The sequence below is a fragment of the Rhinopithecus roxellana genome, chromosome 15 (assembly GCF_007565055.1).
Source record: "Rhinopithecus roxellana isolate Shanxi Qingling chromosome 15, ASM756505v1, whole genome shotgun sequence".
Lineage (NCBI taxonomy): Eukaryota > Metazoa > Chordata > Mammalia > Primates > Cercopithecidae > Rhinopithecus > Rhinopithecus roxellana.
This window is the reverse complement of record NC_044563.1, coordinates 45,111,223-45,364,819: the sequence shown is the minus strand read 5'-3', so window position 1 is coordinate 45,364,819 and position 253,597 is coordinate 45,111,223. Positions and strand designations below refer to the sequence as shown.

The following is a 253,597-nucleotide window of genomic DNA, read 5'->3' as shown; positions in this document are numbered from 1 at the left end:
ATGGAGTGTTTGTAACCAGCTTTTGCTGCAACTGTTACTGCTGATTAATATCTTGCTAATCATAGGTCATGGAACGACTGTGTTTCTGTTTTAAGGCTGTGTTAGAAATTACTGATGCACACACTATATTGTAAATTCTTATCTCTGTATACTGCACTTCTGCATACAGATGTTATGTTAAAGAATTACTTCATCCCCATGTGACCATCTCACCTCATAATCCAATGACCCTAAATCCCTCACTAACCTACCCCCGCCCTCACTAAACTTAATAATAAATGCTGGCATATCCACTGCATTGGCGGCATCGCAGGACCAGAAGGCAGTGACCCCTCTGGACCCAGCTTTCACTACCTTGCGTGTGTCTATTATTTCTCGACCTGCTGATCCGCCTGGGAACAAAGAGCCCCTTTGCATTGCAGACTGCTGGCCAGATCCCGCAATACCAATCATCATTAACCAATATTTAAAACAATAGGCTTTCCCCAATACTGCCTGACCTGCCTGAATCTATATCTGCTGCACCCTTGAAGTAATTTGTCTCTAATATATAATAAATTACTATAATAGTGTTATACTAATATATTTTTTAAAAATATAGAATGCTGGCGGGGGGCAGTGGCACACGCCGGTAATCCCAGCACTTTGGGAGGCCGAGGTGGGTGGGTCATGAGGTCAAAAGATTGAGACCATCCTGGCCAACACGGTGAAAACCCGTCTCTACTAAAAATACAAACATTAGCTGGGTGTGGTGGCACGTGCCTGGAGTCCCAGCTACTCGGGAGGCTGAGGTAGGAGAATCACTTGAACCCGGAGGTGGAGGGTGCAGTGAGCTGAGATCACACCACTACATTGCAGCCTGGTGACAGAGCGAGACTCCATCTCAAAAAAAAAAGTAGAATTCCTTGTTAAAGAAAAATAAGTTAATTTTGGTAGGTTCAGGTGAGCAGATTTAACTTCATAGACCTTTTTACTGGAGGAATTTATAATTTACTGTCATGGGTAGCAGTCAGTACTAACAGTACTACAGTCGGATCCTAAAAATTGTTCTTAAAAATTATATATTGACAAATTATAGTTATATATATTTATGGGGTATAAAGTGATATTGTGATTTTTGAATACAATGTGGAATGATTAAATCGAGTGAATTAAAATGTCCATTACCTTAAATATTTAACTTTTTGTGATAAAAATATTTGAAATTTATTCTTTTAGAGACATTGACACGTAAAGTGCTCATTGTATTTATCACACTGTGCAACAGATCTCAAAAAGATATCAAACTTTGCTGGGTGTGGTGGCTCACACCTGTAAACCCAGCACTTTGGGAGGCCAAGGCAGGCGAATCACCTAAGGTCAGGAGTTCGAGACCAGCCTAGACAACATGGTGAAACTCTGTCTCTACTAAAAATACAAAAAATTAGCTGGGCATTGTGGCACGCACCTGTAGTCCCAGCTACTCAAGAAGCTGAGGCAGGAAAATCACTTGAATCCAGGAGGCAGAGGTTGCAGTGAGCTGAGATCGTGCCACCACACTCCAACCTGAGTGACAGAGCAAGACCGTCTCACACACACACACACACACACACACACACACACACACACACACAATCAAACTTATTTTTCCTATCTAAGGCTTTGTAGACTTCAACTATCATCTCCACATTCCTCCCATGCCCCACCCTCTGGGAACTATCATTCTACTCTCTGCTTATATGAGTTTTAGATTCCACATATGAGAAGATGTGGCATTTGTTTGTGTTTGGTGTACTTCACTTAGCATAATGTTCTCCAATGCTATCCACAATACCTCTACTTTTTATTTCTATGAGATCAACTTTTTTTTTTTTTTTTGAGACGGAGTCTTGCTCTGTTGCCCAGACTGGAGTGCAGGGCGCAATCTTGGCTCCCTGCAAGCTCTACCTCCTGGGTTCATGCCATTTTCCTGCCTCAGCCTCCCGAGTAGCTGGGACTACAGGCGCCCACCACCACGCCTGGCTCATTTTTTGTATTTTTAGTAGAGACAGGGTTTCACTGTGTTAGCCAGGATGGTCTCGATCTCCTAACCTCGTGATCTGCCTGCCTCAGCCTCCCAAAGTGCTGGGATTACAGGCATGAGCCACCATGCCCAGCCAAGATCAACTATTTTTTTAGCTTCCACATATGAGTGAGAACATTCAGCGTTTAACTTTCTGTTCTTGGCTTACTTCACTAAGTTCCAGTTCCATCCATGTTGCCATAAATGACAGCATTTCATTCTTTTTCATGGCTAAATATTATTCCATTGTGTATATATAACACATTTTCTTTATTCATTCATCTATTGTTGGACACTTGGGTTGATTCTATATCCTGGCTACTGTGAATAGTGCTGCAAAGAACATCTCTTTTGACATATTCATATTTGACTTCAAATCTTTGGGACAAATCACCAGAAGTGAGATTGCTGAGTCATATGGTAACTGGGGTCATATGGTAACTGTATTTTTAGTTTTTTGAGGAATCTTCATACAGTGTTTCATAATGGCTATACTAATTTATATTTCCCACCAACAGTGTACAAGGTTTTTCCCATATCTTAGCCAACACTTGTTATCTTTTCTTTTTGATAATAGCCTTTCTAATAGGTGTGAAGTCATAGTTCATTGTAGTTTTAATTTTCATCTCTCTAATGACTGGTGATGTTGAGCATTTTTTCATGTATTTGTTAGCCATTCATATATCTTCCTTTGAGAAATGTTTATTCAGGTTCCTTGCCCATGTCTTCTTTTTTTTTTTTTAATAGAGTTGAGTTCCTTATATATTTTGGATATTAATCCCTTATCATATGTAGGGGTTGCAAATATTTTTCTCCCAATCTGTAGGTTGTCTCTTCACTCTATTAATTGCTCTCTTTGTTGTGTAGGAATTTTTCATTTTGATGTAATCCCATTTGTTTACTGCATATGTTGCCTGCAGTTTTGGGTCAAACCTAAAAAATCATTGCCCAGACCAATGTCATGTAGTTTTCCCTGTGTTTTCTTCTAGTAGTTTTACAGTTTCAGGTTTTATGTTTATGTCTTTAATTCATTTTGAGTTGATTTTTGTATATGGTGTGAGATAAGGGTCCAATTTCATTCTGTTGTCTATGGATATCCAGTTTTCCCAGCACCATATATAGAATAGCCTGTCCTTTTCCCATTGTATATTCTTGACACTTTTGGTGAGTATCAATTGACTGTAGATACATGGGTTCATTTCTGGGTTCTTTATTCTGTCCATTGGTTCGTATGTCTATTTTAATGCCAGTACCATGCTGTTCAGTTACCATCAGTTTGTAGTATAGTTTGAAATTAGGTAGTGTGATACCTCAAGCTTTGTTCTTTTTGGTCATGATTGCCTTGGCTATTTGTTTGTTTGTTTTGTAGTTCCGTATGAATTTTAGGATTGTTTTTTCTATATCTATGAAAAATAACATTGGAATTTTGATAGATATTGAACTGAATCTGCAGATCATTCATGTAGTATGGACATTTTAACAATATTAATTCTTCCAGTCCATGAACATGGGATATATTTTAATTTATTTGTCTTCTTCAATTTCTTTTGTTAATGTTTTATAGTTTTCTTTATATAAATCTTTGCCTAATTGGTTAAACATATTCCTCAGTAATTTATTTCTAGTAGCGACTACAAATGATAGTTCTCTTGATTTCTCTTTTGGAAAGTTCCTTGTTAATGTAAAGAAATGTTACTGACTTTTGTGTGCTGATTTTGTGTCCTGCAAGTTCCCTGAATTTGTTGATCAATTCTAATAGCTTTTTGTTAGAATCTTAAGGGTTTTTTCTTTTTTTTGTAGAAATGGGGGTCTCATTATGTTGACCAGGCTGGTTTCTAACTCCTGGCCTTAAGTGATCCTCCTGCCTTGGCTTCCCAAAGGGTTGGGATTACAGGCTTGAGCCACCACACTTAGTCTAAGGTTTTCTGTATGCAAAATTATGTTGTCAGCAAATAACAATAGTTTTATTTCTTCATTTCCTATTTGGATGTCTTTTCTTCTGCTTTATTGCTCTAAGGACTTTCAATATAACATTGAACGGAAGTGGCAAGAGTGTACATCCTTGGTCCAGATCTTAGAAGAAAGAGTTCCAAGTTTTTACTGTTGAGTATAATGTTAGCTGTAGGCTTATTATACATGGCCTTTGTTGTGCTGAAGTATATTCATTCTGTAATTAATTTGTTGTTTTTGTCATGAAAGGATGCTGAGTTTGTCAAATGCTTTTTCTGCATTTAATGAGATGGTCATATGATTTTTGTCCTTCATTCTGTTCATGTGATATATCACATTTATTGATTTGAGAATATTGAACCATTCTTGCAACCCAGGGATAAATCCCACTTGATCATGGTGAATAATTCTATTAATGTGTTGTTGGATTTGGTTTGCTAGTATTTTGTTGAGGATTTTTGCATCTATGCTCATCAAGGATATTGGCCTGTAGTTTTCATTTCTTGTGATGTGCCTGTGTGGCTTTGGTATTAGGGTAACACTGGTCCTAAAAAGACCAGTATTGAAAGTATTATCTCCCATTCTTTTTGTTTGTTTGTTTTCGTTTTTTGTGTGTGTGTGTTTTTTTCCTAAGAGTTTGTAGAGAATTGGTATTAGTTCTTCTTTAAATGTTTGGTAGAATTCAGCAGTGAAGCCATCTGTTCTTGGGCTTTTCTTTGGTGAGATACTTTTTACTACTGATTCAATTTCCTTACTCATTATTGGTTTGCTCAGATTTTTCTATTTCTTCATGATTCAGTCTTGGCAGTTTGTATGTGTGTAGAAATACATCCATTTCTTCTAGGTTACACAAGTTTTTGGCAAATAATTATTCATAATAGTCTCTCATGATCCATTGTACTTCTGTGTTGTCAACTGTAACATCTCTTTATTTCTGATTTTATTTGAGTCTTTTCTCGTTTTCTTTTCTTGGTTAGTCTAGCTAAAGGCCGGTTGATTTTATCTTCACAAAAAATGACCTTTTAGTTTCTTTTGTATTGTTTTTCTAATCTCCAGAGCAGAAATAAAATAGAGATTAGATTATTTCTGGTCTGATCTTTATTATCTCTTTCCTTCCACTAACTTGGGCTTAGGGTTTTTAAAAAAATTCCTTGAGGTGTAACTTTTAGTTATTTGTAATTTTCTTTCTTGGTGTAGGCATTTATTGCTACAAACTTTCCTCTTAGAACTGCTTTTGCTGCATTCCATAAAGTTTGGTATATTGTGTTTTCCTTTTTGTCTCAAGATATTTTTAGATTTTCCTTTTATTTTCTTCACTGGCACACTGATTGTTTATGAGCATGTTTAATTTCCATGTATTTGTGAATTTTCCAAAATTCCTCCTTTTAATGATTTCTAATTTCATACCATTGTGAAACCTCTGCTATAACAAGGTAAAAACTAGAAAACCCCTGTATAACAAGGTAAAAACCTAATAGCATTGTGCATTGGTTGTTAGAAGAACAAGGTAGATTCCTTCTGGTAAGTTTACCATGGCACAGAGGGGAAAGCTTTTTGAGGAGATGAAGCCCAAACTGAATTTTAAGGATAAACAGGAAAAAGCCAGGTGAAGAGAAGAAGGGGTCATGACAACAGATGTCAAGGCTGTGTGCTCCAGTCTATCAAGGCTGAGATGGAGGCATGGTTATATGAATTATATAGACATAAGGTCTAAAATGTTTTCTATCATTCAACCATTTTAAGAATCAAATTTTATTATAGTCCTTCACTAAACAGCAGATTTCTGAGCAAGTATTTATAATTTGGATCTTTTTCAAAGATCCTCATTGTTAACTACTATTCTTGTCTTAGTCTAACTCTGTAATTAGCCCCAATTTGCTATCATCAAGTTCTGTCTTTTCCAGAAATACAGCACAGCCAGACCAGATTAATGTATCAAAGGATTTCCTGTTTCAGTGGTTTTCAATGTTTTGGACAGTCATGGAGTCTTCTAAGAATCTGATGAAAAATATATACCCTTCTCCTAAAAACAGGTACATACTCCTATACAACATTTTGCACGCAGTTACAAGTTTCCTAGGCCCCCTGGACCACAGGCCAAGAATCCCTGTTCTAGATGGCTTTCCTTCACCATTTTTACAAGCTTAGGCTATCAAAAGTAAAGGATTTAATTTGCTCTTGAAACTTCCCTTTCACTTTTCTTTTTTGGCTTTTTTTCTCCTAAAATTCTGTTACTTTGCCTTGATTTTTACATAGTTTTGCTGGGTACACAATTCTATACTGACATTTTCTCTCAGCCCTCTGAAGATATTCTTATTCTCCGGTTTCTTCTCTAACAACTGTTAGAATTTTCTAAAATGTCTAGACTTTGCTTCCTGGCCTTCACATGGCCCCTTTCTTCCTTCCTTCAAAGGGCTGAGAGAAAATGTCAGTGTAGAATTGTGTACCCAGCAAAACTTTTAACAATGAAGGGAAAGTAAAAGAATTTTAGAAAAAAGCCAAAAAAGAAACCTAAAGAAAAAAACAAAATATGGTTTACTAACAATAAAGGAAATGGATTCAACAGTGAGAGATTTTCTAGCATATATAAAACATTTATCAAAGTTGATCAGATATTCAAAGGAACCTCCAAAAAAATGCTTCTGGATAAAAGAAAGTAACCTCAGAAAGAATCGAGCTGCAAGAAGGAATAGTGAGCAAAGAAACTGATAATATGAATAAACGTAAACAAACATTGATTTGTACAAACAATAATGTCCAATTTTTGGCGTTAAAAGATTAAGATGCTTGACAACATTAATAGTTAAAGCATACTGAATTCCTTCAAGAGACAGGAAAAGATTCTGAACCATGTTTGACTTTTTCTAAGTTATTTAAGCACTAAAATAACAGAAATAGGGTATATAATAGACCATATGTATTAGAGAGGCAGACTCCAGAGCCAAAATTCCGGGATTCAGATCTTAGCCTTGCAAAACTACCTATTGGGTACTATGCTCACTATCTGGGTGACAGAATCATCATTCATATTCTGGGTCACGCAATATACCCATGTAACAAATGTGCACGTGCACCCTCTGAATTTATAATAAAAGTAAAAATTAGTTTTTTAAAAAAAAGTCTCATCCCTGCCATTTACTAGCTGTGTGACCTTTGGCAAATTACCGTTCTATGCCTAGGTTTTTAAAGTCAGGACAGTAGAAATGACACTAGTATCTAATTCATAGGGGTTTTGTATTATATGTAGATTAAGCTTCGAACAGCGCTTACCCTAAAATAAGTGCTACGGAAGTATTAGCCCCAGTGAAAACTTCCAAAAGAGTAAAGGGAAAACCTTAATCCAAAACAGGTCAAGAAAGGGTAAAAAATATAGAAATATAGGTCAAATAGCACAAAATAAGAGGGCAAAAATGCATACATGCTTTTTCAGCTAAAAAAGTTTGTCAGAGTGGATTTATGCGGGAAAAAAAAAAAAGCGCCAAATATTATGTTGTTCCCAAGAGACACAAACATAAAACAGGTAGAAAAAGATACACTAGTCAGAGTCAACGGCTGGGAAATCTTCCGCAACCTTACCTTGTCTTCCTGCAGTTTCTGTCCAGCCTCTTCCTTGCTTCCTATCCCACCACCCGCGCGTCGCTCCTCAGTCCCTCTCCTCTTCCAGTGGGAGACAAGGAAACTCTGGATTCATCCAGCGCTTCTTCGCTTCAGCAACTGGCCCACGTCGGCGGCGGCAGTGGTGACGTCCTCACTGGTCCGCCCAACCGCTGTTAGTGAAGGGGTTCGCTCGTCGCGCGCAGTCTACGAAAGAGAGGGCTTGTGCCGCAACGGCACCTCGGCGTGCGCGTGTTGGCTCAGTGGAGTGGCACAGCTGGTCCTCCTAGAGTTCGGTACCCCACCGCAGCTTCACCGCGACTACTGCGGCTGCTCCAGGCAGTGCTGCGGCCGCCGCGGGCCCAGCTGTATGGTTAGGCCACCATTGTTCATGAGTAAACATATTCCTTTCTGTGGTGTTCTTGATCATGCGTTTATGGAGTTTCTGAAGCGCCCTGGAGATTACCGCCAGGGTCAGCACGACCTTTATGAGGACAAATGAACGGTGGAAAGTCGTTACTGCCCCACCAAGAAGCCCCCACAAGGCGGGTCACCTGGACACAGAAGTGTAGAACTGAGATCACCAGAGCATTTTACAAGAGTTCTGACCTAGGTGGGGTAACCCTTGGCGCACTTCCTTTCCATTGGCTCAGAATTACTGAATTGAAGAACCGTGGCTTCTTGTTGGAAGGTTCATTTCATTTCCTGTCAGTACCAACTTCATATTCAAAGCTCTGTGAATTTCAAGTGGAGTATATTGGCATAGACTTCAGTTTCTTGACATCATTTCTGTATTCAAAAATTTTTAATTTTTTTCATAACCATATCAGTGTCTTTTTTTTTTTTTTTTTTTTAACTAAATTAACATGGCCCCAATGAATCACCCAGCTCCAGTGGAAGTCACATACGGGAACATGAGATTTCTAATCATACACAACCCAACCAATTCGACCTTACACAGATTTATAGAAGAATTTAAGAAATACGGGGTTACCACAATGGTAAGAGTATGTGAAACAACTTATGACCCTGCTCTTGTGGAGCAAGAAGGCATCCAGTTTCTGGATTGGCCTTTTGATGATGGTTCATCACCATCCAACCAAATTGTTGATGACTGGTTAAGTCTTGTAGATGTTAAGTTTCGTGAAGAACCTGGTTGTTGTATTGCCCTTCACTGTGTTGCAGGTCTTGGGAGGACTCCGGTGCTTGTTGCCCTAGCATTAATTGAAAGTGGAATGAAAAACGAAGATGCAGTACAGTTTATAAGAGAAAAACGGCGCGGCGCTTTTAACAGCAAGTAACTTTTGTATTTGGAGAACTATCATTCTCAAATGCGGCTTCGCTTCAAAGACTCCAGTGGTCACAGAAACAACTGTTGTATTCAATAAACCTGACTGCCTGATGCTATTGCCTTGAAAGTGGGACTTCAGACAAGACCTAATTTATTGTACATTTTAGCCAACATATGGGCTTAGTGATGAAGCTTCCACAGGGACATTGAAAAGCCACGAATTTAACAGAAATGCAACTTCTATGTTTGGCTTAGTGCTATTCCCATGCCAGAAAAAATACATAAGAAATCTGCAGATTAGATGCCAAGATCCCCAGCACAAAATTTGTGTATTTTTAGTGTCATACAGAATTAAAACTCCAGGAACTATAACTTTATGTAGTTCATCCCTTAAGTCATATCAAACACTGCAAGTAGGGCCTATATGATTATTTGCCTGCTTCATGTTTACCATCCCACATGGGTCTCAGTATACATCAGGTTTGTCCAACAGGTGATTTTGTTGGATTCTTTACACATCTTGTGATTATCTGATGTCTTTCTCTAATCTCATTTTGTTATGAAAACCTCCATTTTGAAAAATCAACGTCTGATTGAAAGTTCATGCAAAATCCACATTGTACAGAAGCATATGTGTTGAATGTCTTCAGATAAAAAGGCCTTATCATTGATGTTTACAGTGGGGGTGTAACTTAACAGGGAGGGCCCTGAAGACAAAATGAGAGGAGACTATGAAATATTTCTAGTAAAATGTTGTTTTGATCTTGTGCAGAACATATGAACTAGGACTTTTAATTTAGTAAATGTTTTTTAAAAGGCAAAGATGCATTGGTCCAAGATAAATAGAGCAAATATGGACAGAATTACAAGGAAAATTGACAAGTTTACCATAGCAGTGGGAAATTTTATTGTCCCTCTTTCAGAAGCAGATCAAGTACACAATCAAGATTTTGGATATAGATCTACACAAAACAGTCAACAAACTCAATCCCATGAACATACAAAGGGCATTGCATCCAACAGTGGGAGAATAGGTATTTATAAGAGTACATGAGCTATTACATTTGACCATATATTTGACTATAAACCCATTTCAGCACATTTTAAGCTATTTGAAAAATACAGAACACCTTTTATCACCACAATTCAATTAAATTAGGAAAGAAGTCAATATCCACACATCTGTAATTTTGAAAGTCTCTCTAGAGACTTCCACTTCTAAATAGGATGTAGTAGGTCATGGCAGCCTAAAACTTTTCCTGCAACAACTAGAAAAAGATGGAAAAATTATAAAGATCATATTTAAAGATATGTGAGAGCTATGAAAGCAATAAGGACTAGGTGAATGGGAATGCCAGAGAGGGAGGAGGCCTCCTGAGGTAAGTGACCATTTTATTTTCTAGGGACATTTTCTGATTCTGGACATGAACTAATAAGGATCAAGCTTGGTCCATGAAGAGGGTCTGTCCTGAGGGAAGGGGAAACCCAGAAAAGCTTTTGGTGGTCACGTAGGGCTGGCGCAACAAATTGGAAAATTAAGAACTTTGGCCAGTTTCCTCTACCTGTTGTAAGTTGGGTTCCCCGGGAAACAGACACTGAATCTGAGATTGGCATCCAAAGGATTACTAGGGTGTCTTCTCAGGGAACCACACCTATGGGGGAGCAAGAGAAATAGGATAGGGCATAAGAAGTTGAATGGTGATACATAGCAGTTGCAACAGTAGCCTCAGCCAGTCTCATAGGGAGCTCTGAGAATGGGATAGCTATTTAGAGATGTTCTCAATTGAGGCTAGGAAGCTGGGCCTTTGGGTCCTTGAATCAACCAGTCACTGCCTGTAGGCTTCCCTTGGGGATGACGGCATAATCTTGGGTGAAGTGTTCACCTTCAGTTGAGGGCAATGCCTAGAGAGCAATGCAGCTGTGGGCCCTCAGCTGATAATGACATCTGGAGGAATGAGTGTTTCAGACCCAAGGCAGGATCTAGGTGGTGCAACCACAGCATCCACTCTCTTAAATGATACTTGCTGAATACTGGGGCTATGTATGGGAGGCTGGGGAGTTAGAGTGAAGACTTAAAAGGCAAGGGAACTCCCTCTCAATCTAATAGTGCTTAGGAGACAAAGTTCTCCACATTCTTACCAACACACCTCTTTTTTATTATAGCCATTCTGGTGAGTGTAGTCATTAATTGTAGTTTTAATTTTCATATTGCTAATAATGTTAAGCATTTTTTCATGTGCTTGTTAGCCATTCACCTATCTTTTTGGATAAAATGCTGATCTAAATATTTTCCTCATTTTAAAATTTGAATTGTCATCTTCTTATTAAGTTGAAGTAGTTCTTTATATATTCTGGATCCAATGTCTTTATCAGATATATGATTTGCAATTATTTTCTCCCAGTCTGCTGCTTGTCTTTTTTCCTCCCAAAAAAAGTGTTTCAAAGTGCAAAATTTTAAATTTCGATGAAGTACAATTTCTTTCTTTTATGAATCATGCTTTTAAAGTTGTATCTCAGAACTCTCCTCAACCTAAGTCATAAAGATTTTCTGCTATATTTTCTCCTAGAAATTTTACAGTTTTAGCTCTCACATTTAGGTCTGTGATCCGTTTCATGTTAGTTTTTGTTTGTTTTGAGATGTGTAAAGGTTAATTTTTGTGTTTAGTGTGAGGTGTCTAAGTTAACTTTTTTTTGCATGTGGATATTCAATTGTTTCAGCACAATTTGTTCAAAAGACTCTCTTTCCCCTCAATGAATTACCTTAGTAATTCTAATTAAAAGCCAATTTACCATAAATGTAAAAACTTATATGTGAACTCTCAGTTCTGCTTCATTTATTTATATGACCACACAGTCTTTTTTTGGTATAAATTTAAGGTGTACAAGTGCAGTTTTGTTACATGCATATATTGCATAGTGGTAAAGTATGGGCTTTTAGTGTAATCATTACTCAAATAGTGCACATTATACCCATTAAGCAAATTCTTATGCCGCGCTCCTCTTCCACCCTCCCACCCTTCCAGGTCTCCAGTGAGATTCCACATTCTTTGTTCATGTGTACGCGTTATTTAGTTCCCAATTATGAGAACATATGGCATTTCACTTTCTGTTTCTGAATTGTTTCACTTAAGAGCCTCCAGTTCTATTTATGTTGCTGCAAAACACATGATTTTATTCTTTTTTTATGGCTGAATAGTATTCCATTGTACATATATATTCATTTTCTTCTCTATTTTCTTTATCCAACCATCGACTGATGGAAACTTAGATTGATTTCACGGCTTTGCTATTGGACCACACAGTCTTGATCATTGTATCTTTATGGAAGGTTCTTGACATTGAATAGGGCACTTTGTTCTTCTTTATACTTTTTTTTGACTCTTTGAGATCCTTTACATTTCCCTATACATTTTAGAATCAGCCTGTAAGTTTCCACCAAAAAAGCCTACAGGGGTTTTGATAGGTATAGTGTTGACTTTATAGATCAATATGAAGAGAATTGCAATTTTGACAATATTGAGTCTTCGAATCCATGAACAAAGAATCTCTCTCAATTTATTTAGATCTTTAATTTCTATCAGCAATGTTTTGTAGTGTTCGGTATACTATACTTGCACTTCTAAAATTTATTTCTAAGTATCTTTTCTTTTTGATGCAGTTGTAAGTGAAATTGTTTTCTTAATTTTATTTTTAGATCATTTGCTGCCAGCATATAGAAATACAACTGGTTTTTGTATGTTGACCTTGTGTTTGGTGATCTTTCAAAACTAATTTATTAGTTCCAGTAAACAGAGAGAGAGAGAGAGAGGAGAGAGAGAATGAATGAATGAATGAATGTGTATGTGTTCTTTAGCATTTTTTACATGCAGGATTAGGTTCTCTGTGAATCAAGGCAGTATTAACTCTGTTTCCAGTCTTGACATCTTTAGCTTCTCTTTCTTGGTTCGTTGCACTGGCTAAACACCCTCCGTGTTGACTAGAAGTGGTAAAAACAACATCCTTGCCTTGTTCCAGATCTTAGGGAGAAAGTGTTCATTCTTTTACCATTAAATATGTTATCTTTGGCTCTTTATAGACATCCTTTGTTAAGTTGAGGATGTTCTTTTCTATTTCTACTTTGTTTAGAGTTTTTTCATAAACAGGCATTGATGTTTTTCAAATGCTTTCTTCATATCTATTGGCATGATTGTATGATTTTTTGTCTTTCATTCTATTAACATTATTGAACAACCATACTGAACAATTTTTGAATGTTAAAAAACTATATTTCTGAGGATAAAGCCCACTTGTTTGTTGTATGTAATTTTTAAATTTCATGTTGCTGAATTTGGTTTGCTAATATTTTGTTTAGGATTTTTGCATCTATATTCATGAAGGATATTGGCCTGTACTTTTCTTGTGCTACCTTTATCTGGCTTTGATATGGCAAAACAAGTATCATAGAATGATTTGGGAAGTGTTCCTTCCCCTATTTTCTGAAAGAGTTTCTGAGTAATTGGTGTTATTACTTAAGTATTTGATAAATTCCAGCAAATGAAGCCATCTGGACATGGCTTTTCTTGGGGGAAAGATTTTTTAATTACTAATTTCATTACTTATTATAGATATATTGATTTGTGCTCTAATCTTTGCTTGCTTTGAATTTTGTTTGCTGTCCCCCACCCCCAGTTTCTTAAGGAGGAAGTTTAAATTATTCACTTGAGACTTTTGTTCTTTCCTTTCTCTTTCTCTTTCTCTTCTGATATAGGAATTTGCATTAGTCAGGGTACTCCAGAGAAACAAAATCAATAGGATCTTTCTCTCTCTCTCTGTTGATTTATTATAAGGAATTGGCTTGGCTCACATGATTATGGAAGCTGTCAAATTCTAAGATCTATAGAGTGAGTCAGCAAGCTGGAGACCTAGGAGAGATGATGGTATAGTTCCTGTCTAAAGGCAGGAAAAAGCCAATATCCCAGTTAGAAGGGCATCAGGTAGGAATAAGTCTCTCTTACTCAAGGGAGGGTCAATCCATTTTTTCTATTCAGGCCTTCAACTAATTGGATGAGGGCAATTAGTGGAGAGCAATCTACTTTACTTAGTTTAATGATTTAAATGTTAATCTCATCCAAAGATACCCTCACAGAAACACCCAGAATAACATTTGATCAAATATCTGGGCACCCTGTGGTGCCGTAAAATTAACTATGACAACCTTTAAAGCTATAAAGTTTCAGTTCAACATATATAACTTGGCTTGTGATTTCTTCTTTGATATGTGGGTTATTTTGAAATGTACTGTTTTCCAGTATTTTGGAATTTCCCATAGTTTTCTGTTTATTGATTTCTAATTTAGTTATTGATTCTGTTACTCTATAGAGCCAATTGCATTTGTATTGTAAGGGTGAATGCTGTTTCCAGGCAGAAAGTTAGAGTGAACTAAAATTTAATTGGTAAAGAGAAAAAAGGGGAAGGGAAGGACTTCCCAGAAGGAGAGACCAAGCATGGATAATATCAGCACAGGCTTGAAAGTACATGTGTTTAGTGCTGGCAAGATGGTCAGTGTGGCTGGAACAAAGGAAGTGTAATTTGTATCTTCTTTCTTTTTGTGTTGGTTAGTATAGCGAAAGTTTGTTTATTTAATCATTTCAAAAAACCTATTTTGCTTTCATTGATTTTCTCTACTATTGCTTTTCTTTTCTACTATATTGATTATAAAGGATATGTAGTGGAGGTACAGAAGAAGTTGTGGGACATGATATAAAAAGATAGTGTCAAAAATTCCATGGTGTTCAGATTCCAGCTTCGCTCTTCAAACTCTCTTCTGAATAGTTTTTCATTCTCTATGATCCCAAGGATTGTAGAGGAGGGATGTTTTCTCAGGATATTCTTCACTGAGCATCAGCACCGAGGAAGCAGATCTTGGAAGAATAAGACCTGAGCAAGAGGTGAGTGGTATCTCTGCTAATTACTCCTCTATAAGTCTAATAGTCCATCTAGTCTGTCCTTGAGAGTTGGTCATATAGGACCTATTCGTTGCTGGCAGTGGAGATCCTGAGGCTGAGGTGGCAGCAGGAGTAGGGCCCTAAGCATGATTTATTGATTCCTTTATTATACAATGAAATTAGAGGCTGGAAGCTGCCATCTCAACATGTCTTAACATCTTAGTAGTATCTAATTTCAGGGGGCTGCAAGCTCTCTCCCGCCCCCACCCCTATGATATGGGCTCTGCTGAACATGAGAGAGATGAAGGCTAGCACTGAACTTGGTCTAAGAAACACCCAGGATGGACTGATATTACTCACTAAGAAAACTGCTTTGGGTTGCTCAACTACTTCAGAGAGTGAAGGATGGAAGCCAGAGTGTGTTCCAGAGCCAGGAAAATGAAATCAAGTCTTCCCTAGAACTCCCTGTGGTGCTCTTCCTCTCACTGCCTCTCTTCCTCCTCACTCCTTGGCAGGCTGATCATCCCCACCCACATTTCTCTGGTTTTCCTTTTAGAAAAAAGAATGTCTAAGACTCAACAACCTAAGGGCAGTGACCTGAATAGTTAGCGAGCTGCCCCTAGCCACTCTTAATTTCACACACTGCCGAGTCTTAAAGGGCGTGTGTTGCTGACATGGACTAAACTCCCTGATGGGTGGACTGTGCTTTCTGGCTAGTGGCTGTGCTCACATTATTCATCTCCCCATGACTCCCACCCATCTTTTCCTCTTGGGACTCAGTGTAAACACTGCTGTCCCTGAAGCCTTCTCTTACATTTCCATAGGAAGCATCCTCTTCCTTTTCTGACTGCCCTCAGTTTTTATCTGCTCCTCTTTCATGCACTTACCACTTTCTCCCTTATGGCAAAATGAATTGTATTCAGTTTCCTCCACTATAGCCAGAGCTCTGTAGAGGCAGGATTGTAGGTGAGATTCTGCATTTCCCACAAGGCCTGGGCAATAGTTGATGATTAATGGATGAAGAAATGCTTAGGAAGGAACTCAGAGGAGGGTTCAGAAAAGTGAACTCCCAGGGCCTTCAGAGACAAGGCTTTTATTCACTGTATGCTTTGGCATCTCCTCTCATACCAGAAAGTTTAAAAGAAAAAACACAGCGACAAGGATTCACTTGGGCCATTTTGGAACCCATTTATATTGTGGGTGTTACTCTGGGCTTCATCTAGCCCCATACCAGGCTCTGAGACTGCATCAGACCGTCTGAACATTCATGGCTTCCTTGGGCCAAGTATAGCTGTCCAGTGTAAAGGAGTCATAGTCTGGAGTGTAGACCAGAGATCTCACAAAAGCCTCCTTGTCCTTAGGCTCCGGATAGTAGGAAGCCAGGTTGTGTTTGTACGCGTAGTCAAGAACCTAGAGAAAAACATGTTTGGCTAAGGAACCGGATCTAAGGGGAAACCTGCGTAAGGATCCTTGCTTGGGGTCATGAGGGAGGGGAATACACCTTAAGGAACCAGACTTGTTCCTTTCATGAGTATGGCTCATGAAACAACTGGATAGGAAGGATTTTAAGCTTTCTTTCTGAACAGGCAGCTTCAACATAGTGGAATAAATACTGAGCCAGGATCAAGAGGCTTCAGCATAAATTCTGCCTGCTTCCAAAGGCCTGTGGGTCCTCAGAGGTGATATTATCCTTGCTGAGCCTCAGTTTCCTCATCTGTAAAATGGGAGTAAAGAGATCTTTCTCTGGAGCAGTGTTGATAAAATTAGACAACAGGCAAATGTGTCCAGAACCTGATTTTTTTTCCACTAGAATATGGGTTAAATTGGATGAACAGCCTGGACACTGTTCTCTGGGTATTAGATTTGGCTTCAGGAGAATGTGAATCTAAATATCACCCAAAGGAAGAAACTGACAGGGTGAAGCTGGACCCTGAGCTGGACTGTTAATCTTGAGGCTTGATTCTGAATTCTGACAACTCGTGAGTAGTGTGTGCTGTTGTACAATGCATTTTCTGAAATTATTTTTAAACTTATAGAAAATGTAAAACATGCACACTAATAGAAATAATAGTATGATAAACCCTCATATATCTATTATCCAGCTTTAACAGTTATCAATGTTGGGCCAGTCTTTATTGCACCATGTTCTGATTCTTTGAAAACCCATCATCTCTGCACAGTTTTACAGTTTGGAATATTTCATGAAGCTGATCACCCCATAGCCAGCCCTTCTGAGAAAAAGGGGAAGAAAGAGATTTACCCTGGCCGAGAGAGCACTGGGTATGGAGCTTTTTCACTGTTCTCTGCCAATCTCCAGAATTCTGGGAGAGGAACTACTGGCCCTTTGAAGAAGGAGGAAACTGAGGCTCAGGGAAGTGAAGTGATTGGGCCAATGTTATACCATTGCTGATTGGCAGAGCTGGGACCCCAAAGTCTGAGCTTTTTCCATGATGCTATGCAAGCTGACCTTTCTTATAAATGGGGGCTTATGAGTCATTTCTAAAATATTCCCATATTCTGGTCCATGGACTTTGATGACCTTTCTGCTTGGTGTATTAGGGGAAATCCAGGAGCTTTCCCAGAACTGGCCTGGGTGGGTGTTTGGGGTGGAGCTCAAGCTGCAAACAAGAGTTTGTCACCCAGCCTCTGGGTTACATGTAGTGCAGCTCAAGGAGATCCAATGTCTCCACAGTTTCCATCTCCTTAACCCTCCTAAAGTCACAGACAGAGAAAGTGTTTGAGCCTCACTACCCATATTACAGGGGTAGGATGCCCCTTACTTTGATGGCAATTCTCAAAGACACATCTCGGATGGTGCTCAGTGGTGGGTACAGTCTCCCCTGGGACAGATGCTGCTCAGAGACTTCCTGGGCAATTTGCTGGGGAGAAGGAGAGAACCGAGAGGAATAAGCTGAGTCTCTGCCTTCCCAAAACAAGCCCAACCCGTTACCCTAGAGACTCACCCCACCCTGCATAGTTAGTCAAACACTGCAGTTCCAACTGTTGGCTCTGTTACCAGGGAAGCTTAATGCTTGGGCTTAAGAGAGGACACATCCTTTCTGTACTGTAAGACTGGCTGAGGCTTAAAACAACATTAAGTGTCTCTGAATTCCAAAGGAAAATCACTAAAGCCAAGATGAATAAATTTGTGGCCTGCAAAGCAAAGGCTATGAGATCTCCTCTTGGCTGGTCCAGCCTGTTGCATGGGGATCCCTGGGTCCCTCGCTTCCTGGGTCCCAGCCTCCTTCCACGTGGTTGGTACCATCTTGAGTGACCATCTAGCCTATGTTATATCTTTTTGTTCAGTCTCTTGGAGCTCTTCCTTCCAGCCCTGGTCTCAGTCTGAGGAAGGCCTCTCCTCCAGTGAGTGACTGAGCCTCATACCTTATTGGAATAAATGTCCTAAGCACATCATCCTGAGAACAGAGCCTCCCATAGCTTCCCTTCCAGGTTCAGAGCTTGCCTCTGAGGGTTAAGCCTCATCTGCCACAGGCCCTCATCCTCCAGGCTAAGATGCTGGAGTTTGTTCAGCCTTGCAAATCAACCTCTTTAATGTGGTGGCTCTGAATCTACTCCCACCCAGTCTTCTGGTGTTAAATTTAAAATTGGGAAATGCCACTTGTGCTCTCTGAGAACTGTGCATCTTAGAAGTGACAAGACTGAGAAGTTGGTCTCTCCTCAATGTTTTCAGATATGAAGGAAGTGAGCCTCCCCCTCCACCTCCTTCTCACACTTCCATCTTTCTTTTCCATTCATTCAGTCAAATGCTCACTGGTCATAGGTCAAACTTGACCTATTTTACAGAGTCGTTATAATGAAATGAGGTGGTGCATGCACATCTCATTAAAGCCTATATTAATTGAAAATCAAATTCAACTTAAATTATTTTCACTAAAAGTACCCTTTTCAGAACTATAACTTGCCAGGCCTTTGAAGACCATAATGTGAGCTCCTATAGGGGAGGGGCTTTATCTTCCTCACAGTGGGTGATGATAAGTAGATCCAGGAGAGGTTCCTGTATAATTGATGGACACTGTTCATGAAATGATGGAGCTGAACTGTCTCACTGTACTGGAGGTAGCGGGGCAGATGTGTGGATGTCTCATGGTATTGCACAGGAAGGACTCTAGCAATTGTGTTTCTACTCAACAGGGGACTTTGCTTTCAGGCTGACTTCAAGCAGAAAGTGACTCTTTCCATCCAATGGGGGCTTCACACAGCTCTGCTCACAGCTACAGGACAAGAATACCCACCATAGCAATGAGAAGATAGACAAACAGAATACTCAGACAAAAGGAAGAGAGAACTGTAACACAAAGTCATAAGTAGTGTGCACGGGGCAGGGGGCAGCTGAAGAGCCTTTGGGAGACATTATTTGCACAGCCTTGGAGAGCCAGGGCTCAAAGACTAGACATAGTAAGAAGGGACCTGGTGCATGAGGTTAGCTCCCTGTGGGACTCACAGAAATGGATCCAGACAGGGCTGTGTGGAAGCCATACACATGTCTCATTGGCTTCAGGCTTTCACCAGTGCCTCAGTGAAGAGGAAATGCAGAAGGATGTTAGAAGTCACAGGAGAGCCTTTGGAGCTTGTTACGTATAAATATGTTTAATATTTATATATGGCTTTGATTAGCTTAACCTCCCAAGAGAAACATTTCTGTGCCTTGCTTTTGTCAGGGTGAGGATAAATGTCAGGTGCCTGGCACTTGGTAACCACCTGGTAATTTCAGCCACTGTAACTGTTACCAATAACCATTAGTGTGAATATAGGTTGTCATTCTTAATGAATTATTTCATGGTTTTCATCATGTCTAGTAAAGAACTCTTTTGTGCGCTTTTCTAGTAAAATACCTGGAACAGGTACATCTCCAACACTCATATCAGTGTTCAAGATCTGGGTCCTCCAAGGAGAAAAAACCAGGTATGACACCCACCCCCTCCCTCACAGAAAACTGTCCTAGTGGGGCTTACTACCGCCAGTTACTCTAGTGATTTGGTTAAGGCCTGTGGCTGGAAGAAGCCATCACCTATCATGGTCCACAAGCCCTCAGTTTTAGGTGGCTTTGATGGCATCTCCTCTGTCTAGGCATCTAGATGGCATTGCTAGGAGGCAGGGGGCAGAATGAGGCATGTTTCCTCCTCTGTTAGTGCCTCTTGCTAATACCCTTCACCACTATTCCTCATTCCCTATCAAAAGCCCCATGTGTGATTGAAGAGGTCAAGCTTCAGGGTCGCCATGAGAGATGCTTGAGGTTTAAGCACTTTGGGAATCCACTGGCAACGTTGGGGCAGATGGGCAGAAGAGATAAGAGAGATCCAGTATAGGATCCAGTGTTAACCCACAAACTCTATTGCAAGTATTTGAGGGAGCAAGGACAGTGATACCTCTGCTGTCAGGAGGAAGATCTCATCTGGGATGTGCCGGATCCCGCCGGCGATGACTCCCAGTGCCACCCCAGGGAACACGTAAGCATTGTTTCCCTGCCCAGGAATGAAGGTCTTGCCATCTTCCAGAGTCACACTCTTAAAAGGACTTCCACTGGCAAAAATCCCCCGGCCCTGGAGGCAGGAAGAAAACCAGAGATGAACTTGGAGATTGGTTTGGGGTAATAATCGTGGCCCCCTATTCTTATTTTCCAAATGTTGGACCCTTCTTCATCCTCTCCCAAATGCCCAGCACCATGCTGAGAACACGGCAGGTATTTAAAGCACATTTGTTCATTTGACCAGAAAGCTCAGCCCTCACCTGCTATTTAGCAGCCAAGAAACTGCTGAAAGGTGATGGTGTTCACAGTAACATTTTTGTCACCTCCTGGCAGGGCCAAGCCAGGACATGACAGAATGTGGCCTAGAGTGTACAAGTGCCTCAGGTTCTGGGTTCTGGTCAAACCTCTGTGTCATTAAGGGTGAACCTTCAGCAGCATAGCACAAAGAGCTTGGGTTTTGGAGTCAGACCTGGGTTTGACAGCCAGCTCCATTCCTTATTAGTTCTGTGACTTTGGGCATGTTACTTCATCTTTCTGAAACTCAGTTTGCTCATCAGCGATGTATGAATATTTTTCACCCTCATGGGTTACTCATAGTAATTGTTACTATGTCCTCTCAGCCGGGGGAAGGAAGGACTCCCCGCTGACCTCGGTGACCCGGTAGCACTTCTCAGCCGTGCACTCGGCCTTGCTGGTGGGGTTGCTCAGGGCAAAGATGATAGGGCGCTCGTGGAAGGAGGCCATGTCCCTCAGAATCTGCTCCGTGAAGGCTCCTGCGATGGCAGCAACACCTACAGGGAAAAGGGGGGTAGTGGGGATGCCTACTCTTTATAAACAACTTATTCCTCTTCTGCAGGTGGTGGTGGGGGAACTAGGAACACCATGAAAGACTTGGTCTTGGGTCCGGCATTTGCCACAAGGACTGAGAGAGCAGAAGGGAAAATAGTCTTCCTGCTTGAGCTGCCTGAGACCTCCTTTTCATCTCTAAGGGATCACTGGTCCACCTCAGGTCCCTGCCAGTTAAGCTGCTCCTGTGAAGGCATTCCTGGGCATTTCCATGGACAGTGAGCTGCTCCTCAAGACACAGGGAGATGCCAGGGTCTGCTTTGGGAGAGGAATGCCCACCTCATTGTGGTTAGAGAGACCAGGCTGGGTGCGGTGGCTCATGCCTGAAATCCTAGCACTTTGGGAGGCAGGGGGCAGTGGGGCAGGGGCAGTTCACCTGAGGTCAGGAGTTTGAGACCAGCCTGGCCCAAATGGTGAAAACCTGTCTCTACTAAAAATACAAAAATTAGCTGGGCATGGTGGCGGGCACCTATAATGCCAGCTACTTCAGAGGCTGAGGCAGGAGAATCAGTTGAACCCAGGGGGCTGAAGTTGCAGTGAACTGAGATTGCACCATTGTGCTCCAGCCTGGATGAAAGAGCAAACCTCTGTCTCAAAAAAAAAAAAAAAAAAAAGAGAGAGAGAGAGAGAAAGAGAGAGACCAGCCCTGCACTTTTTCACTGCATTGTATATTTCTGCGTCATTGAGCCCTAACTCTGGTGCCTTAGTTCTATGGTTTCTATACAGTAGCCACTCAGTAACAGTTTGTGGCATTGAATTGCACTTGGGATAGGGGAAAGAGCTGTTTCCATGGGTTACTTAGGCTTCCTGGCTGAGCCTCTGTCTCTCCATCTGCAAGTCAAGAGGGTTAGCTGGGCTGGGCAGTGGGTACCCTCCCTCCTCCTACCTATGATGGCTGTGGGCTTCACCAGCCTCACCACCTCCTCCAGGGAGTTCACTTCAGGATGGTCTTGGGCAAACATCTCCTTTTCATGGTTCAGGTGGCTCCTCCCCTATAGGAAAAGAACACAGAGCAGCTGTGGTCGTGATGGCCTGTTGGGCAGGAGTACAGATGCATTTGGAAACTCTGAGAGCAATTCCTGCTGAGCCCCATGCTTTGGTCTGAGCTGTCAGATGTTTTGGGGCCCATCTTCTTGACTACATTTCCTGGCAGAACCCATGGTGGGACCTAAGTGTGAGAGTGGGGTGTGTGTGTGTGTGCACATTTCTTTAACCCAAACCACATATGGAGAATCCATAAAGAATTTCTTTGAGCTGTTAGGATTCTGGCTTCCTGGGCCAGGAGAGAAAGACTTTTGGGCAATGCCTGAGTGTCACCAAGACCCTTTGGCCCAAGGCACCCACCACCCAAGCTCAGTTGAGGGATGGGGACCTGTGCACCCAGGGTCAGAGAGCTAATTTGAATATGCTTATAAGAGCCATTAATTCCCTCTGTGAATAATACTAAACTAAGCTCCAGGAAGGTCTTAGAATAACTGGTCATGCCCAAACAGCTCCAGTTATTCACATTTCTTCAAATGGAAGTGGGTGGGTGACAGGCGGGCATAAGTGTTGGTAAATGGGTTCAGATGCTTTTGATGACTCCTTTGGGTTAGCTGGCCTCATGGGAACCAGTGCAAAGATGTCATCTTTGAGAGCTCCTTGGCTAGGGTTGAGCTTGATGCAGTGAGAAAAATGATGTTGAAAGATGAATAAGAGGGAAGAGTGGCAGTCTCTGGCAGCCTACACCTGTGGCCAGATTATGCTCTGGAAAGACGTGGGGGTGGGAAGAGGAATCTCCAAGGCTAAGTTCCTTTCAGAAGAAATCTGGCCCCATATGGAACAATAGGAAGGTCAGTTATGCTGAGGATCTCTGCCATTCTTGGTCAATGTCCTTATGCACTTCCCTTTTCCCATCTCTGCCATAATTTTTTTGTCTCTCACTGACACTCTATGTTAGTGAAATTCTGGGAATTAAAGCACCGAGTATAGCTCTAATGGAGGGGTCCTTCAGTTGTGTCTCTCAACACATGCTAGCTGGAAGCTGGACTATTTCTCTCTCATTCATTCTTTCATTCATGCCTCACACATTAATCTTGCACTTACTATGTGCCAGGCATTGATATCAAGACTGTAGTCTAGTGGGGAAACTGGAAAGGGACAACTTCTCTACAGTGTGGTAAGTACAATGTATGGAGCATAGATGCAGGAAATAAGCTTTTTGGAGGAGGTAACATTTGAACACTATCAGAAGATAAGGAGGAAACTGGGAAGGGGTTAAGGGTTGAGAGGTGGCATGTGGAAAAACAGAGGAAAGCAATTCAGGCAGAATAACAAGATGTGTAAAGATGTGAAAGACAGAGAGCAGGCTGCTTTTGGAAACTATGATTTAATGTGGCTGGAGTCTAGTACAAGTAAGGAAGTGGTGGGGGACAAGACTAGAAGGGGCACACATCTAGACACTTGCACAAATTTTTGGACAGAAACAATTAAGGCTACTTAGGGATGAATCTTCTGCTTTGGAGCTTAGGCCATTGCCCTCGTTTTGCTCTCTATTCTGATTGAGCAGTTTACTTCTTGGGGACCTCTTCCAGTCCAGTTCCTGGAAGCTGTAAGGTGTCAGGAAACCTCCAGGTCTCCAGACTGACAGTACCTTGACAATGAGCCCTTTAGAGTCCACCATCCAGATCTTTCTTGTGGCCTCTGCCTTCGGTACACCTTCTTTCTCTAGGGCCATGACAAGGAGGTGAGCAATGCCCATAGCTGCCTAGAAGGTACCATAGGGTGGATGTTCAGACACAGGGCAAACAGCTGCTAAACATTTATCTGATGTCTCACCATAATGACCCCCTCTTCTTTCCCCCACCTCCATGACTCCCAGGAGGCCCAATTAAGTCCTTGCCTTGAGACACCCAATTGTCAGAGCCTAGGCAGCTGCAATGATCACAACATGTCTGTGCTGCTTCCTCTCTTCAGAACCCCAGAATGCCTCCCTTTTTTGATATACTTCCACCCATTCTTATTCTCTTCCTGGAGCAACAAAAGAAACCCTCAATGCCACATACCTCGCCTGCACCTTGGAAAACAAACACGTGATTGGAAAGCTTGTTCTTGGTGATTCGCAGAGCAGCCAGGATCCCTGCCACAGCAACGGAGGCCGTGCCTGAAACAGAGTGGCCTGAGATCAACCTCTGGCCACAGGCCCCCAGCTCCCAAGAGAAGACCCTTGGCAGAGTTCCCCACACCTTGGACCTATGGAGGAACAGGCAACTTTTCTTAACCCTTATGCCCTGTAGGCATGCAAGTTTTGGTGCAAATCCATGCTCTTTTTTTGCGGATAACTTTTTTGTTGTTGAAATTGAGAAACAGCTCCTGGTTTGTTACTTGACCCCATAAGATGGGATGGGATAGCCGGGTGCTGCTACCACCATCATTCATAAAGAAAATGATAAATATAATGGAAGACCAAAAAAAAAAAAAAAAAAAGCACGAGCCTCTTAGAATTATATAAGGGCTAAATGCATAAAAACATTTAAAAAATGAGAACACAACCTGGCCATGAGGCATTAAATGACCATATGGCCTGAGCTGCCTATCTTATCCACCAAGTCATAAGGTTGGGTGTGTCTGGTCACACACCATCATCAAATGGCTTGAGTATGTCTGGAAGGGACAAGTAAGTCATATGAGTAGGTGGCTCAGATTCATTTGAGCCACTGCTACATGACTTCTCCCTGAATCCACATCTAAGGCCTCACTGGGATTCCTTAAGAGTAGCTGACCAAGGAAAAAAAACTTGGGCTTGGTTTACAAGTTGTTGTGAATAATATGCTGATACCAACCAGAAGTGTAAGGTGGCAGCTTCACAGCCCCAGTAAAAGGTAGCCTTCAAAGGTAATGGTGAAGGACAGTGGACATGACTTCAAGTGGTAAATTTAGTTGTATACTTTGGTCCAAGGGATGGTTAGCACTACACTGATTCATGAGCAGTTGCTAATGGTTTAGCTGGATGGTCAGGGACTTGGAAAGAACAAAATAGTAAGATTGGTGATAAGGAGGTCTGGGGAAAAGGTAGGTGATGGACCTCTTGGGATAGGTACAGAGTAAGGATATTTGTGCCCCATGTGAGAGTTTATCAAAGGACATGATGAAAACAGTCTTTCAATAATCAGGTGAACAAAATGGCATGACCTGGGTATGTTAGACAGCATCTTTCTTTAGTCACCCAGGGTTTGCTTAATGGACTTATGCATCAAACAGCCATGGTGGTAAGGATGGAGGCTATGCATGGGATTCATCTTACCAAGCTGGCCTGTTACTGTTGAATGATTAACCTGTCAAGCACAGAGAACAATGCTGAGCTCCTGATGGGCACCATTCCCGGGGGGGATCATCCACCTGGTGGCAGGATGATTACACTGGACTGCTCCCGTCATGGACAGGAAAGAAATCTGTCCTAACTGGAGCAGATATACATTCTGGATATGGATTTCTTTCCTTGTCTATAATGCTTCTGCCAACACCATCATTTATGGATGTTTGAAATACCTATTTGTCATCCAGATATATTACAGACAGCAAGGCTTTTAATCAAGGAGTTTACTTCACAGTAAAAGATGGGCAGCAATATGCTCATGCCATGAAATTCACTGGTCTTAACTTGTGCTCAGCCATGCAGGAGCAGCAGGCTTAGTAGATCAGTAGAATGGCCTACTGAAGAATTACTTAAGACTTAAGTCAAAGCACCACCTTATGGAGATAATGAGCTTCTGTTTTATGGGATGCAATGTATGATGACTTAGCAAGCAAGACATTGTGTTTTTCTCTCATAGCCAAAGTGTGTGTCTAGAAATTGCGGGGTGGAAATGGGAGTGGCTCTTCTCACCATTTCACCTAATAACCACGTACACAATTTTTGCTTCCTGTCTCTTTAATTTTGTGCCCTACTGGATTGGAGGTCTTAGTTGCCAAGAAGGAAATATTCTATTAGGATTTATGACATGGTTCTATTGAATTGGGAGTTGAAATAGCTCCCTGGCAAGCTGGGGCTCTTCATGCCACTAAATAAGTGAGCAAAGAAGGGGATTACTTTTCTGGCTGTTGTGATTCATCCTGATAGTCAAAGGGACAGTGAGGACAAGGAGGACTATGTCTGAAGCCTAGGGGAGTCTTCTAGGGGAGTATCTTCATATTTCCATGCTCAATAGCAAATATTAATAAATACTATTGCAACTAAGGAGATTCAGGCCTATGGAGGATTCAGATCCTTCAGAAATGAAGGTTTGGGTCACTCTACTGGGTAAAGAATCTCGGCCACCTGAGGTCCTGTCTGAGGACAAGAAAACATGGAATGGAAGGTTGAAGAAGAAATTTACAAAAATCATCTTTGACATCATGACTGGTTACAGAAACAAGGAATATAGCAGCCATGCATGTTTTTCTTCCTTGATCATAATGTGACTATATATAATGGTATACATGAGCTAATTTCTTCTCCCTTCTCCTCCCTATTATTTTATATAAGTTCTGTTGGAGGTTAATTCCACATGTTAGTCTTTAGATAACAGAGTTTTCAAATGTGACTGAATTTTATGAGCTATTAATTCTGCTTAGAGGTGGATAGCGTGACTATCTTCCAGAGCTGACTAAAATGTCTGTTGGGACATTGTCTATCCCCATGTTGGAGAGAAGGTGAGAATGTCTTCATTTGTTGGAAAACTAGTTGAATGTTGTGAGGCATTTTGTTAGAAGTTTTTTTTTATTTTTTTATTTTTTAAATTTTAGACAGGATCTCACTCTGTCACCCAGGCTGGAGTGCAATGGCATGATCTCAGCTCACTGCAACCTCTGCCTCCTGGATTCAAGCAATTCTGCTGCCTCGGCCTTCCAAGTAGCTGGGATTACAGGCAGCCACCAACATGCCAAGCTAATTTTTTGTATTTTTAGTAAAGACAGGGTTTTGGCATGTTGGCCAGGCTGGTCTCGAACTCCTGACCTGAGGTGATCTGCCAGCCTTGACCTCCCAAAGTGCTGGGATTACAGGTGTCAGCTACCACACCTGGCCAGAGTTGTTTTTGTTGTGTGGAAGTACATATGTGCCAGACAGTGTATGTGGATGCTGAATAGCCAGAAGGGTGGACTGTACCAATTATTGGGTAATTGTTTCTCAGCTTCTTTACACTGCTTTGTCTGCAAACCACTTTTCAGCTTTGCCAACTTGCTCTATGCTGGGTTCTGCCAATAGTAGGTGCTAGAGGGAGACAAAGGCTAGATGAGGGGGATAATGTGTTCCCCCCTCCCCCAGCATCATCCGTCTTGTTAGGATTGCAAGGTAAAATGTAGGACACTTTGTAAAATTTGATTTTTAGATAAACAACAAGTTTTGTTTTTTTTTAGTATAAGTATGTCCTATGCAATATGAGCATAAATACACTAAAAATTATTTGTTTCTATCACCGAAATTTAACTGAGTGTTCTGCATTTGGTTTTGCTAAATCTGCCAGCCCCACAGCCTTAGTTCTTCAACTCCCCGGCAGCAGTTTGTTCTTGAAGCAGAAGTTGAACCCAGTTTGCAGTTTGGCCATCACTGAGAGAACTAGCCTCATAGCTGCCACTAAGTGACACCAGCGCCACTAACTGCCACCTCCTCTTTCCTTTGTTCCCTTAGCCTCAGGAATCGTAGCAGATCCTTACTGTTTCTTTTTTGGCTTTTGAATTCTTTAATAGACAATTAACATTTTTTAAAATATTAAGTGTTCTCTGTTAAAGCAAGTGGTATAGACTCTGATGCAGAGAGCTCACAATAAAGTAATCACAATCAGCAACGCTAAGCCCCCACGATGGTGAAACCAAACCAAAACAAAACAAAACAAAAGGAAATTAAAGTAGGATTATTTATGGCTTACTACATTTGGATAATTAAAAAAAAAGTTGTCATCTATGACTGGTGAGGGAGGAATGAAAAGTACAATGTCCCAATATCCTTTGTGTTTTGAAGTGCTACAATCTTTTGTGGAGAACTGTTTCCCCATCTAGAGCAAAGGCATAAAATATTTTTGCCCTTTGACCTTATACTTCTACTTTTGAGAATCTATATATGGAAAAATCCAAAATGTATATACTAGGATATTTATGACAGTGTTATTTTTAATATAGAATGGCTGGAAATAACCTACACATCTAACAAAGGAGTAATGATTAAGTAAAGTAGTCAGTGTAGACACAGTAGACTGTTTTATAGCTATTAAAAAGGATCATCGTGAATATTATGCAGCAACATGGAAACTGCTATGAAGCTAGTCACTAACATCAGATATTGTTCCAAGTACTTTATATGTCTTAACATGAAGACAGTTATTTATTTAATCCTCATTGTTGTCATCCTCATTTTACAGATTGGGAAAATAAGGTATGGTTTGCTGAACTGTACAAGATCATATAAGAGCCAGGATGTGAATCCAGGGAATCAAGCTCTAGGACCTGTGTGCTTAAGCACTAACCTATGTTCCATTGAGTTGGCTGGAAGGAAGAGAACATTAAACGGTATGCATATGATGATTCTAATTGTAATGTATCACACACATAGAATCCAGAAGGAACTTACAAAATACTAATGGTTGCAGGGTGGGGGTATGAGTGAATTTTCTATATTCTCTGTTTCCAGTTTTCCAGGTGGCTTATTTTTTGCTAGCTCTGGGGTGGGCCTTCTCCTAGATTTATACTTGGCTCAGTGGCTGAGATGGGGGTACAGCAAACAGTTGGTGGCCAATAAGTGCACATTCATCATTGTGGACATCAGAAGGTGGGACTCTATGCAGGATCATACTTGTCAGAAGATGGGGTGCAGGCACCCCTGTCTTCACACAGCTGTGACCTAGAGGGAGTGTTGAACTGTTGGCAGTGTCACAGGGACAGGGCTGAGGATAGTAGGACTTCCTAACATCCTTCCCATGGTCCCCAAAGTATGCATTGTGCACCCTCTGAGGGCCTAGAAAGTGACAGGCACCATGCAGGGCACTGTGGAAGACGGAGATGAATCAGACATGATCCCCACCATCAGGGAACTCCCAGTTTATGAAAATTTGGGCACAAAACAGTAGAACACAGTAGGTAGAGATCACTGGAAATTGTTACATTCATTTATTTTTTGAGCATCAGTTATGAACCAGGCTCAGGTACTGAGGATACCATAGCAACAAAATAGACCAAGCTCATTTCTGTTTGTAAGGAAAGAAATTACTAAATGATTGCAAGTGTGATGGCTATTATAAAACAGTTGTTCATTTCATACTTTTTGTTAGTTTATGTACAGAAAAGTAAGTTATCAGTATCAACTTACCTCTGCAGTGCCTCCCCGTGTACTCCATGTACCAGTAGCATTATTCATTGTTGCCTAAACATACCATGCATGTTTATGCTTATGTATATTTCCCTGCTATTCTCCCTATCTAGAAGACCCTTTTGCAGTTCATTATTCCTTAAGACTCAGCCCAAATGATCAGCAAGACATTCCTTGCTACCCCAGGCATCCTTACCCACCCCTCCTTTTCCCATATCTACTTTTTCATCTAACCTGAATGTAACCTGAATGAAGCTGGGCTGTATCATGGTCAGGCTCAGCACTGTACTGCATTCACAAGAAACACCAAGCTGACATCCAAGAAAGTATCAACAAGCAATTTAAATAAGTATTTAAATCACTTAAAGAGAGGGCGAGGAGAAATGAATTGTATGACCCTCTCCTGAAATCTCCAAATCCCCTTTGTCCTTAATTTTCTCCAAAGTCCATTTATTATGTGGAACTCCCCATTTTCTCTGCCTCCCTGCAAATAACTCCATACTTCTTACTCTCTGCCCATAAAACCCTCTTTCATTTCAGTTCTACGGAGTCAGAATTTGTATTCAAAAAGATCTCCAGATGATTTGTATGCCATTCAAGTTTGAGATGCACTGAACTAGATGGCCTCTCTAGGTGAGGTACTAGTTTCCTGCCATTGGCTAGAGGGAGTTTTCCGCTCTTCGGAGTCTCTTTCAGGACAGCCTTTTGCCTCCCTGAAAGGAGGGGTTGCGCAAAGCATTTGCCACCAGATGGCGCCAAAGGTATTCCATCAGAGATGATCTCGCAGACACTACACTCTGGATGGGTCTTTTTGGATGTCAACTGTCTTCTGGGGTTATTTGCAGGTTGAATAACTGGGCTTACTCACAGAAATTCAGTGCTGGATGGGGATTGGAGATAATGGCATTTAACAGCTGTACAAATGAGGAAACTGACAGAGAAAGGTGGCTTGGCCCTGTCAGTCACCCAAAGCAAGGAAACCTGGGGGTTTCCTTCCCAGGTTTGCTTCCATCCCTTCACGATCTCTGCTGCTCGGACAGCCCATCCTGACTATAGTTGAAGGCCGCAGGAGAGGTGTTATGGGGTTTCTCTGGGGAAGGACGGAGCAGGGTGTTAGCAGAGGCAGAGGGAAGTGAACTTAGGCAGTAGATGTCAACATTCAGCTGTACCTCTGGAAGGGGAGGGGAACTCAAAACAATGGGAAATCTGATGGGAAACAGTCACACATTACAATAAAAGGATGCAAGGTCAGCTGCCATTTATTGATCACTCTTACTGTGGCCTTGGCTCTGTGCTGTGTGCTTACCAGCACAGCATTGGCTCAATTAATCTTCCCAACAACTCCATGAAGTAGGGACTACTGTGCTCCTATTTTTTGCCCTTAAAAGTGGAGAGTGAGGCTCAAAGGAAATAGAACTAATCAGGACAGAACTTCTGAATCCTATCACCACCAAGTCTTCAGACCCACTGCCTCCATGTCCACGTACTTGCCTTTCCCCCTGTTACCATCGATGCTTCCCTGCTCCTAGCTAAAGCACTGCTTGTCTACTGGATCCCATCATTCTTGCCTACTTTTCCTGTTATTCCCACTCCTATTTCCTGCATATTCAATTTTGCCCTCTCTACTGTATCATTCTCATCAGCATACAAATACACTGTAAAACTTCCATCTTGAAAAAGCCCTCCCTTGGCCCTATGTGTCCCACCCTATTTCTCACTCTCCTTTATAGCCAAACTCTTCTAAAGAACTGAATATATTAACTGCATCTAGTTCCTTCCTCCTTGGTCCCCATGAAACCCAGTCCAATCAAATGACTGACTCACCTCTTGTCAGGGTCCCCAAGTACCTCCAGGTGACCAAATGCAGTAATCAATTCTCAGCCTTCTTTCTTGACCTCTTAGCAGCATTTGGTACTGTTGCCCATTCTTTCCTTTGGGAAACTATTTCTGCACTTGGCTTCTGGAACCCCACACTCATTGGGTACCTCACTGGCTACTTCTCCCTGCTCTCCTCCCTGGGATCCTGCTCTGAGGCCATCCTCTGAGGTAGCAAGCTGTTCTAACTACAGGCTAGAACTCAAGAGGAAAAACAGTGGTTCTTAAGCTCCAAATTACAAAGTTTGGCAAATAAAGTTATCTGCATTTTTGGGGTGCTCTTGGGCTATGCACTAGGGATTTAAAACTGAAGAGGAAGCTACTTAGCTGTTTCAAGGTAAGCACTCTAAGAAGCCCATGGGTCCAGGGATATGCTGGAACATGGCTTGTGCCCATAAATGCCATGGGCAGCTGAAAGTGTGACTGGTTGTTCCTATTCATGATGAAAGAAAAAGTTTTCTTTTCAGAGGCAGCTTTCCATAATTACATTTCCTGCCAACTGAGTACTTGAGGTTGTAGGTTCAGGAAATAGCACAAAGGGACATGCTGAAAATGTAGTTTCTGCTTTTAATAATCAGATTTGACAAAGTTAAAGGAGTTTCTATGCTGAACAACAGATTATTGGAGGAAAGAATTTACTCTTTATCAGATAAAGGAAGACTTCTGACCCAGGCAGCAAGAAGGATAGAGTTAGGCTCTGTCAGGGTCTGGCCATGGTGGCTTTGGAGGTCTGGATTCCTATTGGGACAGAACAACCTCTGCTATGAGGCCACACCTGCTTCCACGATCCATAAGAATTACATTTCTACGGTAGCTACTGCCATTCATTTATTCATTAGTATGTGCTGAGTGTTTGTTCTGGGCCTTCTCTGGACTAGGCTTTGAATAAATAAAGACAAATAAAAGTCTTGTTCTCAAATAAAACTCTCAAGGAGTTGCCAGCACAAGTGTTCCAAAAATTCAGGTTCCCCTTTATTGGACACCAAGCAAAGGCCTTCTAGACTACTTCACTGCAATTTCTGTGTCATAACGGAATTTTCTGGAGCTCCTGGACTCTCTAGAGGGCAGTTCCCTGGCCCATGGAGAAGGTAGGGTTAGGCGTATTTTGCCACAATTTGGAAGGAACCCGAGGGAATAATGATCATCTTCTTGACTTCTCTGAAGTTTCAACTGTTGCAGCAACTAACAGGGGAGGTCTCGGAGGAGCCAGATACACGAGATCCACATGAACTTCAGGACTAGGGACAGCCCTGGAAGTGAAGAACAGCCTCAGAACACAGGACTTAGTGAAAAGGAAGGCTTTGGGAACAGGGGAGAGAAAAGGTTAAAGAGACCAGGAGAAGTTTCACTGCAGGGGGAGAGATCAAGGAAAGGCCTAGAACTGCTACTCAGTGTGTGTAGTGGTGGTGGTGGGTGACAGAGAGGGCAGTTGACCCCCGACAGCTGGAAATAATCCCTGGCATCTCGTAAACAAGACAAATGAGCTGCACGAAGTCTTCAGAGATGAGCCATTCCTGCCTGTCTGCCTCTTCCTTATTGTGGCATCTGAAGCCTATGCAAAGTTCCCCACACCTTCCCTCTCCAACAAGGTCATCATCTTCCAGGGATGTATTTTGCATTTCTTGGCTGAGAGCCCCACTCCTCTCCCTGGGGAACTTTGAAGCATTCTGTAAAGTGGGTGACCACCATCCAGTGTCACTCCCAGATCCTGGGGAAGAGTAGGATCATTTAGAGTCTGTGGCTTGGCCCTGGATGCATTATCCTGGGGAAAGTGAAATGAGCCTTTATGGACAAACAGAAAGTAGTGAAGAACAGAAAGAGAATTCTAGGCAGAGGGACCAGCACATTCAAAATCATGGAGTTGGCGGAAAACTCACAGAAGAGTGACTAATACAATGGGCTGGAATAATAGGGTATATGGGGGAAGGGGGAGAAAAGTGAGGTGGGGTCCTGCCTCTCTTCTCCCCAGAATTCCCCAGTCCTGTGCTCACATGTGGCCCTCTCCTCACCTCCACCAAATTCTCTGCCTTAAGTCTCCTCTTTCCTTCTTCCCTCCCATATCTATGTGTCAGGAGCCTACTAGGCGTCAGAGATTTTAGTAATAGGTACCATGAACTGAGCACTGCTACGTGCCTGTCCCTACCTATACATCACTGCAATGCTTACAACAATTCAGTGCCATAAATGGGTGCTGGAAATACTTATCAAGGAATTGGCATATACTACAACCAACCATAACAGATGCTGGCCTTATAAAAGCACCCTGACCATTCTGGTGGTACTAGCTGATGAGCAGTTGTGGCTGTTAAAACTGTTAAGTCCATTTTACAGATAAGGAAAGGAAGGTTCTGAGAATTTCAGCCACTTGGCCAAAGCCACAAAACAGGAAAATGGGGATTCAGATCTAGGCCTGTCTTGGTGCAATGCCTGATTGTTAAGCACTGGGCTCACAGGGGTGCTAACAGCCTGACATAACACACAGGAACCTTGATGTGCTGTCTGGCCTGGAGATTTAGCAGGATTGGTGGGCAAGGCAGGTCCAGTGAAGGCTGGCCAGGTGGAGGATGCTGCAGAGCTGATGAGCCAGTGGGGCGTTCCTGGCTCCAGCCACAATGTGTGGTCAGCTTGCACGTGGAGGTCAGAGACCCACGGAAACTGGGCCAGCAGCACCCTGAACCTGGCCCCTTGTGTGGCTCTTCTTCCTTCCCCTGTCCCCAGTGTGACCATTCCCACTTCCTTTCCCCTTCTAGGTCTTTCTTTCCTCCCTAAGAGCAGAGATGCTTCTCTGGTCTCAGCTGAAACAACAAAAGTCACCTGAGCCTCCGCCTTTTCCAAAATTCCTGAGAGGCTGCCAGCAACAGGTCAGTGCGTTGGCAGCTCTGATCACGAAGGACCAGCCTGGGCCTGGGCTGAGGCTTTATGTGGGTCTAAGCTGGGGTGGGAGGCAAAGATGATCAGAAGCCCTGGCGATCTCTCTTTCCTTCAAGTGCTGGAGCTCCAGAGGCCCAGCCCTGTGGGGTCAGTGATTCTGAGCACATGGTACAGTGGGACTGGTTGGGAGACAGTCAAATAATGTGCCCTGGGCTCCTGATCTGTACCAGGCATGGCCCTGCCCTCTGGGAGATCAGTAGACTGGAGCTTTCGAGGATTTAATTCTATCTATCCACTGAGGATGTAATGCTAGGCTGGTGTTCAGAGTAGGTAACATGACCCCAGTCTCATTTTCATGTGGGTCGCTCGGTTCCAGCCCCCTCCATGTGTGGTTCCCAAGAAGATTCTGAGAATCTGTCTCCAGCTCCCACGTGCGGTGTGATTTGGTTTCTGTTTATGACTGTGATTCTGCATTGCTTCCTCCTCCCTCCCACACTCCTTCTCACCCCTTCACTCCCAACCTTCTGTGGTTCTGTGCATGGAGGTGCTCCTCTCCCATTATGAGCATGGCTTGTAGTCTTAAGTGGCATTGCTCCTTACTTTGTATATGGAGATAAAGGGGGACAATTCTAGCATGGGCTGTATCTTCCCATGCTATTGGCTCATTAGTCCTGGAATTCCTTCCTAGTCTTCTCATTGTCCATTTAACAATGAGAACACACATCACAGGCTTCTGGCCTGGACCCATCCCTAACCAGCTCGGGACCGTGGGCCTCATCTTCAGGTCTGCATTCTGTAGGAGTTAGAGGAAGGAATGGAAATGATGGGGAGGACAGGATGAGAGCAGCAGGATGCCAGGGAGCAGCAACACCCGCACTGTTCCAGCAGGGTCTGGAATTTCATCCTTAATGAGAAGACACCCTCCACCACCTCACATGTTCAGGAGCAACAGGCAGCCTGATGCTATGGAGAGAGTGGAGAATTCCAAGTCAGACATAATGGGGTTCCAGTTCCAGCTTTGAGTCTGTCTGGCTGTGTGGCCGTGAGCAACCTTTAACCCCCAGGCTTCAGTTTCCTCATTAGTGTCATGGGACAGCTGTGTTTGTCCCCCAGTGAGGGAGGGGGAGATGTTGCCAGGCACTTGTAAGATAGTGAGGATGAAAAGCACTTTCAACCTAAAGTTCTGTGTGCATGCAAAATGTTATTTGGTACAGTTTGGGTCCCCTGGAGGCAGATTCTGAGATACACTGGAGTGTTCAGGATGTTTTTAGGAATTGCCCTTGTGGGAAGGAAGGGAAGGAAGCAGAATGGATTGAGGGGAAGTTGAGCTGTGATGCAGGCCCCAAAGCCTCAGCCAACTCCATGGGGAGCTTGAGTTGTCCTGCACTGGGCTAAAATAGTTAAGCCTTTATATTCTCTATCACTGGTGAGGCCAGCTCCTGGTGGGGTGGCGAGGTGGCTCTCTCTCTCTGAGGCTCTGCAGATTGTACTGACAGCCTGCTGTCAGATGGGCAACAAGTCTTTCCTTGAAGGAGGATCTGGGTGGTGCATGCCCATGCCCACCTCTTTATGGTTGTTAATGATACGGTCACACCTAAACATCAGGCTGAGCTGATCAAAGGCTGGTTCTTATAGGGCTCTTGCCATTCCAGCACTATTTGCCAGCTGTCCCCATGAGTTCTAGATTGATGGCTTTAGTCTTGAATTTCTGAGAAAGGAATGGTAAATCCTGCTTCTCTGTGCTCTGGGACCCAGAAAACTATCCCACTTGGTTTTGCCTGGGAGCAAAATTGACTGTAGAGGCAAGATGCAAAAACCAATGAATGTAAACAGATGGATTGATTTAATTAAAAACAAACAGCTCCATGTGTCTGCATGTGGGGTTACACATGTGAATATGTATGAGCACGTGTAGAGGTGCATTTATGTGTGAGCACAGTCAGTCCTTGAACAACATGGGGTTGAGCTGCATGAGTCCACTTATATGCAGATTTTTTTAATACATATATTTTTTAAAATTTTGGAGGTTTGTAACAATTTAAAAAAACTCACAGATGAACTATGTAGCCTAGAAATATAAAAAAAAATTAAGAAGTATGTCATGTACACATAAAATAGGGGTAGATACTAGTCTATTTATGTGTTAATCCACTATTTTTATGTTATTAGTAAGGCTTCTGGTCAACAGTAGGCTCTTAGTAGCTAAGTTTCTGGAGAGGCAAAAGTTATGTGTATTTTTGACTGTGTGGAGTGTTGGCACCTGTAACCATCACCTTGTTCAAGGGTCAGCTGTACATGAATGATGACCTGGACAACAGAGAGGCTGTAGGGGCAGGTGTCCAGTGTAGACACACCCACATGAACAGGTGGGTATGCTTATGAGGATGTCAGTTTGTGTGTGTAGACATCATTCGTATATTCTTTAAACATTTATTAGGTGTCTATCATGTAGCAAGCGCAGCGCTGGGAGTTGGGGAACAAGAATGGATAAGGCAATTGTTCCTGCCTCCAGAAGCTTATTATCTTCTGGGAAGGCAGACAATGCGTTACAGGCTTTTGGGGTACAATGAGGTAAGAGAACTGACAGAGGGGAACACCTGAGGGACACCCAAATGAGACTGATGGGCCTTCCCTGGGCAGGAGACCCTGGAGCTGAGTCTTTAAGGGTGAGTAGGAGTTACTCAGGTAAAGATAATGGGAAAGGGCGAGCAGGGCTTTCAAACACAGAAAGAAATGGCAGGTAAGGAGGTAAGAAGAGTAAAATAAAAGGAAGGGCAGAGAGCAGAGGAGGGATCCCGAAGTCTTATATTTTCATTGAAGGGGTGCGAACTTTCTCATGAAGAGAGGGTGGCATGGTGACTGATACTTTCATCTCCGAGGCACATTCTGGCAGCAGTGCAGGGGCGGATGGGGGCTGGGGGGCTGCGGGGCCTGGCTGTGTTCCTGTGCCTGTGTTTAGGAGGATGTATACACATGTGGCTGTCTGTGTGTCTATACAGCTGGAGGCTGTGCACCAGGTGTGCCGCCTGCATGGACTTGTTTTCCACTTCTACCCTCTGGCCTTGGCAGCCCGGTGGGCTCAGGGGACCGGCTGTCCATCTGCTGATTCATGGGTGAATTCATGCTGGGGAGCCGGTCAGGGTCTAGCAGGCAGGTGCTTCCTCAGGGCCAGAGGCACACTCCCACCTGCTGGTCTGACACTGAGGTGAGTGAGGGCAGTGAGAAAATGCTTCCCTCTACCAGCGCATCTTCCTGGACTGCACAGTCCCGTCTGTGCTGTGTCCTGGCTTGTGTGGGTGAGGCTGGCCTAGCTCAGCCAATGCCTGTCCCAGGTCTATGCAACAGGGTAAAGGAGAGACAGAATGGAGACAGGCTGGCAGGGGGTGCCACGTCCCAGCTGTCTCCTTTTGGGTCTCCCCTCTCTCTGGATACCCACTCGTCAGGCACTGAAGTCATATATTTTAAACTCAATTTTCTAATAGTGTGTTCTAACTGTACTATCTTGCCTTTTGAAAATTTATGACAAAAACAAAAAATCATCTATCACATTTCTTATACTTTGTAATATGGACCATAATGGGGAAAAAAAGGCAACTTGGTTTGTAATATAAGACCTGGGAATTGCATGGTGAATGGTTATAGACTGCAATTTAGAGTCTGAATGCCTGGGCTCAAATCTCAACTCTATGCTTAATGGCTATAAAAGTTACTTACTCTTTTTCTGTTTCAGTGTCTTCATTCATAAGACAGAGATGCTAATGTCTCATCTGTTTAAAAGTGTAGAGTGCTTAGAACAGAGCCCGATATGCAATAAGCATTCAGCAATTAATCTTAGCTATTATTACCTGAGTTTGAGTTCTCTGAGATCTATCCCTGACTCACTTAAAGAAAAGTTGTGACCTCTTCAGGCCTCTGGATGAGTCATCTGTAAAATGAGAAGTTGGCCAACCTTTAACAATACAGGGCCAATACCTGTCTCTTGCCAACTTATTCTTTCCACCTGACATGGATCTTTGTTTTAAAAAGATTGCTTCGCAAACTTCATTTGTTAAAAAATCATCAAGGTTTCTCTTGGACTTTACAAAATGCTAGCAACAGCTCACAATGCTCCTTCCTGTGCACTCCTAGATCAAGTGAGATGAATCCCTTTCCACTCCAGCTTCGGACACTGGTAACTCCACAGTAAGAAGCAAGCACCTTCAGATATTTCTGGGTCACAGAATAGATGACCAAAGGGAACTTGAACTAGAAGCTGCTTCATGTTGACTTTGGAAAGCTCTGGGTTTCTGGTGTCAGTGTCTCTCTCAGGGTCATTATGAGCAACAAACACTTCAGTCAAAACCAGAGAAGGAATTGTCCTGACTTCCGGACTGAGACACGCCTTATATTTGGAAAGCCTAAAAGCAAGTTATTATGGCTGAGGAAGGCCATTTTTATGGTGATTGATGCTTGTCTGATGAGTTTTATGGGTTAGTACTTTCTATAGTATTAGCTTTGTAAATTTTCACCATGCTCTTTCAAGGCAATTGTTATCCTCTCTATTGACTAGATGATGAAACTGTGGTCAGAGAATTGACTGGTTCATGTTTAACTTGCTAGTAAATTACAGTATTGTTTAGAGTTTCTTACATACATTAAATTACATAATTCTTACCTACCTCTGAAGTAGTAATGATCTTCATTTTGTAAAAAAGGAAACTGAATTCAAAGAATTAAGAATTAGCCAAGTAGGTGTTGAATCTAAGTTGAATGTTCTTTCTTCAACAGCTGCTGGCAGCAAACCAGCTATGAGGTGACAGCCCTTCCCCACCCCTTTGGCATCCCAGTGAGGTTTGAGAATATGTTAGTCCCCTGTAGCTTCATCACATGGGGTGGAAACCTACCTTGGATATCATCATTGAACATGCAGTACTTGTTGCGGTATTTGTTGAGCAGGCGGAAGGCATTGGCATTGGCAAAGTCTTCAAATTGGATGAGGCAATTTATTCCAAACCTGTGTGGAGGGAGAGGAAGAAACCCATGATTGCCTCCCTGAGGCAGATCTCTGACATATCCCAGCTTGCACTGTGGGGTGGGGAGGAGCAGGCCAGGGGGTGGGAAGTGGCATGGCTCCTTCATCTGTGTTTTTGCTACTGGACTCTTGGGCTTGGAGCTCTGCCTGCCCTATCATGGATGAGCATGGTGAAGGGAGATAGTAGGACCCTGGGTTTGGTGGCCAGCCAAGCCAGCATCACTGTAGCTAAGCTGTGCGGGTGGCTCCCATGGCTTCCATGGCCAGCCCTGGGAGTGACAAGAGGGCCAAGGAGGGGCCTGCCCTCTCTGTAGCCTGTGGCCACCTGAGATCCCAGAAGAAAGCTCACTCCACATCCAAGTGCATGCAGACAGACCAGCTTCCCCACCACAAGTAGGTGGGGAGCCCCTGCATCCTCCAAATATCTCTCTTGCTGAATCCTGACACCTGGAGTTCCTCCACTAGAGACTCCTCTGGCACCAGGCATTGTTCTCTGGTAAGATGAAAAGATGGTTAGGAAAGGCTACTACAATAAGACACTGTTATCTACTAACATCTTGGTGAAGTTGTTCTCCAACTTGCAGGTGTAGAAGACTCAGTGACTGACCTTGTTTAAAAAGCAGGTCACCAGGCCCATCTCACAGAGTCTCACTCGGTGAGTGTGGGATGGGGTCAGGAACCTGCATTTTGAACAAACACCCCAGAGGGTTCTGATTCTGAGAGCCCAGAGAACCCTGAGAAACAATGCCTTGTGGGTGAAGACAATGGCCATTAAGATGCTTGATATGCCTTATTTAAAATCCATGCTAGCATTGCCTCCTAGATTTCATGGCCTTCCCTTAAAAATGACTGAGTTCGTTCGAGTTTTGTAACCTATTTTTCCTTTTAACATTGCCTGAAAGGAAGCTGAGAGTGAAGTTTTTGCTCATTTGCAACAGGCCACCTCAGCCTGGGCTTCTGCACACAGATTTCCCCTTTACTCCATTCTTGCTCTTTGATCCTGGTGTTTGATAGTTTTGTTTGTGTTTCTTAGCCTTTCTGGAAGCAAGTGTAGTATGGATTATTAAAAACTACTTAATACATGGATAAAAATAGGCTTCATCTTATGGGTCAATTTGTGACTGAGTAATAGCATCTGAGGTCATGTCATCGAGAAAAAAATGTCGTGATTGATCTATAAGATGTGTCAGGGCATGTAACAGGTAGAAGTGGCCTGCCCTTCCAACTGAGTGTGACCTACAGGCTTGGAACCAGCTTGGGACCAGCTGTGGAAAGATTTATTACCTTGTTAGAGAGGGTGGGCTTCCTGTGCTCTCGGGGTATCTTTCTGTTGAGGTTGGTGGCAATGAAGGAGTGAGGAGCACTGAAATGACCCAGAAAACATTTTTTCCAACCTTATAATTTTGTGCATGACTTACGCTGTCCAGCAGAAATACCAGTGGGTGGGCAAATATTTGTTCCTGCCATGGTCCTTCCAGAACCTTAGCTAGTCAAGGCTGTTGGTGGAAGGACTGGGAGATCGAGTCACATTACAGGGGCAGAAACACAGGGGCAGTGACTTGCCACAGCCCAGTGCTTAGAGTGCTGGGCGTGGGTTAGAAGGCCATAGGCCAGATCTGGCTCTCCACATTCAACTGAGTTACCTGCACATGTCACTTCACCTCTCTATTCTACCTCAGTTTCCCATCCGTCAATGAGCACAACAATATCTGCCTGGCCAATATCTGTGAACTGTTGTGAGGGTTAAAAGCTGAGGGTAAGGTTTTCCTCCAACTTTACTGAGGCATAATTAACAAATACAAATTGCATATATTTAAGGTATACAATGTGATGATTTGCTATATGTGTATGGTGTGAAATGATAACCACAACCATGCTAATTACCGTATCCATCACCTCACATAGTTACTATTTTGTGTGTGGTAAGAAAACTCAAGATCTACTTTCTTAGCAAATTTCGACTATACAATACAGTATTACTAACTGAAGCCTGAGGGTAATTTTTAGACCGCAAAATGCTAAACACAAATGCCATTCTGGCCACAATTCTTATTCACAGTCATAGAACAAATGCTAATGGAGGTCGGGTGGGGGGCTCACTGTGTCTCCCCACCCATCATCCAGCCCTCTTTTCCTTATACTATGAATAGAAATGATAAATAAAACCTCCCATGCACAAATATAATGCCATGCTCACCAAGCCAAAATTTATTGTGAATTTCAAGTATTTGGACTGGGTGGGGAGGAACAGAATGTCTTTGGTTGCTGGTGACATTTTGCTATATATAATTTCTGCAAGATTCCCAGTGTTGCCCCACAACTGGCCTGGAGCTAAAACACTGAAAAGGTCAGACAACAAAACAATGTGATGAACGTTTTGTCTCTCTCTCTCTCTCTCTCTCTCTCTCTCTCTCTCTCTCTCACACACACACACACACACACACACACCCCTTTAAGCAACAACACCATTCACTTACTGAGGTAAAAATAAGGCAGTAATTATAAATAAATACCTTTGTTCAGTGCATGATTATTATTTATATTTAATTCAGTTTTAGATAAGAAACCCGACCTCCCTTCCATGGAGCAATTTGATGGAATATAGAATAAAACCTCATTAATTGAGGTCACTGTCATCCTAACTTGGAATTGCATAAAAGACCATGTGAATCACCCATCCAATAACCTGGACTCAGAGTTCCTAGAACTCACTGGATTTAAGGACCCCCAGAACTCCTCTCTGTCTTAGGTACCCATCCCCTGGCTGCTTCCTGAACCTTTTATCACCAGGAACTACTCCTACTCTAGGATTTCACACTGTCCCATCTCAGTCTCTGACCACAACCTTTCCTTTTATGTCCTTCCCTTCCACTGCGCCTGCTGTTTGTCTGCACCAAGACCTCTAGGCCCTTCACCATGTTATTCTAGTCCCTCAGACTCTCCATTATGGCTTTTCATGAAACCAGACCACTATCCAGTCTGAGCCAAAGGTGGTTACTTCATGGTGCTACTGTCTTAGCACCATCCATTCAACCATCATCCACCTATTCATCTATCATTATCCAACCATCCATTATCCATCCATCCATCCATCCATCCATCCATCCATCCATCCATCCATTAACCCATCTGTAAATTCATGCATCCAAAAACATTTATTGAGCACCTATGATGATCTGTACTATAGTTTAATGTTTTAGGAAGGGGTGGATCTATGAAGGAGTTGGTGGAAGCTTAGTGTTTGGAGTTTGTCTGCCAACTCTTTAAACTAATTAAAAACCAATTAAAAACAGAAAATTTCAAAGTGGAAATTTAAATGGCTTAGTGGGTAAAAAAACATTTCTCAATTCATCCCTGTATATCCAAATACAGGTAATGAGCTTTCACTGTAACACTAATCTAAATGTTAATTATCAGTTGCCTTACATATTCATTAAAATACTAACAACAATGATAAAAAAAATAGCTAGCTTTTATCAAGTGTTTATTACCTGCTGGGCACCACTTTACATACATTATCTTAATTTATCTTCACATCACTTTATGATGTAGGTGCTGTTTCCAGAGAAGGAATCTAGAGCTACAGATTGCAAGTTATTTGCCCACAGGCTATTTACTCTATTGCGCTTGGTAAGTGGTGGAGATGGAATTTAAATCTGGTTCTATCTGACTCAAGAACCAGCCTCAGTTTAATTTTAATAGCTTTACAAGTTCTTAAAAAAATAAAGCTAAATAGGTAATAAAGCTGGATTTCTTTCTCCACTGAGAAAGATCATGGGTGTGGTGAAGAAAACATTGACCAGGGGGACAGAGAAAACGCAGGAGTCTTGGCTGAGTCCCCTCTCTCTGTCTGGGTCTCAGTTTGCTAGTCTGAGAGCATTGGAGGAGTAGCACAACCTACTTAATATTTGGGACTGGAATTGAATACTAGAAGCTTCACTCAGATATTTCTACAAGTCCAGAGCAGGGAGGTCAGACATTTCTCTATGAGAACAACATGTGAGGAACATGTGGGGGGTCAGTGTCTTAGAGCCCTTTGTGCTTACACAAACCGGACCAGCTGAGTGACCTGGGTGAGGCAGCCACCCTCCAGGTCATACTGTGGAACAGAGGCAGGACCCCTCCCAAGAAGCCCGCTCTCAGCTCCCTACTCAGGGCTCTGGGCAGCTTCCCGATTCTAGCGCTGGCAGCAGCCTGCTGTCTGACCTTCTGTCCTGTGAGAAGCTGCCTCTTACCAGAGAGGGTCCTGCTCATCTGCCACCGTTTTGCAATTTTGAACTCTTCACCCTCCAACCCTGGCAGGGGCTGAGGAACGCTGATGCTTCTCCAGTGGAAAATTCCTGCAATGGAGAAAGAGGCACCTTCCCAAGCCACACAGATAGCTTCCCAGACTTCCCAACCCTGGGGGCTCAGCTGGGAAATGGCCTTGGAGTAGCCAGGGAAGGCATTCCAAAGCCAGGGCTCACTTAGAGACACAAGGCTAATGAGTGGATGTTTGATTATTTTTTTCCTCAGTACTCAGGCAAGGGGAAGCCAGCAAAGAGTGACCTGTGCCTGGGAGTCCTGGTGAGCTGTGTGTGACAGTGCAATGATACCCAGGCCACGACCAACAGTGCCAGCACTTGCCACCTGGGACACATCCTTCCATGGGTAGGAGGGTCCGAGGTGGCTGTTCTGACCTTCTCCCCGAAGTGTGAACCAAATGCAGAGTGAGGGATGTTGGTGGTACAGAACATTCCAGGGGCTGCAGACCTAGTTTCTCTTTTCCATAGGTCAGGACCTGCCATTTTTTTTAAACACCTGGGTCTGACATCTTTCAGGCCTGAACAAACATGAGGGACTGGGAAGAACAGGTGAACTTGCTCAACCTGCCTCTAAATAGAATGACTAAAAGCTACCTCTCGTATTTCCATGGGAGTCCATTCTGGTCCCCTCCCCGCAGAAAAAACGCACATGCAAGACTTCCACAGCAGAGTGTTCAGTGAGATTATCAGTTGTCACCCAATGGAAAACTATTTCTTCTTTTATTTCCTTCCAGGAACTAGATCTGACAGAATCATTAAAACTCTTGGTCTTTTTTTTTTTTTTTTTTCTATTTTACATATTCCATTAAACTCTAGTCCCTTGAGATGGTCTCAGAGAGGTTCTGTGGTTAAGTAAATTTGGAAAACTCTATGTGTTACACATAGCATATACAATGTATATTAAAAGCTCTGAGAAATCTTCCAGTAAGAAACCTGTTTAACCCAACATGTTCAACACTTATTTGACCAGAGACCTTACCCTATTGCATCCCACCCTCACCACCAATGGTGGAACACACTTTGGGAGACATGGCTCTGCAGGAAGAACTTTGTACAGGTGGGGCTGGGTGGATTCAGGGCAAGGCCATCTCTCCCCAGGATTACTGCCATTGCTGCTTCTGTCCAGATCCCTGCAGTGACTGATCTCATCTCCTTCAAGTTTATTTCCCCTCCCCCAATCCATCTTCCACATATTTCTAAACACAAGTTTATGTCGGCTACTTATTTTCTGAAAATCCTAAGAGGGCTTCCACTGCCTGTGGGGTTATATCCTAATTCCTTAGGTGGTGTTTGCTTTGGCCCCAGCTCTATTGCTGAACACCTACTCAGGTCTGCTGACACTCTAGGCATATTGGCACATTTTGATGCTTCTTAACCTCCGTGGGCCCTTGCACGGTCCCCTGTCTTTGCTCAAGTTGCTGGTTCTTTCCATCTAGAAGGCCTCTTTTTGTCCAGGTCAACCCCTACTTAAACTGTAAGGCTCAGAACTGTTTTTTTTTTTTTTTTTTTTTTTTGAGAAAGAGTCTTGCTCTGTCACCAGGCTAGAGTGCAGTGGTTCAATCTTGGCTCACTGCAACCTGCACATCCTGGGTTCAAGCAATTCTCCTGCCTCAGTCTCCTGAGTAGCTGGGACTACAGGTGCGCACCACCATGCCCAGCTAATTTTTGTAGTTTTAGTAGAGATAGGATTTCACCATGTTGGCCAGGATGGTCTTGATTTCTCGATCTCATGATCCACCCGCCTTGGCCTCCCAAAGTGCTGGGATTACAGATGTAGGCCCAGATCTTAAACCGTAACCTCTTCTAAGAAGGCTTCCTTGACCCATCTCTTTCTCCACCCTTAAAATAGTGCTAATTCTTCTCTTCTCTGGGCTCCCATGATATTCTGGACACATCTGTAACAATATATGTCACATTGTATTACAACTATTTATTGACATTTCTGTTTCAATTAAAGAAATGTATTGGGCAAGTTATCTTCTTTGTGCCAGAAACTATACTAAGTATGATATAATAAAAATTCAATTCAACAAACTTTTTTTTTTATTATTACACTTTAAGTTCTAGGGTACATGTGCACAACGTACAGGTTTGTTACATATGTATACATGTGCCATATTGGTGTGCTGCACCCATTAATTCGTCATTTACATTAGGTATATCTCCTAATGCTATCCCTCCCCACTACCCCCTCCCCACAATAGGACCCAGTGTGTGATGCTCCCCTTCCTGTGTCCAAGTGATCTCATTGTTCAGTTCCCACCTATGAGTGAGAACATGCGGTATTTGGTTTTCTGTTCTTGCAACAGTTTGCTGAGAATGATGCTTTCCAGCTGTATCCATGTCCTTACAAAGGACACGAACCCATCCTTTTTAATGGCTGCATAGTATTCCATGGTATATATGTGCCACGTTTTCTTAATCTAGTCTGTCACTGATGGACATTTGGGTTGATTCCAGTCTTTGCTATTGTGAATAGTGCCATCATAAACATACATGTGCATGTGTCTTTATAGCAGCAGGACTTATAGTCCTTTGGGTATATCCCCAGTAGTGGGATGGCTGGGTCAAATGGTATTTCTAGTTCTAGATCCTTGAGGAATCGCCACACTGTTTTCCACAATGGTTGAATAGTTTACAGTCCCACCAACAGTGCAAAAGTGTTCCTATTTCTCCACATCCTCTCCAGCACCTGTTGTTTCCTGATTTTTTAATGATTACCATTCTAACCGGTGTGAGATGGTATCTCATTGTGGTTTTGATTTGCATTTCTCTGATGGTGAGTGATGATGAGCATTTTTTCAAGTGTCTGTTGGCTGTATGAATGTCTTCTTTTGAGAAGTGTCTGTTCATATCCTTTGCTCACTGTTTTTTTTGATGGGGTTTTTTTTTCTTATAAATTTGAATGAGTTCTTTATAGGTTCCGGATATTAGCCCTTTGTCAGATGAGTAGATTGCAAAAATTTTCTCCCATTCTGTAGGTTGCCTGTTCACTCTGATGGTAGTTTCTTTTGCTGTGCAGAAGCTCTTTAGTTTAATTAGATCCCATTTGTCAATTTTGGCTTTTGTTGCCATTGCTTTTGGTGTTTTAGACATGAAGTCCTTGCCCATGCCTATGTCCTGAATGGTTTTACCTAGGTTTTCTTCTAGGGTTTTTATGGTTTTAGTTCTAACATTTAAGTCTCTAATCCATCTTGAATTAATTTTCGTATAAGGAGTGAGGAAAGGATCCAGTTTCAGCTTTCTACTTATGGCTAGCCAATTTTCCCAGCACCATTTATTATATAGGGAATCCTTTCCCCTTTTCTTGTTTCTGTCAGGTTTGTCAAAGATCAGATGGCTGTAGATGTGTGGTATTATTTCTGAGGGCTCTGTTCTGTTCTATTGGTCTATATCTCTGTTTTGGTACCAGTACCATGCTGTTTTGGTTACTGTAGCTTTGTAGTATAGTTTGAAGTCAGGTAGCGTGATGCCTCCAGCTTTGTTCTTTTGGCTTAGGATTGTCTTGGCAATGTGGGGTCTTTTTTGGTTCTATATGAACTTTAAAGCAGTTTTTTTCCAATTCTGCGAAGAAAGTCATTGGTAGCTTAATGGGGATGGCATTGAATCTATAAATAACCTTGGGCAGTATGGCCATTTTCACAATATTGTTTCTTCCTATCCATGAGCATGGAATGTTCTTCCATTTGTTTCTGTCCTCTTTTATTTCACTGAGCAGTGGTTTGTAGTTCTCCTTGAAGAGGTCCTTCACATCCCTTGTAAGTTGGATTCCTAGGTATTTTATTCTCTTTGAAGCTATTGTGAATGGGAGTTCATTCATGATTTGGCTCTCTGTTTGTCTGTTACTGGTGTATAAGAATGCTTGTGATTTTTGCACATTGATTTTGTATCCTGAGACCTTGCTGAACTTGCTTATCAGCTTAAGGAGATTTTGGGCTGAGACAATGGGGTTTTCTAAATATACAATCATGTCATCTGCAAACAGGGACAATTTGACTTCTTTTCTTAACTGAATACCCTTTATTTCTTTCTCTTGCCTGATTGCCCTAGCCAGAACTTCCAACACTATGTTGAATAGGAGTGGTGAGAGAGGGCATCCCTGTCTTGTGCCAGTTTTCAAAGGGAATGCTTCCAGTTTTTGCCCATTCAGTATGATATTGGCTGTGAGTTTGTCATAAATAGCTCTTATTATTTGGAGATACGTTCCATCAATACCGAATTTATTGAGAGTTTTTAGCATGAAGGGCTGTTGAATTTTGTCAAAGGCCTTTTCTGCATCTATTGAGATAATCATGTGGTTTTTGTCTTTGGTTCTGTTTATATGCTGGATTACATTTACTGATTTGCGTATGTTGAACCAGCCTTGCATCCCAGGGATGAAGCCCACTTGATCATGGTGGATAAGCTTTTTGATGTGCTGCTGGATTCAGTTTGCCAGTATTTTATTGAGGGTTTTTGCGTCGATGTTCATCAGGGATATTGGTCTAAAATTCTCTTTTTTTGTTGTATCTCTGTCAGGCTTTGGTATCAGGGTGATGTTGGCTTCGTAAAATGAGTTAGGGAGGATTCCCTCTTTTTCTATTGATTGGAATAGTTTCAGAAGGAATGGTACCAACTCCTCCTTGTACCTCTGGTAGAATTCGGCTGTGAATCCGTCTGATCCTGGACTTTTTTTGGTTGGTAGGCTATTAATTATTGCCTCAATTTCAGAGCCTGCTATTGGTCTATTCAGGGATTCAACTTCTTCCTGGTTTAGTGTTGGGAGAGTGTAAGTGTCCAGGAAATTATCCATTTCTTCTAGGTCTTCTAGTTTATTTGCATAGAGGTGTTTATAGTATTCTCTGATGGTAGTTTGTATTTCTGTGGGGTCGGTGGTGATATCCCCTTTATCATTTTTTATTGCGTCTATTTGATTTTTCTCTTTTCTTCTTTATTAGTCTTGCTAGTGGTTTATCGATTTTGTTGATCTTTTCAAAAAACCAGCTCCTGGATTCATTGATTTTTTTGAAGGGTTTTTTGTGTCTCTATCTCCTTCAGTTCTGCTCTGATCTTAGTTATTTCTTGCCTTCTGCTAGCTTTTGAATGCGTTTGCTCTTGCTTCTCTAGTTCTTTTAATTGTGATGTTAGGGTGTCAAGTTTAGATATTTCTTGCTTTCTCTTGTGGGCATTTAGTGCTATAAATTTCCCTGTACACGCTGCTTTAAATGCGTCCCAGAGATTCTGGTATGTTGTATCTTTGTTCTCATTGGTTTCAAAGAACATCTTTATTTCTGCCTTCATTTTGTTATGTACCCAGTAGTCATTCAGGAGCAGGTTGTTCAGTTTCCATGTAGTTGAGTGGTTTTGAGCGAGTTTCTTCTTCCTGAGTTCTAGTTTGATTGCACTGTGGCCTGAGAGACAGTTTGTTATAATTTCTGTTCTTTTACATTTGCTGAGGAGTGTTTTGCTTCCAACTAAGTGGTCAATTTTGGAATAAGTGTGATGTGGTGCTGAGAAGAATGTATATTCTGTTGATTTGGGGTGGAGAGTTCTGTAGATGTCTATTAGGTCCACTTGGTGCAGAGATGAGTTCAATTCCTGGATATCCTTTTTAACTTTCTGTCTTGTTGATCTGTCTAATGTTGACAGTGGAGTGTTAAAGTCTCCCATTATTATTGTATGGGAGTCTAAGTCTCTTTGTAAGTCTCTAAGGACTTGCTTTATGAATCTGGGTGCTCCTGTATTGGGTGCATATATATTTAGGATAGTTAGCTCTTCCTGATGAATTGATCCCTTTACCATTATGTAATGGCCTTCTTTGTCTCTTTTGATCTTTGATGGTTTAAAGTCTGTTTTATCAGAGACTAGGATTGCAACCCCTGCTTTTTTTTTGTTTTCCATTTGCTTGGTAGATCTTCCTCCATCCCTTTATTTTGAGTCTGTGTATGTCTCTGCATGTAAGATGGGTCTCCTGAATACAGCCAACTGATGGATCTTGACTTTTTATCCAGTTTGTCAGTCTGTGTCTTTTAATTGGACCATTTAGTCCATTTACATTTAAGGTTAATATTGTTATGTGTGAATTTGAACCAATCATTATGATATTAGCTGGATTTGCTCGCTAGTTGATGGAGTTTCTTCCTAGCATCGATGGACTTTACACTTTGGCATGTTTTTGCAATGGCTGGTACCTGTTGTTCCTTTCCATGTTTAGTGCTTCCTTCAGGATCTCTTGTAGGGCAGGCCTGGTGGTGACAAAATCTCTAAGCATTTGCTTGTCTGTAAAGGATTTTATTTCTTTTTCACTTATGAAACTTAATTTGGCTGGATATGAAATTCTGGGTTGAAAATTCTTTTCTTTAAGAATGTTGAATATTGGCCTCCACTCTCTTCTGGCTTGTAGAGTTTCTGCCGAGAGATCTGCTGTTAGTCTGATGGGCTTCCTTTTGTGTATAACCCGACCTTTCTCTCTGGCTGCCCTTAACGTTTTTTCCTTCATTTCAACTTTGGTGAATCTGACAATTACGTGTCTTGGAGTTGCTCTTCTCGAAGAGTATCTTTGTGGCGTTCTCTGTATTTCCTGAATTTGGATGTTGGTCTGCCTTACTAGGTTGGAGAAGTTCTCCTGGATGATATCTTGCAGAGTGTTTTCCAACTTGGTTCCATTTTCCCCGTCACTTTCAGGCACACCAATCAGACGTAGATTTGGTCTTTTCACATAATCCCATACTTCTTGGAGGCTTTGTTCATTTCCTTTTACTCTTTTTTCTCCACACTTCTCTTCTCGCTTCATTTCATTCATTTGATCTTCAGTCGCTGATACTCTTTCTTCCAGTTGAACGAGTCGGTTACTGAAGCTTGTGCATTTGTCGCATATTTCTCGTGTTATGTTTTCATCTCTATCAGTTCTTTTAAGGTCTTCTCTGCATTGATTATTCTAGTTATCCATTCATCCATTCTTTGTTCAAGGTTGTTAGTTTCTTTGCGCTGGTTACATAGTTCCTCCTTTAGCTCTGAGAAGTTTGATCAACTGAAGCCTTCTTCTCTCCACTCGTCAAAGTCATTCTCCGTCCAGCTTTGTTCTGTTGCTGGCAATGAGCTGCATTCCTTTGGAGGGGGAGATTTGCTCTGATTTTTTGAATTTCCAGCTTTTCTGCACTGCTTTTTCCCCATCTTTATGGTTTTATCTGCCTTTGGTCTTTGATGATGGTGATGTACTGATGGGGTTTTGGTGTGCGTGGCCTTTCTGTTTGTTAGCTTTCCTTCTAACAGTCAGGACCCTCAGCTGTAGGTCTGTTGGAGTTTGCTTGAGGTCCACTCCAGACTCTGTTTGCCTGGGTATCAGCAGCGGAGGCTGCAGAAGATAGAATATTGCTGCACAGTGAGTGTTGCTGTCTGATTCTTGCTCTGGAAGCTTCGTCTCAGGGGTGTACCCCACCATGTGAGGTGTGAGTTGTCGGTCTGCACCTAGTGGGGGATGTCTCCCAGTTAGGCTACTCAGGGGTCAGGGACCCACTTGAGCAGGCAGTCTGTCTGTTCTCAGATCTCAACCTCCATGCTGGGAGATCCACTGCTCTCTTCAAAGCTGTCAGACAGGGGCATTTACCTCTGCTGAGGTTTCTGCTGCTTTTCGTTTAGCTATGCCCTGTCCCCAGAGGAGGAGTCTACAGAGGCAGGCCGTCCTCTTTGAGCTGTGGTGGGCTGCACCCAATTCGAGCTTCCCGGTGGCTTTGTTTACCCACTTAAGCCTCAGCAATGGCGGGCGCCCCTCCCCCAGCCTCGCTGCTGCCTTGCAGTTAGATCTCAGACTGCTGTGCTAGCAATGAGGGAGGCTCCGTGGGCGTGGGACCCTCTGGGCCAGGTGTGGGATATAATCTCCTTGTGTGCCGTTTGCTAAGACCCTTGGTAAAGTGCAGTATTAGGGTGGAAGTTACCCAATTTTCCAGGTGTTGTGTGTCTCAGTTTCCCTTGGCTAGAAAAAGGGATTCCCTTCCCCTTTGCACTTCCCAGGTGAGGCGATGCCTTGCCCTGCTTCAGCTCTCGCTGGTCGGGCTGCACCAGCTGACCGGCACTGATTGTCCAGCACTCCCCAGTGAGATGAACCTGGTACCTCAGTTGAAAATGCAGAAATCACCCGTCTTCTGTGTCACTCACGCTGGGAGCTGGAGGCTGGAGCTGTTCGTATTCAGCCATCTTGGACACGCCCTCAACAAACATTTTATGCTTGATGTGGTGCCACATGCCAGTCATCCCAGCTACTCAAGAGGCTAAGGTGGAAAGACCATTTGAGCCCAGAATTTCAAGGCCAGCCTGGGTAACATAGTGAGACCCATCTCTTAGAAAAACAAAGCAAAACAAAACAAACATTTCAAAGTGTCCACTATGAACAAGGGACTGTACTACTCTCTAAAACCTTGCAGATTTCACAGTTGAATGGGGACACAAGAAAACAAAAAAGCAGTTGCAATACTCTGTGGCAGCAGTAATAATAAAGATATGTGCCAGGTACATGGGAATCCTCAAAGAGGGCAGGCAACTCTGCAGTGGGGAGAGGCAGTGAGGGCTTCACAGGGCAGGAGATTAGGAGGTGGGGCTTGAAGGAAGAGCAGAGATTCCCAGACAGACTGTGGATGGGTGGGGATGGAAGGAGGGAGAAGGGCATCTCAAGGAGAGGGAACAGCATATGCAAGAGGACTGACTATGGTGCCTTCCTGGGGGTACAGGAAAATACAGAGTCGGATCTTGCCATAGGAGGCTGAAGATGGGGAGAGATGAGCCTTGGTGGAATCCAGGAGCCACCCCTTTCCATGCCCATGTAAAGAGCCTAAGCAATCTGGAGGGCAAGGGGGACTGACTGAGGGCTTTAGGCAGGAAGGTGGCCTGTGTTTTAGGGAGTTCATTCTGGCAGCAGAGTGGATGATGGGATGGACAACTGGGAGGACAGACTGGAGACAAGGAGGCATGGAACTGCAGTGAGAGATTGTGAAGTCCTGGTATTAATATAAGGGAATGTGGACACGTAGGCAGAGAAGCATCTGGGTAAAAGATGTTAAGGAATTGAAAAGAGTAGCCTGGAGGAAAGGCAGAGTGTGGCAGAGCATAGAGAGCTTTCAGATCAAACAGGTGTGTCTCCATCACTTACTAAATGCATGACCTCAGGAAAGGTACTTGATACAAATTGCAGTCTTCACTGATAATAGTGGGCTAACAATACGTCTCTTGCAGTCCTGTTGTGCAACTTAAATGAGATAATATATATAAAAATCCTGCACACTATAGGCACTGAATCCACAGAGGCAATGATTATTAAGGACAGGATTTAATAATAGGCCAGATGTGGAGATGAATGAGAAGGAGGAGCCCAGGAAGGGCGGAGGATAGAGGATAGAGTCCTTTACTCATCAAGGTTGGGGATAGGGAAAGAAAGGCAAACTTACTCGATAAGGCGGGGTTGGCACATGAAGAGTCCCAGGTTCTGTGGAATGTCCTAATGAACATGTTTGTGAAGCACTGGGCTATACATGAGGTCAGAAGAGGGGAATAGGCAGCTCAGGGCACTGTGAGCAGTTGAAGCCATGGCATTGGATGAGGGTTCTCAGGCAGCGCCTGTGCATGGAGCAGGGAGCAGGGCAAGGACACAACCCCAGGACACCCTGCATCCACGGAGGAGAGAGAGGCAGTGGAATAAAGTCCAGCCATGGAGAGCGAGCAGGTTGGGCCTACACAGAAGCTGCTACCAGAGCCACACAATGGGCTGTGGTCAGGAGCATCAAATACTGCCAAGATGTCAAGTGAAACAGGGACCACAAAGTGTCCATTGGAGTCATTGTTTAGAGGATCATTGGTGACCTTCACAGACCACTTTTGATGGAGTGGAAGGGAGGAAACCATCTGGCATGGGGTTAAACTGAAAATGGAAGGGGAGGACATGTCAGTCATCACAAATTTCAAGAAGCTTGACTGTGAAGTAGGTAGGGTGACAGCCATTGAGGGAAGTGGGACTGAAGGGTGAATTTATTTTGGGGATGGGAGGTGTACATATGATATTTAGGAGTCAGGATGGAGGGGAGATGAGAGATGACAGGGCTGGCAAGATCCTGAGGAGCTGGGAGGAGGTGGGGGCTAGAGCGCAGTTAGAATGGGAAGAAGACACAGTCAGATATCATAGGACAGATAAGAGGCCATCACTGCACAGCTCTGCCACAGACTTTCATGAGGAGTGACTTATTCTACTGGGGGTGGGAATGAGAAGAGGGGGTCAGGGTTTGGGGAGGGATTCACAAGGATGACAGGGAATCTATTCCATGCGTGAAAAAACTGGATACCGTGGATTGGAGAAAGAGGGAATACAGAGCCTGAGAAGGGCAAGTGGAATTGGGCATAATGATTATCCTCAATCATAGGAACAACCGTCTGTGGACAAGGACTTAAGCAGATTGATTTTGTATGGCTTTGAGGCAAAAGCAGAGCCAATGGGTGGAAGTCAGAAGGACACAGATTCCAGTGCCATATAAGGCAGAGATTTCAAACACTGGTTGGAAAGAGATTGCTGGTCACTGGAGGTGAGTCCATGGTCACCGGAGCTCCACTTGGCACGGAAGTCGTGGAAGGGATTTCAGCCCACGATGTGAGGGTGGACCGCCGAGGAGGCCCTTCCCTTCCCACTCCCCAGACTGGGAGATTCCCTGGTGTGCTGGGGTCTGGCAGCCAGACTGGCGGGCTCCTGTGACTGGGATTCTGGCCTAAGGGGGAAATCTCTCATTGACTCGCAACATAGTCACAGGAAGCAGTAACTTCTAAGGAAAAGTCCCAGGATAATGTGGCCATTCCTCAGTCACGGCTCTGACGGCAAGTCCTGGCCAGACAGAAAACACTCAGGAACAGCTTGGCTTTCCTCCTGATTTTCCCTGTTTGTCTGAGTTCCGGGGCAAGTACACCAAATGGCGCCAGAAATCTCAGTGCTGGGGAGGGGATGGTGGCTGACCTGCTGACCTCTCAACCTCCCAAAGGTCAGTGGCAGCACAGAGGTTTTCCTCTAGGGCATGGCAACTCACTCCTCAACCTCCTGCTTATAAAGCCCATACATTTTTCTTGGCCACCAACCCACTGGCTGGCTTGGGGGCTTCAGCATTTATGTCAGCCCATATTTGTCCTTAGATTGTGCATATCAGGTTGGCATGAGGCCACGGGTGTCCTCCATGAAGGTTCTTTGATTAATGAGGCCTGCTCTGAGTGTTCTGTTCAGTTGCTAGCGCTTTCCTGGGAATAAAGTCATGACTTTTAAAGTCCAAGTAAATGTCTCAGATCTTTTGACCACCTTATGCCCTTTATCAGCCTTGATCAACACTGCAGGCAGGGCCATTGGCTGCATACACATTAAATCTATGCAAACCCAGCAGTAATTATTTGGGAATTTCCCTTGTAGTTTATAACTTCCTTGACAGCAAAGTCTATTTCTGACTTCCTGCCATGTTCAATAAATGAATGAATAAATGGATGGATGAATATATGAATAAATAGGAAAACAAATAACTGAATGTGGTCTTAAACTATTTTTCTGGTGACTTTATGTGTCCATGTTATAATCACAGGGAAAATTGAATTCTTCAGGACAAGTCTTTTCTTTGTTGATAGAGTTTGGATTTGTGTTGCCACCCAACTCTCATATTGAAATGTAATTCCCAACGTTGGAGTTGGGGCCTACGGGGAAGTGATTGGATCATGGGGGCAGAGTTCTCATGAATGGTTGAGCACCATCCCTCTGGGTACTGTCCTCATGATAGTGAGTTGTCATGAGATCTGGTTGTTTAAAAGTGCCTAATACCTCCCCACTCGCTCACCTGTTTCTGTTTTCACCATGTGATATACCTTCTCCCACTTTGCCTTCTGCCATTATTGTAAGCTTCCTGAGGCCTCCCTAGAAGCTGAGCAGATGTTGGCACCATGCTTCCTGTAAAGCCTGCAGAACCATGAGCCAATTACACCTCTTTTCTTTGTAAATTACCCAGTCTCAGGTATTTCTTTATAATAATGTGAGAAGGAACTAATACATTTGTATTGGCCACATTGTGGGGCACAGGGAAGGCACATGATAAATATAGTCTGAATGAAAATTTGGTGGAAATTTCACGAATTACGTGAAGGAGGGCACATAATTGGATAGGTTTTCCTTAATTTCCCACAGCTTTTCTCATCATCTGGCCTTGGGGAAATAATTTTCTCTTTGAGTCTCAGTTTCCTCATCTAAAAAGTGAGGAAACTGAACCAAATGAGTGGATTGTTTCTTGCTCAGATATTCCAAGAATGCGAGATTCAATTCCTAGGCTGAATCCAGTGGGAAAATGAGAATGCTAAGATACAGATTCAACCACAGAAAGCATTCCTAATTTTTAGTATATATATAAAGAAAACTGAGCAGTGACCCTCTATGCTGAGAGGGACTCAGAATGTGAACACCCCTGTGAAACATTGCAGTCAGGGCTTAGAGCTAACAGCTTTTCACAATCTTTTAAAATTAAAATAACATCCTCAAACTTCCTTTGTAGTCTGGATGCTATATGCCTAGGGGTTTTTCTTTGCCTACCTTGTGTTAAAACCAACAGGAGACGCTTGGAGCTACAGAGTCTCAGCTAAGCTTTTGGCAGGACACTTGGTTCTAACATCCTGTCTTGTACAGACTTCCACACTTGACCTTGCCTGCTGTGGACATATCTGCAGGCCTGAATGATGAGATGGAAACAACTCTGAAAATGAAAGGACACTCAAGGCTGGGGAAATAGCAAGCACGAAGCCTCTGCCACTGTAACAAAGACAACACGTTTAAGGAGCAGCAGGAAGAGGGGTGGGAGTTGGAGCCGTCAAAGGCATCCTTCCAGCTCTGAGGGCAAAGTACAAGGCTGCTATATGCGGAGCCTCTGAATAGGTCAGTATTAGTAGGTGATCTCAGAGCAATTTTGCAGCTTTCTGTTGGGGAAGCTTCTGTTTCTCATTTCTGTACTGAGAAATGTGTCTCATGAAAAGATGTTTGGTTACTTGAGGGGGTGACTCCCTCTGAGTGGTGAGTTTGAAAGGCCCAAGTAACACTCAGCTTCAAACAGCTGCAAAACAATATAAGAACACCTCAACCCCAGGAACACACAGACCATACTGCTCACCTCTACGTACACATGAATCTACACAACACCGTCCACTGGAGGAGGGAGAACCAAACTGAATAGATGTGTGTTGGGGGTGGGGATGAAGACCAAGCATTTACTAATTGCATATACCAGGGATCTAAAATGGAAATGGATCACACCTAGGGCTGTTTTGTTTTTGTTTTTGTTTTTTCCTTCCTAGGTTTAGCACTGGGGAAGAGCAGAAAGTAATATTGGAATGAAGGGGAGGGATGGGTGAGGGATTGTGGACAGCAGTGGTAGACATGTGAATGGATATATTAACTCAAACATGAATGCAGGAATGTGGGCACACTGAAGCACTGCCTAAAGGAGGGTGGCTTTGGAAACTGCCTACATTAATAATGATAGCAAACATGATTTTTTTACTATCACTCAGGTGTATGTTAAACATTTTACATGGATGGCCTCATTTATCCATCATAAATACTCTACCAGTCTTAAAAATGCATTTTAGAGAGGAGGAAACTGAGGCACAGATGAATTAAGTCACTTGTTGAGAAGTGTGAATAAGTAGCTTGTTAATAAAAGGTTGGAACTCAGGCAGTCTAGCTCTAGAATTCATGCTTTTAACAACTGCAGTTAGTGGGTAGGGTCTTAATTAGAGTCCCCTTTCTTAGATGAGGTACTTGCTCTTTGTAAACTTCAGTTTCTTCATCTCTTAAAATAAAGCGAATAATAGTACCTATCTCATACAGTTGTTGTGAGAATTAGACAAGTTAATATTGTGTGAAGTGCTTATATTAGTGTCTGCTTATGGTAAGCAATTAAATAAATAAGAGTTATTATTGTTATTATTGGTACTTATTCATTAAGAGAAATCAGATCCCCGCTCCCTGCCACCATAAGACCCTTACATTCCTTCATCTCTTCTGCCACAATCTAAAAGTTTCAGGTCTGGGAATTATTTTGTTCCTATTCTTGATACCAAGCGATAAAATCAGGCTGCTAAGAGAAAATGAAAAGGAAATAGCCAGCTAGTGTCATTGAATCATATCTCCAGGCAGTGAGCTTCTTCCAGCACATTTTGGCCTCAGTCCTGAGCCGGACCTTAGCTAGTGAACTGCAAACTCACTCAATTATGTAGTCTGCTTGGTGCGATGGAAGTGAAAAGGTCCTAGAGAGTTGGGTGCTAGTATGCATTTTGATACAGTCTCCTAGCCTGTGACCCAGGACAGATTCCTTGCACACATAGGAGTTTGTCACCATGCAAAACCTGGCTCTTGTTGTGCTGAGAACATGGAGGAGCTGGACTGTCAACAATGAGCCATATCAGGCTGAAACTGGGAAACTATTCAGCTTCTTCAGAGTCAAGACAAGCCAGAATGAGTTCCAAAGTTCCTTCCTCTGTGCTTCCTCCAATGTGGTCAGATTCACAGCCTTCAGTCTATTCTAACTGGTAGCTAGCTTGGTGTGGACTTTTGACCACTCACCAATCAATCAACTCCCACCTTCACCATTTACTCCAGGAGTAAAGCCACGCTTCCTAGGAACTACCATTGGTAGAGATGTTACTGAGTCATAGGACCTGAGGTAGGAATGATCTATAAAGGCCATCCACGCTGGTTCTTGAACCTTTCTACAACAGTCCAGACATATCTTTGCCCAATCTCTCCTCTGACAATGAAAGCCTCAAGACCAAAAAAAAAAAAAAAAAGTTTAAAGAAAAGCAATAGGCCATTTTAGAAGCAGTGTCACAAAACAGAGCATGATTAATTAGCAAATGAATTATACAGCCAGTAAGATTACAGTCAGGGCAAGAGTTTAAGGCCAGGCTGGTCAGAGTAGATTTCCCTAAGGAAGGCAGAATTTGAACTGGGGCATTGTTATGGGTTCTGCTTCTAATCTCTTCCCACATCTTGTCAATTTTAATACAATACTTGTTACTCAAGAACATACCATGGCTCCCTGTTGCTCACTACATCAAGTTCCAATAGTGGATTAGTAATTTTCAAGCATTTTTAGCAGAATAATTATTTAATAAAATATTGAGCAGAAACCAGATGTAGAAGGCAATGAAAAACAATAAAGTGTTTCTTCAAGTGGTTTAAATTTTTTATGGTTGGTGGAAAGTATTTCATTTCTAGCACTCCTGATATGCTTCTTTGGAGTCCTGGGACCCAGGGAAGCTTGGCTGAAAAACCACTGGATTAGATGACTGTAGCTCTTCCCACTTTTGAGCTCTAATAATCATGACCTTTTGCCTGGATTTCAAGGCCTATCATAGTGTGATGGTTAATTTTAGGTGTCAACTTGGCTGGTTTAGGGGATACTCAGCTGGTAAAGCATTATTTCTGGGTATGTTTGTGAGGGTGCTTCTGGAAGAGACTGGCATTTGAATCAGTGAATTGAATAAGGAAGATTCACCCTCACCCAATATGGGCAGGCACCATCCAATTGATTGACGACTCAGATAGAACAAAAAGGCAGAGGAAGGGTGAATTCATTCTCTCTTCTGAATTTGGAACACCCATCTTCTCTGGCCCTTGGGCATCAGAACTCCAGACTCTTTGGCCTTCTGACTTCAGGATGTGCACCAACGACCCCACTTTGGATTTATACTGAGCTATGCCACCGGCTTCCCTGGTTCTCACTTGCAGACACCGTATCATGGGATTTCCTTGCCTCCATAATCATGTTAGCCAATTCTCACAATAAATCCACTCTCATCTATCTAAATACCTGATATCCGACTGGTTCTGTTACTCTGGAGAAACCTAAATAATAGATGTAGCCAGCACCATTCTTATTTAACCTTGTTTCAAACCACTAAACATTCATCTCTAGTTGGGCCATTCTTCTAGATACTCATTGCCTTCCCTGCATATTCATTGCTTTTCTTGTGTTCTTGCTTCTCTCATTACATACTTTCTCTATGGAACATCATTTTTTCTCCTGCTGCTTACTTGAATTTGGCCCTAAATTTATACAACTTCCATTCTTCCCAATCATCCTTGATTGCCCCATCTCTGAATTTCCGTTGAACTGAGGGTCAACACCAAATAGTTGGGTACTTAACTCTTCCCTAATTATTTTCTATTCAAAAATGTCTTCTTGGAAGGATGGTAAGGTTGTTGAGGACACAGCTGATATCATTTTTTTTTTCTTTTTTTTTTTTGTGATGGAGTCACACTCTGTCGCCCAGGCTAGAGTGCAGTGGTGCCATCTCGGCTCACTGCAACCTCCACCTCCTGGGTTCAACCAATTCTTGTGCCTCAGCCTCCTGAGTAGCTGAGACTACAGGTGTGTGCCACCATACCTGGCTAATTATTTTTTGTATTTTCGGTACAGATGGGGTTTCGCCATGTTGGCCAGGCCGGTCTTGAACTCTTGACCTCAAGTGATGCACCTGCCTCAGCCTCCCAAATTGCTGGGATTATAGGCATGAGCCATTGTGCTTGGCCTAGCTGATATCTTTTATTTTTTTTGAATCTCATTACAGTGCCTAGTAGAATGCTGGATATGTAGTCATTCTTCAGAAGCACTGGAAATGTATGATCAGATACATGCTTTGTTAGTGCTGCTTCAAGCTTCTATGATGAGTTTTCTCACCTCAGTTATGAAAATAAAGCTAATTCCCAGAGTTCTGTTGTAGTACCTACTGTTTCTAACTCTTTGCTGGCAAAATGCATTCCCTCATGGGATAAGTATACCCTTTCCAGTTTGAAGAGTCAAATTCCCAAATAGGCATATTTTTTGGAAAGGTGATATGATTTTGTGTACTTTCACAGGAAACCTTTTAGAAGAAATTCCCCAAACAAGGCAGTCACCACTGTCTTTACCTAACTAATGAATTTGCCATCTCCCTCTTCCAAGCTCCCTGTCCAGAAACTTCTCAAGCAGGAAGTTTCACTGTCATGAAGTCAAGGCACTTTGTGGGGAATTGGGCCCAGCATGTGCCTGCTTGTTGGGAAAGGCAGGCCTGATTCTTGCCCATGACTGTCTTCGGGGCTGGGCTATCTGGATGTGTGAGTGCTTTCCCCACTTGTAGAAATGCAATTATTCCCCGCATGAGAGCAGCTGAAGTTCCTCAGGGCAAAGGGGATTCCAGCAGAAACAATGGGCACAGTCCTGCTTGGGAAGTTTCCAGACTAAAAGGAAGCTGCCAGAGCTGTAGGTAGGTGTATTGCAAGGTAGACCTCCATGGCAGGGTGAGCCCAGAGAACATGCTGGGTCTTTCCTAATGTAGGTCCCTGCTGATAAAACTGTGGAAAGTCTCCGTGTATTGGTCCTTACAACCTCACCTTGGGTTTCAGTCTGACTCTGAAAGTGGGAGGAGCTGGGGCCACACAAGATGCCTCTTCTGGGGATGTTGTCCATCAGTTTCTCTTTTTATTTTATTTTCTTTAAGAGACAGGGTCTCTTTCTGTTGCCTACGCTGGAGTGCAGTGGTATCATTATAGCTCACTGCAGCTTTGAACCCCTGGGCTTAAGTGATCCTCTTGCCTCAGCTTTCTAAGTAGCTGGCAATAAAAGGGAGTGCCACCACACCCAGCTGCTTTCTTTTTTCTTTATGTTTTTTGGAGAGACGGGGGTATCACTATGTTGCCTGGGCTGGTCTTGAACTCCTGGCCTCAAATAATCCTCCCATCTTGGCCCCTGAAAGTGCTGAGGTTACAGGTGTGAGCCACTGTGCTCAGCCGAGGAGTTTCTCAAATTTCAGTCTTTGCACAGCCCTATGAGAATCATTAGGACAGCTTCAAAAATACAGATGTCCGGGTCTCAACCCAGGCCTTCTGTGGCATAGGAGCCTGAAGTCTGTATTCTTGACAAGTTTCCTTGATGACTCAGAAGCAAAGCCAGATTTAGGAACCATAGGTCAGTATTAGCATGCCTACTTTTTTTTTTTTTTTTTTTTTTTTTTTTTTTTTTTTTTTTGAGACGGAGTCTCGCTCTGTCGCCCAGGCTGGAGTGCAGTGGCCAGATCTCAGCTCACTGCAAGCTCCGCCTCCCTGGTTTACGCCATTCTTCTGCCTCAGCCTCCGGAGTAGCTGGGACTACAGGCGCCCGCCACCTCGCCCGGCTAGTTTTTTGTATTTTTTAGTAGAGACGGGGTTTCACCGTGTTAGCCCAGATGGTCTCAATCTCCTGACCTCGTGATCCGCCCGTCTCGGCCTCCCAAAGTGCTGGGATTACAGGCTTGAGCCACCGCGCCCGGCCAGCATGCCTACTTTTATTAGACCCACTGCTTTGCTCCAGAGTGGATTGGGAGTGGGTGTGGGGGTGGAGTGTACCCAAGAGAGCATATTCCTGCATGTTTTCGTAACTCAGAAGAAGCAGCTGCAGCTTCATGTGGACTAAAATAGAGGCCTACTTTAGCTCTTGAAATATCCTGAACACCTGGAGAAAAATAACCCAGAGGCTCCTTTAGCCTCGGAGTTGCTATTTCGCTGCGGGAGTCGCAGGACCAGCCGGCGTGAGTGTTCACAGAGTCACAGATGCTTAGGTCACAAGGCTCCTCACAGCTCCAAGGAGGGTAAAGGATAGCACAGTGCTGCCACCTCTTATTCCCTGCTCAGGGCAGACATTGCTAATCAACGATGACACTCATCCCTGTTGAACCCAGAGAGGTTCAGAGTCCTAAGCAATCAGAGCTGGCACAAGGAATGAAACCTTTTACCCTCCTTGCCATTCTTACCAACAATATCCTAGTCTAGTCCTAAAATTTGTTGGGCACTTTGACTTGCAGTTATCCATAGGACACAGTTCAGAAAACCATGGTGAGTCATATTCTTTTCTCTTCTCTTTGGGGAAACTCAATCATTCCCTTGATATTAATACTATCTATGGGTTGGCAACTCCCAAGTTTATGTTTCTGCCCCAGAACTCTTCTTGAGCTCCAGACTTACACAGACACTTAGAGGCTAAGAAAGTGTAGAGTCTCAGGTTATCTAAACTTCAATAGATACATATGAAATATTTTTGACTATTTAGCTCTTTGAGAGGGGGACTGCTTATTTCTCTGTGTATTGCTCACTATGCCTGGCTCAGTGTCTGGTATACAGCAGGTACTAGGTAGATATGCTTATTGATTTTATATATCATTCCCCTGCTTATCTGCGTAACTGAGTTATTCTTTTCTCATGCCCTCCTATAGTGAGGGCTGCCCCATTCCTTATCCCCCCCAGGCTAGATGGGGCATAGCAGTCTCTGACATTGGTGGCCCCCAATGCACCATGCCTCCTAGTATTTATTTCCTTGTATAACCTCCTCCCTTGGAATCTAGGAAATCTTGGACCTATGATTTTCTTCAGCCAGTATAATGTAGTGGAAGTTAGACTGCCAGTTCCAGGTCTCATCCTTAAGAAGGCCTGGCAGCTTCCACTCTTGTGTTCTTAGGAACCCTAGACTGTCACATAAAAAGTTCAGCTATCCTGTGAAGAGAAGAGGCCATGTGAAAGAGAGACCCTAAGACTCAATGGAAAGACAGAGGAGCCCAACCTTTCCAGTATCCCAGCTGAGCCCGCTCCCAGCTAGTTAGCCAGCTGAAAGCAGCAGTATGTGTGACCATTGGCAAGACCAGGAGAAGAACCACTCCAGCTGAGTCAGTTCAGCTTCTAAAAATCAAGAGCAAATAAAATGTTAGGCCACTAAGATTTGGGATGGTTTGTTACACAGCAAAAGAAACAGAAGATGTGTTCCTTGACACCACAGATCAAGAGGCAAGTGAACAGTCTTGGAATTTCATCTCCTTATTTTTAGCTTTAACTTTGGTGCTGTGCTCCGCACAAAGGCCTGACAAGTAACAATTCCTTTGATCTCTGTAAATCTGATCAGGGCGCAGTAGAGAGCATTTAGTCATTTTGACAGCACATATATTTGAACAGAAATCTTTAGGGTAGCCCTCCAAATGTAAGGGTAGAAACAAGTGGGATGAGTAGCAGAGGAGAGATGGAATGGGAGGAGTCCCATTTAGGTTGAAGTGACACAGAGAATGAATGCTGGAGCAAGTGGGGTTGGCTCCAGGAGGACAGGGGCTCACATCAAGTGTGGAAGGTAACATTAAGGGGTGGGCCTGTGTTAACTGGCTCCAGATATCAGAGAGGCCCATGGCTGTCTGAATTTCTCTGAAAACTAGAACTTCCTACAAAGAGCACTAATAGTGAAATTGTGACTTCCAATATGGTATGTATCTCAGGGATTACATGTGTATGTGTGATTATGGTGAGAGGAGAGAAAGAGGCAGAGAGAATGAATGAATACACAGAGATAAAGAAATGGAGAGACTAAAAAAAAAAAGAATTTTTCCTAGAGCTAAAAAGTAGATGACTTTTTAAAACGTAAGCTTTTTTATTATTTCCCTTCTTTAACACTCTAATCTAAGCAGCTTAAGAATCCCTGTATTTAGGGTTTGGGAACTAGGGAAGAAGCAGGTGGTTTCCTTTCCTGGTCTGCTTAAAGGCCAAAGCTGCTGATGACATCAAGCTTCTGTCCAGCCCAGGATATTTATCAGACAGAACTAGGGCTCCAGGTGCAAACTTAAAATATAGTCAATTCCCATCCATACTACTGTAAGTAACAGAAATGAAAAATGTGAATGGAAGCTGTCAGGGAAAACTTGTGGCAGCAGGAGGTGGTGCTTGGGTACAATGCACCCATCCACTGCATGGCAGGAAGAGTGGGGCAATCAGTCCTTGCCATCAGTCTTTGTCTCTGCTTTGAGAAGGACACTCCCAGCTGTCTGTTGCTGTGGTTCACAGACTTAAATTGAGATTCCTTCTGTCCTGGAAGGTTCTTCTCAGTGGCCAAGCTCCACGACAGGAACTGAGCCATAGTAAGTTTATTTCAGGCCAAAAAATCTTAACATACACCCCTATTCGTGGGTAGGGGTAGGAAGGTGGAGCTTTTTATTAGCAGGATGTTTGGACAGAGACGAGGGTGTTGAAAGCAGGAGTCAACATTTCCCAAGGTTCTTTCTTAAAATACGTTGTGTTTGACTTTGGAACTCCTGACTCACCCCTAGGCTGGGCATTCTGTCCTGGAGCTACTGTATTCCCAAGAGTGCTTGGGGAGACCAGCTCATTCCTCACCTACAGTATCCACAGAAACATCTGCTACAGCTTATTAGAAAGTCAAAACAACCAACCATCAATCCATCATCTTTTCTGTTTAAGGACACATTCCTGTTGGCTGACACATGCCCCTCCCCAAGGATCCCCCCTCCCCGCCCCGGACTGCCTGTGTGTGTCTGTAAAAGTGTGAACTGATTTTGATGATAATTTGCACAGCTTCTTACATCCTAGTTTATTTAACCTTCTCACACGAATAGCAATACTTTTCTTTGGGGAATCACAGAATGATTACTGACTCATTAGATAAACAATGAACCCTGGAAACAGGAAGCAAAAAGTGGGCTTTCAAAGCCAATTTCATTCCCTTCTCTTTTCATCCACAGGTGACACAGCATTGTAGAATGAGTCTGTACTTGGAGTCAGTAGTCCTGGGTTCAGCTTGTAGTCCTGACAGGTACTGTGAGACCTGAGATAGCTAACTTGGCCTCTCTGAGTCTCAGTTTTCTCTTGCATAAAATGGGAATAATAATACCTATCCGGCTGGCTACAGAGGATTTTTTAAGAGGTTAGAATAGAATACTGGGGTGGGAAGGCAGTTTAAAGAACATCTGATGCTTGAATTCCTTCCTACAATATCACCACAAATAAGCCATGCAACCTATCCTTGAACTCTTTCTGTGACAGGGAACTCATTCCCACAGACGGTCCAGCGCAATGTGAGACAGTTCTGATTTATTTTGAGCTGAAAACTGCTTCCTTTAGCATTCCACCAGTTGGTTCTTCTCCATGTAAATATATACAAACAAGTCCAATTCTCTTCTGAAAGAAGAGCTTTTAGAATCTGGAGGTGCTAGCACGTCCCTGATATAGACAGAGCAGTCTCTGAGTCTTCTCTCTACCAGGCTCAGCTTTTGGTTCTCTTCACTATTATGATTATTGCGCTCCAAAGGCATTTTAGGTAAATTTTAAGACTCAGTGTAGCTTCTCTAGCACTGGATGTGGTATTCAGGATTTCTGAAAGGGAGAGAATGAAGTGCGACATTCATCTCCCTTGTCCTAGATGCTATGCCTCTATTAATGCAGCTGACCCTTGAATTTGCTTTATTTAGTGGCCACATCCCAATAGCAGCCCTTCCTCCACAATCTTAGCTGCAAACATCTAACTTTCTGATCACCACTTCCTTTCTCTCCAGCTTATTCCACCTATCATCCAATTCAACAGTTTCTAAACCTCACCAGGACTTATTATCCATTGATCACCCTTTCACTGTCCCTTGTCCCTCCCCTCTACCACATCTTACCATTCTCCCCCCCTTTACCCAGCCTAGAGCTCATGACACAATTATAACCATTCCCTCTCAACTCCTTGCTCTTTCCCATTTTCTCTTGCCTGGCAAAATCCCTAACCCTGATTACACCCTGTTCTCTTTGTCTTCCTGCCCTTGGACCCAGACAGTTGAACTTGGCTTCAGAAAACACAGAAACAGGTTAACTAGCTTAAGTTAAATTCATAAACAGTAACCCCAAGAGGGCCCTGAGAGCTGCCTGGTGATCATGATCCAGCTTCCCAGTCCAGACATTCTCCCAGTCTCATAGATAACTAGGTCCCACTTCCTCTATCCTTAAACCTCCCCATCCTCACTCTATGCCGATGACCTTGTCTTCAAGCAGGGGACTCCCCCCTCACTCCCACCACACATCTACTCACCTGCCCCATCAGTGCCCAGTACTCTGCCTTCCCTTTCTCCCTGTGGATGATTTTCTGTGCTCCAAGACTAAGCTCTTCAGGTGTGCACTGGATCCTTTTTCCTGCTTGCTTACTTAAGGACTTTTGCCCCCCATCCTACAGTCCATCATTCATTTCCTCTTTTGACAGGATCATTTCCACCTTATATAACCACAATATTATTTTGCTCTCATCTTAAAAAACAAAACACAACACCAACAAAACTCTTTTCTTATCTCCAGATAAGGAAACTAGATAAGGAGACTCAGAAAAGTTTAGTAACCTGCCCAAGGTCACATATCTGAAAAGTGGAGGGGTCAAAGGTCAAATTATAGTTTGCCCACCCCTAAAGCCCACCCAGACGAGACTTCGTGTAGTTTGTGGGCTCCAGCCCGCTGCTGTGGTTGGAGAGGCTGAGCTTGGGCAAGGGAGCACTTCGTCAAGGATGGGCAGGTCATCTCTGCCAAACTTGTGCAATCTTGGGGCAGCAAGAAGGCTGGAGCTTTGCAGGTGAGAAGGGAACCTGCTTTGTGTTCAGAGGCCCACTGAGCTGCTGAAACTCTGGTCTGATCAGCTTTTCTCTCAGAATAAACATGGGTGCGTGAGGGCTGTCATCAGGCCTCCATTCCAGCGGCACGTCAGCCACAGCAGTGTGAGCGGGTGGCCACGATGGCAGACAGATGGGGCAGGCAAGCGAGGTGGAAGCTGCCAGCATTGTGAAGCTTCCCCAGTGAAGACATGACACCTCATAAATCTTGCAGGCCCAGAGCCCATGTGGTCTGCCACAGTGCCTCATTAACACTTCCTTGTTCTCACATAGAGGTGGAAAATAACCAAATGCGACAAGCTGTCTTCCAAAACCATTTCATCAGAAGGGCACACATCTTTCCTCCATCACTTGCAACATCCCTACTTGTGCTGAGAACTCTAAACAGCTCAGGCTAAGGGGGTTTTTCTCCTGGGAAAACGATACTTAACTACCTCCAGATCACAACCTTCAGCCCTCAACTCTCATTCTCTCCCCTCTCTGCTCCCAGAGATTCTCTCAGAGAATGAGCCCATTTGGCGTCCAGTCTTATCACTCCAAGGGGTCAAGTTGGAATTTTCAGAATACCTGGGAAAGCATGCATCTACTGCCTTTGCTTTGTGTATTGGCCAAAACCAGTGTTGGCTTTAGTCATGGCATCTCTTAAAAGTCCTCTTTCAAAAGGGACAGACTGGTCCACTTACTTGTCTGTCACAGCCTGCATGAACTCGTCCAGCAAGTCATCGTACGCCTTCCCGCGCACACGCTGGTGTTTCAGGCCGATGTACAGAGGGTCTCTGAGCAGCTCCTGGAACAGACAGCACCCATTGACTAAGCCTACTCCCAGTGTTCCTGTTTTTTTTTTTTCTTTTTCCAACAAGTATCCAGGATTATTGGGAAGAACCAGAAGGTGGGAGGAGAGGGAGGAGTAGGAAGCTGACTGGATCTCCCCCGCCCAGGTGTCATTTCTGAGAAAGGGTCTGGAGGCTAAGCCAGTGATTGAGGTTGGACCCTTAGATGATCCTCATTTGGAAACCATGGATGCTTTGAACCAGGCAAGCCTCTCTCAGACACAGTCTTTCAACCTCCGTCTGCAGGCTTTAGGGTTATTTCAGGATTTCTCAACAGTGGCATTACTGACATTTTGGCTGGGATAATTCTTTAACGTGAGGCCTGATGTGCACACTGTAGGATATTTATCAGCATCTCTGGCCTCTAGCCACTAGATGCCAGTAACACTCGCAGTTGTGGCCATCAAAAATGACTTCAAGGCCTGATGTGGTGGCTCATGCCTGTAATCTCAGCACTTTGGGAGGCCAAGGTGGAAAAATTGCTTGAGCCCAGGAGTTTGAGGCTGTCCTGGCCAACACAGCGAGACCCCATCTGTACAAAAAATTTTAGAAAGTTAGCTGGGCATGGTGGTGTGTGCCTTTGGTCCCAGCTGCTCAGGAGGCTGAGGTGGGAGGGTCACTTGACCTTGGGAGGTCAAGGCTGCAGTGAGCCATGATCGTGCCACTGCACTCTAGCCTGGGCAACAGATTGAGACCCTGTCTCAAACAAACAAACAAACAAAAACAAAAAAGAAAAAATGAATGTTTTGAGACATTGCCAAAGGTCTTCTTAGGGATAAAACTGTCACTGGTTGAAAACCACTGTAGCTGACTTCAGGCAGCATCTGCATGGAAGTATTGGGTCGCATCCAGAGTCCCTGGTCTGGACTCATGTTAGAAAACCAACCCACACTCCTTTCCTTTCCATTCCTCTCTTTTCTTCTCCCTTCTTCTCTTCTTTACTTCTCTCCCTCCCTCCTTGAAATCTTACTGAATACCTACCATGTGCCTCACATTGTACTGGGCCCTGGGGATACAAGCATAGAATGAAACAACCAGGAATTTCAATTCAAGAGAGATGCTCACCTTAACACCTAGCCTGTGTTCAGGGCCCCTCCACCTGACCTTCTGCAGCTCTTTCCATCACAGCAGTCATATGCTATTGGGTTATCTGTGTCTGCGTTGGTGTGAATGATCACTCCTGCTGGCCGACTTGCCACATCTTCCATTCCTCCCACCGCTACACAGAGTCAGTGGACTCATTCATGCATGACCTATTTATTTCTCATCTACTATTGCTGACACTGGACCCAGTGGGGGATTTGTAGAGGAGCAAGAAATGGCTGTTGCCTTGTAGGTGCTGACAGGTGGCTGCTGAGTAAACAAACACTTTCTACTGCAGAGCAGAGTGGCACTGTTTTGGAACAAAGTGTGGCACATGGAGGGACAGTGATGAGTGAAGAAATTCCCCTTAGGGGGCAGATTGGGATTGTGTCATGGAGAAAATGGTCAGGTAGGAAGAGATAGGCAGATTTCAGCAGGTAGGCGTCAAGGCTGAGAAGTCAGCACAAAGAAAGGTTGAGGGCTGGAGGCAAGAGGAGGAAATACCTGGTGTATTTGGAAAATGGGAGGTAATTCCATGTGTTAGAGTTTCCTGGAATTATCTACTTTTTTGTCTAACTCACCAAAAATATAAATTCTTAGAGGACAAGGTTTTGTGTTATCTTCATCTCCATCTGAACTGCTGCTACACACAAAGATACAAAGATAAGGACCAGTGGGCCTATACTCTGACCCTCAGCCCTCGGGGGCTTACAGTCAAGTCTCACCTCCATCACTGTGAGCTGTGTGACTTTGGGCAAGTCATGGGGCCTCCTGACGCCTTATTCTCATCTATCAAGTGGGGATAAAATATGGGCTGCATGGGGATGATTGTGATGATCAAGTGGAAAAATATATATGAAAGAGCTTGGTGAATTATAATATATGCTATAAAACAGTGGTAGCAATTTTAGCTTTCACAGTGCCTCCAATGTGTCACGTACTGCCCTAAGTGCTTTACTTAACCCAGTGAGGACGTATCAGCCATGGAGGTGTGTGGCTCAGAACTATCTTAAGGGAACCTGCTGACGGAGGGCAATTGGTGGACAGCCTTCAGTTTGCACACTCTCCCTGGATTGCTTAATGATTGAGCATGGAGGAGGACTGGGGGAAACCATTCCTGCCCAACTGAGACTCTGCTGGGGCAGGAACTTCCCACCGGCCTGACGGAGCTGGGGAGACTCTCCCTGGGCTCTCTTACTCAGTCCTCACTCCCTCCTGCTCTCCCTTCACAGGTGTCTGACCTGTACTACAGTCTGAAGGCCCCACTCACCCCCAACTCCTCCCACTCCCTCCCCCTTTATTCTTCACAGGTGTCTACCCAGTACCTCTCTCACACATCTATTTCCCCCATTTTTAAAGAGGCAACAAGACTCAGAGAGGTGAAGCAGCCTGCTTAAGACCTTGGACTCATAAGTGCAGGAGTCAGGATTCAAAGCTGGGCTGTTGGGTCCAGAGTCTATGGTCTTAAGCACTCAGTCGTGCTGCATGGGTGGCTCTTCTGCATACCAACAAGAATCAATTTTTCTTTTTAAGGACACTGTTCTGGGTCCATACTGCTTTGATATCACTGTAGTAGGTGTGGGGGAGGGTGTAGTTTAAGGGACAGAAAAGAACAGGAAATATCTGTTAACCCTTCACCCCAAATCTTGGCTACACATAAGATCTGAGGTGGATTTAGCACTTTGTCAAAGATACCACAGGTTTACGTTTAGAAAGATGGTGGATCCTGGCCTCCTGTCTCACTCTCCTAATCCCCTGGATTGGACACCCTTGAAACTGTTTAGAATTCTTCACTGGTAGGGGTATGTGCATGTGTGTGTCAGTGGGGGAGACCTAAAGGGTGAAAGTGGTGCATACATGGTGCCCACCCTTCCACATGGTACCTTCAAAGTGACCATCAAAAGCCACTTAGAAGCATCAAACATCCAGAAAGAAGAAATGATAAATGATAGTAGAGTAACATGATGAATAGCTAGGCAGTAATTAAAATTGGTGGTTTTAAGACTTTGCAATCACCTGGACAAATTTGTAAGAGATTATTTAAAGTGGAAAAAGCAGGATACAAAATTACACAGATATCATAATTATAACTCTCTGAAACACACATACAGAGCTTGGAAGGACATACATTAAAAAATGACTGAAAATAGTATTACTCTTGGCACTGGCAGAAAACATTCACTTTGCCAGTTCTTACAAAGATTAAAAGGGTCCATGGTGAGTTATAATTTGGAATGTTGCCAACTCACAGATTTGAATCTTAGTGCATCAGGCAGCATAGAGTGAATTTCTCAATCCTGCATATGCAGTTTCTAGGGTAAGTTAAGCTCCCCAGTGGTGCTAAGGGAGTTTTACATTTTCAAAAAATTTCTCAGTATACTGCAGTAAAGATCAAAGGTCAACCATAATGAGATACTGCTAAGATACAAGGGCAACTATGAAAAGCTTTTTAAAAGTCCTTATATTTTGCTTCCATAATAAAATGTACTATGTCTCAGATACTTTAACCACAAAACATGAAAAAGAGTTCCCTTATGGATATGACGTTAAAAAATAGCTTATGTTTATATAGAGCTCTCAAGTAATGCACTCATTTGTTCCTTCTAATAGTCTGACCTCTTCTCATCCCATTTTAGAGGAAGTTGGAGTTCAAGGGTTTAAATAAACTGCCCAAGCTCACAGAGCCAGAAAGTAGCTATGCTGAGATTGAGCTTTGTCTGGGTCTCATGATGAAGCGTCCTCTTTGTCCCATCACTTGATATTGTGGAAGCCAGGGAACCAGAGAGCCAAGGGGCAGCTCCTTACCCTCTGCCTGGTCCTCCTGGAAGAGGTCAGTAGTGGCTGGGAAGGTCCAGGCTCTTGACCTGCAGACCAGGCTGGGGAACGGGGAGAGCTGGAATGAGTTCAGAGGAAAGGCTGTGTCCACATCTCTAGTCAACTGGTTCTTTTTTAGCAGGAGTGGAAATGGCTTCTCTAAAAGAGTAGTGGGCAGAGCTCCCACAGCTGACTTGGCACAACATGGAACAAGCAGCCCACATTCTGCTCTGTATACGCCAACTGATTCAGATATAACAATGCCTGCCAGTAAGGGGTAGGAGTAGTAACCTGCCTTGACCCCCTCCTTGTAGCCCTCCTCTATCTTGACTTCTTCATATGATTTAGAAGAGAAGAGAAGATTTCAGCAGATAGTATTGCCAGATAAAATATAGGACGCCCAGTTAAATTTGAATTTCAGACAGGCAATAATTAAAAAGAAATGTTTAGAATTAAGTGTGACCTATGTATTATGTGGAGCACACTTACGCTAAAAAATGTTGACTTGCTTATCTGAAATTTAAATGTCACTGGTGTCCAGTATTTTTATTTGCTAAATCTGGTAACCCTATCAATAGAGGCAGAGGAATCTTCAAGTTTGGAGGCAACATGCCGTGGGGGAAAGGACGCTGCTAGACCTGGTGGCTGTGGTCAGGATGCTCCCCTCTGAGCATCCTCGGTAGGGCCCAAAGGGGCTCTAGGCTTTCAAATCAGATAGACCTGGATTTGAATTGAGGCTTTGTCACTTGACTAGCTCTGTGACTTTGGGGAAGGTATTTAACTTTTCTCTGCTCTCTGTTAAATAGGGATGATAATTTCTATCACACAATGGAAGCTCTTTGAGCTCCTCATTCATCTGCATCTCCCCAGCTAATTGTACAGTGATGGAACACATAAGCCCTTGAGAAGCATTTAGTGATATGATTGCCAGAGTCCTGGGACTGGGCTAAGGAGATGCTGAATTAAAAACTAGGAAGGTCTTAGAAATCACTTGGTTCAGCTTCCTCCAAATGAGTTTTTGAAGGTTGGAAAGAATAAATGAGCTGCCCAAAGTCACAAAACACATTGGTGGAAACAACACGGCAGAAATCATGGTTTCTAGACCAGGACTCTTCCCAGGGTGGGAACCAGGTTTATTCACTTCCAAACTTTAGTATTCAGTAGGGTGCCTGGCACCTAAATATTGAGTGATAAAATCTTTCCCCTCTGTTAGTTACTGAGTCCCCTTTGGAATCAAGTAAGTCCATGATTATAATTTTAGGTGAAGGCCTTTATTCAAAGTGGGTGAAGCAGAACTTTCTCATCTGCTGTGGGAGTTAGAGGGTTGAGTGTGTTCTCTGTGGCTATTTGCCTAGCTCTGCCTCCCGTAAGGTTTGTCTTGGAGACAAAATGTCATGGAAAACGAAACGGTTTCCTCCTCTTCACTGCCCATATCAGTGAGCATTGCATTTCAGCTGGTAGACAGATAAACCTCCTGGTTGAAAAAATATTTATCTTGCATAGCAACAGGCATGCTGTGATATTACTCAGGGAACCTGGGGGTCTGGGAGGTCACAGGATTGGATTCATGCTGTGGGCACAGCATGCTTTCTCCTTACAGTGGCAGTCCCACCTACCACTCATTCCTTGGGAAGCTCAGCTAAGCCTGGGGTAAGCTACAAAAATCCTAGCAAGGGCATCCTCATAGGTTACACATGTGTAGAGAGTGAGCTCTATGATGGCACCACATGGTGAAGGCTAAATAATGATAATCTTGCAAGGTAGAAGAAACCCTGCAACACCCAGCCTGATAATCTTGCAAGGTAGAAGAAAGTCTGCAACACCCAGCCTGGTTGTCAACTCCATGCTTCCTTGGCAATCCAATAGCACCCAAAGCACTATTTACCAGGCTCTGCTGATGCTTGTTTCCCTAAGCAGACACGAGTCCCCTCCCTCCTCCCATTCTTCAGTTCCAGAAGATCACACAGCATCTCCTTCTGAGGTGAATTCATAGAGGCTCAAGACTTCTGCCAGGAGAAGACCTCCAGGGCTCAGCAGGGTCATTTTAAAGCCAAGCCCCATCCCCCAGGATTCCCCCACCCTGCCTTAGCACAGGGTGGCATGAGCGCTGGGTTTGGAGTCAAACCTTGGGGAAGCCCTTTCTGCTCGGAGTCTCTTTTACCCTGTAAAACAAGGGGGTTGAACAAGATGGTACTCAGGTGCCTTCTAACCTGAATAGTCTGTGACTGGCTGCATATGGATGAAACAAAATAAATCCAATTCACATGCAGCCACGATGGAAGGCTGAGCAGGCACTCCCTTCCCCTACCCCCTTGGAACTTAATCATGGGATGTCCTTTCTTCATGGGATCACGTCTCCACATATTTATTTTTCCAAATCTCCTTGTTGTCGGCAGGTAAAAGTGACGCAGAGTTTCAGGGCTGTGGACAGCAGATGTTTTCCTTCAACAGGAAACCTGGCGGGGTGTTGTCTTTGACTGTGATTAAAGCTCCTGTTGCCTCAGGAGTTTTTATGGAGACATACACACAGATGGTCAAGTTATTCTGACACTAAAAACCCCCATGACAGCATCCTCCCTGCATGGACATGTGAGATTAAAATGGTAAAAGGCCAAGTTTCCCTCTGTTACATCTCAGGCTTGCTCTGAGCAAAAGGTGTGCCCTGGGACTTCTGGGGGGAATGTCTTGCAAACGGATTCATTGGGGAAAAAAAAAAAAAGAAAAAGGAACTGTAGTTGGGAGATCACATAGCAAATCCATTTGAAAAGAGAAAAATCACCATCTTGCTAATGTTGGTCACTTTATAACTTTGAAAATTTTGTGTCCTGAGTTTCCTCAAATGGGTCTGGAGGGGGCACACCATTCCCTGGAGGGGATGGTGTAAACAGTATTGCTATCCTCTGACTTGATTCTGAATGTCCATGGGATCCTGTCTGTGTGAAACACCCATTCTCGGCCCCCATTTCCCAGTCTATAATGCAAACACCAGACCCCTTGGAGCAGTGCACCATGTTGGGCAAGGCAGCTGTGGAGCCAGAGAGCTGTGGAGCCAGAGAGCTGGGTTCCAATCCCAGCTCTGACACTTAGAGCTGTGGGACCTGAGGTAAGTAGTTGACATGTTTCCGTCTCAGTTTCCTTATCTGAAAATGGGGAGAATAATATACTGGGGAAGAACGGCTTCCTCTCACCCCCGGGGCACATACGGGGGGCAGATCAGGGCATGTTCTTTCCTCCCAGATGGGGGTACTCTGGTCCCTCCCTGACATAAGATGCAGACCCAGGGGAGGTTCTCTCCCCTCTACATCCAGGAGGAAGAGGTGATTCTAGAGGCCTAAAGCACCAGAAGAAGTAGACGCTTTGAGTAGATGTGACACATGACTCATTAAAGTGACCAATTAGGTGACAGTGTTGAAACACTGACAACTAGAATATTCTATTCAGGCTGACCCATTGGCTCAGCAGGGTGCCTGACACCCACTAAACACTCAATAAACTTTTATTAACTAAGGCAAAGTGTTCACAAAAGAATCTTAATTGAAGAAATTAGAACAAAATTACATTATGATTACACCTAGGTAATAACTACCTTTATGTATAGGCATAGAAAAATATTGGGAAGAAACACAAATGCAGCATTGTGGGAGAAATACCATTTCCTTTTTCTTTAAAATTTTGAATAATGTTCTAAATTTATTTTAGCAATAAAAATTCTGAAAATCAAGAAAAAAATCTTTACTTATAAAGCAACAGAAACTAGGCACAGATGTAACATGGGGAGAGGAGCACAAACTTGGATTTGGCTCCTAGCCCTGCCTCTTCTAGCAGATCTTCTTGGGCAAATAAAACTCTCTGGGCCTCAGTTTCCTATGCTGTAAAAAACAGGGTAATGACAGATGCTCCACTCACAGGGTTATTGCAAGGCTTAAACTGAGTGGTCCATAAAAAGGGCCTGAGCCACAATTACTGCTACCTTCCTGTCATTTTTTCTGGTGGGTTTGTTACAAGTTAGAGCCAGCTCTAAACTTCAGCATATCATTGCTGAGTGCTGGACCTTCAATGACAAATGATCCCAATGCACCAGCACAGCCAGCACCCTTCCAGTGGATGCAGTGGCCTCAGAATCAAACTCAATCTGTTCTAATTCTTGCCCAAAGCCAGCTTTTAGAAGGAATGAAGGTCTCAATTAAATCCAGTTGGAACACAGCAGGAGGTATTGGAGAGGAAGAATAAAACAAAGTTTGCTGCGCTCATCCATGTCTGCAAAGAAGCATTCTGTGAGGCCAAAAGACAATTTCAGCAAAACTCAGATATCTGGCTGGGGGTAGGGCATTACTGTGCAGAGCAAAACTTGAAGACTGGTTTTGATGAGCAGCTGTAAAGCATGTATCCTGATCCAGCCTCCTGTCTCCTGAGCTGGTGAGGAGACACATGGAGACCAGGCAGTTTTAGAGGTTGAAGGATACTTAGTAACTTTCTGGTCTAGTCTCTCAATAAACTGAAAGGGAATTAAGTCTAAGGAGGTGCAGTGACTTATCTGGCTCGTCATGGTACTGGAACCAAAGTCCCTGGCTCGTCATGGTACTGGGAACCAAGGTCCCAAACCAATAGTTTTCCCACTTTCTTGCCCTCCCTCATCTCATTCCCACCCCCAGGATTTCCCAGCTGTTAAGCAAGGTCTGCCCACCATTCCATCATTTGATCGTATCTGCAGATGAAGCCTGAATAAGCATCATTCCTTACTAGGATCTAAAGTGCTTGCTTTTGTTTGAAATGGGGATGCCTGGGCTGGGCATGGTGGCTCACGTCTGCAATCCCAGCATTTTGGAAGGCCGAGGCCAGCGGATCACTTGAGGTCAGGAGTTTGAGACCAGCCTGACCAACATGGTGAAACCCCATCTCTACTAAAAATAAAAAAATTAGCTGAGCGTGGTGGCGCATGCCTGTAATCCCTGCTACTGAGACAGGAGAATTGCTTGAACCAGGAAAGCAGAGGTTACAGCGAGCCAAGATCACACCACTGCATTCTAGCCTGGGCAACAGAGGGAGAGTCCATCTCAAAAAAAAAAAAAAAAAAAAAAAAAAAAAGAAATGGGGATTCACTGTGTTTAGGCAAGAGGAAGGCCATGTAAAGAGTCTTGGCAAATTTTCTTAAGAGAGATCACTGCAGAATGCAAATAAGAATAACTGTTTGACAATGTGAATCAAGAATTTAAGAAATGACCATTCCTTTTTCTTCAATACTTACATTTCTAGAAATTTATCCTAAGGAAATACTCAGAGATAGTAACAAAGACTCATCTGCAAAAATGGGTTTCAGAGCACAATTTATGTTTTAAAAAGACTAGAAACAACCGAAGTGCCCAACTGTGGGGGTTTTCTTATACAAATTATGATACTCCAGGTAGCTATTAAACTGACACTACGGAAGAATGGTTAATTAAGTCTAAGGACTTAATTAACTTAATGGTTAATTTTAGCCATAAAAATTTTAGCAACAAAATTTTTAATTTTATTAAAATCTTCCTTCCTTCCTTCCTTCCTTCCTTCCCTCCTTCCCTCCTTCTTTCTTTTCTTTCTTTTCTTTCTTTTCTTTCTTTCTTTCTTTCTTTCTTTCTTTCTTTCTTTCTTTCTTTCTTTCTTTCTTTCTTTCTTTCTTTCTTTCTGTCTCTCTCTCTCTCTCTCTCTCTCTCTCTCTCTCTTCTTTCTTTCTTTCTTTCTTTCTTTCTTCTCTTTACCCTCAGTGCCTAGCAATGTATGTTCATGGATTTAACCAAACCCTATGGTGCCCATAGCTCATCAGGACATGTGTAGCCTAGAGTGGATCCAAAGCCAGGTTCCAATGAAGAGATGAGGGACCTATAAACTTAACTGTTGTAGAGATAGAGCGAGCTGGCACTGGTGAAAGAAAACTCATGATAGATAATTAAATTTGAAAAAGAAATATAAAATACTGTATATATAATAAGAACACAACTTTTGTTTTATAAGTTCATGGAAAAAAAAAAGGCTGGGAGAAAATATGCCAATATGCAAACAATGATTAGCACTTGTTGTGTGGCTGATACCTTATTTTTAACACTTCACTGAATTGTCTCTATTTATTTATTTATTTATTTATTTATTTATTTATTTATTTATGATAGAGTCTTGCTCTGTCACCCAGGCTGGAGTGCAGTGGTGTGATCTCAGCTCACTGCAAGCTCTGCCTCCCAGGTTCTCCTGGGATTCTCCTGTCTCAGCCTCCCCAGTAGCTGGGATTACAGGTGTGTGCCACCACACCCAGCTAATTTTTGTATTTTTAGTAGAGATGGGATTTCACCATGTTGGTCAGGCTGGTCTCAAACTCCTGGCCTCAGGTGATCCCGCCCTGATTGGCCTCCCAAAGTGCTGGGAAAACAGGCATGAGTGACTGTGCCCGGCCTCAATTTTGAAAAGATGAACATGCACTGATCTCAAAGATAAATATCATTAAGAGGGAATCCTTGGATATTTTTTCATGTTTTCTGACACAGAGACAGAGCTGCGAATCACAGACATGCCCATGGTGGTTCCCAGAGCAAGGAAACCCTTGGCTGGGGCCTGAACTCCTTAAACCACAAACTGCTAGGAATCGTGCAGCTGTAGGATCTCACCTGTCTGAGTCAGACATTTTGGCACCTGATACTTTGAATTCTAATCCTTCCATTGGGGCAGACTGCCTTGAGAATGCAAAAAACACAGCCCAGGGGTCACTCCCACCTCAAGGGAAATGGAAACTGCATGGGGTAATGGGGGTCAAAGAGCAAGGAAGCCCAAGCAGGGGTCATTGTGGGTATAGAGGGCCTCATAGAGGTAGGATCAAGGGGACCCAGGAGTGGGAGAGGGAACAGAATGGAGCTAGGGGTGGGCAACCAGGGAAGAAGGTCCTCTACTCCACAACTGTGTAGGAGGAGTACCCTGGTCTAGGGGATGCCAAGAAAGAAATGGCCCCTTGCTGTGTAGATATAACCACCCACAAACATGCTCCTCACCCTGTCCCAGTTGCCACCTTCTGGCCCCAGAGCTCCCGGCCTGGGCAGTGTGTTACCTCATTGTTGGTGCCGACATCCAGTAGCACAGGGAGGCACTGCTGTGGGTTCACTCCTCCACACGCTGTGTACAGGGCCAGCTTGCCCACAGGGATGCCCATGCCATAGCAGCCCAGGTCTCCCAGGCCCAGGATGCGTTCCCCATCAGTCACCACCACGGCCTGAAAAACAGCAGGGCACCATCAATCAGGGACAGCACTTCCTGTGACAGAGTGCTCATTTTAGCAGCCCCGGCCCATCAGGCTTGGTGACTGGATGCCCACCGACTTTGCCGGTGTGGAAGAGTTTGTCTGGGATAAGGCCAGAGCATTTATTCACCTTCAGGTGGCCGGTCCTTCCTGGCAGGCTGGTGAGAAACCCTACTGAGAGGAGATGACAGAAAGATGCCTGCCTTGCATTCTGAGCTTCAGGTGGGGGCTGCAGAAACAGCTAGAGGGAAACCACATCAAGTCACTTCGCTCTTCCTCAAGGAAACTAAACAGACACTCTCAGCCTGAGACTTGGGGTGGTGGGGAGGGAAGGGCATAATTAAAAGAGAAAATGAAAAATAAGTGTTCATGCTGCTGCTACAGCTCCAGGATTTAGAGGCTAATCTAAATGCTCTCCAACCTACTCCTGGATTATGAAAAATCCGATTTGCAAAGAACAGGACTCCTTGTGACATCTTCTAGGATCATTATTGCACATGAAATCAGGAAGAGTTCCAAGCTGCACTGGGATTTACCTTTTGCATTTGGCAAAGAATTGCTGAGGTACTAGCTGTCGTGCTCCTTCAAGGCTTACCTACTGTGAATTAATAGATGTGAATGAAGCTGATGGTGATGAGAGGAATAATTGTATTATTATAATGGATATTCTTTTATTCATGTAATGCATATTTATGAAGCACCTACTTTGCATAAGACACTGTGACAAATTCTGGGGGAGCTTCAGTCTGCACATCTACAAAAACAAATACGCACAGACCCAGTCCTTAAAGGATTAATGGGCCAAAGGAGAGATGGAATGTGTATATTAATAATAATGATTCTGGGAGGGAAGCTGGACTGCAGCAGAATAGCATACAGGGCGGCAGAGATTAGAAGATGGGAGGGTAACCCTTCATGGGTGAAGGGACACACATGCCCTGCCTTGGACAGGTGGAGATTGTGGGGCATGGGTCGGGAGAAGGGCATTTGATACAAAAGAAAGTTAAAATCCAGGGTAGAGGTGCTGGGGGTGGGGAGAAGGTAGGGTGTGTTTGGGGAACGAGGAGGTGTAGGTTGCAGAAAGGGAAAGAATGGAAAGTCAGGCAGGAGTCAGACTGTGAAAGGCCTTGAATGTCTGGTCAAGGAGAGCCCCTCAGGGTAATGGTGAAGTTGTTTGTAGGCCACTCTCACCTGCTCACCAGCGCCAGCTCTCTCTATCTCTACAACAGTTAAGTTTATAGGTCCCTCATCTCTTCATTGGAACCTGGCTTTGGATCCACTCTAGGCTACACATGTCCTGATGGGCTATGGGCACCATAGGGTTTGGTTAAATCCATGAACATACATTGCTAGGCACTGAGGGTAAAGAGATGAAGACCCATTCTTTCCCTGGAAGAGTTTATGATCTGGTACCCAAAGGGCTTATGGTTTCTTCTCACTTCTATTCTCTCTTTTTTAGTGGAAATGGGTGTAGACAGTTTTAAAAACACTTCTCTGCTTCTGGAATGGGGTCTCTGGAGAGTGCAAGAGATCCATGAAAATCATGATATTCTTCCTTAGATTGGTCGACTGCCTCTGTGGAGAGTGCTCACAGACTGCATCTCATGTGACCCTCCCCATAACTTGGGCAGGTAGGTGGATCTGAGGTTGTTATCTCTGCTTCACAGGTGAGCAAACAGAAACCTTTATTTCCTCCATATATATGTTAAGTGTCGGCCACATGCCAGGCACTGGCTGCATGTTTCCACGTCAGTTATCTTAAAAGATTAGGTGACTTAGCAAGATCATCTTGCTAGTGAATGTGACAGGGCAAGGTTCCTGGTTCAGGGCTTCTTCTACCACCCCAACTGGCTGGGGTAAAGTGCCTGTGATCTTGGCAAAGTCCTGCCCTGCTTTGGCGCCACCCTCTCTGCAACCTGCATCTGACCTCCTCTTGGTAGCTCTCCCTGTTGGAGACTATGCCCTCATGCTGCCCCTGGGTGTCCAAACTCTGGGCATTTCTCTATCATCTCTCCTAATTAGAACTTCCTTATTATGGTTCCCATTCTCTCAGAATCCTTCTCTGTGCTGAAGGGGCAGTGAGTGACATGAAGTTAAACAGAGGAAATCTGCTACTCCAGGCTGTTATCCCCACAACCGTAGGATGGTGACAGGGCTCTGCAGTGGCACTCTCCCAGCCTGGACATGCCCCAGGGCACTCTACTGCATGCCCAGCTCCTCTGAATGAGTGTCTGACCTCCATCTACTGTCCACCCACAATCCTACCATGGTTATAGTTGAGTTATTGCAACAGTTTCACAATGAGACTGCTTGCCTCTCACCTTCTTTCCTTCCATTCTCTCCTGCCAACCAATGTCAGATTCATTGTGTTAAAAGCCCATTTTCATTATGCCATTCCCAGGCTCAAAGACCTTTAGTGACTTTGAACTGTCCGTAGAATAGAGTCCAAAATACTTAACTCTTTAATGATCTGAATCCAACCGACCTTCTGAAACTTATTTCCTGCTACACATCTGTACACAATTGCCTTCTCTGGCTGTGCTGGCCTTCTCATTCTTCCCAGACACACTCTGAATTTGCCTACCACCTCTCCATCTCAACCTGTCTATTCCTTTCTCCTGGAGGGTCCTTCTCCCCATTCTTCAGCAGCATAAATTCTGCTCATTATAATCTACTGAAATTTCTCCTTCCCCTGAATTGCCATATCTACCACATACCCTTCCTGTCCACTTGCCTGCCTTTTACAAGCATGTATTAAGGACCCACTGCCTGCCAAGACCTGCACAAGGTGTTATTTAATCCTTTGATGGTGAAAGCAGCTGGGATGTTATTAACTTTGTTTTAAAATGCACATTTTATCTCACCAAACAGCCTTAGTGGTTAATGGCAGGTGCTTTGGAGTCTGATAACCAGTTTTTGAATCTAGGATCCTTGATGATGTGCCATGTGTAATTTTAGATAAATAGATAACTATTCTGAGCTTCAATTCTCCATAAAATGGGTATAATAATAATAATACTTAACTCCTCAGGTTGTTGTAATGATGAAATAAAATAACATATGTCTCATTTTAACCTGGTGCCTTGTATAAAGTAAGAATGATGAATAAATGGTTGCTGCTCTTATGATTGTAATAATGATTATTATTTAGGGCAAAGATTATATCTCAGACTTTGAAATTATTTCTGATCTCTCCAGTTTTACATTAACACAGAAAGAACATGCAATAATTATCTGTTAAATGAATGAATGAAAAAGAAACCAAGGGGAGACCTTGGCAAATGCAATATTTAAGAAAGTCTGGCCATGCAAAACTTAACAGCTTTAACCTTGGCATCCTCATCCATTGCTATGGCTCCTACTGTCCTCTCTAAGTAGATGACACCTATAGATAACTGTCAGCTGGACATTGGCACTCAAATGTCCAGTACTATTCCCAAATCCCACAATTCCCTAACCAAAGGAATCCTCTTTTTCCTCTTACTCCTTTTGATCCTTTTTACTCTGCTATCCTCCTGCTCTCTGTTACCCTGTATCTTCCAAGTTCAAAAACGTCCAGTCTTCTTTGATTCTTCTCTGTTAGTCAACCACAGCCAATTGGTCACCAAGTTCTGCTGATTGTGCCTGCTCCCTATTTTAAACATCTGTTCCATTGTCTTCATATTATTGCTACTGCCTCGGATCGGATCATCCATCTTCACTTGAGCCACTGCAGTGTTCTCCTGACTCCAGTTCTCCTGACTGGTCTCTCTACTGGATTTTCCCCATTCCATTTCATTTTTTCCGAAGCACACCCAGATATATCACTTTCTTGCCCCCAGATCTCTAATGGTTCCCAATGTCTGTAAAACAAAGCCCAAACATCTTAGACTGGCTCCTAAAGCCTTCCATGGGCTAGGCCCAAGCTGCCCTTTGAATTTCCCCTTTATTCTTTCCATGCTCCATCCAAACTGAAATATTTCCAATTTTGCACAAGGCTTGTACTTTCTTGGATACATGCTATTTTACTTCTCCATTTCTTTATCTCCTTGATACAAATCTTACCACCGTTGTGTGTTTCAAGGAACAGTTCAAAAAGCATTTCCTTCCATGAAGCTTCCCTTCTGAATTTTTTCACTTCCTTCTCTGAATTCCCACAGCATTTTCCTCAACTACAAAACCTCTAATTCTCTTCCTTGTATTACAGTTGTACATTTCCTTGTGCTTCACAGTAGCTTGAAGCTCTTCTGGGGCCAGTAATGGGTTGTGTCATCTTTGATTCATCAGCACTTAACTTGGTGTCTGTAATGTGATACGCACTCACACATGGCGGGCAATGTGATAGATCCAACAGAGAGAACAAAGTGTCTTCGGCACTGAACAGAGTTCAGACCTGCTGTGGATTAACAAGTTTAGAGAGAAGACACTGCACCCTGTTTCTCATAACATCAATGGACCTTATGCTGGGAGCCACTAGTTCTGTAAATTATCAAAAGGCTGAGGGCAAACCTGGGCAGCATTCTTGAGCTTTAAAGCCAAGCAACCTTTTCTAGAACAACAGAATCACATGTTCCTTGTTTGGAAGAGTTTTATAATTCATAACTCCTCTGTCTCTCTATGACTATGGGGAGGTTTGGGGAATGCTGTGCCATATTCTTCCTTTGCCCACCTGCCTCAGACCTAAGGCCTTTTCTGAATTATTGCCCACACCCTTTAGTTTGGGTGGACCCAATGGGACTGACCCAAGACTGACCTGACGATCAAATGTCCTTGCTTGCTCTGGAGCTTCCTTGGATTTGTAGCTATAGTATAAACATACAGCACTGTTTATACAACCCTCTTCTTCCTCTTTTGTTTCATCCTTCCTTCTCATCTTACCTTTTATCCTCCCCCTCCTCCTTTTCTTCTTCTTCTGCTTCTCCCTCTCTCTCTTTCCACAACAAAAATAATGCACACTTCTTAGTTTCAAATCTTGGTTCCACTCCTCCCTTGCAAAGAACCTAACCTCTCAACTTCCTTGTCTAGAAAATGGGGATAACAATAGTCCCTACCTCTTACTGGGTTGCCATGAAAATCCAATGAGTTAATCTATGTAGAGCACTTGGCATCATACCACATGAGGTGGATACGATGATGTGCTGCCCAGATGCTCCTGCAGGAATGAAAGAATTATTTTCCCAGCTGTATCCTTGGATATCAGTCCACTTAGGGGAATTTCCTCTACTGAAAAGAGTCACCTTGCCCAAAGCCACACCTCCTTCCAAGGGCAGCCCAATACAGGAATCTAAAGGTCCACTCCGCTGCCTCACTTCTGGATGCCTTTGAAGGGCCATCCCAGCTCCAGAGCCTCCTCAGTGGCTCAGCGGAACCTTGCTTGAGATCTTACTGCAGCCCAACCTCTCCTTCTGCTCTATCCTATTTCCTTCCTTCCCACAAGTGTTGACCGACACAAGAGCACTCCCTAGTATGTCTCTGAGACTGTTTTTCAGGAATTCTAACCTCTGAAAATAAGCACAGAGTGGGCTTTAACACAAAGTGGGCCAACGCATGGTAGGTAGGCACTTGGCACTAGCAATCTGCTCTAAGTGTAAAAATCTAAGTGACTGTTTACAGAGGATGTACCCAGTAGCAAAGGAGGATCCCTTGGCTCTCAGCACCTCCTCCCGCGAAGCTCCTGGGACTGGGGTGAGGGAGAGATTTAGGAGCTTGGGAAAACTGTTAGGGAGGAGGCTATTCTCAGCTGGACCTTCCTATAGGCTCCAGGCAGTGGCCACTGTGGGAAAGAGTCAGAAAAGCAGTTCTCACTCCTCTTTGTGATTTACGCTGGACAGCTCAAGGCAGCCTGGCCTGGCCCGCCCCCTCCTTCCTGAAAAGCAAGTCCCACAAAACTTCGTGGTCTCCCCAGCCCTGGGCTTTGGCCCCATTTCCCTCGCAGACTACTTTTCTTACACTGCAGTTTTCAACTCCACTTTCTTGCTGGGAAACCACAGAAAGTCATTTTTTACTTTCTGAGTCGATTCAGAAGCTCCTCTAAACCACTCCTCTTCTCTAGGCAAGCAGCTAGCAACAGTTCTAAAGATACGTATACCTTGAAAAACTCTGTCTCCCCCACTTAGCAGCTGCTGGAGAAGTGATTTAGGACCACAGCTCTGGGCTGGGCACCAACACTTAATTGTGGGTAACCTCAGACAAGTCACTTAACCTCAGCTTGCTCATCTGACAAAAGACACAATCCTATACAGCCTTTTTTTTTTTTTTTTTTTTTTTTTTTTTTTTTTTTTTTGAGACAGGATCTCACTTTCTCACGCAGACTGAAATGCAGTGGCCCGATCTCAGCTCACTGCAACCTCTGCCTCCCAGGCTCAAGTGATTCTCCTGCCTCAGCCTCCCGAGAAGCTGGGACTACAGGTGCATGCCACCACGCCCAACTATTTGTATTTTTAGAAGAGACAGGGTTTCACCATGTTGACCAGGCTGGTCTTGAACTGCTGACCTCAGGTGATCTGCCCACCTCAGCCTCCCGAAGTGCTGGGATTACAGGCATGAGCCACCATGCCCGGCCCTTTGTTTGTTTGTTTGTTTTTTAGACAGAGTCTTGCTTGTTGCCCAGGATGTCGTACAGTGGCACAAGGCTCACTGCAACCTCCGCCTTCCGGGTTCAAGTGATTCTCCTGCCTCAGCCTCCTGAGCAGTTGGGACTACAGGTGCCTGCCACCCCAGCTCATTTTTGTGTTTTTAGTAGAGATGAGGTTTCACCATGTTGGCCAGGCTGGTCTCAAACACCTGACCTCAAGTGATCCGCCCGCCTCGGCCTCCCAAAGTGCTGGGATTACAGGTGTGAACCACGCCCGCCCAGTCTCACTCCTACATATTCTTCAGGACCCACATTGGGGGTTTCAGATGTCCTTAGTCCAACCTCTCCCAGTGACTGTGGGAATAGAATGAAGTAGTGAAGGAGAGGTTCTGCATCAGTTCCCAAGTGCTATGAAAGAATAATGAGCAGAGATTCCCTACCTAGGTAGGGAGACCTTCCTCTCCACTTTCTAAAATAACTGGAAAATACACATCAGAAAACAAGAAAGACTGTGGCTTGGAAATTCTAAACCTTTGAAAGGGCACCCTGGGGGTGGGGGGAGAGGAACCTCCAGATAAAGGCCAGTGAGTAGGGCAAGGAAGGGTCCGGGGTAAGCCACAGGCAGTCCAATCAGCTCCAGTGGACCTACTTACATGCCAAACTACAGGCCCAATATTCAGAGCTCCTGGCTTTTCCAGAGAAGCCAGAAATCCAAGTCCTTGGATATATATTTCTCATGAAATCTCCTGATTGAAAAATGTTGCCTACAAATTCAAAATGTTAGAAAACCACTAACAGCCAAATCAAATATGTCTAGGGGTCAAATCGTTTGATTGCTCATTTGTGGCCTGTGATTCCCAGGTAAGGGAGCCCCCTCAGGCCCCGCCTGCACTGCTGTATGGGCTACAGCTGCCTCCACCACCTCCAGTGATGACAGTATCCGTTCAAGTGCCCTTCGATGTGTATAGACTTTATCATAGTTAATCCTCACAATAGGAAAGCAAAGCTCAGAGAGAATATCGGCACACGCAGCAGGTAAGTGAAGCTTCAAGGCCAGAATCCGGGGCTGTCTTATTGCAAAGTCTGGTCTGATTCCTCTACACAGTCACTGGGACTGATCTCTAGGTTTCTTCAAAGTGAGACAGGAGTAAAGGATGGAGGTGGTCCCAGGCACTCACCTGTGTACTCTGCGGAACCACAGGGTGGGTGGGCAGTCAGTCACCTGTCTGCTCCTTGTCCTCTGGGGTCCTCTGTTTGGCAGCACAGATGTAGTGTACTGTCACTGTTTCTGGATCAGTCTTTCTAACTAGACTTTGAGCTCCTTGAGTATGGGCCCGTATACATTCTCTGTATCTGAACCTCCAGGGAGCTCTTCCAGAGTAGATGTTTTCTAAAAGATGGTTGAATGCAACTGAATTCAGTATTACGGGCCCAGATCTGCTCAGGCAACTTAACATTCTCCTTAGAGGCTCTGGATATCTCTCTTATTTGGGGACTGCTGGAGTCCTACCTCTTCCAGGGTGCCCAAAGCCCTGTTTCTTTTCCTCTAAAATCACAACAGTTGTGGTCACCGTCTCTTTGGCAATTAGCGTTCAGTATTTAGAAGGTTCTCAAAATATGTTATTAAGTCAATAACTATTTAGCTTCTAAGGTTCTATTTTGAATTTACATCTTGGTTTCTTAACCACAATACGAGGCAATTTGAGGGCAGGGTCCATGTTTTTCTCATTTTGCATCCCTCACAGCAAGGCCCTTGATAGAGTTGTGCCCTGTTATAAGAGGAACAATTGAAACCTGAAATCCAGTCCATGATCCCCTCACCAAGTCCCTGTGTCTGCTTGGAGGAAAGGGTGCCTTTTTGTTAAACAGAGGTACCTTTTCATCATTCTTTCTAGTTCCTCATAATTTGCACAAAAGCACCAAATATATTAGTGGAGAACCTCCCGGCACAGTATCTGTGACATGGAAGATGCTCAGTATGTCTATCAACTGAATTCATTCAACTCTGTAGGCATCTACTGAGTGCCTCCTATGTCCAAGGTTTCCCCATGGTTGAACTGTCCAGGAAAGTGAGTGAAAGAGGTAACTTTACAGGACCCCAGCAGCATATCCACTAAGATTAGTCCATCCAGTAAGCTGGCTTCCCTTAATGTCCTCAAGGTTTTATTATAGATTCATGCTAGACATGCTCTGGAAACTTGCTTCTCTGGGCCTGGGACCAAAACCTGCAGGGCCTGTAGGACATATAACTGAAGTTGAAGCAGATAAGCAGGAGGGAGAAGCACAAGGCAAAATGATACCCAGACACAGATGCAAAAAACGAGCGAGGACTAAAGTCCCAGGGCCTTGGCTGTGGCTCGAGCCTGGCTCCTGAGGGCCAAGGTTCTGTCCCCAACCTGGTCTGTTTTTAAATAATATCATTCCCTGGAGAGAGCCAGGAGTGGGTGGGACACAAAGAGAGGTAGATAGAAGGAAACTGTCTTTGGTGTCCAGTGGAGAAGGGTGGAGGGGCTCAGGGAATGGGCAGGGAAAAAGAGAGAGAGGTGCATGGTTCTCTTGTTGGCAGCAGAGACACAGTGTACTGTCATTGTTTCTGGATGAGGCTTTCTAACTAGACTTCGAGCTCCTCAAGTATGGGCCCGTATACCTTCTCTGTGTCTGAATCTCCAGGGAGCTCTTCCAGAGTAGAGTACCACAGCCTCCCAGGCAAGGTAGGGTGATGTAGAGCACTCATTGGCCCTGAGAGTTCCTTGTACTATACTTGGTCAGCACCAACACCTCCCCAGCTCAGGTGCCAAAAATGCCCTCACCCACCAGCCAGTGGATGTTCTGCATTTTTTTTTGCCTCACCCATATTGTTTCAGAAGCAACAATGATCTTAGATACCAGAACCCCTCAAACTCCTCCATAGATATCTCTATAGCAGGAGGAGATCTGGGGATTTAGCCAGAGGCTAATACATTTCTACAAATTTGCATGTTTTATATATAAAAATTAACATCACTAGGCATGGTGGCTCATGCCTGTAATCCCAGGACTTTGGGAGGCCTCGATGGACAGATCATTTGAGCCCAGAAGTTCAAGACCAGCCAAGGCAACATGGTAAAACCCCATCTCTGCAAAACACACACACACACACACACACACACACACACACACACACACACACACAAAATTACCCAGGCATAGTGGCCCACGCCTGTAGTCCCAACTATGGGGGAGGCTGAGGTGGGAGGATCACCTGAGCCCAGGAGATTGAGGTTGCAATAATCCATGACTACACTCCAGCCTGGATAACAGAGTGATACTCTGTCTCAAAAAAAAAAAAAAAAAAAAAAAAAAAAAAAAAAAATTAAGGCAACTTTTGCATTCTATAATGTATGTTGTTTGGTATATAGAAATGGTTTCTTCTTACATTTTTGAGTAAAATGGATGCTCCTGGAAGAAGTGGCAGGTTTATTTTGTCACTCTACATTTATGTCCCACATCCCCACCCCCACACTGCTGTGTACACCCGGGGTACACAGACCCAAGTGTGAAGATACTGTCCATCATAGGCTTTTACTCTTGGTGCAGAATGTCCTCACTCCACAGCCTAGTCTCTCCACTACCTAACTGTCCACAGCCTACCCCTAAATTCAAGGCTTAGCTCCACTGTCACTTCCCCCATGAAGTCATCCCAGAATCTCCTCAGGCTAAAAATCATCATTGCCTCTAGAAGAACACCCTCAGTTCTTTTTGTGTACTTTATTTATCTCTGGACAAGTACCACCTTGTTAGCCTTTTGTGCCTTTGGCTTATTTTCCGCATAACATGTCAGCTACTTGAGAAGAGGGTCTATGCCTGATTTCTCTCTGTGTCTACTATGGAAACTGACACCATATATTTAGCAGGGACTCAACACATGCTGAACATATCTTCAGACTAATAATCACAATAATGAAGGGCAATGTCACATGGATGCCTGCTTCATGCAAACCTCTGCTCTGTGGTGTGTTTGTACTTGGCTATAACAGGTCTGTGGCTTAGGAATGGGTGGTAGTATGCTGCCTTCAGTGTCATAATGGCTCATTTTATAGCTGGAAATGACTCTGGTTCAGGCTGAAAGGATTCACCCAACAATGATTAAATAGCAATGAAAACGGGATCATACCTTAATATTGTCTTCTGGCCAAGAGTTCAGCATTGTTGCAAGATGGCCCTTGTCATGAATGGTGATGAACAGTCCACTAAAAGAAACAAAACATGTACACAGAGAAACCAGGCAGTGAGACTAGGAACTGAGCAAAGTCCATAGTACTAGGTAGTCTCCTGCCCAGAGCCCCAGCAGTTTAGAGGGTCATCCTCAGGCTTTCTTCCAACTGCTTCTCTCCACAGGGCAAGGAGTCCATGGGGCCAAGGGGTGTGCCCGCCTGGAGCCTGTGCTCCCCAGAGTCTGTGCCCTTCTTTCCTTCCTCTAGACCAATACCCAGGATACCAGAATTCCCTGACCGAATGGCCCCAAGGCTGATTCCAGGGACTGGAAGAGGGACAGCCTCTTCTCCAGGTCCTTCCTCCCAAGTACAGACAACACTGCAGTGGCTGGATCCCTAGGGCTGAGTCCATGTCTGAAACTTGGACATGTGAGTTGGGATGTTCAGACACATGTGCATGAGGTTCTTGCAGTGGGGGATGGAGCTGGGGTTAGGAAGAGGGGTGAGTGACAGTCTTGAGCTACTCCATCATCACACACACACACACACGCGTACACGCACGTGAAGGCAATGAGGGTTAGCCAAGATCAGACAGATACTGGAGGGGAATCAAGCTTTGAAAGCAGGAATTATACCTTTTGGGATTTGCAAGTTTGCAGCTTTTTGCCTGAAGGCAGTCCAATCTGCAGGCAACTTGGGGCAACAGAGGCCAAAGTCTTAATAGCTTGAGGTATCAGATAATAGAGCTGGGGCTAGAAGAGAAGCCAGGAAATGAAGAGGGGGTGGATTCTGGAAGGGGACAAGCCACAGAAAAGATAAACTCCCAAATCTACCCAAATGATTGGCTGACCACTAAACTATGTACACACAGGGGGACTGGCAAAAAATAAGTACAGCTGGAATCTGAAAGAACCAAGCAGAGATTTCAGTTATTGCTGATTAGGAGAGACAGAGTTGGGAATTTGAGTCCAGCCAAATCAACTCCCCCCTAGAACAAACATTAGTCATCTGAGAAATAAAACAGAATCCAGAGTCCATAGAATCTAGGGTACATTGAAGCCCATTATAATATTCTGCTTACTTTATATTAGAAATTTTCCATAATAAAAAAATTAAAACAAAATAAAACAACTACAAGAACACCACTGAACCCCAAACTGTTCTTGGCCTCCATATTTCTTGCCAGAACTGTTCTTTCACTCTCTTCCCTTCCATTGCCAAACTTCCTAAAAGTATTGCCTACACTAACTGCTTCCATTTGTCCATCTCCCATTCATTCCTCAACCCACTGCAGTATGCCTTTTCTCAACATCATGCTACCAAAACTGCTCTTGCAAAGGCTACCAATGACCTTCACATTCCTAAATGCAATGGACACTCATCAGTCCCCATTTCCTTTGTCTTCTTGGTAGCATCCAACACTTTTCATCACACCCCTACCCAATTTTTGTCTTTTGTGACTCCATTTTCTTTGAGTTTTCCTCCTACTTCTCTGCTGCTCCTTAGTCTCTTATGTTGGGTAAGTCATCCAGCCATTATGCATTAAAGTTCCTCAAAAATCTGTACTATCCCACTTTTTTTCTTACTCTTATTCTTTCTATTTGTGATCTTATCAATACCCAAGGCTTTTGGCCAATGACTCTCAAATATCTATAGATCAGCGTTTCTCACCTTTGGCACTATTGACATTTTGGGTTGGATAATTCTTTGCTGTGAGGGGTGTGGTTGTCCTGTACATTGCAGCATATTTGGCAACATCCTTGGCCTCTACTTTCCAGATACCAGTAGCACCTCTCACTACATTGTGACAACCAAGAATATCTCCAGACATTGGCAAATGTCCCCTGGAGGAAAAAAATTATCCCTGATTTTAGAGCCACTGCACTAGACCTTTTATTTAACTGCCTACCTGACATTTCCCTGTGCATACCTCAAAGATACTTCAAACTTAGCATGTACCAAAACAAATTTATCATCTAATCTTCCAATATTACGACTCAAATACAAGATAAAACAGACTCAAGACAAAACTGATTCTCTTTCCTACTCCCTTTCTCAGTGAATATTTCCCCTTACATATCTAATTTAACAATTCCAACCCCTTGAAATCATCCTTGATGGTCTCCTCCCTTCTTTTATACAACCCATTGCCAAGTTTTTCATTTGTACTTTCTCAATAACTCCTGGTTCAAACACTTCTTTCATCAGTAACACTACCTCCTTTAACCAGCCTTCCAATATCTGTTGCCTGAAGTGCTGCAATAACTTTGTAACATCCACTCTTGCCTCTCTTCTATCTATTTTCTATATGCTAGTGAGAGTGATGTTCTTGAAATCAATGACTCATTGTTTTACTTCTTGTGCTAAAAATAGAATAAAGACCAAAGTCCTCAACATGCCTACAGAATCTTGTCTGGCTCTTGCCAACTTCCTTACTTCATCTTGTTCCACTCCTCTTCTCACTCCACATTCTTCAGCCACACTTGTCTTTTTCCATTCCTTTATGTGCCATGTTCTTCCTACCCCAGTGCTACTTTGAAATCACCTTTGCAAAGATTATGACAGTGAGAGAAATCTAGCACGGCTGTCTTCATGTTGCTTCTAGTCTTGCAGGCTGGCTGTCCTCACTGATTATTGGGCATGGGGCCAGGCTAACCATGGGAGGAATTTAGTTTCTAATTTAACTTTGAAGCAAGTGTGATAATAGTGTCTCCTTGAAACTGATCCCTTCTTTGTTCAGTTTTGTGGGCTGAAACTGCCTTTGTAAGACTAAGGAAAGGCCACAAGATTAGGATTATGGAAAGGGCCTGACCTCTGCTAAAATGTAGGCATAGTTTCTATAATCCCTTACTGCTCAGCAGCCATGCGGCTTGAGGTCACAAGATTTTTGACTTCCCTAGTTGTTTCTATAGATAACATCACTATTGCAGGACCTAAGATTGCTCTTTTTTTTTTGAGACGGAGTCTCGCTCTGTCACCCAGGCTGGAGTGCAGTGGCACAATCTCGGTTCACGGCAAGCTTCGCCTCCTGGGTTTATGCCGTTCTCCTGCCTCAGCCTCCTGAGTAGCTGGGACTACAGGCGCCCGCCACCACACCCGGCTAGTTTTTTGTATTTTTAGTAGAGACGGGGTTTCACCGTGGTCTCGATCTCCTGACTTTGTGATCCGCCTGCCTCGGCCTCCCAAAGTGCTGGGATTACAGGTGTGAGCCACCACGCCTGGCCAAGATTGGTCTTTTGAGATGTTTTTCAGATTTTTGCATTCTGGCAACCAACTGACCCCATCAAGACCCGTGACTCATGACTCAAATGGTCCTGTGGCCCCTACCCAGAGGTGGGCTCAGTGCACAAGAACCATTTTCCACACTCTTATCATTCCATCCCCAACCAATCAGCAGTGCCCATTTGCTAGCCTCCTGCCCACCAAATTATCCATAAAATCCCTAGCTTCTGAGTTCTCAGGAGGCTGAGTCACTCCCTCCTCTCAGCTGCCTTGTGTTAATTAAACCCTTCCTTTATTGCAATACCATGGTCTTTGTGAATTGCTTTTGTCTGTACAGTGGGCAAGAAGAACCCACTGGGCAATTACAAGTTCACATACCATTCCTTCTGCCTAATACACATGCTTCTCCTCACTCTGTAGTTAATTCATACCCATGCTCTTGATAACTTCCAATTCAAAGTAGAGGCTCTCTGCTATATGCTCTTAAAGTACTCCATCCCTACATAAACAAACTTGTCACATTTATTTGTGTGGCTATTTGATTAATAATCCCCATCCTATTCATTAGACTGAACTTCAGAGGGCAAAGTGTGCATCTATTTTGGTTGTTATTGTTTACCACTGTATCCCTAAGCTTAGTCCATAATAGATACTCAATGCATAATTTCTGAAGAAATGGAAAATGAATACATGAATGATGATAATGATAGCTGAGGGATGAGGATGAAAAGTGTTGAATACAGCTGGAAGAGAGTTGGAACAAAGGCAACTTGTGTGTGTGCTATGTTGTATCATGTTCAAGGGATCATGTGGGTTGTGCTGTTGCCTGTGGCTTAGAGCAGGAAAATGAACACGTGGAGATGGTGGATGAACGAGGAAAGAGGAAAACACCAGAATTTAAGACTTGGGGAGTGCAAGGCTCCGTTTATCACACTGAAGTGGGGCAGGGTAGGTATTTGAATTAACTTACTCATAAAGTTTGAGAGCAAGGTCCAGGTGAAGGGTACCAGAATATGCCATCCTAAAATGTGCCTGTTTGACCTGTAGATTATTTTGAGCTAAAGACCATCTGGAATAACCAGAGGCAGGAAAAGCTCTAAAAACAGGGCACAAGTTTTTCTTTTGTAAAGGAGATTTACTTTTATAAAGGAAATCTCCACTTGCAGAGATGTCTCCTTCTCCCTTACCAGGAAGAGGAAGACTCTTAACAACTCTTATCAATGGAGAAGGCAAACAAAGGGGTAAGATCCATACACTATTTTAGACCTTACCAAAGCTCTGGTGGGGTTAATTAAACACAGGATGGGTGTGAATACTTAAATTATCTGTGTACATTAAAATAGGCCCTCTTTGTTGAAGATAAGGAGAGGGAGGAGGGACACTTAAAATGAACATTTTTACATTTAAATTAGAGCTACTAAAATTTCAAAGGACTCTTTTTTCTTTTTCTACATGTACAATTTCATGCTCTGCACTGCAAAAATAACACCTTTTGAAATGCATTAAGAGTTTTTAACCACTTCTCAAAGTGCTTTCCCATCTATTGCCTAAACTGTGGCTAGCTACAAAAGATTTTGAAAGGATTGCCCTGGCTGGGGATTTTGAGATGTCTAGTCCAAAGACTTTATTTTATAAATAAGGACATTAAAGTCCAGAGAGGTGAAGTGACTTGTCCAAGGTCACACAGCTCATAAGCAGCTGGGTCTGCCTGAAGCAGGATCCTGAGCCCGATGCACTTTCCACTAATGCAGAATATTGGTTTTCTCAAGGATCTAGTTCTTGACAGACACCTAGAGGAGGGAAGTGTGCCAAACAGAAATGCACTTTGGGGTCCCTAATAGTTTTCTTTGATGTATATTGAGGAAGTAAAATGTGCAGGGCTAGGGATTATTATGATAAGCAGATGTATTGCAGGTCCCAGCCAGAACCCTGCCCATCCTTCCATTTCCTGGCAGTACTGCATCTAAAGCAGCTCAAAGAAGATACAGTATCCCCAGGGAAGAACACCTCTTCAATGACCTCAGCAATGTATTTACAGATTTAGCCTATTTTCACTCAGAGGCTACCATTTTCTCCAGCAGTAACTAGTGGTGGGGTTGGTTCTTACCTGTTTCCATGATGATATGGTGGTTTTGGGTCCCCACCCAAATCTCGTCTTGAATTGTAATCTCCATGTGTCAAGGGAGGAACCTGTAATCCCCACGTGTGGAGAGAGGGAGGTGAATGGATTATGGGGGCAGTTTCCTACATGCTGTTCTTGTGATAGTGAGTGAGTTCTCATAAAATCTGATAGTTTAATAAGCATCTGGCATTTCCCCTGCTTGCACTTCTTTCTCCTGCCACCTTGTGAAGAAGGTGCCTGCTTCCCCTTTGCCTTCTGCCATGATTATAAGTTTCCTGAGGCCTCCCCAGCCATGCAGAACTGCAAGTCAATTCAATCTTTTCTTTATAAATTACCCAGCCTTTGCTATTTCTTTATAGCAGCATGAGAACAGACTGATACACATGAGATTCTGATCACCTGAGGAATGCACTCAGCCCTCTGCATTCCTTCTTAGTGGCTTCAGGAAGAACATTTAGGTGCCTCAGGAGGTGCTCCTACCTAGGCCTGCTTAGTTTCACCCTGAGATCTCAGACCCTGAGACAGGAGTCCCTGAGGCTGGAATGGGGATTTTCAAATGATTTCCTGTCCTACAAAGCACTGAAAAGTGATGAGGCTTCAAACAATTCAACTGACGGTTCACAGAAGTTAGAGAGAATGTGGTATAGGCTGGGGTTTAATGTATATGCTTTGCAAATGCAGGCTCCAAGCCCAGCTCTGTTACTTCCTAGCTACATGACTATGAATAAGTTACTTCCCTTCCTCAAGCTTCAGTTCCTCATGTGTAAAATGGAAGAAGTGATACCACCTGTACCATACACTTGTTACAATGATTAAATAAGACAATGTAACTTTAAAGAATATATTACAGTGCTGCTGGCCCATAGTAAATACTTAACAAATGGTAGCTCTTAATGTTGTCGATCTTGGTGCAGAGGTTAGAACTGTGGGCTCGGGAGTCAGGTTGCCTGGGCTCAAATGCTGGCAAAATGTCCAGAGAGATATTTGGCTCATAGTAAGTGTTTGGTAAATGTTCGCAAGTAATTATAAATTAGTGTTTTAGCTAGAATCATCCATTTCAATATGCATGTTTGTCAGGAGTCATGATGAACAGTTATGCATGTTACTGAAATAAGAAGACGCTTGTAAATAAAGTATGGCAGGTAGAAAATCTTTCATTATGTGGGTGACTCAGTAAGAACAAATAGAAGGATCTTTGGTAATACACAATTGGGACTAATTTTCCATGTTCCCTGAAAAAGCTAATATTCAATGAGAAAGAGATCAAGGGAAAACATGTCACAAAAAGGCAACATTTATGTTTATTTAATGAGCTTTCTTGAGTATCTCTGTTCCAGGGACACTGGCAGGCCCTTTATGTACATTGTCATAATGCTCATGCAACAGTATCCAGGGGACATCACCATCATTTTACAGATGAGATTAAGAGGTGGATCTGTGAAGGTGGAGGTGAGATTAGAACACAGGTCTCTTGGATCCCTGAAATATGGCCCCTATAGGTGTGTGACTTGGGACTAGTCACTTCACCTGTCTTTGCCTTAGTTTTCTCATCAGTAAAATGGGGACAATGGTTTCTCCATTACAGGAATGACTGTGAGAATCAAACAAGGCAAGTTTGCAAAATCCCTGCACACTATAAAACCCTGTAGACATGTGAATCTTAATATTTGTCTAACCTTGTCCAGTATGGTAAGTCTGAAGGGGGTGTTAGAGTGAGGCTCCCTAAGATCCCACTGCTATGGTTTCCTGGCAGCTCTTTACGGATGATTGGGGTAGTAATTTAGGTGCCAAGGAGCTCTCTGTATTCCACAGCTGGGTCTGTTTCAGTCTTCTCTCCTTGAGAATGAGTCAAAACCCCTGGGAATGAATGATGTCCTGTGAGGCGCTGCCTTTGACAGCTAATGTGACATGTTTAAAGTGGTATTATCCTGCTCTGAGGCACAATGGGAGGCAGGAAGGTGGGAAGACACAGGAAGCCATGGGCCTGGATCTGCAGAGGTGCAGAGACATTTCCAGCTTTTGAGCAAATTATAGGCTGCCCAGGGATCCCAAGGCACTAAACATCCTGCAGTAAGTTACTGCAACCTGAATACTCATCAAGGCTAATGACTCCTCTGAGTCATTAGAACACAACTTCTTTTGCTACTCCTGGAGCTGAGAACATGGCCATCTGGAATAGAAGCAGTCATGGAAATCTTGCTTTTAATAGCCATTAACTGGAACAGGACAAAAACAAAAATAATTTTAGCTACTGATTACTTCTCCCAAGTTTTTCCTGTTTACTTCAGGGAATCAATTTTGGAACCTGAGGGATGGAAAAATATATAGTGAATATGGCATGCTGCCTACCTATGGAATCCAAGGTTTAAACAAATAGATGTCTTGCTTTACATAAAATATAGTTTTTTCCTGAAAAGTTGTGAGTAAATAAAATCTCTCTCTCTCTCTCTCTCTATATATATATGTTTTGAGAGACAGTGTCTTGCTCTGTCACCCAGGCTGGAGTGCAGTGGCATGATCTCTGCTCACTGCAACCTCTGCCTCCCAGATTCAAGTGATTCTCCTGCCTCAGCTTCCCAAGTAACTGGGACTACAAGCATGCGCCACTATGCCCAGCTAATTTTTGTATTTTTAGTAGAGATGGGATTTCACTGTATGTTGGCCAGGCTGGTCTTGAACTCCTGACCTCAAGTGATCCACCCACGTCGGCCTCCCAAAGTGCTGGGATTACAGGTGTGAGCCACCATGCCTGGCCTAATATCTATATCTAAAATTATACATGTCGACAGGTTGGAGCTCTGATTAAAGTGGAAGTGAGAGAACCCCCTTTTTGAGGGACTTTGCACTGCTTTTCATCTCAGCAGCCACTGTTCTTTCAATAGACCTCTGGCAATGAGAGCAAAGGAAAAGAACTCCTTGTGGGAAACGATGCTATGACACTGGCAGATAGTAATTGCTATTTAGGAAATTATATCTCTGATGCATATCTCCTCCCACTAGACTCATGTTCCATGAGGGCAGGATGACATTTGTTCCCAGGGCCTAGCGTAGCACCAGGCACATGGCAGGTACTCTATAAGCGACGTATGTGTTAGGTATGGTGAGTTGTTCAGAATATGGGTGCTGGAAGGAGGCAGAGCTGGGTCTTTATTTTGACAGTTGTAAACTAGACATTTAATAATGTTTACTTCAAAGTATTTCCATGATGATTAAATAAAAGAATATATATCAGGAACATGGCCTAGGGCTTAGCATGTGGTAAATGCTCCAAAAGCGGTAACTGATATTGGTTACTTATGGTAGAGAGTGGGAAAATACCCAAAACTTTTCTGAGTGAGAAAAATTTCCAGCCATTTGAGTTATATCCCTCAAAAAAATATGTTGAAATCTGAAGTTGTGAAGGCTGTCCCATCCCCAAATATGCCATCTCGTGAATCGATTATTTAGAGTTGAAAACACTTGGAGAAAATGTAGTTTCAGAAAGGGAGAGCTGACCTGTCTTTTCCTGCATGCAGCCTATGACAAAGATTCCTCTGGGAGTGGTAACCTCTCCATATTAGGGGAGAAAATGCCCTTATCATGAGAGACTGGGAAATGGAGGCTGTGATCGACTTAAATAAACATACTTAACAAAGTAACGCTTATCATCGTCCACCTGTTTTACATTCCCCATATATCTCCCAGTGACTCCCCTAGGACATTTACTCCCCCAGCCAGATTTTCTTTGTACTGTCATTTCTTCTCGAATTTATCATTCTTTGTCCAAAATGCACAAAAGCATCTTGCTTTGGCCACTTCTACAGACTTCACTCTCTTAAGATCTCCATGTATAGGTAAAATTAACACAATTTGTATATTTTTCTCTTGCTTATCTGCCTGGTGTCAATTTGACTTCTAGAACCAGCTGAAGAGCCCACTGAAAGCTATAGGGGGGTGGTAGAGGTGATCTCCAGCTCCCCACAAATTCTAATGTTGGGTACCTGTGACCCTATTTGGAATAGGGTCTTTGCAGATGTGATCAAGTTAAGATGAAGTTATTAGTGTGGGCCCTAATCTAAAAGCACTGGTATCCTTATAATAAGAGGAGAAGACAGGGACATGCAGGGAGAAATACCCATGGGATGATAGAAGCAGAGATTGGAGTGATGCATCCAGAGGTCAGGAATGCCAAGGATTGCCAGCAAATAACAGAAGCTAGAAGGGGCAGCAAGGAGTGTACCTGACGGGTGTCAGAGGGAGCACGACCTGCTGACATCTGATTTTGGATTTCTTGCTGCTAGAACTATGAGAAAATAAATGTCTGTTGCTTTAAGCCATCCAATTTGTAGTATTTTGTTACATACAGTAGCCCTAGGAAGCAAATATGCCAACCATCCAATTTTTGTGTAGTAGCCATGAGTAGCGGCGATATCACAATTCCTTCCCTGTACATTTCTTAAAGGTCAAAGTCTGCTGGAATTTCATCAGGGCAAGTATAGGTGAAGTTTCCTCCATCCAACAAAGGCATGCAAATTACATCACTATCTCCAGTTTCCATCAGGAGCCAGAAAATTCCTCTTGAATGTTTGAATTCAGTTACACGAGAGAGAAAGAAAAACAAAGACAATGTTCACTTAGGAGAATGTTATTTCTTGAGAAAAAGACTCTTAACCCTTATCTCGGCCTGTAGAAGAGTGATTCTTGGAAATTTCCTAAAATAGAATTGAAAAAAAGAACCCTCAATAACACCCACTCAAGTAGACAATGTTCATTTAGGCTTCTTGGCACCAAGTCCAACAATAAAGGGCCTAATTAAAACAGAGTCAGCGATGTTAGGCAAACCACTGCAGTTGGGCTCAGGAGGAGGGATATGCACTGTCGACTCTAACAAAGGCTCACTGTTGCCAATGAAACCACCATTCCACACATTTTTTGGCAGGAAGGGAATCTGTCCTCTGAGAACCTGCAAGAGGCTATTTTTAGAGTTCAGTTGCAGTCTCCCAGAGTCAACAGTACAGCAAGAAAACATAGGTAAGTCTAAGAAGCCCAGGAAGCAGATCTAAGAAATCCTCGAAGGCTCTGTAGGACTGGAGGGCAGAACTGGAGATACTCAAGTGAGGTAACTGTCCACGCCTTGGAAGAGCTTTAAAATCCCACTTTCCACTGCTTTCTGTGGAACATCCTCAGGGAAGCGTGATGGAAGTGCGGGATGGGGTGGCCACAGCCAACTCAACATGTTAGTGGTGGGTCACTCGTAATCCTTCTTTGGTGTTATTTTCTATCCTGAAGAATATTTTGATTATTTGAACCCACTGAACAACCATAGCTAACGTCCCGTACCTTGGAAAGCCCATCCTGTTTGCCTCTGAGATGGGAGGTTACAGAGGGAGTGGCTATGTCCCCCGCCCAGCCCCATGGAGTCCCCCTTTCCTTCTGATCCTCCCAGATAACCAGTGGATGTGGAGTGCTCCTGATTTTAGAGCCCAGGTGTAAAGGTGTGGGCCCTGACATCTGTCCATGTGGCTCCATCAGTGGGACTTCCCTGGAATGGGTGGGAGTTCCTCAATTTCTCACACTTGAGATGAACAAGTGCCTAGGCCCTGTACTGACTTCATGCATTCTGCTTTGCGCCAGGCACTGTGCTGAGCACATGGAAAACAAGTATGAGGGAGACTTTATCTCTGATCCAGAGGGGTTTTCTGATCCAGTCAGATCAGAAACAAACAACAAACAACCCCCAAAAACCTTACAATGGGGTATAACAGAAATATTATTTGAAGACCGAGGAGAATTAGAGAACAAGCAGGCCCCGAATGGCTAATTCACAGAGTAAGAGAGCTGCAGAGCTGGGCCTGGAGTCCCTTCTAGGGCCCCTTGGCCCTCCCCTTTCTCTGCTTCCCTCTTGTTCCTGCAGGATGATTTTCCTCCAGTGGACTCCAAGCTCAGAAGGGCAGGAACTGTATCCTCCGCTTCCGTTGATTGCATGGGTCCCCTAATGCAGCCCTGCAAACATAGTGTCCTCTTCAGAAAGGGATTTCTGCATAGATGGTCAATTCCTTTCTCTGAATGTGGGAGTGGAGCATTTAGGACAAGTGCAATGTCAGTTTTTCTACGACTATATCTAACTACGTGAGTTTGGGAAAGTTACCAGACCTCTCCGAGCCTGTTCCTCAGTCGGTAAGATGAAGAAGGTAGATCACATAACTTCCAAAACTTTAGAGTTCCATGACTATAATCTAGCAAGGCACACAGTTATCTGTGACTTGGAGCTAGACAGACCTGGGTTCAAAGCCCAGACCCAACCCTTATTTGTTGTGCAACCTTGGCAAAGTATTTAACTCCACCGATCTCCATTGTTCATTATTAAATGGAGCTGTAATCATTAAATCTATTTCACTAAGCTGGTATGAGCATTAAATAAAATAATACACGTACAAAGTCAGTCGTAAAGGAGTCTCTCTATAAATTTTAAGGTGGAATTTAAGAAATGTTTGTCAAAGGTATGAATGTCACTGCCTCTCCAAGAGACACAGAATTTCATGCTATGGTTCATGGACAGGGCAACCACATACTTTGGTTCCCCTGTGTCTTGACACAATTATCAACACAATTATTATTTATTTTCCTTTTCACTCTCAAAAACTCATTGATCTGTAGAGCCAGTCTTTCCCCTGTGTCTTGACACAATTATTAACACAATTATTATTTATTTTCCTTTTCACTCTCAAAAACTCATTGATCTGTAGAGCCAGTCTACTAATTTCAAAACTACATTTGCTAGGTGCCTACTATAGAAAGTCAAGCTCATTCTCTTAGTGGCATTACTTTGAGTTATTTCCTGGTGTAGTCATTAATTAAAATCCTGGTAACAACACAAAGCTTCTGTGAAGTGGCTTACAGTTGGCCATCCATATCCACAGGTTCTACATCTTGGGTTCAATCTACCATGGATTGAAAATATCAGGAAAAAAGTCCGGGCATTGTGGCTCACACCTGTAATCCCAGCACTTTGGGAGGCTGAGGTGGGTAGATCACCTGAGGTCAGGAGTTTGAGACAAGCCTGACCAACATGGCAAAACCCCATCTCTACTAAAAATACAAAAATTAGCTGGGTGTGGTGGCGGGTGCCTGTAGTCCCAGCTACTCAGGAGGCTGAGTCAGGAGAATTGCTTGAACCCAGGAGGTGGAGGTTGCGGTGAGCCGAGACCACGTCATTGCATTCCAGCCTGGGTGACAGAACAAGACTCTGTCACAAACAAACAAACAAACAAAAGAAAACAGATTAAGAAAAAAAGGCCAAATATAAAAAAACACAATGATAAAAAAACACAAATTAAAAATGTAGTGTAAAGACTATTTTTTTCTGTTTTTTTTTTTTAACATTATATGTTAAAGGCTATATGTGCAGAATGTATTGTTACATAGGTATACATGTGCCATGGTGGTTTGCTGCACCTATCAACCTGTCATCTAGGTTTTAAGCCCCACATGCATTAGGTATTTGTCCTAATGCTATCCTTTCCCTTACCCACCCCCCACCCCCTGACAGGCCCTGGTGTGTGTTATTCCCCTCCCTGTGTCCATGTGTTCTCATTGTTCAACTCTCACATAAGAGCAAGAACACATAGAGCTTGGTTTTCTGTTTCTGTGTTTGCTGAGATGATGGGTTCCAGCTTCATCCATGTCCCTGCAAAGGATACAAACTCATTCTTTTTTATGGCTGCATAGTATTCCATGGTGTATATGTACCACATTTTCTTTATCCAGTCTATCATTGATGGGCATTTGGATTGGTTCCAAGTCTTGTAACAACTATTTACATAGAATTTACATTGTGTTAGGTATTGTAAGTAAGCTAGAGATGATTTAAAGTATACTGTAGGATATGTATGTTGTAGGTGAATACCATACCATTTTATATCAGGGATTTGAGCATCTGTGGATTTTGGTATCCATTGGGGAAGGGGGTCCAGGAGGTTGACTATATATTACCCACAGTCTTTTGCTCTTCATGACTTTTTGGTAGTCTACAATTCACTCTTTGCCAAACTCCATGGAGAAAGACTTAAAGGTGTTAAACCAGCAAACCTCAGGCCTGGTCTTGGCTCCTTGAAGACCTGATCTTTGGACTGAGGCAAGTCATGTCATTATTGTCTTAGTTGCCATATGTAAAAAGTAAGAAAGAAAAAAAAAAGAAGCCAACACTTATTTAGCTCCTATTGGGAACATTTTATAAATGTGACACCATTTACTTACTGCCACAAGTTTGGGAGGTATAGGTTGTTGTTCTCATTTACAACTGAGATTAGCGAAGCTCAATAAGATGAGGTAATATCACTGAGATAAGTTGCCAAAGTAGTAAGGGAAAGCAGGTAAGAAACCATTGTGCCTTCCTGCTTTTCTTGTTGGAGTTTCAGGTGATGATTGTAAAACAGCCCTATAGAAGACAGGCTTCTATTAACACAGAAAAAAACTGAAATAGGTTTATAATTGTTGTACTCTTTTTTTCTTCCTGGAATTTGCAAATCTCAGATATTGCTCTAGCCTCTTTGTTGATTATGAGATTTTTTTTGGCAGAAAATAATTGTTCGAGTTGAGTTCCAAGGCTTGAAAGAGTTTCTCCTTCTGCAGCCTCAGTTTAAGAAACAGGCTAGGAGCTCTTATTCTCCTTGAATAAGAAGAATCCTGATAAGGTGTGCAAATGGTTGAAGATGTATAAGTGCAATTTTCACTAAAAATCCTGAGTACCTGGAAAAGCTGACGAGGAAGGCCTTGAAACTCCATCACATCATTAGCTGACTGAACGTTTTATAATCAGGAGGGGAAAAAAAGGCCAAATAGAAGGAAATTTCAGCTGAAATTGACACCTCTGTCCAAATAGAAAATCACTTCAGAATCTGAAAATCCTAATTCCGCAAGTCACAGATGCTTCCAATTAGAACAGAGATGGTTAATGTAGTTTCAGCTGTTACTTAAAATATTAAAATGTGCCAAGAAACTCAGAGAGTTGGTACAAAGAAGTTTCTTTTTCTCCTAAAATATTTACTCCTTCAGAAATAATAATCAGAGGCTTTAGGCCCCTTTCCCTGAAAAGTCACACTTAACACTCTTCACTTTCTTTTATGGCTGTGAACATGGCACAGACCCACACATGCCTCCACTTTATAAAACAAACACCTTCCTGAAGTCTAGAAGGCCTCTAGTGAATCTGGGTCTCTGGGCAGTAAGTTTTTTGGAATGTGTCTCTGTTCTAATACAAACATTTGATATCCAAAGCAAATAATCATCAAACCCGCAATTCTGAAATTACTGTCCCCCTGACTCAGAGGCACAGCCAATGAGTCACTTATTTACATGTAAGTACAAGATAGGGAGAGAAAAACATCCTATCTGCTTGTTTTTCCAAAGCAGGTTTGAGAAGTAGTCATACATTTTTTTCCACTGAATCATAAATCTGCAGCCTCAGTTTAAGAAACAGGCTAGGAGCTCTGAACCCTATGAACATACACCAAGATAATAGTCCCCTATGCCAAGGACAAGCTGAAATTGTAAAAGCTTGAATCCATTTTATACTAGCATTTATGAGGCAATTCTATGGACAGGCATCTGAGTCCTATCCTGAAGTAATTTGTAAGCAGAAGTCCCCGCCCACTTTAATTTACCAGATAAACATGTCTGGAGCTATCATTGCATATTAGTCATGAAAGCTGGAATTTAATAAGAGAGAAGAGAATGCAGTTTTCAACGTGCACAAAAGTTCACTGGGAAAACATATGCTTAAACTTCAGGGACCATGATCCCTGGAAGCAAATGGAAGAGACAGCTAAGTGCCTGGAATTAGATGTCTGAAAGGACTACTTATCAGATGCAATTAAGCAGGGGGAAGGGGAGAAGCACACATTTGACCTAATGTGTTGTTTTGACTAAGTTCAGTCTCCAAACTACAAATCCCTTGAAAGGAAGGAATCTCAGAACATTTAAGATCAGAAATGTTAAAGGCCAAAAAAGTATTTGCTTTGAAATGATTGAGAAAAGATGTGTGTGTCTCTGGTCAGGCATAAGTTCCAGTGAGACCCACTCCAAGTTTCAAAACACTGATGTTATTGAGAAGCCTAAGAGCAGAGGTTCAGACAGACTTAGACCCAAATTCTAGGTCATTTGGTGAGTAGTGACCTTGACAAATGACTACAGTTGAGCCTGTTTTCTCATGTGTAAAATAGGGGTAATGAAATGTTTCCAATAAAGTAGTGACAATTAAAAGATAATATATGAAAAGTAGTGAGCACAATGCCTGATACATTTGGATTAAAATACCTAATTCTTTGAAGAAAGTTTCTAACAGAAACTTTTGATGTTGACAGAAAACCATCAAACCGCAATAGCAAGAGAGGAAGAAAGGAATAGAGATATCCACAAAACAACCAGGAAACCATTAACAAAATAGCAGTAGTGAGTCCTTAGTTACCAATAATTACTTTGAATGTAAATGAATTAAATTCTTCTATCAAAAGGCATAGAGTGGCTAAATGGTTAAAAAAGAAAAAACCCAACTATATTTTGCCTACGAGAGATTCAGTTCACCTTTAAGAACGCACAGAGGCTGGGTGTGGTGGTGTGGTGGCTTATGCCTGTAATCCTAGCACTTTGGGAGGCCAAGGTGGGTGGATCAACTGAGGTCAGGAGTTCGAGACCAGCCTGATCAATATGGTGAACCCTGTCTCTACTAAAATACAAAAATTAGCCAGGCGTGATGGCAGGCGCATATAATCTCAGTTACTGAGGGAGACTGAAGTAAGAGAATTGCTTGAACACGGGAGGCAGAGGTTGCAGTGAGCTGATATCGTGCCATTGCACTCCAGCCTGGGCAACAAGGGCAAAACTCTGTCTCAAAAAAAAAAAAAAAAAAAAAAAAAAAAAAAAAAAAAAACAGAGACTGAAAGTGGAAGGATGGAAAAAGATACTCCATGCAAATGTAAACCAAAGAAGAACATGGGTTAGTTATATCAGACAAAATAGATATTAAGTCAAAAACTTAGTATATAAAAAAGAGACAAAGATCATTATATAATGATAAAGGAGTCAATTCATCAAGAAGATATAACTTCTATAAATATATTTGCACCTAACCTTGGAGAACTTAAATACATAAAGTAAATATTAAAATATCTGAAGGGTGAGATAGACTGCAATACAATAATAGCGGAAGACCTCAATATGCAACTTTCAATAATAGACAGATCAGACAGAAAATAAGAAAACATTCGACTTGAACTACACTTTGAACAAAATGGATCTACAGACATATACAGAACATTTCTTTCAACAGCAACAGAATATACATTCTTCTCCAATGCACACATAACATTCTCCTGGATAGATCATATGTTAGGCCACAAAACAAGTCTTAACAAATTTAAGGATGTTGAAATCCTATCTACGGAAAGTATATTTTCTAATCACTATGATGTAAAACTAGAAATCAGTAACAGGAGGAATTTTGGAAAATTCAAATATGTGGAAATTAAACAACAAACTCTGAACAACCCATAGGTCAAAGAAGAAATTCAAAAGGGAAATTTAAAAATACCTTGAGATAAATGAAACTGGAAACATAGCATAATGTAACTTATGAGATGCAACAAAAGCAATTCTAAGAGGAAAGTTTATAGCAATAAACTCCTATATCACAAAAGAAGAAAGGGGCCTGGCATGGTGGCTTACACCTGTAACCCCAGCATTTTGGGAGGCCAAGGTGGGTGGATCACCTGAGGTCAGGAGTTCCAGACCATCCTGGCCAACATGGCAAAACCCCATCTCTACTAAAAAATCAGCTGGGCATGGTTACAGGCTCCTGTAATCTCGGCTACTCAGGAGGCTGAGGTGGGAGAATCGTTTGAACCCAGGAGGCAGAGGTTGCAGTGAGCTGAGATCACATCACTGCACTCCAGCCTGGGTGACAGAGCAAGATGGGGTCTCCAAAAAAAAAAAAAAAAAAAAAAAAAGACTCACAAAGCAGTAACCTAATCTTATACCTCAAGGAACTAGAAAAAGAAGAACAAACTGAGCCCAAAGTTAGCATAAGGAAGGAAATAACAAAGATAGAACAGAAGTAAAGACTAGAAAAACAATAGAAAAAAATCAACAAAACTGGGAGTTGGGTTTTTTGAAAAGATAAGCAAAATTGACAAACCCTTAGCTATACTATGAAAAAAAAAGAGAAGACTCAAAATCAGAAATGAAAGAGAAGGTGTTATGACTGATACTACAGAAATACAAAAGATCATAAAAGACTGTTATGAACAATTATATATCAAATAATTGGATAACCTACAAGAAACAGATGAATTCTTGGCAACATATTACCTGCCAAGACTGAATCATGAAGAAATAGAAAATATGAACAGATCTAACAGTGAGTAAGGATATTGAATCCGTGATCAAAAGTCACCCATCAAAGAAAAACCCAGGACCAGATAGCTTCACTGCTGAATTCTACCAAATATTTAAAGAAGAGCTAATACCAGTCTTTCTCAAATTCTTCCAAAAGGAGGAGGAAATGCTTCCAAACTCATTTACAAGGCCAGTATTACTTTGATACTAAAGCCAGACAAGGACACTACAAAGAAAAGAAGACTATAGGCTAATATCCTTGATGAATACAGATATAAAAATCTTCAACAAAATACAGTCACAATGGATATATGTTTTGGAAAATGCATCATTAGACAATTTCATCATTGTGTGCAGTTACCATAAAGTGCACTTACACAAACCTAGATGGTATAGCCTATTACACACCTAGGCTACGTGGTATAGCCTATTACACACCTAGGCTACGTGGTATAGCCTATTACACACCTAGGCTACGTGGTATAGCCTATTACACACTTAGGCTACGTGGTATAGCCTATTACACACCTAGGCTATGTGGTATAGCCTATTGCTTCTAGGCTGCAAACATGTACAGCATGTTACTATACTGACTACTATATGTAATTGTAACAAAATAGTAAATATTTGTGTATCTGAACACCCAAACATTAAAAAGGTATGGTAAAAATGTGGTGCATATATATAAAATGGTGCACCTGTATAGGGTACCTACAATGAATGAAATTTGCAGAACTGGAAGTTGCCCTGGGTGAGTCAGTAAGTGAGAGGTGAGTGAATGTGAAGGCCTAGGACATTACTGTATACTACTGTAGACTTTATAACACTGTATACTTAGGCTACACTAAGTTTTTTCAAAATAATTTTCTTTAATAATAAATTAACCTTAGCTTACTGTAACTTTTCTACTTTATACAGTTTTAAGTTAATTTTTTTCTTTTTAACACTTTTAAAATAACACTTAGCTTAGGCTGGGCGAGGTGACTCACCCCTGTAATCCCAGCACTGTGGGAGGCTGAGGCTCACAGACCACCTGAGGTCAGGTGTTCGAGACCAGCCTGGCCAACATGGCGAAACCCCTCTTCTACTAAAAATACAAAAATTAGTGGGGCAGGGTGGCGCATGCCTGTAATCCCAGCTACTCGGGAGACTGAGGCAGGAGAACTGCTTGAACCCAGGAGGTGGAGATTGCAGTGAGCCGAGATCATGCCATTACACTCCAGCCTTGGCAACAGAGCAAGACTCCGTCTCAAAATAATAATAATAATAATAACACTTAGCTTAAAACACACACTGCACAACTGTGCAAATATATTTTCTTTCCTTATATCCCTATTCTATAAGCTTTTTTCTATTTAATTTTCTTTTACTTTTTAAAAGTTTTTTTTTTTTTTCTGTTAAAAATGAAGACACAAACATATACATTAGCCCATGCCTACACAAGGTCAGGATCATCAACATCGTTATCTTCTAACTCTATACCTTGTTCCACTGAAAGGCGTTCAGGGTCAATAATATGCACGGAGCTGCCATCTCCTACGATAACAATGGCTTCTTCTGAAATGCCCTCTGAAGCATCTGCCTGAGGCTGTTTTACAGCTAACTTTTTTTTTTTTAATAAGTAAAAGGAGTGCACTTTAAAATAATGATATAGTTTAGTATAGTAAATAAACCAATAACAGAGTTGTTTATCATTATCAGGTATTATGTTTTGCACATAATTGTTTGGGCTGTGTTTTATATGATTGGAAACACACTGGATTTATGTCAGCATCACCACAAACACATGAGTAATGCTTCGTGCTGTGGCATCACTAGGTGATAGGAATTTTTCAGCTCCATTATAATCTTGTGGGACAACTATTGTATATGTGGTCCTTCATTGACCGAAACATTGTTATGTGGTGTATGACTGTACTAGCAAATCAAATTCAGCAGTGCATTAAAAGGATCATTTGCCATGATCAAATGGGATTTATCCCTGAGATGCAAGGATGGTACAACATAGGTAAATCAATTAATGTGATTCACCATATTAACAGAAAGAAGGACGAAACACATATGATCATCTCAATAGATACAGAAAAAGCATGAGAAAATTCAACATTCTTTCACCATTAAAACCATCAACAAATTAGGTATAGAAGGGATATTCCTCAACACAATAAAAATTATATGCTAGCATCATACTATACTAAAGACCCATGGCTAACATCATACTCAATGGTGAGAAGTTGAAAGCTTTTCCTCTAAGATCAAGAACAAGACAAGGATGCCCACTGTTAGTATTTCTATTCAACATTATGCTGGAAGTCCTAGCCAGAACAATTAGGCAAGGGGAAAAAAAAAAGCATCCAAATAGGAAAGGAAGAAGTGAAATTGTCTCTCTTTGCTGACAATATCATCTTATACATGGAAAACCTTAATGATTCCGTTAAAAAACTGTTTGATACATTCACTAAAGTTACAGGACACAAAATAAACACAAAATCTGTAGGAGTGTTTCTGTACACTAACAATGAACTGTCCAGAAAACAAATTAAGAAAACAATCCCATTTATAATATCATAAAAAATGCTTAAGGAATAAACTTAAACAAGGAGGTGAAAGATCTGTATACTGAAAATTATAAAACATTGATGGAAGATAACACAAATAAATGAATGCCCATCACATTTATTAGCTTGGTGCAAAAGTAATTGTGGCTTTTGCCATTACTTTAATGGCAAAAGGAGTACACTCTAAAATAATGATATAGCATAGTACAGTAAATAAACTAATAACAGAGTTGTTTATCATTATCAGATATTATATATTGTACATAATTGTATGTGCTACATTTCACATCACTGGAAATGCATTATAGCAGAAAACACAATTACTTTGGCACCAACCTATTAGTAAATATTCAGGAAATAAAGCTATTTTTACTTTTATTCCATACAAACTATCTTAGATAATTCTTCACATCCCAGGTGTCTCAGTAGTAGAGGAATATAATGAATAAGGCTTAAAAAAGGTTGACCTGATCTAAATTACGTGGGTATGAGCAATATGCTTACAATATTACTACTTTTTTTTGGTGTTAGAACACCTTAGGTCTATACTGCCAAACCCTAAACTCTTCAATGACAGAAATGTCAAATAAAGATCTCATTCTTAATCCGTGCAAGAGACTGTGACAATATTGGTGCCATTATGAACAATTTATGCTGTAATGCTGAGAAACACAACAAGCGCATTCTTTCGTTTCTCTTGGCTGTGTAAGCTGAAGCACCGGTTTATGAATTATTAAAGTCTTCTATATAATAGGTACTCTTTTAAGCACTTGGGATATTTATTTATTTTGATTAACAAAAAGACAAAAGTTCCTGCCCTCATGTAACTTATATCCACTCCATTCATTTATTTATTCATTCGTCTTACCATATGGCAAATGCCATAGTAGGAGTTATGAAAGGGAAAAGACAAAGATGCAAAGAGGAATATGATACACTGTCTGATGAGCTCCTTTTCTGACAAAGCGGAGAGTGATAGAGTAGATCTGTAAATAGCTACTGTATTATAATACAGCAGCTCTACAATGGAGTATTAGCAAATGGCACCATGAACAGACATAGAAGAGGGAGCAAAGTATTCTCCGAGGGAGGGAGGAAGAACAGAGACTAAGGAGGTGGCAAGAGATGAGGACATTTGAGGAAGGTTAAACAGGGTTTGTCAGTTGGGGAGAGTGGAGAAAGGGCATCAGGCAAAGCAAACAACTGCTGGGTTCTATCAATTAATCAATTAATGAAGTATATGGTAGAATGTAAAATCAAAAGAAGGTACAATGTCTAAACTAAAGTCGCTTATTTGGGAAACAACTCTTATCAATCACCAACTAATTAAGCTCTGCCTTTGTCTTTTTTTTTTTTTTTTTTTTTAAAGTAGGCCTTAGTAGAGAACAGCCTTTATCCTCCCTAAGTTTTTCCACAAGGTGAGAATAGTTGAGTGGACTTCCACTTGGGTTTGCTCTCTGATGCTTTGTGTTTTCCCAGGGTAATGTTTAAGAAAATATGGCCCATCTGTTAGCTGTGTGGAGAGTAAGCTTCCTGCAGGAGAATAAGTTGTAAGTAGTTTTAAAATGGAGACTCTTGGGCCCTACTCCTGACACAATGAATCAGAATTGGCAAGAGGGCTGGAGTCTGTAATTTTTCATGAGTGGATTCTTAACGGAGGTTTACAACCACTGGCCTAGGTAGAGATTTACTCTCAAACACCGCCTTCTCAGTTCAATAATCAAAATCATTTACCTATTTATCTTAATTATTTTAGCCAGCATTTTACCTGTATTTGTTCTGCTATTACTTGAATTCAAGCTTCCTGCATCTTCTTTGCCTAGTAAAATGTAATTTTCTCTGCTCCTTACTACTTGTTACCTCCACTCCCACCCCCTTACAATCCAAGGAGGTTCACTGTAGCTTCATCTCTTCTTCTAGTTAGTAAAAATGTTACCATGACAACATCACATCTATGTCCTCCACTTGGCTGCACATGAGAAGCACGGATTGGCTTACCCAGGGTCCATCCTGCAGCGGCAGGGCAGGAAAATCTACGGAACCTCATTTGTGATGAGGATTGGACATTGTTATTAATTTTCCAGAACCAAGGATTCTGGAAGTGTAGGACATAATCTCATTTCACTCTAGCTATTGATTTCTCCCCAACTGATAGGCTGGATTTGGGGGTAAAGTTACTTTGCAAATAATGGATAAAGTCTCTCCTTTATCCTGGTAACAGAAACTTTTTGAAACTACTTTTATCTCCCCATCCTAGCATTTAAATCCAATTAAGTTTCAGAAACATTTACTGAATGCCCACTAAGCCCTACACAAGTCTTCTTGCTGAAGATCCTTAAAGGAATCAAACCACTTTTTACATTCATTTTTTAAAAAATTTAACACACAATGCATTTTAAACAAAGTTACAGAGTTAGAGCTCTGTCTTTAAGTAAGGAGCCATGGATAATAGAAGCTCACTCCTTTAGGATTCTATTGGAAGTTATCAGAAAAATAAAACTCAGAATTTCTTCTATCTATCCACTACTCCTTCCATCCATCCTTCCTTCCATCTGACAAGAACTGTGTGGAGGGCTCTGTGCTAGATGCTGGGTATAAAATGATGAGCAAACAAATTTGTCTCCTGACCATTGGAAGTTTATAGCTTAGTAGCAGAAAGAGTGCTGGAGGCAAACAGAAACTCCAACCCTAGGTTCAGCTCTCTCTCTATTTGTACAGGTTGGGGGAGTCAGTGAATTTCCTGAATTCTCTATTTCCTTGTGTGGAAGGGGGCTGCCTTGTCTGTTGCACAGGGCAGTTGGCAGGATTGCATTTGAGTTCACCCTAACAGTTTGAAGTGCTACATAAATATAATAATTGCAAATTAAGTTTGATTCAAATAGTGGAGAGAATAACTATCATGTGCACAATGGAGAGAAGTAAAACTTTTGAAATAAGAGGGAGGAAACCTGAATTCTAGTCCTATCATTTACATGGACTTGTGCCTGTGCCCTGCCCATGGGGCAAGGAGCCATTTCTCCCCTTGGCCTTGATTTGAGCTGATTGATTTATAGCTTCATGAACCTCTCAGTGTATGCTACTAGGAAAGGCAAACCTGCAGAAATGCAGAGCTCAAGTGTCTCTTAAAAGCTAATCAATTCCATCTGTTCCCATGTCAGGCTTCCTGAAGAGATCTTTCTTTTCAAAGGTCTCTTAGGAGGCAAATATCTCAGGCTGTCTTGGAACCCAGTGCAGGGAGTTGTCTAGGAGTGTTCAGGAGTGGGCTGCAGGGGCACACAGGTAACATCTGTGTTGGCTAGAGTGCTCCACAAGCTGTGCAGGGAGGTTTCAAAATGTGGAGGCCATTAAACATCCTGACACCCACTCAAGGGGGCATCACGAGAGCAGGAGCTCCATGAAGTTTTTGGTGTGTACTTAAAAGGCTCTGCCTGTGCAGGTCTGAAGAACCTGCCCAAGGTGCAAGCCCTGGCTTTCTTGCTGAGGCTCTTTAACCTGGCACTTTGATGTGGCATGGAAATTCACAAACCCATTTCACTCCATCTCCCTGCAAGGGACTCTAGCCCTGAGACTGATACACATGGACTCCTTCAGATACCTGTTGCTGATTTCATTCACTTTAGGAATGTGTTTGCTTTCTTGTGGTTGTTTGGGGAGAAGGAGCATATTTATGGGGACACACATAATTCAGAAATGCTGAGTTTTAACAATATAGGACTGAGGGATTTCAATATGGAACAAGGAAAGTCCTTGGAATAGAATAGATTTCAGATTTGAATCCTGCCACTTGCTTGTCATATGGCCTTAGGTGATAATAAACACAACTTTATTACCTTAAAGTTATTATCAGTAAAAGGAGGTGGTAGTAGTTGTTATAATCATTGTTCCATTTCTGGAGCCCAAGCTCAACTTCCCACAACTGTCAGTCCACCACAACACAGTTCGCAATCTGACAATTCTTCCTCTCACTTTCACCTTCACATCCACCTCACCCCCACATACCACAGACTCCTCTTTCTTGGCCTCTTGGATTTCCACCTCTCATTTCCACACCTAGGAACCCATCAGGCTCTTCCCTCCTCATACTTCAGTTAGTACTATACCTCCCAGTGGACTCTCCTCTTTAGTCCTCTTGAGAATTAACCTCCTCAAAACTTGCTTTCAAATTACAGCCTACCCCACTGGAAAGTGCATCATGATCCCTGATCCAATCCAAACTCCTCACTTTGCCCTACATCCGGCCTTACCTTCCCTACCCTGGCCAGTGGAGCCATTACCCAGGAAATGTCCAGGGAAGAAGAGAGGCTTTCTTGTGATGAGGAAAGCTTTTCCCAGAAGTCCTCTGGCAAATCACTCTCACATTTCTTTGGCCAGAATTAGGTTATATATCTACACCTAAAGTAATCACTGACAAGAGACCACAACACTATGATGGCTGGGATTTGAGACCTAAGGTTGATTCTGGGAAGGGCCAAGACTCTCTCAAAGTGCATGACCATTTGGAGGAAGATGGATAACTGAAAAAATTGGGGTTGTTAATAAGGAGGAAGGGGAAACCAGCAGTGTCCCTTACACTCCCAATCCTGAGAGTCTATGATTCTTGGCTTGTTCCAGCCTATAGCCTTGCCCATGCATTTTCTCCCGCTTGGAACTCATCCAGTAAATCTTTGTATGTCAGAGACTCTGCTGGGCCATCTTCCCAATGTGAATCAAAATCCTTCTTTCAAGCTTTAGATCAAGAACAATGCACAGTTCCTCCTCTCCTATAGCTTGTATTTCAGGAGATGAGATCACATACACTGTGTGAAGCTGCAGAAGTCCATCTTCCACCACCCACATTATTCTTTGTCCTTTTAGTCTTTTCATATATCCCCATCAGTAATCTTCTGGACTATGGCTGTCCAACTTTTTGGTTTCACTGGGTCACACTGAAAATAGAAGAATTGTCTTGGGCCCCATATAAAATATAGTAACACTAAAGATAGCTGATGAGCTTAAAAAAAAAATCTGGACAATGCTGACAACACCTCACTAGGGCACTCTGCCTGAGCCTTGTTTCCATCTCTGGCAAGCTGTATGGTAAAGATATCTGATAGCAATAACTTAAGCATACCCTGAATGACTCAGTATGGCAGATGCACCTGAATGTCTGTTCTGAGCTAGGGAATCTGGAAGTGGCCAACCCGGAGATTCATTCCTTGTCTATAAGGAACATCTGAGCCCCTGTCTCGTCCTGTGGAACACAGGCCATACAGGGAATAGAGGCCCCAAGTTCTGGTTTGAATGATGGTTGCCAGGGAAAGGCAGTTAAGTGAAAATGCTACATAAACTGCATGCTTTTTTTGTTGTTGTTGTTGCAAGCGGTTGCAGTTCTACTGTTCAGCCTGCTACCACTGGAACAGTGGTTCTCTTATCCAGCCTACCGCTACTAGACACTCCCTCTTATATGTAAGCCCCATGTCTTGACCCAAGGCTCTGGGTCTCTTCTTCGGCCTCTTGAACCTGATGCCACCCCCAGTGGAGTGGATAGGGGTTTGGTATGATACACCCCAGATAGGACCTTCCTGATCTATTCCTTCACATCCTCTATGAAACAAAACCAGTCCTTCCTAAATCCAAATCCCTATGGGCTTGGGAAATGCTGGATTAAGAGTCTATAAGAAATCAGTTCATAGATAAAGATTTCAATGTTACCACTCCAGAGCACAAAGGAAATTTGCAAGGGAAATTTACAGTAGATACATGGATTAACACAAGGACATGAAAATAATAATGCATTTTAAGGGCTGGTCAGCTGAGGTTCTGGCAAGGCAACCTTCACTTTTCAATGATCCTTTACTCTTCCTCTACCCCAGAACATTTGCACTGCTTGCAGCGTCTCTTAAGAAGCCACTATCAAAGTGGCTGGCAAGATGGCCAAACAGGAACAGCTCCAGTCTGCAGCTCCCAGTGAGATCAATGCAGAAGGCGGGTGATTTCTGCATTTCCAACTGAGATACCTGGCTAACTTCATTGGGACTGGTTAGACAGTGGGTGCAGCCCATGGAGACGAGCTGAAGCAGGGTGGAGCGTCACCTCATCCAAAAAGTGCAAGAGGTCAGGGAACTCCCTCCCCTAGCCAAGGGAAACCATGAGGGAATGTGCCATGAGGAACAGTGCACTGTGGCCCAGATACTACGTTTTTCCCACTGTCTTCACAACCTTCAGACCAGGAGATTCCCTCTGGTGCCTCTGCCACCAGGGCCCTGGGTTTCAAGCACAAAACTGGACGACTGTTTAGGCAGACAGTGAGCTAGCTGCAGGTGTTTTTTTTTTTTTTTTTCATACCCCGGTGGCGCCTAGAACACCAGAGAGAGAGAGAACTGTTCACTAGCCTGGAAAAGGGGCTGAAGCCAGGGAGCCAAGTGGTCTATCTCAGTGGATCCCACCCCCACAGAGCCCAGCAAGCTAACATCCACTGGCCTGAAATTCTCACTGCCAGCACAGCAGCCTGAAGTCGACCTGAGACACTTGAGCTTGGTGGGGGGAGGGGCGTCTGCCATTACTGAGGCTTGAGTAGGTGGTTTTCCCCTCACCGTGTAAACAAAGCTGCTGGGAAGTTTGGACTGGGTGGAGACCACTGCAGCACTGCAAAGCCACTGTAGCCAGACTGCCTCTCTAGATTCCTCTTCTCTGGGCGGGGCATCTCTGAAAGAAAGGCAGCAGCCCGAGTCAGGGGCTTATAGATAAAACTCTCATCTCCCTGGGACAGAGCACCTCAGGGAAGGGGCAGCTGTGGGCACAGCTTCAGCAGACTTAAACGTTCCTGCCTGCTGGGTCTGAAGACAGCAGCAAATCTCCCAGCACAGTGCTCGAGCTCTGCTAAGGAAAAGACTGCCTCCTCAAGTGGGTCCCTGACCCCTCATGCCTCCTGACTGGGAGACACCTCCCAGCAGGGGTCAATAGACACCTCATACAGGAGAGCTCTGGCTGGCATCTGGTGGGTGCCCCTCTGGGACAAAGCTTCCAGAGGAAGGGGCAGGCAGCAATCTTTGCTGGTCTGCAATCTCCACTGGTGATACCCAGGCAAACAGGGTCTGGAGTGGACCTCCAGCAAACTCCAGCAGACCTGCAGCAGAGGGGCCTGACTGGCAGAAGGAAAACAAATAAACAGAAAGGAATAGCATCAACATCAGCGAAAAGGACGTCCACACAGAAACCCCATCTGAAGGTCACCAAAATCAAAGACCAAAGGTAGAAAAAATCCACGAAGATGAGGAAAAACCAGCGCAAAAATGCTGAAAATTCCAAAAGCCAGAATGCCTCTTCTCCTCCAAAGGATCACAACTCTTTGCCAGCAAGGGAACAAAACTAGACAGAGAATGAGTTTGATTAATTGACAGAAGTAGGCTTCAGAAGGTGAGTAATAACAAACTCCTCTGAGCTAAAGAAGCATGTTCTAACCAATGCAAGGAAGCTAAGAACCTTGAAAAAAAGTTAGATGAATTGCTAACTAGAATAACCATTTAGAGAAGAACATAAATGACCTGATGGAGCTGAAACACACAGCGTGAGAACTTCGTGAACAATACACAAGTATCAATAGCAGAATTGATCAAGTGGAAGAAAGGATATCAAAGATTGAAGATCAACTTAATGAAAAAAGATGTGATGACAAAATTAGAGAAAAAATAATGAAAAGGAATGAAGAAAGCCTCCAAGAAACATGGGATATGTGAAGAGACCAAACCTATGTTTGATTGGTGTACCTGAAAGTGATGAGGAAAATGGAACCAAGTTGGAAAACACTCTTCAGGATGTTATCTAGGAGAACTTTCCAAACCTAGCAATGCAGGCCAACTTTCAAATTCAGGAAATATAGAGAACACTACAAAGATACTCCGTGAGAAGAGCAACCCCAAGACACATAATCATCAGATTCACCAAGGTTGAAATGAAGGAAAAAATGTTAAGGGCAGCCAGAGAGAAAGGTCAGGTTACCCATAAAGGGAAGCCCATCAGACTAACAGTGGATCTTTCTGCAGAAACCCTACGAGCCAGAAGAGAATGGGAGCCAATATTCAACATTCTTAAAGAAAACATTTTTCAACCCAGAATGTCATATCCAGCCAAACTAGGCTTCATAAGTGAAGGAGAAATAAAATCCTTTACAGACAAGCAAATGCTGAGAGTTTTTGTCACCACTAGGCCTGCCTTACCAGAGCTCCTGAAGGAAGCACTAAATATGGAAATTAAAAACGGGTACCAACCACTGCACAAACATACCAAAATGTAAAGTCCATCGACACTATGAACAAACTGCATCAACTAATGGGCAAAATAACCAGCTAGCATCATAATGACAGGATCAGATTCACACATAACCATATTAATGTTAAATGTAAATGGGCTAAATGCCCCAATTAAAAGACACAGACTGACAAATTGGATAAAGAGTCAAGACCCATCAGTGTGCTGTATCCAGGAGACCCATTTCACATGCAAAGACACACATAGGCTCAAAATAAAGGGATGGAGGAAGATTTACCAAGCAAATTGAAAGCAAAAAAAGCAGGGGTTGCAATCCTAGTCTCTGATAAAAGACTTTAAATCTAGAAAGATCAAAAAAGACAAAGAAGGGCATTACATAATGGTAAAGGGGATTGATGCAACAAGAAGAGCTAACTATCCTAAATATATATGCACCCAATACAGGAGCACCCAGATTCATAAAGCAAGTCCTTAGAGACCTACAAAGAGACTTAGACTCCCACACAATGATAGTAAGAGCCTTTAACACCCCACTGTCATATTAGATCAATGAGACATAAAATTAATAAGGATATTCAGAACTTGAACTCAGCTCTGGACCAAGTGGAGCTAATAGACATCTACAGAACTCTCCACCCTAAATCAATAGAATATACATTCTTCTCAGCACCACATTGCACTTATTCTAAAATCGACCACATAATTGGAAGTAAAACACTCCTCAGCAAATGCAAGAAAACTGAAATAATAACAGTCTCTCAGACCACAGTGCAATCAAATCAGAACTCAGGACTAAGAAGCTCACTCAGAACTGCATAACTACATGTAAACTGAACAACCTGCTCCTGAATGACTACTGGGTAAATAATAACATAAAGGCAGAAATAAATAAGTTCTTTGAAATCAAGAGAACAAAGACACAATGTACCAGAATCTCTCGGACACAGCTAAAGCAGTGTTTAGAGGGAAACTTATAGCACTAAATGCCCACATGGAAAGCAGGTGATATCTAAAATTGACACCCTAATATCACAATTAAAAGAACTAGAGAAGAGCAAACAAATTCAAAAGCTAACAGAAGACAAGAAATAACTAAGGTCAAAGCAGAACTGAAGGAGATAGAGACACAAAAAACCATTAAAAAAAATCAGTGAATCCAGGAGCTGGTTTTTTGAAAACATTAACAAAATAAATACACTGCTAGGCAGACTAATAAAGAAGAAAAGAGAGAAGAATCAAATAGACACAATAAAAAATGATGAGGGAGATATCACCACTGATTCCACAGAAGTACAAACTATCATCAGAGTTCTATAAACACATCTACACAAATAAACTAGAAAATCTAGAAGAAATTCATAAATTCCTGAACACATACACCCTTCTGCCAAGACTAAACAAGGAAGAAGTCCAATCCCTGAATAGACCAATAATAAGTTCTGAAATTAAGGCACTAATTAATAGCCTACCAACCAAAAACAGTCTGAGACTAGACAGATTCACAGCCAAATTCTACCAGAGGTACAAAGAGGAAATGGTACCATTCCTTCTGAAACTATTGTAAACAATAGAAAAAGAGGGACTTCTCCCTAACGCATTTTATTAGGCCAGCATCATCCTGATACCAAAACTTGGCAAAGACACAACAACCAAAAAAGACATTTTCAGGCCAATATCCCTGATGAACATCAATGCGAAAATCCTCAGTAAAATACTGGCAAACCAAATCCAGCAGCACATCAAGAAGCTTATCCACCATGATCAAGTTGGCTTCATCCCAGGGATGCAAGAATGGTTCAACATATACAAATCAATAAACGTAATCCACCACATAAACAGAACCAATGACAAAAACCACATGATTGTCTCATAGATGTAGAAAAGGCCTTCGATAAAATTCAACACCCCTTCCTGTTAAAAACTCTTAATGAACTATCAATGGAACGTATCTCAAAATAATAAGAGCTATTTATGACAAACCCACAGCCAATATCATACTGAATGGGCAAAAGCTGGAAGCATTCCCTTTGAAAACCAGCACAAGACAAGGATGCCCTCTTTCATCACTCCTATTCAACATAGTGTTGGAAGTTCTGGCCAGGGCAATCAGGCAAGAGAAAGAAATAAAGGGTATTCAAATAGGAAGAGAGGAAGTCAGATTGTCTCTGTTTGCAAATAACATGGTGTATATTTAGAAAACCCCATCATCTCAGTCCAAAATCTCCTTAAGCTGATAAGCAACTTCAGCAAAGTCTGAGGATACAAAATCAGTGTGCAAAAATCGCAAGCATTCCTATACACCAATAATAAACAAACAGAAAGCCAAATCATGAGTGAACTCCCGTTCACAATTGCTACAAAGAGAATAAAATACCTAGAAATACAACTTACAAGGGATGTAAAGGACCCATTCAAGGGGAACTACAAACCACTGCTCAAGGAAATGAGACAGAACACAAACAAATGGAAAAACATTCCATGCTCACGGATAGGAAGAATCAATATTGTGAAAATGGCCATACTGCCCAAAGTAGTTTATACATTCAATGTTATCCCCATCAAGCTACCATTGACTTTCTTCACAGAATTAGAAAAAAACTACTTTAAATTTCACATGGAACCAAAAAAGAGCCCATATAGCCAAGACAATCCTAAGAAAAAAGAACAAAGCTGGAGGCATCATGCTACCTGACTTCAAATTATACTACAAGGCTTCAGTAACCAAAATAGCATGGTACTGGTACTAAAACAGACATATAGGCCAATGGAACAGAACAGAGGCCTCAGAAATAATGCCACACATCTACAACCCTCTGATCTTTGACAAACCTGACAAAAACAAGCAATGGGGAAAGGATTCCCTATTTAATAAATGGTGTTGGGAAAACTGGCTAGCCATATGCAGAAAACTGAAACGAGACCCCTTCCTTACACCTTATACAAAAATTTACTCAAGATGGATTAAAGACTTAAATATAAGACCAAAAACCATAAAAACCCTAGAAGAAAACCTAGGCAATACCATTCAGGACATAGGCAAGGGCAAAGACTTCATGACTAAAACACCAAAAGCAGTGGCAACAAAAGCCAAAATTGGTAACCAGGATCTAGTTAAACTAAAAAGCTTCTGCACAGCCAAAAAATCTATCATCAGAGTGAATAGACAACCTACAGAATGGGAGAAAAATTTTGCAATCTATCCATCTGACAAAGGGCTAATATCCAGAATCTACAAAGAACTTAAACAAATTTACAAGAAGAAAACAGACAACCCCAGCAAAAAGTGGGTGACAGATATGAACAGACACTTCTCAAAAGAAGACATTAATGCCACCAACAAAAATATGAAAAAAAGCTCATCATCTCTGGTCATTAGATAAATGCAAATCAAAACCACAATGAGATACCATCTTACGCCAGTTAGAATGGTGATCATTAAAAAGTCAGGAAACAACAGATGCTGGAGGATGTGGAGAAATAGGAACACTTTTACACTGTTGGTGGGAGTGTAAATTAGTTCAACCATTGTGGAAGACAGTGTGGCGATTCCTCAAGGATCTAGAACCAGAAATACAATTTGACCCAGCAATCCCATTACTGGGTATATACCCAAAGGATTATAAATCATTCCACCATAAAGACACACGCATGCATGTGTTTATTGCAGCACTGTTCACTATAGCAAAGACTTGGAACCAATCCAAATGCCCATCAATGATAGACTGGATAAAGAAAATGTGACACATATACACCATGGAATACTATGCAGCCATAAAAAAGGATAAGTTTATGTTCTTTGCAGGGACATGGGTGAAGCTGGAAACCATCATTCTCAGCATACTAACACAGGCACAGAAAACCAAATACTGCATGTTTTCACTTAGAAGTGGGAGTTTAACAATGAGAACACATGGACACCGGGGAGGGGGGAATATCACACACCGGGGCCTGTCAGGGGATGGGGGGCTGTGGGAGGGATAACATTAGGAGAAATACCTAATGTAGATGACGGGTTGATGGGTGCAGTAAACCACCATGGCATGTATATACCTATGTAACAAACCTGCACGTTCTGCACATGTACCCCAGAACTTAAAGTATAATAAAATAAAATAAAAATAAATTAAATAAATAATTCAAAACAAAACAACAAAAAAAGAAGCCACTCTTTTTAGGCGAAACTCAGTGTGAGCAAACGGAACATTTAGTGCATTTTATAGGTCAATGGGAGATTAAGGTCATCTGAGGAATGGTCCACTCAACTCCGGCTTGCATGTACGTATTTCCTTGTCAGGGCTAGGAAATTCTCCCCACACCTATCCTTTTGATCACCATGGCTGTGATTGCCAGGGACAAAGGAGGAAAAGGACAGAGCCAAATAAAAAAGAAACAAAAGTCAGTTTGTTTAAACTGCCAGGGAATAATGCCTTTGGCTAAAGGAAGTCAACCCAGAACATCCTGTTCTAGTTAATGAAGTTCATCTGTCTCCCATTTAAGTAAGGAAAACATAATCTCTGCATTTGTGGGGGCTGCTCAGACATTGCCACCTTCACTCCCACCCAAACTCATGGATGGCTGAGGAGTGTCTGTCCTTTCCCGAGAGCAAGCTGCTCCTTCTGGATATTAAAGTCCCAGGCAGGTCACATGCATTTAAGCACAAACTCACTTTTTCAGATGCAAATCTCAAAGCTTTCACTAAAAAAAAATAAGCTAATTCCCTCAGTGATTGAAATCTGTATAATTCAGACACAAAAATAAATGTTCCTTCTCTCCTCTACCTCTGTTCCAAAGTATTTCAGCAATGTGGGATCTAGATACAATTCACTTACTTACTCCATGTGACATTCATGTCAAATAACAGCTGAACAACCTTATGCTTTGGAAGGACTCCTTCTCCTGCCACCTTCCTAAGATCTATTCCGGCATCAATTCCCAAGTCGCGGCATCAAATAATCCATGACAGATTCTGGATTGCCCAGCTGGTCTGTCTGGGAAGGTGCCCATTTGTGAATCAGAGCTCTCAGCAAAAAAATGACACTTCTGCAGATAAGCCTGCAAACTTTTTCTAGTCTGAAAATGAAAAGTATGTGTTTTCATTTACTTTTGCATTTTCCTCCCTTAAATGCCAAAAACCTCAGAGACAAATTTGTAGCCACGGTGCTCCAATCTGCAAGAAAAATGAAAGACTGCGAGGGTTGGAAGGAGCCCTGAGATCACCTACCAATATCGTCACTTTATAAATGAGGAAAGTGAGATCCAGAAAGGGGGAGGGATTATAGGTCACGCTGCTAGTTCATGACAGGAACCCATATTTCATGACTCCCAGCTTCATCTACTAATGTACAGTGGACCGTGGAAATATCTACTACTCCTACCTCCTTCCCATGGTTTCTGTTCACTTTGCAGTGAGCTGCCTTTCATCATCCTTTCGTCTGGTGGTTCTCAAAGTGTGGTCCCTGGCCAGAAGCATCAACATAACCTGGACCTCGTTTGATACATAAATTCTCTGGTCTCCTCCCAGACTTGCTCACTCTGTTTTAATAAGCCTTCCAGGTGAATTTAATGCTCACTAAAGTTGAGATACTTACTTTAACCTGTTAGCGCCATCCAGCCTATTCACAAGGGATTAGATCTATCTGATTTCATAGCTCTTTTTTCAGTTTGGCTGTTCTAGTTACCTAAGGCACAAGTTCACTTAAGTTACCCCTGGAGAAAGAGTGCCTATTGTAAAGTTTTGGACAGGAACTGGAATGGAAAGCTGTCATGAACTGAGGCAGCTTGAGGGGCCACTCTTTCTGTGTTTTTCCCTGTTTCTCTCCCATCTGCCCTTATCTCCTCTCTCCAAAATATTCCTTTACTTCCAGCTCTATTATTTTCTGTTCCTTCTCAGCTGGCATTTGCCATTGGCCTATCACAACCTAACTCTAAAGTCTAAACCAGGGTATCCTTTTTCCTTTAATTTTTCTTCCCAAGTGGAAAATTCTTTCTATATGACTTCTATCATGTCTCATTTCAAATTCCTGAAAAGGACATTAACTGGCCCAGTGCATCTCTTGAGCCAGGCCACACTGGTCACACGGTTACTTAAATGATTAACCACCCTTGAGCCAGATGTTTGCTCCTATAATTGATTAAATTATTGCCATCACATGAGTGGGGCAGCTATTACCATTACAAAGTAGGTGATTACATGGGGGAGTCAAGAGAATAAGAGTGAAACTTGGAAGTGAGACTTCTGTGTAGTGATAGGAACTTGTGTACTGAGAGGAAATTGGGGGAGAGAGGAGGATGGCGGATGTAGAACTCCCCCACCAATCCTGTGAGTGAGATGAGGGAGCTTGGGTGGTGGGGCTGAACAATTTGGCTTACTGAAAGTTGAGTTGGAGACGAAGGTTCTGTTATCTTCTTATGACCTCAACCTTCAACAGTACTTCCAGGTTGGGATGGGCTGGAAAATATGGGATGCAGATTATCAACTCCCTAAAAGTCACAGAAGATTCAAGCTGTAAGGAATTCCAGGGAACACCCAGCTCAGCAGTTCTCAGCCCTGGCTGCCCATTAGAGTCCTCTGAAGAGCTTCTGAAAACCAGAGATGCCTGGGCTCCACTTCAGGGATTCTGATTTACAGCTCCCTAGACACTTCAAGTGCACAGCCAGGACTGAGAATTGGTGCTCTAACTAGACCCTCTTAATTTTACAGGTGGGGAAACTTAGGTTTGGCTGCATAATATTACCATGGATCACTTAAAGATCTATTTCTAACTTGGTTATAGAATTTGGGTTACTAGATCATAAAATGTTAGAGCTAGAGGAGATCATGGAAGCCATGCAGCAGAACCCTACCTGGGGGTCCTGGGTCAAGCAGATCATAGCTGCTGAGCTCTTACTAGGGCCAGGCCCTTTACATTTGGAATCTCACTGAATCTTCCCAAGCAGCCATGTGAATAGGTGTGATTTCCATTTTACATATGAGGAGGCTGACGAGGTGCTAAATTAATTGCCAAAAGTCATCAGGAGCTGAGATTCAAGGCCAAGAGTGCCTGGCTTCAAAGTCTGTGCTGCTTCTACTACCTACAACCCAGCCCTCTGACAAAGACTCTCCTTTGACCAAAGCTTTAGTTGGGCTCCTGAGTCTCCTCTGACTAGGTCAGACATTGGGCTTCCTTTCCTGTCCTTGTAGAATCCAGTTTGAGCAAGAATCCTGCTAAGTCGGTTTGGCTAAAATCCTCCACCTACCTTTGGTGACTCGCCACCCTTGTTATCTCAGGACTCTGGCCTGCCTTCAGCAATAATCCCATCCTATCAATTTAACCAGAAACCCCCTATTCTTGACGTTTCCTCCTAGTAATTTCCAAGCACTGCCCCCCATGCTGTTCCTGGGTTATAAATCCCCATTTGTCCTTATTGGAGTCAGAGTTGAGTCCAATCTCTCTCCCTCACTGCAAGACTCCTCTGCCATAGTTATATGTCTATCGTAGTCCCCTGCTCTCCAGCTCCTGAATAAAGTCTGCCTTACCATCTTTAACAAGTGTCATAATGTTTTCTTTCAGATCTCCATCACCCATACGGGTTGGACCTATACCAAAGCTGGGAAATGTTAGGTTTACAGGCGGGTGCAGCACATTGCTTGGAGCCCAAGAGGATGAGGCATGTGAAGACAGGGCTGGTCAAGAGTGATGTGGCCTCGGAAAGGGAGAGTATTTACTGACACTGGACCCCGTATTGGCTTCCTCCCCACCCCCTTCCTCTGGGTTGAGTTCTGTCTCGGCCTCCACCCAGCTTCACCTCTGGCTTTCACCTCTTCCAGCTCACACACTAGTGACTGACCTTCAGGGGGCGTTCCCTTAAGCCAGGCTCATGGAGGCACATGCAGAGAATGTGTCAGGTGAGAGGCAGGATGAGGCAGAGGAGGCTCCACCAGAGCCCAGAACCTTCTGTGGTGCCTATCTGCCCAGGGACACTCAGGTGCCCCTGAGATACTCTTTCCCTGGTTGTGAGGTGATGCAGAGCCCCAGGCAGGTTGACGGCTCAATTTTAGCATCAGCTGGATGTAATTAGCTTTGGTGGGGGGCCAGACATTTTACAGAGGACTTCATTGTTCTTGGGAACCTGGCAGGAGTGTTTATCATTTCAGAAACTGAGAAGGCGCTGGCTCTCTCCCTCTCGGCCTTGGGACTGTCCTCCCTTCAGATGCTAATCCACAAAGTAAGTCCAAGCCAGGTCTCAGATGAAGTTCAGGGCTTGGGCGGAGCCCAAACTTTTATTTCCCTCAGGAACAAGGCAGGTGTGGAATCCACACCTGGAAAGCAGCCAAATGGAAACCTAGAGCAACAACTCAGAATGTCACATGTCAAATAACTTAATTGGGTAATCATCTGAAGAAGGGTTTGTGCACAACATATTCGGGAAGTCTGAACCAAGAGTGTGAGGGACTAATTCAAGAAGACGGTTAAGTCTGCCCAAGCCTGCCTCAAGCTCACCCAGCTGCAGGCCCTGGGACCTTGCTGGATCAATTCCTCCCAGGAGAGCTCTAGAAATGGTATCTAGCAATCCCCACCTGAGACCCCTGGGCAGTCAAACATTCCTGGAGCTGCAACGACATCCCACCCAGAATGCCCACCAGCTGTGCACAGACCTAAACTATAAGAGTCAGTGTAGTGTGGTGGTTGCCTGTCTACACTTTGGTTCAGATTGGGTTGGGCCCTGGCTTTGCTGGTTATAAACTATATGTGACTTTGGGTAAGTTATTTCCCTGTGCCTCAGTTTTCCCATCTGCAATTGAGATAAAAATAGGGCCTACCTCCTAGGGAGGTTGTAATAATTAAATGAGTTAAGATATGTAAATTCAGTCCTGGTGGTTTCCTTGGATTCTGGAGTGGGCTCTGGAGGCAAATTCTGCTTTCACAAGCCTGTTGCATATGCAAGGTCCTGACCCTGATATTAGTTTATCTGGAACCAACTGAAGCCACTACAATCTAGTTTCCATAGGAGCTTACGGAGTGAGGGCTTCCACACATCCTGGCAATAGGGGCCAGAGTGGGATAGACTTGAATTTCCATAAGATCTTAGTCAGGGGAGATGGTTAATCTTGCCTTAGGGGGTTAAAGGTCTTCTTCAGGAAAAAGCTGGTTCTGGAAAAGCAAAATTGTATATGTTTGCATAATCTTGGGTTCGGTTTCCTTCTGAAGTTAAAAGTGTTAGTTTGTTACATGTTCAATGATTCTACTTTCTTGGTAAATATTTAAACATGCAATGTATAATATGACTCTACATCTATTAATCCTTTCTCCTTTCTGCAATAGTTACTGAAGAGAAGTAGACACTGATATTTATCTGGTTCCAATTTTCTGCCAGGTACCTGATCCACACTTCTCATTTTACCCTCATAATGATTGAAGTAGGTAGTATTGTTACCTCGATTTCATAAATGTGGAAATTAAGGCAGAGAGAAGATAAGAAAATCACCCAGGGTCAAGGAGATTAAAATTTGGGGCTGACTGCAAAGAACTAATTCTTCACAGAGAGTACACAGCATTACTTTCCCAACTGAGTGACAATTACTTGCCAAGTATTGGTCTAGAATACACAACTGATCCATCATGTTTCTTGCCCCTTCAAGAAGTTTGTATTCTAGTAGAAGAGAGTTATATACAAACAATAACTAAAAACATGAAAAACAAAAAAGAAAACTATGGGATAGAAGTATGTGTAATGGATTTTGAGGAGGCCAAAAAAAGGGGTGGTCAGTTCAGCCTGAGGGGATGGGGGAGGGCTCCATGGAGAAGTTGACCCTTGGGATGGGCCTTGAAGGATAACCTGAATTGTGACGAGTGGAGACCAAGGAAAGGGGAGATGCAGGAGTTTGAGGCAGACAGGACCATATGTGCATAGGCATGGAGAAGAACATCGGTGTACTTGGGCATGGAGAACAGATCAGAATAGCTAGAACATTGAATTTCAGAGCTGGGCTGTGACAGGCTTAGATCTATCAAAGTGTTGGTCTTGATTCTTTAAGCCCTAGGGAGCTGCTAAATGCTTTAGATGAAATGCCATGAGCTGATCTGTGCAGAAAGGATCATTTCTGCATAGGAACAGGGAAGTACATACAGTCCCGTATCCTTCAGAAATGTAACATCAGCTCCTAATGTCTCTGGCACTATTGGTTTCAGGAATGGGAATAAGAGAACAGGAGTCTCTTTCTTGTTGAAAGAAGCATGTTGAAGACCAGAACTGCTATGGGGCCCTGGCATAGTGGGCCTCTATAGGTTTGCAAAAGCTTAGCTGTTCTGAGTGATGAGGACGTGTCTGCTGCAACAGCCAGACACACCACCATCAGGATGAGGTTTGATGTGCTGTCCTTTGCCAGTGGTAACAGTGGGACCCAGAAAGAAACAGGACGGGCATTGGGAACACACTGTAACCATCTTGTAATATTCAACCCAAATGCTAGCTACAAAACTAGAAGATTGTTTTTCTAAATTAAAGCCGTTTTGAATTCATGATTACATGTTCCCCATATAACGTGTGATTTACAAACACTGACTTATAAATTCTACATAAATGTAAATTACACATCTGTGCACAGTATGTTACATATTTGAACGTAGACTAGAACAATGTTCCATTACATATAATAAACTGGGTAGGTCTTTTAACATTAGTGCTAGAACTATGTATTTATGATTATAAGGCAACTTCCCCCAAGGACCCTACCATTTTTTCTTTTTTTTAAACATGTATTCTGAAGTCATTATGAAAAAAAACTGATTGCTTTAGAAAACTGCTCAAAATTCTTTGGCTTTGAAAGAAAATGGAGTGCCAAAATTTTGTCTAATAAAATGACATTTAAAGTAGAATCTGAGTCAAGCCTGAAGGAAGATATGCTGGTTTTTCAAGACAGCAAAAAAAATTCAGTATTTGGTATCCAACACTCCATTATTCATTGGCCCGAATTGGCAGGAGAGTTGTTGGTACTTAGGAGATGACCAGAGAGGGTGAGAGAAGTGATAGGTAGATAATGGGAGAAATACAACCTGAACTCTCTCAGGTCAACTCTGAGCATGCTGGGCATTAATTATTTGGAAGTGAAGAAGATTCGACATCCCCTTGCTACTACTCTTTCTGCTCATTTATCTGCTTACGGGGTCATTTTCCTGAGCAAATGCTTAAAATCAAATGTCTTTTTGTTGGACCACTGACCCAGTCAGGAGTTAGCCTCCAGGGTCCCAATACATGCATGAACGGTGGAAAGAATTTATTCCCCTCTATGAGGCAGCCCTCCCGGAACCCTCACTCCACGGGGGCTCACCGGGGCCTGCGGAAGGTGAGGCCATAGTGCTGACAGGCCAGCCCCACGGTGGGTGTGTACACGATAGGCATGAACTTCTCCACATCCGAAGTCAGCACTCGGTAGAAGAGCTTCTCGTTCCGGTCTTGGAGTGTCATGAGAATGATGTACCTTGGAAAGGGAGAGAAAAAGCAAGCTGACATGGGGTAGCAGTAGGCCCTGATGCCTCTGTGGTGTGGTGCAAAGACCCAGGGCTCCCGTTCCTGCCCAGCTACAAGGGCACCTTCATGGGCAAGCCATCTGCCCTGAGCATGAGCTTCAACAGTTATGAAATGTGAAGATGACCTGCTTGTGGTGCTTATTATTATACATGGTGAAGGTACTGTTAAATATTTTACAATAACTCCTTTAAAACCTCCGATGGCTTGTGAAGTAGGGATTATAATTCTTGCTATTTTAGAGGCAAGGAGACTAATGTAGAGAGAAACTGACTCACCCCAGGTCCATGGCAGGGTGGGAATTTGAATCTAAGCAGTCTGACTCTGGAATCTGTGCTCTCAACCATTGTTCAAGATGCTTATGATATTATGTGAACATTAATGAAATGACAATAGCATAATAATATTCTGGGGGTGGGGTAGGGTCAAGGAAAATCCTGGGCATATAAGCACTCTATGGACTGGCCTCTCCTGCCACACTGGGCTGGTTCCTGTCACAAATTGTGATTTCTAAAAATAATCTCTCTTTTACCTGATCCCTGAAACCTGAAATCACTAAGCCAGGAAAAGAGCCTTCCATTCAGACTCCTAAGAATGCAAAAACCTCTGTGAGAGAAAACCTAGGGGCTGAAATTCACAATTAAGTGTGACTGCTAATATCACAACCTTTCTGGATAATAATCTTGGGGAGAGTACTAAGGTACTTGATGCTTTGGCATGGGGAGGGATGAGAGAAATGCTCTAATGGGGAAAAACATCTGTGATCTGGTGAAATGATCACTAGGCATGACATCAGGATCCTGGATTTGAATCCCAGCTCTGCCATTTATTAGCTGTGTGAACTTGGGAAAGTCTTGTGTGACCTCTTGGGTCTCAGCCTTCTCCTCTCTACCAAAGGAATTGGTCCTTTGGTGGAAAACTAAAAACTGTGCTCTGGAAGGTGTTTTCAGCAAGAGAGGACTGATACTCAGGAAGAGCCAGGATCTCAACCCATTGCCAGAGTGGGATTCTCTTACCCAATAGCCATTTGTGCACATCTTTTCTCAGTTCTACCTTCAGTTATGTCAAACTGGTAACCTGAAACTAGCCATCTTACAAGTATTTACACTATGGAATCTGGCGGATGCCATAATTTCCTACCCCATTCCTCACCCCACACAGAGAACCAGTTATTAAAGATTTACCAGCACACCACTGCCCTTACTCAAAAGAAGATGAGGAGTTTTCTTAGCATGTCCCCAAGCACCCTGTAAAATGAGGGACTCCTGGAAATAAGCGGGTCAAGGTGGTCAAGCAGCATCAGGGATGAGCCTCTAGAACTCCCAGAAATAGGCACACTCTTCTGTCCCTGAACCTGGAATGTTTCCCCAGATCTATGAGTGAGGCCCATCTAGCTGGAAATAACTGGGGAGGGAAGGATTTTTGAATTTAACGTTTAGAGCTTAATATCTGTAGGAAGAGGATTTCACTTTGGACTTGATTTCTTCTTTATAAATTTAACAAAAGGAGAAGGTTCAGATTATTCAAATTTAGGGCGTGTCTCATCCTGTTAGTTGAATTCATTGTGTCATTTCTGGCTTGCTCTTCAGAGTGACTTAGCTAGACCCAATTAGAGTTAGATAAAAAAGAGGGAGAGGATATTTGGCCTGACTACAGTATGGCCTTGGAGTTAATGTGACTAACATCCTTTGAGTTTAGAGCTTTGGGAGTAGGGGTGGAGGTATGAGCAGAGGCTTCCGTGCTCATCACCACTCAGAAGCAATGGATGGTATGAGGGAAACAGGAATATGAGTGCAGGGTGACCCTGGCATGCTGCTGAGCTCTGCCCCTAGGGGGACAGCCACACCTTCAAGGACCCGAAGTCTTGGCCAGTTTGTTCTATAGATTGAACTGGCCAAGTTCTAGAGTTTGTTTGTTCTAAGAGGGGGATTCCTTATCTTCTTCCTACATTTCTGCTAGAGCCAATAACAAGGTGACATATTTACTTGACAAATGCTGACATACTGCCTACTGTGTGCCAGGCACTGTTCTAAGCCCAACACAAATACTAAGGCATTTAATCCTCCTAACAACCCTATGAGTTTTCCCTATGGTACTCATTGTACCAATGGGAAAAGACCCATAGAGGCTAAGTAACTTTTGCTATTAAGAGGTAGAATATAGATTTGAACTCGGTCTAGTACTAGAGTCTAGTCTTGTAGCCACTGGTCTCTGCTGCATCTTAGCTGTGGCATACCAGAGAAATGAAAAGCATAGACTCTGGAGCCAGGTCTCTGTGTTCAAATTCCAGCTGTGCCCATTTATAGCCATGCGACCTGGGAAGTGACTCCCTTGTTTAGTAAAGCTGATAAAGTTGACCCCATGATTCCCCATTGGCTCTTTATGTCTGGTTCTCTATTGGAGGAGAACTCAGAGAGGAGGCAGGGTTATTAACTGTTGCCCATAGCCTCCAACAAATGACATCTAGTTTATCCTAAGGTGTCCCCTGTCCATTTCCCTCTCCCCCACCATGTCCCCCTAATTCCAGGAACCCAAGCTATGTACCACTTCCTTAACATGCCTGTCTCTACGTCTCTGCTCCACTTCGTCCCTCTCAGTGAAACATTCTCCCTGAACCCCACTGCTGTCTGCTGAAGTCTTATCAGTGCTTCTTATGCTGACTCAGCTTCTACCACTTCCCAGAGGCCCTTCCAGATTCCACTGGTTGGAATGCAGTTTCCCTTTCCAGTTCCCCCAGGACATGTCGGCTGTGTCTCAGTTATAACAAGCCTTGTCTCTCAGGGAGACTATGAATCCTCTAGAAGGTAGGACTGAGTCTGGGATCTCTTTGGGCTCTCAGCCTTTTTTAGCTGGAGAGTTTCTGGAAAACCCTCTGTGAAGCATAGGAAACAGACAGCTCAGCCCAAGGACCAGGCAGAGAGAACAGATGCTAGGTACTGACTTGTCCAGGTCACTCTGCTGCCGCTCATAATATCTCATGATTCGGAGGAGCTGGACATCCTGACTCAGAAAGCAGGGTGGGATTAAGCCGTGGATTCCAAGCTGCAGTCTTTCTTCAAGGGTAAAGGCCATCCCCTGGCAAGAACAAGAAAAAAACACCCACACATAAGTGCATACACAGGAAACAAAGGAACAGAAGAGGTCCCACCCACAGACAGGTAAAAGTCAGTGTGACTCAGTAGAAAGGTCCCTCAACTCAAATCCCACCTCTGCTGTTTAAGTAGGATGGTCATCTTGTGCCAGTTACTTTGACACTCCTGAACTTCAGCTTCCTCACTGGAAAAAATGGGGAAACTGTATCATCAGGGTTTTCCTGTTTTTTTTTTTTTTTTTTTTTTTTTTTTTGTTGTTGTTGTTGTTTTGTTTTTATATACATATGTTTCATTTTATTTTTTAGAACAGTGATATGATTTGTCTCTGTGTCCCCACCCAAATCTCATCTTGAATTGTAATCCAAATTCCTAGTCCCCATGTGTTGAGGGAGGGACCTGATGGGAGGTGATTGGATCATGGGGGCTGTTTTTCCCATGCTATTCTTGTGGTAGTGAGTGAGTTCTAATGAGATCTGGTTGTTTGATAAGTGTCTGGTGCTTCCCCCTTTTCTCTCTCTCCTGCCACCATGTAAGATGTGCCTGCTTCCCCTTCACTTTCTACCATGATTGTAAGTTTCATGAGGCCTCCTCAGCCATGTGGAACCTGGAGTCAATTAAGCCTCTTTTGTTTGTAAATTACCCAGTCTCAGGTAGTATCTTTATAGCAGTGTAAAAACGGACTAATACAAACAGTATTTACAGAAAAACTGAGAAGACAGTACAGAGTTCCCATATACCCCCTCAACCAGTGTCCCTGATTATTAACATTTGACATTAGTATTATACTTTCATTAGAGTCAATGAACCAGTAATGATCCATTATTATTAACTAAAGCCTTCAGTTTATTCAGATTTTTTAAAGTTTTTATCTAATACATATACAGATATATATAAATATGTGTGTGTATATATATATAAATATGTGTGTATATGTGTGTGTGTATGTGTATGTGTGTGTGTGTATATATGTATGTGTATGTGTGTGTGTATATATATGTGTGTGTGTATATATAGATATATATAAAATTCCAGGACCCCATCCAGGATCCTATATTAAGTTTAGTCATCATGTCTCCCTAGGCTCCTCTTGGCTTTGACAGTTTCCCAGATGTCCCTTGTTTTTGACAACCTTGACAGTTTGGAGAAGCCCTGGTCAGGTATTTTGCACATACTCCTCTACTGGAAACTTGTCTGATGTTTTTCTCATGGTTGGATTGTGGTCATGGGTTTTTGGAAGGAAGATCACAGAAGTAGAGTGCCATTTTCATCACATCAGACCATGGGTACATATAATAAATGTGATTATCACTGTTGATATAGACCTCGATCAGTGGGCAAAAGTCATGCTTGTCAGGTTTCTCCACTCTAAAGTTACTCCTAGCCTTGGCCATTGGGAGTGTTTTCGGTTGGCTCTTGCATTTCTTTGATATACTACCCATAATGTAACAGTAGTGGGTTGGTTGTTTTTTTTGTTTTTGTTTTTGTTTTGAAATTCCTTACTTTCTGGCACTACAAGATGCTCCAGGTTCATCTTGTACATTGCCAGCCGTGGTCCTAGACTAAACCATTTCTCCAAGGATCCCCAATTCCTTTTTTGGAGCATGGTTATTAGAAGGCAAGATTTGGGCACTATTTACTACTTGTGTCCTTTGTTTATTTCTAGTCCCTGTCAGTTAACAGAGCAAGGAAATATATATGTGTATATTAAAACTGGAGTATAACCACATATCTATAAAGTTTTCTATATTTAACCATCTGAACCTGTATTAAGCTGAACATAAGTTCATGCTAATGTCTCCAATATGAATTCATTACCACATGGATCATTTTAACCCTATCACCTTGCTAAACTGTGAATTCCCACTCCAACAATAAAAAGTTTGGCTTTGACCATCTCCCATTTATGTACTTAACCGCTTAATTTCAGTATACCCATATAGCAGTGTCAAAATTGTTAACGTGAAGCACTGTGGGAAACAACTTTATAAATTAGAGTACAGTGGTTATGTGCAGTTCTCTTTGCCTTTATTCTAACAGACTCTACTCATTTCCAAAGTTACTTAAGTCAAAACTTTTTCCCTCTACTCTCTTCACTGAGATTGTTACATACATCTGTAATACAGTTAGATTCTCCTGTCATAGTCTGCATTCCTTTCTGGAATCCCCCAACCTATTAAATAATTTTTTAAAAATCTGGACACATTACGGTTCATTCTTTATGCTGTAAAGTTCTATGGGTTTTGACAAATGCATGTCATACATCCACCACTACAGTATCATACGAAATAGTTTCACTGCTCTAAAAATTCCATGGGCTTTACTTGTTCATCTCTCTTTCCTCCCCCAAACCTCTGGTGACCACTGACCTTCTTTACTGACTCTACAGTTTCATCTTTTCTAGAATGTCATACAATTGGAACCATAAAGTATGTAACTTTTTCAGACTGGCTTCTTTTACTTAAAAATATACACCTAGAGTTCATCCATGTATTTTCATCTCTTGATAACTCATTTATTATCATTGAATAACATTCCACTGTACATTTGTAACATAGTTTGTTTCTCCACTTATTGAAGAAAGCTTGGTTGCTTCCAGCTTTTGGTGATTATAAATAAAGTTGCTGTAAATATTCCTGTGCAGGTTTTTATGTGAACATACATTTTTAAATCAGTTGGATAAATATGTTGAAGTGCAACTGCTGGATCATATGGTAAAACTATGCTTAGCTTTGTAAGAAACTGCCAAACTTTTCTAAAGTGGCTGTACCATTTTGCATTCCTGCTAGAAGTGAATGAGAATTTCTGTTGCTCTACATCCTCTCCAGCAACTGGTATTGTCAGTTTTTTGGATTTTAATTGTTCTAATAGGTGTACAGTGATATGTCATTATTGCTTTAATTAGCAATCCTCTATTGACATATAATACTGAGTATCTTTTCTTTTTTTCCCTTAAATTTCAGTCTTTATTTTAGATACAGGGGTACATGTACAGGTTTGTTACACAGGAATATTGCATGATGCTGAGGTTTAGGGTAGAGATCCTATCACCCAGGTAGTGCGTATGGTACCTGATACGTAGGTTTTCAACCTCCAGTATCCTCCTTTCTCCCCCATCTAGTAGTCTGCACTGTCTATTCTTCCTATGTTTAAGTCCATGTGTGCTCAATATTTAGCTCCCACTTGTAAATGAGAACATGTGGTATTTGGTTTTCTATTCCTGCATTAATTCACTAAGGATTATGGCCTCCAACTGCATTCATGTTGCTGCAAAAAAACATGACTTCACTCTTTTTTAAGGCTGCATAGTATTCCATGGTATATATGTACCACATTTTCTTCATCCACTCTATCATTGATGGGCACCTGAGTTGATCCCATGTTTTTGCTATTGTGAATAGCACAGAGATGAACATACAAGTGCATGTGTCTTTTTGGTAGAATGATTTATTTTCCTTTGGGCATATACTCAGTAATGGGATTGCTGGGTCCAATGGTAGCTCTGTTTTAAGTTTGAGAAGTCTCCGGACTGCTTTCCATAGTGGCTGGACTAATTTACACTACATTTACATTTATAGTGTATAAGCATTCTCTTTTCTCATCAGCTTCTCCAGTATCTGTTGTTTATTGACTTTTTGATAATAGCCATGCTGACTGGTGTGAGATGGTATCTCATTGTGGTTTTAATTTGCATTTCTCTGATGATCAGTGATGTTGAGCATTTTTTCATGTTTGTTGGACACTTGTATGTCTTCTTGTATGTTTTTGCTGCAGTTGCTTTTGAGGACTTAGTCAAATGTTCTTCGCCAAGGTTGACGTTGAAAAGAGTATTTCTTACGTTGTCTTCTAGGATTTTTTTTATAGTTTGATATCTTATATTTAAATCTTTGATGCACTAAGTTAATTTTTATATATGGTAAAAGGAAGAGGTCCAGTTTTAATCTTCTGCATATGGCTAGCTAGTTAGACCAGTACCATTTATTGAATAGGGATCCCTTTCCCCATTACTTGTCTTTGTCAGCCTTGTTGATGATCAGATGGTTATACGTGTATGGTTTTATTTCTGAGTTTTCTATTCTGTTCCATTGGTCTCCAAGTCTGTTTTTGTACCAGTACCATGCTGTTTTGGTTACTGCAGCTTTATAGTATTGATTGAAGTCAGGCAGTATGATGCTTCCAACTTTGCTGTTTTAGCTTAGGATTGCTTGGCTAGTTGGGCTCTTTTTTGCTTCCACATGAATTTTAGAATAGCTTTTCTAGTTCTGTGAAGAATGACATTGGCAGCTTAATAGGAATAGCATTGAACTTGTACATTGCTTTGGGCAATGTGGCCATTTTTACAATACTGATTCTTCCAATCCATTAGCATGGAATGTTTTTCCATTTATTTGTGTTGTCTCTGATTTCTTTCAGCAGGGTTTTGTAGGTCTCCTGGTAGAGATCTTGCTTTTCCTTGGTTAGCTGTATTCCTAGGTATTTCATACATTTATTTTCTATCTGTATATCTTCTTTGGTAAAGTCAGTAGGGAAATGCAAATCAAAGCCACAATACGATACACTGTACCACTTTACACCCAATAGAATGGCTGAAATTAAAATACACACGTACACACACACACACACACACACACACACCAGGAAACAAGTGTTGGTGAACATGCAGAGAAATGAAAACTCTGGCTGGTACATTGCTGGTGAGAATGTAAAATATTGCAGCCTGTATGAAAAGTGTAGTGGTCCTCAAAAAGCTAAACGTAGAATTACCGTATGACCCAGCAATTCTGCTCCTAGGCATATACCCAAAGGAATTGAAAGCATGGACTTGAACAAATAATTATATGTCAATGTTCATTGCAGCATTATTTACCATAGCCAAAAAGTGGAAATAACCCAGGTGTTCATCAACATATGAATGGATGAACAAAATGTATATACATGCAATGAAAATTTATTCAGCTATAAAAAGGAATGAAGTTCTGCTCTGTGCTACTTCATGGATGAACCTTGAAAACACTATGCTAAGTAAAATAAGCCAGACACAAAAGGGCAAATATTGTGTGATTCTACTTATATAAAATGTCTGGAACAGGAAAATTCATAAAGACAGAAAGTAGCTTTGAAGTTACCATGGACTTGAAGTAAGGGAAGTGATGGCTATTAATGATTGGTTACAGATTTTCTGTTTAGAGTGAGAAAAAGTTTTAAAAATGGATAATGGTGATGGTTTTACAACATTGTGAAAGTACTTAGTGCCACTTAATTGTACAATTAAAATTGTCAAAATGGCTAATTTTATGTTATATATATTTTACTACAGCTTATAAAACTACTAAGGTGATATATCCCAAACTGTTGAATTATACAACCTTAAATGGGTGAATTGCATGGTATATAAATTTATTTCAAAAAAATTTTTAAAATAGTTCTTTGCATGTTTTGAATATAAGCCTTTTACTGGACATGTATTATGTAAATATTTGTCCTAGTCTGTGGCTTGTCTTTTCATTCTCTTGGCAGTGTCTTTCACAGACCAGCATTTTCTAGTTTGAATGCTGGGGAGAGAGATGGGGAATAAGATGTCATGGAGTCTCTGACCTGGTCACAGTCAAGCCCTGGAGGGACAATGTTTGCTGGAAGAAGTTGCAGGAACTGTTCTTATAAAAGACACTGTGAGAAAGGGACATAAGCTGCCCCACCTTTATCCCAAGATGAGAAGGTACAAAACATGGTGAAAAACAGAGACTTTTTCTGTGTAGAACTCAGGGTGGCCCTGCTGGAGTGAGGGCTGCTCTGGCACTGGAGCTCCTGGACACACTCAGCTTTCTCATGGGAGGCGCTAGCAACACTGACAATAGTGATCCCCTGAGTGGCTCCATGGGCGGCAGACATCAAGAAGGAAGGGGCCAGAATCCCCATGGGGGGATTGCGCAGGCCTGCTAATGTGACCCCTGTTGAATTCAAGGCTGATCATAGCTGGGGCAACTCTGGTTAAGTCTTTTATCTATACTGAGTCCCAAATAATGCAAGTTTCCTCCTAAAAGTGAAGAAAACTGTGCAGGTGATAAACGAGACCTCAATTATGCTGTTGACAGGCAGCTTCCCCCAGATTTCCTTGGGGAGAGGAAATCCACAAAGGTAGGGAGCATCAGAGCTCCCTTCATTCCTCCGCCACCTCAAAATGATTTCATCCAAAATTATTACAAGCCCTTTGACAGGGAATTATAACCATAGGGAGATTCAAACCCATATATTGATTATCCTCACCTTAGAGGTGTTTTTATCATCAGCTCTAAAGAAGGGACTTTAATGAATATCTAATCTTATTCTAACTTTCCTTACAACCACATTGTGAGGAAGATTTTACAACCTTCCCTTTATAGTTGAGAAGCCTAAGCAAGAGAAGTTACATAATGTTCCTGAGGTTCCATGGCTATTACTTCATACTCTATTGCTTCTTAAACCAGGAGGCATTTTATAATCAATAAGTATATTTGGTGTGATAATTTTTTCCTGATGATTTTCTTTGACTAGAGGTATGTGATAAAACCATTCGTATTCTTGCCACTATAGTGCACATCCTCCCAGGACTTTGGTGAGACGGACCTCAGAAAATGTGATGGGGTGTCAGGGGAGTTGTGCGAAAGGAATGGATAAAAAAAGAAAGAGAGTGGCCGGGCGCAGTGGCTCACACCTGTAATCCCAGCACTTTGGGAGGCTGAGGCAGGTGGATCACCTGAGGTTGGGAGTTCAAGACCAGCCTGACCAACATTGAGAAACCCCATCTCTACTAAAAATACAAAATTAGTCAGGCATGATGGTGCAGGCCTGTAATCCCAGCTACTTGGAAGGCTGAGGCAGGAGAATTGCATGAATCTGGGAGGCGGAAGTTGCAGTGAGCTGAGATCATGCCATTGCACTCCAGCCTGGGCAACAAGAGTGAAACTCTCTCTCCAAAAAAAAAAAAAAAAGAGAGAGAGAGAGAAAAAGAGTGAATGAAAGACTCCTTGGCTACTCCCAATTTCCTCTTTGTTTTGTAATTTTGGATCTTTAAAACTTTGAATACTGGACTTCTTTTGTATTTTTACAAAGTAATAAGGGCAACTTACGATAGAAGAGTGCCAGAGACTGGGCACTTTCACCAAATGCCTTTAGGCAGGTGACTGTTCACTGCCTCGGTAAAGACTATGATAACCTTCCCTTGGTCCAGAGCATCCTAGGGAGGCCCAGGTATCTAATTATGACATCATCTTTGTTAATGATCACCGTGGCTTTTAACAACAGTCCACTTCTCTCTACAAGGAGAAATGTTTTTCTTGGCTGACTGCCACCAACTTCTTTTTTATTTGAGGAAAAGGGATGACTGTTTAGCAACCGGTAATTTCAGGGATTACAAAATAATACTTCTTGAAGCTACTTTTCATCCTGAAGCTAATAATAAGGCAACCTCAGATTTACAAGTCTGCAAAGCAGAAATGCAGGCACTGTAGTTGCACCACGGCCTCCAACATAGGACAAGCACAAGACAGTTCACTAGGGCTTAAGGGGGAAGTGTGAAAACTTACACTTCCCTACAAAAGAAATAAACTTTGGTAATCGGCACTCAGGTGCTTGTTCTGTGTATGTGAAAAAGTCATAGGGTATATGAGGGGTCCGAAGGTAAGAGTAGGGACTGTACAACATGTACAAGTCAGAGGAGTTGAGAAGTTACAGTTTCTGTGTGTCTAGTAAATAGAGTTACAGATTATATTATCTAGTTTTAACAAAACTCTCAATATAGGATAGGTGTCTTTTGAAAAATGGCTGACTCTCACAGTGATATTTTAACCTCATATGCTTGTAGAATTCAGCAAGGACATGCTGGTAGGGACCTGCCTATTGTTACTAGTTTTAAATGTCTTATCTGTTACAGTGCCACTGCTCTGACCTCTCCAAGTCAGGTGTAGTTCCCACCTGCTCTGGATTCTCCCAGGGAACCTTTGGATCTCCTCAAGATCTAACAACCAATGGGTTAATGTCTGGAATAGTAGGAGGCCTTGAGACCCTTCCCTAGCACTAAAGACCTGTGACCATTTAGACTGGTCAGTGCTTATGCTGAATCATTTTAAATCTTTTAACTATCACTCCTGACTTTACCTATTTCATCAGCTTTCCTGAATGACCATTTCTGGTTCAGCTACTGAACTCTACCCATGGGCTTGGCCCTGCCCAAGTTACCAGGATGAAATTTACTGGCATCGGAGAGAGGATATTTCAATAGCTGCCACCATCAAATGGCAGGGTGCAAAGGCAGCAAGCCCCTTAGATGGTGCTTCTGTCCCAGCCTCCTGCTGTTCAGATGCCCGGGCTTCCCAGTGCCCATTCTTTATGTCTGAGTTTGTCCAGGGTTCAGTCTCCCAGTACTGCTTTGTGATCTGCTTAGTGCCTCTAGACCCAGAGCCCTATGTGTACCTGACAATCTCTTCTTGTTCATTCAACAAACATCCATGAGCTCCTACTTTAGGCTAGGTCTGCCATGTTAGGCACCAGGGATTGTTGAAGAGAACAGGTCCTGGTCACTGTCCTCAAGCGTCTACTAGAGGAGACATGTGAGTTAACATACAATAGCAATCCTGGGCCTCTGCCTTGGGCAAGCTGCTTCTCTCACTTATTAAATGAAGTGCTGCCCATTTCATGTGTTGTGGGATTAAATGAAATAATGCAGGTAACATGCTTAGCACAGATATTGGCACATAGGAAGTGCTCAGTGAACACCAGCAGTTCTCCTTATTACTATTAGTATTGTGTTCACGGGACAGGGTGGCATAAGAGAACTCATGAGCAGATGCTGGAGAGGAGCCTTGAAGGATGGTCCAGAGCTAGTCTGGCAGAAGGGGCTGCAAGCCAGCAGCTGAAGTGACATCACCACATTACAACATAACTGCTTGTCCATGGGCTCAGCCACCATGCTGGCCTTTGCGGCCCTATGTGTTCTCCCCACACGCATTCTGGCTGTTGTGCTTTGACTCACACCAGCACCCCTGTTCCCCATTCTCTGACCGCTTCCTCCTCCCCTGCTTCCAACCCACAGTCAACCACCTGTAACCTTCAGGAGGCCTCCCTGCCTCCACCATTCCACACAGCTCTCCCCCTTCTCTCAGAGTCAGTGTCATACAGTTTAGCCATGCAATGTGTCTCCTATTTGATTTCTTGAGTTGTAACCACTAGATAATAAACTCAGGGTGGTGGGGAGGCAGATGCTTTGAAGAAGCTAATGCAAGTTTATTGCAAACAATATTATCATAATCCATAATAACAATGATGACCTTTTATTGGACACCCACTAGCTTGGGTCAGGTACTGAGACAGATACTTTACACTCACCATGTCCTCTCATCCTCTGACTTTGGCAGGAAGGCATGATGATTATTATCCCCATCTTGTGGACTAGGATACTGAGGTTAGAGGGGTAAGTTACTTGCCCAAGGTCACATAGCAAGCTGGTGGGAAAACCAGGAGTAGAACCCAGGCCTAAATATTTCCAAAGTTCTGAGTCTTTCCTCTGAGCTAATCAACAGCTTCAAGACTTGAAAGATTGTAACAGTTGTTGACTGAGTTGGGTTTTTTTGATTAGGGATGTGATTATTTTTACCTACAGAGTCAGGTATCTTAGATTTCAGCTACTGTTGAGCATTCCTCTGTATTTGCCTCAGATCAGTCAGCCCATCTGCAAACAGGTATGTCTGCACCTCTGAGTTCATGCACTTGGCCCACGGCACACACACAGCCATGTTCCCTTTTACCAGCATCATTACTGGAAGGAAGGATTAGCAGACACTGTATAACAGTAAAGGTTTTCTCTTCCATACATCATTACGTCATGCTCTGAACTGACTGTTTATGCTATAACTGGCTTCCTCCATCAATCAACCATGGCAGCATAGAGGGTAGAGCTGTGGGCAATTAGCTCTGAGACTGTACAGTTTAAGCTGATGAGCTATTAGGGGACCAGAAGGCATTTCCTCCTCTTTGGGCATATTCCTTCTTGACTTTATTTGTTTGGGATTTTTATGAGTTAGGGTGATGTGGATTCTGGTTGGAGACAGGAAGTGGGATTATTGAGGCTGCTGTTCTCTGCACTGAACCCCAGCTTTATGAGGGCCCCTGAGCACACTCCTGAGATGGATATATGGGGATCTCAGAAACACAGCATTGGGAAGTCTCCGCAGACATAGACCTGAGAATGGCCTTCCTTCCAGAAATATTTCTGTGATCAGGTGCAATGTTACAGATCCAGAAACACATCATAAATTCCTCAGAGGGGAGTGGAGGATATGCTGCTCATTACTGCCCAGAACCAACCCTAAACCAGCCTAATATCAAAGATTGGGCTCTGGTGCCATGGGCTGGACTGCCTGCAACCTTCCATGTGTGACATACACAGAAGCTCTTGTTCTGGTTAGGAGATAAGATTCAATTTTCCTTCTATGGGATTCAGCCAGTACATGGAGTTGCTGTACTCACACAGCCAGCATGGGGGAGTGGGAAGGGAACTGGATGACAAAGGTTCTGCATTCAGTTCCTCCCCTGGCTGTGTGATACTAGAGAAATCACTTCACTTCTCTGACTCTGCTGCCTTTACTGGGTCATTGTGTCAAAGGAGAATGTTAAAATTCTGTGAATTCAAAGATGGGGTTTTAAAAAGTTTTTAAAAGGCTGTGCGTATTGCAGTTTTAAATCTTTTTAGGTTAAGGGTTACAAGCAATTTGGAATTGCACTTCATAGTCCCTTCCTGACTCTTTTCCCTGCAAGACAGTAAGTTTTTTGAGGTCAGGCACTCTGTCTCAATGAACTGCATGTTCCTTGGCCTCACACAGTAACTGATATAGGATAAGTATTCAATAAATAAGTGGATGGATGGATTCATTCATTTCTTCGACAAAAATGTATTAAGTGTCTTCTGTGTGCTTGGTCCTATTTTAGATCCTGTGGAACCAGCAGTGGAAAGATATAGAAGGTTCCAGTTCTCTGTAGGCTCTAGGTGAGCCATTCCTATAACTAGTTTGTGGCAGCCTGCCCTCACTACACCACACTGTGGCTATTGAGCACTTGAAATGTGGCCAGTACAACTGAGAAATTGAATTTTGTATCTCCTTTAATTTTAATTAAGTTAAATATAAAGAGTCACACACTGTATTGGACAGTGCGGATCTTTCCCACACTGGGGATCACTCCCAGCCTGGCCTAATGGAAAGCATGGGAACTGCGGACTCAGAATCCTGACTTTGGGTCCAGCTCTGGCCACATGGTGGAGACACCCTGATCTACCTTGATGCAGAGTGATGGTTTGTTGTGTGGAGTAGGCTGGGGAGGGCAGGGTAAATAGGAGTTAGAGATGAATGTCATGCAAGGGAAGGGTGGGAGCTTGGCAGGGAAGAGCACTAAGGGCCTGTGACCACACCTAGGAGGCAGCAGGCAGGAGAGGCCTTCAGAGGAGCTTGGGATCCTCATTCTGGCCAGCCCAGCTCCTCCAGAGAAGGGAAGTTTAATGATGTGAGGCTAAGGGGAAACTTCAGAAGAGGCAGCACAACTTTCACAGTGAGTGATTTTAAAAGTTAAGGATGAGGAAACAACTTAACACAAAATGACTGAAAGTAAAATAGAAGCAAATAAAATCCAAGGGACAGGAATTCCTATAACAGGTGGAACAAAGAATGAATCTTTCTTCCCAGAAGCCCTCGTGGGTATATACTGGAAACAACTAGTACATCTCACAGATGGGTTTTGTTGGGCTTTGTTGCATCCAGTAAAGCTCTGAAATAGTCTACAGCCTGGTGTATGAAGGCTCTTATTTGCGGGCAGCCCTGGATAAAATAACTAAAGGGACTTTTTTTTTTTAAACCTCTGGGATACATGTGTAGAGTGTGTAGGTTTGTTACATAGGTACACATGTGCTATGGTTGTTTGCTGCACCTATCAACCCATCATCTAGGCTTCAAGCCCCGGATGCATTAGGTATTTCTCCTAATGCTCTCCCTCCCCTTGCCTCCCACCACCCAACAGGCCCTGGTGTATGTCGTTCCCCTCCCTGTGTCGATGTGTTCTCATTGTTCAACTCCCACTTATGAGGGAGAACATGCGGTGTTTGGTTTACTGTTCCTGTGTTAGTTTGCTGAGGATGATGGCTTCCAGCTTCATCCATGTCTCTGCAAAGGATGTGTTCTCATTTTTTTATGGCTGCACAGTATTCCATCATATATATCTACCACATTTTCTTTATACAGTCTATCACTGATGAGCATTTGGGTTGGCTCCATGCCTTTGGTATTGTAAATGGTGCTACAATAAACATATGTGTGCATGTGTCTTTATAGTAGAATGATTTATATTCCTTTGGGTATATACCAGTAATGGGATTGCTGGGTCAAATGGTATTTCTGGTTCTAGATCCTTGAGGAATTGCCACACTGTCTTCCACAATGGTTGAACTAATTTACAATCCCACCAACAGTGTAAAAGTGTTCCTGTTTCTCCACAGCCTCTCCATCATCTATTGTTTCCTGACATTTTAATAATTGCCATTCTGACTGGCATGAGATGATATCTCATTTGTGGTTTTGATTTGCATTTCTGTAATGATCAGTGACGTTTAGCTTTTTCTCATATGTTTGTTGGCCGCATAAATGTCTTCTTTTGAGAAGTGTCTGTTCATATCCTTTGCCCACTTTTTAATGGGATTGGTAGTTTTTCTCTTGTAATTTTGTTTAAGTTTCTTGTAGATTCTGGATATTAAACCTTTGTCAGATGGATAAATTGCAAAAATTTCCTCCCATTCTGTAGGTTGCCTATTCGCTCTGATGCCAGTTTCTTTTGCTGTCCAGAAGCTCTTTAGTTTAATTAGATCCCATTTGTCAATTCTGACTTTTGTTGCAATTGCTTTTGGTGTTTTAGTCATAAAGTCTTTGCCCATGCCTATGTCCTGAATGGTATTGCCTAGGTTTTCTTCTAGGGTTTTTATAGTTTTGGGTTTTACATTTTAGTCTTTATTTTTTTGGGTGTATATGAATGCTTGTGATTTTTGCACATTGATTTTGTATCCTGAGACTTTGTTGAAGTTGCTTATCAGCTTAAGGAGTTTTTGGTCTGACACACTGGAGTTTTCTAAATATAGAACCATGTCATCTGCAAACAGAGACAATTTGACTTCCTGTCTTCCTATCTGAATATACTTTATTTCTTTCTCTTGTCTGATTGCCCTGGCCAGAACTTCTAAGTCTACGTTGAATAGGAGTGGAGAGAGAGACCGTCTTGTCTTGTGTCAGTTTTCAAAGGGAATGCTTCCAGGTTTTGCCCATTCGGTATGATGTTGGCTATGGGTTTGTCATAAATAGCTCTTATTTTGAGATATGTTCTATCAATACCTAGTTTATTGAACGTTTTTAACATAAAAGGATGTTGAATTTTATTGAAGGCCTTTTCTACAGTGATTAGATAATCATATGGTTTTTGAAGTTCTCATGCTGTGTTTTTCAGCTCCATCAGGTCATTTATATTCCTCTCTAAACCGGTTATTCTAGTTAGCAGGTCCTAGAACATTTTATCAAAGTTCTTAGCTTCCTTCCTTTGGGTTAGAACATGTACCTTTAGCTCAGAGGTGTTTGTTATTACCCACCTTCTGAAGCCTACTTCTGTCAATTTGTCACTCTCTTTCTTCATCCAGTTTTGTGCCCTAGCTGGAGAGGTGTTGAGATCATTTGGAGGAGAACAGGCATTTTGGCATTTGGAATTTTCAGCTTTTTGCCCTGGTTTTTCCTCATCTTCATGGATTTCTCTACCTTTGATCTTTGAGGCTGATGACCTTTGGATGGGGCATTTGTTGGTGGGGGTCTTTTTGGTTGATGTTGTTGTTGTCTTTGCTTTCTGTTTGTTTATTTTTCTTCTAACACTCAGGCTCCTCTTCTGCAGGTCTCTTGCAGTTTGCTGGAGATCCACTCCAAGCCCTGTTCACCTGGGTATCACCAGTGGAGGTTGCAGATCAGCAAAGATTGCTGCCTGCTCCTTCCTCTAGAAGCTTTGTCCCAGAGGGGCACTGGCCTGATGCCAGCCAGAGCTCTTTTTCTGGCGGAGTTCCTATGTGACATATGACTACAGAAGAGTCATAAGTCACAGCAGTCCAGACAACTGCAAGGCTTCCCATGTGGAGGCTTGCCCCTGTAACCTGAGACAAGACTCAGTATGTCAACTTTCTCATAGTTGCTCTTAAAAAGAAGGGGCGGGAAAGTTTTTAAAGTCAATAAAACTCTGTAAAACAGCTGCTGACGAAGTTTTCTTTACAAGCCTCTGAGTTTCAAAGGAGGTACCACTTTAAAAAGCCTTCCATGTGAAGGTATCTGAAAGTTCCAAGGCTGCTCACTCCATTTTCTGTGAACACTGGCAGCATGCAACCCTGACAGGGTGTCCAGCCTAGGCAGGGGCCAACTTGTTTTCAGATGCAGCAAGGTGTGGATATGGACACGGCCTGCTTTCAGTGCATGGGAAGCAGTCATAGTAAAAAGGCATCATTCTCTGCCCTTGAAACATATCTCAAGGTCTTCATACAGCTTCTTCTAACATTTTTAAAATGTGCTTCTACTAACTGTTGGGCCAATGCATTAAACAGCCATTGGAGATAAAAACCCTTTGGAAAATGTGCTCCAGGGTCAACTCCCCATGCTTGCTATCACCACCATCCCAGGTAAGCTTCTGGTTTCAAGTTTCTAGGATAAATGTGGCACAGATGTAGAGGGTCCACTTTAGCTAATGTTCTTACCCTTTTGTCACATTACGAAAGGGAGTTATTTCTATAGACCTTGGTTTTACCTGTTTGGGAAATGGGAATAATATGTACCTCATCTACTTCACAGAGATGTAGATGATTCAGCAAGGATAATGTGCAAGGAAGTGATTTGGAATATAAATATTAAAGGTATTAACAGTGATAGTAATAACTAATGTAGCATCATTGCCCCTTTCTCTGAGGTAACAATAAACTTGAGACTGTTGGCAATCATTTCTGAGAGGCCTTGGTTGCCTTTTAGAGGAGACAAAGATGAAGTGGATCATGTGCTTCCCACCAGGCTGGGTGCAGTGACTCATGCTCCCTCAGAGCTTCATGCACACCTCTACCAGGCTTCAACATATTGCCTTGCAACTATCTATTCATGAGTCTGTTCTCCCTGAAGACAGGGCCATGACTTGGTCTTATTCATTTTTGCAACCCCAATACAATGCTAGTACATAGGTACTTTATAGCATGTGTTAAATAAATGAACAAATGAATGAAAGTCTGTAAGTTCCACTTTATCAAGAAAGTTGGTGTAGAGGGCCCTTAGTGGTTCATAAAATGTAGTGTGAAATTGTGAATAAGAGCTGGGCTTTGGAATCAGGCAGTTCTGGGTCTGAAAGTCTGCAACTTCTAGCTTTGTGATGTTTGGCATATCGTTTAACTCTTGAACAGCAGTTTGCTCATCACAAAGCTGGAATAATAATACCTGCCTCAAATGCTAATTCATGATGAATATATGTAATCAGATATGCGAAGTCTCCAGCACTAAGTACTCAGTGAGTGGTAGGTAGCTAACATCATTATTTGTTCCTTAAAAATAAAGGAGAGGATATAATTAATTCTTTGTGAGAAGCTTAGAGGAAAGTGGATGGGGGAGGAGGGTAACCAAGGCTTTTTGGAGGAGGTGACAGGAGGTAACTAAAGAGAGGAGGCCAAGAGAAGCTGTCACACACATCTTAATGATAGTAACGTGCACTGCCGCCTCCCCTCCGCCTCAGTGCACTTCAAACCTTTGGAGGTGAGAGGAGGCCAAGGTAGAGAGAGGAACTGTGTCCATCCCCAGCACCCAGTCTCTCCTGTCCACTCTGCTTCCATTCACCCTACCCTCCTGGGGCCTTCTGCAGCTGAAATCTCAGAGTGGGGCTCAGGAGAACCACTTCTTCCATGTGCTGCCTGCCTGAGCAAGCTCAGGGTAGATCAGCTCTTGCACTGTCCCCTGCAGTACTGACTTATTTGCTGGTCCCATTTCCTTCCTTTATGTGCCCTTCCTGGAGATATGGTAAGAGCCCTTCTCTCCTCTCTGGTTTGCTGCACCACTGCTGCGTGCCCCTCAGTGTGGGCCCAGCCTGAAGTCCCCCTCAGCTACATTTCTTGCTGTGTGCTTCTTCATTCAGGGCTCACATTTGGTTCTGCCTGGTAGACTAAGGGCCCCAGCCTGGCAGATAAACCATCAGAAGCACTTGAAAGCATCCCCAGAAACTGGTAGTTATGCTGGGGAATCAGAGAACGTATATATTTTTAAATTCCCTTAGTTGGCTCTGATTCTATTCAGATTTGGAAACTGCTAGGCTGCATCTTTTCTTTACCTGAATGTTAAGCTCATTGTGCTCCAAACCTAATTCTGCCATCTTTCCTTTCAAATAATCAGCCAAGTCCCTTGGATTCCTGCTGTGGAAGAAGCAGGATGGAAAGCTTCTTATCCCACCACTCTTTGGGCAGGATTTGCCCCTCCCCTGTTCCCATTCTAAAGCCTGTTTTCACCTTCAGTGGACACAACTGTGCTTTAGGACACAAGCAAATTACCCAATATCATTTAGAGAAACAAGGTTACTCAGACAGCACTGAGTCCATTTTGATCCAGGTCATTGCCAAAGAGATTGAACAGATAGGGGATAAGAAAAGCAAAGCTGAGGAGGGCCTTGGGGCCACACGCACATGCCTGCTAGAGTCCTCACAGTACTCTGCTGAATGAGAATGAGAAGACTGCCAATCCCAACCTTGGATTTCTGGAGGTTCAGGCTGCTTTCCTAAACGCTGTCTTCCTCCATGGAAGAGTGAAAGTTCTGTAGCCTGTTTATTCATTCAGTTGTTCGTTCAACAAATGTCGGTTGCCTCCTCTGTGCTGGGTGCCTTGCTAGATGCTAGGGCTGCCACTACTTTCCTCACACAGCTCCTAAAACCTCACTTGGCACAGTGTTGGTATTAAGTTGGTGCCTTCTGCAGCATATTAACCAAAATGAAGAATTTCCCATTCCTGGGGAAGTGAAAGGAATCATAACTTTTTAAAAAAGAGCTCATTTTTATATTCTATGTTATTTACTTAAGTGCTTTATAAGAATAAAATTCATTACACAAGTGTCTATATGCCTTGCCCAATATCTTTGCCAATGATAAATAATATCTTGCATATTTTTACTGCTTCATTGTTTCTAAAATGCTCTCATATGGCTTACGTCATTTGATCCTAGACAGGCTGGTTTTATTATCCCCATGTATAGGAGAATATACTGAGGCTTAAGATGGGTCAATGACTTGTCAAGGGTGTGTGGCTAGTGAATGCCATACAAATACATGTGAGAATAATGGCTATTTCAATTATTTTGCTATTGAAAGACTAGTTTTTGCAAAGTTGTTGGATAAGAACCAGCATGGAAGGGATTCCATTTCTCTTCAAGAGAAATTCCATATCTACTCCTGAAATACTTGGTGACTTTAGGATTTTGTCCATCCCGACCGAACAAGGGAACAGAGGTGGATAGTTGGAAAGATTATGAATCACTCTCTTGGCAAAATTCCCTGTTAGTCTGAATGTTTCATGACCCTCTCCTCCCAAGAGACTATTATTTAAAATTTAAATAATATTGTTCTTGGCACCCTAATGGCCCTCTGAGTCAGCTGGACCTCAACAAGGTAATAGCAGAGGAAGGTTACAGGCAGGGACGCAGCTGAGAACAAGGGAAGTAGCCTCTTTCCTGCAGCAACACAACAGCACTTTGATGGGCTCAGCTTGGGAGGACTGGGTCAAAAGATGAACTATGACCAGAAGGAAGAAAACAAACAGACACACTTTGGGAGGGTCTCAGAATAGGCACTGTACATGCATTCCTGATGCGTGCAAATAAATGGGCGGGGTGCCAGAACTGGACACCAGACAACCAAGGACAAGCTCATCTGACAGGGCAGTTGTCTAGCAGAAGGCTGTTAACCTGTTCCAGCCCTAATATGAACCAAATCCTCATTCTCCTGGGCTTCAGTCTCAACTCCGCCACCTAATTGGGTGAACCAAGAAGGAAGTCATTTTTCCCTGAAGAAAGTGGACCACTGTGGTGCACAGGAGATCACAGCGATCAGTCACCCTCTCTGTCTTGACACCAAGAAGCAGGAGTTCCAAAATCCAGAGGCCATTTTGGATTGAGTTTATAACAAGTGTTTACACTTCACTGCTTTGTTAGGGTCTACAAAGCAGTTTTATTTGCTATGATAGTAGTTCTGAAACTTTGCTACTCATTAGAACCACTGCCCTATGTGGTAGCTGTGAAAGTATCATTCCCATTTTGCAGATAGGAAAGTTGAGGCTAAGAGAGTTCAATGATTTGCCTAAAATCATGGCCCTAGCAAGTTCCAGAAATGAGACTTGAATTTTGAGTTCTATTTCACCTTGTTGGCTCATTAATTCATTCATATTAAATGAATTATTCATTTAACAAGTATGTTTTGAGTAGCAGCTATGTACTAGGCATTAGATATACATTAAGAGACTAAATATATTTAGCCCCTGCCTTCAATGAGTTTCAGTCTAATGATCTTTCCATTTGAACCAGTATTCTTTATACTCTTTCATATTTCAGAATTAATTTCAAATTATGTAGGCTGAGTTAGTGCCCAGCAGGCTCAATGCTCAGCAGAATAGCACAAGTGGTACATTTACTAGTGTTCAGGTATGCAGGTCCAAACTAGCCCATGAGAGGCAGTGGGCCACAGAGAAGGGAGATCAGGCCTTGAAGGTGGTGTTCCTGGCTTCAAATAGTGTCTCTGCTCCAACTGGCCATGTGATCATGGGGAACTTTCTAAAATTCTCTCTCTGTTCTCAGTGTCCTCAGTGAGGGACTGAAGATTGTAATAACCAAGCTCCCTGAGTATCATGTGTCTGGCTACTGGCTGGTACATCTGAGGCACTCACTAAACACAGCTGTGACCAGGCCATTACTAGATGCTGACTACTGTGGAGAACAACCGATTCATGAACCTGGTGTTTTTGAGAGGCACAGCAGTCTAGGGATGTCCTTAGAATTTCTTGCCCTGTTTATTCCTCCTCCTTTAATCTCTATCCTCAATCCGTTCTATTCATTTTCCTTAATAATCACAGTTTGGGTACCACTTATTTGGAATTTAAGGATAGGTGGTTGATAAATTTTAACTGGTGATAGTGACTTAATGCAGATCTAAAATTAATAGAGAAACTCACAGGTGACTGGATTCCAAGTTAGAAGTTCAACTACTGGGAATGCTTTTTGGATGGCATTTCCATTTTTTATTAGACTTATATTAAAGGAAAGTGAAACGAAAATATGGAACCTTAGAACTTCAAACCTTTTGAGTTTTCTTTCTTTCCAGTGCTTAGCTGATACAATCAACATTGAGTTGTTTTCTTTGTCCCTTTCTGAAGTAGAATCTAATTCTTGCACTTATGAATTTGAGAATCTTTAAAAATATTTTTTCATTTTATGAACATGATTAGCTCTAGAATCTATATGTTTAGGGGCTACATGCACCTTGTCAAATTGCTCTTTTCCATTCTCAGTTTCTGGAAAGGTCATTGGAATTCCTGTAAGTGTGGCTCTGCTGTTCTGGATTGACATTGTCGACCCTGAAGGAAGTGATGTTGACGTTCACAGAGACCTGCAGAGTGACCTCTCCTCCAAATGCTTCAAAATAAATGACGGCATACCTAAGACTACATTTAGTGCCATTTGGCTACCAGGTTCTTCTAAAACCTATATCTTGTGGTAAGTAAAGTCAATATTTAAAGTCTCTTTTTAATTACCTACTAATAGCTTGTTCTAAATTAATGCTGATTGACTAAATACATGACTGAATGATTGATTGGGTCATCATTGAATAGTGTGGAAATTTTAATTTGTTTTTATAGACAAATGCTCAATTTGTGGGTCTGTATTTTATACCTTAAATTAATAAAGATATTAACACTACTTCTTCAGTCTTACTATCAAATACTCTTGTGGCAGGTATAGAATGAACTAAGGCACTATTTCCATTTTGTTCTTCTGCCATATCCCTATGAAATAGGAAACGTACCCAAGATTATACAGTTAATAAGTAGTAGAGCTGGAATGTAAACCCAGGTATTTGTGCCTCTGGCCACTGCCATCCATACTGGCCACTGAAGTCCATTTGTGTAAAACAATCATTATTTTGCACAAATTTTAAGCATTGCATTCTCTGTTGTGATTTTGGACATTTTGCAACCACCCTTGTCAGCCACACTAGAGACAAGGTTTGATCAGTCTACCAAAGTAGGTGTTTCCTCATCAGCTTTATCCCATAATATCCCAGCTTTTAACCTTGGATACCTTCTCTAGAGGAAAAGGGGGAAGCACACAACAACATTTAAGTGTTCTCTTCCCAAAGGTGGGAATGACAAAGTCTGGGAGTTGAAGTGAAATATTCTCCCTGGGGGAATAAAATACAGCAGTATTTGTCAAACTCAATCCAACTCTGGCTGTGAAATAGTAAGGAGAAACCAACATCTAAAAAAATAATATAGACTTAAGTAGAAAATATCAGGTTGCCTCACATTTAATAAAAGTACTGTTTTGCTAAACTTTTGCTTAATTGCATATGTATGTGTGTATATACACATGCATCCATGTGTAATATGTATGTGTGTGTACTAGCTTGTGGTATAAAGTGTACTTTTAATGATAGGTTGTGATTTAAACATTTTGAGGAATACTGTAGCATAGGATAATGATTATGAGTGATGGATCAGACTGCCAAAGTTTGAATATCAACTCTGACCCTTACTAGGTGCATGGCCTAGGTAAGTATATTTTAACTTTTCAAGTTTCAGTTTTCTCCCCTAGGAAAAAAAATTAACTCATAATGTGTGTAAAGTGTGCAACAGAGTACCTGATGCTTAGAAAGGACTCACTAAATTAATGTCAACTATTGCGTTTTAGTGAAGCAGTTTGGGCAAAAAGTTGATGGCAAGCAAGAGCAATGCTTTGCATTATGTCCTCAGAATCATTTTAATTCCAGATGCATACATCCATCTGCTTGCTGGCCATCCTCACATACATGTCTCAGAGGCATGTCAAACACCACATGCCCCAAACCAAACTCATCTTAAGCACTCCTACATTCCCTACTCAACAATGGTACCACCAGCTACCCAGTAACCCAGTGAAAACTGGAGCGTCACCCTGGATTCCTCACCACTCAACCTATATATGCAGTCAAGTTATTAATAAGTTCAGTGATTTTCTATCTCCAGCATAGTTCTAATTTCCTCCTCTGTTATCCATCCTCCTTATAATCCCTGTTCTTTCCAATATTGAAATCACACCTTGTCTGCTATTAAACTAAAATCCTACAACTCCTGAATTCTAGTCTTCACTCCCATTGTTCTGCCCCTGGAATACACATTTTAGAACTTCTGCCAGACTGCCATTTTCCAAAAACCAAATCTGATAATTTTCTTGCTAACTTAAAACATCCTTAGCAAAGCCTGCAAGGCTCTTCACAAGCTGTGCATCATTTTTGGCTTTGCCACCAGCCACTCTTCCACAGGTGGCCTTTAATATAGCAAACTATACCGTTCCCAGAAGAAGCAGGCATTTTCATAGCTCTTTGTGTGCATGTGGTAGTTCCTCTGTTGGGAATGGCCTTCTGTGGCCATCTTCTAATCAGTATAGTGGATTAGAGGATGAAGAAGACATTGATTCAAACTTACATTTAAAATTAAAAATTCAGTGTGCATCAGGAGCACCTTAGTTGGTGGGTTAAAATTCAAGTCCTTGGCCCCTACCTGTAAATGTTGATCCCAGGGCTTTTTGCCTGCACCCCTGGTGATTATGAGAAACTGCACCAGATGAAAGATAAAAGTTCTGTACAAATGCTAATCCTTAACACACATTCAGGAGTAGAGGTAACAACGTTGTCCTTGGGAAATATCTCAATAGAAATTCAATTTTGAGCATTTCTTAAGGGGAGTGGATAAGCGCTGACTTATTAGTAAATATAGGTCTTTTTAAATGAGTAGCAATGACAAGAAGGAAAAATACTGCTACTTAATGTAATTATCTATTAATGTTATTGCCTTAAAATATAAAAACTGCATAGTGCTAAAGCACAATGATGGCACTGATCCGACACTGTTGTAGTGAGATCTCTTTACCCTAGTTGAAAACTCCACAGGAGTCCTGTCACTGGCTAAGTTTATAACAGAGAGAAAATCAGTTGCCTCACCTACAGGCAACACACAGTCCCAGTTGTTTCCACCGAGTCTGAAACAAAAGGCTTTCTCTGTATTTTCCACAGTAAGAAAAGAAAAAAAAAGAAGATGAACAGAAGCTTCAAGTTAAGTATCTGGGCATTAGTAGCAGTTAAAACTTGGTGAGAAACCAAGATCAGAGGCTGGCTTTTTATTGGGAACAAATTTCTAAAGCATTTTTATGGCTGAAAGTTAATGCAAACCAGATAACCCAAGGCTTACAGATAAGGATCTTAGAAAGGGTTATCTGTCTCTTTTGAGCTGTCCACCATCAGACCCACCCTGCTTACTCAGCCTAATCATTCATTCATTCATTCATTCATTCATTCATTCCCTCTTTCATTTAATGAGCACAGACTGTGTGATATACATAGTGCTAGGTATAGGTGGAAAGAAAGATGATGAAGCCTAAATCTCACATTCCATTAGGGGGAGTTGACACAGAAGATATTAGGTTGATGCAAAAGTAATTGTGGGTTTTGCCATTAAAAGTGATGCAAAAACTGCAATTACTTTTGCACCAACCTAATACAAGATGTAGTGATTTGTCATTCAAACAAAAATGGTCATCAAACAAAGTGATGCTATTCATTCCTCAAAAATTTGTAGAGCACCTACTTTGTATAATGAAGTATGTCTGGCAGTGGTTGTTAGCTGGGAAAAACAAAGGTTCATTTTCTAATAGTAAAGACAGCTATTAAATAAATAATCACCCGATTAATTAATTCATTCAAAGAAATACTACAAAGCAGGTGCAGAGGATGCTATTAAAGGACATAAGGAACTCCAGGAGTCCTGATGTCATTTTTTTGTGTTGGGAATGGTATGTGATTAGAAGAGACTTCTCTGAGGAAGCAATATCCAAAATGAGATATGACAGATAAAGAAAGAGTTAATTGTCTTCAACAATGGTATTGAGAAAACTGTATATCCACATGTAAGATAAAGAAATTAACCCTTATCTTATATTCAAAAGTGGATTACAGACTTAAAATGTAAGACCTGAAACTACAAAACTCCTAGAAGTAAATATAGGGGGAAAACTTAATGACATTGGACTTGGCAATGATTTTATAGATACAATATCAAAAGCACAGGCAAAAACAGTAAAAATAAAGAAGTAGGACTGTAGCAAACTAAAATGCCTCTGCACAGCAAAGAAAACAATTCACAGCATGAAAATGCAACCTTACAGAATGGGAAAAAGTATTTGGAAATCATATATTTGATAAGGGGTTAATTTCCAAAATACATAAGGAACTCTTACAACTCAATGGCAACCCCCCCTCCCCACCCAATAACCTGATTATAAAATGGGCTAAGGACCTGAATAGACATGTTCCCAGAGAAGACACAAATATCCAACAGGTATATGAAAAGATGCTCAACATCACTAATCATTAGGGAAATGCAAATTAAAACCACAACGTGATATTACCTCACCTCTGTTAGAATGGATATTATCAAAACAAAAGGTAACAAGTGTTGGTGAGACTATGGAAAAAATGAAACCCTTGTACACAGTTGATAGGAGTGTAAAATGGTAGTAACCACCATAGAAACAGTATGGAAGTTCCTTGAAAAATTAAAAATGGAACTACCATATGATCCAGCAATGCCACTTCTGAGTATTTAACCAGAATAATTAAAATCAAGATCTCAAAGAGATGTTAGCACTATTCACAACAGCCAAGATGTGGAAAGGATCTAAATGTCCCTTGACAGATAAATGGAGGAAAAAAGGGCTTATACATAAAATGGAATATTATTCAGCCTTAAAAATATGGAATGCCTGCAATATACAACAATATGGATGAATCTTGAGGACATTAGGCTAAACGCAATGATCCAGTCACAGAAGGACAAATACTGCATGATTCCACTTATATGAGATATCTAAAATAATCCCACTCATAGAAGCAAATAATAAAATAGTGGTTTCCAGGGATTAGGGGTAGGAGGAAATGGGACGTTTCTAATCAATGGGTATACAATTTCAATTATGAAAAATGAAGTTCTAGAGATCTGCTATATAACATTGTGTCTACAGATAACAATACTATATTATACACTTAAAAATCTGTTAAGAGGGTAGAGCTCATGGCAAATGTTCTTACCACAGTGAGAAAAAAAAACTGTGATAAAGACTAATAAAATATCTTCAAACATAACAACAAAAAAGAGTTAATTAGGTCAAGTGGTGGTGCTCAAGGTGGGGGTAGGGTTGAGCAACTTTCTAGGCAAAGAAACACCTCGTTCAATGCTTGGAAAAGGGAAGGTGCACAGACAGGACCAAGACTGTGCAGGGTGTAGGTGACTTTGCCGAGGACTTAGGTTTTCAGCCTCAGGGCAATGAGAAACTACTGAAATTTTTGAACAGAAGAGGCATAATTAAATCTGTGTTCTTTAGAAAAGATCATTTTGGCTGCAGTGAGGAGAATTTTTGGGAGAGTCCAAGAATGTGCTGATAAATTAGGAGTTTCCCGCAATGGTCCAGTTAAGAAGCAATGGTAGCTTGTGCTAGGATGGTGGAATGCAGATGGAGAGAAGGAGGATAAGAGATACATGGGGGTGGGGGGGGGAATGCACAGGATCTGGTGATAGATGAAGTTTGGAGGTCTAGTGAGAGAGAGGGGTCAAGGATCACTGCCATCACAACTGGGTGAATGGTTGTGGGGTTCACTGAAACGCGACACTAATGCGAGGACCAGGACTGGTTTTGGGTGGGAGTGGAAGGAGAGGAGCTCATCTCAAGTTTTACTTTATATACATTGAGTTTTCCTTTGAGACATTTATCTGGAGGTGTCAGTGGACAGTTGCATATCTATAAGTCTGGGTCTTAGAGGGTAAAGAAATAAGTTGAAAATGGTGAGCAAAAAGATGGCAATTGAAACCGTAATGGGGATGTATGTGTTACTCTATGAAGAGAGCTTAGAGCAAAAACAGAGCCTGGCCTGAGCTTTGAGAAGCTCCAGCTTTTGAAGGCTAGATAAAGGAGGAGACTGAGATGGAACAGTGGACAGGAAGAAAAAGAATGATAAGATGGGTTGTCGCCAGGTTACAAAGAAGGATATGTTTCAGGAAGGAAGGTGTGACCAACACTGCTGAGTTGCTCTGAAAGGTCAAATCATTAGGATGACTGAAAATCATCTACTGGATTTGGAAAAGTGAGGTTCTCCATAACCCAGTGAAGAGTTGATGGAGTTATACTAGAGTGGTTTGAGGAAAGTTGTGACAAAATGGAAACAGCAAATGCACAAAACTTTTTCAAAAAGCTTAGCTACTAAAGGGGGTGGTTTAAGGTGGAGATATATGAGCATGTTTAAATGCTTATGGGATGGAATCCTCACAGGTATAGGAGCCAATAGTTTATGGTGTCGTCAGGAAAAGTGGGAATGATGGCCTATGGAACCCAAGCTGGGTAGGATTAGGTTAGTGGATAGGAGCAATGGCTGGAGTAAGTGAATGGGAAAATGTAAAGTGGAGGGCTGAGTAGGATTGGAGACTGTTGGGGGTTCTGAGGGCACAGCTGACCCAGCAGCATCTCTGGTCAACAGTGTGTTGTTAGAATCATTGATTTCTGACATGGTGGAATTTCACAAGATGCCAAGGTCCATCTGGGAGAAGCTGAGGAAAGGTATTCCAGTTAGTCAACACTACGGTGTTGGAGAAGCCAACATATTGATGCTGAAGTCACCCAGGGTGATGGCAAGACTGGGTGGAGAAGGGCTATAAGCTGATGCCAAAGTCCTGAATAATTGAAAGGTGGCAAATGACAGTGATGAAAAGGACAAAAGGTCAATATCTCTAAATGGCACAACTCTTCAAATAGGAGCAGGGAAACAGATTTTGTTGTGGTGGTAGCTGTTTTTCTAAATAAGAGGATGGGGGAATACAGCTCTGAAAATGGTTTTAGGGAAAGAAAGGATACCTAGCTGTGTCCTGACTGGGGAGTTGAAGAGTGAAATGATAACCTCCATATGAGAGGGGTTTGGATGAAGCAGTCACTCAGGGTAAGGGTAGGTTTTAGTTGATAGACAGAGTTGGATAGAACTTGTGAAAATAACTGAAGATGTAACAGAAAGATGTTCCTAAAAGTCAAGTAAAATGGGGTGGAGAATGGAAGTAGCAAGGATGTGCAGATCCGAATGTCTGACAGAGAAATAGATGCAAATAAAGAATGAGTCAAGAGTGTGAAGAATGGGACTAACTGCTTAGGGTTACAAAGGAGGTAGATGGAAAGGTTTTGCAAAGGATGTCTTAGCTGAGCTGAGATCAGGTAGAAGTTCTGCTGATGAGCAAAGGAGGAGAAAAGCATCCAGGGAGAAGAATCAGTAGGCACAAAGATGCGGAGGCCCAGGAGGCATGCGGCTTGCGGCCAGTGCAGTTTGCTTCAGCATGGCTGCTCTGCAGACTCCCAGAGGACCAGTGGTAAAGGAGGAGGTCTTTCCCTGAGACCATTTTCATCAGGCCTGGGCAGGCATGATGCAGGCAGGCACAGGTCAAGGAGAGCTTTGGTGTCCAGCTGGGGAGCCTTGTGGCTTAGGGATGGAATTTTAAGCAGGGCTGAGATGTGATTGTCATTGTTCCAGATGGGTGGGTCTCTTCGCTTTCCTCATGGCCCCACTATGCTGTGCTCACACGATCGCTGTGATGTGCAACCCTCTGGGTAAATCTTACTCATCCCTGAGGAGTAACTCAAGTCTTATCCCTGGAATAAAGCCCTTCATGACTACTGTAGCCCACACCTTCCTCATTTCCCCCAAATGTTTTTATTCTTCCAGTTAGAATCACACTTCAAAAGAAAGACAGTGGAAAAAGTTGTCATTCATGGTTTGTGTTAGGAAGCATCCTCCCTACCTAGCTAGAGAGAAACCTGATAGGACATAAACTTACTATAATTAAGGGAGAATAACTGGTCTCTCTCATTTAGATAACAGAACACAAATTGAGTTACTCTTAGAACAATAGAAAATAAAGGATTTCCTTCTTTTTTCTGTTTCACTGCCAAAAAGGAGTGCCTTCTGGCTCAAGTATAAATAAGGGTTCTGTTTGAAAGTCCTGGATTAATACTGTCTCAGTTAATGTCTGGATGTGTGGCCTTAAGCAAGTTACTCAACTTCTTAGAATCTCAATTTTCTCATCTGTAAAATGGGCTAATAATACTAATTCCACAAGGTCACCAGAAGATCATACAAAGTCATTTGTGTATTTATGCATCATATTAATTTTATGCCTTACTATGTGCCAGGCATTGTGCTAGGAGCTAAGCTGTGGCATGCACAAGGTAGGCACAGTCTTGCCCTCCTGGAGCTTATAGACCAGAGGGAGAGAGAGACAAACAGTTTCACAATTAATTGGCAGTATCATAGTGTAGAAAGCCTGGCAACAATACACCTTTAATATCCATTAGTCCCCCTCTGTTCTTAAGTTCTCTCAAAGTACTATAACAAGTAATAACAATAATATAACAAGTAATATAAAAAGCTGTTTGCTAACACACATTAATTACTTAACTAATTTTCAGAGGCTCTCACACTCTAAGTGGGGCCTATCTCAGGCTCACACAAATACAGATGATGTGCTGAGGAAACTATGGAAAGGTGACTAAATTCATGTCCTACCAAGGCTCCTAAGTCAAAAGAGACCCCATAGAAAATGCCATATTTCAACCCCAATATGTTTGGCTCACTAGAGCAGAAAGGGCAACACAGCAAGCTGCAGGGTGAGCCATTGTTTCAGGATTCAGACTGTGGAGGAAAAACAGCCGCCTCAAGTGGAGCCTTGGAACGCGGCTACTGAATGCAGAGGCCTAACCCGCTCCATAGCCTGTCCATCCACTAAAGTATGAAGGGCAGGGGAGGGCCCTTTCCCCTATTAATGGGCTCAATTCATTTCTAGTGAAAGAAAGCCTGGGTTTCCCTAAGGTTTACTCATGAGTGACAACATTATTTAAAGATCTCTGGGCACAATGCCTTTCCTAACTCCCCAGAGCCTGAGACAAAAGAGTTGGGCTGAGGCGCTGGCCCTGCTCATTGTGAGGTGGCAGCTGTGTGTCCCCAATGCTGGAGAGAGATTTCCTCCCCCTGCCCTCCCTCACCTCCCAGGGTCTGCTCCATGCACTCTGCACCACTGGGTATAACGGCTGAGCTGGAAGGCCCTTAATAGAAAAGCTTCCTCTTTTATTCCCTTAGCAGCAGCGGGGTGGGGAAGAAATCTCATTGGCCTGGAAATCCAGGCAACCTCATTTTGGGTGCACACTGGAGAATCAATTGCCCTTTCCTTTCTTGGTAAACTTGCTGCCACCTGCACAGCCCTAGAGCTCTAAAAATATTTGTCAGATTTACTGCAAGTGTTTATTTACAATTCTGTCTCCCCATTTAAACTCTTAGGTTTCCTCAGGGTAGGTACTATGTCTCATTTATTTTTACCTTAGTGCCTGGCTTGTAGTAGGAGCTAAATAAATGGGGGTGGGGTTGTGGGAGGGAGAGGGAGAAAGAAAGAGAGAGAATATATGAATGAATGAATGATGAATGAATGAATGAATGAATATCAGTCCTCAACTTGATTACAAGATGCCAATCAAGGACGTTAAGACTCTAGCGTATCCTCAGAGATTCTACAGAGGTGTCAAGTGGGGAGTGGGGAAAGGCATGTCAGGAAAACAGAGGCCTGTCTTACTTCCCTAACTGGTTTAACCCAGCTTTTATGATATTAATCTGTCTTAGACATTGAGATTTTGTTTTAGAGATTTTGTTTTAATAAAAGATTCTGTGACCAAGAGAACTATTTGAAAAATCTATTGGGCTAGATTTCTCCCCCCGCCTTAGGTCTCTTCCAACTGGGATGTTTTCTGTGATGGGCAAGTACTTGTATGGCTTCTGCGTTTGACCACTATTGGAAAACATTTCTGCATCTTATTCTGATGAAGAATGACACAAATAAGGGGCCTACTTGTAAATATCCACATGTTCTCCTTGGACCAGAGCTCCAACAGCTGCTGCCTGACACCTGCATGTCCTGGTGTTGTTAAGTGTGCACTGCCCTACATCACAGTGATGAGGTGTGGGGACTTTTGAGGTGAGTGGTGTTTTTAGCCTCTATCTCCAGCTCTGTTTTCTCACATCTAATTTTAATATAACTTACCCAGCACTTTATATCTCTTCTGCTGACTCTCCCAAACCAGGCAAGAGAGTCGGCCCATGGAGAACTAAAGCATTGCCACAGATGGGTAGGTCATAGACAGTATCAAAGGGGAGTTTGTTACTCAAGTTTGCAAAGGACGTTATTAGACAACCCAACAATCCCACAGCAGCATGGTCATGCAGAGACTTCCATGACTTCATCTATCTACTTATGCTGCACCTATCTACCCAGCATCTACTATGTGGGGCTAACTGTGGCACTGAAGATATAGACATGAGAAAGAGAGAGTGCCTTTGTTAAGGAGCTCACATCCCAGTGAGAAAGCAAGGTTAAGAAAGTGATACAATTCAAGATGATAAGCACAGACACAGAAATGTGTCACATGCTATGGGACTGCAGAGAAGGGAGAGAATAGTTCTCCCTGCGGGCTGGGAGGAGCAGTGGGGAAGCCTTCATAGAAAAGTACCTTTTCAATTAAATTTTGGACAGTTCTTCAAAGCTGGAGGTAGGAGAGGGAAGTAGGACAGGCATGGAGGCACCAGCCACAGAGCACCTCAAGGCAGAGGAGATTTGGGTGCTGTGCTATCTGGGAGGTGAGGCTGATAGGACAACTGTGCATCAGGCAGGGAAGCTGGAGTGGTAGGTCGGACCAGAATGACATGGGTCCTGAATGCTTTGTTAATTACATTACTCTGGAGGCAGTGGGGAGCCACTGAAGGTTTTAAAGCATGGCCTCCTGTGCCATGCTAAGCAACAGCTAATAATACTGAAGGCAATGGTGAAGGCCGTCAAGCAGGCAAGGATTTTTCCAGTTTTCCCTTTGATGAGCCCACTAGCACTGTGAGGCAGTGATAAGGCTGCTGCCATAGTCCATGTAAAGGAAGAAGATGCTCTATCAGTGCAAATGGAGTAGAGGTGAAAAGATAGATTCGAGGTACATTTCAGAGAAAGAGAAAACAAGACATGATTCCTTCTTGTGTGTTGGGCGATGTGGGGAAGGCAGAAGACATGCAAGCCTTGGATGTTTCAAACCTAGGGAGCTAGAACTGGTCCCATTTATGTTCCTAAGCACTGCTTTGGCATTTATGCTGGAATCCTAAGGGTCAATAAGATATTTTTCCTTTTGTAGGGGTCAGATTAGCTGCCATAGCTCTGGAGGAGGTGCTGACATCAGCCCTTAGGGTTGGAATATGGCAATACTACTTTATCTGGATTCTCCAGAGGTCCCTGTTATGGGCTGAAATGGGTCCTCCCAAAATTCATGAGATGAAGTGCTTGCCCCTAGTACCTCACAATGTGACTGTATTTAGAGATAAGTCATTTAAAAAGGCAGATGCATTAAAATGGGGTTGTTAGAGTGGACCTAAATCCAATATAATGGGTGTCAAAGTAAGAGGAGATTAGAACACAGACAGAGGGACAAGGACCATGTGAGGTCACAGCAGGAAGGTGGCCATCTGCAAGCCAAGGAGAGAGGCTTCAGGAGAAACCAAACCTGTCAGTATCTTGATCTTGGAGATTGTATTATTCTGTTCTCCTGCTGCTGATAAGGATATACCTGAGACTGGGCAATTTACAAAAGAAAGAGGTTTAATGGACTTACAGTTCCACATGGCTGGGGAGGCCTCACAATCATGGTAGAAGGCAAAGAGGAGCGAGTCACATTTTATGTGGATAACAACAGGCAAAAAGAGCTTGTGGGGGAAACTCCCCTTTTTTAAAACCATCAGATTTCATGAGACTTATTTGCTATCACGAGAACAGCATGAGAAAGACCTGCTCCCGTGACTCAGTTACCTCCCACTAGGTCCCTCCCACTACACGTGGGAATTCCAGATGAGATTTGGGTGGGGACACAGCCAAACCTTATCAGACATCTAGAGTCCAGAACTGTGAGAAAATAAATTTCTATTGTTTAAGCCACCCAGTCTGTAGTGTTCTGTTATGGGAGCCTGAGCAAACTAATACACTTCCTATGAAGAAAATCTCACATGAAGTCCAAGCCTGTCTGGACCAGGAGATAAAAGGCACTACCTGGGAACTGGGACTTTTTTTTTCTTTTTCTTTTTTTGATGGAGTCTCGCTCTGTCGCCCAGGCTGGAGTGCAGTGGCGCGATCTCGGCTCACTGAGAGCTCCACTGCCAGGGTTCATGTCATTCTCCTGCCTCAGCCTCCTGAGGAGCTGGGACTACAGGCGACCACCACCACCCCCGGCTAATTTTATTTTTGTATTTTTAGTAGAGACAGAGTTTCACCATGTTAGCCAGGATGGTCTCGATCTCCTGACCTCGTGATCCACTGACCTCGGCCTCCCAAAGTGCTGGGAATTCAGGCGTGAGCCACTGCACCCGGCCAACATATTCTTTGTTCTAATTGTTCCAGCTAGTCCAGCTTCTCTACTAACCTACTCTAGCATTACAGACATGAACACTATGACAATGATGGGCATGTGTGTTGGGAATTCAATCACTTGAACAAGAATGTCCCTGGGTTATAACATTCAGGCTGCTGCGTTTTTTTTTTCTAAAGCACCAGTCAATTCGTTCACAAAGCTCCCAATAACTCAGCTCTCACCACTCAAAGCCAGTTTCTTAGGCCTTGAGGGGGGAAAATACCCTATTTAAACTCAAATGACTATTGAGCTTTGCTGACAAAATACCACTTGGAAGAATAATATAAATGGAATCTATCTTCAAGGAAGCAAAGGTCAAGGAGCACTTCACAAAACCTATGTTTCTCTAGCCACAGTGACTTCATTACTGCATCTGAGGGGAGAGAAGTGTGAGCTTAATTAGGTAAACATAGACACAGTGTTTGGGAATCTCATTGTAACCAGTGGGAAGGCAAGGTTTTCATAGACAATTGCTGGATGTGATTAGATGGGTCTCCAGATCTGAGATTAAACCCTTTTTCTAAGGGTTACTACTTAAGCCAGCAAAAAGGAGCATTTTACCCAATTCCCACTCAGATTTAGAGATGCCAAGTTTCCCCTATTTCTGACTAGCAACAACAGAAGAAATTAAAACAGCTCAATCTGGAATATCCCAGGAACCCCCCAAATTTAGCAAGATTTGGGGAATATACCACCTAGTCACCCCTCCAGAAAGGCGCACAGTGATGGGGGACAGCACAGAACTCAGGCATCAAACACACTGCATTTGAGTCCTGGCTCCATGGGTTACTAAGTGTGTGACCATGGGCCAGTTATTTAACCTTCCATGGGCCTCAGCTCCCTTATCTATTAACCTGGTGAAATGCAGACCCCTCTGCCTAGGGTTACAAGGTTTCAGCATGACTGTGTATGAAAAGAGAACAAAGAAGCTTCACAGAGATGACCGTGGCCTCGGCTCACTGCCAGGAAAATGACTCATTTCTGTATGCCAGGGTTATAGTTCACTGTTACCCTGACAAATGAATATGGAAGACCCATGATTTCCTCCACCCTCCTTCACTCACATAGTAAAAGTTAGCTACTGCCTGCAACATACCAGGCACTGTACCACATGAAACTGTAGGCTCCTCCTCCAGGAACTGACAAAGTCATTCTCAACCTGTTGGAATTTTAACACCTGTCATAAAAGGATCTCATGATGCTTTGGATACTTTCTCAAAAGCTGTCACATGCTGCAAGAGTAGTAAGGACAGCAACAGCTATCATTTTGTACTTGGGTTTCATGTTTAATATTTTGTAAAACAATACTTTCACATATATCATAAGAGCCCCACAACGGCTCCAGAACCTCAACATACAACCAGTAAGTTGCAGAACTGGATCACAAGCCCCGCCTCCATCTCCCGAAGTTCAATAGGAATTTTCCGATACATTTTCTCCCAAGTTTGAAAGTCATATATTCTTATTATGCACAGAAAAGTTGGAAAAAAAATAACCACATCTTGGCCGGGCGCGGTGGCTCATGCCTGTAATCCCAGCACTTTGGAAGGCCAAGGCAGGCGGATCACAAGGTCAGGAGATCGAGACTATCCTGGCTAACATGGTGAAACCCCGTCTCCACTAAAAATACAAAAAATTAGCTGGGCATGGTGGCAGGCACCTGTAATCCCAGCTACTCACGAGGGAGGCTGAGGCAGGAGAATGGTGCGAACCCGGGAGGCTGAGCTTGCAGTGAGCTGAGATCACGCCACCGCACTCCAGCCTGGGTGACAGAGCAAGACTCTGTCTAAAAAAAAAAAAAAACAACAAAAAACAAAACAAAACAAAACAAAAACACATCTTATTTTCATCACCCAGAGATAGCCACTCTATCATTTTGTTTTGTTCTATTTTCTTCCAATCTTTTTTCTATGCTTAAAAAGATTTTATTTAAACAAACTTGAGATCATACTAAGTATAAAATGTTATACTCTTTTTTCCCCACTAAAAATGTTATGATTAGCATTTTCCCATATACTAAAACTTCAGCCTAAAACATTATCAAAAAAAACAGAAAAACACAGCATGCTTTATCTAATAATTCCTGTTTTATGTAATTGTTTCCAAACTTCCACAATTATGAATTATGCTGTAATGAGCACAAAACTTTTTGTTTCTGATTTTTCTTTAGATTGAACTGTAAGTGTACTTAAGAGACTGATGACTCATTCATTCATTCAACAAATATTCAATAAGCACCCACTAGGTGCTGGACACCATTATAAACTGACGATACAGTAATAAGCAAACAAAGTAAAAAAACAGACAAGATGTCCCTGCCTTCATGAATTTTACATTCTAGAGAGATATCAACAATTTTAAGTATCTTTAGGCATATTGTCAAATCACTTTTAGAAAGGTGGAGCTATTTTATAACTCTACTATCAGTACATAAGTAGCTGTCTTACTACATTTTCACCAATACTGAGTATTATGATTTAAATATTTTTACAAATGTATAACATTTAATAAAAATATTACATTCCTCAGAGATTTTTCTCCTTTGCTCTCTACCCCCATATATTCACCTCTTCATAAAATACAAGTACACTGAAGAGACATTTAAGTTCTCATCCAAAGTTGGTCTCCTGGCTGGGTGTAATGACTCACACCTGTAATCCCAGCACCTTGGGAAGCCAAGGTGCGTGGAGCACCTGAGCCCAGGAGTTTGAGACCAGCCTGGGCAACATAAAAAGACCCTGTCTCTACAAAATAATAATAAAAAAATCAGCCAGGTGTGGTGATGCATGCCTGTAGTCCCAGCTACTTGGAAGGCTGAGATGGGAGGATCACTTGAGCCCAAGAGTTCAACGCTGTAGTGAGCTGTGATTGCACCACTGACAGAGCAAGACCCTTTCTCAAAAAATAATACAAAAAACACAAACAACAAAAAAACCAAAGTGTGCTCTCCAAATGTCAAATTTCAAAGGATTTTTCCTGCCTGCAGTGAGAAAATAATCCCAGCCCCAAAGCAGGGATGGCAAGAGTGGAAATGCCTCTGATACTTTGCAAGGTAGCCCTTGAAGGTAGCAAAAAATAATGATGACAAATCCGTGCCTTGTTAGGGCCTGATATGTCTGGAGACTGAGTCAGCAATGAGTCTCCAATCAAATGCCAGACTTCTGTGGGGGACAAGCTAGGACAAGCCAGGTGGGGACTCTGCAGGGGTGGTAAGGTCAGGATCAAATGATGCTCTTTCATGAAAGCTCCTGGTCAACTATAGAGCATTAACAATAGAAGGGAGCTTTGCTCTTTTTTAATGGAGGCCTTTGGAGGATGTTGAGGACTTTGACAGGTGCTTATAATGAGAAAAAAGGGGATAAGCCTATGTATGGAAATATAAAAATAAGTAAAATATTAAATAGGTAAAAATATGTATTTAATATTTTTGGGGTGATATCACATGTTAGCAATTTTCAGAATATTCTATTTTACATATATACATGTACATACATATATATATCTAGAGAGAGAGAGAGAGAGCTTATTATGTATCAGTCACTGGTCCAAGCACTTTGACTCATGTAACCATAATTGGCTTATAAGGTAAATATTCGCATTCTCTCCATTTGACAGATGAAGAAACTGAAGCATAGAGTTAAGTACTTATAAAACCAGGATCTGATCCCAATTAGTCTGCTTTGAGAGTCTGTGCTCTTAAACACTATCCTGTAAGAAGGAAACTGACGATCAGATCGAGTAAGTGCGTGCCGTGGTACGAAAGGTCAGGCAAGAAGGATTGATTGAGTGTCTGCTATAAATCAGGCACTGTGCTGGCTCAAGGTCACAAAGCTCATGAGGGGAAGTGCTGGGAACTGGGATCCGGCTCAAGATCTGCCTGACTACAGGCCCTCACTATTTCTACTACACTCTGCTTAAAGTGAAATGCTTCTGCATATGGGTTGATGGGTAAGAGGCAAGGCTGGCACAGGGTGCAGTGCTCTTGGAACAAAATGCCACAGCCAGAAGAACAGAAGCTCCCAGGTATGCTGTTATGGGAAAAGTAGTTGTGTTAGAGGGCACCTCTGGGTGGGCCCCTCACCATACCTTCTCGGCCTCAGACACTCTAATATGGTCCAGGTGATTCAGAATTTACCTTTTGGGTTCAGATGCCTCCATGCAATAAACAACAGTCTTTAGAAATTCCAAGACGTGTTCTCACAATCTCAGGCTTTAGAATTAGAATTTGTTGAACTTTCAGTTATTAAAAATTCTTTTATATTTTTCCCTTGACAACTCACACTGTACTTCAGACTGCTTTGATAGTTCCCTTAACAGCTGACTTCGTATTTCAAAACCTATGAAATTATATATTTGAAGGGATTATTCATTTTTTTCCAATGGAAAGCATACATACTCCATAATGCTTTAATAATGATAACCAGATGGATTAAGGGGTCTTTGATAAGGGTTTTCTTTAGCTAATTTGAGAACATACTGAATTTGTCTCTTTTGACTAGTGAAAAAAATGGGCAGAATGTAAAGTGCCCTGTAAATTTCCTACTTGTACAATTTTAATACTTTCATCATGGTCAGATGAAATCTAATTAAAGCTAACTGTCCCCTCCCTCTATTTTCAAAGTACAGGTTTCAGGCTTTTTCAGTGAAGCCCAGGAAAATGTTTAACCAGGAGTATTGGATACTCCTAAGTAGTTCCCACTCAAAATTCTGCCAAAATTACTTCCCAATCAGTGCTTATGCCTTGACCTCCTTCTCCCTTACTCTCAAAGGAGCCCTTGAGACTTTAAGAAGATTTCTCACTTTCATGTAGAATCATGAGGTGCTAGGGCTGGAAGGGACCTTAAGGAGCATCTGGTCTACCTCTTTCATGTTATAGATAAAGAAACTGAAATCTTAGAAAGGTTCAATGACTTGGCCAAGGTCACATAGGCAAGAAGTGACAAGGATTAGACTTGAACCTTATTCCATGTGTAACTCATTATATCACTTGGCCTCCCTTCTGCTCTCCTTTTCTGTTATTTCCCTCTTTTTTCTTTATGTTTTCCATTTTCCCTGTCAGAACCAGGTCATAGATGATGATGGGATGGGCCAAACCAAAGTGGACCAGGTTGTGGAGAACATCAAATTCAGCAAAGGAAAGCAGATCATAGACAGAGGCCTCTGGCAACAGGCAGCCGGAACAAGTCTGGCTGAGAAATCCAGCAAAAGGCAGAGGCCCTGGTTAGACAGATGGCACAGGCAGAGCAGGGAATCTGACATCAGGTCATGGAAGTGCTGTAAGCAGATTAGGTAATAGCAGGTAGCAGGGCCCCAGACTTGTGAATGACATTTCAGCAGCAGGACTCCACTTCAAAAGAACTAAGGTGCATTGCCAAGGCAGGGATGTGATCGCAGGGTCCCCAGGGACCTGGAATCAAAATCTGGAGCTCAGTTCCAAGGAACACGTTCCAAAGTCACAGCAGAACCAGCAATGAGCTTCTGGTCCAGAGTTCCTTACATTATCTCAGAGCAATGTGGTAGAGACATTTAGCAGCTTAACAAATAGTCCATATACTTCCACACATCTCCCACCCTCTCTTGTAGCTGGATTGGAGCCATGTGACTATTTTTGGTCAAAGGACTTTGAGAGGAAGTAGAAACCATGACAACCAAACCTCTTTTTGTTGGAAAGGGAAGGAGGAACACTAGAAGTCTTTGGGAACAAGCCTGTTGTTAGCTCCTTGTCCCTCTCACCCCAACTCTGTGAAGTATGCTCTCTGGAGCATGTGCAGCTTTAGACACAGCATGACCTTTTTACCTGTTAATACCTACACGGGAAATGCCTTTGAGCAAGAAAGTATATCTTGCTACTGTTGACAAAAATAATCAAATTCTTTAAAATATTTGAAGAGATTTATTCTGAGCCAAATATGAGTGACCACGACCCGTGACAGGGCCCTCAGGAGATCCTGACAACATGTGCCCAAAGTGGTTGGGGTGCAGCTTGGTTTTATACATTTTAGGGAGACATGAGACATCTCTTATATGTATCTTATATGTATTTGATTGATGTCTCATGTCTAAATCTATAGGGAGATTTAGAATGTCCTTAACTGGCAATTGGTTGACAGAGTTATCAATAGAAAGGAATGTCTGGGTTGCGATAAGAAGTTCTAGAGACCAAAGTTTCATTATGCAGATGAAGTCTCCAGACTTCAGAGAGAACAGGCTGTAAATGTTTCTTATCAGGTTTAAGGTCTGTGTTGGTGTTAAAACTGGAGGGGTAAAATGAGGTGTGTCCAGCCCCCATTTCTTGTTGGGTCATGAATCAGTCTTTCAGGTTAAATTTTAGAATGCTCTGGTCAAGGAGGGAGTCCATTCAGATGGTTGTGGGGTGAGGTGGAGGGCTTCACATTTTATTTTTGGTTTACACTGTGCCAATATGATTTTCAATCTACACCACCGGCTCCTCCTCAGGGCATCTGCACATGCTATTCACAATTAGAAGGTTGAATGTGCTTCTGAGTCTTGGGGCCTTTGACTTAAGAACCTGTGACCAGGTATTGGTCCTGAAAAGCATTTTAGGGGTGTCATATAGAAAAAATTACTCTGGTTTTACAAGACTTTTGTTGGGGGCTCAGCTTTGCCACCAAAAACTGCTTAATTTAGCATAAGGCCAATCTCTCTGGACATTAGCCATCTCATATATTCAGAGTCCCTTCTAGCCATGACAATCTATGATCTGGAATTTTCTGTATGAACAAGTATTTTTTGTTGAATTACATTGAAGTCAATGATCCTTAAAATAGTCATTAATCATTGAAGTTTTTTATTTTAGGCTCTGTTTAACTTTATTATTTAAAATCTTTGTAACGACCCTTTAAAATCGATTTATTAAAAATCACACCCATTTTACAAACGGCATGGACAAGTAACTTCCCTGAGTAATACAGTCAGAGGGGGAAGGGCCAGAGGTCAAACCCAGACAGCCCGATTCCAAACACCAGTTTTGTTTTGTTTTTTTCACTTCAAATCCCTGCCTCCAGGACACTCTTTCAATTATTTTCTATTCTCTAAGTTTGCCTACCCCCAACCTCACCCCAAGTCCCATGGGTCTCCCACAAGTGCCCAGAAAAATCTATTTCTCCATTCCAGCCATTTTCTAAGAGCTTCTGGAGCCTGTGTGCATCCCTTCTAGTGAAGGATCTGGGAGTTCACCCTGTGTTGCAGAGAGAAGACCCCACCCCTCCTCCCTCCCCGAAGCTACCACAGCTTACAACAACATCATGTGACCCTTACATAGCAATGGTCAATTTATCCATTGATCTCTACTATACAATGGGATTGTGACAGCAATTCCATAAGCTGGGTGAGGATTAACTATAAATGAGGATACTGAGGCTCGGAGAGGTGACCTGTGATGGTCACGTACCTGGCTCCAAGTACACTATTTCCCTCCTGGACCTTTGCCATGCTGTGTTAAGCTGCAGTTGGGGAAATATCTCAGGGACATGCCTCATCAGGGTTGTCTGTTGTGGACAGCAAAGGGATAGGTGCATTTCTGGCCACTTATAGCCACACACACAAGTGCCACTCGGAACACTGGCCCTGACCCTAAAGAATCAATTAGTGGTCTGCCTCCAGTGAAGCTATTTTTAGGGCCCTTTTGGTGCTCTCACATTCCACCAGGTGTCCCCCTCCGCCCCATGAGCTTGACAGTCTTCCAAAATATTTCTAACAACCCCAGTGAGTGATGTTCACCAGATGCTTCTCAGGCCTCATGTTCTTACATGGGTATAATGGGAAAATCATTACATACTAGGAAGCGACCAACAATCCATGGTGTTTATGACTCTCCCCATACAGAAAAGTGTGGAGGAATTTCAGTGAAGGAATGTGGTGTCTTTGGTTGGTTGATTGGTTTTGATTTAGATGTTATTTGTCTTGAAAATCTGGCTGTGGGTTAACTAATGCTTACCCTTCCTGTTTTAATCATTCCTACCTCTTTTTCTAATCCATGTGTCACCAGGAGAAAGAAATGTAAATATGTGAGGTTGCTGTTTTCAGCAAATTCATTCAGGATTCAATGCCAAACCAGGCTTTGCCTGAAAACCAACAACAAGCACCAAAAAGAGGAGATAGGGTTACATTTCTTGTAAACCAACAGTCTGATTTTCATTGACACATCGTGGGTTTTGTTACTGTTGTTGATCTGGATAGAGGTACAGGCTTATTTTCATAGCTGAGTTTATGACTAAGTGCAGCACTGCTTCCTGAAACAACTTGCTGAATAAATTCCATCAACTTAACATATTCGCAGCCATTAAGAAATCTAGCAATCTATTCTCCCCTCTGAATGATCTTTCTAAATTGCAAATGTGATGGTGCTACTTCTTATTTGGGATATTCTGGACGTAACTGGGATACTTCAGACATACTGGAGGGGCTGGACTTTAACTCCTCTCATCCTTCAGTGTTCTCAGGCATACAAAATTTTCCCTAACCCCTTTCTCTTTCCCTTTTCCCACCATACACATTGTTGGGCATTCCTTCCTCTCTGATTCATAGCTCCATACACGTACAATGAGTTGAGAGACGTAGGGTTTTTTTCTTTTTTTTAATTTCGGGGGAAAATATCCAAATAGAGCCAAGTGAATATCATCAGAAAAAAGGCAAACTAGGAGAGTAAGGCCTTCCTGTGAAGTCTTGCAGAATCTTAGAGTGGGAGGGGACTTAACAGGGTAGGTACTTCCCACTCCCTTCTGCAATCTCTTTAATAGATTTTTTTTTTTCTTTTCCAGCTTCCAATAGAGCACATCTAGAGAGAGGGAAGTCAGTGTTTTTTTTTAAAGAAATATATATATATACATATTTTTTACATTGAGCAAAAGTTGATCTCGCAGTGAACTCTACTTATACGTCCTTGGTCGGCCTCCGGAGCCATGCAGAATATGTCTACTCCCCATTCTACATGATGGCCCTTCAGATACTAGAGGAGGGCGCCCATCTGCCTTTTGACCTTCAGAAAGAGAATGGGGCCCTGGAATCATTCTTTCTGACCTGTTGGGACACGGATCACGCAATGACTGTCTCTGGGCGCCAAAAGTACCTATCAGGCATTTCCCACATGCTTGGCACCAGGCTGTTGTTTGGGGAGAAAATAAATACATTTTATTTCAGGATTGATTAACTTAAACATAAGCAGTATACTCCTTAATATAAAGTTACAATGCAAAAGAAACCAAAAAACAAAGCTAAAAAAATCCAGAAGGTAATTCTTAGAGAGACAGGGAAGGTTCCAAATATTTTTAAATGGATCTAGCAGATTAAAGTTCAGCTGTAGCTCATTATTTGTGAAATGTTATTCCTGTTTCTTGCAGCAGTCAAGAAATACGGCCGTATAGCTCTTGAGTCCACGCACGCTTGCTTAATTTAGAAAAAATTCCTAGGAGGGGCCACTGTGGGGAGCTGGAGACCACTCTGTAACGAAGCCCAGTTCTACTAAAACAAAGTATGCATGAGATGGAAGCAATGTGGGCAATGTTGAATCGATTTGGGGAAATGATCCCGAATTTTTCTCTGAGGATGCACTCACAATAGTGGATAGTGATGTTTTCAGATGTGGTTTAAATGCCATTTTGCTCAGTCAGAGCAATGGACTCAAATTCCCTCTCAACTCCCTCTAGAGGCTAAAATGCGCAGCTGCTGGCAAAACCTGTGGGCTTGGAAGCCGGCCCGTGTCCAGAGGGCAGTCAAGGATGAATACAAGCAGTTATCGGTTCTTTCTGTCAATTAGAGCAAAATCTGTTGGCTGAAAAAATTAAAAATAAAGTAAAACTATATTCTCTAAATACAGTAAGGCTGAGATAAAATACATTGTGAATATACGTTCATATAGAAGAAGTAGTAACTGGTATATCAGATAATTAATTGGTATATCAGATAATTCACTGGTAAGTCTCGGTGCAATGAAGAAAGCAAAAATTCCATAATGACTTCCCAGATATGCTTACTTCTAAAAAGGCACGTATTTTTTTGGATAATGGATAGCAATTGACATGATCATGATTATAGCCACCAATTATTGAGCTCTTATGTGTCAGGCACTGTGTAAACACTTTAGTGGCATTTCTCATGTAATCTTCAAAAATCCCTTTTAGATAGATTCTATAGTTAGCACCATTTTACAGACCAGGAAGCAAGAACTTACAGAAGTTAATTCCTTCATACAAGGTCATACAGCTGACATGCAGTGATGCCTGAATTTTAACTCAGGTTTATTCTCTTAAACACAATAAAATAGTGTTTTCTCATCAGAGGTACAGGACTCAGCAAGATTAATGAGTAGTCCCAGGTACCCAACTAGTAAGTGGTACCATTAACGTGTGGTTGATTGAGAGTGTATATACAGTGCCTGGTCCGTCATGAATATTCAGTGAAAACCAAGTCCCTTACCCTCTGAAATGACCACAGTTCTGACTACATGTGTCCTGAGTGTGTCTTCCAGAGCAGAAAAATTCCTGGGAGATAGCCTGTGCCATTTAATCTTAGCATTCTGTTACCTAGACCTGTACACTGCCTATACTGGTTGCCAAATGAATATTTGCTAAATGAATCAGTGAATGATTGAATTAGGCCTCTCTTCAAGGAGCTTACAATCTGCTAGGAATGATAAGTGTGCACATACATATGCATGCACACACACACACCCCTAACCAAATCCTAGTATAATACTAGTCAGAATAATACATTCATATAGAAGAAGTAGTAAGTGGTATATCAGATGATTAATTGGTATATCAGATAATTCACTGGTAAGTTAAAACATACTGAAGAACATATATCAGTAATTCTGCACCCTTAAGCCAGAAAACTTGCCCATGTATACAAAGACATGTACAAGAATATTGATTACAAAATTGTAATAGCAAAAATTGGGAACAACTTAAATGTTCTTCAGCACAGTCATGGAGAAGTACATTTCAGTTTACTGATGTGATGGAATGCTAAATAAATGGTCTAAAACCAAATGTATAAAATAGATAACTCTAGAAGCACAATAAGCAAAATTATATATAAATATAATGATAATAATAGCTAACACTTATTGAACACAATGTGCACCAAGCATTTCTTTATGTGTGCTGCATTTGTTAACCCATTTAGTCCTCACAACCCTTCAAGGGTATAAACTATCATCAGACCCATCGTAGAAATGAGGAAGTTGAGGAAGGCTACATACATTTGGTATAATGTTTAAAATGTTTAAACATATGCAAAAAGGCTATAGTTTAAGAATTCCTCCATGTGTAGTAGAAGTGTAAAAACATGGAAGGGGATCATTAAACACCAAATTTATGATAGTGATTACATTAGGGATGCTAAAAGGAAGAGGAACATGACCAGAGAGGTGAATAGAGGGAGCAGCAGATATATTTATAATGTTTCACTTAAAAAATTAGATGATTGGTATATGGATATTTTTCGTATTATCTTTTAATTTTTTTGTATGTCTGAAATACTTTATAATAAAGTGATTTGCAACCAGAAACTAAATACCTCAAGACTTCAAAGGAAAGCACCATTACTCCTGATATTTCATGGAGAAAGGGGCATTTAAGTTGAGCCTAGATATTATGGGCAGGACAGTGCTAAAAATTTTGCAAACGTGGAAATCAGTGCATGTGCCATGGGAGTGATGCCATGCACAAAGGTAGAAAGTGCAGCAGAAGGAAATTCCACTTTCCATTCCAAGGGCCCTGGGAAGCCCAGCCTGAGGGACTCACATCCCTCGCTGCTCAGCGTGGCTGTGCATGCATGAATCTACTGGCATCCTGTAGTTCTCTTTTGGGCTGTTGTGGGGGCAGTACTCTTGTCTGCTACTCAAAGGCAGATTGCTGCAATTGGGGGTGGCAGGGGACAGGGTCTGTGCTCACAAGCACAAACAATAACTGATAGATTATTTGCTTTTGAGCTTTGGGAGAAACAATGAGGACTTGTTGCAACTCAAGACTCAGTCAGTGACTGGCTGACAACAAATAGGTGATAAATGTTTTGCTGAACAAAACAGCACCAACTGTTGGCCAGAAAAGCCAGGCACAGTGGACGACTGCAGACGATCCAGTTGTCAGGCAGCTGTAGCACTGGGGTCTGGACAGTCCCAAACTCCAGATATCACTTCAAGCCAACCTGACTTCCCAGACACAGTTCTGAATTTGGGTCTCAACCTCATATATATGTGAATATTATTTGGCCCTAAAGAGAGAGAAATCTTGCCATTTGCCATAACATGGATGAACCTGGAGGACATTAAGCTAAGTGAAATAAGCCAGACATAGAAAGACAAATGCTGCATGATCTCAGTTATTTGAGGAATCTAAACAAGTTGAACTCATAACAGAAAATAGAATTGTGGTTGCCAGGGCCTGGGGTGTGGGGAAATAGGGAGATGTTGGTCAAAGGGTATAAACTTTTAATTATGAATAAAGCCTCTCCTTACGGCAGACACTTGTAAACAAAAAGAGAAAAAATGATGAGTAAGTTCTGAAGATCTAATGTACCGTATGGTGACTATAGTTAATAAGAATTGTATACTTGAAATTTGCTAAGACAGTAGATCTTAAGTGTTCTCAACACACACAAAAAAAGGTGGTTTGCTGCACCTATCAACCCATCATCTAGATTTTAAGCCCTGCATGCTTAGGTATTTGTCCTAATGCTCTCCCTCCCCTTGCCCCCTGCCCCCACGACAGGCCCTGGTGTGTGATGTTCCACTCCCTGTGTCCATGTGTTCTCATTGTTCAACTCCAGCTTATGAGTGAGAACATGCAGTGTTTGATTTTCTGTTCCTGTGTTAGTTTGCTGAGAATGATGGCTTCCAACTTCATCCATGTCCCTGCAAAGAACATGAACTCATTCTTTTTTATGGCTGCATAATATTCCATGGTATACATGTACCACATTTTCTTTATCCAGTCTATTATTGATGAGCATTTGGGTTGGTTCCAAATCTTTGCTATTGAAAATAGTGCTGCAGTAAACATATGTGTGCACGTGTCTTTATAGTAGAATGATTTATATTCCTTTGGATATATATCCAGTAATGGGATTGCTGGGTCAAATGGTATTTCTTGTTCTAGATCCTCGAGGAATCGCCATACTGTCTTCCACAATGGTTAAACTAATTTACATTCCCACCAACAGTGTAAAGTGTTCCTATTTCTCCACAGTCTCGCAACCATCTATTGTTTCCTGACTTTTTAATAATCGCCATTCTGACTGGCGTGAGATGGTATCTTTTTGTGGTTTTGATTTGCATTTCTCTGATGATCAGTGATGTTTAGCTTTTTTTTCATATGATTGTTGGCCATGTAAATGTCTTCTTTTGAGAAGTGTCTGTTCATATCCTTTGCCCACTTTTTGATGGTGTGTTTTTTTTTCTTGTAAATTTGTTTAAGTTCCTTGTAAATTCTGGATATTAGACCTTTGTCAGATAGGTAGATTGCAAAAATCTCCCATTCTGTAGGTTGCCTGTTCACTCTGATGCCAGTTTCTTTCACTGTGCAGAAGCTCTTTAGTTTAGTTAGATCCCATTTGTCAATTTTAGCTTATGTTGCAATTGCTTTTGGTGTTTTAGTCATGAAGTCTTTGCCCATGCCTATGTCCTGAATGGTATTGTCTAGATTTTCTTCTAGGGTTTTTATGGTTTTGGGTTTTGCATTTAAGTCTTTAATCCATCTTGAGTTCATTTTTGTAAGGTGAAAGGAAGGGGTCCAGTTTCAGTTTTCTGCATATGGCTAGCCAGTTTTCCCAGCACCATTTACTGAATAGAAGACCCTTTCCCCACTGCTTATTTTTGTCAGGTTTGTCAAAGATCAGATGGTTGTAGAGGTGTGGTGTTATTTCTGAGGTCTCTGTTCTGTTCCATTGATCTATATCTCCCTTCATGTTAAAAACTCTCAATAAACTAAGTATTGATGGAACATATCTCAAAATAATAAGAGGTATTTATGACAAACCCACAGCCAATATCATATTGAATGGGCAAAAGCTGGAAGCATTCCATTTGAAAACTGGCACAAGACAAGGATGCCCTCTCTCACCACTCCTATTCAACATAGTATTGGAAGTTCTGGCCAGGGCATCAGGCAAGAGAAAGAAATAAAGGGTATTCAAATAGGAAGAGAGGAAGCCAAATTGTCTCTATTTGCAGATGACATGATTTTATATTTAGAAAACCCCATCATCTCAGCCCCAAAACTTAAACTTATAAGCAACTTCAGCAAAGTCTCAGGATACAAAACCAATGTGCAAAAATCACAACCATTTCTTTACATCAATAGTAGATAGCAAAGAGCCAAATCATGAATGAAATCCCAGTCACCATTTTTACAAAGAGAAGAAAATACCTAGGAATACAGCTAAAAAGGGATGTGAAGGACATTTTCAAGGAGGACTACAGACCACTGCTCAAGGAAATAAGAGAGGACATTTAAAAATGGAGAAACATTCCATCCTCATTGGCAGGAAGAATCAATATTGTGAAAATGGTCATACTGCTCAAAGTAATTCATAGATTCAATGCTATACCCATCAAACTACCATTGATATTCTCCCAAGAATTAGAAAAAAACTACTTTAAATTTCATATGGAACCAATAGAGAGACTGTATAGTCAAGACAATCCTAAGCAAAAAGAACAAAGCTGATGGCATCACCCTATGTGACTTCAAACTATACTACAAGGCTACAGCAACCAAAACAGCATGGTGCTGGTACCAAAACAGACATATACTCAGCACGTTGAATCAGAATCTCACATCATCTTCCCAGGACCTCTAAAAAGGAACTGGAGAAGACAGAGCTTAAATGATTTGCCCCAGTCACTTATTGCCTCAGCTAATACGGAGTATGGAGCTGGCATTCAAACTTATGTCTGGCTGACTCCAAAGACTATTACAGCACTGGAGACTGCAAAGTACTTTAAGAACGTATTTTCACTACTTATGTAGAAATTATAAACTCATTTCAGCCAGTTAAAACATCCCCTCTTGAACTGACCTGATTTGGAGTTAACTTAAACCCAAAATACACAGAATGAATTTTGCCTTTGCTGTGAGTCCAGAACCCCTCTTTGCTCCATCCGAGCAGACTGGGGATCTGTTTTCCTTTCTGTCTGGGCCCTCAATGGGTCAAACAACCACAAACCCCTTCTCAAAGCAGGCACAACGTTCTCTGAGGGACCCAGGTCTCCAAATTCCCAGGGTGGCACCTTATCTTCAACCTCAGTTCCTAGTCTTCTCAGCTTCTTAGCAACAGGCACCAACCAGGTGCCTATGGATTTTTTTCATAGTATCTCAAAGCTAAGTCCTCATACAACAAATATTCACTTGATTTGCCAAACACTTCCCTGAGTTAAGTGTTTTGGAAATTAAGCTTTTCAATATCTTCTCTGTATCCCCCTAGCCTATAAACAGGTCCAACCACTTCTCTGATACTGGTATTATTTTTCATATTTTATTGCATATTAAGAGCTTGGTACTCCCAGTTCCATACCACTTACCACTTCCAATAAATTAATGAGCTGCTTTTTAATGAAATGTCTAACATACTAAACCATGTCACATGTGGCCATGAGATGACTTTTAGAGTTTTTGGCCATAAGAATACACACAGTCTGGCAGAACCAAATCCTTTTTTTAAAAAAATATGATGGAGTATGAAAAACTAAGAGCTGTAGACTTTGGCTGGAGGTCCTTTTGGGACATTTTTTTACTTTCAGAAATCAAAACAGGAATTTATGAACTATTCTTCCATGGGTACAAATCTTAGTGAGCTTCTAGCCACATCTGGACCCTACACATATTTTTTCAAGGCCACAATTTGAGAAGCTTTAGCCTCTGGATAATTGGAATTATGGAATTTTTGAGTTGGAGATTACCCAAGAAATCATCTAGTACAGGATTCTGAAACGCCTGGTGAGTAAGGATTAACTATTCAATCATGAATGGCACTTTACATACATTAACTTATTTTGTCCTCCCCCAATTCTCATAACATACATTCTGGTATTATTCCCATTTTATGGATGAAGAAATGGAGAAACAGAGAATTAAGTAACCTGTCCAAGACTCAACGTCAGGTAGTAACACTCCACTTAACCACATCTTTATACTGCATCTTGATCAAGATAGAAATACAGGCCTCAAGGTGGGATGACTTATTCCAGATCACAGAGCTGGTAAGAGTTCACCTCTGTCTGAGTCTGCACCTTGCTTTCAGAAAGCTATTGAGGAGGTACTTCATTACTACTTACCCCATATACATGGGGGTATTGGTGGTGGTATGAGGTAAGTAGTAGTGAAGCACCTCCTTCCTCTTCTCAACTTCCCATACTCAGAATCTCAGCATGCTGACCTTGAGAGTGCTATGGCTTGGGGGTTGGGGCTGGGGGACAGAGTGAAACCTAAGTCATGGGTTTTGCTTCTAAAGATTTTCTTGTGTAACCACTTCTTAAAGTCACAAAATGTTCTTGCAGTGATTTCAGAGCATACTTCTTTGAAAAGATTAAAAACTATCACTAACAAAAAAAAAAAAAAAAAAAAAAAAACCCTCATAAACATCCTAATTGCATAGAATGCATGGATAAGCAGAAGGAAGTAAAACTTAGAGTCTCACCACCAAAGCACAACCACTATTGACATTTTGGTATATGTTCTTCTTGTCACTTTAAGACAGCACATATATTATTAGTTGTGACTATAAACAAAAAGCAATGTTATATCCTGTTTTTTCCACTAAATATTGTCTACATTATGACCCATCTTTGGTAAATATCCTTTTTAAAGTTTGTATAATATACCATGATGAGGGATATGCCACAATTTACTTAATTATTCCTTTATTGTTAGGCATTTGTGCTATTTTCTAAATGTTTCATTATCATAAATAGCTGTAAAGAGCTTTTATGAATAAAGCTTTTATGATATTTAGGCTTACTTATCTTGGACATATTTTCAACATGAAAATACTGGAATTTCTCTTCACTGGAAACATCACTTTATGAGGAACTTCTCAGTGCTGATGTTAATTCTTAAACTGTAAACTGTCTATATGGAAATAAGCAAGTCATTTTGGGATTTTAAATTATATTATCTTTTTAAATGAACTATTTTTTCCCTAAATCATACCAGTATTATAGTTCATTCTTTGGTAGAATGACAAATAGAATTACCCTGCCCACTAATAGCACAGGCACATCTGAAAGTCACACAGCATCAGAAAGTGATTAAGAATAAGAATTCTACCTTTGTGACAGTCCTTTAAAAAACTCATAACCCCAGTCTAATAATGAGGAAAACATCATATAAACCTAGTTGGGGGACATTCTACAGGATACCTAGCCAGTGCCCTTCAGGACTGTCAAGGTCATGAAAAATAAGGAAAGATTGAGACACTGTCATAAACCAGAGGAGATGGGGAGACATGGCAGCCAAATGGAATGTGATACCTTGGATTGGATCCTAGAACAGAAAAGGGACACCAATAGAAAAACTGGTGAAATCCAAAGAAAGTCTGGAGTTTAGTTCATAGTCATGTAGCAATATTAATTTCTTAGTTTTGATAAATGTTAAATGATAAAACCATGGAAATGTTAACAATGTGGGAAAACTGGGTAAGGGGTGTACATGAGCTCTTCTACTAGCTTTGCAACTTTTCTATACATCTAAAATACTCCAAAATAGAAGTTTAGTTTAAAAAAAAAAAAAAAAAAAGATGAAGAACAAAGGATCTAGAGCCAGTCTGATTTGGTTTTCAATTCTGGGTCTGGCATTTATTACTGCTGAGTGGACTTGGACAAATTATTTCCTTGAGCTTTAGTTCATCTAGTATATACATAAAAAATTACCTACTACAGGGGATTGTAGGTTTTGAAAATAATAATGCAGTTAAAGCACTGAGCATTATTCCTGGCACAAGGTGAGCACTCAACAAATGTAAGCCATGTGTTTATTTTGTTTAGTTTGAAGGTTCTTCTTTCCAATTTTTAGTTTCCTCTAAGGTAACTAAGAATTTTATAAAACAAATGCACAACTATGTAAAAAGTGGAAAATTAAAGTCTCATTTAAAAGTTAAACTCAATATAAAGAAGAAAAACTGTTGCATGAATCTGGAAATGATAACTGATGTGGGCTTTGGGGTCATTGCTCTTGTTTTCTATGTTTTAGGTTGTTTCCTAAGAGTAGGTATACTGAGGAGATGCAAGATTTTGAAGAGACTCTACATTTTAGCACAGATTGCCCAAAATAACCAACTTACAAATGCCCACTGTAAGACATGGGAATTTTTTCATTTGCGCTGCTTAGAAAAACAATCTTGTGGAGAATTGAAAATGGTCTGTGCTTGGCCTCTACCCAAAGGCAAATTATTTTAGTATGAAAGTCTAAGGAAAATAATTTAACCACAAGCTATGTGAAGAGGAAAGGAAAAATAACCAAAGGATAAAGAAAAATATACTCTGGCTCTTTCATATATAAAATTTCTTTTTTGGGTGCTAAACTGCAGCACAGATGTGAAACCTGATCTACAAGTTAGGGTCTAATTGACAAAGGGAAAATAAATAATCCAAAAATCTAAAAACTATTCTGAGATGATATTAAACTGCAGTCAAAGACTATAAATGAGCATGGCCAAAAATTATTATTCAATATTGGACCTGGAGTCTCAGACCTGAGTTCAAATTCACTTACAAGATGTAGGATCGAGTCTCCAACTCCCAGTGCGAGCGACACAGAAGACCGGTGATTTCTGCATTTTCAACTGAGGTACTGGGGTCATCTCACTAGGGAGTGCCGGACAATTGGTGCTGGTCAGTTGCTGCAGCCCAACCAGCGAGAGCTGAAGCAGGGCGAGGCATCGCCTCACCTGGGAAGCGCAAGGGGGAAGGGAATCCCTTTTCCTAGCCAGGGGAACTGAGACACACAACACCTGGAAAATCGGGTAACTCCCACCCCAATACTGTGCTTTAAGCAAACGGGCACACCAGGAGAATATATCCCACACCTGGCCAGGAGGGTCCCATGCCCAGGGAGCCTCCCTCATGGCTAACACAGCAGTCTGCGATCTAACCGCAAGGCAGCAGCGAGGCTGGGGGAGGGGCGCCCACCATTGCTGAGGCTTAAGTAGGTAAACAAAGCCGCTGGGAAGCTCGAACTGGGTGGAGCTCACAGCAGCTCAAGGAAACCTGCCTGTCTCTGTAGACTCCACCTCTGGGGACAGGGCACAGTTAACAACAACAACAACAAAAGCAGCAGAAACCTTTGCAAACGACTCTGTCTGACAGCTTTGGAGAGAGCAGTGGACCTCCCAACATGGAGGTTGAGATCTGAGAAGGGACAGACTGCCTGCTCAAGTGGGTCCCTGACCCCTGAGTAGCCTAACTGGGAGACATCCCCCACTAGGGGCAGTCTGACACCCCACACCTTACAGGGTGGAGTACACCCCTGAGAGGAAGCTTCCAAAGTAAGAATCAGACAGGTACACTCGCTGTTCAGCAATATTCTATCTTCTGTAATCTCTGCTGCTGATACCCAGGCAAACAGGGTCTGGAGTGGACCTCAAGCAATCTCCAACAGACCTACAGCTGAGGGTCCTGACTGTTAGAAGGAAAACTATCAAACAGGAAGGACACCTATACCAAAACCCCATCAGTACGTCACCATCATCAAAGACCAGAGGCAGATAAAACAAGATGTAGGATCATGGCTGGGCACAGTGGCTCATGCCATTGCTCTGGGAGGCCAAGGTGGGCAGATTTCCTGAGTCCAGGAGTTCCAGACCAGCCTGGGCAACATAGCAAAACCCCATCTGTACTAAAAATACAACAAATTATTGGGCATGGTGGCACGCACCTTTAATCCCAGCTACTTGGGAGGCTGAGGTGAGAGAATAACCTGAGCCTGGGAGGTGGAGGCTGCAGTGAGCTGATACTGTACCACTGCACTCCCACCCTGTCTCAAAAAAAAAAAAACAAAAACAAAAGTAGGATCATAAACTACCTAACATGAATCACCTAGCTTCAGTTTTCTTACTCCAAAAGTTGTAGTAATATTCACATCAAAAATTCTTATAGAGCTAATACAAGGATTAAATGAGATAATGTCTATGAAAAACACCTTCCACAGATGTCACATATAGGAAGCAATGAAGAAATATTAGCTAAGTCAAAATCTAAACATACACAGCCTAGAGCTGGTCACATATATAACATTGTTGCTGATATAGTTTGGATATTCGTCCCTGCCCAAATCTCATGTTGAACTGTAATCCTCAATGTTGGAGGTGGGGCCTGGTGCAAGGTGTTTAGGTTACGGGGCAGATCCCTCATGGCTTGGTGCTGTCCTCATGATAGTAAATTAGTTATCATGAGATCTGGCCTTTTTTTTTTTTTTTTTTGAGATGGAGTCTCACTCTGTTGCCCAGGCTGGAGTGCAATGGCATGATCTTGGCTCACTGCAACCTCCACCTCCTGGGTTCAAGCGGTTCTCCTGCCTCAGCTTCCCGAGTTGTGGGGATTACAGGCACATGCCACCACACCCAGCTAAGTTTTGTATTTTTAGTAGAGACAGGGTTTGACCATGTTGGTCAGGCTGTTCTCAAACTCCTGAGCTTGTGATCTGCCCGCCTCGGCCTCCCAAAGTGCTGGGATTATAGGTATGAGCCACCACGCCTGGCCGAGATCTGGTCATTTCTAAGTGTGTGGCACCTTCTTTCCCCGACCCACCATTGCTCTTGCTAAGCCCCCACTTTGCCTTCCACCATGAGTAGAAGCTCCGTGAGGCCTCCCCAGAAGCAGATGTCAGCACTATGCTTCCTGTACAGCTTACAGAACCATAAGCCAATTAAACCTCTTTTCTTATAAATTACCCACTCTCAGGTATTTCTTCATAGCAGTGCAAGAACAGCCTAATACAGTTTCTAATGTTAAATATGCAATCTTATTGGTGAAAAATACTATTAATGTGAGAAATTATAGAATACTGAAATCGTATAATGAAGTACTAAATTGAGGGTTAAAAATAAGGTACTAATTAACTTCAGTTTTCTTCTGGCTGCCAAATTTGATCTTACTTGTTGATATGGTTTGGCTGTGTCCCCACCCAAATCTCATCTTGAATTGTAGCTCCCATAATTCCCACATGTTGTGGGAGGCACCTGGTGGGAGATAATTGAATCACAGGGGCGGTTTCCCCTGTACTGTTCTCGTGGTAATGAATAAGTCTCACGAGATCTGATGGTTTTATAAGGTGAAACCCGTTTTGCTTGGTTCTCATTCTTTCTTGCCCTCTGCCATTAAGAAATGCTTTTGCCTTCTGCCATGACTGTGAGGTCTCCCCAGCCACGTGGAACTGTGAGTCCATTAAACCTCTTTTTCTTTATAAATTACCCCATCTCGGGTATGTCTTTATCAGGTACATGAAAACAGACTAATACACTTGTCAACATGTTACCTTTTATAAGTGAAAATAAGGAAGGGCTTGGATTAAATATTATACATTAATTAGGGCAGCAAATTCATCCCTTAAGTGTGAGCCTGATTAACTGATTAATGTTCTCCCAACTATGGGATTCACAGTAATTCACAGCCACAAACCATTTATCCAGGGAATAAGCTCTTTCATACAAGTAAATTTTCCAGTGTAATTATCTTCCCTGTTCAGTGCTAAAATGTCAATATTTTTTGAACAAAAATAAAAAATAAAAAGTTAGTTACATTATCTGTTTCATATTCTAGATTACAAACACAAATCCTATTTTCCCTTAAATCTCTACACTTAGCACAGTGCCTGGCATGTACTAGATGTTCAAAAAAAGTTTTATTAAACTGAAGTGTATGACATATATCCCTACTTTCTTAAACAGTTAATGAATATGATCCAATCTTATCAATGACTATAATAATTATTCTTAACTCAATAACTATATATCATTTCAGGTGAGTGAAGTCCTTTGGGCAATTTGCCTTCATGAAATGGTCTCAGACATGTAATATTTTAATTTTTCCAGCTTGCTTTTAAAGTTTTCTATCTCTTCTTTTATTGAAAAGACATCAGTGATTACTGCTATCTGTTGTCACATTGCCTCCTTTGAGGGTCTACTCTTTTCTAATATGTTGTATATTGGGAACTCAGAGAATCAACTTGTTAGGATGACATCTAAAAATAAGAGTGATACGCAAGGGACTTTGGAGTTAGTATGTGAAATCAGATCTTTGGATTAAAACTGCAGCACTATGCTATATGGTCACAGAAAAAATGTCAACCACATGTAAGGGAACAATCATTAAAGGGAGTTTATCTCACGTTCATTTGCGCATTTGTTCTGAAGCTTACAAAGGGGTTACCTTTATGCCTTCAAGAAGATACAGGCACCTTTACCAGGTAGCCCACTTTGAGGAGTTAATTTCAGCTATTTGTGTGCCTTAATATCATACATCTTTTTTTGATCAAATGTTTTAAAATTCAGACATTTTGCTAATTCAGCCAATTTCTCTGTCCTCTAGGGCCTCAATCCAGTTTCCTGAGGTTTTTAAAAAATGGGCTCCATCTGACCTAGGCCCACTTGTCTTGGTGCATTTTCCCAGCAGAGCATGAGGTTTCTCATGGTTGTGATTGGTTAACTAATACAAGACAGCCCAGGCTCCTGACCAGGACTCCACCAAAGCAAGGTCTGGGTTTGGATCCAGGGGACAAATGATGTTGAGGGAACTCTTCCAAGCCTCACGATAAAGTGTCCAGACCAAAATGTTTCAGTTTTGAGTCCAGATCAGAAAATTAAAATCCACCTATTCCTGCCATCTCCAAATTTTGCTAGAATTGCTTTGGGAAAATTGTTTGCCAACTTGAAATATTTATTTCCCGTCCTGTCACAATGTTCTTTGAGGTAATAAGAGGTAATAAAGTCACTCTTTTCAACAATTTCAGTCCGGGTCTAAGGCCAGTAAGAAAACATTGTTTTTATTGGCATAGAATTCATGGATTTAAGAATAATTAAGGTTAGCTGCATCATAGTTTTTAAACTTTTTTCCGCCTTAGTCTTGGCTAATTTGTTAGCATGATTCTCAGAATTCTTAAACAAAAATGCAGAACTCTGAATTATTTACAATTGGCCTGAGAATGTCTCTTGAGTAATCATCAGGCCAGGACTGGTTTCACCTCTTCAAAAAGTTTTTTTTTTCTCTCTGTAAAGTTAAATCAGGAGTCATTCTTTTCTTTCTCTCCTTCCATTCTTTTTCTTTCCTTCATTCCTTTCTTCGTCTTTCTTGCCTACAAATTCCTCAGTTTTAAACTTGTTTTTGTGAATAGGGTTGTATTCAAATTCAAGCTGACTTAAAATGTAAGTTTAAGGCAAAGTTAGTCTAACCTCAGCATAATTTGATAATGAAGATCTAGTGGGCTTTCAGGAGAAATAACATTCAAATCATAATTACAATTGAGGTTGGAATAATGGGGAAAGGGAAGGTCTGAGTGAGATTTGAAATAAATCAGAATATAAAAATATGTCTTAAATGCACTTTTACATAAATGAAAATGAACCCTGTAAAGCAGAATGTGATTTACTTTTTCCTTTAAGAGAGTTATTTATTTTTAGAGCTTCCAGGAGCTTTATGGATTATCTCTAGTCCAGAGATAACAGGAAAGTTTCAAATTCCAGCGTTGTTAGTGGGTGCCTAGGGCTCTGTGTTAAATATTGTATTGGATAGCCTCATCAGGCCTCAGCGAGGAGGGTCGTGATTGATTAATGATGTTTGCCATGGCCAGGTGAGAATGCAGGTGGTGCAGGACTTGTGGAAGGATATGTGTGGAGGGACATGTTCCAGATACCTTTCACGGATCCAGTGTAAACTACAATCTTGACAGCGGTAAAATCTTAGACTGCAGAGAAATTGTCTGCCAATAGTCACATGGATAGGTTGTGCCACAGCTAAAACAAAAGCTGTGCATGTGGATTCTCATTTTACACTTCCCTATCAATGGGAGTCATTTAAAAATGCATTACATAGTTCAGACACTGCTATATCCCTGATATATCTACAGGGATTGTGGGAGGGCATTAAAAAAAAAAAAAAACAAAAAACAAAGTTGTTTACTGCTCACTCAGTGCTCTCTTGAGATGAGAGTACCTAATAGTGTCTGTTAAAACAGGTGGCTTTCTGGTAGATCTGATCGATTACTGATTCAGTCAAAGGTGAGGCCTCAGCAACTATATTTTTATCAAGAGCTCAGAAGGTCTGTGGACCACAGTTGAAAAACCCTGAGACAATATCTCGTTTCTTCCTGACAGTTATGTTCCCTGGTTTTCCCACTTCACACTGTCCTTTTTACCACCTCTTCTGTCTATGGATCTCTTTCTCCTGTGTATATTTTTTGATGTTTTCTTGTTTCTTCTCTCACTTTTTGGTGCAGCTTCTCTTATTCCTGACTCTGGCTGCCATCATTGGCAGATGAAAGAGTTCCTTTTATTTATTTGGTGAATTGATCCATCAAGATTGTCTTCAAAGCTTTGTCTTTGAAGTTTTCACCTGTTCCCAACCACTCCCCCTGGAAGCTTGTTTCCTGTACTGTTAAGAGCATGGACCCTGAAGGCAGACTACCTGAATTCAAACCCTACCTCCACCTCTTATTGGCAGAGTGACCTTGTGTAAATGACATCAGTTCTGTGTCTCAGTTAACACATCTGTAAAATGGAAATCGTATCTACCTGTGATGGTTAGTTTTATGTGCCAACTTGACTGAGTCAGGGAATACCCAGACAGCTGGTAAAACATTATTTCTGAGTGTCTATGAGGGTGTGTCTGGAAGAGATTAGCATTTGAATCAGTAGAATGAGTCAAGAAGTTCTGCATAGTCTCATCTGGAATCATCCAATCCATTGAGGGCTCACCCAAATAGAATAAAAAGGCAGAGGAAGGGTGCGTTGTCACTCTCCTCTTGAGCTGGGACATCCATCTTCTCCTGACCTTGGATATCAGAGCTCCTGGTTCTTGGGTCTTCAGACTCTGGGACTTACACTCTGGCTCCCCTCTTTCTCAGGCCTTTGAACTCAGACTGAATCACACCACTGGCTTACCTGGTGTTCCAACTTGCAGATGGTATATTGTGTGTTCTTTCTGGCTTCTGTAATTGCATGAGCAAATTCCTATAATAAATCTCCTCTTACATATCTGTGTATGTCCTGTTGGTTTTGTTTCTTTGGAGAACACTGACTAATATACTACCACGTGATTGTTATGAAGATTAATTTAAATGAGTTAACAAAAGTTAAAGTGCTTAGAACAGGGTGTGGTATATTAAGGTGTTATGTAAGTTGTTGCTATTATTATTTTTGGCTTCATAGTGGAGAATAAAATAACCAAGGCATTGTTATAGAAATAGCAATGTTATAGAAATTACAACTTAATCCAAGGCTCAATCAACCAATCATTTCACAGGTACCTCTGAGGGCCTTTCCAGTTCAGCAGCAAGCAGTAATGAAATGTTCTGTGTGTGCCTAGGTGTATTGTAGAACATACTTTTCCCCTCTGCAGATTATGAATGCCTTTTCTTAATAGAGTAGATGTCTTCTGGAGTGTCTGCCCAGATCAAAATCACACCTCCCCACCTGCCCACACACATATGCCCACTCCCTCTCCAGCAGGCTTGATGTACAATGTGCCCCCTTCCCTCTAGCTGCTGACTAAACCAGGAGTAGCCACCGAACTCCAGCTGGGCCAATCCATTCTTTCCCTTATAGTTTATTTTTGAGACCAGGAGTTTATACCTCTGAGGTCGGAAGTTGAATATAAATTTTGGGAGCTCTGGGGCAGCCATGTTCCCCACGATGTTGGGAAGTTGAAGCTGGCTTATCGACCATAAGAAAGAAGCTGGACGATTCTGAGGGCTTCTCAGCCCTGAGTTCAGTATTCCCCTGAGCCTGCCTGAATTCCACTAACTGGCTCTTGTCAGACACCCCTATAACCTCCTATTCTCTATTTCTCTTAATCTAGATACGTTTGTTTTTGTTTAAACCAGCAGAGATTTAGCATTTACTTTCGCTAGCAGTTGCTGTGAAATTTGTGGATTCTCTGACAAATCTCCTCCAAGCCGACAAACAGAATCAAATAAAAACAATATGTTTACTATATAAATATAGGTTTGAGAACACTCCTCTATTCTCCTTACTCCCAATGCCCCACTCAACCAGATTACTGCCCTAGGCCATACCTCATGCAGAGTTTCTGGAGTGGCTACTATTTATAGGAACATTTGAGAAAACTGGTCACAGAAAATCGCCTAAGATTGATTTTGTTGATTTAAAAACAGCCTATGTGGAAAACTTAGCTGATTACATTGAGCGATTCAATTTTATTAGCTGGTTAATAGGTAAACTGCATGCATAAATGTTTGCGAAACATACCATTCTTCTGCTTTTCTCTGTTATTTCCGTCTGATTCCTCCACACTTCTCCTCTGGCATCAGATAGTGGGAGAGAAAGGGCAAATGGGCTGCTCTAAGGACCCGATCACAGAGGGTCTCATGTACCATTGTCAGGACATTGGCTTTACTTGGAGAACAGTATTGCAAAGGCCACAGAGAAAAGAGAAAATGTAGCATGTGGAGCCCTACAAGTATTTGGACTATGTGTAGAGAGATGAGAGCAGAGAGGTAGATAGGAGTTGGAAAATGACAGGCTTAGGAGAAAGGACATTGTCCTGAAGTAACAGAATACCATTTAGTCATGTTCAAATTTGCTAGAAGAAACATTTCTGTTTTCAGTATTTTTAATTAAATATTTTTCTTTAGTATTCTCATTATAAGAAATCCAAATAGTTAAACAGTACATAGAATAAAAAATAGGAGTGTTCTTACGCCCATTGCCAAACTCCTCACCAGACATTAACTATCGTTTACAAAGTATATCTGAGAAAGCTTGGGTAGAAGATACAGCACCCTGGGTTTGGTGACCATAGTTACAGAGTACAGGTTGTTTCCATGCAGCAAGATCCAAGAATGAAGAAGCATAGCTGAGCATACATCCTAGATAACTCAAAGACCCCAAGGAACATCAACATTTGTTCAAAATACAGGAACAATGATGAATTTGCAGTGCCTCAATTACATAATCAGGAACCTCCCATATCACCGGCTAGAAAGAACTCGTCTGCCAGCTCATGATTAGGGAGAATATGGGCTCTGGAGTCAAAGAGACCTGGGTTTGAATCCCAGCTCTTACAGGTAACTGTTGGCTTAACCTTTCTGTAACTCAGATTCCTTCTCCATGTATTCAACCATGCAATAAATATTTATCCAGAGCCTTCTAAGTGTCAAAATTTGTGCCAGGCACAGGAGATTAGCAGAAAGAAACCCAGTCACTGCCATCATGAAGCCAGCCTAATGAGAGAGACAGACATTGAGTCAGAATTCACAAATTAATGTAAAACTGAAATTAAGAGGCTCTATAGTATAGAATTAAGAGCACAGAGCCTGAAACGAGATTGTCTGAGTTCAAGGTCTGGTTCTTCTGCTTTCTACCTCAGCATAACTTTGAGTAAGTAGGTATTTCCCTCTCTGTGTCTCTGTATCGTTATCTGTAAAATGGGGATAATATGAGTATACACCTCCACAGGGTTTTTACGGGATTAAATCTTGAAAAGTGCCTAGAATTGTGCTGGTACATAGTGCTATATAAGTATTCATCTTTATTTTCACTAATTATAGTAAATGATATGGAGAGAAGATATACAGTGCAATATAGATATGATAGAGGGGACTGACTACATCAGGAAGTTCAGGGAAGGCTTCCTGTGCCTGTTATTAAATTATTGTCTCATTGCTCCAAACCTACTCCTCTATTGTCTGTGTTGCAATGTTGGGGCTGGAACCCTGTAAACCACATTGCAAACTGCCTTTATGCTTGGCTCTGCCAAGAGAGTACAATAGAGACCAAAAGCCTAGAAAAGAAAGAAGAAACTGGCTCCTTTCTGTCTACTTCCTGAGAGATTTCTGTGGCATCCTCTACCTGTGAGTGGCACCCAGGGAATGCTTCTTCACCTGGGCAGTAGCAGTTCCGTCCTGTGGCAACAGCTCAGTGTAGTGAGCAATTTTTCTGCTATTTGTAAAACCAGCCTCATCTCACCCTATCTCATAGACACCTGCACCAGCCAGTTGGTACCCTCTCCTCAGAAGTCTGGGTCTCAGACCTCTTGGCCTCTTCTCTAATTTTCTGCCTTTTAATAATTCCAACTTTTGTCCCTGTAGACCTAAAGATGGTAGGTACTTCCTAGAGTTGCTATCCCTGTGGTACCTTAGAGCAGAGACTGTCAAACTTTTTCTGTAAAGGGCCAGATAGTGAATATTTCAAACTTGGTGGGCCACATAAAAACTTTGTTGCATTTTCTTTCTAACAAGCTTTATAAAGGTAAAAACCATTCTTAGCTCACCAGTCATACATACAGGCCATGAACTGAATTTGGCCCATGGGCCACAGTTTGCCAATCCCAGCTTAGAGTTTTCCTTTTTCTTCTGTTACTTGGCCAACAACTTTGCACTTGTTTAATCATTCATTATATTATATCCCCTCTGTTTCAAATAACTGGTGTGGTTTTTTGTCTCCTGCCTAGACCCTGACTGGCATATTTTCCTTGGGATCTGAAGGAAGAGTTGGAACTAAGTAGGTAAAGGGTGATAAGAGAATTTGGAGGTGGAAAGAGGGAGAAGGGTTTTCCAAAAGAGGAAAGTAGGTGTATAAATGCCCTGCAGTGGAAGGAAGCAAGGCTCACTTAAGAACTGCTGTGGTCAGAGCAGACAGAATCACAGGCAGTATGGGGTCAGCCCATGCAAGACCTTGGAGACAATGTTAGAGATTTGGCTTTCTATTCTAAAAGCTCTGGAAAGTTGAGAAGGGTTTTAAGAACATGGGTTATAGGCTCCTATTTGTATGTTGAAATTATCTTCATGGGTAAAATAGAGTGTGGCAAGGATTGAATGATCTAACATTTAGAAAACAACTTGTATAAATCTAATAGATGCTCAAGAAATCTCAATTTCTCCTTTTTATCTCCTTTCTGTACCATGACTATAAGGACTGTTGCTGGATTTCTGACAAAATTGCAACCAAATTTGCTTGCCCTTTGTGATTTTCAACTTTGGCTTTTCAAAGTTGGCTTTTTCAAATAGTGAAAGTCTTTCTATCCATATGCATACAAATATTAAGTGTATTATCTCTTTATTCTTGTCTTGCCCAAGACCGTGAATATAATTTTTCAATCAGACACACAATGAAGTTACCAAGATTCTGAGAATCATATACACACCCATTTGGCAAGCACAGTCTTGGCAGCTTTTCTGCTGATTTATGAAGTCTGCCCACTCTCCTTACTCTGAAGGATTCAGTATCAACCTCAAAATCACAACCCTCAGGACCCAATGAATATCCTTAAGGCTCCTCTGCCAAGGCCATCTCACTAGCAGATTTAATGTGCAGCAGAAGCCTTCATACTTGTACTAAAGAAAAAGCACAGGAAGCTGAATGTGGGGCAAGAAGCCTGTGGGCTCGCAAGGAAAGGGTGGCTTCAGTTACACCACGTATAAGCAATTCCCAGTTTCAGATGTAAAAGCAGAATGGCTTCTGGAATCAATTAAGATGAAAATATCACCCTTTCCAGGATGTCTATGCTTCCAGCTGAAGTCCCCCCACCCTCCATGTCCGGTCACCATGTGTGCGGTCCTGTGCTACGCGGCCTGAGAGAATGCAAAGAAGAACAGCAACAGGTCCTGCCCTCTGGTGCAGATGATTCAATGGAGAAGACGGTAGACATCTTTTGGGTGCTTGCATCTCAAACTCTGAGAGAACTTATACTCTATTTGGAGAGTTAAGATTTAAGTTCATAAAATAATTACATGCCAGTATATAGGAGTCAATCCTTTGGTTCCCACTGTGAGACACAGTCAGTGTGGCGTGTGGCTACCAGCCTTGGCTGAGCTCCCTTGCCTCCCTCCATCTCCAGCCTCCTCCCAATACTTCGGGAGACACTGGAGCCTGTTCTGGGCCCTACTCCTGGGGCAGCAGATATTTAAGCAGCTCCATCTCCCCCATCTAAGATGTTATTTCTGTCTTTCCTATGCAGTTGTTCTCACTTTTGGCTACATATTTGTGTTACTTGGGGAACTTTTAAAAATTCTGATGCCTAGGCCATAAGCTAGACCGATTTGTTCAGAATCTCTGCAGGTGAGACGGCCATTAGTATTTTTAAAAATTTCTCAAATGACTGTAAAGTGCAGTCAAGGCTGAGAATCAGTGTCCTACAGTGGCTCTGTCTTCGTAGACTATTTGATACTAAGGTCTATTTTCTGATCTAGACATCAGTCTTACCTGGAAGCTCTTAATAATGTTTCTGTTCTGGTCACCTGCCTAGGAACTCTGCTCCTTTCTAGGTAATGGGTTAGATAACCACGTCAGAAAATGGAAATACAGACTTTAGATTCATGCAGACCACAGTTGCAACTCCTGCACTGGGTAGGCCTTGACTCAATTATGGGGCCTGTGAGCTTCAGTTTCATAGTCCTACTTCCAGAAAAGTCTATAAGAAGGAGAAACTTCATATGGAGAGAAACCTCTAAATCTAGTATTGACAAGCAAGGGATGGAAAAATCAAAGATAAAGAAAGTGCTGTGCTTGTCATCTGATTCTCCCAAAGCATAGAACCAGTCTGCTCTTCTTCTCACAGTCTTGCATTAACAATTCCAATTAAACAGAGTCTGCAAAGAGAGGCTTGGGAGCTACATGCATGCCCCTTGTTCCTGCAAAACCTAACCGGTGATACAGAGAATTCAATGGGTCTGACTGATGATTTGTCTTTTGGGGAAAGAAAACCCAGGCCTGGAAACTGGAACCCTGCTATCTTTCTCACCAGGTCATGAGAATGTCTAGCATCTCGAGTTCATGTCCCTGAACTTATATTCCTTTGTCATAACATTCAGAGCAGCTGGACTATTCCCAGAGGCATGGCTTTGTCTGTGGGGTTTCAAAACACATTTCGAGAGAAAGATGCAGGGTTCGTACTCATTTATTTGTTTTCCTAAAGAAGCCCTTAACTTAAAAACAGTTTTTAAAAACGGAGAAACAAACTCTTTTGCTGAAGAAGGGAGGTTGACTAAATATGTTTTGGGTAAGACCCTCCCCCTCCCCCGTGGGTAAAGGACACATTTCCTCCCACCAGGAACTAGTATACTTATACTGGTTACAACTCCCTTCATCACTTGGAGCCTGAGGCACTGTATGAAGATAAAACTACTTGAAGTTTGAAGTTTTACTCTCTGAGAGAAAACATATCAGCCAGTCTACGCTGTCCTCCAATATTAAAGTCAACTCTTACTGTCTTGGGTATCTTCTGTGTCTTGGTGTCCCATTGTTTGTTTCCAGAGTTCAAGAGTAGCCCTGTGGACACAGGCCAGGGGTATTTGAGGCTTTGAGCAAAGCAGTCATTCTTATCTAATGAGGCAGCTTACAGAACTTACCCTGCTAGCTGGGCTTACTACCACCTACCCGCTACTGCCAGGTGCCTCACTAGCAGCTTAGATGGCTGAGAACTTGTGATTGAAGTTGGATGTAAATAACAGTCTAAATGTGCACTCTTGAGGTTTAATTCTGCTATAGCTGCACCATGACAGTGAGGCGGTATGAAGCACGCAGAAGAGGAAACTGAGTCTGAATAATGCCTACACAAGCACTTGTTTCAGAACTGTAGACCTGGAGGAACTTCGGAGGTTCTGCAGTGATTTACTTGCCACCAACAACAGAGATCTACATCCCCGATGAACCTTTTGTTGTTTTGATCTATTTTACATACAATATGTCCCCCCAAAAAATGTTCTTTTGAAGAAGAGAGTTCAAGGCCATGCTAATAACATATGAGCTAAAGGTTTGAGTTACCTCTATTATCAATAAAGGGAAAAAGCAAGCAGCAGAAGCGTTGATTTCTGGTCATGAGGCCCTGACTGACAGCACTTGTTTGAAGTATTTTCCAAATGCAGCTGGACTCGGCAGGCTCCAACTCCAGTGACATCTCTGGGGGCCTGACACCTGAGTGGGTTTGGTCTCCAAAGCCTCTCCTGTATCCTTCATGATGTTATGGATTGTGCTGTCTCTGGGTTTCCACAAAACAGAGCACTGGGAATGTGTTCCTGGCCTTTTCTTTGCTACAGAGTTTAAACAGCCACAAGTGCTTTACACACAAACTTCCAAGCCCAAAAGCAACATTATAATTTTAGGTAAAAACCAAACCTCCTGCAGTGTTTGCCTCAAACAAGTCCAAATGCCAAGAGAAATCAAAAGGATGAAGCAGATTTGATCAAATCAGGCCTGTGGTCTGGAGACAACACACTCTGCGGCATCTTCTCAGAATACCAATCCCCAGCGTCTCCTCAGAAGCTGTTGTTATTCTTGAATGACCATGTTACTAAATGTGAGTAGAACGTTAGAAAGCTGAGTCAGGACTTTCAAAGGCTGAGGCCAGTGCCTGTGCAGTGCTGCACAGAGTGTGCAGGCAGTGGGGAGGCAGTGAAGGTTTGAAAGGGAGCCATAGCTAATCAGGAGCCCCTGAGGAAACCCGGAAAGGAGCAGGGTGAGAGAGGGTCGGTGGTTAGATGGTGTTTGTGGAAGCCTCATTTCCGATGGAGGCGGCAGGGATGGCGGGAAGGATGTAAATGGGGGAGGACTGGGGTGGGAGGACCAACCAAGTCACAGATGAGCCCAGGTCTGGGACCTGAGGCCCTGGGAAACATGAGGTTGGAGGAACTGCTGGATTAGGGGAAGGATGCTATGTACTGAATTGCAGATGTTAGGTTGAACAAAATCTCTCTTAACAAGCAGTTACAAAATAGTGGTCATGGAGCTTGGCCTGAAGAGCTATAGCCAGTAAGTTCCAAAACTTGGTTTGAATACAGGGATTTCCGATTCTGAAGCCAGTGGTCACAGTCCCTGTACTCTCCTGCCTCCCACTTCTCTGCACATTAATGTCTTGGTGAGATGTAGCTCATTAGGAGGGATAGATAAGTTACAGATCTAAGTTGGGGTCTTCCAAAGCTAAGGTCAGTCCACCTACAAAATTGCCTGTAACTTGTAGGCAGTGACAAGAATGTGAGAGAACTAGTGCCAAACTCATAAGAAAACCGTGGGCAATGAAGGGGTTTTAGTGGTTCCCAAATCCAAATACATATCAGAATCTCCTTGGTGAACTTAAAAAAAAAAATTCCTTAGCTCCTTCTCCAACCTAATAGATCAGACTGACTTGTTTATAAAACTCCTCAGATAATTCTGATGCATGTAGAGCCATGGGCATAACAAAGACAATTTGAGTGAAGCTTTAAAAATAACAGGCAATAATAATAACAGGCATGGCACATTGGATGCTTACGGGCTGCCAGGCATTGTTCTGATAGCTATAAATTATTATTTTGAGATCGAGTTTTACTCTTGTCACCCAGGCTGGAGTATAGTGGCACAATCTCAGCTCACTGCAGCCTCCGCCTCTCGGGTTCAAGCAATTCTCCTGGCTCAGCCTCCTGAATAGCGGGGATTACAGGCGCCCACCACCATGACTGGCTAAGTTTTGTATTTTTAGTAGAGAGAGGGTTTCATCATGTTGGCCAGGCTGGTCTCGAACTCCTGACCTCAGGTGATCCTCCTGCCTCAGCCTCCCAAAGGGCTGGGATTACAGGTGTGAGCCAACACGCCCAGCCAAATTATTTTATTTCACCTATATGAAGAAGACTGCAGATGAAGAAACCGAGGTTTAAAGAGGCTAAATACCTTGCCCATAGCCACATAGTGGCTGTGATTCCCCTTCAGACCTGCCTGACTCCAACAGCATAGTGGTGTGGACTGGAGACCTCTAGAAGTGATGTGTTCAAGGGCTGCTGGGTGCAAGAGAGTACAGCCTAAGCAGAGGGCCTCTGGGAGAGCAGCTTCACAGGGGCCTCACAGTTTGCTGGGGAAGTAGTGGGGAACTGCCTGATCTGAGAGCCTAAATGGGGGAGTGAAGAAGGGAGACAAAATGGCCGAGGGGAGCCAGGTAGAGCAGGCTCTGGAAGCCAGGTATCTCAGACTCGCTTCCCTGTGCCTGCTTCTGCCTGTTCCTCACACTACAGCCAAGAAGATATATTCTTTTACTTTAGCAGGGTTTCCTGAAAAGAACATGGACTTTGGAATTAGTCCTCAGAATTCCAGTCCTGACTGTACTGCTGAAGGCCCTGCCTCCCTCAGACATTAGTAGCCATGTCTGCAAAATGAGGAACAGCCCTGGACATCATCCTCAGGCCCCTCTAGCACTGCATACACCGATTCTCTGGCCATGTTTTGGAGAACCTGCCATATGTGTGACAGCCTGCGCTGCGAAGGAGGGCACAGACGAGGCCACAGGGGCAGAACTGCGCTCCAGAGACCTTGGGTGGGCCCAGGTGCAGTGAGTAGTAGTGAAGGCCATGGTTTCCTTCAGGGCAACCCAGGGTGCTCTGTAGTCATACGAATCTCTCCTGGGCACTGGTCCTCCATGGAAGCCCCAGGCCCTGGGGCAGGGCTGTGTGGACAGGAAACATACAGTGAGGAAGGGCTTTCAGAATCCGCATCCCTCAGTCCTCATGCATGAATCAGCCACCATGGCTGGATGGTAGCACTTAGTAACTCTCCTCCCAAGCACCGCACAGCCCCTGTGCCCAGGGACACAGAGTCAGGATGTCAAGCGTTCCCACAGAAAACTGCTGTGGGTCTGATATGCATTTCAGTAATGACCACTGAGCCACCATCCAGCGTTGTGTGGCCAGGCTGAGGGTTTGGTTGCTTATTCTCTAGCCACAGAAACTCCTCTCTGTAAAGTCCAAGGCCACATTACAGTCTCCAAGCAGCTCATTCACCCACAAGAGAGATGTGACCAAGGACATAAGCACAGTGACAGACTGACATTTAGTCACTTACTATTTGCTAGGTACTTTCCTGGGCTTTGTGTGTTTTGATTCATTAACTCTCCTTTGCAGATCAGGAAACCGAGTACAACATGCTTACATAATTGGCCCAAGGGTGCCACAGTCTAGGGAGGCAAAGCCAGAATCTGAACCCAGGTAATGCTGCTTCTAGAGCCCGTGCTGTTAAATGGCACATTCCACTGCGCACATTAAAATAGCTGGAAAGTAAGGGCATGGAGGAGAAATGTAATAAGAGAAATGAAAAGGTGCTAGATAGGACGCTTAGGGACATTGAGACTTGATTGGTATGAGACGGGTGGTTGTGAGGGAGAGGAAGATACTCTCATGGGTGTCTTGGCTGCAAATCCAGGTTGCTCTCAAACCCAAATGCATGCTGTTCTATAGGCCAGAGGTCAACAGAGGACCACCCTAGAGGGGCCCAGAGGAGGAGAGTATGTCCATCAGATGCAATCATGAAGGGCTTCACAGACAGAAGCATCTACCATAGACCTCGTGGGGTCGTTTGGGGAGGTTATCATGGTGATGCTGTGGGGTTACATGTCCACCATCTAGAGGGGAAACCTGGGCTCAAAGCAGTTAAATGACAGGCCCACCATCAGTGGCAGAGCTGAGATGAGAGTAGGGCCACTGGCTCACAGTCCCGTGCTGATTCTGCCACGATGGTGCCTTTGGAGTCCAGATAGGAGGAAATAAAAGGAACCAGAATTTCCTTCTTGTAATTATTCTCCCTTAACCTTGATATGTTCCATTAACTCAGTCCCCAAATCCCTTCCAAAATACACCCCTCTCCGTCCATTCCAACAAACAGCCATCTTGGGCATAAGGAAGGAAAGAAGGAAGAAAAAAAGGAGAAGGAAGAGTAGAGGGAGGAGAGATTGGGAAACCTGAGAGGGGTGTTCAGGAAGGCCTCCATCTGGTCAGTCAGAAGTGGGGGCCCTGATTTAAATCCTCCTCCCAAATGGACTGGGTTGTATGGAGCCAGAGCCTGGGTTCATGTCTCTACATGGGTGCCACGTAGAGTGGTATGATGTTCCCAACCTCCTTCCTGACATCCGGACTGTGAGTAGCATGTCAGCTAATGGTCAGCATGCCCGTGGGACAGCTTCTTAAACTCTAGACTTCCCAGTTTTCTTAGCTCACAATCAGATCATGAGATTGTCTTTCTTACTGTTGCTCAGCTTACCTGTCTCTCAGCAAAGCCGTGGATTTGGTTTGAAATAAATTATCATGCTGGCAAAAGAAAATCATCCAAAAAACAAAGAATGACTCATAGCATTTTAGTTCTGTACCTGGGGCACTGTCTACTATGAATGAAGGCTCATGTTAGAGACAGTATCACATTCCCATACTAGAAAATGGTTCTGGGTTTTTTTTTGTTTTGTGTTTTATTCGGAAAATAAAACATCATAGATAGCAGCTGGTTTGTCCATTGTCTTCTTTCTTGGAAACCTTATGGCAGGTTCCTTTGAACACTATCCTTGGCTTCTCTGTTAGGGCAAACTGAAACTGTGATTGATGATAATAAACAATAAAAGTTAATTTAAACAGGATTATCCATTTTTATTGACTTGTGATCGTGAGAATAACAACAACAACAACAACAACAACAAACAGAACCTCTACATGGCAATTCTTGAGTGGTGAAATTGTATCTTTGCTCCATTCTGGATATTACCAGCCACCATTAAAAAAATTAGGAACAGGCTGGACACGCTGGCTCACACCTGTAATCTCAGAACTTTGGAAGGCCAAGGCAGATGGATCATTTGAGCCCAGGAGTTCCAGACCAGCCTGGGCAACATGATGAAATCTCATCTCTACAATAATTAGCCAGGTGTGGTGGTACACACCTGTAGTCACAGCTACTCGGGAGGCTGAAGCAGGAGGATCACTTGAGTCTGGGCCCTGTAAGAAGAGGATTGGGTGATTGGCTCTATAAGAAGAGGGAAGGACATCAAAGCTTTCTCTCTCCACCCACATACACTGCGGAAGGGCCATGTGAGGACGCAGTGAGAAGGTGGATGTCTGCAAGGCAGGAAGAGGGCCCTCACCAGAAACTAACCACGATGGTACCCCAAGCCTGGACTTCCAGCCTCCAGAACTGTGAGAATAAGCCACCCAGTCTATGGTATTTTGTTATGATAGCCTGCTGTGGTCTGAATGTGTCCCCCAAATTTCGTGTATTGGAAACTTACTTACCTCCATTGTAATGGTATTTAAAGGTGTGACCATTAAGAGATGATTAGAGCCCTCAAGAATAGATTAATGCCATTATCTTGGGTGTGGGTTAGTTATCTCAGGAGTAGGTTTCTCAAGAAAGGATGAGTTCTACTTTATTTCCTGTCTCTGTCTTGCAGGCTTGCTATCGCCAGATTCCAGAACCATGTTCTTGGACTTCCTAGCTCCAGAGCTGTGAGGAAATGCCTTTTTTTCCTTTATAAATTACCTGGTCTGTGATATTCTGTTACAGCAGCAGCAAATGGATTAACACAGCCTATGTTATTTTCCAGAACAACTCAGTGATGTTGATACTCATCTTGCAGATGAGGAAACAGACTTAGGGAAGTTGAGGGATAAGCACAGTCTGGTTAAATGGCAGAGCCAGAACTGGAATCCTGGTCTTTTGGCTTGATAATTTCTTTGCCTGGTTCTTCTGGGGCTGCTTTGTTTAACCTAGTCCCCATATCCTGGGAAGTTTTGGGCTAAAGCTCACACATTTTCAGGGGAGATGGTAGAGATCATTTACCAGCCTACAAGGATCCTGGAAAGAAACCTGGACGCTGTGGAAGCCTGAAGCTTCTGAGGGGTTGAAGGAATAGGAGGCAATTCAGTGTAGTGGGAAATGTGCTGGAGGCAGGGTGGGGGATGTCTGGTTTGAGACTTTCTGGGTTAAATCCTCTGTGAGAGCTTAGGAATGCCTATTACATTCCCTGAACCCAGTTTTGTGTGTGTGTCTGTTTGTTTTAATCTATATGGGACTAACTAAGGTATTTGCTCCTTGGAGCTTTTATTGAGTCTTTAAAATGAGATAATGTCGGTGAAGCGCTTTTAGGACACTGCCTGGCATAAATACTCATAAAGAGAGGGACTGAGGTCATGGCCAGGACTGGAGAGTAGTGGCTGAGCACTGCCTGACCACTGCAAGCAACGCTGGTTCAGGAGAAGCATCACTTGGTGCACATCCAGAGTGACAACACTCCCTATGCCCAGACACACATGACAGCCTGCAGGGCATGTATAGCCCTCATTCCTGACTTACTCCTCTAACAACCTGGTGATGTTTCAGATGGAGAAAGTGAGACCCGGAGAGGACAAAGCAGTCCAGTAGAACATGCACAAGTTTTGGAATCGGAGCTGCATTTGTACTCTGGCTTTTCTATTTGCTGTGTGTGATCTTGAACAAGTTACTTAACTTCTCAAATACTCAGCTTCTTCATCCTAAAAAAGAGAATTGATAAATGATTATCTAAAAGGGTGTTATGGGAATTAAAAGAGAAATATATGTGAAGGTGTTCCTAAGAAAGTTAGTTTCTGTTTTTCCTTAAGTGCTTTGCTTATAGTCACACAGCAGCTGGTAAGTAGCAGGGTAGGGTCTAAAAGCTAGGCTTTAGGATGCTGTGAGGCCACAGGAGTAGAATTATAGAGAAAGTGAGAAGCCAAAGATCTGGACAAGGTTGTGTTAAGAACCTACTGTTTGCATGCTGTCATTCTTGAATCTATGTAAGAGTAAAAGAAGCAAAAAAATGGCAAAAAATGGCAAAAAAAAAAAAAAAAAAAATGAGCAAATCAGTAATGGTACCTGTATCCAGAATCCCCAATTGGTTTCAAGACTAACAGTGGCTGGGTCTTATACATAACTAATATCTATACATGTATATTCAGGGAGTCTTCATTAACTCTTTCAGTTAACAAATACTATGAAGCATCTGCCATGTGTGTAAAGCACCAAGCCAGGTTCTTAGGGTTACAAAAACGGACAGAACAGTCACTGTCCTTGGGAGATCCTATTACAGTACTGAAGGTAAAACTTAAACAACAATAACAACAACAACAAAACAAAAAGCAAAACTCATTACAGGAGTGTGATAAATGCCATGGCAGTGGAATAAACACCCAGACACAATGAGAAAGCCCATATTTGGTCTAGAGCTCTCAGGGAAGATTTCCATGGGAATTGATGTTAGAGCCATCAGGGCTAAGAGAAGCAAGGGAGTAGGCGGCACAAAGATGTGGAACAAGAGAGCCTGGTGCGCACTTGGGAGCGGTGAGTCTGGTATAGCAGGCATGGCACAGACTAGGTAGTAGGGATGATGAGGCTTGATTGAGACATCCCTCGAGAAGGCCCTTGTGTATTGTGCTAAGGAGTTTAACTTTGTGCTGTAGGTGGGAGGAAGCACAGGAAGCTTTTTAAGAAAGGGAGTTCATGTATTACCAATTTCATCTGGTAGAGGTTGATGAAGTTGAACTGGGAGCAGGAGAAATTGGAGATAAGGAAATCAATACGGAGACCATAGAAATGTCCGGATGAGATCCTGAACTCTGCACACACAGGAAAATAGTCACTGATGATTACAGTGCACAGGCTTGATATGTAGAAATAATATATCTATGAATTTATGCAATATGTGAATATATATGTGCAGACATGTTCATGCATACACACACACATAAGGAAGCTGGTTCTGTCTTTACTATGGCACCTGGGTATGAAACTCACATGGCTCCCAGCTTCCCACAGGAGCCCCCCAGGCCTGGCTGTGCCTCCCAACATGCTGTCTTAGAAATGGTGTACCCTCTGACTTTTCTGTTGTGGTAAACCCAAGTGGCTTTTCATTTCCAGGCTAACCTCAAAGCTAGAGTTTGAGGTGATTAAATACTGCCTGTGAGGTTTTGGTACTGGAAACTTCCTCCCAAATGATGTAAATACAGGGAGTGCAGCATGCCTGGGTATACACACAGCATATCCAGGGCCGTGCAGCGCAAGAGCAGCACAGCTGCATTCATTTCTGTAATCAGACCTTTAAATTACATAACAATTACAGCTACAGGAAAAGGAAATCAGCATTTACTATTGATTTTTCATATATAAATGCAAAAAAAAAACAACCACAGTACACACTTAAATAAATAAGTAGTACTTAATGTGTCTTTGTTAAAATAAAAGCTCCTGCTCAGAAAAGGATGAAAACTCATGTGAAGTGTAGGGTGAGGGTGGATGACACATTATCTTTCAAGTTTCTAGAACTCTTACTAATATGACGTCATCGCTAGTAAAGGGTAAGGGAGCTTAAACTAGCATTTACGGGGGGCCTACAATATGTCAGATATCGTGTTAAACAAGTACTTTAAATAGCTATAATATCTCTTTTAATCCTCAGAACAACCTTAGGAGGTTAGAACTGTTATCCTCTTTCTATAGATAACAAACTTCAGGAAAGATAGATCAAGTAGCCTTCCCAAGATCACACTGCTAGTAAGTAGCAGGGTCAGGATGTAAATCCATGTCCCTTGAATTCCTAAGCCTGAGCTCCTTCCACTTTACTCCTCCACTTACCTCCTCACCAAAATGTGAACCACTGTACTTCCAAACCTGTCTGGAAAGCCATGCCAGAAGTCACTGTCATCGTGTCCATTCTATGTCTACAGAATGTTAGATTGGAAGGAGCCTTGGGTAATCAACTATAATGCCCCAGAAACAGAAGTTTGCAGGTAACACAGCTGAGAAGCAGAGCCTCTCACTTTATATTAATGTCTTCTCTCTCCGTGGCAAATGTTCTTATTACTATATCTATCTGAGATCTCCTGTCTTAGGAATTAATGGTTTCCCACAAAAGTTTGTTGTTATTATTGTTGTTTTAATCACAAGGTTTATATTCTTGCCTGTCTGAAAAGGAGCTAGAGGAGTAATGCCTTTTCCTTTAGCAGATTTATTCAATGGAAATGCATGAGCTGAGTCTCCCTAATGTACATAATGTACTTCCAGAAGATCCTATAAGAGAATGAAAAAGAAGTGATTCAATCACAGCAAAATGGTTGTATTTACAATTAGTGCTCAGTTTCTTGAAACACAAACCTCCCACCCAAATATTCATCCAAAGGATAAACATCTCCCCCACACGTTGCCATAACCAGTTCCTGCTGGCACAAAAACATACATCTAAGCATCCGTATCCAGGATATAAAATGATGCCTTCCAAAGCAAGGGTTCAGAGGACACCCTTGTGTAGTGGTGCCTCTCCTAGAATCCTGGATCTAAGTTTTATATTGGGTCTGGATTCAAAGCTAATTCTCTCTCAAATGAGAATTAATTCATAAACTCAGTTGTGTTGATCTCGATGATATCTTGAACAGAAATTCCTCCTATTTTCTACAAACTGAGATACTAAATGGAATAAAAATGAAGTAGAAAACTTCGAAGTAAAAGAAACCTGAATATCCTTTCAAATTAGGCTATAACCATAGTTTTGCTTTAAGGGTTACATGGTTCAAAGTCTCTAAGACGGGCAGATAATTGGGACACAGTCTTCCAACTATGTTTGGCATGAGTGGGTGATTGGGGACAGGATGTATGAGACAATTGAGTGAGCAGAGCTGATGGGAATCAAAGCCCACCTCTGGGCATGTGATATCAACATCTTCTATTGAGCAGAGAGTGGGGATGAGACCAGAATTGACCTTTGGCCTCAAGGCCAAACTTTAGCCACCCTACAGTTAAGGTGCTTCTGTCCCAGCTTCTACCGTTCTCCTATTAGTAAGCAGGAGGTACAATTAAATAACCATTTGAGAGGTCCCTGATATAGGAAGAGGAAACAACAAAAATAAAACTGCATGACAATCTTTTGGAGCTTAGGCCAAACTCCTGCAAGGCCATTTCTGGTACGTAGGATGCTGCAATCACAGAGTTCAAGCTTGGTGGAGATCCACAGAACACATTAGCTTCTAGCACAAAAGGCCAGCAAAGTATGGAAAGAAAGAGAATATAGAGTTTCCCAAGCCTAGACGGCCTCTGATTTTTATTTCTATGGACCTCGGTGGCCCTGAAGTCCTTCAAGCTGCAGCTGCACAGGGTGATTCTACCATGGTCTGTGAAGGTAAAGTGGCTGTGGTCCCAGTATTTGAACAACAGCTTTAGCACATGACTAACACGTGCTCAGAACCCCACCTGGGGCCACAGGTTCTCACACTGACTGAACAGGCCTTAGCCATCTGGCCTGGTTGTTTTCAAGATGCACCTAAACAATAATGTCCAATGGGTATTCAGCAGTCACTCATTCTGATCCTGAACTATCTCACTTTGCCTATTGCAGATCTTGATCCTCATTCTTCTCTCTCATCACCTCTCTTCCTATGTGACATGTTATACCTTCAGTTATGCTCTCCATGATACAGAATCCAATTTCTGGCCTCTCCCACTGGCCCACCTATCTATTCAGTTTCTTTACTCTCCTCTCTGATTCAGTGTTTCCCCACTGATATACCTAGGAGACTTACCTCTATCTTAGCCCAGCTCCCAGGATCTCATCTCCAGGATGTTGCCCTTTCCCCATCTCCCCAGAGGGAAAGATGGGGAAGAAGGTGTTCTCAACTTCCCAGAGGCCAACATCATCATGTTCAACAACTGGGGAGCAAGCAAAGCACACATATAATCTGCTCTCAATTTCACTGGGAGGTCAATGAAAGGCACATGTGAGTAGATCTAAAAAAAATGAATGCATAATATATATTTAAATTAAGTATAGTTTTTACTAACCCTTATGCAGTTCTCTGGGCTAAATACCATGTCCTGATCCCAAGTAGAAAAGGACAAAATAGGAGAAAAGTCTTCTTCTAACCCACTTGAAAAGAAAAAAAAAACAGAAAACAGCAGCAAAATTAACAAAATAACTCAAGACAGAAATGGAATTATACATCAAAAATCAAAGGAAAGTACCACAGAAAAGGTTATTTGACCAAAGATGTTAATGAAGCACTTCCTCTCTGAGTGGGTTGATGGGAACTGCACCTCAGAGGCAAAGCCAATGAAATAAACGCTTCCTCATGGAAAGCAAGGACCCAAGAGTCCCTCAGATCTATAAACCATCAGCTAACTGGATGCAAATGTGTTTACAGCCTGACTTCTTTGAAGCTACAATATTAAGAAATGTTTACAGTGTTAGACCCCATTATAAAATTTTGTTCTTTTGAAGAGGAAGTGAATTAAAGAAAACCACTATAGTTACACTACAAAGAGTAAGTTATACAGGATCAAAGATTTGGAAAACTCATGGTGTAAAACCAAAGATCTTTTACAATTGTGCAAGAACTATAAGACTTCTAGTCTCCCAAGGATTTTTCATTCTGGAAAACTTGTTTTCCTCAATGGACTTTCTATGATGTCTGTAGCATCATGGTTAGAGTCATACCATGTGACAAATGACCTTGTCCAGATGATACCAAAAAAAATGTCAAAAAATAAGAGCTGGCTTACAATGGTATTTTTGTTCCTGATGCTATTAAAACTTCACCTCTTTTTTAAAAAAACCTTAAACAGCTTTTTACTTGGACAAGTGGCTGATACTGGATCAAACTAGCCAAGAAAATCATTCCTGCAAGCTTCTGATTTTCTATTTTTATTCCCCAGGAATCATGGTTCATAAAGACAAACTAAGACTTGGAAAAGAGAAAGGCAAGCTAAAATTCAACCCAATGGAGAAAGTGACAACACTTAGCCCATGCAGGGCCAAATTTGTGAAAGGTTCATGTTGCATAAACTCCAAATCCTGTCTTTATTCCACCCTAAGTCTTCTAAAAAAAGAGCCAAGGAAATTCTCATCTAGAAAATATACTTTCTGAACTATAAACATTACTTCCATTTTTAGTGTAGGAAGTTATTGGTTTTCCATGGGACTAAGAAAAAGAAGGAAGTCTCTTGAACTTTTATAGGTGTGAAAATAGAGTCCCACCCATGTGTTTGTGATTGTGGGCAGCGATGCCAACTACTGCATGAGAGGCTGATCAATGCCCACAAAATGACAAAAATGCCATCTCATGCAACAATATACTCAGCAAATTGGTGCTTTCCATCTATTTTGGGATATAAAATTATAACCAGAGTGTTGCTTTATGAAAACAGAACCAGAGTAAAGATGGTTAAGGATCAATGACCCCAATATTCACAATAAAATTCTTAAAATAAAAATTTGCCATGTGTGGTGGCATGTGCCTTTGGTCCCAGCTACTTGGGAGACTGAAGTGGGAATGGATCCCTTAAACCTGGGAGGCAGAGGCTGCAGTGAGTCGTGATCATGCCACTTGCACTCCAGCCTGGGTGGCAGAGCGAGACACTGTCTTATAAAATAAAATCAAATAAAAAGGGCTCAAGTATGTAATTCCTCACATATTCCTCAGTCTCAAAGTACTCCTTCATGAATTTCATGTTTTGAAAAATCCTGCATTTATTAATAGTTATTTTCCAATGTTTAAGACACATACAACTGCCAACCAGAACTTTTGATACTCGCATGAGATAACCAGTATTAATAGTTTTATTCTGTGTAATTCTAGGCAAAGACAGGAATGTGATATCTTGGTTAAGCTGTGTAAATTTATGATGGACAAATATAAGGTTTCCATTAGTTTTTTTGGCATGTTGACAATAACTCTTGGACTCCTATTACTGCTATTATGGAGCTCAAGGAATTCTGAGAAGAGCCCAGTCTTTTGCTTCCTTAGGACTCTCATGTCTGTGTTTGCCTCACTATTGGTCATACAAGGTCCTCATCTCCCTCACAGAGACTGAATTCTTTCTTTACTAGTCTCCCAGACTCTGTTTCTGTCTCCTACCTGGGGCCAGATGATCTGTCCAAAGTTCAAATCCTATAGTGTCACTCTTCAGTGTTCATCTTCAGAACTAAGGTTTAACTCTTCATGCAGGCAAACAGCAGCCCCCACCCCGCCCCCATGACTTTCCCTCCTGCCCCATCCTTGCACACACTCTGTGCTCCATTCAGAAGCACCCACAAACCCTTTCAAACCATACAGTTTTGCTGTATTTGCTTGGAACATCTTTCTCGCATCTTCTCTTCCCAGGAATTTCCCAATCTATCTTTTAGGTCTTAGCCCTGACACACCAAGAAAAAGTAATCACCCTTGGAAAGAGGTTACAGCAACCTTCCTTCTCACCTGGTGCAACACATTATTTAGGTAATTTAAGATCAAAGGCCAGGTACTTTAAGAAACCTTCTTATCCTTCTTTCTCCCCACGAATGCAAAACTTGGACAAATTATCAATAACATGCTTTTAATATGAAACCTACTATACTGCTTTACTCTTATGAGCTTGCTATTCTGTCTCTTCTTTGCACTCTAGGTTCCTTGAGAGCAAGGACCATGAACCCAGCACAGTGCCTGGAACACAGTAGGTGCTCTGCAAGTGTTTATTGAATAAGTCAGTGAATGGTCTCAGGGAATCTGGAATTGAGGCCTGCTGATGCCCCTTACTATCTGGGAGACCATGGGCAACTCAGTCCTCTGGGCCCCAGCATCGTGCCCTGTATAACGAAGGTAGTAACACCTGCCTCTCAAGCTTTTTGTGGGGATCAGATGAGATGACCAATCAGGAGCACTTTATAAAGGTAAAACAAAAATATTTGATTTCCTTATTATTATGAAGAATGCTGAGGAAGCATGGAAAGTAACTGCAATAAGCAGTGGTGGTGACTGTGAGGGGTGTGGAGGGCAGAGGGCGGAACACACAGACCGGGTTCTGATGAATCCCAAGAACACAGTGGGCAGCCCCAGTTGCTCTACCTTCTAATTCTATTTCTAATCTGAGATCTCCCGCTTCTCCCTGACCCCTCCATCCCAGCACCCATCTTCTCCTGCTCCGATGACTGCACTGGCCTCTAACTGGTCTTGCTGCTTCCACTCTTTCCCCCCTCCAATCTGTTCTCTATGCAGCAGCCAGAGAGATCTTTTACTAATGTAAGTCAGAAGCACTTCCTTGCTTAGAACCATTTAATAGTCATCACACACTGGGGCCTGTCGTGGGGTGGTGGGGAGAGGGGGAGGGATAGCATTAGGAGATATACCTAATGTAAATGACAAGTTAATGGATACAGCACACCAACATGGCACATGTATACACATGTAACAAACCTGCATGTTGTGCACATGTACCCTAGAACTTAAAAATAAATAAATAAATAATTTTTAAAAATAGTGTCCTGCTTTACAGAGGATGAAACCCAGCCCACATACGCAGACTCCCAGGCCTGGGACAATCAGACCCTGAGCTCTTTCCATTCTGATTTTATGCAATTTCCCTTTACTAATCACACTCCTATTAGACTATTGTCAGCTCCCAGAACCTTCCATGCCAAGCTATTTGTGGTCTCCAGATTCTACGTGATATGAGCTGTTCCTTCTGCCCCAAACAGTCTTACTGTGGCTTCTCCCCTGGCTGCCTCTTTCTTTAGGTCTCTTCTTAAATATCACTTCCTTAAGAGGTCCTCTGTAGATTCCCTGTTATTCTCTTACATGTACTCTGTTTATTTATTCCCTACCACCAATAACCATCTTTAGGATTCCCGGGCAAGATGGCCACATAGGAACTGCTCCAGTCTGCAGCTTCCAGTGAGACCAACGCAGAAGGTGGGTGATTTCTGCATTTCCAACTGAGGTACCTGGCTTATCTCACTGGGACTGATTAGACAGTGGGTGCAGCCCATGGAGACCGAGCTGAAGCAGGGTGGGGCGTTGCCTCACCTGGGAAGTGCAAGGGGTTGGGGAACTCCCTCCCCTAACCAAGGGAAGCCATGAGGGAGTGTGACATGAGGGATGAAGGTATGTGGCCCAGATACTACGCTTTTCCCACTGTCTTCACAACCCACAACCAGGAGATTCTCTCAGGTGCCTACACCACCAGGGCCCTGGGTTTCAAGCACAAAGCCAGGCAGCCATTTGGGTAGACACCAAGCTAGCTGTAGGATTATTTTTCTTTCTTTTTTTTTTGTAACCTAGTGGCGCCTGGAACGCCAGCGAGACAGAACTGTTCACTGCCCTGGAAAGGGGGCTAAAGCCAGGGAGCCAAGTGGTCTAGCTCAGCAGATCCCACCCCCATGGAACCCAGCAAGCTAAGATCCACTGGCTTGAAATTCTCACTGCCAGCACAGCAGTCTGAAGTCAACCTGGGACACTCCAGCTTGGTAGGGAGAGGGCTGTCCACTATTACTGAGGCTTGAGTAGGCTATTTTCCCCTCACAGTGTAAACAAAGCCACCACAGCTCACTGTAGCCAGATTCTCTAGATTTCTCCCCTCTGGGCAGGGCATCTCTGAGAAAAAGTCAGCAGCCCCAGTCAGGGGCTTATAGATAAAACTCCCATCTCCCTGGGACAGAGAACCTGCAGGAAAGTGTGGCTGTGGATGCAGCTTCAGCAGATTTAAATGTTCCTGCCTGCTGGCTCTGAAGAGAGCAGCAGACCTCCCAGCACAGCACTCGAGCTCTGCTAAGGGACAGGCTGCCTCCTCAAGGGGGTCTCTGACCCCCATGCCTCCTGATGGAGAGACACCTTCCAGCAGGAGTCAACAGACACCTTCCAGCAGGGGTCAACAGACACCTCATACAGGAGAGCACCAGCTGGCATCTGGGAGGTGCCCCTCTGTGACAAAGCTTCCAGAAGAAGAACAGGCAGCAATCTTTGCTGTTCTGCAGCCTCTGCTAGTGATACCCAGGCAAACAGGGTCTGGAGTGGCCCTCCAGCAAACTCCAGCAGACCTGCAGAAGAGGGGCCTGTTAGAAGGAAACCTAACAAACAAGAAGCAATAGCATCAACATCAACAAAAAGGACAACCACTCAAAAACCCCATCTGAAGGTCACCAAAATCAAAGACCAAAGGTAGACAAATCCACAAAGATGAAGAAAAACCAGGGCAAAAAGGCTGAAAATTCCAAAAACCAGAATGCTGCTTCTCCTCAAAAAGATCACAACTCCTTGCCAGCAAGGAAACAAAACTGGACAGAGAATGAGTTTGATGAATTGACAGAAGTAGGCTTCAGAAGGTTGGTAATAACAAACTCCTCCAAGCTAAAGGAGCGTGTTCTAACCTAATGCAAGGAAGCTAAGAACCTTGATAAAAGGTTACAGGAACTGATAACTAGAATAACCAGTTTACAGAAGAATATAAATGACCTAATGGAGTTGAAAAACACAGCATGAGAATTTCATGAAACATACCCAAGTATCAATAGTGAAATCAATCAAGTGGAAGAAAGGATATCAGAGACTGTAGATTAACTGAATAAATCAAAGCATGAAGATAAGATTAGAGAAAAAAGAATGAAAAAGAATGAACAGAACCTCCAAGAAATATGGGACTATGTGAAGAGACCAAACCCACAATCGGCGTACCTGAAAGTGACGAGGAGAATGGAACCAAGCTGGAAAACACACTTCAGGATATTATCCAGGAGAACTTCCCCAACTTAGCAAGACAAGCCAACATTCAAATTCGGAAATACAGGGAACACCACAGAGATAATCCTCGAGAACAGCAACTCCAAGACACATAATCATCAGGTTCACCAAGGTTGAAATCAAGGAAAAAATGTTAAGGGCAGCCAAAGAGAAAAGTAGGGTTACTCATAAAGAGGAGCCCATCAGACTAACAGTGGATCTCTCTGCAGAAACCCTACAAGTCAAAAGATAGTGAGGACCAGCATTCGACATCTTAAAGAAAAGAATTCTCAACTCAGAATTTCATATCTAGCCAACCAAGGTTCATAAGTGAGGGAGAAATAAAATCCTTCACAGACAAGCAAATGCTGAGGGATTTTGTCACTATCAGGCTTGCCTTACAAGAGCTCCTGAAGGAAGCATTAAATACAGAAAGGAAAAACTGGTACCAGCCCCTGCAAAAACATACCAAAATGTAAGGACCATTGACACTATGAAGAAACTGCATCAACTAATGGGCAAAATAATCAGCTAGCATCATAATGACAGGGTCAGATTCACACATAACAATATTAACCTTAAATATAAATGAGCTAAATGCCCCAATTAAAAGACACAGACTGGCAAATTGGATAAAGAGTCAAGACCCATTGGTGTGCTGTATTCAGGAGAACCCATCTCACATGCAAAGACACACATAGGCTCAAAATAAAGAGATGGAGGAAGATTTATCAAGCAAGAGCAAAGCAAAAGAAAGTAGGGGTTGCAATCCTCATCTCTGATAAAACAGACTTTAAACCAACAAAGATCAAAAAAGACAAAGAAGGGCATAGAATAATGGTAAAGGGGATTGATGCAACAAGAAGTGCTAACTATCCTAAATATATATGCACCCAGTACGGGAGCACCCAGATTCATAAAGCAAGTTCTTAGAGACCTACAAAGAGACTTAGATTCCTACACAATAATAGTGGGAGACTTTGACACCCCACTGTCAATATTAGACAGATCAACAAGACATAAAATTAACAAGGATATTCAGGACTTGAACTCAGCTCTGGACCAAGCAGACCTAATAGACATCTACAGAACTCTCCACCCCAAATCAACAGAATATACATTCTTCTCAGAACCACATTGCACTTATTCTAAAATTGACCACATAATTGGAAGTAAAACACTCCTCAGCAAATGCATCAGAATGGAAATCATAACAAACTGCCTCTCAGACCACAATGCAATCAAATTAGAACTTAGGATTAAGAAACTCACTCCAAACCACAGAACTACATGGAAACAGAACAATGTACTCCTGAATGACTACTGGGTAAATAACAGAACTAAGGCAGAAATCAGGAAGTTCTTTGAAACCAGTGAGAACAAAGACATAACATACTAGAATCTCTGGGACACAGTTAAAGCAGTGTTAAGAGGGGAATTTATAGAACAAAGAGACAATGTACCAGAATCTATGGGACACAGCTAAAGCAGTGTTAAGAGGAAGATGTATAGCACTAAATGCCCACATCAGAAAACTGGAAAGATCTCAAATCGACACCCTAAAATCACAATTAAAAGACCTAGAGAAGCAAAAGCAAACAAATTCAAAAGCTAGCAGAAGACAAGAAATAACTAAGATAAGAGCAGAACTGAAGGAGATAGAGACACGAAAAACCTTTCAAAAAAAAAAAAAAAAAAAAATCAAAGAATCCAGAAACTGGCTCTTTGAAAAGATTAGCAAAATAGATGGACCACTAGCTAGATTAATAGAGAAGACTCAAATAGATACAATAAAAAATGATAAAGGAGATATCACTACTGATCCCACAGAAATATAAACTACCATCAGGGAATACTATAAACACCTTTACGCATATAAACTAGAAAATCCAGAAAAAAATGAATAAATTCCTGGACACATATGCCCTCCCAAGAAGTCAAATCAATGATTAGACCAATAACCAGGTAGAAGTTGAATCCCTGATTAGACCAATAACAAGTTCTGAAATTGAGACAGTAATTAATAGCCTACCAACCAAGAAAAGCCCAGGACCAGACAGATTCACAGCCAAATTCTAAGAGGAGCTGGTACCATTGCTTCTAAAATGATTCCAAGCAACAGAAAAAGAAGGACTCTGCCCTAACTGTTTTTATGAGGCCAGCATCACTGTGATACCAAAACCTGGCAGAGACACAACAAAAAAAGAAAATTTCGGGCCAATATCCCTGATGAACATCGATGCAAAAATTCTTTTTTTTTTTTTTTTTTTTTTTTTTTTTTTTTTTTTGAGGTGGAGTCTCGCTCTGTCGCCTGGGCTGGAGTGCAGTGGCCGGATCTCAGCTCACTGCAAGCTCTGCCTCCCGGGTTCACGCCATTCTCCTGCCTCAGCCTCCCGAGTAGCTGGGACTATAGGCGCCCGCCATCTCGCCCGGCTGTTTTTTTGTATTTTTTAGTAGAGACGGGGTTTCACCGTGTTAGCCAGGATGGTCTTGATCTGCTGACCTCGTGATCCACCCGTCTCGGCCTCCCAAAGTGCTGGGATTACAGGCTTGAGCCACTGCGCCCAGCCAAAAATTCTTAATTAAATACTGGCAAACCGAATCTAGCAGCACACTAAAAAGCTTATCCACCACCATCAAGTTGGCTTCATCCCTGGGATGCAAGGCTGGTTCAACATACACAAATCAATAAGTTATTCATCACATAAACAGAACCAAAGACAAAAACCACATGATTATCTCAATAGATGCAGAAAAGGCCTTTGATAAAATTCAACACCCCCTCATACTAAAAACACTCCATAAACTATGTATTGATGGAACATATCTGAAAATAATGAGTTACTTATGACAAACCCACAGCCAATATCATACTGAATGGGCAAAAGTTGGAATCATTTCCTTTGAAAACTGGCAAAAGACAAGGATGCCCTCTCTCACCACTCCTATTCAACATAATACTGAAAGTTCTGGCCAGGGCAATCTGGCAAGAGAAAGAAAGAAAGTGTATTCAAATAGGAAGACAAGAAGTCAAATTGTCTCTGTTTGCCGATGACATGATTGTATATTTAGAAAACCTCGGCCGGGCGCGGTGGCTCAAGCCTGTAATCCCAGCACTTTGGGAGGCCGAGACGGGCGGATCACGAGGTCAGGAGATCGAGACCATCCTGGCTAACACGGTGAAACCCCGTCTCTACTAAAAATACAAAAACTAGCCGGGCGAGGTGGCGGGCGCCTGTAGTCCCAGCTACTCGGGAGGCTGAGGCAGGAGAATGGCGTAAACCCGGGAGGCGGAGCTTGCAGTGAGCTGAGATCTGGCCACTGCACTCCAGTCCGGGCGACAGAGCGAGACTCCGCCTCAAAAAAAAAAAAAAAAAAAAAAAAAAAAAAAAAAGAAAACCTCATCATCTCAACCCAAAAACTCCATAAGCTAATAAGCAACTTCAGCAAAGTCTCGGGGAAAAAAATCAATGTGCAAAAATCACAAGCATTCATATACACCAATAATAGACAGAGAGCTAAATAATGAGTGAACTCCCATTGACCATTCCTATAAAGGGAATAAAATACCTACGAATACAACTTACAAGGGATGTGAAGGACTCCTTCAAGGAGAACTACAAACCACTGCTTAAGGAAATAAGAGAAGACACAAACAAATTGAAAAACATTCCATGCTCCTGGATAGGAACAATCAATGTTGTGAAAATGGCCATACTGCCCAAAGTAATTTATAGATTCAATGCTATCCCCATCAAGCTACCACTGACTTTCTTCACAGAATTAGAAAAAACTACTTTAAATTTCATATGGAACCAGAAAAGAGCCCGCATAGCCAAGACAATCCCAAGCAAAAAGAACAAAGTTGGAGGTATTATGCTACCTGACTTCAAGCTACACTACAAGGCTACAGTAACCAAAACAGCTTGGTACTGGTACCAAAACAGATATATAGACCAATGGAACAGAACAGAGACCTCAGAAATAATACCACACATCTACGACTATCTGATCTTTGACAAACTTGATGAAAACAAGCAATGGGGAAATTATTCCCTATTTAATAAATGGCGTTGGGGAAACTGGGTAGCCATATGCAGAAAACTGAAACTGGATCCCTTCCTTACATCTTATACAAAAATTAACTCAAGATGGATTAAATATTTAAACATACCCTAGAAGAAAACCTAGGCAATACCATTCAGGACATATGTATGGGCAAAGACTTCATGACTAAAGCACCAAAAGCAATGGCAACAAAAGCCAGAATTGACAAATGGGATCTAATTAAACTAAAGAGCTTCTGCATAGCAAAAGAAACTACCATCAGAGTGAACAGACATCCTACAGAATGGGAGAAAATTTTTGCAATCTATCAATCTGACAAAGGGCTAATATCTAGAATCTACAAGTAAGTTAAACAAATTTACAAGAAAAAAACAACCCCATCAAAAAGTGGGTAAAGGATAAGAACAAACACTTCTCAGAAGAAGATATTAATGCAGCCAATAAACATATGAAAAAAAAACTTGTCATCACTGATCATTAGAGAAATGTAAATCAAAACTAAAATATTGTCTCATGCCAGTTAGAATAGTGATCATTAAAAAGTGAGGAAACAACAGATGCTGGAGAGGATGTGGAGAAAAAGGAATACTTTTACACTGTTGGTGGGAGTGTAAATTAATTCAACCATTGTGGAAGACAGTGTGGGGATTCCTCAAGGATCTAGAATTAGAAATACCATTTGACCCATCCATCCCATTACTGGGTATATACCCAAAGGATTATAAATCATTCTGCTATAAAGACACATGCAAACGTATGTTTATTGTAGCACTATTCACAATAGCAAAGACTTGGAACCAACCCAAATGCCCATCAATGATAGACTGGATAAAGAAAATATGGCACATACACACCATTGAATACTATGAGCCATAAAAAGAATGAATTCATGCTATTTGCAGGGACATGGATGAAGTTGTAAGTCATCATTCTCAGCAGACTAACACAGGAACAGAAAACCAAACACCGCATGTTCTCACTCATAAGTGGGAGTTGAACAATGAGAACACATGGACACAAGGAGGGGAATATCACACATTGGGGCCTGTCAGCGGGGGGTGGGAGCAAGGGGAGGGATAGCATTAGGAGAAATACCTAATGTAGATGATGGGTTAATGGGTGCAGCAAACCACCATGGCACATGTATACCTATGTAACAAAACTGCACATTCTGCACATGTACCCCAGAACTTCAGTATAATAATAATAACAATAAAAAAGATAATGCCGATCTGCAGTTCCCAATTACATGCTGGCCACAGTATTAACTTGTTGTCAAACTAGAAGAAAGACTCCTGAGGTACCATTTTCCTTTAGAAAAAATAATAATAACCATTTTATAATGTTGTTTGTTCACTTATTTATTATCTGTCTTTCTCACTAGATTGTACACTCAATAATAATAAGAATCATAGCTGGCAAGCTTATGATGTTATTCTCGATACCTCACAGCACCTAGAAGATAGCAGGTGCTCAATAAACATTGGGTGGATGATTGGATGGACAGGGATTCAGGGGTGAAAGTAAAGAAGACATGAGTTCTAGGACAGGAAGCAGAATAATGTAAGATGAATAGGTCTTAGGTTGGCAACCCTCGGCATCTTAGGTGTACCATGAAGAACCTCAGGATATGCCTCATATATGAGGCAGTCTATAAGGAAGAAGAGGCCATGAAAACAGGAGATGGGAGAGACACAGGCAAAGTTTACCTTCTTTACAAATCTTTTTTTAAATTTTTGAGACAGAGTCTCATGTTGTTGCCCAGGCTGGAGTGCAGTGGCGCAATCTTGGCTTACTGCAACCTCCGCCTCCCGAGTTCAAGCGATTCTCCTGCGTCAGCCACCTGAGTAGCTAGGATTACAGGCATGCTCCACTGGCTTAACTAATTTTTGCATTTTTAGTAGAGATGGAGTTTCATCATGGTGTCCAGCCTGGTCTCGAACTCCAGAGCTCAAGTGATCCACCCACCTCGGCCTCCCAAAATGCTTGGATTATAGGCATGAGCCACTGCACCCAGCCTGCAATTTTTCCTCTGATTGAAAATAATATATGTAACACACCTATAAGAGTAACTGACACAGTAGGCATTATATAAGTGATTGTTAGTATTTTTAATGTGATTGTGCCAGTAATTTTGAGCCCCAGAGGAGGCAACTGGCTCTTTGTCCAGTTGACGGTAGTAGATCACAGAACACTGAATGGCTCAGTCAACAAGAGAGCAGCAGTCAAGGCCAGTTACCAGAGACAGGACTGCCCCTCTGCTTGGCAGGCCCTCGCTCCTGGCACCACCTGGCCAGCTGCCCCACTGGCATCCATGCCATCATCTCCCACAAACATGGCTAGGCATCTCCCGAGGCTTCTCAGATATGAGGAGAAACTGCTGCCAGCTCTGGGAGTGTGAGAACAGGGGAAATTATTCAGCTCTGATGGGTGGATTTAAAAGTCTGTTTCTAAAAATGGCTATTAATAGGTTTTTCTCTACACCAACCATCCCTACTCCTGTTTCATCAACAGCAACTGCATTGCTATTCACTGTCTTTGTGACCTCAAGTGATTTTACCAGTCAAAACAAATACCTACTGCCTAGGACAGACCAAAAATAAAAGAGATAAGAAAGGAGAGTATGACATGAGGGCTAAGCTTTCTGTCAGTTTGTGGAATGTTTTCAAGATCATGTTACTGCAAAGAAATACATAAAATTCAAAAGGAGGGTGGTAACTGGGAACTCACACAGTCATCACAAATGGACACACAAGAGTGACAGCAGGAGCTACCTCAACAGATACTTAGGTTTGCAACATATGACATTGTTTAATATTAAAGCACTTCATCTGCATTGTTTAATATTCAAGTTTTTCTATGGAGAGACTCAAAAGCCCTCTGCCTAAGTTGACTGAGGCTGATTCAAGACCCTATTTCAGGACGGCAGGCAAAGAGCTACCTTTCAAAGATGGTAGGTATAAGAGACAGACATCACTCAAGGAGGGAGTTACCCTCTACCACTTACTTCCTGGACAGGACATCAACCCCTCAGGGCCTCTGAAAACTTATGTAGAATAGTGATAAAATGCTAGGATATTATCTGCCCAAAGCCTAAAGGCTAGTCAAGATGACCTTTTTGTCTTCTGGAGGGATGATCATCTTGTGTTCCAACAGAGGAGAAAAGTTTGATTCACGTTGCGTATGCAAGTATTTATTAACTACCTGTGGCAGTGTGGATGGAGACTATCTTAAAACTTCCTGCCCAATCTAACTGCTAGCTGGGTGAAGTTGGCCCAGCCATGCCCTATTTAGCTGGCTATGAAACAACATTTTAACTTTTATCCTAAATTACCATAGTAGACATTCTCTTAACTTGCTGTCTCACTGTCAGAATCTCATGAGACCGGAAGTGTTATAATAGTGGCAGGTAGGTAGGTAGATAGAGACATAGACGATAGCTGAATGGATGGATGGATGGATGGATGGATGGATGGATGGATGGATGGATGGATCGATAGATAGATCCAAATTTAGCTGGATCTATTTTTTTAAAGTTAGTTTTTAAACATTGGCTAGAATGTGCCAAAATGCTGGGACAAAATCCTGAGACTACCGATGATATCCACTATCCTCAACACCAGCTTCAACTTCCAGAACTACTAGCTCTTTAAATGACACTTGAATTTCTGCTGCTAGTGACATTTTAATTTAAGCTTCTCTCAGGCAAATGTCTGGATTATCCAGGCTTAAGCTCTATCCAATACTGGGAAATCATCACTAAAGTCTCCACCTAGTCTGCCTCTTCTCTGACTCACTCCTCTCCATCAAGTCTGCCAAAATTAGATGTAGCCCATGGCCGTGGAGAATGAATTTGATCCTTTAGTCTTTCCCTCTCCTTCTGGACTGGATGTTCTCAGGGGGCATGTAGCAGATCTAAACTCTATCACATCTGTGACTTCTGTAGCCCACACAGGGCTTCACAATGTGTTAGGAATGGAACAGAAGCTTTAGGATGTGGATTAATCAAGAACTAATTGGTCACTTACCATCTGCTTTACATACATTACTTCACTTAATCATTTTAGCAACTTGTCAAGTAGATATGTTTTACTGTCATCCCTTTCACGGACAAGGAAATGGAGGTTCAGAGAAATATCCCATATCTAGTGAATAGCAAAGCTGGGATTGGAATCTTGGATTTTTCTGACTCGAAATCCCTTGATTTTTAGCCAGTGAGCTCTGCTGCCTAATACCTGGTCACAGCTATGCCCCTTGAGGGGGTTACACAAAATTGATTCTAGCTGACTACTTTCCTTTCTTCCCCAAATCCTCTAACCTGTTGCAAGTTACAACAGGTCTAAATTTAATGTCTTTAAAGCAGCCCAAGGATGAGAATTGATAATATCATCACAAAGATGCTATTCTTTAGACGAAGTGCACCTGGCATAGCATCAGAGCAGAAAACTCTCTTAAAGAAATGTATCTCCAAAATTTGTATGATAAAATAAAAGATTTTTGTGGCTTTCAGAATTCTCCAAGCCCTATGGAGTGATCTAAAAGTGTCAGGTCAAGATTTTCACCATCTTTTCAAAACAGCTGACAGATGGGGCTGGTGTATCATCAGTCTTCACCACATAGTTTCTGATACATCAAGGAGAAGGGGATGTAGAAGTAATTCACGTAACTAATTTTTATTGAGGTTATACTATGAGGAAGACATTGCATGCTGGCTATGAGATGCCCAAGACAGTATCCTGGATCTGAAGAAAACACATGCACATGATGGCGATACATGTGCTAATAAGTGTACACTGAGGCTAAATGTGGAAAGAGCCATGACTACTACAAATGCTAAATGTCAAAGGAATGTAGAGGATGAATGAGTCACTTCCATGTGGCATTATTGAGGAGGCCATCATAGCGGAGGTGACCCTGGAGATGCTGAACCCTGAAGCATGCCAAAGTTTTTAGGTGGACCCAGTGTAGATGGGGCACCCAGGCATTGTACAACATAAAAGTGAGGGAAAGAACAAAACCAAAGAGCACGTCAAAGTACTGGAGAGATGTCTTTAATTCTATTTGTAAAATTAGAAATGTCATATTATTTAGCTCTCTGAAGATGAGGTCTCTTACAGGGTACATGTCTATTGCTCAATTTCTGCACATTCAGCTACAAAAGTAATGGGTGACTATACTCAGAGACAATGCCATTCTCTTTCATGATCTGACCTAAATAGCTTCTCTTCCACCATCTTCATCTACCACCTCTGACACTTCCATGGGTGTCAGCTTTGCCAACACCGCCATTGGAAGTGTTTCTGCACCTCTCTTCCATGCTTCCATAGTCCTTGTATGAATGCACCTCTCATTACATCTACCCGCTGAATTAGAACTGCCCCTTACTAACTGGTTCTCACCCGTACTCTTCCTACACTATAAGCTCCTTCAAGGCAGAGAATTGTATTATATTGACCACAGTGTCTCCACTGCCTAAAACTAAACAGGAACTCAGAAAATAACTATTGAATAAATTAAACAAATGAGTCTTGGGAGAATTACACAAATTTAGAGGGTGAGAAAAAGGTATCCAGTGATCTTTAAAGTTCTCTCCAGCTCTAGGAATCTACAATTCTAACAGAGCCAGTGGAAGTGAAAAAAGCCAGTCAGAAGCCCACAGTAGGGAGCAGGGAATACCCTAGGTATTTCTCTGGAAAGACCACAGCACATCAGACTTCATGCATAGTCCCAAGCCAGAGGGAAGCCGCACACTAGAGGTGTTAGTGCAGCCTAGGGGATGAGCCCTAAAATCAGATGGCCTGGGTTCAAGACTCAGTTCTGCCACTATGAGTTGTATGACCTAGGACAAGTTAGCTAACCTTATGCCTCAGTTTTTTCGTCTGTAATATAAGAACAATAACAGTGTCTGAGGGCTGAGGTAGGAGGATCACTTGAGGCCAGGAGTTCAAGACCAGCCTGACCAATATAACGAGACCTTGTCTCTACAAAAAATTAATTTTTTTTAAATTAGCTGAGCATGGTAGCTTGCCCCTGCAGTCCCAGTTACTTGGGTGGCTGAGGTGGGAGGGTCACTTGAGCCCAAGAGTTCGAGGCTGCAGTGAACTGTGATTGTGCCACTGCACTCCAGCCTGGGTGACAGAGCAAGACCCTGTCTCTAAAAAAGTAAAAATGGAAATAAAATTTAAAACAGGAATAATATAGTAACAGTGTCTACCTCAAAATGTTGTGGTATTGTATTAAATGGGTTAACATATATAAACTGCTTAGAACAATTCCTGGCACACTGTATGACCTAAAAACATTAGCTGTTATTACTTGACTTCCCTCCATAACGTTACCAAAGAAAACTCAGTATAATAGGAATCTGGATTGGAATCTTCAACACCTCTTTCAAAACCAGAGAAAGAGGAATGGAGAATGTCTATTTTCATTGGAACCCTAGCTCCACTGTACACTTGGCAATCCCTCTCCTGTTGGGGAAGTCCCTGAGCAGCCTTATAACTCAGAAGCTATGCCAGTTTCAGAGATGTGGACTCCCTCCTTCAGTTTTCTAAAAGAGCAAAGCAAAATAGAACAAAACAAAGGAATCAACAGAGCCTGCCTTCTCCAGAATTCCACACCATAGGGGAAGATGTTTCAGGACCAATTAAGTAATGGACTTCATGTAGCTCACTACCAAACGACAACACAGAATCCAGACACAATGCTTTTAAAAAATAATAATCTCATGTTGCTTATCATTCAACTGTATCTTCTAAAATCCCTCTAGTTTTCAAGAATCACTTTTAGAAAGCCAATGCAGCTCTGACTTTCTCTTATTCAAGTTTCTCAAAAGCTGCGGATCTTTCCATCAAAAATCCCTCTCCTCAAATGACTGGGTGCATTTTACTCTTTACTGTGTCCTTTTGGTAGGAATTGTGTTTTAACCGGGCTGCATGGCAACCTTTCAGATACAAAATGAATGCATGCTTTTAACCACTGACCTCGGCACCCCCAACTGTAGGATATCCATCACATTTTCATCACAATCATAGAGCATCTTTTGTGCTCTACATCAGAGAGGCAGTCGGACACCACCCCAAAGGATTTCCCAATATACTTTCTACACATCAAAGTGAAGGTTTTTGAAACTCACTGTAATCCATGACTTTGCAAACAAAAGTGCTGCACATTAGAGATCCTTTTGCAATGGCCTTAGAAATCAAAAGGCCTTTCCCCCTCCTCTCACTATAATACTGACATTTGGAAAGAAGAGAGTAGATGATAAAAGAAACCTTTGGTAGAAATGACAAAAATGTGAAGTAAAATAAGGCCATAAACCTCAGAGTCCACAAAGGCCAAGAGAAATTGGAAACAGGGAGACTAGAGATGATCCTGAAAAAGTGTCCAAAACTATGCCATATATAGACCCCAGACTTAGACTGACTTAAGATGGGCAAAACACATATTTCTGTATGGGATTTGCCCTTCAGCGCTGCTGCTGACGTAATCTAGATATGCTGTTTACAATTGCTATTAGAACAGGCAGCAGGCTCCTCTGTTAACATTTTGTTATTACATTTTGTTATTACTTTATTGCCTCTTGAAGATAGCTAATAATAAAAGCTTGAAAGGAGACTACTTCAGAGGGATCTCCACCTATATATTACAGATGGGCCAGCCTCCCAAAATTGGTCTGAATATTATTTACTTGGCTCTAGAAACAATTCCCAACAGAAACTGTAACCTAAAATTGAAAAGAAAATGGAACATTAAAGGACAAGTACATAAGGAGGAAATAAATCTCCCATAATCTCGCTGACGTAACACAATCATGTTCACACATTTACTTCCAAGCCCTTTAATATTTCTATCATTTTACAATAACATTCATGAGTATACAGTCCACTTAGTATTTTGCAATTTGAATTAAGCATTCATTAACATAAGCCAATGTTTCTGAAGTCTTAATAATGATTACACAAATGCTTACTTAACACAAGATATACTTTCTCTGGAGGATGATTCAGTTATTTACAACATGCCTATGAGAAAACACTTTCTGAGTATCATCTTCAGGTTCCAGGAACAGCAAATCTCCCTTTTGTGTTCCTGGCACCCCATTCCATACTTCCTTGATTTTTGGACCCCTGGGAGAAAAGGCTCTGAGTGGTTTCCTTTGACTTTTATAGGGGTCCTACAGAACAATGGAAATACAGAAATTCTGAGCGGGAATGAAGTCTCCAAGGATTCAGAGTGGAGGGTGGGAGTTCTAGGAAGTTAGAGATGCTGACAGATGCTGGGGTCTCCTACCTCTGGTCTATTTCCTAAACATCTCCTTTTGTGGTTTCCGTGGGCTCGAGAATTGTCCCTGTCCACCTCTGGTTCCAAGGCACCACCTGTGTCTTCTGAATAGGAGTTCCTTCTTCCCTGGGCTCTGCTTAAAGCTGGAGATAGAGTTAACATCTCTGCGCTATGCTCCTCCAGCACTTCATTCTGTAGTGGGCCTCTGGGCACCCAAAGGGCTGATGTAAGATGTATACACACTCCAGTTGGGCATGTCAGCACCACAGATGGGGGCACTGAGGGACAAGAGTCACCAGGGTGAAAGAAGGGGCTCTGGCAAAAGGAAGGGTGAAGGGAAGAGATGAGAGGAGGGAGCCTCAGCAGACGTCTCTTTGAATGACTCACTCATTCACTAACTGCTTACGAGCACCAACTAAGTACCTGTGATATATCAATGAACAAATAGACAAAGTCCCTGACTAAGTGGATCTTAAATCACAGTAGGAATGAACGGACAATAAGCAATTGACATACTAAGTAAGAAGATAGCATGTGAGGAAGTGTCAAATACTATGGGGGAAAGTAGGATGTGTAGGGGGAGCAAGAAGGTTGAAAGGACTGTTCATGACTTGACATGTGTCAGTCAAAGCAGCTCCCATTGAGAAAGTGAGAAACTTTGAAAAAGGGAGGGAGTTTACCATGTGGCTATGGAGGAGTGGTGTGCTCTAGGAAGGAGGACCAGCCAGTGCAAAGTCTGGGTAGGAGCACAGCTGACTGAGGAGGCCAATGGGGTTGGGGCAGTGAGTGAGGCAGAAAAGAGTAGCAAGAGATGAAGTTAGAGAGCGTCGGTGTGAAAGGCATCATCACGACTTGAATGTGGCCAGGTTTTAAGCAAAGAGTGACATGTTGAAACTTAGTTTTTAAAAAATCACCATGGCCATTGTGTTGAGAATAAAAGAGCTAAAGGGAAAGAAAGGAGACCAGCCAGGAGGCTGCTGCAGGCATTAAGCAGAGAGAGGCTGGTGGTTTCAATCAGTGGGGACCCATGGTGAACAGGGGCTGGATTCCAGATTTAGTCTGAAGACAGAGCAACAGGATTTTCTGGTGGATTCTATAAGGGGTCTGAAAGAAAGAGTGGTCAAGAATAGGACCAAGATCTTAGCATCTCAAGATATGGTTAACAGACACAGAGGAGAAGACTGAAGAAGACTGGAAGTTGGGAGATCAATTCAGAGGTTCTTGCATAATCTAGATATGAGATGGCAAAGGAGTGAAAAAGGCTGATAGTAGTGGGGATATAGAGAAACATAAATTTTTAAAGGCTGGGGTAAAATTGAAAAACAATGAAAGCTTCATATCAACATTTTGTGGTAGTATCTTCAATTTCCATTTTCCCTTTATTTAATAATGTAGAATTTTTAGCTGAATACATGGGCGCCCAGCCAAAGATTACATTTTCCATGTTCTCTTGCAGCTAAATGTAGCATATGACCAACTTCTGGCCAACTGAATGTAAGTGGAAGTGATATTTATAACTTCCAAGTTGTGCCCTTAAAAGGGATTTCCCCTTCCCAATTGACTTCTGCGTGGAATTGATAGCAGAGGTGAGACCTGTCATCCTGGACTTTGAAATGTAAAACGCATACTGGATGGCAGAGAAACAAAGTCAAACCACACATCAACTCACAATTGCTTGCCCAGACTTGTTCATAACAGAGAAATATACTTATATCTTGTTTAAGTCTCTGTATCTGGGGTTCACATTGTTGTCACTGCCTAACCTGTAGCAAATAATAAACATTCTTTGAGCTGTTCTAAAAACAAAGCCCCAATACCAATACTTACCAATCCTGTGAAGTTAGGACAGTATTCAACAGAGTAAAGTTTAATTTCAACCTACCTCTGCTAGTTTGTTCCAACATATCTGAACAGTATTTGAGCTTCAATGGCCTGAGTCATTGCACAAGCTCAAATCTAGAGTAAATTGCCACTTATGGAGCTAATATTTACCCAATAATCCACTGCTTCTCTCAACTGGGAGGCACAATTCTACATCATACCTGAGGCAGAGATCTGGAGAAGATATATTATGTAATCTGCCTTCCAGGCAAAAAACAGCATCACCAATAAACTTCTAATTATCCATACAACCCACTTACCATCTCCTGATTGATTGATGAGCCAAAGTCCATGATAGCAACCTCCTCTTATCCAAAGGAGACAAGATCAAGTTCTAAGCCAGCAGAGAACAAAATCATATACTTTATTCAAAGGCAAATCCTAGCTGTGTGGGAGTCTAATAAATCATCACTGAATACAGAAGGGATTCAGCTGAAACCTGTGCAGTCTCAGATGTACAGCCAACACTGCAGCACTGTCTGTCAAGCCTTTGCAGGTTTACTGCTCTAAACGTATTAAGTCCACCTGGGAAGGCTATCACCCATGGTGCCTTGCAGTCTCTGAGGCCCTACTACATGAAGTGTCCTGGTCCATAATCACAATGATTTGACTAAGCACACTTTCCATTCATTCTTTCCCTGACTATCAAGCTCAAGAGAGCAAAAAACTGCAGAGAAGCAGGTGAAGGATCAGTGGAATTTCATAGCAAAAAAAATCACTGCTGGCACACAGATCAAAGGGGGAAGATTGGTGTGTTCTGGGAAATAACGCACCCCTTCAGTTAAATGACCTGAAGTCTGGGAAGATGAGAGTCAAGTGGGTACATTTCCTCCAAAATGGGCCGTATGTAGCCATTTATTTAGGCAAGATCTTTGGGTTGTAAAGTAGTGACATTAAGATTAATGAAGTTGAGAGGAAAGGGGCCATGACATGATTGAAATCATTTAAAGAACAAATATTTATTGAGCATTTCAAGTCAGACAGAGAGAATGCCACATGACAAGACAGAGTCTCTGTTCTCGTGGTCTAGTGTGGAAGACAAACCAACAAGCCATTGTAGTAGTGTGCTCAGTGCCAGAAGGAAACAGTGTGATAAGAAAAATAGGAGGGAACTCGGATCTAGTTTGGCAAGTGGGGAATAGGACAGCTCTTCCTAAAAGATGCTATAGGTAAATGGAGGTCAGAAATATGTTGATGGCCCATCAACACGTTGCTACACTTATAAAATGGGGATGGCATCTTCCTACGAAGGTATCCCTGTGAAATAGGGCTGATAGTTGCCTATTTAATGCGAGTAAAAGATGGCTCATATAACCAAAGATTTACTCTGTTGCCAAATCTGTATGCACAATAGAAGAGGTTATTACATAAATTTTAGAAGAAAGGTAGAATATTAGTCTTAAAAAGAAAATAGAAGCTCATGGGTAGTTAACTTGCATCATTTAGAAAATCCAGACTCCTCGAGGGAGTTTGGAATCATCTAGTATCAGTTGTCACCATCAGGAATATGCCTAAATCAGTCTATGCAGTTGTGAATTGTCATCATTATTCAGTAGACTCAAATGCAGCAGGCAGGCTGCTTCTGTCCACTTCTATGACCAATGATAATCTCTGTGGAGTTCCTTGGCTTCTTCCTTGGCTTGTCTTTTCTTTGGAAAATGAGAATGTTGGATGAGAACAATTATTTTCAAAAATTTTTGTTACTACAATCCACAGTAAAAATAGTCATTTTACATGCTGACCTGATAAAATATCCATCTTTATTAATTTCAATGCATTTGCTATTTTTCTATTTCATTCTAATACATTTCTTTTAAAAAAAATTGCTGGTAGATCCATTAAGCTAATTTCATGTCTCGTAGTTTGTAACTTATAGTCTGAACAATTCCAGACTAGATCATCCCTGAGGGGCCTTCCTACCCCAATTATGGAAATCATCCTCATTATCACCTAATATCTACCACACAGGGGCTGTCTCCTATGATCCTTAAAGCAGTAGTGTAACACGGACAGAGGAGCTTATGAGATTCATCACAGATCCCGCGGCCACAGCATGACAGAGCTGGTACCAGAACCCAGTGAACGCACAATAGCAGCAATGCTTGCCCTGGTTGGCACCTCTTCTCTCAGAGAATTCCACCTCCTGACCACCCTCTGTCATACAGCTGCAACTTAAATGCCACTCCTAATCTGTCGAAATGAGATGCAAATCTAGTGAACACATTCCAAGAATTTAATGTTAATTTTTATATTAATGCCCTTGCTAGATCTTTTAGGCACTACTCCATGCCAAACACAGGTGGATGAAACTCATTCCCTGGCCTGGAAGGGCTCTCCTTCTAACAGAAAAAAATCCACCCACAGACCTGAACACTAAGCATGGCACTGAAGACTCTTTCAAAACTGCACTTCCATTTTGCTTCCTCAGTAATAAGCTCATTGTTCTATTTAACCTCAGCACTATCTTCCCACCTGGCTGATGGAAAGTACCAAGGCTCAAGCCTTCCGTGGAGACTCTCTGAGCACTGGAGACCAACAGAACAGCCAGAGGGTGGCACTCCAGCGGGAAGAGAAGGGCACTCACAGCACCTCCCAGGAAGCACTCCCTCTGTTGCTCTCCTTCTCTCCCTAAGGGTAAGTGAATAGGGGATGCCAACAGGCTGTCAGCCTCCTTCTACATACCCTTCTCATCCTAGACAAGCATCAACTGACTTCAGGAATATATAAAAGACGTTGTTTAACATCATGGAAAGGTCAGGTCCCTAGATTTATGGATAACACCTGTATTAGTCTGTTCTCACACTGCTGTGAAGAAATACCCAAGACTGGGTAATTGATAAGGAAAAGAGGTTTGATCGACTCACAGTTCCACATGGCCAGAAAGGTCTAAATAAACTTACAATCCTGGCAGAAGGCACCTCTTCACAGGGTGGCAGGAGAGAGAATGAGTGCCAGCAGGGGAAATGTGCCAGGCACTTATAAAACCATCAGATCTCGTGAGAACTCACTCATTATCACGAGAACAGCATGGGGGAAACCACCCCCGCGATTCAATTACCTCCTACAGGGTTCCTTCAACAACACGTGGGGATTATGGGGATTACAATTCAAGTTGAGAATTGGATGGGGACACAGCCAAACCATATCAACAACTTATTTATAGTACTTGGGAGAAAAAATTTTACATCAGAGGCAAACGACAGGGGCAAGAGTGATTTCAGGGGACCAAAATCTAGGTTTTAAAAAAAGACTTAAAGATCTTCATTTTCTTAACTACTCACAAAGCAATAAGTGCTGGTTAGTAACATGCCAGTACTTCTAAGGCAATTATTTTCACAATGATTGGAACCTGTAGTGGAAATTTATTGTTTTGCTTTCCACATCCATTCCTCCTCTTTCTGATGACAGTATCCATATTTACTGTGAGGATCTATATTCCCTTTATTCCAAGCCAGATGGTGTGGGTGGCCCTACCTTAAACCCTATTTTAACTCCAGGGGTGGGCTCTGACTGGCTTTAATTACTGGTGATTGGTTTTGGTTGGGGACTGGGAAGAGAGAATCTAATCAGAGTCAATAAGGCAAAAGGATTCACTTTCTGAGGCATCAGAGAAAGAGTCTTTTCTCTTCCACAAGAGCTACCAGAAAAAACTATCTTTCTATTCCTGGATGATGTGGTGTGAGAACAGGAGATGGAGGACTGTGGCAATAACGAGGTGAGAGACTTCACTGGATAGAGCTTGAGGATGAAGCTGACCTTGCAGAGGCAGAGTAGAAAGCCAGAGAGAATCTGCATCTTGAGCAACGCCATCTGGGCTTCTGGTTCAAGCCCTGCCTGCAACCCTTCCTCTAGATTCTTTAAAGGAGCCTTTGTGGGCTTAAGCCAGTTTGTATTTTCTAATGCTTACTAGCGAAGTAATTCAAGGTGATAACAAACACCTTGAACACTTTGGAAAGTGGTAGTGTCCAAACAATTTAAGGTTTCTTTTGGAAAGAGCAGGAGTCCAATGTAATAGAGGTTGATTTTTTTTTCTTAGCTGCTTCTATTAATTCTGCAGGAAACAATCACAATACTTCACATTATATAGTTGCTCCTACTTCTCAAAAACATCTTTTCCACACAGATTCCTTCACCTGAATTTCACAATCCAGAGTCAGAGCAATTATAAAACATTTTTTATTTTGCAGTAATTGTTATTCAGCACTTTATACAGTTTAAAATATGATTTCAAGTTCAGTGATTCATTTTATTGTCACAATAACCAAATGAGATAGAAATGTTGAGTCTATCATAATATCTATTTTAGGCTGGAGAAAGTTGAGCCTCAGATAAGTTCAATGAGATGTGTGAGTTAATTTGAGGAGGTAGGGGGAGACAGGACTTAAATCTCAGTCTCTTGCTTCTATTTCTCTCACCCAATCCTCTAAACCAAATAAACTCTATTCCCAGAAACAAATACAAAAGGGCTAGCGGTGGGTTGAACTTGACCAAAGCATTGGAGATCTGGATTCCAGTGGCAGAGCCAGAACTAACTAGCTGGTGACCTTGGGCAAGTTTCCTTTGTCTTGTTTTTTGTAAAAGAAGAGGTTTAAACTAGGATCTCTAATGCTCCTGCAAGCTCTAAAATTTCTGTAAGTCTGAAGTTTTCCCTCCTTTCTCTCAAATTAATTTTTTTCCCCAGAATAATAATCATAACCTTATTTATTCTCCCGCTGGGTACCAGGCACTGTGCTAAGTACTCCCATTTTCTACCCCCATTTTCTCTTTAGATCTCACGACATTCCTAAGACAATTATATCTCTTTTACAGATAAGGAAACCTGGACTCATGTAGGTTAAATGAACTGCCCCAGACCAGCAAAATCAGTAAGTACCAAGCGGAGAGCTGACCGCAGGTCAGACTGACCGCGAGGATCTAAACCTGGTCTATGTTGTTATTGCAGAAGAAATTAGGCTCCCTGCATTACTGGTCGCCTCTCTCCGCGCATAAAAGGGAGAGGAGGGACAAGAAAGCCAAACCAAGTCCCAACAAGCCCCTGCAAGGCAAAAACAGAAAAACCGCTGGAAGGGCTCCCTGGAGGATCCTTTCCAGGTCCAGGGGGCGGGGTGCAATTTTCAGGCAGCCACGGGACCGCAACGCGGGCAGTCCTGCCCTCGGGCCCATTACCTTGTTGAGATGAGGGTTCCTGGTGACATCGTATCCGCGCTTCTTCAGGGGCACAGGGCGCGCCGGGCCGGGCTTGGAGTGGCAGCCTTGGGCGGGCGTGGAGGGTGCCCAGCGCGGGAGGGCGCCGCAGGCCCGGCCCGGCCAGGGAGCCAGCCGCGTGCCTGTCCCCAGCGCGGCGCCCATAGTCCTTGTGCAGACCTGGCACGGGAGATAAAGCAAGGTCAGGGCCTCCTTCCAGCCAGCCAGGACCCACGCGCGCTGCGGGGCACTGGGCCTGATCCGGGGACGCCCCCTCTGGGAGAGGGCAGGGGCTCCCAAAGGGTTAAAGGCTCCAGCCCCCGCCACTCCTCGGCTGCCACCTGGTCGGCTCCGTGCGGTGTGCCAGGCCTAGCCAAGAGCCAGGCAAAGCGAAACCAAGCCCTGGAAGCAGATCCAGTGCGGGTGACAGCCGGCGCCACCCCCGCCCCCATCCCTGTGAAAAAGAGGCGACTGCGCGGCGAGGGGTCCCCGAACCCTCAATCCCGCGTGGTGGCTTGCCTGGGTTCCCTCCTTCCCTGGCCCACCTGCGCTCCTCTGGGAGCTGAGGTCTACGCGGTCCCGCTGCGGAGCAGGCGGTGAGTCCTCTCCCGCCAATGGGTGGACCGCGATGGCTGCCGCGAGCTCGCGGAGCTGGTGCGTTCCTGAAAGAGCGGTCCTACAACCTTTGTTCTCAGTGCCTGGCTTCCCCTGAGGACGCGCGTGGGGCGCCTCAGCACTGCGTGCACGTGGTTGTCCCCAGTGACAAGCAGCAGCTCAGAAGGCCCGCCTGAGACTCTCCATCTTGGCAAGACTAAATGCACAGAGGGGGATTTGCGTTTAGGGGTCAGCATACCCTCGCACTCTCCCAACATTGGGGGAAGGGCGTGCCTTCAGGATTTGGAGTCAAAATCCTCAGGCATTCGGTGCTCAGTGCTGCCTTGTGCTGTCCGATACAATGATATAATAGCCATTCGCCACGTGTGGCTATATAAATGTAAATAAATTAAATAGAATAAAATTTAGCATCCAGTTCTGCAGTCACAAGAGCCACATTTCCAGTTCAAGAGGCACTTGTATGCAGATACAGAACATTTCTGTTTTTGCAGATACTTCTATTCGAGCATCGTTGATCTAGGAGCCACAGTTACTAAGAGGACTCCTGAGGACCCCATGGAGCTTGCCATGGGTTATTGGGGCCAGATAGGGATCTTGGGGTCCATCTAGCCCCAAACTTAATTTTATACTTTCTCCACACAGTAGTCAGGAGATTCCTTTAAAGCAAACACTTTGTTGTGTGTGGAATAAAATCCAAACTTTCAGGACTTGCAAGCTGGCTCCTTCTTCAAACTTATCCTACTCTTTCCTTCTCACTGATCTCTGGCCATACTTCCTCCTCCCTGTGTCTTCACCCCACTCGGTTCCCTCCCACTGCAGGGCCTTTGCACTTGCTATTGCCTCTCCTTGGAAGGCTCATCCTCCAGCCTTCCAAACCACTGCTTCATTCCCACCTCTCAGTTCTCCACTAAGTTGTCAACTCGAAGGCCTTTCCTCTGTTCCATCCAATGTCAGCCTGCACTAGGAACTATAGAGTGAAGGGGTTTTTCTCTTTAGAGAACTTAACAGTCAATAGTGCACTTGTTTTTCTGATTGTTTACTATCTCCTGTCTAGAATGTAAGCTTCATGAGGAGAGGCTCTTTGCCTGTGAACCTGTGTGTCCTCACTGCCTGGTATGTAGTTGCACTATAAGTAGTTATTGGGTGAACTGAGGGAAGTGACAGCCACTTTCATAAGGATGGTGAACCCTGAGACTTACTGACAGACAGGTGGCACGGTCCTCTGCTGATGCCCCTTCAAAGCTCCCCGTGCCAGCATTAGCCCTGTTGTAAGTACCCAGCAGACATCATGGCACATAATGTGCTAAGGGCTGCTCCTGCTTGAGTTCAGGATTCCCTCATCCCTTCAGGAATAATTGTCTCCTCCTGCAGTCTCTCCCCTCCCTGTGTAATATCCAATTTTCAACTTGAATGACCTACATAAAATAGTTCTTTCCAAAACAGAATTACAATTACCTGGTAGGAAATAAGGATGGGGCAAAAATACAGCTTTCCAGGCCCCATCCATGAAGATTCTCATCCAATCGGGTTTACATCCCTGAAGTCAGGTTTACCCTTGGACTGTATATTTACATAAGCTTATGATTTTTTCCTGGCTTAAACCAGTTTGTGTCAGATGTGTGACTGTGTGCAACAAATAGTATTAACTAAATCCTTTCAACACTATTTTTATATTGGCACTTATTCCCACCAGTCAAATAACAATTTTGGGGGGCAGAGATCATGTGTGTTTCCACCTTTGGTATCTAGTGCACACAAATAATTGGAAGCTGATAGTTGAACCAGTTTGCCTTTGCTGAATACAATGACCTTTCCCTCCCCTGGAGGGTATTTAATAGGTCACTTTAGTCATTTGAAACCAGGATGTAAACAACAAAGGTTTCCAAACAAGCAAATATAATTTTTATAGCATCAATTCACTAAAGCTTGTACAGTTTACATATAAAAGTCTCTCACATGTCCTCACCTGTGGCCTATATTCTCTTAACCCAGGCATAATTCTACAACGTTGTTTTGTGTGTGTGTGTGTGTTCTTTGGTAACAGGAAAGGAAAGGTTAAAGGCAGGTCCACCAGGACCAGTGACAGAAGGCAGTAGCAAGAGGAGGTGGCTTCTCAGTTCCATAGAGTTGTCCAGGGACTCAGGTTTTCTCTTTTGCTGCTGGGCTTTTCTTTAGGTGTTGCTTGCATCTACACAGCACTAATATCAGGTTAGCATCCCAGCCATGGAAAGGGGGAACAAGGAAACAGAGGGAAAGCAAATCTATTTTTTTTAAATTGAGACAGGGTCTCACTGTGTTATTTAGGCTGGTCTTGAACTCCTGGGCTCAAGCAATCCTCCTGCCTCAGCCTCCCAAAGTGCTGGGATTACAGGCGTGAACCTCCGTGCCTGGCCAAAGCAATTCTATTTTATGGAAGTGACATGAAAGTTGTATATAGTTCCTCTTCTCACATTCCATTGGTAAAAACTAAGTCACACATTCACATCAAGCTACAGGGAGGGCCGGAAAATATTGTTTGTAGTAGGAAAGGCATGTATGTGCTCTACTAAAGCTCAGTGGGGAGTCTATTACTGAAAGGAAGAAGAGGAGAATGGTTCCTAGGGACCACTAACTAGAAGTCTAAATATAATACTCATTTTCTATTGAAGTGCTTAGCCCGTAGTGGATGCTCATAAACTGTGAGCTGTTATTATTGGCACGTGTGTTTTCCATCTCTGCTTTCGTGGCAACTTCCTTACTTTTAGAGCTGAATATAGGATTTCAGAGACCAGGTTCAGAACCATGGAAACATTCCAGAACTTTTTCCAACTCCATACAACTCTGACTTCCTTAGCCAACCAGGAAGTTGGCTTGTGATCTGGTAATCTGGTCCAGCACTATACAGAACTAATGGGTCTCCATAATTTGTCTTGGCCTCTCTCCCTTCATATCCCATTTACTGACTTCTGCCATCGTTGTAATGATGCTTCTTGGGATGGCAGAGAAGGAATCACATTCCATCCCCTCCAGCCAATGATTCTACATTCCAGGTATCGTTAATACTTTTGCTTTTCCATTGTGATTACAGATTTAAATATCTACCTGTTTCCCTACTAGATTGTGAATTCCTTGAGGACTGGAACCACCATTTATAATTCTTTGCAGCTGTAGTACCTGGGAAAGTGCCTGGCACTGAGAATTAACTCCGTTTGTTGAATTAAATATAATTATGGTTCAAATTTGTGCATAACCTTACAAGAAGTGGAATTGAAACTAAATTTGGTACATTGTTAAAAGGGCACAAAGTGACTTCAAGTTAGATTTTTAACTCAGTCAGCTATCTTAAAACAAGATCTCTTCTGAAAGCAGATAATGATCTTATACATGGATTTTAAAAAGGAGGTGAATATAAAATTCATTATTTTTCAGTTAATCCCATTGCTTCACAAACTTATAACATTCTACACAACACAATGTTCATGATTGCCCCAAAGAACTCTTTAAATTCATATTGCTAGTAATATTTATAAACACTTCAACTCTATTATTATTATTTGCAGCAAAGGAGAATTATGGGGATCATTTATTTCTTCCTAGTCTGCATACTCATCACTCTGCTTATGTGTCCTGAACTCTGGGCCTTTGCTCAGCAGTTTCCTCTGCTTCCAGCATCTGCCAGTTGAAGCCCTGTCTGTCCTTTACAATTCCACTCAAACACTACCTACTCCAACGAGCCTCCCCAGAGTCCCAACCAGCAGCTCACCCTCCCTCCTTGATGCCCACAAACTCTGCTATTTGTATCTCTCCTATTTGCTTTTATTGCACTTTTGAAAATTTCTCCTATTGTGCAAAAAGGCTCATAGAGGTGAACAGCTTTAAATCCAGATAGTCGGGACTCCACCAGCGAGTGACTTAGCATTTTATGTGACCTCTTTAAGCCTCACCATCCTTATGGATAAAACTGAGATCCTAACATCACTTCTCACATTGTTTTTTGCGGGATTTATTTATTTATTTAAAATGCATTATAACACACACTTACCACCTACATGCCGGGCACTGTTCTAAGCACTTTATAAATGCTAAGTCATTTACCCTCATGAGTTATTACGCCATTGTGCTCAGCTCCAGATCTACGTTTTTCCACTCTGGCTTATAGCTGAAGCTTGGGGCCTCCAAACCAGCTCTTTGGCAGCAGGGTTCCTGTTGATTTCTGCCAATAGGGGGCACTAGAGGGAGACTGAGTGCTGGAGAGGGGAAATTTTCTCGTTTCTGTTTGCTTGCTGTTGGCTCATTGCAGCATCCCCCCAGTAACAGCCATTTACCTGGCATCAGCCATAGGGCCCAGCCTCTAGCCCCCTTTCATAGCCTAGAATCAGGCTTCCCAGGCTTCTGCAGACTTAGCAGCAAGTCTTTTTCACCTCAGGTCCAGATTCTGATGGTCCAACCACTTCCCTTTGTTCCTCCAGCCCTGGGGATGGAAACTGTGTCCTCAGGTTACCACCTGTGATTGCCTCAGCACTCCTTTTCCTCTCTTCCAGCCCTCCAGCACCTGGGAAACTAGTTCTTTATATCAACTTCCTCTTGTTGAGATATACTTTATGTGGTTCTGTCTCCTCAATTGGACCCATCTGTTATAGATCAGTACCATTATTATCCTCATTTTACAAATAAACAAAATCCAGGAAAGTTAAATAACTCACCTGAAGTGGGCTGGGATTTAAACCCGGGCTCAGGTGCCATGGTAGTCCCAGGACACTAGGGGCTCGTGTTTGTAAAGTGCTTGGTCAGGCCTGCTGCATGGCCAGCACTTAATGAACAGTGGTTGTGTGATCTCCAATCATCATCCTCATCACCACTCTTCAGCCTTTCATCCTACCCAACACCTAGGACACGGTGTGTGCAATCAATGCCTACTAAATTGAGTCTGATTACCTAAATATGGGAGGACTGTGGCAAAGAAGGGGCTTGAGTTAGAAAAGGGCATGGAGGAGACAATGGGGCCCACCACGAAGCTTCTACATCCTGTCCTTCTGACTCTTCCTTTGGAGTTGTTTCCAAGGTAACTGATTCTCCCTCTCTTCTTGACCCTCTCCGCACCTCCCTGCCATGCTTTCCCTGTCCTACACTTTGGCTTCTTCTGTTTTTCTATTTATTAAGTAGGAATAAACAATTCTCCAACATTCTGAAAATATCAAAAGCAAAAACAAAAAGGCCATTTTGTTGGGTAGCAGAAAACATGTTCCTCATTTCTCTGTTGCATTACATTCTATTTCCCTATTCTTCTGTTGCATTGTCATAATTTTTAATACCCAATTTTAACAAGAAAATATTTTTTAAATATACCACATTCCTAATAGAGGTGGTCCACAGGGTTCAGTTATCCCTGCAGAGTGTTATCCAAAATCACCTTGAAATGTTTGTTTATAAACTAGTTCAGGCTTCTGTTCAAGTCGTGGTTGCACCAAACATAATTGCTTCCAGAGAGAAGGATACAATAGACTGCATTACTCCTCAGACCCCCTGGCTGATTCTCATTTAGTCTGACGCTAACTCTTAAGGCCCACTTATGTTCCTAGCCTGGCCAGCTCTTATTTTCGTGGCTGCTTTAGTCACAATTTACAATCCATTTGAGACATGCCCCCCCCCCCCCCACTTCTGCGTAGTAGAAGTTCCAAGAAGGAAATATTATCCTCAATCAGAGTGACCAGGGAGAGAACTAGTAACCAGTACTTTTGGTGTATTTTCCAGGCCTCCACATTTCCCAGAAGTTATTTTAAAAAATCTATTTTCTGCCCCTCTTGAAACACTATTCAAGAACTCAGTCCTCTGATAGCCACCGCACCATTTCTTCATTATGCCCTGGGCTCCTTGGCCTCCTCCTGCCTCACACAAAAGTTAGACAAAAAGGCAAGTGTTAGAAAAAGGCAAGATGCAGAAACAGAAAGCCATGGCAGCAGCTGCTGAGCTAAGCAGCTGATAAGGGGGAAAAAATTTGTGCCCTTAGTGTTTGTTTGAAGGTCAGGGCGGTGGCCCAGCAGGATAGGGGTAGAGCTTTTTGTTCACGGTGTGATTTGCCCATCTGGCCCATTCAGCATCCCCTGGACAAGATGACCCCTGCCACCAGCTTCACTAGCTCCTCCATGGGCTCCAAGCTTGTTAAGCTGTAATGAGCATATCCTTGAGTTTCCTAATTAACTTTGCAACAGTCCTGACACACTTCCATAATGGGAAACAAAAATATTCATAGTTTTCCCTGTTGATAGTCATTTCTTGGTGGGACAAAAATCATCGGTGATCTGGAGGAATCCTGGGGTTCTTACTAGGATTTAGGTTATTTTTGATTTAAGTGTTTTTAAACTGTGTTTTCTATGTGTATAATTGGTGAGATGAAGACAGGCTGTTCCCAGTGCATTTGGATTCTCTTCAGCTCTTTATCACCTCAATTGGTTTTTGTTTTCCCTTCTCACAGATTTAGCCACTTGACTCCCCCTCTCAGTCTGCATTTAGCCTCCAATCCTTTGGCCTGACTCACTGAGGATTCCCCAAAGAGATGTAGTTTGTTTCCTTTGCATATTCACAGGTTTTGAGCTTCAGTTTGTGTAGTTTGTTATTGTAATGGATGTTATCTGTGTCATCAGCCAGCCCACAGAGCAGGCATTCACTCAGCTGTGGAACCGAGCAAAGATTTTGACCACAAAGCTAATGTTTTTCCCTCCAGGTCATACCAATTGTTCATCAGAGGCACCTTATGTTCAGGGATACTTGTGCTTCTAAGAGCAGGTGGATTTAGTTCTCCTTAGCTTGAATTTTGGGTTTAGTATCAAATCTAAAAGACTGACTCACTAAGGCTAAAAAGTGGAGACTGATTAAGCAGCATACAAATGATACGGAGTGGAGAGATATCTTTTTGCTTTTCAGGCATTGTAATTAGCTACACACTTCAATAATTTGTGTTTTTTACAGGCTTGACACTGCTGTTGCAAAGCAGATTTGAGATCTGAGCTCCAGCGGCATGTTATTTAACACTTTGATTTGCACAAGGCTATAAACCGAGGTTGCCATTTAAGGTTGTCGGCTCAGATTTTTGCCAGTATAATTTTCATGTTCTGGCCAGGCACGGTGGCTCACACTTGTAATCCCAGCACTTTGGGAGGCCAAGACAGGCGGATCACTTGAGTTCAGGAGTTTGAGACCAGCTTGGGCAAACCCCATCTCTGCAAAAAATACGTCTGTAGTCCCAGCTATTCAGGAGGCTGAGGTGGGAGGATTCCTTGAGCCTGGGAGACGGAGGTTGCAGGGACCAAGATCGCACCACCACACTGAAGCCTGGGTGACAGAGTGAGACCCTGTCTCAAAACAAACAAATAAATAATTTTATGTTCTTTATATAGTAGCTAGGAGCTTTCTCTTTAAAGTCAGATACATCTGGGTCTAGATCCCAACTCTGCCACTCACTAGCTGTGTGATCCTGGGAGATTTACTTGATTTCTCTGAAGCTTAGTTTTCTTATCTGTAAAATGAAGATAACAATACTAGTATTTAGTTCATAAGGTGGTTGTGAGGATTAAGTGCCTGGCACACAGTTGATCTTTAGTAAATATTAAATATTACTATTGCAATACCTCTTCTGCATTCCCACAAAATAATTTCGGACATGTAATAATTGCTGAACAAACATTGATTAAAATGCACGTAAGTGAATTTTCAAAGGCCCAGACTTCAAAGGCTTAATGTGAAATCTCTCTAAGGCAGGTTAATGCCCAGAGGTAGAGGTTGAATATTCAGAGTCTCCTTATATTTAAATTATCTCAATGCATGTGGTTTAGACACACGCACACAGAGGTTTAGCTACAATGTCACGTTCTATTAAAATGGAAGTCAGGTGAAGGTCCCCTGGGCCCCACTCATCTCACGTTGCAGGTAGGTTTACTTGCACTACTGGCCTTTATTAGTTCTACCTCTACCACCTATCAAATACCAGGACCTCAGCTCACCCCAATTTTGTGCATATCTGGGAGTCCACCTAACAGGCAAGTTTTCTATATAATGTGAGCTACAGGTGTAGCTCCTCTGCTTCCCTGTTGCTCACTGGTGCTGTGGTCACCTCTTTCAGCCCCCAGCACTGCTGGAACTCAGCTCAGATTCCCACTTATGGCCCTGGCCACCGTAACTTCTGCAGCCCTCTGCATAGCTGCTTCCCAGCTGGTGCTGCTTGAAACTCTGCTGTTTCTATAATACCTCTCTCTGCATTTCTGTGGTTCCTCACTCTTTCTCTCCTGATGTTGCAGGGTAAGATAGAAAAGTCAGGAACTCCTTGAAACATGGTCCCTTTAGATTTACTACCCTCTCAGAAGAGGGCAGATCCCCAGCAGAATGGCATGGGCCTCTACAGATTCCATTGTTATATCTTTTTCTTATCGGAGCACACAATTGTCCTGGGGAAAGACCAGACCAAAGTGGATTCCAGGACAACTTCATACCATATTGTGAACTTCTGCTTTCTCCAGGACCTGCTTCTAATGCTAGCCTATCCTGCAAACATTTTTTGTTTACTATGTTTTTTCTGGAGGAGAGACATTCTCCATCTCTGCATTCAAGCTTCAGTAGGCCCATCAGGTTTGGAAGACATACATGTCGGTCAATTGTAACGAGGCTCAAGTTCCTCTTCATAAGGCTCCAAGGCTCCCTGTAAATCAACGATGTACCCAGATGGCTCCGTAGATATCCCTGACTACCCTGCCACATTTAAGATGTTTGTCTGCTCCGGGCACATGGCGGACCTCTGGAGGAAGCTGTGCAATTCAGAAGATATCCATCCAAATTCAGAAGATGTCCATCTGAGATACTCTGCCTCATATCTTTAAAAACATTTCATTTAACAAGATGTATGTGACAGAGATGAGGAGAGGAATGGAGTTTCTTCACAAATCAGAAGTATTGAGCTTTCTGAAATTCCTGCTAATTACAGGGTATATGAAATTACATAATTCTAAAGTTGGAAGGGATCTAGGTTTTATAATATATCGGTGATGCTGCCAAGAGTAGCAACTGGCCGGGCGTGGTGGCTCAAGCCTGTAATCCCAGCACTTTGGGAGGCCGAGACGGGCGGATCACGAGGTCAGGAGATCGAGACCATCCTGGCTAACATGGTGAAACCCCGTCTCGACTAAAAATACAAAAAACTAGCCGGGCGAGGTGGTGGGCGCCTGTAGTCCCAGCTACTCGGGAGGCTGAGGCAGGAGAATGGCGTGAACCCGGGAGGCGGAGCTTGCAGTGAGCTGAGAACCGGCCACTGCACTCCAGCCTGGGCGACAGAGCGAGACTCCGTCTCAAAAAAAAAAAAAAAAAAAAAAAAAAAAAAAAAAAAGAATAGCAACTTTGCTCCCTGAGAGGTTTTCCAGAGGCAGGGAGGCTCAGCAAGCCAGCAGTGGAGGGATACCTAATGAAATGGGGGAAAACCTCTTCCTTTCAGGAAGAAAACCATTAAAAAAGGATGATTGCATTTGGCAGCCATATTTTTACCCTCTTATTTTTCAGCTTTTATCAAGCCTCATGTTAAAAAAGACATGTTCTCCTTTATAAGAAAAATGTGAGAGACGATTGATAAACAGCCCATATTCTGAGCACTAGAGCTATCATAAAGAGAAAGTTCATGGCAATTAATAGATTCTAAGAATTTTTTTATCTAATCAGAAGAACTGACAAGCTCTAGCCAAGCCAAGAAGATAAAAATCTTAGAGAAAATAAGAAAGGATTAAAAATAAATGAGAATAAGTAGAAAAGCTATCAAATTGAAACAGTATGTTTGCATCTGTAAAATCTTGCTTACTATTCTATATATAGAGTATGACAGGATATTGAATGGGATTTTTCTTATTATCTCAGGATTTCAGCTAAAGCTCCAAGCTAAAGTCAATAGGTGGTGCCCCACATTCTATAAAGAAACCAAGGAGACACCAGACATGGCCTCCAGTACTTTAAGGAGTGGCCAAAGGGATCTTCCAACTCTCACCCCCACCAGCCCATGAGTAGAAGCCTGGACCCCATGGCTGAGGAGAGTGTGTAGACAAAGAATGAAGCCTCCAAGGGGGTCACACATGGAGATGAGGTCTGCTGTAAGAGAGCACCTGGTGTCTCAGTCTCTGGCTCGAGGCTTAGCGAGCCGCCCAATTTGGGAGGGCCACCAGGGTGGACTGCCATGAGGCAGCTCATGAGAGAGGCTGAACCATGGCCCTGGAGGTAGGGGATTCTGTAGGCAGAGGCAGACTAGAGAAGTCAGTGACTATGGGAGGAAAGAGAGCAGTTTCATGGTGGAGTGACCACCTCCTCTTCACATTGGCTAGGGTGAGTGGAGATCCTTGAAAGCCAGGGAATACCACAGAAAGTAGCTGAGTCATTTGAGGGTCTTGTACCCATGAGGGGGCCTGTTTGGGGGAGGAAGTTGTAGCAGTAAGAGGCTGTGGAACTTGTCACCCCAGCTGGACCTGAGCAAAGGGTCACAAGAGGCCATCCAGGGAGCTCTTTACCTAAGCCAGGCCCCTTCAAGGGCATCCAAGAAAACCTGCTCTTGCACCCAACAACATAGCCAGCTTTGGGACACTTGCCCACGGGGAATCGGCAGCCATGAGAGAACTATAAAGAGCACAATCTAAATGAAAAGGATTTTTGCCCTTTAGCCTCTTAAATTAATTTCCTAGGGCTGCTATAACAAATTATTATAAACTTCGTGGCTTCAAACATCAGAAATGTATTCACACAATTCTGGAGGCCATTCAAGGTGTCAACCGGACTGTTTCTCTCTCTCTCTCTCTCTCTGTCAGGCCTCTAGGGGACAATCTGTTCCTTGCCTCTTCCAGCTTTTGATGACTCCAGGTATGTGTTGGCTTGTGGCGGCACCCATCCGAATGATCTCCAAAGTCACATTGCCTCTTCCTCTTCTCTGTGTGCTTCTCTATGTTTCTTATCATAAGTCCCTATATTTAGGACCCTCCTGGATGATCCAGGATACCTCAACCCAAGATCTTTAACTTCATTACCTCTGTAAAGATCTGTGTTTTCAAATACATTTGCAATCACAGTTCTAGGAATTAGGATGTGGACAGATCTTTTTGGAGGTTACAATTCAACTGCCTACATTCCCATCCCCCTTTCATCCTCCAACCATGCAGGAATCAGAATTAGCAGGATGAGGGGAAAGAGGAAGGAAGTACAGACTGTGCCCCTCCCTCACTCCTATGGAGGTTCCTCATTCCATGGGAAGCAGGCCCAAGCTTGGGAGAAGAAGCTCTGAAATGAATGAAATTGAAACTTTACATTGTACCTCACTAAACTTTCAAACTGAACTTTGAAGTTTTGAGATCTGCCTGAGATTTTCTCAACGGTCATGAAGGGAAGACTGGACCAAGCATAACTGAAGGCAGTGATGGGAAAGGATAAGGCAGACATTTCCTGTTGTATTCCATTGAGTTCAGTATATTCAATAAACTAGTTACACTAATATTAGCTAATAGCTCATTCTTTTCTAATATAAGAGATCTGGTTTTTTTTTTTTCCATAAGAAAAGCACAATTTGGAGGCAAAGCATGCTAATATGTGTTTTCAGTGAACATCACATTAGGAAAGGACTAGGTGTTTGGAACAAATATCTATGGAAATCGAAACTATAAAATTGTATTAAATGCCAATCACTGAAGTGAGAAGAGTAAGAATGCGGTTCTTTTAATAGCAGATACTCTTGTCCACCTGCCTGACCACCAATTTCAGATGTGGACTGATAAGGAAAGTATAGTGGAACTATTACGTACCTCAGTCCATCAAAATTCCAGTAATGCAGCCTCAAATCACCTCAAATTGGCAAGAGCTCTGTCACATTGCTGGCTACATTGAGTTATTACTGGAAGCCCAAAGGTCAGATGAATAGCTAATGAGGTAGCTGTCTATTTGAATAATTGACAATCTTTTTTTGGGATTACAAAAACTTTAAACCTAAATACCTCTATGTTCTTTTATTTCTTTTAACTGTAATTTTGTTTATTGCATCTCATGTTTTCAGCTTGTTGCAATCTTTACAACATTGACTTTGTAATCTGATATGTCAGTGGTCCCTCCGAGTTTTACATCGTACACATTTGGTAAACTGGCCTTCTGGGACTGCATTACCAGGAACTTTGGAGACAGGACACGGTCAAAGGCAGTTGGTACAGTATTCAGTTAGCCAAAATATCAATACTGGGAAGCCCTCATTTAGTAATTTTTGCAGCACTGGGCTTTTTAGAGAAAGAGAAACACTAATAAAATAAGCTAATATAGAAGTCAGTAAGAAAAAAAACTACATAGTAAGGATGGAATCAGTTGCATTCTACTCAATCTCTCCTTTCCCTTGTGCCCCTACAGTAGTTATAGGTCTGCAAAGGGAGAATTCCTCTTTAATAACTTTTAATCATTAAAAGGAAAAAATAAAGAGTGGATAAATCTATTTTCAACAAGATGTGAAACACCTAAAAAATTCATTTAACCTCAAGTTAACTGGAGAATAGGGTCATCTGTCCAGATAACCCTATTATCTGATTTTTGGTATAAATAAGCTATTCTTTTCTATGCATTAAAGGATGGTTGGAGGTATCGTGGAAAGGGGGTTGTAGGGCAGAGATAATTTAGTAGAAGGAAGAACTGACAAGAGAAGTAAGTAATATTAAAACATGAAGTTCAGAGATCAAGGAACTCTGACCACAGGCATCTTAGTTAGATGTAGCTCATGGACCAGATACCATCCTTCTGAGTGAGAATTTTAGCCAAAACAAAAAATGCTGTCTAATTAGGTGACACATCTGAATTAGAAAGACAGAGTTCTATAATTGCCTGTTTGACTCTCCCATTGTGTGGAAGTGTCACCTCAGCAGGCATGGATCAATTTATTAATCATTAGGAAGAAAGCGAATGCTATTGTCTAACTTGGAGGTGTTAAGGCTTATTTCCGTTAATGCTCTGTTATAATACCAGGGCTTTAAAAAGGATTACTGAATACAAAAAAACATAGATTTAAAGTAAGTTTTCCTATGCATGTGTCTCATGCTTGGATCACATTCAATAATCCATGTCAGGCATGGATCCTCTTGACTTACCGTTGTTATTGGTGGATTATGTATATACATGAAAACCCTTGGATGCTTCTGTCTTGGATGTCCTGAGAGGGCCTGGGATCCTGGACCACATAGCCTCTTCCAGGCAGTCATGGTTCCTTGGGAAGCCCAAAGCAGATTTGATCATAATCCTGCCTGGCTCATTAGGGCCAGAACATGGTAAATCCCAACAGGATTTACCGAAATGCTATAATTAATAAAGCAGAAAAGATGAGCATATAATGACTCCTAACTCTAAAACTTTGGTTGCTGCAATGAAAGGCACTGTGGGTTTTTCTATGCTTAAAAATCCATGGAAAACAATGATCTCTTAAGAGGTTCAAGGAGTTAGTTGGTTTCTAGGATACTTTAAAAGCTTAGGATGAAAGAAAACAAACCTTAATACTGGAGATATATATGTGTGTATATATATATACACACACACAGATACATATATGAGAGGTTCAAGGAGTTAGTTGGTTTTTAGGATATGATAAAAGCTTAGGATGAAAGAAACCAAACTGTAATACTGGAAATATATATGTGTGTATATGTATATATATACACATATACACAGATACATATGTATACACACATTTATATATGTGTGTATACACACACATATATATCTCCAGTATTATCTATATATCTCCAATATTTGATTTCTTTCAATTATATATTTTATATCATATCATATATAATATATTATATCATATATCATATACAATATATTATATATATAATTTGTTTATTGATACAGTCACTCTTGCCCAGAGTGACCCTGCACTGGAGCGCAGTGGTGTGATATCAGCTCACTTCAACCTCTGCCTTCCAGGTTCAAGCAATTCTCCTGCCTCAGCCTCCCGAGTAGCTGGGATTATAGGCACACACCACCATGACCAGCTAATTTTTGTATTTTTAGTAGAGATGAGGTTTTGCCATGTTGGCCAGGCAGGTCTCAAGCTCCTGACCTTAAGTGATCCACTCACCTTGGCTTCTCAAAGTGCTGAGATTACAGGCATGAGCCACCATACCCAGCCAATACTGGATATATTTAACTCAAGTTTATCTATCACAATGAGATTACTGCTCATTTCTTGGGGCAAATATAAAAATTTTACTTTGGAGCCAGGGTATTGAAAAGCTAACAGACATATGTGTGTGTTTGTGTGTGTGTGTGTGTGTAAAATATGTGTACAAATGTATGTAAACAAGTTACATATTATTTTTATTGGTTTTATTATAGGTATCACTTTTCTATTGGCAGCCCAAAGTAGTAGTAGGTGCCTTAGAAATAGGCAGGAGTTACAGAATAAGAAATATACTCCTTTACTTGCTTTGGCGTTAACAATTTCATAGGTATCTTTTAAGATGTCTGCAATTTAGATTCGTCAGAAAAAGGTCTGTTGAAAACTGAGTTTCATGGAATTTCTTCTCTGAGGCGGAACACCCAGAATGCATTGATGCTGGGCTCTCCAACTTTGTCACTGAGGATTACTGTTCTAGGTTTTTTTCTTGCTCCTCCTTGCTTTTGCTTAAGCAGTTACCCTCTCCTGGAGCACCCTTTACTCACCAATGTCTAAACCATTAACATTCTCTAAGGCCTAGTTCATGTGCCCCCTTACCCTGCAAGCTTTGCCTGGTACATCTTTCCTCTCAGAACTCTCATATCACTCAAGGTATTGGTCTACACTTCAAGTGAGCAAGTTCCCAAATCTTCCTCCTCCTACCCCCAAACAAGACCTCCCGAACAGGACCTCTTTTCTCTTCTATGAATTCCACGTTTTGAAAAAGTATGTTACTCAAGTAACAGTTTAATTAACACATTTATTAAGAAAAATTTCATCTATTCAATCAGTGCTTTTTGTTTGGGCAGTTATTGTGTAACTATCAATAATGTCATTTTTATTTAGTATTATGAATTGGATAATCACATGAGTCTCTGTCATAGATGTGGCACTAATTACAATAATGAGGGAAACGTTAAGTCAGCAGTCAGTGGCCTAACTCCAGCTGTTGTGCTGAACTTGCGTCCAAGGTCATGCCTGTTCTGGACATAGTCCATTGGAATACTAAAACTGCAAATGTCAGTCTGTAAAATTATGTCACCCACTGACTGTATCCTCGAAATTTCAAAGATGTCATTGACAAGCAATCAAAGCTACTAATGACCGTGAGCTAAGCAGTGTTAACACAGAGTTGATATTATTTCAGCCTAAAGAAATTTGACCTTTTGTTTTAGCTGGTGTGACACACTTTCAGTTTCTGCAAAGCTGAAAAAACTTTTGAATCTAAAGTCTTCTAAAAGCTCAGGTTCTGGAGAGGCCAAGGTGAGAATGAGAAACCTTTATTCTAAGGCTCCCTGATTCTTTTACCAAATCTTAGCTGTTTTCAACACTGTTGTAATTTCAAAGGTTCTGGTTCCAGGAAACATTGCTCATAGGTGACTGTCTAAAATGTCAATTAGTAACTGTCAAAGGAAAAACTTAGAGTGAACTTTAGTGTCATGCATTCCCAAACACTGACTTGGCTGAGTTTGAAAGGAACACACTTCTTATCTTTAGTGTCATGGAAACAATCATTAAAGAGAGAATTATAAAAGTAATAACTTATTGTAGTCCTACTGTGTGTGCCAGGCACTGAATGAGACATTTCACAACTGTTATCTCTGTTCCTCCAACAGTTTTGTAGAGTGGATCCTATCATCTCAATCTAACCTATATGGATTTATATTTTTGGGTGATTAATTTTTTAAATTTGGTGCCCTTCCTGTGTTCAGACTCATCTTTGACACTGGTTATCCACAGAGTAAAGTTACTGCAGCAGAAACAAAAAGAGAATCACGAGAATTGGTTCTTGTCTATAAAGCCTAAACAACAGGCTTGAAGAATACTTTCAAAGTAAATTTTGACCCACAACAGAAAACATATAAATTCCTGGGCTAATGGTCCAAAGAAAGACGGACAAGCAATTCCCAATTTCATATTTTTAAAATAAAGACCTTCACTGTTTCTAGTTTACTGTCTCTAAAGTATGGCCCTTTGGGTCCCCAACTGAGAGGCTGGGATATCTACTAGTGCCTCTCCTCCTTAGAGGGCCCTGAACTCTGATTTTTATCTTCAAAACGTAGTGTGAAACAAAAGCTCATCTAGGTATCTAACCCTTGTAACCATTGCTTCCCATTTGGGGCCACTTAGGGCTGGCAGATGACTCATGGTCTCACTTCTCTGCACTTTCCTTCCTCAAGGTTCTTGGTCTCTATATTTACATGCCTTTGTGTCTTAGCTCAGCCTGCTATAACAAGAATATCATAGGCTGAGTGGCTTAAGCAACAAACATTTATTTCTCACAGTTCTGGAGGCTTGAAGTCTGAGATCAGGGTGCCAGCATGATTTGGCTCTTGGCAAGGGCCATCTTCCTCATGGCGGCCACCTTCTCATTGTGTCATCACATGGTGAAGAAGGAGAGAGAGAGGAAAGAGTGAGTTCTCTCCTGTCTCTTCTTATGAGGGCAGTAGCCCCTTCATGAAGGCTCCCCGCTCATGACCTAATCACCTCCCAGAGGCCCTGCCTCCTAATACCATCACATTGAGGGTTGGGGTTTCAACATATGAATTGTGGAAATACACAAGCATTCAGTGTCTAGCACTGGGTAACTCTAAACTCTACCTTTTGAATGCTCTCTGCAAATGACTGTCACTGCTCTGCTCAGCTGCTACTTTCTGCTCTTCTGCTTGGTTTTTTCCACACCTCACTGCTTTCGAATGAGTAAATGCCTCATAGGAAACACAGGGTGGAATGTGCTCACCGCAGGCTTTCCCTTCTCTATGGGACCTCAGCTCTGGGACCTTAATTCTGGCTCCTGTGTAGAGCTCAGATGCCTTCAAACAGATTTGTATTTTATTTTTTAAAAATTTATCTAGCTCTTACAGTTGTTCCTTAGTGGGAAGTTTGGTTGGGTGCAGTGTTATAGTCAGAAATGGAAGTGAAAACAGTGACTAGAAGAGATGGTGTTTTGAAAATAGGACTTTAGCACCTGTATGCAGTCTTTATGCCCCTCTCCCCCACCGTGTTCCTTAGTGAGCAGCAGAATGTTTGCCCTTGTGCTGGGATCAGTGTGGAGGTGGCAGCAGCTGCTGGCAGACCCAGAGACCTGGCCATCTAAAGGGAAGGATACAATAGCAGGTGATGACAAGGACCATGTGCCCTGAGCCTGCCCTCCTCACACACTTCGAGGCCTTGTCTCCCTTTAAACTCAACACAGAGAAAGAAGAGGAGAGGAGTGGAGGGTGGGAAACCTGCACTGACTGAATTTACTCTGAATCGACTGAAGACTCTGTTTTTATCATCAGGCCAAAAGGGGACTCAAGACAGAACTTAAAAAAATTTACATAATGTAAAATTTATCATTTTAACCATTAAAAAAGATGGAACTTACATTCAGTCATAGAAAAATAAAGACAATTTTTGCACATCTGAGTTTGGGACCCATGGAGGTCGTTCCTGCCTATGGGTTCATACTATATTACTCTGTGACTTTCTTAACAATATATCACATAAATTTCCCCCGACAATATATGTAAATCTTCCATTCTCATTTAATAGATGCATAGTATTCCCTAGTAAGGTTGGGTTTAATTTATTCCTCCATTCTACTATTAATAGGTACCTAGGAGATTTTTTTTATTGTTTTCCATTATTAACTACATTATCACATTGAGATACTTTTCTTAATGAATGACAAAAATCCTAGGAATGCAAGTGCTGATTTAAAATATATCCACATTTAAAATTTTTATAGATTCTGCCCAACTGCTTTCCTCAAAATTACAGCAATTTACATTCTCACTAATGGTACATAAAAATGTCCCTCTTTCCATACCTATAAAACACTGATGCTATTAGTTGTACTCTTTTTGTTAATTGAATGAAAAACAACCATACTGCATTATTGTCTTAATTTTTACTTTCCTGACCACTAGTGAGAGTGAGAATCTTTTCATATTTGTATTGTCTATTCATAATTTCTTTTCTAAAAACTGATTATTTGTTTCCATCATCCATATTTATACTGGGCTATCTTTTTAAAACAATTTATAGATATCCTTTGTATTGGAGGTCTATTATCCCCTTTTCTGCTATATAATAAATCTAATGGCTAATATTCATTGAGTGCTTATATTTCTTATCCTGGACTTAATGCTTTAAGAATACTCTCATTAAGTCTTTATAAAAGGCTCATGTTATTACTGCACTCACTAGAAGAGCTAAAATAAAGACAGTTGGTAATACCAAGCATAGGCAAAGAAGTGAAAAAATTGAGACTTACATATTGTTGGTGGAAATACAAAATGGTACAACCATTTTGGAAAACAGTTTGACAGTTTCTTATATAGTTAAACATACATGTATTGTATGATCCAGCAATCCTACTCCTAGATATTTTATTCTTGATAAATAAAAACATATATCCACAAATATATTTACTTTGAATGTTCATAGCAGACTTATTCAAAAGAATAAAATAGCTGAAAATTGGAAAGAACCCAAATATGGTTTTGATTTTGACTTTATCAAATTCTTCTTTTATTACTAAGAGTCTTTACCTTATACAGGTCATTCCTGTTTTGTTTGGTACATAAGGGTTTGTGGCAGTTATAGTTTCCTTCTGTCATTCAAAATATCCTGTTCTGAGGCAACGTACAGAAAGGGAGAAAATTTTTGCAATCTACCTATCTGACAAAGGGCTAATATCCAGAATCTGCAAAGAACTGAAACAAATTTACAAGAAAAAATCAAACAATCCCATCAAAAAGTGGGCAAAGGATATGAACAGACACTTCTCAAAAGAAGACATTTATGCAGCCAACAGACACATGGAAAAATGCTCATCATCACTGGCCATCAGAGAAATGCAAATCAAAACCATATTGAGATACCATCTCACACCAGTTAGAATGGTGATCATTAAGAAGTCAGGAAACAACAGGTGCTGGAGAGGATGTGGAGAAATAGGAACACTTTTACACTGTTGGTGGGACTGTAAACTAGTTCAACCATTGTGGAAGACTGTGGCAATTCCTCAGAGATCTAGAACTAGAAATACCACTTGACCCAGCCATCCCATCCCATCCCAGTATATACCCAAAGAATTATAAATCATGCTGCTATAAAGACACATGCACACGTATATTTATTGCAGCACTATTCACAATAGCAAAGACTTGGAACCAACCCAAATGACCATCGGTGATAGACTGGATTAAGAAAATGTGGCACATATACATCATGGAATACTATGCAGCCATAAAAATGGATGAGTTCATGTCCTTTGTAAGGACATGGATGAAGTTGGAAACCATCATTCTGAGCAAAATATCACAAGGACAGAAAACCAAACACTGCATGTTCTCACTCATAGGTGAGAATTGAACAATGAGAACACTTGGACACAGAAAGGGGAACATCATACACCAGGGCCTGTCATGGGGTCGGGGAAGGCGGGAGGGATAGTATTAGGAGATACACCTAACGTAAATGACGAGTTAATGGGTGCAGCACACCAACACGGCACATGTATACATGTGTAACCTGCATATTGTGCACATGTACCCTAAAACTTAAGTATAATAAAAAAAACTGTTCTAATTAAGCCTTTTGCTCTGAATTCTACTTCATCTGATGTTAATTTTGCCTTCTTACTGTTGTTTGATTTTCATATGTCTCATATATATGAACTTTTTCAACATTTCTTTGACAGAGCTAATACAAAGTTGATACTCACTGAGGTACCTATATCAGCACATGTCTCAAGTCTATCGATGGACATGGAAGTATATTAGTTGAGTTTCTGTCAGTTTCAACCAAGAGTTGGATGAAGCCTTTTTTTTTTTTTTTTTTTTTTTTTTTTTGAGACTGAGTCTCACTCTTTGGCCCAGGCTGCAGTGCAGTGGTGTGATTTCAGCTCACAGCAAGCTCTGCCTCCTGGGTTCACGCCATTCTCCTGTATCAGCCTCTCGAGTAGCTGGGACGACAGGCGCCCGCCCCAGGTGGTATACCTTTTTAAACTTGTTGTACTCTCTTTGCATTCATAAGTGTAGGATTCTTAGATTATAGTCCTTTTGTCTAAATTATGAATATTGTTCTAGCTACTGTATGTTGCAAATAAGAAATTCAACACTAATCTATTTTTTTGCAATTTACTTTTAGATGTTGTAGTCCAAAGTCTTATTGACTTATGTTCCCCCATGAAGCATACCAGGATTTTGTTATTGGCATCCAGAATTTTATTTAAACAGAGACCTACCAACCAATGAATAATGAAATTTTCATTTTCATGATGACTTTTAATATCAATATTTTAATAGCTTAATAATTGATTCAAACAACTGACATGT

At 42.3% G+C, this 253,597-nt stretch overlaps 2 protein-coding genes across 4 annotated transcripts; one reads left to right on the top strand and one right to left on the bottom strand.

Moving 5' to 3' along the window:
* Positions 1-8,451: 8,451 nt before the first annotated feature.
* Positions 8,452-8,886, top strand: LOC104656417 (protein tyrosine phosphatase type IVA 1-like). 2 transcript variants are annotated; one of them, XM_030918831.1, is made up of 2 exons: positions 8,461-8,787; positions 8,845-8,886. In XM_030918831.1, the coding sequence occupies exons 1-2, from the start codon at positions 8,461-8,463 to the stop codon at positions 8,884-8,886; spliced, it is 369 nt and encodes a 122-aa protein (XP_030774691.1). The 2 variants fall into 2 exon arrangements, with proteins under 2 accessions (XP_030774690.1, XP_030774691.1); XM_030918830.1 differs by having other exon boundaries at positions 8,452-8,886.
* Positions 8,887-15,877: 6,991 nt separating this feature from the next.
* Positions 15,878-233,325, bottom strand: ME3 (malic enzyme 3). 2 transcript variants are annotated; one of them, XM_010356026.1, is made up of 15 exons: positions 233,032-233,325; positions 232,469-232,666; positions 132,644-132,777; positions 129,506-129,655; positions 89,640-89,715; positions 78,745-78,906; positions 67,635-67,738; positions 39,081-39,190; positions 24,179-24,276; positions 23,767-23,880; positions 22,021-22,126; positions 20,937-21,079; positions 20,188-20,361; positions 17,581-17,679; positions 15,878-16,210 (listed from the first exon to the last, which is right to left on the bottom strand). In XM_010356026.1, the coding sequence occupies exons 2-15, from the start codon at positions 232,649-232,651 to the stop codon at positions 16,049-16,051; spliced, it is 1,815 nt and encodes a 604-aa protein (XP_010354328.1). In that variant the 5' UTR covers positions 232,652-232,666; positions 233,032-233,325; the 3' UTR covers positions 15,878-16,048. The 2 variants fall into 2 exon arrangements, with proteins under 2 accessions (XP_010354328.1, XP_010354329.1); XM_010356027.2 differs by lacking the exon at positions 17,581-17,679 and having other exon boundaries at positions 233,032-233,201.
* Between the last annotated feature and the right edge of the window lie 20,272 nt (positions 233,326-253,597).

Excerpts from the sequence above, each read along its gene's own strand:
- LOC104656417 (XM_030918830.1), top strand. The coding sequence starts at position 8,452 with ATGGCCCCAATGAATCACCCAGCTCCAGTGGAAGTCACATACGGGAAC.
- ME3 (XM_010356026.1), bottom strand. The coding sequence starts at position 232,651 with ATGGGCGCCGCGCTGGGGACAGGCACGCGGCTGGCTCCCTGGCCGGGC. Across the intron at positions 78,907-89,639 it reads GGCCAGAAGACAATATTAAG|GCCGTGGTGGTGACTGATGG; the intron begins GTATGATCCCGT and ends GCTGTTTTTCAG. Across the intron at positions 20,362-20,936 it reads AGTGCTACCGGGTCACCGAG|GGCCGGGGGATTTTTGCCAG; the intron begins GTCAGCGGGGAG and ends TCCTGCCTCCAG.